Source organism: Panthera tigris, chromosome C1, assembly GCF_018350195.1.
Source record: "Panthera tigris isolate Pti1 chromosome C1, P.tigris_Pti1_mat1.1, whole genome shotgun sequence".
Classification (NCBI taxonomy): Eukaryota; Metazoa; Chordata; class Mammalia; order Carnivora; family Felidae; genus Panthera; species Panthera tigris.
This window is the reverse complement of record NC_056667.1, coordinates 107,428,222-107,675,631: the sequence shown is the minus strand read 5'-3', so window position 1 is coordinate 107,675,631 and position 247,410 is coordinate 107,428,222. Positions and strand designations below refer to the sequence as shown.

General features: G+C 40.6%; 3 protein-coding genes across 5 annotated transcripts; 2 read left to right on the top strand and 1 right to left on the bottom strand.

Annotated features, from left to right (window-relative positions):
* Positions 1-10,233: 10,233 nt before the first annotated feature.
* Positions 10,234-42,426, top strand: FAM168B (family with sequence similarity 168 member B). Of its 3 annotated transcripts, none has more exons than XM_042994150.1 (7): positions 10,234-10,442; positions 16,851-16,931; positions 25,254-25,337; positions 38,404-38,546; positions 38,685-38,859; positions 40,748-40,873; positions 41,310-42,426. In XM_042994150.1, exons 2-6 carry the CDS (start codon positions 16,862-16,864, stop codon positions 40,858-40,860), a joined length of 585 nt encoding a protein of 194 aa, XP_042850084.1. In that variant the 5' UTR covers positions 10,234-10,442; positions 16,851-16,861; the 3' UTR covers positions 40,861-40,873; positions 41,310-42,426. The 3 variants fall into 3 exon arrangements, with proteins under 3 accessions (XP_042850084.1, XP_042850082.1, XP_042850083.1); XM_042994148.1 differs by having other exon boundaries at positions 38,682-38,859; XM_042994149.1 differs by lacking the exon at positions 10,234-10,442 and adding an exon at positions 10,823-10,842 and having other exon boundaries at positions 38,682-38,859.
* Positions 42,427-45,951: 3,525 nt separating this feature from the next.
* ARHGEF4 (Rho guanine nucleotide exchange factor 4) lies at positions 45,952-223,101 on the bottom strand. The gene is made up of 14 exons (XM_042993883.1): positions 223,048-223,101; positions 217,445-221,143; positions 190,466-190,774; positions 156,241-156,367; positions 68,091-68,263; positions 56,027-56,206; positions 54,811-54,987; positions 54,558-54,737; positions 52,203-52,435; positions 51,787-51,916; positions 50,216-50,347; positions 49,205-49,448; positions 48,407-48,484; positions 45,952-47,826 (listed from the first exon to the last, which is right to left on the bottom strand). Exons 1-14 carry the CDS (start codon positions 223,099-223,101, stop codon positions 47,675-47,677), a joined length of 5,868 nt encoding a protein of 1,955 aa, XP_042849817.1. The 3' UTR covers positions 45,952-47,674.
* LOC122240862 (F-actin-capping protein subunit alpha-1-like) lies at positions 88,914-91,174 on the top strand. The gene is given in 1 exon segment (XM_042994146.1): positions 88,914-91,174. A coding segment is annotated over 1 exon segment (861 nt). The 5' UTR covers positions 88,914-88,917; the 3' UTR covers positions 89,779-91,174.
* Positions 223,102-247,410: the final 24,309 nt, after the last annotated feature.

Here is a 247,410-nt window from a genome sequence, read left to right as displayed (position 1 = left end):
CAGAAAAATTGACGTTAGTGAAAAAATTGGTAAATTCCAAGTAAAGTCTTGACTTTAATAATAATTACTAGTGATTTTTAGTTTTGAGAATTGTGCCATGGTTATGTGAGATGTAAGCATCATGGGAAACTGAATATACTAATTTTTCTCCGCAAATTTAAAATTATTTCAAAATAAAAATTTTATTTAAAAACAAAGAAGGCAATGGAGGGGGAAAAGAAATGTTAGTTACCTTTACTGAGAAACTTTTATGGTGCTTTTAAGCCCCTGTGGGGCCTCTAGGGTCAGGATTGGGACACTTCCTGGAAAGTGGCCTGAGGGAACCTTGGGCAACTCTACTCCTGAAAGGTAAGTACTGTGTAAACATTTATCAAGCTGTGCGCTTAAGATTTGTTTTCTTTTCTGTGATAAATAGCAAACATGTAACTGAGTTAATTTATTTATTTTTTTAAAGATCAAATTGATTGTATTCGAGGATTCATGAATAGGGCAGCATCCTATCTAGCAAATAGAAAGGAACTCCAATGAGCTGTAGAAAAGGAAAGGTTTTTAAAGGTGGAAAGAGGACAGAACAGGAAAATTATTAGCAAAGAATGCAGTTTCAGGCAAGGATGCCTTCCTAAGGGGATCTATCAAGCAGATTAACTCACCAGGCTGACCAGGTAATTCCATATTGTATGATTAAAGGTTACATTCCTGGGAGGTTGAAACTACACTTAGGTATTAAGTCTTGGTTTGGTAGTGTGGAATTTGGCACAAGTGACTCCCTTTGGGGACTGCTCTCTCATTTTTAACATCTGCATGTAAACTCTCTCTCTTTCCACTGCGCGCGCGCACACACACACACACACACGTACATTTTTTAAATTTTAAAAATTGGAGGAAAGGCCTGTAGTTAATGGGCTTCAAAACTCCAAACTGAATTGGCAAGAGCTCCTGTCTTAACCTCGCTTCTCTCTGGGAAAAGAAATTCAGGGTGGGGAGTCCTGTGATGCTTTCCAATCTAATGTTTTGTAAAATAGTGTGACTTAGTAAACAAAGAGTTCAGAGATTGGAGTCTTCTAGAATTCTTCCTGGTCCCACTACCCAAGAATAAGCCTGAGCAAATTACCTGACATCACTGAAGTTCCTGACCATCTGTCAGTAAAGTGATAAGGCTAGCCCTATCTTCTGTGTTAATCTTAGGTATCTTTCAAGGCTTGGAGTTGAAATGTCCCAAAATACACAAGCATTTTGTCTTTGAGCATTGGGGCTGTGGATGACTTATTTCTTCATACTTTTCTGTATTTTCCAAATTTTCTTCAATTAATCACTTGACTTTAAATCACTTAGACAACAGGAAAAAGGTAATATTTGAATCCAATTTGGTTTAAGTGGACGTTCTAGGAGCTGGAGCAGGAAGTGTCTCCTAGTAAGTTTTCTGGTTTAGTAAAATTGGCTTTCTTTCTTTTCTTTCTTTCTTTCTTTCTTTTTTAATTTTCCAATCTCTTTAATCTGAATTCAGGTCAAAACAGTTCTCTTATGCTATTAATACACTATCCCACCATACATAGCAGAGCTCACAAGCACTCACCATCACCATGTTTTGTGCATGGTTACAAACACTTTATTCAATAAAGGTGAATTGAAAAATCACAGTGTGCCAGTCACTGGTGATACGAATAGCAACTTGCAGATCCTAATCAGCCTGGACTCCTGGGACTCCATAAGTGGAAGCAGGAGGTAAATGAAAGTCTCCTCTGGAGTGTCCTGACATGCTCTCAAATCACCTAAGTCATTTTGACACCAGCATGCCCAACTTGCTGCCACTAGGCCTGGTGCTGCATTTGATCTGAGGATGGTTGAAGGGCACTCTCACGAGGAGCAGTGCTCAGTAAAATTGGTTTTCTGTCCAAGTTTACTGACAAGAAAGTATAGGAGGAAAAAGGCCAACTGTGGGGGTAAGAATACCTGCTTTCCAGCCCCATATCTGCCAATACTGAACATGTGTCCTCTGGTCCAGAACTGAAAGAGGGCTTCAAGGAACCGCGCTAGGACTCCATATTCATCGGTCGCCTTGCTCCATGGCTCCATAGAATTTGTGGTCCTCAACTTGGTCAAACCAAATTATGTGCTCCCTTTTTTGTCCTGTTTGCTAGTACTAAAATTGAAAAAAGAAAATGTTAAGTCTTTTGTGGTTAGAAAAGAAAATCTAAATAGGAAATGCGGATGCCTGGCTGGTTCAGTTGAAAGAGCATGGGACTATTAGTCTCAGGGTCATGAGTTCAAGCCTCAGAGATTGGGTGTAGAGATTACTAAAATACATACATACATAAGTACATAAACTTCAATAAAATAAATAAGACATGAAGTAATATGTCATGTCTCTCCATGCCACATCCCACTTTATTTGGAATGGAAATCTTCTAGTGAAAACAGACTTGGCTTTTGGGTCAAGCCAAAGTGAAGTCCAGCCCAGGACTAGGAAGCTCTTTCACTCAGCTTGCTATACCTTTGCTCTTCCTAGACAGAAATTCTGAAATGTCTCTATTGGGTAGGAAACAAAGAGTTTTTGCATACTTAAATTTGACTTTATTTTGCCCTCAACATCTACTGAAAAGACTTAGTTTTCTTCAGACAGTTGAGCCGCTTCTTTTGGGGTTTTGCCCGCTATAAACATGAAACTGTCCATGCACACGAGAATGGGAAAGAGAGCTATTACTGTCCCTGTTCATAGGCTATTTCTCACCACCTTTCCCTCTCCCTCCTCACACCTGCTCTGCCTATTTAAACCATTTACATTAAAGTGAGTCCCTCTCCTCCCTCATTCACCACGGCCTCTATTACTACTTCAGTTTGCTGTGTTGCTTATTAAACACCTACTATCTATTTCATAGAAGTCTAAAGAGGGAATAGAAGACCAAAGTGTGTTTTTGGTCTGCCATCTTGAGTGAGAAGCTTCGGACCCTAATTGCTTTCTACCATGCTCAACTGTCTGTAAATATCTGGTCAACCAATAGTATCCTTAAGTTGTTTTCCAGGACTATTCAGGATTCCTTCTTTTTTTTTTTTTATTTTTATTTTTTAAATTTATTTTGGAGACAGGGAGAGACAGGGAGAAACAGGGAGAGACAGAGCATGAACAGGGGAGGGTCAGAGAGAGGGAGACACAGAATCTGAAACAGGCTCCAGGCTCCGAGCTGTCAGCACAGAGCCCGACGCGGGGCTCGAACTCACGGACCTCGAGATCATGACCTGAGCGAAGTCGGACGCTTAACCGACTGAGCCACTCAGGCGTCCCAGGATTCCTTCTTTTAAAAATACCTTTTCTTGGGGCACCTGGGTGGCCCAGTCGGTTGGGTGTCCGACTTCAGCTAGGTTATGACCTCATGTTTCTGAGTTCAACCCGCTTCGGGCTCTGTGCTGACAGCTCTGAGCCCTGAGCCTGCTTTAGATTCTGTGTCTCCCTCTCTCTTTGCCCTCCCCCACTCACATTTTTTTTTCTCTCTCTCTCTCTCTCAAAAATAAACATTAAAAAAATAATAAAAATAAAAAATAAAATAAAAAAAAATAACTTTTCTAGCCTGGCTGGCTCAGTTGGTAAAGCATACAACTCTTGATTTCAGGGTCCTGAGTTCAAAGCCCATGGTAGGCATGGAGACTCCTTAAAGTAATAATAAAATTATTAATAAAAAAAATAAATATAATAATACATTAAAAACACATTTTCTTTTACCTTAACAGGGTTTGGAAGGGAAGAGTAGATCCCTGTGTTTAATCCAATATGCTGAACCAAAACAGAGTTTTGCACTCTTAAAAACTTTGTATCCAGCTAGATAGTAAAGAGAAAAAAGTGTTGTTCTCCTATTAACTCCTCAAGTTTTATGCAGAAGGAACTCAAACGGATTGACATGAAAAACCCTAAGACTCCAGTATAAAAACAGGCAAAAAATTATGAGTAAATCATTCACACAAGAGAAAACACAAATACAACAAATGAATCTTGTAAATGAAGCTTGCCTGTGATCTAACAAATGCAAATTAAAACAAGTGGTTTTTCAGTGATCAAATTTTAAAAGGTTTTTAATGAAATGTTAAATACAAGGATTTGATGAGACGGTGAGTGGCATACAGTGCTTGTGCAACTATAGATTGGTGCAACCCTTCCAGAGTTAAATTTGGTATAAGATTTAACATAGAAGTTTAGCATAGTTCGTACTCTGTAAGCCAGTAATTGTTTAGGGCAATGATCCCATAATAAACAGACTCTGGTCAAAAATTATTTACAAGGATTATATCAGGTGCATAAGAAATAGAAGTTAAAACAATTGTGAGATGACATTACACATTCAGCTTATTGGCAAACATTTTAAAGTTTTATACTAAATGTGACAAATACGTGAAGCTATCAGAGCTTGTATCTTACTATGGATGGTGTAGCTTATTACAAACCTTTAGAGAGCAATTTGACACTATCTAGTCAGTTTTAAGATGCTGGTACCCTGTGAACAAATAATTCTGTTTCTCGGTAAATACCGTAGAGTAGTATTTTCCAACTTTTTGACTATCGCCTACATAATGAATTTACTTCATAACCTAGTACATAATATATGTAAAAACATATATATGAAAAATGAGTGATGGGCATTGAGGAGGGCACTTTTGGGGATGAGCACTGGGTGTTGTATGTAAGCAATGAACCACAGGAATCTACTCTTGAAGCCAAGAGCACACTGTTTACACTGTATGTTGGCCAACTTGACAATAAATTATACTAAAAAAAAAACATATATATGAAGAGTTACAAAGTAATACTTAACCATACTCTTGTGCTAGGCACTCTTTTATTTTGTTGTTTTCCAGTCTAGTTCACTCTAAAATGCAGGCAATAAATGACTAGATTGATTTCACAATGTGGGACTGATATTGGGTTGCTGTTCAAGAGAGAGCTGCTCTGATTATGTACTGCTGTGTACCAATTCACCCCAAAATTTAATGCTTTAAAACAGCAATTTATTGTTACGGTGTCTCATAACCTAGACTGATATTTCCCTTTATATTAAGCAGTAAGATTTGAGTGAAAAAACCTTATTGGAACTTCGGTTGCTTGTCAATGACATGAGTGACTTCTTTCCCAAGTAGGATAGTAGTTTTTGGATATTAGAAAAATATTTCCTAAATTTTTTGTGCTATTCATAAAGGGAAAACTATAGACATTATCCCCTTTGAAGTTTAATCTACATTAATATTTTCTCCATCTTATTCTTTTTTTTTTATTTTTTTAATGTTTATTTATTTTTGAGAGAGACAGTGACAGAGTGTGAGTCGGGGAGGGGCAGAGAGAAAGGGAGACAGAATCTGGAGCAGCCACCAGGCTCTGAGCAAGCTGTCAGCACAGAGCCTGACACAGGGCTTGAACTCACAAACTGCAAGATCATGACCTGTGCCAAAGTAGGACACTTAACAAACTGAGCCACCCAGGCACCCCTCCATCATATTCTTAAGTTTATAAAATTGGCAAGCAATAAATTAAGCCTTGTTTAGTATTATTGGACAAGTTGCATGATGTAGATAGTCCTACCATGGTCAGAGTTCAGGCTACAATGTGACCTCATGGAGGGGAGGCAGGAAAGGAAGCTCTTGCAGCTTAGTGTTATAGAGCATTTCCGCCAGGCAGGTCCAATAGCCCCAAAGAGCCTCAAAGAGCCTTAGGGCACAGGCAACAGTAAAACACAATAACTAGGAAGGGATAAGTTTTTGCGTCTTTTGTTTTTAATAAATTTCTATAACCTAATCTTAATAATTGTGCTTGCCAAGTGTCTTGCCAAATTCCTGAAGATGTATCCTTTGGCTTTCAGGAGCCAGTTCAAACCATTGTAAGCAGGCCCCAGGCACCCTACTGAATTGGTTCAGCTGTTCTCCTGATGATAGATGTATGGACTTCTTTCAATTTTTGGCTATTATCAATAAAACTGCTATGAACATTTTTGTACAATTCTTTTGAATGGATGTATGTTTTCATTTCTTTTTGGCAGATACCTACAATTTATTAGGCGATAGGACAGGTGTATGATTAGTTTTTTAAGAAATAACAAGACTTTTTCCTAAAATGATTATACCATTTTACACTCCTGCAAATTTATGAGATTTTATTTATTTATGATTTAATTTTAGAGTATGTAATACATTCATATATTTCAAAGGAAAAACAAACCTTGAAAATTATTCATCTCTTCCCTGTCTTCCATTTGCTCAGGGTCCACTCTGTCCGTAGCCTCATTACAGTAAATCACTGCTTAGTTTCTTGGATTTTAGAAATTATGTCTGTATTCATACACAAGTAAATACATAGTTTCATTTCCCCTTTTTACATGATGTTCTTTAACACAGTTGAATAGGGCTACTGTAACAAACACCACACACAAAAAAACAGTTTAAATGACAAAAATTTATGTTCTCCCAGGTCTGGAGGCTGGAAGTCCAAGATCATGGTGCTAGTAGGGTTAGATTCTCCTGAGGCCTCTCTCCTTGGCCTGTAGATGACCCCTTCACACTGTGTCCTCACATGGCTGTCCATACATCTGTGTTGTCTGTATCCTAATCTCCTCTTCTTATAAAGACATCAGTCAGATTGGATTAGGGCCCACCCCACTGACCTCATTTTAACCTGACTATTTCTTTAAAGGCCCTATCTGCAAGTACAGATTCTGAGGTACTGGGGGTTAGGGCTTCTGCATATGAATTAGGGGTGGGGGAACACAACTCAGCCTGTGAAACAGTTCCATCCTTTGCCTTGTTTATTTACAATCTACCTTGATGGTATCTCCATTTCAGTTTATAGAAAGGTTGCTCATTTCTTTTTTGAGTTATAGAGTAATTTATTGTATAGATGAACCAGCCAATCAGTCCCCTATTGATGGACACTAGGGTTGTTTTTCCAATATTTTGCTACTCTAAAAAATACTGCAATGTATGAGCTTGCACCTATTTCATTTTACACCAGCAAGCATCTCTATAGACAGATTCCCAGAAGTAGAATTGTTGAGTCAAATATTTTGTGTATTACTTGTCATAATACATCAAGTGGTCCCTTCTACACTCTAGCAATGTGCCTGCTTCCCCACAGCCACATTAATAAGGTGTACTGTCAATTTTTTGGATGCTTGCCAATCAAATGGGGGAAAATGCTATCTCAAAGAAATTTAACTTGCATTCTTCTCTTGAGTGAGGTTGGATTTTTTTCATGTGATTAAGAGCCATTTACTTTCTTTTCTGTGAACTCCCCTCATTGTTTTTTTATTGAGTTGTAGGATTTTTTTCTTATTAACTTCTGAAAGTTCTCTGTGCTAGGGAGATTAACCCTTTGTCTATCATAAGTGTTGGAACTATTTATTCCTTGTTAACCATCTGTCTTTTGACTATGTTCATGGCACTTTTTGCCAAACCACAGTTTTTCATAATGTGGCTTTTGGATTTTGAACAGGAGTTAGAATGGCCTTATTTACTCTAAGATTAAAAAGGATTTTTTCCCATGTTTTCTTCTTGTTCTTATATATTCATATCTTTCTTCATTTGGATTTAATTCTAGTATAGTGTAAGGTATGGACCCAATTTTATGTTTTTTCAGATGGGTATATTTTTGTCCCAATGCCATTTATTGAATAATTGATCTTTATCCCTGGTGACTTCCCAAAATTATTTGGGTGTATTTCTGGGTTTAACGTTATATATATCATTAGTCTGTATATTCATATTTCAGTGACACACTGCTTTATTGAGGCTTTTATTTAAAAAATTTTTTTTAAAACTCATGACCCCGAGAGTCAGATGCACTACTGACTGAGACAGGCAGGTGCCCCTTTAATGAGGCTTTTAAATATGTTTTCTTATTTGGTAGGTCTAGTTGCCAGCTCCCTCCCTATTACTCTTTACTTTCAAAGTTTTCCTGAAAGATTCTTTCTTTTAATTCTTCTTGATTATTTCCTAGAGGTAAATTAGAATCACTTCATCTAGTTAAAAATAATTATTGGCGTTTTATAGGAATTGCATTTAAATTTGTAAATTAACTTAGGGAGCATTGACATCTCTTTGATGTTAAATCCACTTTTCCAAGAATATGTTTTTCTCCATGTGTTTAAGTGTTCTTTTGTGCCATTCAGGGATTATTCAAAGTTTTATTCACGTCAATCTTGTGCAGTTCTTATGAAAGTTTATTGCTAGGTATTATGTCATTTTATTTATTTATTTATTTATTTATTTATTTATTTATCTATCTATCCTGTAAGTATCCTTGTATACTATTGATCTTTTATACCATTTCGTTATATCTTCTAATTGGTTTTTATTTAGATACATGATAGCTATATATTTTTTTCATTTTGATTATTGGTTTTTGCTGAATGCTCTTATTGTTTGTATAGTTTTTCAGACAATCCCTCCTGCTTTTGACCTCATGTGTAAGTGAGAAATAAAATTCTGTTGTGTGAAGACACTGAGGTTTTGGTCTTGGAGCATTTCCTAGTTATCCTGACAGAAACTGGTAATTTAAAAAGAAAGAAAGAAAGAAAAGGGGGCACTTGGGTGGCTCAGTCGGTTAAGCATCTGACTTTAGCTCAGGTCAGGATCATGGGTTTGTGAGTTTGAACCCCACTTCGGGCCCTCTGCTGTTAGCAGGGAGACCGCTTTGGATCCTCTGTCCCATTCTCTCTCTCACAAAATAAGGAAATAAAACTTAAAAAAAAAAAAAGAACAATAAAAAAAAGAAAAGATGCTCAACACACAAATATATTAGGGTAAAATTCTGTGGGGGCAGTGGAAGGAGAAAAAGGAGCAATTAAACTTTTAGTTATAGAATTTACTCATGTCTTTTTTAAATGGAAAAAAAATGCGAATTGAATCACCATAGTGTTTATATTCTCATGGATGTTTTAAAAAGTAACGTTTTTTTTTTACAACTGTCAACATTTACAGCTTGCCAGGAATCATCTCCTTTGAGACTACTTTAATCTGTACCCAGAACTCTTAACAGATATGCTGGGTAGAGTCTTTAGGAACTGTATGTAGTGAGTGTCCCTCCAGATCCGGTTGTTACCTGCACAGTCAGCAAGATAAACTGCTGGTTTCTTTCTGTTGAGTACAGGCCCACAGGATTGTCCAACTCTCTTCAGACCCTTACAAGAGACCCATCTTAGACTGCATCTCAGGATTCCTCCACCTTTCTCTACAGCCGACTCACGGACTCTCAGTTCAGGCTAGGACCTTGTAGGTTCTGTTAATGTCGTGCAAGTAGCTAGAGGTGTTCTGGGAAAACTAAAACTCAGAACTCCCCCTTTAAAAGCAAGCGCTTTGACGCCAGATGTTGGGGTTTGAATCCTTAGTGGGCTTTCTAATAGCGTGTTCTTGAAAGCTTGTCAGCCTTTTTGTGTCTTAATTCCCTCAATTGTAAAATGATTTATCACAAATATTAAATGACTTAAGGAATGCAGAGCACTGGAAACAATGATTGGCAGAGTGAATGCAGTCAGTGCCCATGCCTGCAGCCTCTACGTGGTGCCCCAGCGTCGCTGGGATGTGCTTTGTTGCGACGGTCCTTAGGGTGTTCAAGGCCGGGCTCCCATGCCGCTCTGTGGGATAGCACTTCACCTGCACGCCACCACACCAGCCCTGGCTGGGGGTGCTGAGTGAGCCTTCTACTCAGTTGCCACCACTGGGCATCACAGCCAGGACCGGGTCACACACCACTACTGCACCTTTGCCGTCTGCATTTACACACAGGTTCCTGCAGTACAGTGGCAGGATCGTACGTATTTTAAAAATACGAAATGAAATGCATTTTTTCTAAGAAATCAGTACAATTCTGTAATCAGTACAATTCTGTTCCAATACGTTCTTTCCATATTGCATTAGAAAGGCAAAAATGGCGCGAGGAAAAAGTCCATAGTAAGCACCTATTCCTTAAGGTCAACACAGACGTTCCCACGGGCGCCGCTAGCTGCTAGGGCTTCTCGCCCTACAAGCTCCGCACGCCGGGACCCTGGGGTAGCCCAGCCAGGGGTCGCACCACGCGGTGCTCCCCGCAGACTCCATCCGGGCGTCTCTCAGACGCCAGCGGGAGCGAGCACGCCGCCACCCCAGTCCGGACGGAGCCATACAGTCACGTGCCCGGCGCGTCCCCGCCGCGGCGCGCTCCAGGCGGAAGTGAGGTCGGTGGCTCGGTGGCTGCGCAGCGTCGGCGGGGAGCGCGGGCTGCGGAGAGGCGGGCCGGGCGGAGCGGAGCGACTGGAAGCGCGGGCCGAGGAGGCGGCGGCGGCGGCGGCGGAGACGGGGGCCTCGCGGCTCAGCCCCCGCATCAGAGCAGGCCTCCGCGGCGCTCGCCCTTCGCCGAGCCCCACCGCCGAGCCCGCCCCGGGCCGGCGTGCGCTGGTCATCGAGGCCCAGGCTGCCGCTGCCGCTGCCGCGGCGCGGTGAGTGCAGGCGGGCGCCCCCGGGCGGGGGCGGGGCGGGACGCTGCGCCCTGTCTGGCCCGGGGCTGAGCGCGGGCCCGGGCGGCGGGCTCGGGCGGCGGCGCTGCCGGCCGGAAGTGCGGCGCTTTGTGCGGCCGGCCTGGGGCGGCGCCAAGGTCGGGCCAGCGGCTTAGGGTCGCTTGGTGCCCGGGCGGGGGGACGGCCTGGCGGCACCCGCGGCGGTAACCCAGGCTGTGCTTTGTCCGGTGGGACGGACCGGGCCTCTGGGGGCCCGAGGGAGGAGGAACTGGGCGCGGACTGGCGCGCGGGCAGGTGCGGTGTGGGTGGTGGGGGGCTGCTGCCCAGGTGGCCGGTGAGAGGTGGAGTCCGTGCCCAAGAATGTTCGCTGGATCTTTTTAAGGTCCGACTTAGATCGGGTCAGGAAAACGTATGAAAAATGGGGAGGCAGCAGGGTGTTGTTTTCTCTAACTTAGATTTGGGATTCTTGTGGTTGCAGTCATTTCGAATGTGTAAACTAGTCACCTTGTCTACCTACAAAGTAAAAATGATTGTTTGCCTGGCAGAAGCTTAGTGTTCGCCCTCCAGCTTGAAAGGCTTTTTAATTTCAGAAAGGACGTTTTGTCGCCCAGTCTGGGTTAACTTTAAAGAAGTGAATCTTTGCAGCCTGTCCACAAACGGTATTTTTCTTTTACAGCGTACTCAAGTGTGCGTCTTAATGGGTCGTATGAATTAATGTTTTATTAAAGTCGTACATGAGAATATTCGGGAGTGTTTGTGGCATGCAAGAAAAAATTATAAGTGAAAAGGTTTGTCTCATTTCCACACTTTAAATTTTCAAGTCATCGTGTAATTGAGATTATTTTCTCAAATACGTAAAAAAGTTTGAAAGTTTTTGCTGTGAGCAATAAGAGGGATCCATTTTACAACTTTGGTGAGTAAGTAGTGTATTATTTTTGCTTTGACAGCCAATTGGACAATTTAAAGCTCTTTTTCCTAATGCTGAAGCTACTGTAGTACACACTGTGAAGATTTCCCTTAAGCTTTATAAAGTGGGTTTGCTTTGGTGGGAGTGTTTGTATGTTGCTAATGTTTAGTTGTGTTTGTGACTAAATGGAAGATAAGATTTGATAGAGGTCCCCGCAGGCTTTAAGAGTTGAAGACAGCAGAGCCAGCAGCCTGTGCCTTCTGATGGGTGTCCTTGAGCAGCAGTTGCTAAAAGTGTTGAGCAGGTAGCATCCGCTCCTGGCTACTGCCTTTGGAAATAGTGGAAAGATTGGGTTCTGTGTGTGAGGTGAGTGCCTGCAACTCAGGAGGAAGCACCATCTGCTGCTGTAGCTCTTACTGCCCCTGCCCTCTTATCAGGCCGTGATAAATTTGTTAGGATTTTTAGTTACTGTTCTGCTCTACACCTGCCTTTCAACTCATTTCTACTTTATGGTTAGAATTGTAATGCCAAAATTGTTGAATTTTCAAACATTGGGAAAATTAGTAGTAGAGGTAGAGGATTAGAATTGGAAAATAAGAACTTAAGTGCGTTGTAAAAATATTTTAATTTTTTGTATGTTCTGTAGTTTAAAGGGAAATTTTATTTCTCACATAAACAGCTTCTTTTCCTAGATCAGTTGAGAGCACTTTTAAAACAACAGAACACTAACCTAAAAGAGTAATAGTTATTTTTCTGATATCTGTGTTCCACTCTACGTATATGCCTTTGAAGTCTTTCCACTCCTGTGTAGAAATACATGAATTTCTTCCAATTTCTACCTCAGTAGTGAAGGTAGAGTTTGAGGGAGTTGAGAACTTTCTCCTCTTTAAAAAAAAAAAAAAAAAAAAGTTTTAAGAGAGAACGAGTGTGCACACTTAAAATTTTTTTATATTAGTGGATATGAAAGCTGAACCCACTGGCCAATCTTAACATCATCACCACGAGTCAAACTATTTAACACTACATGCATCCTCATGTGATAGAAGTACTCTGCATCACCTAAGGGTACTGCTACAAAAAAACATTACAGTCTGCATCAATAGATCTTATACATCCAACTTCCAGTTGACAGACAAATTGGAGGAATAGGGTGGGCAACACCATGAAGCAATCAGACAAACCCATAAGTTGGGGCATTCTAGAGGACATTTTTATAACTGTAAAATCTTTTTACAGTTTTTTTCAATATAAATCAAAATCCAAACAAAATCCACCTAATGACTTTTATGTGTAAATCTATTTTAATCTAGAACTGCCCTCCCCACCCCTCTACCTTTTTCCAGACCTTTGACTTACTGAAGAAACTGGGTCATTTGATTTTTAAAATGCCCCCTTTTGGTTTGTTAGTGTTAAATAGTTTGACTTGTGATGATGATGTTAAGATTGGCCAGTGGGTTCAGCTTTCATATCCACTAATCAGTAAACAGAAGTTTTCAACAATTCTGAGTTATATATTTTTTAAGTTTATTTATTTTGAGAGAGAGAGAGAGCATGGGCGAGCAGGGGTGGAGCAGAGAGAGATGGGGGAGAGAATCCTGGCAGAGCCTAGTGCCAGGCTCAATCTCACAAAGTGTGAGATCATGAACTGAGCCAAAAGCAAGGAAGGATCACGTGCTCAGCTGACTGAGCCAACCAGGTGCCCCTAAATTCTGAGTTATATTTTAAATAAACGTTTCAACTTCATATATATATATATATATACATATATATGTATATATATATATATACATATATATATGTGTATATATATATATATATATATATATATATACACATATACATATACATATATTTAAAGTAAGCTCTGTGCCGAATATGAGGCTTAAACTCACAACCTAGAGATCAAGAGTCCGTGCTCGACTGACTGAGCCAGCCGGGCACCTCTCAATCTCACATTTATTGCTGTGAAAAGTTATATTTTCTATTAGATAGTTATTTTATTCAAGAACATTCAGAAGATACATATAAGATACCTGTGTGCCAAGCATTGGTGAAATGCAAGGAGACAGAGCTGAGAAAATTATTTTCCCTGTCCTTGAGCCTCAGAATCTTGGGGAAGTCTCATTATTTCAAAAGTAACCTAAGAAGCTTTTTGACATTAGTTCACGGACTTTGTCTTTATATTATTCAGGCCTTTTTATTGAATAGGAGAGGGAACTGCAACATTTTTTTATCAGTCTTGTTATATTTTCTTAACCTGTAATTTTTAATTCATTAAAGACTTTCAATCTAGGAAACATTATTAGCCTCTGGGGAAGTAAAAGTGCTTTCAGGAAGTGTAACTTCTGAGTAGTTTGGAACTTATGGTATTGAGAATTCAGGTGCAATTCTGTACATTTTTAGTGGCAAATGTACAGTAGAATTGTGTTACTGGTTTACGCTATGAGATCCTTATGGCAGGAGAGCCTTGTGGTATTCAGTGCTTCATTGAGTTATTTAAAATTTTTGGTTGTTATGAATAACATTGTTATAAACATTTGTGTACAAATTTTTGTGTGGATGTATATGTTTTCGTTTCTCTTGGGTATTTACCAAGGAGTAGAATTACCAGATCATATGGTAATGCTTGTGTTAAATTGTTATGCTATTCATGAGCTTCATTGCCTACTCCATGACATCTCCTACTCAGCCCCACTTCCATAACAATATTTGCTGATTCCCTACAAGTCCAATTGCCCAGTATTACTGAAGTACATCTTGTATTTTCTCACTTCTGTGGCTTTTCGGGATCCTACTTGTCCAGAGCTTGTTGAAAATATCACCTCTGTAATCCAAGTTTTTTCTGACCATTCATTCCCCCCCTCACCTGTTGAATTTTTGCTCTCTCCCCTCACCCCTCATAATACTTTATTCTTTTATGGCTCTTAATGTGGCTATTACTACTGTTTGTTCTATATCACCATTATTCATGTTTTTTGTTTTTCAGGACTGGGTTGTCCAGTAGAATAGCCATCACCTAGGTGTGACTGTTGAAGTTAAACTAAAATGCGGTTCCTTACATGTGTTAGCCACATTTCAAGTGTTCACTAACCAGCCATTAATGGCTATTTACATGGACAGGGCAGCCATATCTTTTTTCTTTTCTTTTCTTTTCTTTTCTTTTCTTTTCTTTTCTTTTCTTTTCTTTTCTTTTCTTGCCATATGTTTTCTTCACAGAAACTTCTATTGGACAGCACTTTCCTAGATTGTAAACTCAGAACTGGGACTGTGACTTGCTTTTTTTTTCCCCCCTCTGTGGCCTTTGCATAGTGCTTTGTTTATCTTGAATTCAGTTGAGTAAATGAAATTAGATCCTGGCACAGGATAGAGAAACAGGGTTTTGGAAGGTACGCACTTTCTAGAGATCATAGTTGAGCTACAGAGATAGATGGAATTTGTGAGGGTTTCCACAATTCTTATGTTGTACATCCACTAAGAATGGGTTAAAAGTGCAGGACAATAGGGACTGGAAGTTGTCAATTTGTTTATTTATTTATTTATTTTTTGCCAATTTGCTTATTCTTAAACTGTGGGATAAGATACATAATTAATTCTCCTGCTTGCTTTCTATGGCTTCCTATTATTTTCTGTCATCTGTGTTGTAGACATGTGCCATTCACTGTGATAGCCTCTAGTCTCATATGACTATTTAAATTTAAGTTGAGGGGTGCATGGCTGGTTCAGTCAGAGAAGTGTGCAACTCTTGATCTCAGGGTCTTGAGTTCAAGCTTCACTTGGGTATAGAGATTATATAAATAAATAAACTTTAGAAAAATAAATTTGAGTCAGAGAAATTTAAAAATCAGATCCTGCAGTAGCCAAGCCATGTTTTTGGGTGCTCAGTAGTTACTTTTAGCTAATGGCTGCCATATTGGAAGGCACAGAGAGCATCCTCATAGTTGCAGAGAGTACTGTTGGGTTGTACTGATCTAGATTTATCTTTTACCTGTAATTGTGAATGTCACGGTAAAGTTGGCACCTGCCTTTTGGTTTAGAAGTTTAAAAAAAAAATTAGTTTTTCAGATAATGAATATCCAAATCACAGATGTTCCTAATTTATTCCTAATTTAGACTAGAACTTGTTACAAAGGTTAAGGATGGGACCTTATATATTTTTTTCTGTATTGAACTGCTTGATTATGAATATGCTGAATGAGTCGGGTAAGCTGAGACCTTGAGGTAGTTAATTTTTGCAATATGTCTTTGTAATGGAATTTGATACCTACAGTGTTTGAAGGTGCATGTGTTTTTTAAGAAAATCAGCAAGTACTTGCACCTGTTTTGTGCCAGATACTGCTATTGGTGCTGCAGTAAATAGGACTGAGTCCCTGTTCGCTGTCTGCATGGGGCCACTTTCTAGTTGGGGATGTGGTAAGGGAGGCACACGCTAAACAAGTAAATACATGTACATTTTATTAATTTTTTTAAGTAGACTTTTTTAGAGCAGTTGTAAGTTCACAGCAAAATTGAGCAGAAAGTACAGAGAATTCCCATATACCTGTTGCCTGTCATCCCCCCACCCTGTGGTGTTTTTATTTTTAAAGTTAGGGTCCCCCTTAATCCTTACTACCATGTAAATTGGTGTGAGTGACTTACTGGACGAGGAATGCAGAATAGTCTTGATTAAACTCACTTTCGGAAAATACTTTGGGCGATAGAATTCAGAGGAGCTTGCTGAAGATACTGATGAGAATCATATTTCTATTGAGGAAGGGGTAAATTCATGGTTGTAGCTGGGTAAGTTGAACTTTACAGGAAAAAGATTGTGAAAAAACATTGAATGGGTTAATAGAGTTGCTGGGCTGTAGCTGATTTTTCTTTTTAAGAAAATATATGTATATTTAACAAAAGTTATTGAAGAAACAGAGAAAAGTGCAAAAAGAACACTAACCCCACCCCATCTAGAGACAGTCTCTGTTCATATTTTTATATTCTCCCAGATCTTTTCTGCTTGTGTTGGAAGTACACATGCCTGTGCCTATACTATGTGCGGGTGCAGATTTGATATCATACTACATAATGCAGCATCATTCCCTTCCTTTTTCTATATAACATGTCAGTCATGTTCTTAAACACTTTAAAAAGTAGCTGTACACTATTTCATATTCTGAATAGATCTGGTTTACTTAACTATTCTTTGTTATAAGGACATTTAAATTATAAGGACATTTTTTTTCACTGGTTTAAGTAGGGCCGTAGAGAGCACTTTTTCCCTTTAACTTCCTATGGACTGAAGAAGCTGTGAAGGAAAGTTTACAATATTAGGTGGGTGCTCATCAGGACTTCTGGCCTTCCTTTCCTAAGTAGATTGGCAGCAGCCTTAGATGCCTTGTTTTTAGTAGACTAGAGGAGGGACTCTTGCTGTCTGCTATTTTGAGACTGATGTTGGAGAAAAACTAGAGAATAAAAGTGCTTGGCTAAATGACTTTTTTTTTCCTTTTTAGTTCTTGAAATCATGAATCCTGTTTATAGCCCTGGTTCTTCTGGGGTTCCCTATGCAAATGCCAAAGGAATTGGTTATCCAGGTAAGCAAGTAAAACTTTGTTTTGTTACGGAACTTTGAGCACTTAGTAAATTTCCATGTCCCTAAGAATGCTTTTAGTTGACAAACTTAGCTCAAAGTGAGTTACACAAGGAAGAAAATGTTTTGGCTCATGGAACTGAAAAATCAAGAGGTAGGACTGGATTTGGTCAAAGCTTGATCTGGTGGCTCCAACAGGTGGTACTGGGATCTGGTTTCTGCCTCCTGGACTCAGCTTCACTTCCTCAGGATTGGCTCAGTATTGGTCATGGGTTACACTTCTCCCCATTGTGGTCTCTCTCTGGTCAGCTACTCCCAGCAGTATACTGGCTATGAGCCTTGTTACATCTGCTCTACAGGAAACCCCCATGGGGCTTCTCGTTCTCTATTCAGACCAGTCCTGGGGTGTGTTCTGATTGCACTCAGCTTCCATCCCTGGGCCAGAAGGAGATTCTGCTGGTTAATTCAGGTCTGAGGCGTATTCCTCCCTTATTGGAGTCAGCTAGTCAAACTTGGGCTGTGAGGGAAGCAGTAAAGCAAATTTGGGGGACTAGGAGCTGATTGGTTGAAAACAGCAAATGGTCATCCTAGTTGGTGACATCTAACATGGAGTCATTATTTTATTTTTTTTAATTTTAATTTTTAATTTTTTTATTTTAGAGAGCATGTGTGAGTAGGGGAGAGGGGCAGAGGGAGAGAGAGAATCTTAAGCAGGCTCCATCCTCAGCGTGGAGCCTGACACGGGGCTGGATCCCATGACACTGGGATCATAACCTGAACCAAAATCAAGAGTTGGTCACCCAACCCACTAAGCCACCCAGACACCCCAAGGAATAATTATTTGTAATGTTAAATTTTTTTGTGGGTTTTGATAATATGGTGGAACAGATAACCTTAAAATCCTGTTGCTATAAAACCTCTAGAAAATTGAATACAACATTTAGGGGTGCCTGGGTGGCTCATTGGGTTAAGTATCCAGCTTCAGCTTAGGTCTTGAATTTACGGTTAGTGAGCTCTATTGTCAGTGGGAGCCTGCTTCAGATCCTTGTCTCCTTCTCTCTCTGCCCCTCCCCTGCTTGCATGCTCTCTCTTTCTCTTAAAAATAAATATTTTTAAAAAATTGAATAAAACATTTAAAAAATGTACAACTGAACTTGCAGGGTAGTGAGTGAAATATCTGTAGCTAAATATGAAAGTGACATAAAAACCAGTGCATTTGGCCATTGAGCTGATAATTAGCTTGTCTTAAGGGGCATGTGCTCTTAGTTGGTTTTAACATCCCACAAGGGGACAGAAAGTGAGGCCATTGTGAGGCTGAGAGTTGGGAGTGGGACCCTACACCAATCTTGTTCCTCCAGAGGGTCATACTCCCAGGGAAGATGTAGACTAAAACAGTTCTTTCACTGGTTCCACAAGGGAATTTTATCTCTGCTTGGGCTCTAGGAAGGGGGAAATCCTTCCTAACACTTTATAACCAGTCAGGGATATTGGAGGCTCCACTTTGTATTACTCAGACTTACCAGGGGTCCATAATTGAGAAACTAACATAAAAAGTAGTCTGCAGCCTTCATTACCCCTAAGCACCTGACAGCAGCAAATGCAGAACTGCTATGGAGGCATATGTTCCCATTCCAGGTTGTGTGGGTTTCCCACAAAATTCTGCCTGTTAACAATGCAAGTAAGAGTCACCAGTCATGATAGACTTCAGGAATAGAACATCAGGTAGAAACAACATCACACAAACAAGTTTAGAATAATTGAAGATCAAAAAGAAAGAATGAGAATATAAGAGGGGAACTAGACATGGGTGTGTGTGGGGGGGGGTGACCATAAAGAACCAAAGGAACTTAAAAAGGAATGGCATGTGAATAAAATTCAGGTTAAATTGCAGGTAAAACACCACTGAATGGGAGAACCAGGATGCCAAATAAGGAAAGGGGGGAGGGCTATAGGAGAGCAGTTAAGAAATCTAGATGTCAGAATGAGAAGATTTGGGGAGAATTAAGAGCTCCATAAGGTCGAATAGAGAGACTAGAAGAAAAGGAGTGACAGAATTTTCTGGAATTGATAAAAAGAAATTTAGTAATAAGACCTACTATCTTTAAGTCATCAGACTAGTTTAAACAGAATGCCAAAAAGCTGAGGAGAATCCTGGGTGGATCTGGAGCAACGGAAATAGGCAAAACCCTATGGTATTAGTGTTGCCTGATAGTGTTTTTAATAAAATATTGATTGCCTTTCATATTCCAGTTCTGTGCAAGATACCTAAATTTTGTTCCTGTTCTTTGGCCAAAAGCAGAGATTGGCAAACTTTATATAAAGGTCCAGGTGTAGTATATATTTCAGGCTTTGTGGCTCTCTGTTAAAACTATACAACCTCTACTTTCCAGAACAAAAGCAGCCATAGACAGTACTGAGTGTGTGTTTCAGTAACACTGGAAACCGCCTCAGTAGGTTGATTTTTTTTTTTTTTTTTTTTTCAAAATAGCAGTAGCAGTGATTCTTCATGTATTTTTTTGTTTCTGCTCCCTTCTCTCTTGGGACTTACATTTATAAGTGTAATAAATCATTTTACCTTGTTTCTTGTGTCCTGCATTTTTTTGTCTTTTACATTTTTTCCCTCTGTGAGCTTTAATGTGGATATTTTGTACCAACCTGCTTCCATTTCACTAATCCTGCTAATTCTTCTCCAGTTTGCTATAAAACGCATTTATTGAATTGACTTTTTTCATGTACTCCAATCTTCTCTTTTCTCCAACATACTAATTACAGTTATTTTAAAGATCTTGTTTGGTGACTGCAGTCTGTGAATCACCTGTGGGTCTGTTTTTATTGTCAGTTGTCCCTTTTTTTGTTTGTTTCTCAGCCATGTGGTCCTGTCTCCGCATGCCTAGTGTTTTTTCATTCAGTGCAATACACAGTGTACTAAAATTGGAGGTGGGCGGTCCCTATCAAAATAACACCAGTATTCTTCACAGAGCTAGAACAAATAATCCTAAAATTTGTATGGAACCAGAAAAGACTCCGAATAGCCAAAGTAATCCTGAAAAAGAAAACCAAGGCTGGAGGCATCACAATTCCAGACTTCAAGATGTATTACAAAGCTGTAATAATCAAGATAGTATGGTACTGTCACAAGAACAGACACTCAGATCAATCGAACAGAATAGAGAACCCAGAAATGGACCCACAAACGTATAGCCAACTAATCTTTTTTTTTCTTTTTTTAATTTTTTTAAATGTTTATTTTTGAGAGAGAGAGAGAGAGAGAGAGAGCATGAGCAGGGAAGGGGCAGAGAGAGAGGGAAACACAGAATCTAAAGCAGGCTCCAGGCTCTGAGCTGTCAGCACAGACCCAACGCAGGGCTCAAACCACGAACCACAAACTGTGATATCGTGACCTGAGCCACAGTTGGACACTCAACCAACTGAGCCACCAGACACCCCCACTAGTCTTTGACGAAGCAGGAAAGAATATCCAATGGAATAAAGACAGTCTCTTCAGCAAATGGTGTGAAAACTGGACAGCGACATGCAATAGAATGAACCTGGACCACTTTCTTAACACCATACACAAAAACAAATTCAAAATGGATGAAAGACCTAAGACAGGAAGCCATCAAAATCCTAGAAGAGAAAGCAGGCAAAAACCCCTCTGACCTCGGCTGCAGCAGTTTCTTATTCAACATGTCTCCGGAGGCAAGGGAAGCAAAAGCAAAAATGAACTACTGGGAACTCATCAAAATAAAAAGCTTCTGCACAGTGAAGGAAGCAATCACAAAACTAAAAGCACATGGAATGGGAGAAGATATTTGCAAATGACATAACAGATAAAGGGTTAGTATCCAAAGTCTGTAAAGAACTTATCAAACTCAACACCCAAAAAACAAATAATCCAGTGAAGAAATGGGCAAAAGTCATGAATAGACACTTCTCCAAAGAAGACATCCAGATGGCCAACTGACACATGAAAAAATGTTCAACATTACTCATCATCAGGGAAATACAAATCAAAACCACAGTGAGATACCACCTTACACCTGTCAGAAAGGCTAAAATTAACAATTCAGGCAGCAACAGATGTTGGCGAGGATGTGGAGAAAGAGGAACCCTTTTGCACTGCTGGTGGGAATGCAAACTGGTGCAGCCACTCTGGAAAACAGTATGGAGGTTCCTCAAAAAATTAAAAATAGAACTACTATATGACCCAGCAATTGCACTACTAGATATTTATCCAAAGGATACGAGAGTGCTGATTCAAAGGGCCACATGCACCCCAAAGTTCACAGCAGCACTATTGACAATAGCCAAAGTATGGAAAGAGCCCAAATGTCCATCTACTGATAGATAAAGAAATGTGATATATATATATATATATATGTATATATATTTATGTTATATATAAATATATGTAATGGAATATTACTCGGCAATAAAAAAGAATGAAATCTTGCCAATTGCAACAATGGATGGAACTAGAGTATTATACTAAACAAAATTAGGGAAAGACAAATATGACTTCACTCATGTGGAATTTAAAATACAAAACATGAACACAAGAGAAGGGAAGCAAAAATAATATAGGGAGGGGGACAAACCACAAGAGACTCTTAAATACAGAGAACAAACAGGGTTGCTGGAGGTGTTGTGGGTGGGAGGATGGGCTAAATGGGCAAGGGGCATTGGGGAGAACACTTGCTGGGATGAGCACTGGGTGTTATATGTAGGTGATGAATCACTGGATTCTACTTCTGAAATCATTATTGCACTATATGCTAGCTAACTTGCATATAAATATAAATAAGAATTGTAAGTGGTCCAGTTGATGTCTTCCTTTGTGAGGCAAGATAGCATACTGATTGAGCTTTATTTTCTTCAAGCCAGCTTTATTGAGTATGATTGACAAGTAAAAATTACATATATTTGGGTTGTACAACATGTTTTTTTTAAAGGGGTATATGATGATTTATGTATACACTGTGAAGTGATTACTGTAATTGAGTATCTTCAAATGCTATCATATTTGGAGATTAGAGTTTCAACATACAAATTTTGGAGGGGGCATATTCAGTTCATATCATGCCCCCATGCCAATATGTCCATGTATTCGAATTTCTCTTTTTGTTACATAAAACGTGGTGGACACAGAATTAGAGAAGTAGGCTTTTTAGTGGGGGAGGATAACACTTGTGAAAGGTCTAATGAAGAGGAAGCAGAATCAGGTAGGGAGAGCCTCAGGACTGTGCTACACATTGCTGAGGTCTTAGCCAGCTCATGGGAGAGCTGTGAGGGAAGGATTGGTGGTTAGAGGAGGCCCTCATTAGGCAGAAGTGGCCCTGGGAGTCAGCCCACATACTCCTTATGGCTGAGCAGGGGGTTCTTTTCTGGAATAGTAATGCAGGTTCACTTTGTTTTGTCAACTTAAGATATACTAGGAGTCATTCCATGTTGGTTCACAGAGGTTTGCCTTGTTCTTTTTTATATTTTGTATAATGCTGCTGTTGTAATCTTGCATCTTGTGGGGTTTCCAGAGTTTATTCAACTAGTTCTTTGGATAGATATGTTGTTTGAAGTATTTTGGTATTCCAGCAATACTGCAGCTTATATTGATTGTGGAAATTATCTCCAGGGTGGATTCCTTGACATGGGATTGCTGCGTGAGAGAGTAAACACATACGTAATTTTTAAAATACTGATGATTTCCCTTCCATAGGATTTTTATTGTTTTGTATTCCTACCAGAAGCATGTGAGATGGTGGTTTCCCCACAACCTTGCCAACAAAGTGTGTTTTCAGCCTTTGGATTTTTGCCAATCTGATGTTAGAAATGGGATCAGTGTAGTGGTAGTAGGCAGTTCTATCCATGTCTTCTATTTATTTATTTTTTTCTATTTTTTTTTTTTTTTTTTTTAGTTTTAAGAATTATTTATATATTAGGAATATTAACTTTTTGTATAATTTGCAAGTATTTTTGCTTTGTATTTTTTTTTTTTAATTTAGCTTATGGTATCTTCTGTTCTGAACTTCTTATTTTCATGAAGTGATTAGTCATAAAAGTGATTAGGATTTGGGATTACTTCCAGTGTTTTACAAGAGTGGAGTCTAGGTTGTGTAATTTCTAGCTTTCTAGTGTTTCTGTCTCAAAAGGGAGCTAGACTAGATGTTGAAGGAAACAGTCTGTGGTACTTACTGTGAGGGGCATTTTTAGGAACACAGTGCTGTGGCCAGGAAGATTGATAAGAATAGGAAGGCACAGTGCTTTTCCACTTTATTTATTGGAGCCCCCCTGCAGGTTAGAATTTTCTGGAAAAATTAAACTGAAGGTGCTACAACCAAGACCAGTTAAAGCAATGTTCGTGAGGGGCTGGGGAGGCAGTCCTTTCAAGGGTTTCCACGTGGGGGGTTTTGTGTGGCTACGGTGGAAACCTTTGGACTAGAGTAAGTAGGGTCCTGCTGTGGGGCCCTGGGTCAGGGTGGTGGTGTGAGTGGTGTGCGAGTGTGGTGTACAGAGGATGTCCTGTTGCTGGTGTTTAATTATGCTGTTTTAAGTACTTGTTATTTGGGTTTTCTCTTTCATTTTAGAGCACAATAATTCATTGTTAGAAGGTTAGGATAGGAAGCGCCAAGCAAACATAATAGTAGTGTTCCAGGAACCTCTTAGACACAAGACAAGTACAGGAGCAGATGATGCCCCTGGAGGATTTATTGGTAGAATTTATGGAGAGATGAGGACATTGGATTTTGAGGGGATTGTTGTAGAGGCCTACCCGATGAGATCTAGGTCAGTAGTATTTAAAATTTTCTTAACCATGAAACTTTCGAAGATTTGTAAGTAGTTCCATAGTACTAAGGTAAGTTAGAGCAGCAGGGTGAATTGAGGGCAGGCTCCAGAGCCTGCTTGACCTGCTGCTCACGGTTGAGGCCTCTAAGGAACTGTACAGGGTTCATAGAACACAGATTAAAAACTACCTTCCTGGTCTTTTTAAAATAGACATTTTAGGTCTATTTCAAGTTGAATCTGTCCTTGATGTCCAAAATGAGTGAATTTGGTAAGCATTTGATCTCCTCACACTGTTTTCTAAGTAATTGGGCAAATGGGAAAGTGGTGATCTATGAAGGAAACTCAAAATAGCTTCTGCTGAGGTGGAGGAGGATCAATTTTGAGAAAGGAAAGCGACTCCGAAGCAGAGGATTGTGTATGAGATGAGAAATGGGCACTTGCAAGTAGGGATCCCTTGGGAGTGGTAGGTCTGGAGCCCCTGCCTTGCGAGGAGACCCGTAGAGCCTACAGGACCACTGCTGGAGCAGGCGATGCAGCAGACCAAGGGCATCCAAGCTGTGCTGGAGAATGCAGGGGTTTCTGTAAGGCACTTTATCCACACCTTTACAGGTGACAGCCAGACCCACAAAGATTTTCCTTCTGGAATTCTACTCTGTTTTCTCCTTTGTCACCTTCCTACCCTTGTGGTTTTTCACTTTGGTTACTCTTAGAACCACAGTGCCTTAAATATCCCTAGGAGACACTTTCTTTGAGTCTCTTCAACACAGAGTCTTTTGAAGTCTCCTGTTCCATTTCAACTTTATTTACAGGTGAGGGCAAGAGGAATAGAGAAGGTAACAGCTTTTCATAACTAGTTTGTGACAGACAATAGTAAAGACTAGTGAATCTGGGTCATCTTTATTGGTTCTGTGCCCTGAATATAAGGAAGGCTTTCTAATGCTCCAGCTGTCACATGAATGGAGTGTTCTGGACTGTGAGCCAGCTGGGTCAGGGGAATGCCTGGGCATGGGCCTTACAGGGCTCCCTAGGCTGTGAAGAGGCCAGGAGCAAGTAACTGAGGCCCTACTCACTGCTGGTGGACACCTGGTGACTAGGATTTTGACCGTAACACTGTTTTATTTGATGTTTTTGTTGTATTCACATGAATTAGTAGTGGTTGTGGTTTAGTGTTCTTAAAGATTCATCATTTGTAATTATTTGTAATTAGGTTGCTTGCAAGTGGGTTGTGACATTGGATTTTTCCCATTTCCGTGTGTCAGTGGTACCAGTTACAGCCCCTTCACGACACAATCTCAGCATTCTCATTACTCTTGCTAAGTAGTAAATTATATGATGAGAATCTAGAATAAAACTGGTAAGTTTGAAAGACTTGATTATGACCCATCCTAATTCTGAGGAAAGGAGACACCTAGTGACAAACTGCTTAGCATACATACCCTTAAGTCAGTCTGTGGAGAAGATAAAAATGACTGGGTCTGGGAGCCATGGTTGTAAAATTGTGTTACTCTTTTAAGTGGTGACATTACATTGTTCTGTTTTTCTCCAGCTGGTTTCCCCATGGGCTATGCGGCCGCAGCTCCTGCCTATTCCCCCAACATGTACCCTGGAGCAAATCCTACCTTCCAAACAGGTATGCAGCCTGTATGTGCTGGGTGGTAGAAGTGCTTTGCATGGCCGGGGAGAATGTAAAGTGGGTGGGTGTTGAGAAGAGAGGTTATAGAATTAGGATTTGGGGTTGAGTTGATTTCTTGGTTCATAAGATTAGCCTTGTTGTTGAGTGCAATAAAAGCTTTATTCTTACTGCATGTAGAGGTCTCTGGACACTGCGTTTCTCATGTTCTTCCACAACATGGATCTTCATTCTAATCATAGGTTGTTAAGTTGCAGGTAACTAGAGCCAGGACACATAGTTATGAAATAGTGTTGATTACTAGAAACTAAAGATTATTTTGTCTGGTTAATAGGTGGAATTCTATGTTGCTAACATTTTTAGAGATAACCGATTTCTCCCATATTACAGCACTTTGGTTATAGTTTTCTTTTCTTTGAAGTATAGTTAACAATGTTCCATTAGTTTCAGGTGTACAACATAGTGATTCCATAAATCTATAAGTTATGCTGTGCTTAAAGTATAGCTACCATCTGTCATCAGACAACCCTATTACAATACCATTGATTATATTCCCTATGCTGTCTTATTTCCTCTGCATGAGAATATTTTTAGATTTTAGAAATCAGTGATAGAGTTGAAAGTTTACATGGTTTGGGTTGTAACCTTGTAAAGAGAGTGGGACTTTTCCTCTGTGAGTTAGCACTCTGCTGTGGGCTTGTTGCAGGCTCTGTTCACCCAGATTGGACTTTGTGATTCTGCTGCAGCAGTAGCCCACAGTGACCTGAATTCAGGCTTGGTCTTATGAGTCTTCTGGGGTGCTTCCCTTTTTTCATTTCAGAACACCTAGCCACGCACTGTTCACTTTGATAGAAAAGCAGATAGCTGTAGTGTCCTTACCTTGAATTCTCTGTATTTTGCCAATCATAAAATTCTTCCTTCTGTGACTCTTTTATCCCTTTTTCCTTTCTTTAAAAAAATGTTTTATTTATTTATTTTGAGAGAGAGAGAGAGAGAGAGAGAGAGAGAGAGCGCGCGCGCGCATGAGCAAGGAAGGGGCAGAGAGAGACAGAGAGAGAGAGAGAGAGAGAGAGAGAGAGAGAGAGAGAGAATCCCAAGTAGGGTCTGAGCTGCCAGCTCAGACTGCCACCAACTGTGAGATCACCACCTGAGCTGAAACCAGGATTTGGATACCTAACAACTGATCCACCCAGGTGCCCACCCTTTCTCCTTTCCTGTCCCTACTCTAACTGTATCTGTTCAGCTTGTAGCTCATAGGCTGTCGACCTCTGTGGCTTGGTCTTCTGCTCCCAAGCTTTCTCCTGTGGTTCATGTTCCCTGCCTGCATACGCCAGAGTAATGTTCCCAGATGAAGGTTTCCCAGATGAGACTAGTTTTTTGCCACATTGACTTGTTTTTTCCAAAATAGTTTTTGTTTTGTGTTTTTGGGAGCTTTTAATTACCCTTTTTCTCCTGCCTGGCACAGAGTACCTGCTACCTTGTTGCCTATCTTTTGGGGTCTGTAAAAGAAATCCCTTTTCTGGGATCAGTAGTATTATATTATTACTCACTGAATTCTCTAACAGCTAAATGGCACCACTCATCCAGGAGATCACTGATCTGTTTTCTCTCACTATAGATTGTATTTTTTTTTTTAATTTTTTTAACGTTTATTTATTTTTGAGACAGAGAGAGACAGAGCATGAGCGGGGGAGGGTCAGAGAGAGAGGGAGACACAGAATCCGAAACAGGCTCCAGGCTTTGAGCCATCAGCACAGAGCCTGATGCGGGGCTTGAACTCACGAACTGCGAGATCATGACCTGAGCCGAAGTCGGACGCTTAACTGACTGAGCCACCCAGGCGCCCCTATAGATTGTATTTTAAAATTTGTGTATAAATGAATCATATGGAATGTACTTTTTCAGGGGGGGGGGTGGACTGGCTTCTTCTGTAATTAACATCCGTATTGTAGTCTTTTTTTAATTTTTAAAATTTTGTAATGTTTATTTTATTTTTGAGAGGGACAGAACTTGATCAGGGGAGGGGAAGAGAGAGAGGGAGTCACAGAATCCAAAGCAGGCTCCAGGCTCTGAGCTGTCAGCACAGTGCCCAATGCAGTGCTCAAACCCATGAACCATGAGATCATGACCTGAGCCGAAGTTGGACACTTAACCGACTGAGCCACTAGGGCGCCTCCATGTAGTCTTTATCAGTAATTCATTCCTTGTTATTGTGAGGTTCCCTTGTATGAAAATAACAGTTTGCTTACCCGTTCCCCAGTTGGTGAACGTATGGATTATTTGCAGTTTGGGGCTGTTATCAATGAAACTGCTATGAAGATTTGTGTACAAGTCTGTATGGATATATGCTTTCGTTTCTCTTGAGTAAATACAGAGGGGAGTGGCTGGTTCTTAAAGCAGGTGTATATTTAACTTTGTAAAAAATTGCCAGACTGTCTTCCAAAATGGTTGTAGCATTTTATGTTCCCCATCAGCAGTGTGTGAGAGGTCCAGTTCTTCCCAATACTTGATGTAGCCATTCTTCTTAATTTTAGCCATTCTAGTGGGTGTGTGGTAATTTTTCATTCCAGTTTTAATTTGAACTTACCTAACGACTAATAATTTTGACCTTTTTTTTATGTTATTTGCCATTTGTAATGTCTTTGGTTGAGTGTGTACATCTTTCACTGTATATCAGTTTTGAGTTTGTTTTCGTGTTGAGTTTGAGAGTTCTTCAGATACATGATTTGCAAATATTTTCTTCTGGTCTGTAGCTTTTTTCATTCTCTTAACATTGTCTTTAAAAGAGCAAGAGTTTTTATTAATTTATGTTTTTCTTTAAAGATTTTATTTTTACATAACCTCCACACCCAATGTGGGACTTGAACTCAGAACCTTGAGATCAAGAGTCACATGTTCCACAGCTGAGCCAGTCAAGCACCCCAAGAGCAAGAGCTTTTAAATTTAATCACTTTCGGGGCACCTGGGTGGCTCAGTCGGTTAAGCGTCCAATTTGGCTCAGGTCATGATCTCACAGTCGTGAGTTCGAGCCCCGGGTCGGGCTCTGTGCTGACAGCTCAGAGCCTGGAGCCTGCTTCAGATTCTGTGTCTCCCTCTCTCTCTGACCCTCCCCCGTTCATGCTCTGTCTCTGTCTCAAAAATAAATAAACAATAAATAAATAAATAAATAAATAAATAAATAAATAAATGACTAAATAAATTTAATCACTTTCAGGTTATCATTTTGTTCATTTATGGGTCATATGTTTGGTATCATTTCTAAGAAATGTTTGCCTAACCCAGATCACAAAGATGTTCTATTTTCTTCTAGAAGTTTCATAGTTTTAGGTTTTACATTTAAGTCTGTGGCCCATTTTGGTTTAGTTTTTGCATATGGTGGTAAAAATGGATTGAAGTTCATGCATAAGAATTAGTTGCTTGTGGGGCACATGGCTGGCTCAGTCAGTGGAGCATGCGAGTTTGAGCCCCACATTGAGTGTAAAGATTACTTAAAAATAAAATGTTTTTAAAAAAGGAAAAAGGAATCAGTTGTTTGTTACCATGTATGATCATGCTGCAGATCACTCTAAAATGTCACATTCTAGAATTTTTTAGAGCAGCTCACTTCTACTCATGTTTTCTTGGAGTACAAGTTAATGTAAAAGCATACTAAAAGCTTCCAACTCTTTTATTCTTTTACCAAAAAACCTTCAGATTTGTTTGAGGCTGGCAAAGCTGTTCTCCTTGCCCAGCGTGTATAGCTCCCCAAGAGGAAGCTTGGTGTTTGTAGATCTGGTCAGCTTCCTCCTTGGGTGCTACTGGGTGTCCTCCATCTTCTCCCGTGGGTGCCTCTGGGTGTCCTCCATCTTCTCCTGTGGGAGCCCCTGAGTGTCCTCCATCTTCTCCCATGGGAGATAGGTCCTTTCTTGCTACTTTGCCATGACTGCTCTCAGGTTGTTGTAACCACAAGGCTGGGTTAGGCAGGTGGGAGTAATGGCATTGTTGGGAACGGTGGCTGCCTCATTCAGAGGAGCATTTGCTGATAGATGCCAGAGTTGTCAGCTGCCAGACTGCTGGCGCAGTATTGTCAGACCCTCTGATTTTTAGGAAAAGCTGGGAATAAAGATGTATATGAAATTTGTGAATGACAGAGTAAGCTGAGAATAAAAAATAAGCTGGGAAGAAACCAGGATAAAGATGTATATGAAACTTGCAAATGAGAAAATAAAAGGCACTTTGAAGGTCCTTCCAGTGTCTCGCAGTGCTTTTAGCCACCTTACCTGAGTCTGGGCCACGGCTTTGCTCCCATCTTTTTCTAGGATCTACTCAATGTTTTCATACTGTGAATTTAAAAATTTGCCTTTTTGAGGTGCCTGGGTGACTTGGTTGAGCGTCTGACCTCGCCTCAGGTCATGATCTCACGGTTTGTGGGTTCGAGCCCTGCTTTGCTCTGTGCTGACAGCTCGGAGCCTGGAGCCTGCTTCAGATTCAGTGTCTCCTTCTTTCTGCCCCTCCCCCACTTGTGCTCTGTCTCTCAAAAATAAATAAATGTAAAAAATAAAAATAAAAATTTTCCTTTTCCGTGGGCCTTTCATTTCACCTGATGAGCAAGCCAGAGTTGTCCTTATAAAAAAGTTAAAAAGAAGTTTGTCTCCATTTCTGTTGTTTTCTCAGTCTGCCTTCTGGTTCTCTTCACACCAGGTTTGTAGATAAAACTAACGTAGTACAGGTGGTGTGTTTGTGGAGATTGGCTTTCAGAGAGTTAGTAGTCCTAATATTGCTTATTTCTTAGTTCTTCTAAGTGTGACATGATGAGGGTTTAGAGAACTTTGTAATGATATGTCATATCTTTTGCTGAAAGATTCCATTACTCAGAGCCTGTAGGTGGAGGCATCATTCATTTCATCCTCATGGACAAGTGTAGCAGGCTGAGTACCCATGCAGCCAGAGTGGGCTGTCCTTTCTTAGAATCAGAGGAATACATTGGAAAGAGTTTGGGCTGTGGAGTTAGCTAGATGTGGCTCAAATCCAGACTGTATCACTCCTGGGAAAGTTATTTTATTTCATTTTTAGCATTTGTATAATGTTTTTCTTTTTAATATAATTTATTCAAGTTAGCTAACATACAGTGTGTATACAGTGTGCTCTTGGCTTTGGGAGTAGATTTCCATGATTCATTGCTTACATACAACACCCCGTGCTTATCCCAAGTGCCCTCCTCATTGCCCATCACCCCCACTGCTCAACCCTCAGTTTGTTCTCTGTATTTAAGAGACTTGGTTTGCCTCCCTCCCTCTCTGTTTGAAACTATTTTTTTTTCCCCATTCCCTTCCGCTATGGTCTTCTGTTAAGTTTCTCAAATTCCACATATGAGTGAGAATACATATTTGTCTTTCTCTGACTGACTTGTTTCACTTAGCATAATACCCTCCAATTCCATCCATGTTGTTGCAAATGACAAGATTTCATTCTTTCTCATTATTGGCATTTGTATAATGAATTCACATGTTCCCTCAGCTGTGCTATTTGAGGATTCTGGCAAGCAGCATGCACAGTCAGGCTCCCGTTGCCCTGAGGATGCACATTCACACTTCCCCGTTTAGTCATGAGTATCTGAAATTAATATTTATAATTATCATGTAAAGTCACCAAGAAAACATTCAGTTCTTTGTAGTAAACTCTATTTAAGAAGTGATTCAAACACTACATTAGCACATATTTTGGGGGGATATTTATTTATTTTCTAAGTTTTTATTTAAATTTCAGTAAGTTAACATACAGTATAATATTAGTTTCAGGTGTAGTATTTAGAGATTCATCACTTAGATACGATACTCAGTGCTCAACCCAACAAGTGTTCTCTTTATTACCCATCATGCGTGTAACCCATCTCCCCACCCACCAGCATACATTTTTTTTTACTTTCTAAAAAACGTTTATTTAATTTTGAGAGAGAGGTGTGCACATGAGTTGGGAGGAGCAGAAAGAGAGAGCGAGTGAGAATCCCAAGCAAGCTCCGCACTGCCAGCACAGAGCCTGACACAGGGCTGGAACCCTGTGTCACGAACTGCAAGATCATGACCTGAGCAGAACAAGAGTCAGATGCTTAACTGACTGAGCCAGCCACCCAAGCACCCCACCAGCACACATTTTAAAGGGAGGAAAAAATGTTGCTAGGAGTGATGAAATAGTTTCCTTGGTTGCTTTGCCCTGCAGGGCTGGATGGAGGATAAATTGGGGAAGATTTGAATTATGTCTGTGAAGTAAGACCCCAGGTTTGTTTAAAAAATAAACTTCATTTATGGCAGCCACACAGGAGAGAAAAGCCTTACAGTGTTACTGGGTTGTGGAGTCATGGGATCTGTTTCTGTCTTGTTTAAATTAAAGGTTTAACATGCACATAGTTTACAGATAACCTCATTCTCCTTCCCACTCCTGGTATGTGACCACTTGAGCATCCTGTGGTGAGTGGTTATTTTCTTCAACTGCTCTGACCTCCCTGGACCTGGTATCCTAGTTGAGGCCTTATCCTGGGGGTTATTCTTCTCCATCATCTTGAGTTGCTTGTGCCCTTTCCTTCTGCTTGATTCCGTGTCTTAGTTTACTCTTCAGTTTTAGTGGAGGATCCCTTTTAGTAGTCTTCCAGTAGAGATTGGGAGAGTCACAGTTTTGAGATTTTTCATATCTGAGGACATTTTGTTCTGCACTCACTTCAGTAGTTGGCTTATAGAATTCTGGGCTCACAATTATTTCCTCCCAGAATTTTGAGAATATTGCTTAATTGTTTTCTAGCTTTTGTTGTTGCTGCTGAGAATTTTGATACCTTGCTGATGCTTGATTGACTCTAATATAACCTGTGTTTCTCTTTGGTATTCTGTAATTTTTTTTTTTTTTTTTTTTTTGTCTCCAGTGTTTTGAAATTTCATGGTGCTGTGTTTTGGTGCAGGTCTTTCCTCCTCACATACATTTTATGATCTGAATTTTCTTTTTAAATATTTTTTTAAAGATTTGTTTTCTAAGTATTTATGTAATCTCTACACAAACCATGGGGCTTGAACTCAACCCTGAGGTCAAAAGTCACATGCTCTTCTGACTGAGCCAGCCAGGCACCCCTATTGTTCTGAATTTTCTAAATAAACATCTTTTATGCTCAGAAACTTACTATATAAAATCTTGTGTGGTATATAGTACTTTTAGAAGAAATGATCTATTCTACTACAAAAAGTTTTTGGCACCTCACAATTTGCAGTCTCAGAACAGTGGCCCTATACATGAGTGTTTCCCTAAGAGGAAGTCAGCCAGTGGTGACTCACTTGTTTGATGAGAGTGAAAGGAGAAGCGCTCTAATCATTTTGTTGTCTGGGTTGCATTGCTATGGATGGTCTTTTTAGGAAAGGAGAATCTGGAAAGCTATTAATATTTTTAAAAGACTGAGCAGTGAAGGTATTTGGTTTTGTATTGTGAATGGTTGACAAGTCTAACAATTATTTTAGGAGGCCATGTCAGTTTTGGATGCCATGTGATAGAGGTGTGTGTGTATTTTAAGTTTCCTGTTGAGGGTCTCCTGTGTGACATGGTGGGTCTAGTGCTGTATAAAACAACAGCAGCGAAAAGAAGGTGCCTAGCCTAGCACACACTCAGTTTTTAACGTGACTGGGAGACAGGGTTTTTATTCCTTGAAACTGATTTGTCTTGAGTGTTGGATAAAAGGTGCGTTTATAAAAACACAAAATTTTCTGGTTAGTGTTAGGACATAGCTCATAGTTACAAGAATATGCAGTAAGATAACATACATTAAAAACCATTGCTGTCATTAGTAGAAATAGTGGGTGACTATTTTTCCAACATTTATTGTGAAAAATTTCCAGTATACAGAGAAACTGAAAACAAATTCACATTGAATCTCTTGTGGACTGCCAAAATTCCACAATAAAACCTTTTAAAATCAACTTTTATTTCTGTTTAAGTTTTATTTGTTTAATCTCTGTACCTCATGTAGGGCTCAAACTCAAGACCCTGAGATCAAGTGGCACATGCTCCACTGACTGAGCCAGCCAGGTGCCCCTACAATCAACATTTAAAATTTACATTTTACTTGTATCACATATGTATCCCTCTGTCTATCCTTCAGTCCATCTTACTTTTTGACGTGTTTCAAAGTAAGTTGTGGACATCAATTACACTTGACCCCATTTACTCCAGTGTGCATGTTGTTAATATTTGTTTGCAGCTCTGGGATACCCACCTGGCTGGTTCAGTTGGTTAAGCATCTGACTCTTGATTTCAGCTCAGGTAATGATCTCACAGTTCGTGAATTTGAGCCCCACATTGGGCTCTGCACTGATAGCGCAGATCCTGCTTGGGATTCTTCCTCTTTCTCTGCCATTCCCCCACTTGTGCTCTCTCTCTCAAAAATATATACATATTTGTTTGCAGTTTTATTTTAGTTTTGTTTTCACATGAAATGTACCATTCAATCATAATCTCACAGGTGCATACACATAGTAGCTTTTCGGAGTCATCTCACCATCTTCAACAAAGCATACATATGAGGCAGGTGTTACAAAAGCCACCTTAAGAAACCTAGGGCCAGCTGGAGGGATTTCTGCAACAGTAGGCCTCTGGCCTCCATTAGAAGAAGAAAGGAAAGGCATTGTAGGTTGACCGTTCATTGGCTGCGAGTGAAGGACTTCACCTTCTTTCAGTGCATGTAGTTGACCAAAAGAGTGATTCTGAATCAGAGAACCTCTCTGTGGAGGGCTGTATGCCTGGGTCTTCATTGTTTTGGATTTATACTGTATTCCTGGAAGCTCGCTCAGGTTGGTAGCTTCCACCTTGTATGCAGTCCAAAACTCCAAGCTCTTTTTGCAGTTTGAACAGTGACAAAATGGTCTTGAACTTACTTGTTAGGAATAGTGATGTTTTTTAGAGGCTCTCTTTTCTCCAATTTTTCATCCAGGTCATGAATTTGTTGCTTGTGTGTTTTCACTTCCTCAAATAGCCTCTTCTTTTTCTGAATTAGTTTATTGTATTAGGATCAGTGAGGTGCATGGTGGGCACACTTGTGACCAGTCATGTTGATGGAAGCACTGTACCTGAGGAGAGTGGCTATTCGTTGTTGCCACTTACAGTTAACCTCGCAGTTAAAACGAATTTCAGAATAATTTAGGGAAACCTGGAAGGGTCTTTTCACTCTTCAGAGTGAAAACAAAGTAGTTGAGCTTGGGAGTTGCCTGGTTTGGACAAAGGAGTCAGGACTCACAGTCAGGTCTGGGTTTGTACCTGCTCTACTACTTGGGACTGGGTGACCTTTTGGACAGTATCATCTTTATCAGCATCTTCATAATGAACGCCATGAAAGGCATTCTGTGGAGTGAACCTAGGCACACAAAGTACATGACAGTTAGAAGAACTTCTAAGACTGACTCGGTCCTTGTCAAAGGGGTATTTCTTTCATGTGACTTGAGAAAAGCATCATTTAGAGCTGGTGTACTTCCTGGGAGTCATTCATTTTCTTTCTGTCTCTTAAACTTTTTTTTTTAAGTTTATTTATTTATTTTGAGAGAGAGTGAACAGGGAGGATCAGAGAGAGAGGGAGAGAGAATCCCAAGTAGGCTCTGCACTGTTAGCGCAGAGTCTGATGTGGGGCTCTGTCTAATAAACAGTGAGATTACGATCTGAGCCAAAATCAAGAGTCAGACCCTTAACCGACTGAGCCACCCACACGCTCCTCTCTCTTAAATTAATGACAAAATATATGTACACTTCTAACCACAGTCCAATAATGTAATTAAAATTTTTCAACTTTTTAAAGTTTATTTAAAAAAAACTTTTTTATTTAAAAAAAATTTTTTTTAATGTTGATTCTGTCTTGAGAGACAGAGAGACAGAACATGAGGGACAAAGAGAGAGAGGGAGACACAGAATCTGAAGCAGGCTCCAGGCTCTGAGCTGTCAACACAGAGCCCGACATGGGGCTTGAATTCATGAACTGAGATCATGACCTGAGCCCAAGTGCCCAAGTTGGACGCCTACCCAACTGAGCCACCCAGGTGCCCCCTTACTGTCTTAAGTCAAATCTTTTTACCATAGCCCTGGTGCTTGATAATTCCTCCCCCCCCCCCCAACTTTATTTTGCTGTGATAAACACTGTGATGAGCATTTTTACAGTTGAGTCTGTTCCAATCTATGCTTTTTTTTGGTGGACTTACGGGATATAAAGACAGACATACTTTTAATGCTAGATTGTGCTCTAGACGTGTACCCATTTGTATTCCTACAGAACAGGTATATCTTTTCTGTTCCTGTGTTGAGTATACTATCAGTAGAACTTTCTCCTTGGTTTTTTCCTTCTCCCCCAAAGGCCCCGTGCTCCTACCCCACACACACATACATGTATCAGGTCTGGAAATGAGGTCAGATCTTTGTGGAGGATGGACTGGTCCATAGTGGTGTCACATCTTGACTGCGGTCAGGGCTAGAACACTGCTTGGTTCCTCCCTGTGCCAGGCCAAAAGTGGGTTTGAATTAAAGCCTTTTTTTCTTTTCTTTTTAAATTTTATGTTAGTTTCAGGTGTATGACATAGTGATCCAGTTCTGTCTGTGTGCTATACAGCACAATAAGTGTATTCATCATCTCTCATCGTACAGTATTATTACAATGTTACTGACTGTATTCTTTGAGCTGTACTTTTTATTCCTCTCCATGACTTACTTATTTTATAACTGGAAGTTAGTACTTCTGAATCCTCCTCACCTTTTCAACCTATTACCATTGCCTGCCCAGCCCAGCCCAGCAACCACCACTTTGTTCTCTATTTATGAGTCTGTTTCTGGTTTTTGTTTTGTTTTGTTTTTTAGATTGCACATATAAGTGAAATCACATGGATCTTATGGTATTTGCCTTTCTCTAACTTACTTCACTTAACATAATGCTCTCTAGGTCCATTTGTGTTACTGGAAATGACATCTCATTCTTTTTTTTTGTAGTTGAGTAATATTCCACTGTGTGTGTGTGTGTGTGTGTGTGTGTGTGTGTGTGTGTGTGTGTGTGTGAGAGAGAGAGTGTGTGTGTGTGTGTGTGTGTGTGGCTGTATGTGTACATACATATACATGACATCTTTATCTGTTCTGTCTTTGGGTACTTGGGTTGCTTCCGTATGTTGGTATTGTATATAATGCTACAATAAAAATAGGAGTGTATGTATCTTTCCAAACTAGTGTTTTCATTTTCTTTGGGTAAATACCTAGTAGGGGAATTATTAGATCACATGGTATTTGTGTTTTTAATTTTTTGAAGAACCTCCATACTGTTTTCTGTACTGGCAGCACCAATTTACATTCCCACCAAGGTGTACCAGTGTTCCCTTTGCTCCACCTCCTCACCAGCTCTTACTGTTTCTTGTCTTTTTGTTAGTAGCCATTCTGATTGGTGTGAAGTGATATCTCATTTCACAAAGTGGTTTTGATTGCATTTCCCTGATGTGAATGATGTTAAGCATCTTTTCATGTGTCTGTTAGCCATTTGATCTCTTCTTTGGGAAACTATCTATTCAGGTCTTCTGCCCACTGTTCAGTTGGGTGCTTTTATTTTGGCGTTCTTTGTGTATTTTGGATATTAACTCCTTATCAGATTTATTTGCAGATCTCCTCTCCTTCAGTAGTTTGGTTGTCTTTTGTTTTGTTGATTGTTTCCTTTGCTTTGCAGAAGCTTTTTAGTTTGATGTAGTCCTAATTTATTTTTGCTTTTGTTTCCCTTGCCTAAGAGATCCATAAGTATGCTGCTAAGGCTAATGTCCAAGAGATTATTGCCTGTTTTCTTTTAGGAGTTTTAAGGTTTCAGGTCTCACATTTAGGTCTTTAATCCATTTTGAGTTTATTTTTGTGGCTAGTTTACGAAAGTGGTCCAATTTCATTCTTTTGCACGTAGCTGCCCAATTTTCCCAACACCATTTGTTGAAAAGACTGTCTTTTTCCCACTGTATATTCTTGCCTCCTTTGTTGTAGATTAATTGGCCATATAAATGTAGGTTTATTTCTGGGCTCTTTATCCTGTTCCATTGATCTGTGTGTCTGTTTTTGTGCCAGTATCACACCATTTTGGTTACAGCTTTGTGTAGTATATCTTGAAATCTAGGATTGTGATACCTCCAGCTTTGTTCTTCTTTCTCAAGATTGCTGTGGCTGTTTGGGGGTCTTTTGTGGTTCCATACACAAATTTTAGAATTGTTTGTTCTAGTTATGTGAAAAATGCTGTTGGTATTTTGATGGGGATTGCATTGAATTTGTAGATTGCTGTCAGTAGTATGGACATTTTAATGATACTGATTCTTCCAGTACATGAGTGTGGTGTCTCTTTCCATTTATTTGTGTTGTCATCAGTTTTTTTTCATCAGTTTGTCCTACAGTTCTCAGAGTATACGGTCTTTTACCCTTTTGGTTACATTTATTTCTGGATATTTTACTGTTTTTGGTGCTGGTGTTGTAAATGGGATGGTTTTCTGAATTTCTCTTTCTGCTACTTTGTTATCAGTGTATATAAATGCAACAGGTTTCTGTGTATTTTATGTCCTGCAATTTTACTGAATTCATTAATTCGTTATAATTTTTTTTTTTTTACTTTATTTTAGAGAGCGTGAGCTGGGGAGAGGGACACAGAGAGGGAGGGAGGAGGGTAGAGAAAGTGAGAAAGAGGGAGAATATTCCAAGCAGGCTCCATGCTCAGTGCGGAGCCCACAGCCGGGCTTAATCCCTTGACCCTGGGATCATGACCTGAGCTGAAATCAAGAGCTGGATGGATGCTCAACCGACTGAGCCACCCAGGCACCCCAATGAATTCATCTATTCTAACAGTTTTGGTGGAGTCTTTAGTTTTTGTATATAGTGTCATGTCAGCTGCAAATAGTGATAGTTTTACTTTTTCCTTACCAGTAGGGATGCCTTTTATTTCTTACCTGGTTGCTGTCGCTAGTACTTCTATTAATGTGTTGAATAAAAGTGGTAAGAGGGGAGGGGACATCCTTGTCTTGATCCTGATCTTAGAGGAAATCTCTTGGGTTTTCACTGGCCACTGGCTTCTTTGTTTCAGGTTACACTCCTGGCACACCTTACAAAGTGTCCTGTTCCCCCACCAGCGGGGCAGTGCCACCATACTCCTCCTCCCCCAACCCCTACCAGACTGCTGTGTACCCTGTGCGAAGTGCCTACCCCCAGCAGAGCCCCTATGCACAGGTAGGCCTGGGTGTGCTATGGGTCCCTTAATTAAGTGCTCTTGGGCATTGTGTGTGTGGGAAGGGTTGGTTCTCTCTGGACTCTGACCCATGAAGTGTGGAGCCCTGTGGTATTTGTCTCTCTTCCTCCCTGCAGCAGGGCACGTACTACACACAGCCCCTGTATGCAGCACCCCCTCATGTCATCCACCACACCACGGTGGTGCAGCCCAACGGCATGCCAGCAACAGTGTACCCTGCTCCCATCCCTCCACCTAGAGGCAATGGCGTCACCATGGGCATGGTGGCTGGGACCACTATGGCCATGTCAGCAGGTGAGTCCTTGACCCTGGGTTGCCTGTTTTATGAGAGCCAGGAGAAGGGAGAGCTCACTAATTCTCTGACCCTTGGTTTGATTTTTCAATGGCTTGAGTTGTGTGGAAGGACATACTCTTTGGGAAAGGAACAGCATATGATCCTTCTTTCCCTTCCTTTTATTTCTTCCCCTTCTTCTTTTGGTTGAGAGGACAGGTGTGACCAGCCAAGAACCAAGTACCTTCCCCATAGGGCATGAGTGGATAGTGATCAATGTATTAGACAGGTGAGCTGAGCCCTTAGCAGTAGGGCTGAGGGGCATGCCAGTGAACATACCAAGCTTGGGCAGAAGGTGATCACTTTGTATCTGGGTGGGCTGGCCTTCCTGATAACTCCCCTTTAGTGTAGGCTGCAGGGCAAGTTGTGTGAATGTTGGTGTTTGCATGAATCTAGGAAAGCTGGCTTTGTGTTCATGGACATAACAGCCTCTTATAGAAAATCTTTGGCATTGGTCACCTTTATTTCCCAAGGCTTCCCTTTCCCTTGTTCAGGAAAATACATCACAGAGAGATGAGACTCCTGGCTAGGATGTGCACATCTCCCTGTGAGCCCCCAGTGGTCATATGGGTTGTCTGTGGCACGCAGCCAAATACGGAAGATGTCATTGCTTGCCCATGGCTGTGTGTGTGTGTTTTAATATTGTTCCCTCCCTCTCTTTTTTTTTCCCCCTTTAACTCCAATATAGGGAGATTGTGCCAGAGAGAAAGGTGTGTTAGGATACCATGTGTGTTTCTTCTCAGAGTCTCCCTTGTATTTGGTTTTCCCATACTTTTCTGTGAAGGCACAGACAGAAACTGCATGTTTGAGGCACGTGAAGGGAGAGATGGCAGGCCCTGGGTTGGTTGTGGGCAGGAAGATGGGAAGTGAAGAAAAGCAGGGTGAGGCCATTAGGTTGGAGGTTATGCTGATTTACAGATGGACTCAGAGTTGCTGAGTTTTCTGCAGATATAGGGAAAATACATTTATCTTCATGTACTTACAAGGTCATGTAGTTTAGAATCTCCCTCCTTCCCTCTCTTTAATTTTTACTATCTTAACCATTTTTAACTGTATAGTTGAGTAGTGTTAAGTATTTTCACTTTGTTGTAAAACAGATCTCTTTCACCTTGCAAAACTGAAGATCTGTGCTCATTAAATAACAGCTCTCTTTTTCCCCTGCCCCACCCTCCCACTCCCCAGCCCCTGGCCACCACCATTCTACTTTCTATCAGTTTGACTACTTGAGATACCTTATGTAAGTGGAATCCTATTGGGTGTGTCTTTCTGTGACTGGCTTATTTCACTTAGCATGACATCCTGTATATTCATCCATGGTAGCATGGACAAATTTCCTTCCTTTTTAAAAATTTTTTCATTGTAAAAGCTTATTTATTTGGGGAGGGGTGTTTGGAGGGACAGAGAGGGAGAGAGAGAGAATCTCAAGCAGGCTCTGCACTGTCCCTGGGGAACCCAATGCAGGGCTCAAACTCATGAACTGTGAGATCCTGAGCTGAAGTCCAGTGCTTAACTGACTAACCTACCCAGGCACCTGAATATCTTCCTTTTTAAGGGTAAATAATGATTAATTTGTTGATTATCATCTGATCTGCAAAAATCATTGAGTATGCTTATATGAAGGGAAGGCACAGAGCCTTCTACAGACATTATCATATGAGCTTGCTGTGTTTATACAACTTTGAGTTGTGTATGATCTGAATTCTGACAGCAGTCTAGGTCACCACCCCTCTTCCTGTTAAAGCAGGCCAAGCCAGAGCTCTCTTTTCAGGCAGCATGGAGCTGCATGGTGACATAGGCTAGCCTCATGTGGGTAGTGCTGCCTGCCATTGAGACAGCTGCTCTTTCTTCCAGGTACCCTGCTGACCGCCCACTCCCCAACTCCTGTTGCCCCCCACCCAGTCACTGTGCCCACGTATCGGGCCCCAGGAACGCCCACCTACAGCTACGTGCCCCCTCAGTGGTGATCACCCTGCAAATGTAAGTGACTAGTGAAACCTGGGTTGGCTTTTTTTCCAGTACAGAATGGCAAATCTATATTTTAAGCACTAACAAGAAAAATGCTTAAATGCCCCTCTTAATCCAAGGGCAGTGTGGCATTTAAAGATTTGTTCTTATTTGGACTCTTAGAAAGTAGAGGAAAGGAAACCATTGAGTACTTGCTGTGTACACTATATACTTGTTCCTTTCTTAGTCTGTGCTCTAATCTCCTACTGCCTCCTACAGGAACTAGGATTCTGGTTGTGACCAGGAGTCTCTCTAAGGTGTGCGGCAACCAGGAGCAGTGGCCTTTCCCACTGCTGCCCTTTCTGGTCCTAGTGGGTTTTGTCCTCCTTGACTTAAATGAAATTCCTTTTTGGAGCAGCGGTGCCAGGGGTGCTCCGTGTGACCATGTGTGTCTTTCTCCCCCTGCCAGGTTTGAGGATGGAGCTGTGCAGTCACATCATGGAGGTTCCACAGCTGGTGCTGCAGGCCTCGCGCCTCCAACCTGGACTTTCTTCTTAATGCTCTCGACACTTAGCTAACACTACTCTGGCCCGGCCCAGCAGGTCCCAGCGCCATTAGTTTCCAACGGACTCTGTGGGTTGGTCTTAAAGCAATTCCTGTTTTGTGGGCTGCCTGGCAATTTTTTAGCTAACTGTAATGATAAAAAGGGAGTATTAATCTATTCTGAATCATATCTAGTTGAATGCATGTTTAAAAAAACAAACAAAAAACAAAGCTTGCTCAATCTACCTGCAGTGACTGATGCAAAACCATCATATGCAAAACCCAAAGGAATGGAAAAGCATTTTACAACTTGTATCACTAATGCACTGTTGTAATGTATGCAGAGTCTTCAAGTTATAAGTGTTAAAGTGAATTTCTTCATAGAGTATCTGAAATCCCTTGGATGATTCTTCAGCCTTTGGGGTTGATGTGGGTTGCCAGTTGGTAACGTGGACTTTGAGTTTTCAGCCATCTGTTTCTTTCACACTGACTGCACGGGAAGAGAGTCGCAGGGACAGGGAAAGTGCAGGGTGGGCCACCACTGCCTGGGGCACAGCCAGCTTTCTGGACGTCCCTTTTCTTGCCGTTTAGGCTTGCCTAAACATTGTGGTGTGGACATTCTTAGAGATGATCATGAAAGTATAGAGTTGTATGGCCAGTACAGTTAGGGGCAAGAGGTTGTCTGTGTATCAGCAAAGCAGTTTTCTCTGCCATCTCAATTTTCATTACAAGTCTCCTACACGTAGAGATGAGGTTTTCTGTGTCTTTATTGGGAAAGTCTTATGTAGAACTAAATTATTTTCCTGGGATGGAAGATGTGTGAAGGAGAAACAGTCACACTTGGAGGAGGTATTGGTTTCTCCTTTGTTTAGCTTAGAAAACCATTCGTCCCTCCCGCCCCCAGAAGTTTCAGTCCACGGAAAACATATGTAGGCATTGCTGTCCTCTACCACCCCCCCACCAACGAAGGGCAAAGATTTCAGCTGTCTGTTATGAAGAAAGTTACATATTTAAAAGAACTATTAAAAGGGAACAAAACTTGATTTGAAATTGTTTCTTGTAGAGAGGCAGGGCTGTGGCTGTGTTTCGGCCCATCCACCTGAAGGGGACTTGTCATCTGACACCATCTGGAGGAGACTTCTGGAGATGGGTCTGGGGAGGTGTGAGGGAGGGGCTGGTGCCTCTGGTCTGTGAGCCTTGTCTGCCATCTGTAGCTGAGGGCTCTCAGCACAAAGCAGGTATGGACAGCAAGGGCCCAGGCAGCATCAGAATGCATTTGCCTGCCAGGATTTATTTAGAAAGGAATTTGTGTTTAAAGTCAGAATATTGTACATAAGAAATGAAGGGGATTTTTTTTTTTTTTTTTTTTTTTTGCTTAAATGTGCCCAGCTTGTATCAGTGGGAGTGTGTCTGTTCACAGAGGGGGTGGGAGGGTGAGGGTTTTGTTCCCTTTCAGCAGTCTGTCAGGTGGGGGTGGGTGTGCTCCTGTTCACCCCATCATTTCAAGTGTATGGGCTTTGGTTGGGGAGGGGACCCTGCTCTTACGTCTCTGGCAGCTAGGTCAGGGCTCTGGCACTGGTTTGGCTTTCTGCCCCATTTCCTGACTGGGACACCTGACCCCTGAGCCTTTGGTAACCTTATTTTTTATAGTAAGTACCCCATAATTTTCTTTTTTCACATTTTATTTTATAAGAAGTTTAGGAATATTTTTGCATGGATCATTGTAAACAGAAGGTTCCTTATTCCTAATGTCTATTAACATAGTGTGCTTACTGATAAGTACCTTAAATTGCTTCATTAGCACTTAACCCACGTGTGTCTGTGTGTGTGTGTGGAGAGAGAGAGAGTGTGTGTGTGTGTGTGTGTGTGTGTGTGTGTGTGTGTGGGAGAGAGAGAGAGAGAGAGAGAGAGTGTGTGTGTGTGTGTGTGTGTGTGTGTGTGTGTGTGTGTGTGTGTGTACCATGTACCCCAGGCACACAGTTTGTGTCTACTTTAACTCTGTGCTGGTTATTCCATCTGTATGGTGGATGGTTTATAATATCCATGAGGTTCCAGGCTGAACTGATCAATTAACAGAAAAGTCCATTTCCCCAGTTTAGTGTAATAGATTAGGAGAAAATAAGATTTTAGTGTATGCTTTAAAAAAGCCCTAAACATCAAAATGGGAACACACACACACACACACACACACACACCCCCTATGTGTAAGGGTGGAGTCATTCAAATGTAGAAGTTACATCGGATGCTTCATTGGGCTTGCTTGAGACATGGTGCACACAGGGTGAGTGTTTTCACAAGCACTGAATTAAATAGTGTTTTCAAGAGCAAGAAGGTTGGGTTGCATTTTGCCCCCATTTACATCAGCTCATAAACACTTTACCCCCTATAATTTTTTAAAGTCTTTTTTCCCTTTTGTGAAGGTGAGTTGGGAGACTTTATCAAATACCTTTGCATAATGGAATACATCTGTGTGGAAATCTTTTCACATCAGGGCATCAGCTACCAAATATGATAATGAAAGGTAGATCTTACCTAGTAGGTAAGAATCTGGACATATGAATAGTAGCAAAACTATCATAGATAGTAATTTTAACAGCAGTTCCAGTAAAAATAATTAAGGAGTAGAACTTGTTATAAAATTGCATAATTTGATATCCCAAGCATAATTGTGGAACAGAGAAACGGCCTTTTTTTGTATGTGACATTCCTAATTTGATACTCTTTCAGCTGAATTATGGTTCTTTTGGAAGTGGAGACAGGTAGGCAAGGACCTAATTCCTCTAAACATGAACGTCATCATCATGGATAATTAAAAAAAATCTTCTACAGCCTCTCTGCCAAGGTTCAGGAGGCCTGTTTCTCTGCTTATGGAAGTTTTGTTTGGATCTGGGCCGGGTGACTTGAGTGTTTAGTGATGAGCAATGGTCCCATCAGCCTGCTGCCTCTGAGAATTGAGGCCAATAGCAGGACCAGGGCCATTCGTGGGAGGCATGAAGGCAAGGCACTTCCAGAACCTTTTATGTCTTCTGTGTTAAATCTTGTCAGACCATTCTTGTTGGTATGGTTATGAGGCCTACCAGTTGCTGTTCTGTGAATCTGTTTCTTGAGTGCTATGCAAATGTAGTATTTATAGGACATGAGAGAGGTCTTGAGACTTGGGCTAGGTACTTGTTGGTGAGCATCCTGCCCTTCCCACTCTCGGCGTACAGTGCCTTGCTCCATCTGGTGGCACCATCGCTTCTGTAATAAGAGGAAATATATTCTTATGGCATTTTGGATATGCTGATATCTGGCACATGAGTTTCTGTGAGTGTGCCTGCCAGTTGGTGGTGAAAGGGTGGCAACACCAACCACATCAATATTGGGGCCTACTTCAAAAGGAAATCCACCCTTCTTCACCTGTTCCTGTACACATTTGGAAACAGTATTACTCTGACTGATTGGGCCACCTTCTCCCCACCTGGCAGCTAATGGCTGGATACCCTAGTCGTCACTAACCTGGGTGTTGCCCAGTCAGGACAGGATGCCTGTCTGACCCCTCAGCAGGCTCACGGGCAGTTTTAAGGGCAAGTGCTTGGAGGGTGAGGGGCAGCTTCTGGTTCTTTCTGGTGCTTTCTAAGGGTGGGGGTGGGGTTCTCTAGAGAGGAGTGTAGTTGGCTCAGGGGAAGACTGCTTAGCTGTTTCTAGCATATCTCAAATATTTGTGTTTTTCCCCTGAGCTGTTTATTATTCAGCCTGAGCTCTCTGAAGGTGCGTCAGACTATTTTGAACAAACTTGCAGATGATGCACTGCAGAGGAGGGTCTGATCATTTTGGGTAGAAAGTTGCAAAGTTGATCTTACGTGTTTTAGAGGATTTGTCTCCCCCCCCCCCCCCCATTCATTTGAAGAACAGAAAACCCTAGGGGTAATCTTAAAGTTTACTCACTTGGGACAGGGAGACAGAGGAGAGGCAGGCATCTGTTTAGGGAACCTGCAGTGGGCTTCAGGAAATGTGTGCTCCCAGGGCTGTTGTGTTGGAGATGACAGGTGTCTCGTTTGGGCCTCCTGAGCCCTGTCAGTCTCCCATGGGTCCTTGTGTAGACTAGTGGTCAGTAAAATAGATGGGCTCTGCTGTGCTCCTGGCAGGGTTTAACGTGATAGCTGCTCTGAGGAGAGGTCCCAAGGAGCCACGTGGGTTATGACTGACTAGGAAATGGTTCCTTTTTTTTTTTTTTTTTTTAATGATTTTTAAATACTTTTTTTAGACTGTTTTCTTGGTACTTTTTTTAAGCTTATGTCGGCATTGTCTTCCAGTGTTAAAGGCATCCCTCACCTCTGCATTGAACTTACGGTGTCAATCAATACAAAGGAATGGAACATCCATCCTGAGCCAGTTCCATTAAGTGTAAATTCATACTATTTTAATTTTTTATGCAATCTGATGAGTAGAGCTCAGATTTAAAATTCTTAAAAGCACGTTTATTGTAACAAGACTTGTTATGTATTAATACTGCAGTTTTCAATAAAGATTGACTTGTGTTGCATAGTGTGATTTTTATGGTTTTTGTTTTTTTTTTTCCTGTAGGTTTTATTTTGAGGTGGCATGGCCTGGCTGGAAGGTGGTGTAGTTTCTTTCTAGTTAGGACATGCAGGGTTTGGGGGCAGAAGGCCTTGTGCTGGGCCGTGGTGACCTTGTGTGGCGTGACAGCACGGTGTGTAAGGGTGTGTGGAGGCAACAGTTTGGGAAGACTGCTTCCTCAGGGGAAAGGGGAGGAAAGCTTACCGCCTGTTCCTTTTCTCTTGGTCCTGGTCCCCATCCTGGAGGACACATTCTTCTCTATTTCATTGAAGAGGATGCTAAAACCCAGAAAGATTGCAGACTGCCAATCCCCCAAATTCACATTTGCTTACTTCAGCTAAACATGGACTCTGGGAGCAGTCAGGGAGCCAACAGGCTTCCAGGCCCCTGTGGTTGGAGGAGCCAAGCCAGCTGTATCCCATACCAGGACAGCTCCCAGACCACATGCTGTCCTCGCAGCTCCTTCTGAGCGTCTGAAGCATTTCTCCCGCCACCTTCGCTTCTTTCCACCAAAGCTCTGAGGGTATGGTTTGCAAGTAAGTGAGCTTCCACCACACTGGGCGATGCTGGGCTCATCCTTTCTGTTTAAGGAGAGGCCCAGGGCAGAGAAAGGTAACTGTCATAGGAAGGATGGAGCATGCAAAGGAGAAAATGCATAGACACAAATGGAAAAACCAGGGCCGACAGGTTATTTTTCATGTTTCTTTATGAAATTAAATGTGGCTTCTGGCTTGGAGAAGGTATAGTGCAAGAGTGACTGACTGTACATGCTGCTGAATTCCCTTAGGCCAGAGGGGCAGCTCAGTGTTCCCGCACCCACAAGCCAGGTCCTGGCTGTACTTGTGACCCTTCTCGGCAGGACATGGGCTTCCCTCTTAACTCACATGCTCACTGGACTCTGGGTTAGTGGGTCAGTCCTGGATGCTGGGCCACAGAATTCAGTCCTTATGGCTTCTCACACTCACTTAGGGTAAGGCAATCTTTCTGTGTCACTAATAACAATTATTTTTCCCCAATGTTAGAAAAACAGAACAATCCAGACAGACTGGGAGCAGGTTCTGGAGTCAACCCACAACTACACGTGGACTGGTCACAAACCCTGACAGAAGTATGCAGTGACTATGGTTTTGTTTTCTTTCCACTATAAACACATCACAAGTGAAGAGGGTGTCCAGCAGCCAGGAGTGTCTAGAGAGGGACTGGGAGGCAAAAGAGGTGGGCTCTGGGCCCGACATTTTTGTGCACAGAATTCTGGTTCCCACCCTCCAGGGATGCAAGTTGCCTGGCACCACCAGCTGGGGACCAGCGGCCTGAAGGAGGGCAGAGGGGCACACAGCCCAACTTTGCAGGGGCTGAAGGCAGTCTGCCCAGAGACAGCAGGAGGAAGGATAATAAGATGTCCAGAGAAGAGGGTCCAGAGTGGCCAGTCTTCTCACGCGTGTTGGCCTGGCCGGTGGCTCTGAGCTTGTGGCTCCCAGGAGGCCCCATAGAGGTCCAGAGGGTGGCGGAAGGCTCACCGCTGTGGGCCCCTGCCCCTCCAGCTGGTGTCTTCAGTGCACCAGTGGTGGGGAAGAAACGAAGAATGGGGCGCCGAGCAGTTCCCTCCCTCAGCCTGTAACTTCCAGTGCATATGACAGGCAGAGGAGGCCACATGCTGTGGGCCTCAGGGAGAAAAAGCTGGAGGCCCACTGGAGGGACAGGTCCATACGGTGCTGTCGGGTGGGGGCTGGCTCACTTGCGGAATGGTGCTAGCCGGCTAATGCTGTGCCAGAAGGTGGATGGCTTCCTCTTGGGCTCTGCCAGTACCAAAACCTGTTGCTGGGGCAGGCTGGCCGGCAGTGCCGGGTGCTTCTGGCGTGCCAGGTAGTAGGGCCGGCTGAGGGCTGAGCAGGAAAAGAAAGCAGGGATCACTGGTGCCTAGTGAGCAGGTGTCACATGGCAGAGTGGCAGCCTCTGCTTGGTAGGGGGGGTGGAATGGGTCCCATCCCATGGGAGGGAAGTTCCTTCATGGGGCTGACCACATCCAGTGGTCTGAGCCACTGTAGAGGGGATGGCCAGGAAACCTGGGACGGTGTGGGGCCCTGGAGCTTCTCCATGGCACAGGCCCCTTGCCAGGCATTTATCAGCTCTGTTGGAATGGGGATATGGGCTCCTTGCCAGGAGGTTGTACGGAGGTCTGCCAGAAAGCAGTCCTGCCTGGGGAGGTGTGCTGTCACTAATGCTACTGCTCTGGGGGATGTGAGGGGATTGAGAGCAAAATTATCAACTGCACACTGATTAAAGCTTTGTCACCAGTGGCCCCTTACCACCAACATTTGGGAACAAACACCTGGAAAGGGCAGTGGGCAGCAGATGGGACCTACGTGCTAGCTGGCTTTGTTCTGGGGGTCAGAGAGGAGTTTGATCTTGATCAGGTAGTAGGGCCAGGCTGCTGTGGGAGGAGGTAGGGTACCATCCACTTACCTTTGGGCTTCCCAGTGGCCTGCTGCTTGCTGGCATTCAGCATGGCCTGCTTCCTCTGCAGCTCGGTGATGGAGAAGCCTGGGAGGGAGGACCGCAAATGAGACCTCTGCTTGACCTCTGCTTATTTTGAGGACTTGACTTCCACCTCCTCCCCCTCCCCAGCCAGTGTTGCTCTTGTCCTGTGCCTCTCGGCACCTGGTGTATCCTGCATCTCTCACAGGGTCTGGTGTCCCATCATGCTGCAGATGCTCCGTATCCTGCTCAGCCAGCCTGCCTTGGCCAACCAGGCAGAGGAGATGCTCAGTGGGCCCTCCCTACAACCTTGCCCTACCCATCTCTCACCCAGACCCAGTCCTTGATGTATTATTCAGCATCTAGTGTCCTTTCCACTATGGTGGAGGCTCTTTCCCAGACCAAGAGCCAATCTGGTCACTCTGAGTGTGATGTCCAGGGGCCCATGGAGAGAAAAGGAATGCAGCAGGGAGGTATCTTGCTTATGTTGGGATGGGTGAGGTTTCTCAAAGCCCATGCCCAAATCCTACTTGAATTCTTTGTGCTGGAAAGGGGCCTCATCAGTTCTCTGCAACTGAGAAGGCCCCCACCTTATGGAGTGTGTGTGGTAGAAAAACCTGGACAGGCCAACAGACCATGCCATGCCTTGGGGCTGAAATGAAGAGCTGCCCTGGGTTGTAGCACATGGCTACCTCGCAGTCTCAAGGTTGTCCTGACCTTGCATTCAGGGGTGAGGAGGGCTGGGTGGGCCCTCACAGTGGATCAAGGCTGAGTGGGGTCTCGCACCTGTCTCCTGGTCCAGCCGCACCTGCTCCCTCTCCCTGGCGAAGGCCTTGAGCCAGCGTTGTTTTTGCTCAGGCTTCCTGGCACACAGCAGGTGACTCTCTCCCGTGGTGCCGCAGAGCAGACGGAAAGCATTCTTGACACTCACGTGGAGGTCTCGATCTTTCCCGTCCTCCAGGTCCACCACCTCCAGGCCATCCATGTCCACTCGGCCCTTATAGTACAGCACATCCCGGCGGAGAAGGTCCTACCAGAGACTCTGTGAGCTCCTGCTCTATATCCTGCTTTTCAAGTCCTTACCTCTCAGGCCTCTGAACCACTCTCCTGACCTGTTTATGCCTCACCCCCTGCCCTGCAGTCAGAAGGGCCAGCGGGCTGCACACCCACTTTCCCAGCAGGTGGTAAGCTCACAAGGGCAGAGTGTGGTGTGGCCCACAGCCATGTGCTGAACCCATGCTGGAGGAGCCTTGTGCCTTCAGTGAAATTACTGACTAGCCTGGAGGGCACCCACTGCCTCACAGAGAGGCAGCCATGGAGACAGTGGGTCAGGGCCCATACTGCACAACAGAAGAGTACCAGGCCTACCGGGCCGGGCCCAGTATCAGTTGACCGGGAGGGCTTCCTGAACAGGGCCACTTGGGCCATGTGCTGAGAGGAGCAGAAGCTAATGGCAAAGAAGAGGCAATAGGAGCAGAGGATGCCAGGGCTCAGGGGGAGCTGAGGTGGCTTTAGAAGCAAGCAGAGGCTAGGTCATGAAGGAGGGTGTTCTCAACAGCACTGGACCCTGGTCAGACTGTGAGGGCCACCCCATGGTCCTCGGGCTACTTGGCTTCCTTCACAGACAGTGATCCTCATCCTGGCCCTATGGGCCTGACCAGGGAAGGGCCTGCTGTACTGAACGTCCTCAGGACGTGTGTGGCTCCTTTTCTCTGGCAGCTACTCCCAGCCCTCAGCTTCAACCCCTCCATTCCCGCTCTGAACGGCTCGTCCAGCAGGGCACAGCAGCTCTGGTACCTTCTTGCAGTAGATGAGCTGGTGGTCAAAGAGGAAAAACATCCTCTGCTGGCTCTTGGCTTGTGGTTGTGTAACACGGGTCAGCTCCCCCGAGTAGATGAGTTCCGAACTCCTGACCAGGAGATCTTCCCCCTGGTGGACCCCAAGGAACACTATGAGCTGAGTGTACCCAAACTGGGAAGCCCCCTCCACTGGGCACTGCCCCCTGCCTCTGTCATGAGTGGGGCAGGCTCCCCACTGGCCTGGTCTGCCTGTGGCCCCCACTGGGCTAGGGTCTGCAGTGAGCAGCAGGCCACAGAGGGAGGGGTTGCTCTTGAAGCCCAAGGCAGTGGTGGGCACAGTGGGGTGTTAAGGAGTAAAAAGGTGGTTTAACCTACAAGTTAGTTGTCTCTGCAAAATGGGGCCAGTGGCGGCCAGTCATGTGCATACTTGAAATGTGACTGATCCCTATTGTGATGTCATGTAAGTAAACACCAATTTTGAAGACTTAGTATAAAGAATGTGAAATATTTCACTAATGATTTTGTTGCTTACACATTGAAACACTTTGGATATGCTGACTTAAAACATTATTAAAATTAATTTTACCTGCTTTTTTTCTGTTTCCAGATGGCTATTAGAACATCTAAAATGACCCATGTGGCTCCCATGATACTTCGATTAGACAGTGCTATGCTCAAGAATAATTAGACCTGGCTCAAGTCACCTGTGAGCCTTGTCTTTAGGGGCTTATGAAGTTTTCTTAGCTAAATATAGTTAGTACCTGAAGCTCCATCATCAGACCTCAAACTTTCAGGCTAAGCCCCGCCTCACTCTGGTTCCTCCTTAGAAAATGCAAACCATAGCCAGTTATTGGCAGCCATTCAGTTTGGGATAAGTGAGTTTGTAGGGGTCCTTAGCCAGGGCTAGGCCTCAGAACCAGTCACCAGGAAAAGAAAACAAGCAAACAAACAAAAAAACCCCAAAGACTACACCAGGGATTCTAATTCTGTGTTTCTAGGGTGGGGTCCAGGAATCTGTATTTTCATAACATTTTATGGCTGGTGGGTGGGGGTGGAAAGAGCAGGACGGGAAGGCCTCTAAAGGACAGGAATGTCCCCATTAGTTCAGGTCTCTGGGTGGCTTCAGAAGGCAAGACTGGTGGATATAAGGGGCATGTGCAAGCCTGAAGAATGGAATCAGGAATGGAATGAAAACCCATGGCAATCCGTTTTCGGTCATGCTGTGGCAGGCCTGAACCCTTCTGTTGGGAGTCCCAGTAGTTACTGCCACTTGGGGATCTGGCCTGTCCCTTGAGGGCTGAGGACTAGCTCCTCCTGCTGGGCCAGCTGACCACACTGGGAGCAGCATCCTATGTCACACATGCTGGGCACTCTTGACCAGGAAAGAGGCCACCAGGCCTGCAGCTGCATGCTCCAGTGGGTTGGCCTGGGCAGAGGACCAGCTCTCCTACTGCCAGCTCCCAGAGCATGACTCCCACTTCAGCTCCTTCCTAGATTTTTCAAAGGCAAGCGTGATTTTAAAGCAAGGAGCCATGCCCCACGGTATTTTCCGAGCTGTGGGGCCCTCACCTCCCAATCCTCTATGGAGCTCTGCCACTGAGCAATCTTGTCAATGTTTTCAAGCCTCCGTTTCCGTTCGTTGATGAGCTGGGCCACATTCTTCATGGCATGTAAGGCTGCCTCCACATCCTTGAAGTCCCTGGGGCATAACAGACATGGAAGAAGGTTGTACTAGGGAAGGCAGAGAGGGGCTGTGGAGCTGCCTCCCTCTGGGGCTATGCCCTTGGCAGTTTTCACTTGTCAATGCCAGATGGTGCGTCTGGGCACCACAGAACTTAATATCCTATTTTTGTCCTCTTCTCTCAGTGTAATGACAGCATGTGACAGCAGGGACTATTTTACTATGTGCTGTCAGAACTCAACACTCTGGCTGACCCAAGGCATGAAGAGCCTCAGACTGCCCTCCCTTTCCAGCAGCCTCCTACCTGTGCTGGGGGGGTGTGTACTTGAGCAGCTCAGCCAGCTGCAGAGGGTACTTGCAGATCTTCTGTACCGGTGTCAGCAGAAAGCCGTCCAGGGAGATATCTATCATCTTCTGTAGTAACCGGCAGGCCTCAAAGAAGTACACATACTTGCTGAGCTTGGTAAGCCTGGAGAGCTCCACACAGGCATTGGGGTGGTTGTTGCAGTACTCCGAGTAGATCTGGAAGTCCGCTTGCTGGGGGCACAGCTGGAGGTCAGGATGGTGACCTCCTGCTCCCTCAGGCCACCCAGGCAACTGGGGCACAGCATAGGAGAGGGAGCAGGGGCCTCTGTATTTCCCTCAGGAGCTGGGCTCAGAGGGCCCAGACTCTCTGTACCCATGTCACTGGGCACAAGCTATGTGGAATTAGACACAGGGGTATTAGACACTGAAAACTCAGGCATGTGTGTGTCCTGTCACCACCCAGATTTCTCAGCAGATATTTTGACTGTATGTCAGTTTTTTTTTTTTGGAGGGTGAAATCAATGATGTTAATAAGGAAGCACTGCCAAGGCCAAAAACTAGAAAGAGAGAGAGAAAGGAGAGAGAGAAGGAGAGAGAGGACAAGGGAAAGAAGGGGGAGAAGAGAAAGAAAGGAGAGACAGAAGGGGAAAGTGGAGTGGGGGGAAGAAGGGAGAGAGAGAAGGATAGAGAGGAGAGAGGATTGGGGGGAAGAAGGGAGAGAAAGGAGAGTGAAGGGGAGAGAAGAGAGGAGATAAAGAAGGAGAGAGAGGGAGAAGAGAGAGAGAGGGAGGGACAGAGACAAGGAGAGAGAGAGGGAGGGAGAAGGACAGAGAGAAGGATTGAGAGGAGAGAGACAGAAGGAGATTAAGGGAGATTAAATGGCTTCCAGGGTCTATGTCTGTGCCCCCTGGTGTCTCGCTTCTTCCTCACAAAGCTCTGGCTTCATATCTGGGTAGCCAGTGCCACTTTATCCATCCACCATGTGACAGATACGTCCACATTGTGTGTGTATTGTTTAAAAAATTTTTTTTTTCATGTTTATTTATTTTGAGAGAGAGAGAGACAAAGCATGAGCGGGGGAGGGGCAGAGAGAGAGAGGGAGAGAGATCCCAAGCAGGCTCCACACTGCCAGGGCAGAACCTGACACCAGGCTCAATCCCACGAACCACGAGATCATGACCTGAGCTGAAATCAAGAGTCAGATGTTTAACCAACTGAGCCACCCAGGTACCTCTTGTGTGTGTGTCTTGAGACACACACACATGAGGCACATGAGACTCACTGTGCCTTTTTTCTTTTCATTTTTTTTTTTGTTGTTGTTGTTGTTCTATCTACCTGACCCAGAGAAAGACTGGGTCTTTAGTGACTAGGACTTAATGGACTTAGGTGGGAAAGGAGGGTAACAGCAGTAAGCTCACTGGCCAGTTGCTGTGATGGTCATACTGGGTAATGTCGATAAAGTGCCTATCCCTCCCTTCCAGCCCCCATCACAACTCTGCCTGCTGCATAACTGGCTCCAAATCCCACACTCACTCAGGTGCTCTGACCCCACTACCCATTCCTGCTCAGGGAATCTAAGGTCTCCCCTTCTAGCTCTCCTGCCACTGGAGCCAGGTAATAGGGCCCTTCCAACAGCCCCCTCAACCCCCACCCCCACATACACTGGTAGTAGCCAGGAAGGAACCCATATTGTCCTTGATGGGCTGGCCTTGGCATCCTCTGCTCAACCCCACATAAATGCCACAGGAGACAGAAACAAGTGCTTCCTTACCAGGCAAGGCCAGGAGTCCATCTAGCCCACACCATCCAATTAAATCACCAATCCACCTGGCATTTAGAGTGGAAGTGCTACACATTACACAAATTCCAGTTTTCTCACTGTGTGAGGAAGCCCAGAATCTGCTATGACAGCTCTGAGGATGCTCAGCAGGTGGCCCCGCCCAGCTTTGCCTTCTATTTCCTGTAGCCCAAGAAAACCTTTCCCGCTGATGCCTAAGGCCCCCTGCTCCAAGGAGCCTTCTCTGACTTGGTCTGCCTCCCAAAGAGGCAAAGACATTGCTGAAACAGCGCTGGAGGGTGAAGGCGGTTGGGCACTAGGGGAGTGGAGCCTGGAAGCTTCTGGGAAGAGAAGAGCAAGTTGCCTGGGCTTTTAGCCTACAGGGCCCACTTCTGTCTGCGAGGCCGCCAGAATGGGAGCCAAGGGCAAAGGGCGGCTTACATGCTCGGGGGCCAGGGTGTGTGTGTGCAGGGGAGTGGGGACCACCAGCAAAGAAGGGCAGAGGGGGACTGCCTGGCTGGGAGGCCTGGAGAATGGGCCCTGGGCAGAGAGGTTGCTGGGGCAGGGCGTGCTCACGTGCTCCAGGAAGCAGGCGCCCAGCTCGCTCAGGTGGGGGCGCTCCCTGTTGAACTTCTGCTCTAGCGCCTTCACGAACGCCTTCTGGCACCGGTAGATGTCCTCGATGTTCCCAAAGATGGTGCGCAGCTGTTCCTCGCTGAACATGTCAGCACGCTTGCGACACTGCCTGATGTAGCCCTGCAGCCCATGGCCTGTCAGGTCTCTCTCTGGTCCCCCCACGCCACCCTCCGCACCTCCTGCTAGGCCTCACCTCGCAGATGTCCCGCAGATGCTTGATGTAGTCCCGCTCAGTGCTGAGGATCTCGTTGATGACGTTGGTCCGCATCTGGTCCTTGCTGCTCTGCCCCTCGGCACTTCCATCCTCGGCACCGCTGTCCCCGGCCCGCAACGTGTCATCGTCGGCGGGCTCGTCCTGGTTCACCCGCAGCTGCAGGCAGCACGTGGCCAGTCAGTGCCCGGAGGGTCAGCCCCTGTGGCCCGCACGCGGGGGCAGTGGTGAACTGAGGCTGGGAGGAAGGTAGGCATGGCAGCCCCCTGCCCCCAACACCGGAGGCTCGCCAGCCCCTCCAGAGGCGCCAGCTTCTGTCCCTCTCCCTCTCTGTCGCCTTCTGTCCCCCTCCCCCTCCTGCGCTGGTGCTGGACTCCGTGCTGGGAGCAGAGTGGATGCTCACTCTTAGGGGGTTTCCGAACCAGTGTCTGCTCACACCAGCCCCTCTAGGGCCTGTGACAGAAGTGAATGGGTGATTGGGGCCTTTCTGGCTCTGTGACCTGGAACTAGGACAGGCTTGGGGTGGACAATGGGCCGTTTATCCATGAGGTCTGGGGCAGGGGAAGCAATGAAACCCAAGGTCTGAGAACTCTACTCCCCACTGCCTTCTGCATGGCCTTTGAGGGCACCCGGGTTCCTTCCTTGGACACCAAAGGCCACCATAGGTAGGTTCTGGGTCTCCTCCCTGTGATCTCTTGTGCTAACGACTTAACTTGTCCAAGCCTCAATTTTCTCAGGTATAAGTGGCTGTTCCCAGCTCTCAGAGCGTTGCGGAAGTTTGAGATGCCTATCCAACTTTTCTGAATAGTGTTTAGTAAATGCCTGATACACCGAGTTGTTTGTGGTGGTGGCATTCTAACATGCAGATTCCCCCTGGAGGAATCCACACACCATCGTTTCTGACCCATTCCTTTCTGAACACCAAGGGCACCCTGGTGGGAGGGGTGGGGCAGGCAGGAGTTTGTGATGGTCTGCGGGTGGAGGAAGGTTGTGTCACAATTCTGTGGCTGGCCTTCTTCACATCCCCGTCCCCACACCTCCCATCTCCAGCCCGCAGTCTTGCAGTCCCAGCACAGCCATAGGTAGGTGGGGGTCCATGCCCAGCACCTCTGACCCCAGAGCAGTTTCAGGTCTGCACTTCTGAGCAGAGCCAGTTGGCTCCTTATGGACCCAGAGAAAGCATAGGCTGGTGCCATACCCGCACGAAGCTGGCTGGAAACCACCCCTCGCCATCAGCAACACGACCCCACCACCACTCTCTGTTGGTGGCATCCATTACTTCAATGACATCCCCAGCTTTGAAGCCCAGTTCCTGGTCATCCATGGTGACATGGTCCCAGAGTGCTTCAGCACAGACCACACTGCCATCACTGATGAGCTGTAGAGAGAGCCACAGACAGGCAGATCAGTGGGGTAAAGCTGCCAGGGACCTCCTCATGGGGCAGGGTGTTCCTGTTTTCTGCCCCCCCACCCCTCAGCAGCCCTGAGAAGAGGGGATCCTGACTCATGTTACAAAGGAGTGAACGGAGGCTCCTCCTGAGCCAGCCATTCTTCAGGGAACAGGACTATGCCCTGGGCATGTCTGGACTGGCAGGGCTCATGATGAAGCCTGAAGTGAACTTGACCACTAGAATACTGGTGAGCCACAGAATCTGAGAGGCAAGCATGTTGCTCACTCCCCTGCACAGGGCACATCTTCCTCCCATCCCCATTGGACTAGTGATTAAATTATTGTTCTCAGCTTCAGTTACCATCTCTGCTCTGCTCTGTGATGCTGGGGCTGAGCACAGAAGCTACATTTCTTCTGTGCCAGCTGCTCCCTGTTAGGTTCTCCAAATGTGGCGTTGGAGGGTACCACAAGGCTGGAGGGAGAAGGGCTTGCTCCCTCCTGCTGGCTTCTTGTGGACTTGCATTACCTGTGAGGTCACCTGGCAAGCAACGGCACCACTCCTCCCAGGGACAGAGGTTCCCAGCCATCACGGTAGCTGGATCTGGTTTGCAGTGTTTTTCCAACACTGGCAGAACTGGTCTCTTGGCCCTCCCCTGCCACGTCCACCAGCACTAGTTGAGCAGCACCTATCCTCAGACTTCTAGGTCCCAAGCCCTACAGGATCCTCAGCTTTAATTACTCCAACCTCTTTCCTATATTCCCTAGCTGTAGGAGAGGTAGGTTCACCTTGCAGCTGCTACCTCTGTAACAGATACCTCAGGATTGTTCTTGTGCACTCGGGTTATGGAGTCAAGTACTTTAAAACTGGCTCATAATTCTTTATATTAATTTCTCTCTGCTGAAATAACTTGGGGTGTTTCCTTACTCCAACATGGCCATGGACCTCACATCAGGAGCGACGCTCCTATCATGGATCTCACATCAGGAGGAGATGGAATTCCGCGCCCCCCCCCCAAGCCCCCAGGCAGCCCTTGTGCTCAGAGCTCCATTTCCTGTTGGGCTGACACCTGCTTTCCTGTAACATGGGCTCAGTTTCTGCTCCGTGAATAATGAATGGCTCTGAGTGCTCAGGACAAGAGGAAGGGTAGACAGGGGGCTATACAAGAGGTGAGATCTATGCCCCTTTCTGCTGGGACCAAGTGTTGGCTCTATCACAGCCATGGGCTGGCTCTTTGGTTAAGCAGTCACTCCCTCAGAGCATCACCAGTCAGGCCGTCTGTGCCAACTCTTTCCTCCTCTGAGCTGCTTGCCTCTGACCCCATTCATGAGTGTGAATCCTCCCTTGGCTTCAGGGACCTTTCCTCGGTGCTCCCAGGGCAGTGTGTGTTCTGTTCCTCAGATTGAAATGGGAACCAGAGCAGGGCTGCAGCAAGACTAGCTGGGTCTTCACCTGAGAGTTCCAGTAGCTAAAATGTTTTCCCCAAACCCTGAATGGGCAGAGCGAAGGGTAGGGCGGGCCACTTGGTACCAGAGCCCACTCAAGCTGGAACCTTCCCTAGGGTAGGGCCTGAGCAAGCACATTCAGAAACCTTCAGTTTATGTGTTCTGGGAATGGAACCTGCTCCAAACCCTGATGAAATCATTCCTCAGAATGATTATACGCACATTTACTCTCACACAACAGCCATTCAGGGGCTGCAGATGCCCAAGGCCCACCAGAGACCACAGGCACCAAGCACTGGGTTATTTCTGGGGGGTTGCATGCCTCCTCAAGAGACCATTGCAATCATCCCAGCTAAAAAGACCTACTAGAGGTATGTCCTCTTCTGCAAGAAGGCCTGGCCCCCAGGATCAAGACCTCCTGGCTGCAATATAAGATGAGACCAGAGGACTCAGCAAGGCATCATGAAAGGAGCCAGCCTGCTGTACCTAGGGAGCAGGCACTAGACTGGGCAGCCCATAGCTGGCACACTCCACACAAGCAGGCTACCACTCCTGGCCTTGAAAGATCTTGCCTGAAGACGAGGAAGAAAGTACTCAAGGGTGGTATGGGTGAGCCAATGAGAATGTGGGCTGCAGGTGAATGTCCTCTTTCAGGGACAGTGATCACAGGTAAGCATGTGCATCGGGACCGAAGGTGTGTGTGACGATGGGTGAGTGTGGGCATAAAGACAGAGGGTGTGTATGACATCAGGCAAATGTGTGCATCACGATGGAGGGAATATGTGACTATAGGCTATTTGGGTAGTTTTGATCCTTGAGAGGCGGGTGTTCCGAGACCCCCCTCTTCCTGCACACACCCTGACATGCACCTGCCAACACACATTTACATACTCACTAACAGGATGCTACACTTTGATCTCCGGAGAACAGTATGCCATATTGCAGGTGTATGCTGTCCACCCTCAGTTCACACCAGCTACATACACATGCAGGTCTCTAGGACAGCATGGATGCTACCTTCACTGCTGGAGCCCAGGCAGGGAGGAAGCAATGCAGACATACCCACACAGCCCAGCTTCCCACCATTTCTCTTCCCAGGTTGTTTCCTACTAATATTAACTAGGCCAGGTGCCTCCTCCTAACTCCAGGTTTTCTCAAGTGAGCCCTGAGCAAAAGCCCCTCTTGTCAGGCCCAATGACTCCCCCTTCTGCTTTATTCTGCCAGCCCTTGCAGAGAGGTGCACATCCTACAGAGTGGTTTCCTGTATAGCTATGGGGGGAAGGGCTCCAGGTATGGGACAAACAGGTAAGGCTTCCCAGAGAGACCATGGTTCCTGACCTTTATGGACAAGCCCCAATACCTGCCTTGTCCAGTTATCCAGAAGCCCTTGGTGGTGGCGGTGGTGGTGGGGTTGGTCACGTTTGTCACTTCCTTGTCCTAGTACCTTGCTGTGCACAGGAGTTACCTGACAGACTCACAGTCTTCAGCAAATCCCCTGGTCTCCCTCACTGATGCCACAGTAACCATGTGCTCTCCCTGGGCCACAAAGCTCCTCTATAGATCCACAAAAGGGCAGCACTCTGTCACCAAGATAAAATGTAGCTCCAAGAGGTCAGACATGCATTCTACCTCCAGGATAGTCCAGAGGCCATCAGGGCCCACACTAGATGGGTTTCTGGGCAGAGGCCCTTCCTGAAGCTCTCTGTCTGAGGTACGGCTGCACAGAAGCCCAGATTCGAGTCCAGTAGGCTGAGGGGCAAGGGTTGCAGGTTCATTCTTGGCCTGGCAGTGGGGAGCAGAAGCTGGCTCTGAGACATGGGCTGTTTACCGGGGGGCAGGTCGGGAGAGGGAGGGGGCAGGATCCAGTCTTGTGCCCTGGAGACTTTGACAGGCTGGAGGAAGCCAGGCTTTACCTCAAAGCTGCTCTTGATGACCACTCACGACCCTTCCCACCCTGTCCTATCTCCTCCTCTCTCTCACACACATGCCCACCCTGTCCTATCTCCTCCTCTCTCTCACACATGCGGGCTGGTGGAGGATTCCAATCAGTCTGGGAAGGAATATGGCTCAGCTCCTCCAGGCCGCGGCCCAGCAGGGGAGAGGGAGTGTTCAGAATGCCCACGTTCCAGGGATGCAGGCAGGGCTCTACCCGTAGTAGCGGCATGCTGGCCGAGACCACTAACCTGGATAAAGCTACTGCAGATGACACGTGCACAGGAACCCACTCATCTCCCCATTTTTCAACCCACACAGAAACGCATGTCCAGTTCCGCGCACACGGCAGTCACACGTACACTTTCCAGACAACCACAGACAGCCGTGTCCACAGCTTCATCCGCATCCTCAGTTACACGAAGAGACACGCCATTTTAGGTACACGCACACGCGCACGGCACAAAGGACAGGCAGAAGAACCCCGTGGCACAAGGGTCACCAAGCCCCAGAGTCACCTGCAGGGCCGCATCACCCGGGGGACGCACGCACACACTGGGCCGTGGCACATGGAGCTGGCAGAGGAGGGGGGCACCAGGGCCAGGCGGGGTCAGCCGGCGCACCTCCGGCCACTGCGGGCACTGCGGAGGACGCGGCTGAAAAGGAAGATGCTTGGCGGCGCGGCGCCACTCACCCCTGCGCGATCCCCCGCGGCGCCCTGCCCGGGCGGTCAGCGGAAGGCCAGCAGGAATATCAGCACGACGTTGATGAGGACCAGGAGCGCCAGCACGGCGAAGACCACCACGCGCTGGGCGCCTGGGGGCAGGTTGCAGCGCAGCAAGGCGCGCAGGGCGCTGCCGGGCGCCGCGGGGCGTCGCCGGGACTGCGGGGCCCTGGCCATGGCCCCAGCCTGCCAGCCCCGTGCGGCCCGGAGATCCCGCCGCGATAGGGCGGGAGCGGGGTGGCCCGGAGCGCCCGGAGGGGGGCGGAGCCGCTGCGGTCACCGGGCCCGGGGCTTCTCCAGCTCAGCTCGCGACGTGCGCGCCGCGTCTCCAGGCCCCGCAGCCCTAGCAACCGAGCCGGCCGCAGGGGCGGGGGAGCCGGGGTGGGAGGGGTGAGGAGGCTCGGGCGTGCGAGGCGGCCTGCCCGGGGCGCCTCCTGACGGGGGGGTGGGGGGGTGGGGGGGGTTCCTAGGGGGACCTAGACGCGCTCCGGGTGATCGGGGGCCCCGCACTGACCGGGCGCGGAGGGCCGCGGCGGCGCTCGGGGCAGAGCGTGGGAGGAGGTGCGTGGGGGGTGCCTCAAAGCTTCACAGTATTGGGGTACCGGGCCATGGGGATAGGCCAGGGGCTCTGATCCCTAATACCAAGAGCTGTCGTGGCCCCCACTTCAGGAGTCAACGCATCTTGCAAAGGTCAGGTAATTTGCTCACTCATAAAAGCGCCTAGGAATACAGGGATGGTGGAGTCAGGACAGACTGAGGCATCACCCACATGGAGGTGCTCCAGGAAGGTCCTGACTCAGGACTTCTCCTTACTGACCCATCCCAGCAGCATTTTGTTCCTTTGGGAAAGCAGCTGGCTTCTTCAGTGGCTACTCCCCTTCTCGCCCCCCACCCCCCGCCACCGTTTTATTGAGGTATAACTGACAAAAATTGTATATATTTAAGAGATATAATTTGATGTTTTGAAATAGGTATACATTGTGAAATAATCACCACAATCAGGCTAATTACCCTATCACTTCTCGTGTGTGTGTGTGTGTGTGTGTGGTGACAACACTAAGATCTAACCACTTCACACACTTCAAGTATACAACACAGTACTCCTTAACTATGGTCACCATGCTGCCATGCTGCACATTAGATCTCCAGAATTTAGTCATCTGGCACAACAGAAACTTTGTATACTTAGGCTGACATGTCCCTATTTTTCCCTCCCTCGACTCCAGGCAATCCCCTATCTTCTGCTTCTATGAGTTTGTTTGACTTTTAGATTACACATATAATAAGTAAGATGACACACTTTTCATCTTTCTGTGTCTGGCTTATTTCACTTAGCATAATGTCCTCCAAGTTCATCCATGATGTCACAAATGGTGGGCTTTCCCTTTTAAAGGCTGAATAATATTCCATGGCATATAAACCACATTTTGCTTGTCCAATCATCACGCAATGAACGCTTAGGTTGTTTCCATGTCTTTGCTACTGAATAATGCTGCAGAGAAGATGGGAGTGCACATATCTCTTCGAGATCCTGATCCCATTTTCTTGGAACACCCACAAATATGATTGCTGGATCACATAATAATTCTATTTTAAATTTTTTGAGGAGCTTCCTTACTGGCTGTACCAATCTACATTCCCATCAATAGTTTATAAGGGTTTCCTTTTCTCCACACTGTCACCAACACTTTTGTCTTTTTAATAATAGCCACTGTAAGAGATGTGAGGTGATATCTCATTGTGATTTTGGTTTGCATGTCTCTGATGATTAGCAATGGTGAACATCTGTCCATATACCTGTTGGCCATTCTGTGTATCTTCTTTTGAGAAATGTCTATTAAGGTCCTCTGTCCATTTTAAAAATGGATTATTTGGGTTTTTTGCTACTGGGTTGTATGAATTACTTATATATTTTGGATATTAATCCTTTATCAGATATATGGTTTGCAAATACATTCTCCCATTCCACAGATTGCCTTTTCACTCTGTTGATAGTTTCCTTTAATGTACAGAAGCTTTTAGGCCTGGTGTAATCCCACTTATCTATTTTTGCTTTTGTTACATGTGCTTTTGGCATCATATCCAAAATAACATTGCCCAGACCAATGTTGAGAAGCTTTTCCCTATTTTCTTCTAGTACTTTTGTGGTGTCAGGTTTTTGGTTTAAGTCTTTAATCCATTTTGAGTTGATTTTTGTGTATGGTGTGAGTTAAGGGCCCAATTTCATCTTCTGCATGTGGTTCAGCAGCTTTTTAAAAAAATCCTGTGTCAGCTATGCAGGAGTATCCTATGTCAGTTCCTATTATGCTCCCTCCTGGGGAGTTCCCACTGCCTCCCTGACAGACTGTACACTTAGCCCTGTAGGGTTCAAAGCTCATGTGCAGGTGTCTATCACTCCATCCACAAAGATGTGCTCTGTCACAGTCACCATGCCCCTCTGATGGATCAGAAGGATGCAGCCAAGCAGGCCAAGGAGACTTAAAGGCAGATCAGAAAGACCTGCTCAGAGATTTCCAGGCTCCATGTTCAACACTATGGCCTCCCGGGGCAGAAGGAGTCATGGAATTTGGGCAGAGGCACGTGTTCACACATGAGTGACTTTGTTTCCTGTATATTGAGGTTTCTGTGTGTGTGTTAGTACTACATGCATGTGAGTGAGTACAGATGAGTCACCTGTGGACACCACCATCCTGCTGAACACCCCAAGCAGGTGCCGGGATATATGTGCACATGTGGGTACCTGTGTGTGTGCCAGGGGAGGGCTAGGATTACATCCAGAGAGGCTGGCTGCCCTCCTCAGATCTAAAGGTTCTGTTCCCATCTGTCTGGTCGTGAGGGGAAAGTCATTTTTCTGTTTCTCTTCAGTTCAGAAAACTAGGCTCAAGATTTGCTCCCTCAATTTCTCAGGAGGATAGTGGGGTAACAGAAGGCATCAAAGGCTCCCAGCCACCCCAAATCCCAGGGCTCCTTTGTAAGACTGTGTGACATGCCCTCTTGGGAGGGTGTGGCTCAGAAGTCCTGACTTTAGGCCAGATGTTTCATTGTGTTCTTGTGGTTCCAAGGAAGAAAGGCACAGAGGACAGTTCTGGGAATCCACTGGTCAGCACCGTGCTGAGGGCTGTGGGTCTATAGCACTCTACCTGATGCTGTACTGGCCCCAGAGGCCTGTTTTAGGGCTTCAGCCATGGCCCATTTCTGGAACAAGACCTCTGTCTCCCCTGTAGCTGACCACCTTGGGGCAGAAGAACCTCTGAACCTGGGCTGGGACCAAGACCTAAGAGGTGGCCACTGCCTTGCTGGGCGGCACCCAGACTTTTGATCCTGGTGAACTGGGGTGATAGCAGGGAACATAATGGCAACGTCCTTTTTGTGTATGTTTCATGACCAAAAAAGCAAAGCCGGAAAAGCTTGAAAGCAAAGGCCTTGGCTCTTGAGGGGTTCAAACTGGATGGTTCCAAGCCAGGGAGGGGAAGATAAGTGGAGGAGGTAGCAGGGAGTTGCAGGGAGGCACTGCCAGTGACAGGACTGGCAGGGAGATGGACAGGTGACATAGGTGTTTGGACAGATGAGGGATAAGCCCCCAGCACTGTAGCTTGGGGATGGATGAGGAAAACTGCTCTGGGTGTGCTGGCCACCAGACAACTTACAGTCCTGGCCCAGGGTCTCCTGCTACCCCATCTCATGGAGAGTTAAGTGAGGTTGTTGTCCAACAATAGGGCATGAAAAGGTATCTGGGGCACTGACCAGTATCAGGCTCTTCCCTTGGGCTGGTGCCAGAAGGGGTACCAGAGCCAGGTAGGCCTTGGGATGGATCTCCAGGCTCACAGACACTGGGGAAGACAGAAACACCTGGAGAGAAGGTCAGACTATCTCCATGGAGGGGGAGGTCATAAGCTGGCCTGGTGTCCTGAGTGTCCTCTTAGTGTTCCACAAAGAGTTTCTGGGAGCTTGAGGATGGCAAGACTCTCTTCTATCCTCAGGTTACCCTATGGCCTGTGGGCCAGGACAGTCCTGCTTCCCACCCGCTGTGCTGGCCTAATTATTGGTAGAGCTCCTATTATGCTCTAAGCCCCAGGTTAGAGGACAAGATTTATGTCTGACTGCCCTCTAGTTCACACTTATCTCTTCTCAGCAGGAGGATCCAGGAACTGTTCTTGGCACGCCCCCTCCATGCCCTCCTAGAGTGGGGACATCAGGTGCTTGGAGCAGACCTGGATACAATAAGACCCTCAGAGCCAGAGTCAGGTAGTGGGCAGAACTAGGGAAGACTGGCTCCACACATGCGCCCTTTGTTAATGCAGCCATGACCTGGCCCCCAGGGGAGATGCTGCCACCCACAGCACAGCGGAGGGGGCATCAGAAGACCCCAGGCCAGGAGCCATGCCCTCCCCTCCTCTGGTCCCATCTCACAACTGGGCGGGGGGTGGGGGTGGTGTAGGACTGGTGGAAATGAAAAGAAGACACCTCTCCTTTCAGCCCTCAACCCCAGAAAAAAAATCCTTGGGCTAATGATACCCTCAGGCCTGACTCCAGCCCAGCAAAGTATGCTCAGAGCCTCATGAGGCAGGGAAAGGCTGGGAAAGGCTGGGAAAGGCCGGGAAGAGGGTGAGGAATTGGGCAGACAGACATAGGCCTCAGTCATGGGCATCTGGACAAGGTACCAGACCGCATGATGCTAAAAAAAAAAAAAAAAAAAAAAAAAGGAACACTTCTAGGCACTGCAGTTAACTCATGTTGCAGGGTCTGGACCATCACAAGGCGCAAGGCACAAGTGAGATGCAGAGAATACAGAATGAATATGATATTGTGTCCCTTTTCACTTTTGTCAGCACACAGACATGCACTGTCTACCCCCACCCTCAACATTCCTATATATTCTGTATCCCAGGGCCTGGGACATTACTTGACAGTAATTACATGCTCAGTAAATATGTCACATGCATCCAACACACACATATACACATCACACTCATAAACCTGCAGGTGCATGTGTTTGTGAGCACATGCACTCATTTCTTCTGTACCCAGAATACAAAAATGCTTCCCTATTCTCCCCTATGTCTACTGCGCTTTGGACTGGATGGTTTGAACTCCCTTCTATTTAGGAGACTGAGATGTGGTTTCTTCTTCTGAGGTCAATACAAACAAGAAAGTGTCACAATTTAGAACATGATATGTGTGTCTAAAAAATAGAAGTGAATATGTGATTTTAGAGCAAGATAAATATTCTTTAGTATGGACTTTTCTCTGACATCTGTTGCTGCTATAATCTCTTAAGTATGAAACTCATGTTGACCCTAGCAAATCAGCTTGCCACACATGTGAACCAGCAGTGAGTGCTGGTGTGTTCAGGGCATTCATGGTGGGGCTTCACTGCTCTTGGAAGGCCAAGTGAACTAGCCTTATTGCAGAATCACCTTTTATATCTCTTCAGTTTCTGATAAAGTGGGTCTATTCAATGCTGCCGACAAATGGGTGCTGCCTTTCCTAAGTCCCTTATACACCTGGGTACAGTGACCCTCCTGTAGCTGCCAGTGCAGCTCAAGTGACACACCCATCCCACCAGAGGAAACTGAGGCCCTGAGGAGGGGATGACTGGCCACATGTCCTCCACTGTCCAGTGGCAGGGTGGGGGGGGCAGATGCAGTGCTGCCAGCCTCCAAACCCAGGCCCTGCCCTTCATGCTATGTTGCCCTGAAAAGGGATCTAGAAGTGCTGGTGGGTCTCATGAAGGAGAGCAGCCTGGTGGACACTGACACCTGCATTTGCCGCTGCATCACTGGAGAGGGGCTCCCCAGTCTGACTGGCTGCCCTCCTGCATGATGTGACATGTCCTTCCCCACAGGGGCATGTCCAGGAAAGACAAGTACCCTGAAGCACCAAGCACTCTAAACATAAGATACAACATCACCCCTCCGCCCCGCCCCCCCCCCCCCCCGGTCTACTCAGGAACCTCAAATACCAAGAAAGACCTTTGAACCAAACAAGAAACAAAGTCTCTAAGCAGCTAAAATAGGTGCTATCCAATTCATGATCTAAATTACCTTTATTTCCTTCATAGAGGTGCCCTCTGCCAGCAGCTATTGGTTCTCTTAGAGCACTCCTGGCTCTTGGCTTTCCTTATCCAAAACCTTTTAGAATGAATAACTTGTCAAGGGCCCCAGAAGGCACTTCCTTACCAGCAGCAAGATATGACAGACCAGAATTTCACCCTCAAGTAAGAGATACACAACTATGAAAAGCAGACACAAGACCTCTAACAATGCAGCACTGATGGCCAATCAAATATCCCCACAACTGTTCAGAGTCTCTAAAAGCTTTATGTTAGCAATCCTTCCTCACTATCATCCTCATTGCTGGAGAACCCACCATATGCCAGGTTATCTATGTTATTTCAGTTAGTCCTTATGTAAGCTTATGGCTATCCTTGTTTACAGTTAAGTAAACCAGAATTCAGAGGGTTAGCTGCTCAGAGCTTTACGCCAGGCAGGGTACTGGGCAGGGAGGAACTCCCATCCAGGAGTGGGAGGCCCCAAAGTCCGGATTCTCCCCTCTTCACCATGCTGCTCTCCACCAGGGCTGGGGCCCAAGACTGAGGAGGGCAGCCTGAGACTTCAAGAAAAACCATTATCTGTGAATTCTGCTTAAGAAGACATAATTTTAGGACATCTTCCATTCAAAATAACTTATGAGAAGCACTTAAAGAAAGGCTTTATGTATTGGAAAAATCAACTTATTTAACTTATTTGAATATGTATTCTTTAACAAATGGATCTTGAATAAAGCATTATTCAATGACTGTTTTAAATCATTTATTCAGAGCTGGGCCTGGGGAAAGAGTTCATCCACCATCAACAGTTTGTAACCATCTGTCCAGTAAGTAGGTAATAAGGACAGGACACTCCTTGAGGGTTTCTGAGAAGCCCACCAGCCCACTCATTCACTCAAACTGTAAATTGATCCCTTCCGAGGTGTAAGATCCTGGGTGGTCAGATTCTGGTTTTGATGAAGCATTAATAGATAGTAGCTCATGACTAGGAAGAGAACATGGTGTTGTTATGGATGTGGGTTATGGACCACATTATGTTTAATGCCCCCCACCCCCGAATTAAAAGCGAAGAAGGGGAGAAAATAGGAGTATAAGTGATAAAAAGAGAGGAGTCAAGGTCTCAAAATTTCTCTGTCCTTGGACAATGCAGAAGGAGTGCTCGGTATGGGAACCAGTTTTGCCTAGAGGAAGTTTGTCACTAATTTCTTCTGCGTAGGTAGGAACAGAAAGAGAAAAAAAAAAGAGTAACTTGCACACAGTTGTCATAGCAACCATAATAAGTTTTGAGCTCTAGGAGTCAACAGGAAAGAAATCAATTTTCACTTGCCTCACTCCCCTCCTGTCCTGAAAACTTCTTGGAGGGAGGAGGCTAAGCCCTGGCCTTCCTTCCACCAAGCAGAGTTCCTGCATCCAGGAATTGGGTAGGATAGACCAGTACACTTTGATTGTAGGTCCTGAGTCATGCCTGCCATTCTGGGTTCCCTGTAGGTCCATAAGGGCAGAGGGGTGGGCTCTGTATTTGGGCTAGCTCTGCTAGCAGATACCACATCCTAAAGGGAGAACCACAGGCTCAAATGGTGTTGTGTGCATGCTGGTGCCACTGCCATCTGCTTGGAACACAGAGCCTGTGGACATCTAGGTCTGTGTGAGCATGCTGGACTCATCCTGACAGCCAAGCCATCTGTCCCAGTCCCTTCCCTTCACCCATGCAGCCCTGACCCTACCTCATTGATGGCCAGCTGCTCACCACCCCCTCCAGGGTGGCTGTAGTGGTGGCTGGAGCTGTGCAGGTCCTCATACAGGTCCTCCTCACTCCCTGCCTCGTCAGCACGGATGGCCGGGTCCAGAACTCCATCAGGGATAGCTGGAAGGAGAGACACCAGCTGGCAAAGAGGAGCTGAGGAAGAGGGACAGGCAGAGAAGGAGATCACCTTTTTCAGGATAAATGCTCCTTCGAGAGGAGGGAGAAGACCTGGGAACTAGTTTCTCAAACCATTTTTTGCTGCAAAATCGTTGTCTAGTTGAAAGAGGGCACTGGTTGACTTTCACCCCATCACTGTTAATCACCATTCAATTCCCACCAACTCCATAAACAAGGAAACTCATATATCTGCCAGAGCATGGCATTCAAGAGCCCCTCCATCTGAACCAACATGCCAAGTCTGATAGAAGGCCCTTAAGAATAATGCTAACAATTTATTATGAAATATATATATATATATATATGAATATATGTATTTGGAGATATATATATATATATATATATATATATATATATGAATATATGTATTTGGAGATATATATATATATATATATATATCCAAAGAAATATAGTATATACATTTAAATATAGGTAGAAAATTAATAAAATGAACTCCCATAGTACTTACTCTGTTTAAGAAAAACACCAGAGTCTTAGAATTGAACCACCTGTATGCCCTACTCCAATTGCATTCCCCTCTCTTCTCTCTTTCCTTTAGGGCTATCCAATATTTCAAAGTTCTATAAATCATACCCATGCTGTATTTAGCATTTATTTCTGTCAAGTTTTGCATGGTTTGACCTTACATAAATGGGACCATCCAGTAGCTTCTCTTTGACTGACCTTTCTTTCTTTCTTTCTTTGTTTCTTTCTCAATTCAATTTTTTTTTTTTTTTTTTTTTTTTACTCAACAGCTTTTTTTTGGGTTATGCAGCTGTGACTGATTCAGTCTCACTGCTGCACAATCTTGCATTTTATGAATACGTCACATTTTACATACCCATTGCACTGCTGGAGACATTGGGTGCTTTTCTGTGTTGTTGCCAGTGTGAACGATGGCATTGCAAACATACCTACAAACCTCCTGGGCACATGTCTTAGAATTTCACCTCGGATGGTGTTTCTCAGCTCTTTCTCATTATTAACCCCTAAAGAGCCTTTTATACATGGTTTTCCTAATCATCTCAATGAAAATTTAATACTACAAATACACCTTGTGTTTGTTTTATGTTCTGTGGCTCTTTGGAAAGCCACAAACTATCACAATACCTAAGATTTTTGCCCCCTTTGGCAAAATTATTACCCCTGGTGTGAAGTCATGCTCTAGGGGGCAGGTGCCCAGGTTTGGCATTCCTGGGTTGTAGGTATGCCAAACTGTTTCCCAAAGCTATTCTACCACTTAAGACTTCCGACAGTGTGTATGAATGTTCCCACCACTCTGAGGACTGGCATTGTCAGACATTGTTGACAGGCTGATGGGTATGGAATCATATCTTACTGTGGTTTGAATTCACCCGTCTCTGATCACTAATGAGGTAAACACACCTTATCTATACTTATGAGTCACTAGTATCTCCTTTCATATGAAATATCTATGTCAACTGAGCTTGTTGGTCTTTAATGTAATCATTAATGTAAAAAAAGTTTATTTCTATGTATATATATATATGTACATACACTGCTCTCATTCTCCATACTAAATCTTTGTCACCCACATGTATCATAAATATGGTCTCCCACTTTGTGGCTTGTCCTGTCTCCTAATTTATCAATCTTGTCCTATATGGTTTTGTGTTTAGGAAACTCTTCCCTACCTCAAAGTTACAATATTTTCCTATGTTATTCTTCAATGTTTTATAGTGTTTTTGTTTTGTTTTGTTTTAAGTAGGGCTCATGCCCAGCATGGAGCCCAACATGGGGCTTGAACTCATGGTTCTGAGATCAAAACCTGAGCTGAGATCAAGAGTCAGACACTTAACTGACTGGGCCCCCCAGGTACCCCCTATAGTTTTTCTTTTGACATTAAGTTTTTATGCAATTGGGAATATATTTGTGTATTGTTTATCGTGTATTGTGTGGGTTGGAATCTGTGGTACTGTGATTTATAATAAGAAATTTGTATTTGGTCTTCCACAGGGTCCAGGCAAAGACCTCCTAAAACCCTTGGGAATATCCAGTGATAAGAGAGATAAAGGTTTTTTGTTACGTTAATCTGACTTCCAGAAAGCCCCTAGGTAACCTAGGGATGGGGATGGTTGCCAGGGAAACAACCCTGAGATTAGAGGTTTAGAATTTTTAGTCCCATCCCCCAACCTACTTCTGGGGCAGGGAGAGGGGTTGGAGGTTGAGGTAATAGCCAATGGCCAATGATTTAGTCAATCATGCCTACATAATGAAGCCTCTATAAAAACCCAAAGGACAGTGTTTGGAGAGCTTTCTGGTTGGTGAACACACGGAGACTGGGAGAGTGGCATACCTGGAGAGGGCATGGCAGCTCTGTGACCCTTCCCGCGTTACTTGCCTATACATGTCTTCCATCTCATTGTTCCTGAGTTATATCCTTTTATAATAAATCAGTAATCGGTCAGTAAAATGTTTCTCTGAGTTCTGTGAGCTACTCTAGCAAATTACTTGAACACAAGGTGGGAGTCAGCTGGAACCTCCAATCTACAGCCTGTTGGTCAGAAGCACCTGGAGTTTGTGACTAGTGTCCAAAGTGGGAGAAGGGTAGTCGTACAGGACTGAGCCCTGTTAATCTGTGGGATCTGATGCTATCTCCAGGGAAAGTGTGAGAATTGAGTTGAATCGTAGGACACCTCACTGGTGCCTGAGAATTGCTTGGTGGTGGGAGCACACATGATAATGGGGTCCAGAACCTTTAGAATCCAATTTCATTTTTTCTGTAAAGATAAGCGATTGTCTTAGCACTATTTGTGGAATAGATGGTCCTTTCCTATGGATCCATAATGTTTGCTCTGTCCTTAAATCAAGTTGTTGACTCTATTCTTGTGGGAGGCAGAGTAATGGACCCCCAAAGATGTCAAAATCCTAATCCCTGGAGTCCATGAATATGTTATTTTACATGACAAAGAGGAATTAAGGTTGCAGATGGAATTAAGTCTGCAAACCAGCTGACCTCAAAATAGGGAGATTATCCCGGATTACCCGGGTGAGCCAAACATAGGTGAAAATATTAACTTTCAAGACTCACCTCAAGCATTACCTCCTCTGTGCAAGTCTTATTAGACATCATCACTCCAAGGACTGACATCGGCTTCTATTTCACTCCCGAGGTGCTTTGTACAGACAATGGTTATGGCATTTATCATACGTCCCCTATATATTGCATTGTCTGACTGTCTCTCCCAAAGGCAGTAGCCATGCCTTATTCATTGATGTAGACTTCTGTAAGTGTTAAAGAAATGAATGAGTAGACAGATGGGTGGGAGAATGGTGTACAGCGGAATGACAGAACAGATGAATAAAAAAGTGGAGAGATGAATAAATGAACGCAGAGAGGCCTAGAAGAGGAATAGTTGAAGGCAGAGCCTATGAAGCCTGGCAGAGCCAATACCAGGAATACAGTTAAAGTTCCATGCATGTGGCTGAATATGGAAACAGAAGCATGTGACTTGAGAGCAACATCCTGTCCCTGGAACTGACCCGAGAAAGCCCTCTGCTCTAGCCTGGCAGCAATGGTCTGAGCCCAGCTTGGGGGCAGGAGCTAATAGTTCTGCCACTCACCCACGCAATCAAGAGTCCCAAGGAACCCTCATCATTTTTATTTGATTTATGTTTTTAAATTGTTTTATAATGGAAAGTTTGAAATATGTACAAATGAAAAGATGACAGTGTAAATGAATCTTGTACACCCATCATCCAGCTTCAACAATTCTCAACATGAGGGCAATCTTGCTTCATCTTTATCCCCTCTCCACAGATCCAGGATATGACATAATTCCATCTGTAAATACTGTAGTATATATTTATAAGAGATGAGGACTCTGTCTTTATAAAAAATGTAGCTGCAATACACATCTAAAACAAACTATAATCCATCAAAGGTTGTCTGAGTGGCATACCTTCTCCTCTAGAGCATTAAAAAAACTTTTTATTTTGAAATAACCATAGAGTGTAGGGAATTTGTAACAGTAGTGAAGAGGTCTTGTGTACCCTTCACACAGTGATTACAGCTTATGGAATTCTAATATAATATCACAGCCAGGAAAATGACCTTGGTACAATGTGTGTATATGGTTCTAAGTCATTTTATCACCTGTGTAGATTTGTGTAACCACCACAGCAACCAGTATGTAAGCTTTAGAGGTTGACTTTTTCACTCAGCCAAAGGCCCTTGAGATCTGTCTGAGTTGTTTGTATTTAAACCTCATTCCTTTTTATCGCTTACTAGTATTCCATGCAATGGGTTTACAGGTTTGTTTAACTATTCAGCCCACTGACGGACATCCAAGTGATTTCCAATTTTACACTGTTACAAATAAAGGTACTAAGAACAAGTTTTCATTTCTCTGGGATGAATGTAATTGCTCAGGAGTGTAATTGCCAGGTCATATGGCAGAGCTCAAGGAAGGGCTTGACCTCACGAACTGTGAGATCATGACCTGAGCTGAAATCCAGAGTCGAACATTCATCCGACTGAGCCACCCTGGTGCCCCAAGTGTTTAGTTTTTTAAGAAACTGCAGAACAGTTTTCCAGAGTAGTGGTACCATTTTACATACTCACCAGTAATGTACGTTTCTCAAGAATCCTTACCTGAATTTCGTATTGTCACAATTTTATATTTTAGACATTCTGATAGGTGTACAGTGATATTGCATCATGGTCTTATTTTGCATTTCCCAAAGGGCAGGTGCTGTTGAACATTTTTTGATGTGATTATTTGTCATCCATATATTTTTAATGGTGCAGTATTCCTTCAGGTTTTTTTTTTTTTGCCTCTTTCCTAATTAGATTGTTTATTGCTTTAATGTGGAGATTTGAAAATTCTTAAAAAACACTTTTTTTTATCAAGTAAACTCTGCCCTCACCATGGGGCTTCAAATCATGATCCCAAAATCAAGAGTCATGTGCTCTCCCAACTGAACCAGTCAGGTACCCCTGAAAATTCTTTTTTTTTTTTTTATTTAAAATGTTAAATTATATATATTTTTAAATATTTTATTTTTAAAGTTTATTTATTTATTTATCTGTGAGAAAGTTATTTATTTATTTATTTATTTATTTATTATTTATAATATGAAATTTATTGTCAAATTGGTTTCCATACAACACCCAGTGCTCATCCCAAAAGGTGCCCTCCTCAATACCCATCACTCCTCCCTCCCTCCCTCCCACCCCCCATCAACCCTCAGTTTGTTCTCAGTTTTTAAGAGGAGTCTCAGTTTTTGTTTTGTTTTTTTTTTTTTTTTAATATATGAAATTTACTGTCAAATTGGTTTCCATACAACACCCAGTGCTCATCCCAAAAGGTGCCCTCCTCAATACCCTTCACCCACCCTGCCCTCCCTCCCACCCCCCATCAACCCTCAGTTTGTTCTCAGTTTTTAACAGTCTCTAATGCTTTGGCTCTCTCCCACTCTAACCTCTTTTTTTTTTTTTTTTTCCTTCCCCTCCCCCATGGGTTTCTGTTATGTTTCTCAGGATCCACATAAGAGTGAAACCATATGGTATCTGTCTTTCTCTGTATGGCTTATTTCACTTAGCATCACACTCTCCAGTTCCATCCATGTTGCTACAAAAGGCCATATTTCATTTTTTCTCATTGCCACGTAGTATTCCATTGTGTATATAAACCACAATTTCTTTATCCATTCATCAGTTGATGGACATTTAGGCTCTTTCCATAATTTGGCTATTGTTGAGAGTGCCGCTATAAACATTGGGGTACAGGTGCCCCTATGCATCAGTACTCCTGTATCCCTTGGATAAATTCCTAGCAGTGCTATTGCTGGGTCATAGGGTAGGTCTATTTTTAATTTTCTGAGGAACCTCCACACTGCTTTCCAGAGCGGCTGCACCAATTTGCATTCCCACCAACAGTGCAAGAGGGTTCCTGTTTCTCCACATCCTCTCCAGCATCTATAGTCTCCTGATTTCTTCATTTTGGCCACTCTGACTGGCGTGAGGTGGTATCTGAGTGTGGTTTTGATTTGTATTTCCCTGATAAGGAGCGACGTTGAACATCTTTTCATGTGCCTGTTGGCCATCCGGATGTCTTCTTTAGAGAAGTGTCTATTCATGTTTTCTGCCCATTTCTTCACTGGGTTATTTGTTTTTCGGGTGTGGAGTTTGATGAGCTCTTTATAGATTTTGGATACTAGCCCTTTGTCCGATGTGTCATTTGCAAATATCTTTTCCCATTCCGTTGGTTGCCTTTTAGTTTTGTTGGTTGTTTCCTTTGCTGTGCAGAAGCTTTTTATCTTCATAAGGTCCCAGTAATTCACTTTTGCTTTTAATTCCCTTGCCTTTGGGGATGTGCCGAGTAAGAGATTGCTACGGCTGAGGTCAGAGAGGTCTTTTCCTGCTTTCGAGGAGTCTCAGTTTTTAAGAGTCTCTTATGGTTTGGCTCCCTCCCTCTCTAACTTTTTTTTTTTTCCTCTCCTTCCCCTCCCCCATGGTCTTCTGTTAAGTTTCTCAGGATCCACATAAGAGTGAAAACATATGGTATCTGTCTTTCTCTGTATGACTTATTTCACTTAGCATAACACTCTTCAGTTCCATCTACGTTGCTACAAAGGGCCATATTTCATTCTTTCTCATTGCCACGTAGTATTCCATTGTGTATATAAACCACAATTTCTTCATCCGCTCATCAGTTGATGGACATTTAGGCTCTTTCCATAATTTGGCTATTGTTGAAAGTGCTGCTATAAACATTGGGGTACAAGTGCCCCTATGCATTAGCACACCTGTATCCCTTTGGTAAGTTCCTAGCAGTGCTCTTGCTGGGTCATAGGGTAGATCTATTTTTAATTTTTTGAGGAACGTCCACAATGTTTTCCAGAGTGGCTGCACCAGTTTGCATTCCCACCAACAGTGCAAGAGGGTTCCCGTTTCTCCACATCTTCTCCAGCATCTATAGTCTCCCGATTTGTTCATTTTAGCCATTCTGACTGGCATGAGGTGGTATCTGAGTATGGTTTTGATTTGTATTTCCCTGACGAGAAGCAACGTATTTATTTATTTTGACACAGGGAGAGAGAGAGAGTGCAAGTGGGGGAGGCTCTGCACTATCAGTGTGGGGCCTGATGCAGGGCTCAAACTCTTAAACTGTAAGATCATGACCTGAGCCAAAGTTGGATGCTTAACCAACTGAGCCACCTGGGCACTCCTAAAGATTTTATTTAACTAATCTCCACACACAACATGGGACTTGAACTCACAACCCTAAGATTAAGAGTCTCATGCTCTACTGACTGAACCAGCCAGGTACCCCTGAAAACTCTTTATATTTTCTAGATGTGAGTCCTTTGTCAGATATGTGATTTGAAAATATTTTCTCTTAGCAGCTTATTTTTTCATCCTCTTAATAAAGGTTTTCATGGGGCACCTGGGTGGCTCAGTCGGTTGAGCGAATGACTTCAGCTCAGGTCACGATCTCGTGGTCCGTGAGTTCAAGCCCCGTGTCGGGCTCTGTGCTGACAGTTCAGAGACTGGAGTTTGTTTCAGATTCTGTGTCTCCCTCTCTCTGACCCTCCCCCGTTCATGCTCTGTCTCTCTCTCTCTCAAAAATAAATAAACGTTAAAAAAAAATTTAAAAAAAACAAAGGTTTTCATGAAGAAAAATTTTAAATTTTGATAAAGTTCAATTCATTGATTTTCCCTTTTATGGATCATGCTTTTGGAATCATGTCCTAAGAACTCATCACAAACCCTAGTTCTAAAATATTTTCACTTATGTTGTCTTCTAAAAGTCTCTTACCTTTTACATGTAAATCTATGATCCATTTTGAGTTGGGTTTTGTTTTGTTTTGTCAACTGTTGTATACCTACATAAACTAGATGATATGGACAAATTCTTAGGAACACACACTTACCAAAACCGACTAAAGAAGAATCAGAAAATCTGAATATACCTAAAATTAGTAGGGAGATTGAAGCAGTAATCAAAAGCTACCCAAAAGAGAGAAGCCTAAGAGTAGATGGCTTCACTAGTGAATTCTACCAAACACATGAATAAAAATTAGCACCAGGGACGGCTGGGTGACTCAGCTGGTTAAACGTCCGACTTCAGCTCAGGTCATGATCTCATGAAACGTGGGATTGAGCCCTGCATCTGGCTTTGCACTGATAGCTCAGAGCCTAGAGCCCGCTTAGGATTCTCTCTCTTTCTCTGCCCCTGCTCTGCTCATGTGTGCATGTTCTCTCTGTCTCTCTATCTCTCTCTCTCAAAATAAATAAACATTAAAAAAGGAAATAATAAAAATACTTAGGAATAAGTTTAACCAAGAAGGCAAAAGATGTGTACACTGAAAATTACAAAACGCTGCTGAAAGGCATTACAAAAAATATAATAAATGGAAAGACATTTTGTATTCATGAAATGGTAAAGTTAATATTAAGATGACATTACTATGCAAAGCAATCTACAGATTCAATGTAACCTCCATCAAAATCCCAATGGCATTTTTACAGAAATAGAAAAACTCCTCCTAAAATTTATATAGAATCTAAAGGGACCCTGAATAGCCAAAATTATCTAAAAAACAAAACAAAACAAAACCAAAAACAAAACCTTTACAACCTTTAAAATTAAGTTAGAGGACTCACATTTCCTGATTTCAAAACTTACTAGACAGCCACAGTAATCAAACAGTGAGCCCTGTCCTAAGGATAGACATATGGGCCAAAAGAATAAAACAGAGATCCCAGAAATAAACCCTCATTCATACATATAGTCATTTGATTTTTGACCAAGATGCCAAGACAGTCAGTGAGGGGAAAAGATAGTCTTTTCAACAAACAGTGTTGGGAAACTGAAATTCTGCATTCAAAAGAATGAAGTTCAATCCTTACCTTATATCATACACAAAAATTAATTCAAGATGAATCAAAGACCTAAATATAAGAACAAAAACTGTAAGACTCTTAGAAGAAAACAGAGGAAAGTCTTTAAGACTTGGATGGGAGAATGGTTTCTTGCATATGACTAAAAGTATGGGTAACAAAAGAAAAAATAGATAAACTGGACTACATCAAAATTTGAAAGCATTGTGTATCAAAGGATAGTCTCGAGAGTGAAAAGGAAGCCCACAGAATGGGAAAAAATAATTGCAAATCACATACCTGATAAGAGATTAATAGGCAGAATATATAAAGAACTCCTATAATTCAAGAACAAGGACAACAACAAACTGAATAAAAAATGGGCAAAAGTCTTGAGTAGATATTTCTTCAAAGAAGATACACAAATGGCTAATAAAGACATAAAAGAATGTCAACATCAGTAATAATTAGGGAAATGCAAATCAAAACCACAGTGATAACCACTTCACACCCTTTAGGATAACTATGATTAAAAAAACCAAAAAACAAAAAATGGAAATAGCCAGCACTGAAGAAGACTGAACGAACTAGGACCCTTAGGCACTGCTGACAGGAAAGTTAACAGTGCAGCTTCTGTGGAAAACAGTTTGGCAGGTCCTCAAAAACCAAAACATAGACTTACCATATGACTTAACAACTCCACTTCTAGGTATAGACCCAATAGGATTGAAATCAGACTCAAACAGATACTTATGCACCGATATCCAGAGCAATATTATTTACAATAGCCCAAAGTGGAAAACAACCCAAATGTCCACCAACAGATGAATGGATAAACAAAATGCAGTATATACATACAACAGAATATTATTCAGCCATAAAGAGGAATGGAGTTCTGATACATGCTACAACATGGATGAACCTTGAAAACACTATGCTAAGTGAAATAAGCCAGACACAAAAGGACACATATTGTATGATTCCATTTATATAAGGTACCTAGAATAGGCAAATTCTTAGTGACAGAAAGTAGATTAGAGGTTACAAGGGGCTATAGGGATAAATTACTGCGTAATAGTTAAAAGAGTTTCCATTTGGGGTGATGAAAAACTTGGTGATATATAGTGGTGATGGTTGCACACATAAAAATAATTAATGCCACTGAATTATACAATTAAAGTGGCAAATTTTATAATATATATTTACAATTTAAAAAATTACTAATATATACCACAAACCACTGAATTTTATACTTTAAGTGGGTGAGTTGTATGGTATGTGGCTTATATCTCAACAAAGCTGTTTAAAACATTGGTTGGCTATATTTGTTTCGCACTATTTCTGAATACTCTGCTCTGTTCCAATGATCTATTTGTTTATTCCTCCAATACCACACAGTCTGTACCATATAGTATTCTGTAGCTGTATAATAATTTTTGAAATTTGGTAGAGTGGTTCCTCCTACTTTATTCCTCTTTTTCAGAATTGTTTTAGCTATTCTCATTTCTTTCCCTTTTATATAAATTTTAGAATAATCTTGTCTATAGTTAAAAAAATACTATAGTTGCTGAGATTTGATAGAAATTGCATTAAAACTGTGGATCAATTTGGAGATAACTGACATCTTTACTCTGTTGAGTCCTCTAATCTGTGAACATAAAATATCTCTCAATAATTTAGATCTTTGATTTCTTTCACACTGCATTATTTTAAAGTAAATCTCACACATCATATAATTCAATCTGTAAATACTATAGAATATGTCTTAAAGATACAGACTCTCTCTCTCTGGCTCTGTCTCTCTCTCTCTGCCACACCTTCTTCTCTAGGGAATTTAAAAATCAGTGGTCTTGGGGGAAATAAAGCTCATTGTAAGAGTCCCTACTTTCCTTGCCTTTTTTCTTAGCCAGTCCCAGCTGGAGTCTCAGCAGCTCACAGGAGGATTGCTCACCTAGCAAACTTGCAGCTCAGGAGAAAAGAAAAGTGTTTCAACATGAGTGTCCCAATATTTTTATTCATTGTCTAATATCCAGCTTCCATCACCCAGGTCTAGGGTGGAGGTAGTGTTTGCATTAAAAGGAAAGAAGGGGAAATTTCTGGGAGTGAGTGGAGGCCATAGTGGGAGAATGACCCCAGGACTAAGTTAGGGAACCCAGGCCCTGGCTGGTCTGTACAAATGGGCAGGGACAGAGTTGTCACCTTCTCTCTGAGAGGTAGCCCAAACCCCTTTCTTACAAAGCAAGGCCAAGTGGAAGATTCACATGTAGTTGGCTTAAATGAAAGTGCTAAAGAGGGGAAGCAAGTGTACCACAAGCATCTTTGGGTAAATAAATACACGACCACAACATGGCCTGGTCAACACGACCAAGCCATGGCCTTGGTCACGACCAAGGTCAGTCGTGACCTAAATTTTTAATTTGTATGTAGGAAGACAAGTCAGCTGTCTGATCCACTCTAAGAATCTAACAATTTAGAACACCGAAACAGCAAAAGAACCAAGAAATCTGGATTCTAGATAAAGGTCAGCAGGGCCTTTGTACCTCTGATAAACAAACAGCACCCAAACTATTCCTTGTCTCCACTTATAAGGAAAGGCCACGGTTTTGCCAACAAGTGGAGACAGTCCCAGGGGAATCTTTTCGGTGCTGCTCTAGACCTCTGGAAATTACAGTTCTCAAAGTGTGGTCCCCAGACATTAGCATCACTTGGGAACTCGTTACAGATACGGTTTCTGGGGTTCCCAGGACCTCTGGGGTGGAACCCAGCAGGCAGAGCTGAAAGTCTGAGATTGCTGCTCTCAGTCAAGAGTCCTTAACAAAGTGACTTAACTAACTGCCAGGAAATTTCTGCTCCAGCAGATCAGGAAATACATTCTTTAGGGGGTGGCCTCAGGGCACTTTTAGAAACCTGTAAAGAGACTGGCACATAGTTGCAGAGTAAAAACAGGAACTCGAGAATGTCGGAGCATCTGGAGTGGTGAAGGGAGCCTCAGCTGTTCCCCAGGCACTGGCCAGGGGGTCCACTTACTATGCATTTGCTTCTTTCTTTCTGAATTCACTCAGAAGTACTCAGTGCTCATTGTGTGTGTACCATTAGATACACACTGGGTTCTGAGGATGTGGTGTGAAGAAGACAGACACACTCCTTGCTCTTGTGGGGATCAGTGTCTGGAGGGAAACAGGAATGGAACCATTGACAAGCGGCAGAGCTGCGGAAGAGCAAGCCCAGGAGATATTGGCCAAGCCTGGAACGTGCTGAACACCTCGAGGTTTCAGGACCAGGGGCAAAGGGTGTTCCAGGCAATGGGGGCAGCAGCATCAGGCCCCAGAAACAAGAGGGTGGGGCTGTCCAAGGACATGCAAGAGTCGTGGAATTCCAGGAATAGAGAAAGGGAAAGGGAAGGACGAGGCAAGGTCTGATGGTCACTTCTTGGGGAGGACAGCTGGTGCAAACAGCATTGTCCTAGGCAGCCCCTTGCTTAGCAACTGAAGTAAATTCTCAGGTCTGTCACCACATAGGCTTTTTACTACATCCTAGTGACATGGACAGAAAAGGTTAAATTATGTAACTCGTTCTACAGATGAGGAAGTGGGGACTCAGAGAGGTAATGTTCCTTTCGAAAAATCACCCCACTGGCAAGGAGCCAAAGCTCGGACACCAGCCAGATCTCTGGGCTGTTTTCACCGAACTGAGTTTGTTTGAATTGAGTTTGTTTACATTTATTTCTCTTCTTCTGCACGAAGGGTTCCTGCTGATGGCAAGTCAGACAAGGGATGGTAAGGTTTGTGTTGATTGTTAAAGGAGCACATAGCATAGGCAGTGCCCATGCATTCATTAATAACCTACTGCCTGCCCTGCATCGTCTAGCAGTAACCAGGTGCAGCAGACACTTCCTGCACTGTGTCTGAGGCCAGGTCTGGGGTCAGGAGTGTGGATCTAGGTGGGGAGGGGCCTGCACTGTGTCCCAGGCCAGGTCTGGGGGCCAGGAATGTGGATTAGGGTGGAGAGCGAGGGGCATCCTCTCAGGCCAGCCCCCACTGGTCTCGATGCCAGGCTGTCCTGACATGATTAATCTCTCTTCATGAGCTCTTGTTTGCACTGGTGCCTTTGCTCATGAGTTGGAGTCTGCCTTCTGCCCTAAATCCTTTCCAGCTTCCAGGGTAAAAACAGTTTTTTTTTTGATTAATAGATTTTGTTAGAAATTTTAGCTTTCCAGAACAATCAAGCAGATAATAAAGTTTCCATATACCCCACACCCAGTTTCCCTTATTATTAAGATCTTGAGCTACATTAGTTACAAAAGTGAACCAATACTAATACATATTATTAACTAAAGTCCCTCCTCTCTTCAGCTTTTCCTCAGTGATTCCTTAATATCCTTTTTCTGTTCCAGGATCCTCTATCACATTTAGTGATCTCCACAGATCAAGATTTTTTATTTAGGTGCACAAAGGTTCACATATTTAAGCTTCTGAGAGTTTTGTTCATCTGGCAAATAAAACTTTATGGCATCTATAGCACCAAACCTGAATGCCCTCTGTCCCACAAGGCCTGCTTGCAGGGTTTTACCATAGGAAAGACTTGAACATCTCTTGTCCCTTCTAGTCTCCTGTACTTTTATGGAGAGAGAAAATAACTTTTTTCTGAACATTTAGAATGTGCTGGCTGCTTTACACATCAGATTCAAGCCTACCTATGAGATGGGTAATATTAGACACATCACATAGATAAAGACTTGAGGCCCCCAGAGTTAAGATGCTTGTGAAGGTCTCACAGATAGCGAGCAGCAAAGGCAGGATAAAACTTGCCCAAATGCCCACATTCTTCCCTGAACCTCTCGAGGGCCTCCTTGCTGTCCTGCACTCATGAGCACACAGCCCCTCGTTTCCCTCTGGCCTTCGTGCCCGGCGATCACCCTCTTGCACCTGGCTGCATGGTGCTATGGTTCCGTATTACTCAAAGAATTAAGTACTTGGGAAATCAGTCAAAGTGCAGGTCTCCACATCTAAAAGAGGCTTTGTGATCACAATTACTTCAAAAAGCAATTACATTAAAAAATGTGACATGTAGGGGCACCTGGGTGGCTCAGTCCATTAAGCGTCCGACTTCGGCTTGGGTCATGATCTCATGGTTTGTGGGTTCTAGCCCCGCGTCAGGCTCTGTGCTGACAGCTTGGAGCCTGAAGCCTGCTTTGGATTCTGTGTCTCCCTCTCTCTCTCTGCCCCTCCCTCACTTGTGCTCTGTCTCTCTCTATCAAAAATAAACAAATGTAAAAAAATTTGACATGTCATGCTTTAGCAAGAAGTGAAGCATGGTTTTTGACACATGGCAATTCTATGTTAGGATGCTAAGGATGAGGTGCTAAGGATGTCAGTAACTGTTCCTCTAATACAGACTTGCAAAATTTACATAATGACTTTGATTTTGTATTTAATATGACCAGCCCACAATATAATACTCTAGATCATAGACTTTTGGAGTACAAATCCAAAGATAGAAATATCTTTGACCAAATTTTTGGTAAAGTTTTAGTAAATCAATATAATCCAATTATACTCTACAGAGTATTACTCTATAATTATTACTCTGTAGAGTAATCCAATTATTACTCTATAGAGTAATTATACTCTACAATATAGTAAAATACTGTCACATGGTTTAATGAAAGTTTTCATTTCTACCTCATTACCCTGCAATGCAATAGAATCATGTCATACATTACTGCAATAAATTTCACTGCAAAAAATTAAGTACCAAATAAAATATCATGATTGTTTATGGTAGGTTATAGTTGAGCCTATTATTGAAATAAATTGGGGCTTTAAAATGATACAACTTTCTTCTTTTAGTGTACAGGCTGCTTAAGTTAAATGCAATAGCACAATCTCATGTTGTCTAAAAGGTGTTTGTGCACAAACATTTAAAGAAGACTTAATGGCAATCTTTCTCAAAGTCTTCCAAGAAACTGAAGAGGTAGGAACACTTCCAAACCCATTTTATGAGTCTGTAATTACCCTGATGCCAAAGCCAGACAAAGACAGAATATGAAAAGAAAACTGTAGACCAATAACCCTAATGAATATTGATGTAAAAGTCATCAACAAAATGCTAGTAAACCAAATTAGAGAATCATACACTACATTAGAAGAATTACAAACAATGACCAAGTAGGATTTACCCCTGGGATGCACAACTGGTTCAACAAATGATAATCAACAAATGTGATGCACCATATTAACCAAATAAAGTATAAGAATCACGTGATCATTTCAAGAGATGCCGAAAAAGTATTTGACAAAATTCACTACCCTGTCATGATAAAAAAATCTCAACAAACTAGGGATAGAAGTACCTCCACATGTATAAAGGCCATGTATAAATTTCCACAGCTGGCATGGTACTCAATGGTAAAAACATGAAAGCTTTTCCTCTGACGTCAGGAATGAGACAAGGATTGCCCACTCTGACCACTTCTATTCAACACAGTACTGGGAGTTCTAGCCAGAGTAACTAGGGGGAAAAAAAGGCATACAAACTGGAAAGGAAGTACAATTTTCCCTGCTTGCATTTTATTATCTTATATATAGAAAACCCTAAAGACTCTATTAGAAAAACTGTTAGAATTAATAAATGAATTCAGTGAAGGATGGATATACAAAATAAAGATACAAAAATCACTTGTGTTTTTATACACTAGCAAAAACCATCTGAAAAGAAAAGGAAAACAATTCCACTTAAAATAGTACCAAAAAAAAAATACTTAGAAATGAGCCTAAGGAGAGGAAAGACTTGTCTACTAAAAACTACAAAACACTGAATAAAGAAATCAAAGAGACAAAAACAAACGGAAAGACAGCCTGTGTTCATGGACCAGAACACTTAATATTATTGAAATGTTCATACTACCCACAATGTAATCTCTATCAAAATCCAAAAGGCATTTCTTTAGAAATAGAAAAAAAAAAACAATTGTATAATTCATATGGAAACACAAAAGATCACAAACAGACAAATCAGTCCAGAGAAAGAAGAACAAATCTGGAAGCATCACACTTCCTGATTTTAAACTATATTATATTATAAAACTATACTACAGTAATTAAAACAATATGGTACTGACATAGAGACAGACATGTAGACCAATGCCGCAGAACAGGGAATCCGGAAATACGCCCATGCGTATATGGTCAACTGACATTTGACAAGGATGCCAAGAATGTACAATGATGAAAAGATAGTCTCCTTGACAGATGGGGTTGGGAAAACTGGATATCCATACATGAAGGAATGAAACTGGACCTTTATCTTACACCTCACACAAAGGTCAACTCAAAATGGATTAAAGACTTAGATGTAAGTCCTGAAACTGTAAAGAAGGAAACACAGGGGAAAAGCTTACAGCATTTGTGTTGGCAATGATTTAATGAGTATGACCCAAAAAGAACAAGGCAACAAAAACAAAAATAAGCAAGTCAGATTACATCAAATTAAGAAGCTACTGCTCCGCAAAGGAAACAGGTAACAAGGTGAAAAGGTAACCTATGGAATGGGAGATTTGCAAACCATATATCTGATAAGAAGTTAATCTCCAAAGGAACTCCTACAATCAATAGCAGAAATAACCCAATTAAAAAATGGGCTAAAGACCTGAATAGATGTCTTTCCAAATAAGATATACAAATGGCCAACAGGTAATAAAAAGGTGCCCCACATCACTAATTATCAGAGAAATACAAATCAAAACCACTGTGAGATATCACTTCACACCTGTCAGTGGCTAGTATCAAAAAAACCTAGAAGACAAGTGGAGACGATGCAGAGAAACTGGAACTTGTGTATACTCTTGATGGAAATGCAAAGTTTTGCAGCCATTATGGAAAATAGGATGGAGGTTCCTCAAAAAATTAAAAATAGAACTATCATATGATCTACTAATCCCACTTTTTTTTTATGTTTATTTATTTTTGAATGAGAGAGAGACAGAGTGCAAGTGGAGGAAGGTGAGAGAGATAAGGAGACAGAACCCGAAGCAGGCTCCAGGCTCTGAGCTGTCAACACAGAGCCTGATACAGGACTTGAACTCATGAATTGTGAGTTCATGACCTGAGTCGAAGTTGGATGCTTAACAGACTGAGTCACCTAGGTGCCTTGAGGATTAGCCAATTTTGATTGAAGCTACTGGGAACCACTCATGTGGATGTTAATAACATGCACTGCTGGCCAAAGTAGTTGATGCAGAGAGAGGCATGTGTTTACATCCTGACATTTGAGGCTCAAGTCCTAGAATACTGCTGGAATCATTAAGACTTCCCAGAAATTCCATTTTTCTTCTTCTCTGCTACCATCCCTTTTCCTATCAATCCTGATACTGTCTATTCAACTGATCATAGTCTTTTAGACAGATAAAATAAATTTGCTCAAGGCTACTTTCCTCCCATTGTCAAAATATTTCCCATAAAAATCCTGGCCATGGGCATGAACACTGTGAAACTTAGAATAATCTGGGGGTGAGGTAAAAGGGTTAAAGCTGAGATAAAGAGGGCTAAAAGATCAGGTATGCTAACATGCTTGGACTCTTTTGTTTTAATACCAAGAAAATGCAGTCTAAACCTTTAAGATTCAGATTCAACAAATATTGCATTTATTCCTCTGTCATGTGAACTAAGTTATTTGTCTTCATTCTACATGAGAGAAATGCTGTAGCCTGGAGAGCTTTACCAGGTCACAGTGGTAAACTGTGGCAGAACTGACATACAAACTTGAGTCCTATGTCTTCAAGTCTGACACATATACCTCTGTACTACCAATTTACCCAGCTCTTGTTTTTTTCTTTTTCTGAAGACCTCTCCAGAATTAACTTAAAGATATTGTCCATTTTGGATCTCCTTTTAAAACACAAATGTGAACGAATTTGATTTCTGAAGTAGAAAAGTCCCTTAAAATATGATAAAATGTAGGACTTTATTACCAAGTGTGCAAATAAATTAATCTTGGTTACAACACTAACACTCACTGTGACTTACACTCATCCTAAATTATTCTACTTCGAGGTGTTTAAGGTCAAGTAAAATGTATTTTCCCATGTCAGAGAATGTCAAAATATCTCCCTCAACTCAATAAATAAAATATTTTTATCTCAAAGGCTCCTAGTTAATAGTGCAATTAACTATCAGAAAAACTCTCCCATGGATAATTATACCCACTGAAAAAAATGTAGAAGTCAACAATTTGATGGCCCTGGAGAATGACCCAAAGCCAGAAGAAATTAGAGGTGAGAAAAACAGAACACTACTGGAGGAGTTTCCTGTCCTTCTAGCTTTTTGCCTTAAGGCAGGGTCCAAGAGCTCACTAAAACTCAGGTAGGAACCTGTGGTCACAGTCTCATTGTCAGGAGAATCAGAAAACAGGATTCAGGGTGATCATAAAAGCAGGAGTGAGGAAGACAATCCCAGAAAAGAGACAATTGAGAGGGAACAGCTACAAATAATTTCTGGGTGGAACTCTGCCCAAATCTCTGGCTGACTCCTGAACTCTGGAGGCATGGGAAAGATTAAGAAGTCTCGCTAGGGCTAAAAAACTGAACAGGAATGTGAAGTTCTAATTCAGTAAACTTAATTTCTTGCAAAAAAAAACCCATACTATTCTACAGAGAAACAGATTATAGAGACTCTACAATTTATCATTCGACAAGCAATATACAATCCAAATTTATTATACACATGAAGAAAAGGAAAATATGACTGGTTCTCAAGAGAAAAGTGAGTCAATTAGTGAAACCAACACTTAGATGATCCAGATGTCAGAATCAGCAAATAAGTTATTGTGATAATGCTCAAAAATATACAGGAAAACACGTTTCTAATGAATGAAGAAATAAGAAATGGCAAAGAAATGGAAATTCTAACAAAGAATCAAATGGATATTCTAGAACTGAAAAGTATAGTATGTTTAATAAAAAATATTCACTGGATGGGCTTATAGCACATTGGGGATATCAGAGGAGAGAGTCAGTGAATTTGTTTTTCTTGTTTGTTTGTTTTGTTTTTTTTAATATTTCTTTATTTTTGAGTGAGAGAGAGACAGAGTGCGAGCAGGGGAGGGGCAGAGAGAGAGGGAGACATAGAATCTGAGGCAGGTTCCAGACTCTGAACTGTCAGCACAGAGCCCAACGCAGGGCCTGAACTTGTGAACCGTGAGATCATGACCTGAGCTGAAGTATGACACTTAACCGACTGAGCCACCCAGGTGCCCCAAGAGTCAGTGAATTTGAATATAGACCAAAGAAATGATCCAATCTGAAAAAGAGATTTTAAAATGTTGGAAAATAATAAACAGCACCTTAGTGACTTGTGGGACAATATCAAATGGTTTAACATTTGATATTTAACATGAGAGAGTAAATGGGGCAGAAATAAATCTTAAGAAATAACAGCCAAAAATTTCACAAATTTGGTACAGATTCAAGGTTATCAGTGATCTCCAAGCAGTATAAATAGAAACATAATTAGACAGACCTTAGTTGAATGACAGTTGACTGATCATTATGAGGACAGAAATGTGTTAAGACTATGAATTCTTTGGCTCAGGTCATGATCTCACGGTTCGTGAGTTCAAACCCCATGTTGAGCTCTGTGCTGACATCTCAGAGCCTGGAGCCTGCTTTGGATTCTGCCTCCTTCTCTCTCTGCCTCCCCCTCCCCCCCACTCCCCCCCCACACACACTCTCTCTCTCTCTCTCTCTCCTTCAAAAATAACCATTAAATGGCACAAAAACAGACACATAGACCAATGGAATAGAATAGAAACCCCAGAACTAGACCCACAAACGTATGGCCAACTAATCTTTGACAAAGCAGGAAAGAATATCCAATGGAAAAAAGACAGTCTCTTTAACAAATGGTGCTGGGAGAACTGGACAGCAACATGCAGAAGATTGAAACTAGACCACTTTCTCACACCATTCACAAAAATAAACTCAAAATGGATAAAGGACCTGAATGTGAGACAGGAAACCATCAAAACCCTAGAGGAGAAAGCAGGAAAAGACCTCTCTGACCTCAGCCATAGCAATTTCTTACTTGACACATCCCCAAAGGCAAGGGAATTAAACGCAAAAATGAACTACTGGGACCTTGTGAAGATAAAAAGCTTCTGCACAGCAAAGGAAACAACCAACGAAACTAAAAGGCAACGAACGGAATGGGAAAAGATATTTGCAAATGACATATCGGACAAAGGGCTAGTATCCAAGATCTATAAAGAGCTCACCAAACTCCACACCCGAAGAACAAATAACCCAGTGAAGAAATGGGCTGAAAACATGAATAGACACTTCTCTAAAGAAGACATCCGGATGGCCAACAGGCACATGAAAAGATGCTCAACGTCGCTCCTCATCAGGGAAATACAAATCAAAACCACACTCAGATATCACCTCACACCAGTCAGAGTGGCCAAAATGAACAAATCAGGAGACTATAGATGCTGGAGAGGATGTGGAGAAATGGGAACCCTCTTGCACTGTTGATGGGAATGCAAATTGGTGCAGCCACTCTGGAAAACATTGTGGACGTTCCTCAAAAAATTAAAAATAGATCTACCCTATGACCCAGAAATAGCACTGCTAGGAATTTACCCAAGGGATACAGGAGTACTGATGCAGAGGGGCACTTGTACCCCTATGTTTATAGCAGCACTCTCAACAATAGCCAAATTATGGAAAGAGCCTAAATGTCCATCAACTGATGAATGGATAAAGAAATTGTGGTTTAGGCAGCCCAAGATGGCCGACTTCGAGGATCGGGTGTCGGATGAGGAGAAGGTACGCATAGCTGCTAAATTCATCACTCATGCACCCCCAGGGGAATTTAATGAAGTGTTCAATGATGTCCGGCTACTACTTAACAATGACAATCTCCTCAGGGAAGGGGCAGCACATGCATTTGCCCAGTATAACATGGATCAGTTCACGCCTGTGAAGATAGAAGGATATGAAGATCAGGTCTTAATTACAGAACATGGTGACCTGGGTAATAGCAGATTTTTAGATCCAAGAAACAAAATTTCCTTTTAGTTTGACCATCTACGGAAAGAAGCAAGTGACCCCCAGCCAGAGGATGTAGATGGAGGTCTGAAGTCTTGGAGAGAATCCTGTGACAGTGCTTTAAGGGCCTATGTGAAAGATCATTATTCCAACGGCTTCTGTACTGTTTATGCTAAAACTATAGATGGGCAACAGACCATTATTGCGTGTATTGAAAGCCACCAGTTTCAGCCTAAAAACTTCTGGAATGGTCGTTGGAGATCAGAGTGGAAGTTCACCATCACACCACCTACAGCCCAGGTGGTTGGAGTACTTAAGATTCAGGTTCACTATTATGAAGATGGCAATGTTCAGTTGGTTAGTCATAAAGATGTACAGGATTCAGTAACTGTTTCGAATGAAGTCCAAACTGCCAAGGAGTTTATGAAAATCATAGAGCATGCAGAAAATGAATATCAGACAGCAATTAGTGAAAACTATCAAACAATGTCAGACACCACATTCAAGGCCTTGCGCCGGCAGCTTCCGGTTACCCGCACCAAAATCGACTGGAACAAGATACTCAGCTACAAGATTGGCAAAGAAATGCAAAATGCTTAAAGGCTGAATGTAGGATTCTTCAGTATGTGGAAAGAAAGGATTCAACATGCGGTCATATGATAAATAAGTGATTTATAAACAAGAGTGATATTTTGCTAGGGCTTTCAAAGTTAACAGGTTTTCTAGCCTCATGGAATACTGTTGAACCTATAGCATCATCTTGATTCTTTTGTGTTCTCTGCCTTGTAATTTTCTGTTTTCACTATCTCTACTTGTAAATTTTTTTTTTTTTAATTCTGCCACATTTAATGATGGAGAGAGATCTATCCTGGAGTCATTTTACTGTTTAGAAAATTTTCCTAGCCATGAAGCCCTGTTATTGATACAGACAGGTAATATGCCCAGTACTTTTCTACCCCTATCCTTCAAAGCACTTCTGGTACTTTAGTGGTTTTTACTGATCCACCAACAGGTAAAGAGGCTATGCTACAAACTAGCTGAATGGAAGACACATTCATCCTTCTCCCTCTGACTGCTTTGATTATCATTTATAACATCTCATAACTGTAGTGTTCAAAAGTTTGGATTGGGCTTTTCAGGTCCTTTTGTGGGGGCAAAGGAAGTTTTCTGGAAATTCCATTATAGCCAGCTTCTCTGGGGAAGTTGTTTTTAAATCCAAAGACTTGAACCACATTCCCTGCACATGAACGTGTTTGCTTTTTTTCTCTTCCCTCATTGTCTCCTTCCCATCTAGTACCGTTATAGTTATAGACATCTGCATTTTTAGAAGAGTTTTACCCATTTATTATTATTTTGTATTATTCAAGAACTGCTGACGTACTAGGGATGTAGTAGAGTATAAAACTTGAAAAATGCAGATGTTGAAGGAATAATAGTATCTCGTGCTTTAATACTTTGTGGCAGGATTATACTATAAGCAGATGATTCAAACAACTATGTAAATCACAAACACAAACAAAAAATGAACCAAAGTGAAAAGGATACGTTCCAGGCAGTATCTTTCTATTGTAACCTGTTATTTAAGGGAATACTAGTGATTTGTTCTAAATAGGATGTAAAACTTGTTCCAAATTACTTTTCCTCAGTCCTGCCTGCCAAGAACTTAAATGTAACTGTGATTCAGCAACCCTTCCCAGGTATATTGGCAGGTATATGTATGATCTCAGAATACACAGGTGACATAGATATGATATGACAGCTGGTAATGGTGGATTCATTTACATTGTTTACACTTCTATGACCAGGCCTTAAGGGAAGGTCAGTTTTTAAAAAACCAAGTAGTGTCTTCCTACCTATCCAAATACATGTCAAAAAAGAAGGGTGTTTGTGCTTCAGCTTTGTTTTTGCTCAGTAATACAGTCAAGCAAGTTTGTTTCCAAGTGACCAGTTGAACTGTGTAAGTATTTTTGTTTATTTCAAATAAAATATATTTGTATTAAAAAAAAAAAAAGAAATTGTGGTTTATATACACAATGGAGTACTACGTGGCAATGAGAAAGAATGAAATATGACCCTTTGTAGCAACATGGATGGAACTGGAGAGTGTTATGCTAAGTGAAATAAGCCATACAGAGAAAGACAGATACCATATGGTTTCACTCTTATGTGGATCCTGAGAAACTTAACAGAAACCCATGGGGGAGGGGAAGGAAAAAAAAAAAGAGGTTAGAGTGGGAGAGAGCCAAAGCATAAGAGACTCTTAAAAACTGAGAACAAACTGAGGGTTGATGGGGGTGGGAGGGAGGGGAGGGTGGGTGATGGGTATTGAGGAGGGCACCTTTTGGGATGAGCACTGGGTGTTGTATGGAAACCAATTTGACAATAAACTTCATATATTGAAAAAAAAGCAAAAAACAAAAAACCAAAATAACCATTAAAAAATTAAAAAAAAAAAAAAAGGGGGATGCCTGGGTGGCTCAGTCAGTTAAGCATCCTACTAGTATCTCATGGTTCATGAGTTCAAGCCCCATGTTGGGCTCTGTGCTGACAGCTCAGAGCCTGGAGCCTGCTTTGGATTCTGCCTCCTCTCTCTCTGCCCTTCTGCCTCTCACGCTCTGTTTGTCTGTCTCTCTTTCTCTCTCTCTGCCTCAAAAATAAATAAACATTAAAAATAAAAAGACTATCTTTGAATTGCTGGGGGCTAGGGGAGAAGCTGTCAACTCAGAATTCAATGCAGAGCAAAAATGTCTTTTAAGAATAAAAGTAAAATAAAGACAGCTTCAAAAAAAATAAAAATTAAGAGTGTTAGTGACCAAGTAGATCATTACTGCAAAAAATATTAAGTTCCTCAGGTTGTGGTGAAATAATAAGAGATGATCTTCAGAAGAAATGACAAGCACCGGAAGTGGTGGAAATGTGGGCACACACAACACGTTCTTTAAAAAAGTCAACTTCTTCAAAACGCTTAAAGCAAAAATTATAACATTATTTTGTGGGGTTTATAGTTTGTGTAGATGAATATATATGGCAGCCCTATCATAAAAAATGAGAAAGCAATAAATGCAAGGTTCTTACATTTTGCATGAAGTGGCATAGTATTATTCTTGGTAGACTGTGAGAAGTTAGAGATATATATTATAATCTCTAGAGCAAGAATTATAAAACAATGCAAAGGAATAGTAGCAAACCAACAGTAAACAAAAATGATATTTAATGAAAGGAATAAATTAACCCAAAAGAAGACCAGAAAGGAGAAAGAGGAACACGAAGAAGTGAGAGAAAGAAAAAAATGGTAAATGTAGGTCTAACTATACTAATGGTCACATTAAATGTAATGGGCTAAAACCCCCTGTTAAAAGACAAAGACTGTTGTGAGAATAATGTCTTATTTCTTGATCTGGGTGTGGGTTGCACAGGAATTAAAATTGTGAAATTCATCAAAGTATACAGCAATTATTGTTGTATGTACTTCTATGTATGTGTATTATAGTTCAAGAAAAGTTTTACAAAGAAAAAACCATATTGATCTAGCTTTTCTACTTCTAGGACTTTATCCCAAGAAAATAAGTACTTATATAATGAAATATCATGCAGCCAAATTCAAAAGGATGATTTTTCTCTATATATTAAAACATAAAGTCACTAAAAACATAGTACTCAAAAAAAGTAGGTTACAAATTCATAAGTAGAGTGTGACCTTATTTATGAAAAGTAGTGAAAAGACAAATAATGAAAAAGATATACATATACAGAAAGTTATTTACCAAAATGTTAACAGTGTCAATTTTTTGAATGGTGGGATTTCAAGTGAATTTAACTTTAATAATTTTCTGTTATTTTGAATTTTCCAAGAAGAATATATTATTTTCATAAATAGGAAAATATAAGCTGTTTACATTTTAAAACAAATACTTGGGAGGAATCAATAAACAGAAGAAAATACCCTCGCTAAAAAAAAAAAAAAAGGTAGGAATAATAGCTAAGAAAAGTTGGGTGAAATATAAACAAATAATCTGTTTGAAGGTCCCAGGGAGATATTAAGGAAATAGGAAATTATAGGGCTAAAATTGAGGAGAGGAGGGGAGGCTTGGAGGGCATATGCAGCATGTGGGCCTGTTTCCATTTCAAGCATTTGCCTATTTGTTTGAAATTGAATTGAAACAGGGACTGAAAAAGCTGAGCAGAGATTTTGACCAGACACATGGGGCTGGGGGACAGGACATTCTAATGAGGAAAGACCCTAGTAAATTCCCAAAGCTTTGGGTTGGGGCCTCAATGAGCCACACCCTAGAAATAAGACAGAGACAGACCAGCTCTCATACAGGGACTGAATCCCAGATGTGAGGTGATACAAGATTGACAGTGCCACTAGCTAACTGCCCATAAGAAACAAAGTCTTCTCTAGTGGGAGATGGGATCACTCAGAGCCATAAATTATTTCTCAAAATATAGGTATACTATGTTCAGTATTCAATAAAAAATAATTAGGCATAAGAGGAGACACAAGCATGAGATTGAAAGCTCAGGGAGAGGCTCCTGGGTGGCTCAGTTGGTTAAGTGTCTGACCTCGGCTCAGGTCATGATCTCTCGGTTCGTAAATTCAAGCCCCATGTCAGGCTCTGTGCTGACAGTTGGATCCTGGAGTCTGCTTCAGATTCTGTGTCTCCCCCTCACTCTGCCCGTCTCATGCTCTGCCTCTCAATGATAAATAAACATTAAAAAAAAGTTTTTTTTTTTAAATAATAAAAAAAAGAAAGCTAAGGGAAATAATTGACAATAGAAACATATCCACAAAGCACTCAAAATGAAGATGTGAGACTCAGGCTTTAAAATAACTATGCTTAACAGGGCGCCTGGTTGGATTAGTCAGTTGAGCATCCAACTCTTGATTTTGGTTCAGGTCATGAACTCAGGGATAGAACCCAGGTGGGCTCTGTGCTGAGTGTGGAGCCTGCTTGGGATTCTCTCCCTCTCCCTCGGCCCCTCTCCCCTGCTTTCTCTCTCTAAAAAAAAAAAAAAATCAAATAACTATGCTTAATACATTGGAGAATTAAAAGAAAAGGTTGGGAATTTTAGCACGGAACTAGAAATTATAAAAAGAACAAAATGGAAATTATAGACCTGAAAGAGAAATAAGTGAAATTAAGAAACCAGAGGAAAGTTTAAGTGTGTAGATATAGCTGAAGAGAGATTTTTTGTGAACTGGAACACAATTTGGAAAAAATATTGAGACTGAAGCATAAAGAGAAAGAAGGTGGAAAATATAGTAAAGAATGTTAAGAGCATAAAAGATACAATGAGAAAAACTAATATGGATGTAACTGGAGTAAAGAAAGAGGAGAGATAACAGGGGCAGAAGAAACACAGATACAGTCTGGGAATTCTTCGTTACTGACAAAAGATATGAAGCTATAGTTTTAAGAAGCACAGTGAAACCTGATCAGGATGATGACAATGAAAAGTACTCCTAGCTCATCAGAGTAAAATTATTGGCAAAGATAAAGAGAAAATTATGACAGCAGCCCTTGCTCTTAAGTAAGCCATATTATCTCTAACAGAGTAACAACAAGCCAGGAAGGAGTCAACAAGTGGGTAATTCTAGGTGACAGTTGACTGTACACAGTAACAATATCTTGTGGAATTTAAACTATAGAAGTAAAATACAAACAACAGGATACAAAAGGTGGGAGGCGGGTAAATTAAATGAAAGTACATTGTCTTTGCATTGTCAAGGAAGTTGTAAATACCATTTTATACTTTAACAAGTCAACGATGTTGTAATATGTAGGCTAACCACTAAACGAGTAATAAAAGAATGTATAATTATTAAGTTAATGGAAGGGAAAATTGGGGAGAACTGACATCTTTACAGGAATGGATCTTCTAATCCCTTGCCAGGGTATATCTCTCCATTTATTCAGGTCTTCTAATTTCCTTCACTTATATAGTATAGCTTGCTGGTCTTAAATAACTTTTACTAGATTTTTTCTTAATGTTTTGGTATTTTCAATGCCAAATAATTGGCATTGAAGTAAATATATTATTTAAATAATATAAGTAAATATATTTAAGTAATATAAGTAAATATATTATTTAAAAATTTCATTTCCTAATTGTTTTCTGTGTAGAAATACAATTGATTTTTGCACATTGGCTTTTAATCTAGTGTCCTTATAAATACACTTATTAATTCTAATTGTGTCCTTGTATTTCTAGACACATCACTATCCTGATTACCTTCCAATGGGAAGACTCAGATTTCTCTAATTATGAAATCATGTCATCCTGAAATAATGAGTTTTTTCCCCTTTTTTTGCAGTTGTTATTTCTTCTCTCCTGCCTTGTTGTTCTGGCTAAGATATCTAATACAATGTTAAACAGAAGTGGTGCTGACCAGCATCCATGTGGCATTCCTGATCTCTGAGGAAAAGCTTCCAATACCTGACCATTAAGTATGATGTTTAAGGGTCTTTGTTGTTATTGGTAACACTTTTTAGTGTTAGTTTAAGTTAAAAACAAAAAACAAAAAACCATGAATAAATGTTGATTTTGTCAAATGCTTTTTCTAGACCTATTAAAATGATCTTATGATTTTCTCCTTTATTGTCATGTGGCCAGTTACAATGATCAATTTGTTTTGTAACTTTGTGAGGTATAACTGACAGTGTAAAATTGGATGAGTGCTGATATACACATACACCTGTGAAACCATCACTACATTCAAGATTACTTACATTTGTCATCCCCAAAAGTTTCCTCGTGCTCCTCTGAAATCCTGTCCTCCATCTATCCCTGTCTGCAGCAAGCACTATTATGCTTTCTATTAATATAGATTAATTTGGATTTTCTAGAATTTTATGTAAATGGAATCATTCAATCTTTTTTGTCTGACTTTTGCTCAGCATGATGGTTCTGAGATGCATCCATGCTATTCTGTGTATCTGTAGTTTATTCTTTTTTATGTTGAATAGTATTCCATGGTATGGATACACCACATTTGTTTACCTATTCACCTACTAATGGACATTTGGGTGTTTCCAGGTTTTTTTTTTACTATTTTTTATTTTTATTAATTTTTTTTAATGTTTATTTTTAATGTTTATTTCAGAACACAGTGGGGGAAGGGCAGAGAGAGAGGGAGACACAGAATCTGAAGCAGGCTCCAGGCTCTGAGCTGTCAGCACAGAGCCAGATGTGGGGCTCTAACTCACAAACCGTGAGATCATGACCTGAGCCCAAGTCGGATGCTTAACCGACTGAGCCACCCAGGCACCCCTACTATTTTTTTTAAAGGATTTTATTTTTTTAAGTGATCTTTACACCAGGTGGGGCTCAAGCTCACAACCCTAAGATCAAGAGTTGCATGTTCCATCACCTGAGCCAGCCAGGTACCCCTCCAGTTTTGTGACTATTAAAAATAAAGGTGCTATAATTTTTTTTAAGATTTATATTTTCATTTTTCATGTGAAAATACCTAGGAGTGGAATGGGTAATACAGTAAGTGTATGTTTACCTCTTTAAGAAACTGCCAAACTGTTTCCCACAGTAGTTATACTTACTGACTGATTTTTGAGAATTTAACCAGGTTAGATGTGTCCATTATTTTACAATGCAGAATCTGCATTGTTTGTTAATTTTTTTGTTTAGAGCTTTTCTCTATTCTAATAAGTACGTCTTGTAATGTTTCAATGTTATACAGCCTCAAAAAACAAAGTGGGAAGTATTTGCTCCTTTATTATTCTCTGGAAGAGTTTATATAAGATTGGTGTTATTTCTTCTTTAAAAGTTTGGTAGAATTCAGTAGTAAAGCCACATACTCCCATTTTATTTTGTGAGAAGGTTTTCTAATTATGAATTTAATTTCTTTTTAGATATAAAACTCTGCAGATATTGTTTCTTCTTGGTTAAATTTGATAAGCTGGTTTTTCTAGGATTTCAAAGTTTCAAGTTTATTGTCAAAATGTTGCTCAAAATATGGTCCTAAGACTTCTTTAATATCTATATGATCTGTAATGAGTTCTTTTCCCATCTTCACATTGGGAATTTGTGTCTTCTCTCTTTCTTACCCTCTGTGATCACTCTTGGTAGGGGTTATGAATTTCAGACTTTAACAAATTAATTACTAGACTTTTCAAGGGAACAACATTTGTTTTTATTGATCTTTATCCTATGTTTGGCTTTATACTTTTTTTTTTTAATTTTTTTTAACATTTATTTATTTTTGAGACAGAGAGAGACAGAGCATGAACAGGGGAGAGGCAGAGAGAGAGGGAGACACAGAATCCATAACAGGCTCCAGGCTCCGAGCGGTCAGCACAGAGCCCGACGCGGGGCTCGAACTCACAGACTGTGAGATCATGACCTGAGCCGAAGTCGGACGCTTAACCGACCGAGCCACCCAGGCGCCCCCCCCTTTCTTTTTTAAAGGCTTTATACTTAATTAATATCTTCTCTCATATTTGGTATTCCTTTCCTTCTATTTAACTTTGAGTTCAACTTGCTCTTCTTTTTCTAACTTCTTTAGATATATACACATATCTTAAATGTAGTACTGTGGTGATCTAAGGAGGTATAAGTTCCATTGTGTCTGACTGAACACATTTGGAATACTATGTCTGGTACTTGGCAACATACTTTCAAGATGAACCCCCACCAATATGAGCATGTCTGGTGGAAGGTAACTGGGACAATGATATGTCTATAAATGTCAGGAACAGTTATAAGTAACTATTGGTGGTTATCCTGGCAAAGGGAACACTTGGATACAGAGTAGATGAGAAAGATTTTCAGGCTTTTATAGGGTTGTCACATTTAAGAGCAATAAAACTTTATCTGAATTACTTTAAAGCATAAGCAACAATGAAAAGCGACAGAAAGGCTGATTTTGGCCCAGTGTAAGGACGAAGCCTTTTCTAAAGCAATAAAGTCTTCCAAAATCAAAACTAATGTATTCAATCCAGGAAGAGGGGAATGGTGGCTGATGGGAGTAATAATGAAGGGGTTCTTGCCTGTGGTTAATGATTAAACCAGAATGGCCTTTAGCCATTTGGGATATTCTTCTATCAAGCCAAAGACTAGCCTTAGTTCTGCGCACATATTACCATTGCACGCCTGTCCCATGAGTATTGTTAAAAAGAAAACCACAGGCCCAAAATGGAGACACACTTTGTTAAGGACTCCACATCCGCAAACAAGACTTACTATCCTCCTTCCCTAGGAATGTAATCTTCAACCTTTGAATCAACTTGAATTTCCTGGTCAGCACTTGGAAATTTACTGATAGACCCTTTCCGGCCCCCTGAGGAGGGTGACCTTGCCTAAAACCATGGATTCTTTGTTAATAATTTCCTTTTTTTCTGCTCTCTACCTTTAAAAACCTTTCCTTTTCTGCAGTTTGATGAAGCTCCTTTCTGTCTGCTAGATGGGATGCTGCCGATGCATGATGGTTCTCTTAAATCATTCAGTTAAGTTTCTGTTATTTAAAAGTGTAAATGAATATAAACAGTTTCACTGAATAGAAGAGGGGACCCCTGGACAGGCCCTCATAGCCCCAGCATTTCCAGCAGAGCCCAGGGCGTATCCTATCCTCTTAGAAGGAAATGGGGAGGCAAGGGTAGAGCAAGCCAAAATACCTGAGGACAGATTTCTTATCGATTTCTGTTCTCCTCCCATCCTGCCGTGTCGCATTACTGGCCAGAAGTCTAGGACACCTCATTAAAAAACAAAACTCCTGCATATAAAATCATGATTGCAGATGAATGGTAGAAGGAAAGTCTTCATCACAAGGATTCATCACAAGATTCCTTTTAATGGTAGTAGGCAACCCATTCCTACATCCAATGCATTTAAACCACTCAGCTTTTCTTTCTTTTCTCTAATTATGAAACAAATATGTTCTCATTGTAAAAAAATTTTAAACATTATCTAAAGTAAATAGTGGAATACTGCCCACCATACTCCCTGTATAAAACACTATCAATAATTTGACAGATATCTTTCTAGATCCATATTCTATACACATACATATACCTACGTGTCAAGATTCAGCTTTTCAAAATTTAACTTGTATATAAATCCACATATATATGATTCTTAACATTTATCCAAGGAAAAATGGAACCAGTGACCACTGAATGCTTCTTAAATGGCAGGGCATTTTGCCAGGAGCTTTACATCATTTCTCTTCTTTAATTCTAATAACAACTCAGAAAGTAGATTTTATCATCTCCATTTTAAATCTAAGGAAGTGGAGGTGAAGAAAAATAGTGAAATTTCATAGTAAGTGCTTGAGTCCAGAGTTGAACCTGGACTTTCTTTCTTCATGAAATACTCAGGCACCCAGTACTGTTTGGAATCCCCGTCTCTTGAAGACTGTAAGAGGCAGTTCTCCATTACTGTGCTCTCACAACCAATATGCTGATGAAGAAATTCAGGCCCCTAAACAGAGAGAACCTTGAGTGACATAAACTAGACATAATCTAAACAGTCTCAACAAATGACAGCTCCTTAATGTTTTATTAGGAGATCCTATAACGCCTTTCTAATGCACGTGACCATGACTTGTGAAATGCAACCTTTCTTTCAAATGCTAACCTGCTCATCTGTGAGGATGCAATTTTCTCTCCTCTTCAGTATCAAAGCTCCCTGCCCAGTCTCTGCTCACAAGTCTTCCAAAGTCTGCTGACAAGGCAGTTCTCAAATGGTGTATGAGGTCTGAGGTTTTAACTGTAGAGAGAGAACTTGGATTTCCCCCCAGTTTTTATTTTGAAAATGGCAAACCTGAAAGTATGCTGTTTCACCTAGATTCACCAGCTGTTCACACTTGCCACATTCACTTCATCTAGTTTTTTCTTCTTAACTGAGATGCAATTGACATATAACATTGGGTAAGTTTAAAGAATGCAACATGTTGATTTGATACATTTATATATTGTAATGTGATTAACACCCTGTAGCAGCATTAGCTAACACTTGTAATCAGGCACATAATTCTTTCTTTTTTGTGGTGAGAACAATTAGCTTTCAAGTTTTATAATACAGTAAGTACTGTTGACCATAATCACTCTGCTGTGCATTACTTCTCCAGAACTTACTTAGCTACCAATTGCAGGTTTGTGCCCTTAAACAGCACCTCTCTAGGTCTTTCTCTTTATGCATACATTTTTCTCCCACACATAAGTGATTTATTTCACACATTTTGTTTTGTGCTAAACCATTTAAAAGTAAGTTGTGGCCATGGCGACCCTTCACCTTTCAAAGCATGAGCATATAACTCCTAGGAAAGACATTCTCCTATATGAGCACAATACTATTATTAAATATTATAAAATTAACATTAGTTCAATAATATCGGCTAGCCTATAGCTCACATTAATGCTCTCAATTTTCCTCTAAAGAAGTTTTTATAACTGGTTTCTGTGTCCATTGTATCTCAGCAATAAGGACAATGCCTCAATAACAATTTGATGAATGAATGAACACTTGGGGTCAGGTAGGGTATCAGGTATTAGGTAGCAGCAAAAGGCCACAATATTTACACTCTGCATTTGATTGTTGTATCTTTTTAGTTTCTTCTAACTCAGAAAAGTAGGCCACCATGTTTGGAACACCTACTTTTGTATAACTGGCCTCATGGTATTCTAAACTTTTTCTCCATGCCACTTTTCACAAACACCACTACCTGGCTACCTCCACATACTGTGATAGATGCCACAGCTGTCCTGTTTGTGGTTATGCCCTTACTTCTAGAACAACGACAGGAGGACATTAGAAAATGCTCCGTTTTTGTTGAATAAATGAATGAACTGAACTAAGTAGACTTTTTAGATTAATTTAGGAAAGAGATGAGATTTGACTTTATAATATTTAAAAATAAGTTTTCTAACTTTCAAGTTTTGTTTCAGTAGAATTTTAAAAACTTCTTTATATAGCTCCATCACCTTTCTTTTCAAGATCAAAAGGTATCTTTTAATTTTGAGTAGAGATAGGTGTGAGGTATGACACCTTTTCTTGCATTATTCTTGTTTATATATTTTTAAATGGCTGATTTTTAACATTTTATTTATTTTGCCTTTTATATTAGATATATAATTCTGTGCACCAGTTTTGTGACCAATTACATTACTGAATCTGTTTGCATGTAATAGTTAATTCTCTTTAATTTTCCAGGAATAAACAGTAATCTTCAAATTATAATACCTTTGCCTCCTCCTTTCCAATTTTTATGCCTTTCTTTTCTTTCTTTTTTTTTTTTAATGTTTATTTGTTTATTTTGAGAGAGAGAGAGTATGTATGTGTGTGAGCAGCAGCATGAGCTGGGGAGGGGCAGAGAGGGAGAGAGAGAGAGTCCCAAGCAGGCTCTGCACTGCTGACTTCGGACTTGAGCCCATGAACCATGAGATCATGACCTGGGCCAAAACCAAGAGTTAGACACTTAACCGACTGAGCCACCCAGGCTGATTTATGTTCTTATTTTACTGCATGTGTTGGTACATTCAGAATAATAATAATAATAATAATAATAATAATTTGAGTCTTCACTATGTATTAGAAATTCAGTTAGTGTTTTATTATAATCTCACTTAATCCAAACAAACCTCTAGATAGGCACTATTACCTCAGTTTAAAGAAACTGAGATACAGAGCATTTAAATTAATCTGTCTAAAGTCACATGGCCAAAGAAATAGTGAATGAAGCTGGATTCAAATCTAGACATTCTAGCTCCAAAACCCATGCCCCCCAAGCCTGACTTATATAAAATCCATGCTTTGAACCAAAAACACTCCAACTGAGCCTTTTCTATAGAACAAGCCCACTCACACTGCAAACAGCACAGCTCGGGACTAGATTATGACCCTCAGAAAGGCAAAGTCCTCTCTGTGTTTTAGGGGTTAACAAATCCTGTTGAGGATCCCCCCTGCCTTTTGCAGCCCTTTCTGAGGTGGCAGGAAGTGGAGAGCACTCATCCCACCCCACCCCTAACACAATAAAATCCTAAACCAATACCACTCTTTGCTTCAGCTATTCCAGGCATGCTGGCAGTCTACCCTATTTTCCCAGAGAGCCCCCTTATGTGAGCAACAAACCTTTTCATAATCTCTTGGTGTATATGTGGTGTCATCAGACTCAAGATCTCTCCCAGGTTTTAGTACACTGAGCAAGGAATTGATCCTGCACTCCATGAGGCAACCATGAAACAATATGCAAGCTCTATGCCAACACAGGACTAAATACAAAAGTGGAGATGTTGCCTCCAGAAGGTACCAGTTGAAAGGTGTGCCCCCTGGGTACAGGTCATTCTTCATTCTCACATTGGCACGGAGATCTAGACCTGGGCTCTGCAAGGATGTGGGTGGCACAGAGGCCACTGCGCACACCTGGAGGTTGGCTGAGGATGGCAGGCCCTGTGGTCCGAATACACGTGACAGGGAGGCAGAGCTTGGGGCATGGCCCTGGAAGGACTATTGATACCAGCTCCAGAGGTGTGTCCAAGAGGGCTTAGCTCTGCTGCTAAGTGAGCTTTGTCAACCCACTTCCCTCCCTGAGCCTTTCTTTTTGTTTTGAGGAGAAAAGACAGGGGAGCCTTGGGTGGCTCAGTCAATTAAGCGTCCAACTCTTGGTTTCAGCTCAGGTCATGATCTCACGATTTGAGATTTTGAGTCCATGTCCAGTTCTGCGCTGACAGCACAGAGCTTGCTTGAAATTCCTTCTCTCTCTCTCTCTGCCTCTCCCCTGACCTCTTTCTCAAAAATAAATAAATAAGCATTTAAAAAAAGGGGAAAAGACAATCATAAAATGGAAACATTTCAGAATGTAGTTTAAAAACTAACATATCTTGATTCCAAAGTTGTGCCCAGAATTCACACTACACTTGACCCAGGCTCCTCCCTTACTTATCTCCCCCAGAGGCAGGTCCAGACCTCCAGGGCATTGGGGGGCTCTGTGGGGTGCAGCTCCCCTCCCGTGATGTCCCTCCCAAGATGGCCCTTGGGCTGTTGAAAGCTTTGAGGTTTAAAAAAGTCCTACTTCAACAAAAACTCCTTGTGAAGGATCTCTGCATAACTGTTTCAAAGCCATTATCACCCAGTTATCCTACTTAAGTTCTTTCTGATTAAGCCCATCAATTTCACCAAAGCCTGTTTTCCAGGAGACAGATCTGTTAATCTTCCAATAAGTTTTCTAGGTGTGTAGGATGGTTTAGTGTTGGTCTGGCTGTATTTCATGGACGTGAGACACACAAAAGCTTCCAGGCTGTTCCACCATCTTGGCTCCTCCTCCAGGAGACAGATTTGAAAGCCATCAGCTGATGGACATATAACTGCTTAGGTTTGGATTTCTAGGCTAGGTTGTCAGATATCATTTTCTCCTCAATGTTTCTGCATTTTAGCAAGTGTTCTGCATTCTGGCAAGTGTTGTCACGTACTGTCCAGAGCAGGGCAGACTGCTGGCTAAGTCAGAGTTCAGAAAAGACTATCTCAATCTTAACATCAGAGTCACTTGAGTCTCTGAGACAGGGCAGACCCTCCTAGGCAGCTGGGCTGTCATCTTTCTCAGTGACCCAGTAAGTCTGGACAGAGTGTCTTTTAAATTATTTTTCAGCCATGTGCCCACAAGGGCATTCATCCCAGTGCTTCTGGGGACTCAGTGAACCATACATTCCCATCAGTCAGTGTTAAGTACTGAGTGTCTCTGCTTTGACAGAACTCTGCTCAGAGAAGAGAATTCTCTGCAGAGATTACTGGAGAAATTTTAAGAGATGGTTCTCAGGCTCAAGAAGGAAGAAAATAGGAGTGTGTGGGTGGCTCAGTCGGTTAAACGTCTGACTCTTGTTATTGGTTCAGGTTGTGATCTTGCAGTTGTGTGATTGAGCCCTGCATCGGGCTCAGTGCTGAGCATGGAGCCTGATTGGGATTCTCCCTCTTCCTCTCTCTCTGTCCCTTCTCCGCTTGCACATGCACTTTCTCTTTCTTTCAAAATAAATAAATAAATAAATAAATAAATAAATAAATAAATATTTTTTAAAAAGAAGGAGAAGATAAAACTAAGAAGCTTACTGAGAAGTTAAGATGCACCAGGAATTTTCATATATATTATTTTACTCACTACAAAGATAGGGTGAAACAAGAATCACCGCTGTCTTACAAATAAGGAACTGAGTAAGGCTCAGAGCGGTTGTGATCCGGAGTAAGTGGGAGGGCCTGGATGTGAAGTCTAGCTATATCTAGAGCAAACTACTTACTGCTGAGAAACCACGGTGAACAAGATGATAGTAAACAACCAAATGCAGAGGAATTGCAGGGACTCCCATGTACAAGACCCTAAGGAAGACATGTGGAGGGGATGCTTCCCGGAACCAGAGACACTGGAGCTGGACCTTATATACAATTGGGATTTGTGATAACCTGAGGAAGGGGCAAGGAATTTGGGCAGGACCAGGAGTGGGAGAAGCTCTGGATTGTCAGGAAGACTGTGAGGGGCTCTGGACCACTGGAGAAAAAAGGTTTGTTTGGAGAACTTTGGAAAGATGAAAACAGAGAAAGTTGCTATGAGTACAAAGACCCTAAACCCTTGTGGAATTAGTCATTTTGATGATAAATAATTTTGGCTCCAGATTTCAACATGGGCTTTGTAATCACACAGTTGTGTCCCCAAACAAAAGAGTCAGTAGAACCAGTAAGGTAACAGGCATTCTTGAACTACAACCATGTGCCTAATACTCCTGTTATGATCTATGGGAGATGGGACAGTCTGCTTGATGAAACTATCAATGCATGATAAATGAGGCAACAATGTAAATAACTTCAACCAAGCTGTTAACAGAAAGAACAGATAATACCAATCTTGCCACTGTCCATGATACACATCAATAACTGAGCAGAAGACTGAGAAATTGTCCAGGAATGTAACAGCTGATCATCTCTGCTCTCCATAGGGGTAAATGAGTAACCCAGAAAGGAGCTAAGAAAGACAAATATGGGCTGGCATGGCCAGGGAAGGGTAGGTATGATTTGGAGAGAAAGAGAAGAGTGGGGAAGGAACTCAAAATGAGGTTACTAAGTGCATGGGTGGAGACACATAAACAGGAATGAGCATGCTGGTACTTGAGAGTCTATTTTGGACTCTCAAGTCAGCAGATGTATGTAAGGGATCAGAGCAAGTACACCCATGTGGAGAAGTCCATTCAGACAAGGGAAAGCTCTCGATGGCAAGTAAAAGCACCTCTCAGTCTTGTTCACCTCGTGACACCCAGAGAACTGGTCACATCTGTGCCCAGGGAAAGAGATAGTACTACTACATATATACAGAACACAGATCTCAGAGGAGGTGTGGACACAGCACAGTGAGCCTTGTCACTCTTCTGAACATACTCTGGGTTGCTCTGCCCTTCCTATATTGTAGTACACATATCTGCAATGTCCCAGCAATGGCCTAGCCAACCACTCCAAGATTAGATTTCAAATCGCTCCGCCTAATGCTGGGAAGACTGTCTTAATTTGCTTGATCTCTCCACCCTATTATTGCTGACTCCTTTAGTTTTCAACTAAAACCCCTCACTAGCTTTTCTCCTGTGGAGCCATGCCTCCCATATCCTGCCCTGCACAGTGAGAGTTTTAAAATTTTACTTCTTATATTTATGTCTATGCTGCATTTTGAGCTAATTTTTTAATATGGCATGAGGTAGGGGCCCAACTATATTGTTTTGTGTGTGGATGTCCATTTGTGTCAGCATTATTTTTTGAATGACTATTCTTTCATCCAGGGAATGGTCCTAGTACACCTGTTGAAAATTAATTGAGAATAGATATATAGATCTATGTCTGGACTCTTAACTTGATTCCATTGACCTATATGTGTATCCTTTATTTTTTTATTAAAATTTTTTTTAATGTTTATTTTTGAGAGAGAGAGAGAGAGAGAGAATGAGCAGGGGCGGTGCAGAGAGCAAGGGAGGCACAGAATCTGAAGCAGGCTCCAGGCTCTAAGCTGTCAGCACAGAGCCTGATGCAGGGTTTGAACTCACAAACTGAGAGATCATAACCTGAGCTGAAGTCAGATGTTCAACTGACTGAGCCACTCAGATGCCCTGAACTATATGTGTATCCTATAGCAGTACTATACTGTCTTGGTTCCTGTAGCTTTGTGGTATGTTTTGAAATTGGGAATCCTCTGACTGTTCTTTTTCAAGGTTGTTTGGGTATTCTGGTTCTCTTGAAAGTCCATATGAATTAAGTTCAAGATCATTCAATTTCTGCAAAAAAGGCAGTTGGGATTTTGATAGGGATAGCATTGAATCTGTTGATCATGGAAAGTTTTTCCATTTAGTTGGGTCCTTAATTTATTTCAGTTATGTTTTATAGTTTTCAGTGTATAAGAATTGCATTGTTTTTGTTAAATTTATTCTTAAAAGTTTTCTTTTTGATGCTACTGTAAATGGAACTGCTTTCTTAATTTCATTTTCAAATTGTGCAGTGCTAGAAGACAGAAATAGAATTCATTTTTGTGTGTGATCCTGAATCCTGGAATTCATTTATCAGCTTTAGTTTTTGTGTGAGTGTGTATGTGTGTGTATTCTTTCAAATTTCTATATAGAAGATGATGTCATCTGTGAATAGAGATAGTTGTACTTCCTCCTTTCCAATGTAGGTGGCTTTTATTTTTTTTTCTTGCCTCATTGCTCTAGCTGGAACCTCTGGTAAAATGCTGAATGGAAGTGGTGAGTGCAAACATCTTTGTCTTATTCCTGATCTTAGGGGGAAAGCTTTCAGTCTTCCACCATTTGTAGGATGTTAGCTGTGGCCTTTTCATATGTCCCCTGGATATCTTCTGGGACTTTCCAGACTGGTGAGATTCCTCCTTCCTCAATGTCCACAGCACCCAGTACTTGTGTCTACAGAAATACGAACAATAACACTCTGCAATCATTCCTGATAATGTATGTTTCACTGCCCCTTTTACTGGTCTGGGTCCTGTGCTAGGGTAAACTTTCAGTGAAAGCCTGGAACAACTTCTTGTTTCCACCTGTATCCCTCCACTTTGCCCAAGGCCTGACCCACAGGGGCACCCATACACACCTGGTGCAAACGTCTGACTGGGACATTCCAGCTCTCAACTGTATCCCACCACCTTGCCAAGGCCTGACCCACAGAGGGCACCCATACACACCTGGTGCAAACGTCCAACTCGGACATTCCAGCTCTCAGACATGGATCCCAGAGGGACTCTTTTGGCTGGGACCCTTTAGCTCTGAGCTTCATGTGAAGTTCTGAGGGGAAGGACTGTCTCCAATCCTTTGCTCTGGTTACACACAACTGCTACTAGTGGTCTCTGCTTTGCTCTGGGCCATCCTAAAGTACAGTACATCCTGTACTTCTGTACAGAAGTAGAAGTGAGACTGACCAGGTCCTCAGGAAAGAGACCTCCATTCAAGGAAAGTCTGGAACTCAGGTCATGGCCATGGAACATTTGGAGCATCTGGCAGAAGTGGAGTAAGGGGGCCTGAGGACCACAGGTCCTCACTAACTCTGGAACATGGCCTGTGGCAAGTCCCATAGAACTGTCAGAACCCTGATATGACACCTGTGTGTATATGACTCTTGTCAGTGTCTATGCTAGGACTCAGCAAGGATGCTGCCCGTCCTACAACTGCTGCCAGCTGTGACTACTGGTCTTTCCTGGGGGAAGCCTTTCACTAATTTGGGTATATGGTGGTTTGCACAGTCAGGCAGTGCTCCTTGTTTTCAGTCCTGGACAGACCCACAAGCCCAGAGCACAGAGGCTGCCTGTCATGCCCACTCAGAACCTTGGTTCAGCAGCATAGGACAACTGCGCTGGCTCCTTATTCACCTCCTCCCATTGTGTCCACACCCCAAAACCCAGGTACTGGGGTTCTGCCCTTGGCCTTCTCCTGTTCTCTCTCTTCCTGCCTTTTTATTCCCCTTTGGCCCTTTCACTCATGTCTGTGGTTTCAAAAAATCTCCTCTGATCCATGAATAGCTTGATACCTACCTTCCCTGTCCTGAATACTCGGCTGCTCTGACACTTCTTGGGCAGGCCCTGTGCCTCTGGTCAGGCCATTCCCTTGTTTGAAAGGGCTGTCAGCTTGTGCCTGCTCATCTTTTAGGGGCCTCCTTTACCATCCTTTACTGATGCTTCAACCACTACTGACTCCCCAGATCTCTGGGCACAGAGTCCTGTGCACAGCAGTCCTTGAGTGCCCTGGTGACCCAGTCTTCCAGATCTTTCAATAATTGATGCAGGAGGTAGAAGAGTGAAGGGTCACAGCTGCTGTTACTAGTATCTATTATGACCACGAACAATATTGGCGCTCTGGGAGCAGGGAACTCTGCTTATTGTTCTCTGGTCCCCATGGCCCCTTATGTGGTCTTGCACAAAGTAAGGATGCCCAAATACGTTCAGTGACCACAGTAATTAGAAGCCACCCTTGTTTATTCATGGAAACAGTTCCCACAGGTGACTATTTACAAAAACTACGAACCTAAAAGTGTAAACCACAATCCTGAAAAACTAATATGGGAGGCAGACCAATAGCTCATTTAGATTGTACATTCTGTTTATGAAGGCTGATTTTACAAAGAGCTTTCTTCCCCCATAGCTTTCTTTTCCTTTTAAATAGACCATTTAAAAAAAAGTTTATTTATTTTGAAAGAGAGTGCATATGTGAGTGGGCAAAGGGCAGAGAGAGAGGGAGAGAGAGAATCCCAAGCAGGCTCTGTGCTGTCAGAGCGGGGCTGGATGTGGGACTGGACACAGGGTTTCAACTCACGACTGTGAGATCATGACATGAACTGAGATCAAGTCAGTTGCTTAACCGACTGAGCCACCAAGGTGCCCCTTAAATAGACTATTTTTTAAAAATTAAAAAAAATGTTTATTTATTTTTGAGAGAGAGACAGAAATAATGTTTATTATTTTTGAGAGAGAGCAGGGGGAGGGGCAGACAGAGAGGGAGACACAGAATCTGAAGCAGGCTCTAGGCTCTGAGCTGTCAGCACAGAGCCCGACGCTGGGCTCAAACCCATGAACGTTGAGATCATGACCTGAGCTGAAGTTGGACACTCAACCCACTGAACCACCCAGGCACCCCAGTACACTATTTTTAACAGCACTTTGAAGTTCACAGCAACAGCAAAAGTCAGCAGAAAGTCCAGTGGCTTCCTATATGCCTCCCGCCGCGTGCACCCTCCTCTCAATGTTCTGCACCATAGTGGTATGTTTGCTGCCCTCAGCTTTTTTTTTTTAATGCTTATTTACTTATTTTGAGAGAGAGACATAAAGAGAGAGAGAAACAGAGAGAGGGAGGGAGGGAGAAAGGTAGAGGGAGAGGGAGAGAGAGAGAGAGAGAGAGAGAGAGAGAGAGAATCCCAAGCAGGCCCCACGTTCAGTGTGGAGCCCAACATGGGCTCCATCCCACGAACCGATGGATCATAACCTGAGCCAAAATCAACTGTCAGATGCTTAACCAACTGAGCCACCCAGGTGAACTACCACCCTGCTCCCCTGCCCCCGCAGCTTTTTAAGTGCCTGATTCCAGGGATAAAGAGAAATGAAATTGGATGAATTTAAAAGTGTAATTAGAGCTTTATAGAAGGAAGAGCTCCCAAATGGGTCATTTATTTGTTTATTTATTTACATCCAACTTAGTTAGCATATAGTGCAATAATGATTTCAGGAACAGAATCCAGTGATTCATCACCTACGTATAACACCCAGTGCTCATCCCAACAAGTATCGTCCTTAATGCCCCTTGCCCATTTAGCCCATCCTACCCACAACCCCTCCAGCAACCCTCAGTTTTTTCTCTGTGCAAATTGGTCTTTTAAAAAAATTATCTTAAGCATTAAAAAAGTTTAATTCTGAAACATTTTATTTTTTTATTAAAATTTTTTTAATGTGTACTTTTGAAAGACACACACACACACACACACACACACACACACAGAGCATGAGTGGGGTAGGGGCAGAGAGAGAGGGAGACAGAATCCGAAGCAGGCTCCAGGCTCTGAGCTGTCGGCACAGAGCCTGATGTGGGGCTCAAACCCATGAGCTGTGAGATCATGACCTGAGCAGAAGTTGGATTGAGCCACTGAGGTGCCCCAATTCTAAAACATTTTAAACTCTATAAGATCCACGAGGACAGGACAACATGTACATCGTGTTCACTGCTCTATCCTAAGCATCAGAACAAAGCCTGACAGCTAGTAGGTGCTCAGTAAATTATTTTTTGAATAAATGCAAACTAAACATACAGAAAAGTACAGAAATAAAATGAAAAAATCTACACAATCATCACAAAAATTAAACAAGTGCTAATTAACATTTTGCTATATTCTCTGTTGATCTCTGACAATATTATGAGTATATCTGATGCCCCATCCTCATGCAAACTCTTTATCTTCCTCTCCAGAGGTATATCTCTGTACTTAAAATTGTCCTGTATTCTCATGCATTTTGTATAATCTGACTAAATGTGTATATATCCAAAGGTATTGTTATATTGCTAATACTACACATGTATATAGCCAAAGGTATACTATTATGAATTCTGTTATTTGTGTTTTGCACACTTACATAAACCCTATCATACTATCATACTGCATGTATCCTTCTGAACCCTGCTTCTTCTATGTTCTTGATTATAGTGAAACCTTGAAGCACTAATCAACACACAGCTGTCCCCTCATGCATATACTGACAAGTTTATCTAGGATACACAGAAGATTACCTTCAACTTTACTAGATATTGACAAACTACTCTCTGAGGAGCCTATATAAATTTATACTCCCACCAGCAATTTACAAGAATTCCTGACCATGTACATCCTCACCAATATTTCGCTTTTGCACTTAAAGTGTCTGCCAATTTGAAGGATGTGATATGACTTGTATGTTGCTTTCTTGATTATCAGTGATGTTGAGCGTTGTTCATATTTTTATTGATTATTCAAGTGCCTCTTCTAAGAATTGCCTATATGTACCATAAATCCATTTGTATATTGAGCTGTCTGTCTTCCTTTTATCTATTTTTAGAAGTTCTTTACACTAATCTTTTGCCATTTACAAAATATTGTAAATATCTTTCTTACGCTATGATGTGGCCTATTTTCTAGTCTGAAAAGTCACATTGTCTAGATTGTCCTTTGAAGCATGGTTTTATATTTTAATGTTATCAGATTTATTAATTTTTTTCTTTATATTAGGGCTTCTTTTTTGGTTTTGACTTTCTCTAGCCACTTTAAGGCATATATCTTTCCTTCTAGGTATGGTTGTAGTTGTGTTTCTCATTCAATTCTAAATCTGAAAACCTAGATAAAATAAATACATTCTGAAAAAGTTCATTAAATGGTGAAAATGTACATAAAATGGTAAAATTGGCATAAAAGAAAATTTGAACCAACAAAGATCTAAGAAATTAAAATGGTAGCGTAAAAACAAAAAACTTCCTGTGTCAAATCCCATGGACCAGACTGTTTTATACAGGAAGCTATAAATCTTCAAAAGAATAGTTAATTCATATCTTATACAAGTTGTTCTAGAAAAAAGAAAAAGAACAAAAACTGCTTAACTTGAGGGTAGTATAACTATGATTCAAAACCAAATAAGGGAATACGACGACAACAGTGAATCAGGTTTAGATCTCCTTTATGAAAGCAGACGCAAAAATCCTAAATAAAATCTTAGCTAACCAAATATAACAATGCATTAAACATAATATATTGTGGTAAAATAGGGATTCATCCAGAAATGCAAGGATGGTTCCATATGAGCTAATCTATTGATAAAACTGACCAAATAGCAGACAAAAAGAGAAATAACTGAAAATATATTTCAATCAATTCTGAAAAGGCATATTAAAAAGTTTAATGCTTACTTACAAAAAAAACCTTTTAGCAAAACTGGAATAAAAGAGAATTATTTGTTTTACGTTTTTATTTTAAAAATGTAAAAAGATTTTATCATGGAGATTTCCAAATACATGTAGTTTTGCAACGTATCATATGTATTCCTAAAAAGCATGATGCTGTGTAAAACCATGCAACAAGCATCACAGGATTTGGGGGAACAAGGGGTTAGGGGGATAAAACTTGAAAACTGGTTAGTAACTAACATGTTTAAAAAAGACAGGAGTTTATTAAAAATGAAAAGAAATGAAAAGAGAGGAAAAGGTAAGATGTCAACAGCTAGTGTTGGGAAAACTGGATTATTTATATCAAGAAAAATGAAATTGGATTCCTATCAACACATGATATGAAAGGGGGCTCCGGATGATTTGAAGACTTATAAATTAAACAGTAAAAATATAAAATTAAACACCCATAATATAGAAGAAATAGGGCAGTAGACGACTTCTTAATAACAGCACAAAGCACAAGTCATCAACCAACAATATTATCAATGAAGACATTATGAATAAGATGGTAGTTAAATGGCAGATTGAGAATATATTTGCAATATCTGCATCTAACACAGGGTACTGTTTAAAAACAAAAGAACTCTTGAAAATCAATGAGACAAAAGAAATCCAATAGAAAAATTGTAATCTGAGAAATGCAAATTAAAATTATGATATCACTTTATTTCTATTAGACTTGATAGACATTGGGGAGCTGGAACATTCCAGGTTTTGGTGACAGTGTAGGGACAGTGCTGGTGGAAAGTATAGTGATGAAACTGGATTGATGCATGTCACCTGGCAGGTCTTAATTAGAACAAACACAGGTATTCCCAATGTTTTGGCAAACTCTTCCGGGATAGAGTCCCCCCAAATTCCCACACGTTTTATAAAGAAACACTTAACAATGTTTATAAAGAAATACTTACAATGCTATATGTTTTGTGTAGTACTAATTGTGGTAATCGTTGAAGGCAATCTAGGTGTTTATCACTGGAATAATAGGCAAAATGCAGTCAATGCACAACATAGATTACAGTGAGAATCAAAGGACTAAAAATATACTCAGCAACATAGGCAGATCAAAAAATATAAAGATAAGGAACTTCTGCTTCTGGTGATGGCCTACTATAATTCACACAATCCTTTTATGGGGAACAATCAGAAAAACTAGACAAGCATACAACACATGTGTTTCAAGACATGTAAGGGTGATTAAGATATGAAGAACAACCAGCTCAAGATCCAGAGGAAAACAGGCATAAGCAGAGAAGCCAAGTGCTGTATTTCCCTGGTGAAGAGAGGTGCTGACTCCTGATCAAACAGAGGAATGGTAGGGTGCCTGGGTGAGTCAGTCAGTTAAGTGTCCGACTCTTGATCTAGGCTCAGGTCATGATCTTGTGGTTCGGGAGATCAAACCCCGCATCAGGCTCTGTGCTGGCAGTGTGGCGCCTGCTTGGGATCCTTTCCCTCTGTCTCTGCCCCTCCCCTGCTTGCGCGCACACACACTCTCTCTCAAAATAAATAAATAAGCTTAAAAAAAAAATAAAAGTGAACTCAGATGAATGGCTGAGGGGCTAGAAAACCTCAAGACATGAGGAGGAGGAAATGAACGCAATTGGGCAGGGTTGGGTCTATCCTTGTGTTGGAACTCTGAAGGACTATATCCTAGGAGGGTGGATAAGTTATAAAAGATAGGCGCTTGCAGGACTTGGCTTAGCTTTGAATAATTTTAAACTGGGCCAAGGTAACTCTAATTGCTAGTGCCCAGACTTACTTGGCAGAAACAAATACAAATCTGCTCTGGAGATAGATAATATCCTCCTAAACTAAAAATTATTTCTATAAACAATTCTGCAAATACTGTGTTCATCACCAAATATAACCAGGCACATGTGGAGGAAAGGCAATACGAACAAAAGAAATAACTTCAATAGATACTGACCCACAGGCAATCAAGAGAATGGAATTATTAGATACAGATCTTAAAATTAACATACTTTTAGGTTCAAGGAGGTAAAGACAAGAATAATCATTTCAGCAGGGAAGTTAAAATTATAACAACAACAACAACAACAACAACAACAACAATAACAGCAACAACAACAAATGGAAACTGCAGAGTTAAAAAGTTCAGTAACTGAAATCAAGAACTTGGCGAATGGGTTTAATTGAAAATTAGACAGCTGAATAGAGAAGGTAGTTCAGATAAAAATATTCAGAATACAGCAGAGAGAAAAAGATGGAAAGCAAAGAAGAGAAGGTAAAAAGACACTGCAAAATCACTGAGAAGGTCTACGTGTAATTATAGCCTCAGGAGATGGGAGAGAGGGAATGTACTAGAAGCAATATTTGAAAAAAATGGCTGAGACTTTTCTGAAACAGATTGCACACATCAAGCCACAAATTTAAGAAGCTCTATGAATCCTATGTTAAGTAGTAAATTAAAAAAAAAAGAAAAAGAAAAAATCTATATCTGGGTGCATTGCAACACTGCTGATAAAAGGCAAACAGAATACCTGGGGAGATGACAGACTGAGTTTAAGGGTGGGAAAATTAGACCAGCAGCTGATTTTTCGATAGAAACAATGGAAACTATAACACAGTGTAATGATATCTTCAAAGTATCAATATCTATATTCAAAAATGAAGAAATTAAAGCAAAAGGAAGGCATCTTCAGACAAACAAAAACTGGAGGAATTCATCACTAGAAGATACACATAAAAAAAACCCAAAACAATACTAGGCATGTTTATCACGGCAGAAAGAAAAGCATCCCAGGTGTGAATTGGAGATTCAGGAAGAAATGAAAAGCAATGAAAACGTAAATATATGGGAAAATATAATAATTAAACATTTACTCTACAAAACAATAATGTCTTGTTGATTTAAAAAAACATAGAAAAAAATACACAAAACCTTAAAATATATGACAATAATGGTCCACAAGTCAATAGAGGAGTAAGGTAATAAATGTTCCAAGGTCCTTGCATTATTCAGAAAGATACTTAAAGTACTAATTTATATTAGACTCTTATAAGATGAAGGTGGTTTTATGATGTGATCCCTAGGATAACCACTGAGTGATTAATAAAGTTTATAACTTCCAAACTAACAGAAGATTAAAAAAAAAAAAAAGGAAAAATGTAGTCAATCCTAAAAAAAGGCAAAAAAAGGACTAAAAAGCGACTCAAAATAGATGAGACAAATAAAACACATTTATTAAGATGGTAGATTTAAAATAAAATATATCACTAATTATATGGAACTAAATATTCCAATTAAAAGAGAGGTTTTCATACTGGATTTAAAAACCCCCTTACTTACTATTTATAAAAGATATGTCTAAGAGAAAGATTAGAAGTAAATTAATGGAAAATGAAATGTCAATCAAACACTAACAAAAAGAAAGCTGATGCAGCTCTATTTATATCAAGGTAGATGTTAAGGCAAAATACATTATTAGAGATTAAAAAGAACATTTAATAATAAAAGCTAACATTTAAGGAAGCTATAACCCAAATCTAAATTTATATATTCCTAATAACATAGCCCCTAAATTTATAAAGCAAGTAGAAACATTAAAAATCCAAATAGAAAATTTAAGCATACTTTTCTCAGCATCTGATAAAACAAGCAGACAAACAAATACAGCAATATTTGACTTACTGACAAATATTGCCTTCAACAAGGACAAACCACACATTATTTTCACATACAGATAAAACACTGAAAATAAGGACTTCAAGCTGTATTACAAAGCTGTGATCATCAAGACAGCATAGTACTGGCACAAGCACAGACACTCAGATCAATGGAACAGAATAGAGAACTCAGAAATGGACCCACAAACGTATGGCCAACTAATCTTTGACAAAGCAGAAAAGAATATCCAATGGAATAAAGACAGTCTCTTCAGCAAGTGGTCCTGGGAAAACTGGACACCGACATGCAGAAAAATGAACCTGGACCACTTGATTACACCATACACAAAAATAAACTCAAAATGGATGATAGACCTAAATGTAAGACAGGAAGCCATCAAAATCCTCAAGGAGAAAGCAGGCGCAAACCTTTTTGACCTCAGCCACAGCAACTTCTTACTCAACACGTCTCCAGAGGCAAGGAAAACAAAAGCAAAAATGAACTATGGGGAACTCATCAAAATAAAAAGCTTCTGCACAGTGAAGGAAGCAATCAGCGAAACTAAAAGACAGCACATGGAATGGGAGAAGATATTTGCAAACGACATATCAGATAAAGGGTTAGTATCCCGAATCTATAAGAACTTATCAAACTCAACACCCAAAAAACAAATAATCCAGTGAAGAAATGGGCAAAATCATGAATAGACACTTCTCCAAAGAAGACATCCAGATGGCCAATCAACATATGAAAAAATGTTCAACATCACTCATCATCAGGGAAATACAAATCAAAACCACAATGAGATACCACCTTACACCTGTCAGAATGGCTAACGTTAACAATTCAGGCAACAACAGATGATGGTGAGGATGCGGAGAAAGAGGATCTCTTTTGCATTGTTGGTGGGAATGCAAGCTGGTGCAGCCACTCTGGAAAACAGTATGGAGGTTCCTCAAAAAACTAAAAATAGAACTACCCTATGACCCAGCAATTGCACTACTAGGCATTTATCCATGGGATACAGGTGTGATGTTTCGAAGGGACACATGCACCCCCATGTTTATAGCAGCACTATCAACAATAGACAAAGTATGGAAAGAGCCCAAATGTCCATCGATGGATGAATGGATAAAGAAGTTGTGATATATATATATATATATTATATATATATATAATATATATATAATATATATATATAAAGTGGAGCATTACTCGGCAATCAAAAAGAATGAAATTTTGTCATCTGCAACTACGTGGATGGAACTAGAGGGTATTATGTTAAGTGAAATTAGTCAGTCAGAGAAAGACAAATATCATATGACTTCACTCATTTGAGGACTTTAAGATACAAACCAGATGAACATAAGGGAAGGGAAGCAAAAATAATATAAAAACAGGGAGGGGGGCAAAAACATAAGAGACTCTTAAATATGGAGAACAAACAGAGGGTTACTGGAGGGGTTGTGGGAGGGGGAATGGGCTAAATAGGTAAGAGCATTAAGGAACCTACTCCTGAAATCATTGTTGCACTATATGCTAACTAACTTGGATGTAAATTTTAAAAAAAATTTTTAAAAAAATTAAAAAAAGGGAAAAAATAAAAGAAAAAAACACTGAAAATACTATGAAAACCAACCAAGTTTTAACAAATTCAAAAGGGTTGAAATCATTCAAAAAATTTTTTCTATGTCCTAATGCAAATAAGTCAGAAATTAAGGACAAAAAGCTAATTGGAAAAACCGCATATATTTAGAAATTAATAATTCACTTCTAAATAACCCACAGGCCAAAGAAGAAATTTAGATAGAAATTAGAAAATATTTTGAGCTGAATGTTAATTAAAATAATATAAACATCTCTAGAATGCAACTTAATCTGCTTGGAGAAAAATATATAAACTTGCATTAGAAAAGAGGAAGGGCCTCAATGTTTTATTTTAACCCCACTCTTGAATGATACTTCATTTGCATAAAGAATTCTTAGCACTTGGAAGAACTTTGAAGTTAACTTCTGAAGTTACTATTCTTCTGGCCTCTACAGTTGCTGCTAATGAGTAGGCTTTCATTCCAATATCATTCCAGGGTAGGCGACCTGGCTTCTCTCTGGTTGCTTTTAGTATCTCCCACTCATCTTTGGTGTTCTGTAATTTCATTATGGTGAGCAGCATATTGTGATTATTGAATTAAAGATTCTTATCTTTCATCTATTTTAGAAAATTTATAGCTATGAATCCTTCAAATATTGATTCTTAGTCTATTTTTTCCCTTTTTGCACACCTTTAGATATATGAATGCTTCTCAAATGCCCTGAGTTATCAATAAATAGAAACTAATTTTTAGACAATCTCCCAACTTGTAGGTTCTCAGACAGCATGATGGAAATTTGAACCCTATATCCATGTAAGGTAGAGGCCTAAGACTCCAAATTCTCAAGAAGAGTGTTTTCGTCTTTTTGTTTTTTTTGTCTTTCCTTATGCAGGCCCAGAACCCAGAGATAGGAAGAGTTGAGTGCAATTTAAAAATCCACCCTCCCCCCCCCCAAAAAAAAAAAAATCCACCCTCCCACTGATAGTGCAGCTCTTAGAGAATGTCAGTTTTGAGAAAGGCTTTAGTTCCATCTCTTGCCTTGCATAGGCCCAAGGCCTAATCTTCCATTCCCAAATGGACAACAACTCTAGCTGCTATTTCAGGCTAACTATCCCTCTCTTCCTCATCAAATACAGTGTCAGAGTGTGTGACTGTCAACTGTCTTCTTTGGAGCCTCCTGATGTTGGCACCCAGAAGTTCTCTATTGCTACGAGCAGCGTCATGCAGTTAAGGTAATTTTTGCTGCATTTTACCCAGCATATTTAAGGGTTTATGGCAGGTAAGTTTTCAGATTATCTGTTTATCATCTTGCAGAACTGAAGCTGTAATTTTATCAATACATAAAACATTAGCTAAATCAGGAGCTAAACCTGGGTGGCTCAGTTGATTAAGCATCCTACTATTGATCTCAGCTCAGGTCATGATCTCATGGTTTGCTGGATCAAGTCCTGTGTTGGGCTCTGTGCTGACAGAATGGAGCCTGCTTGGGATTCTTTCTCTCTCTCTCTCTGCCCCTCCCTTGTTCACACTTGCTCTAGAACATGCTCTCTCTCTTAAATATGTAAACTTTAAAAACAACAACAAAAAACATTATCTAAATTGCAGCTTCTTAGACTGTAAACTCATCAAGAAGCTAATAAAAAATTAAATATCAATTTTAACAGAGAAATCATGGAAAATATCAGATTGGTGAATTTAAAAAAAACATTTTTTTTTACCAACATTCAAAACACTTCTACTCAAGGATGATTTACACACCTTTTAAAACTGTTTATAAAACATATTCTCCCTCCAGCCACAGAGACAAAAAGAAACAAAATTGAGCTAAGAAGAGAGAAGACTAAATTTCAGATACAGTCAATTTTTATTAGAAAAAAAAAAGCTAATAAAGCTAACTGCTATTAAGGATTTATTAAAAAATGTAACGACTTAATATCCAGAGACCATTATTTATGTGGGCTAATTTCCTATGCCTTTTCTCCTACAGCTCTTGGCCAGTTTCTGATATCTGGGGTCTTAGGTCATAACCACTTATTATGGTTCTTAGGGAAAGCAGAAAAAAAAATATTAAACACTGATTAAACATCTAATATGTCCCAAATACTACATTAGGAACTTTGCATCCAATATTTCAACTAATGAAGTATCTTTAGTCCTATTCCAGAGATGAAAAAATTCAGGCTCCAGACTAGATAAGTGCCCAAGGCCAAGTAGTTCACCAGGGAAGGAGCCAGGGCTCAGTGTCAGGTGGGTCTGACCTTGAAGCCCATGCTAGGTCTACTCCATTACAAAAACTTCTTCAGTATATGCTGATATTTAATTAACACATAAAATTAAATCAAAGTTTCTAGACTACTTAAAAAAGGGGAAGAAATGGATTCAAGTTTAGGGTAAAAATCAAAAATACTCAAGCAGAAAGAGTTTACTGTTTAGTCCTTGGCCAATCAGAATATTTTTCTCAATAGAATTAGCAATTGGCTCATCTGAAGAAGGAAGACTTGTGTCTGCCTGACATCAAATCCTTTTATGTATAATAATTTTTTTTTTCCTGGAATGTGCCAAACTCTAAAAGCTTACCTGAAACCAAAACCCAGGTCCTAAACACCTTTAGATTCCCACGCTGCAAATCTGAATGGATCTCAACACACAGCAGGGGTTAGGAAGCCCCAGGTAAACTAGTGTGGGACGGTGCAGGGGAAAAGATCACCATCCATGCCTTGTGGAAAGGGATCTGTGCCTAGGGAACCGTTTTTCTCCTGACTTCTGAGATGGGGCAATGTGAGTTAATCCTGGAAGGGCAGAGTCATCTTTAGGTTCTAAGGCTTAACATGGCAGTAATTTCCCGCCCATATGGCCACAAGACTGATTTTACCTTTGCTTTTCCTGACTCTCAAATCTGTTCAGAGAAGGTCTATATAGAGCACCAGCTTGGTTTGTGACAGTGCTGTGTGATGTCAGGCCACAAGCAGGGATAAAACATGTGCCCTCTCATCAAAAAACTGATACAGAACGGCTGAGTACCCTTCACCACACACAAATCACAAGAGCAGAAGTGCCAAATGAAGGAGATGGAATGATCTCAGTTGTGTTTAAATGCACAGAAAAAAAATTGGAAGGAAAATACTAAGATGTTAAGAATAAGTCTAATTGGGAAGAGGGATTAGGGGCAATTTTGTCCTATTCCTTTATGCTTATTCATTCTCAGATTTTTTATCATAGTTATGCTCATTGCCAAGAATATAATGTGTTTCTATTAAATATTTTAGAAAATATGTTATCTATGATATAGTATAGTTTCCTAACATAATGTACCAGCTCTAATATATTATTGAAATTATAGATAATAATCCTGTTCTAGGGATTCATAGCAAGGTGAATTAAAACTGCAATCAAAATCTAACTCAAACTTATCAGAAACCTTCAAATTTTCTATGTATTTTGACTCAGCAAATCTATTTCTAGAAGCTTAGCTTAAGATTTAATCATGGAGGGGCACCTGGGTGGCTCAGTTGGTTAAGCGACCGACTTTGGCTCAGGTCATCATCTCGCAGTTTGTTGAGTTCAAGCCCGGCCTCAGGCTCTGTGCTGACAACACAGAGCCTGGAGCCTACTTCAGATTCTATGTCTCCCCCTCTCTCTACCCCTCCCCTGCTCACGCTCTGTGTCTCTCTGTCTCTCAATAATAAATAAACATTAAAAAAATTTAAAAAAGAAAATAATCATGGAAGGCTTTATTGATTGGATGGTTCAGTCAGTTAAGCATCCAACTTCAGCTCAGATCATGATCTCACAATTCGTGAGTTCGAGCCTTGCATTGGGCTCTGTGCTGACAGTTGTAGAGGCTACTTGGGATTCTTTCTCTCTCAGTCCCTCCCCCACTCGCTGTCTCTCAAAATGAATGAATAAAATTAAAAAAAAGAAAAGAATGATGGAAGAATATAAAGATATATGGAGGATACCCATTAAGGTGCTACTTAAAATACTAAAAAATTATAAATAAGACCTAAATGCTCAACAGCATTATTAACTAAAAATACTATGACATATCCATAAAATAGACTAATGTGTAGCCATGAAAATAACAGGAATATTTAATAACATCTAGAGAAGCCACAATATATTGAGTGGAGAAAAAAAAAAACAGGTCCCGAAACAAAACATACAGAAAGTGTTCCATTTTGTTAATAAAAAAGTTAATACATGGAATAATGATTGGCCAAATATACACCAAAATGTTAATAGCAATGGTTTCTGGGTTGGGAGATTATAAGTGATTAAAAAAAAATTTCTATAATGAACATACATTGTTTTTGTAACAATAAAAGTCAACTAAAAGTTAATTCTTAAATCTCCTAAACCCCAGATCCATTTCAGTTCTCTGTGTCCATGCAGCACAACTTCTCAGGTGACTAATTTCCAACCTGCTGTGATTGGGCCTGAGCTGCTTCCGGGGATGAAATACTGCATACACAGATGCAGCTCTGGAACTGTGAGTTCTGGTCATCCATGGCCAAGAGGAAGCTTCCAATCTGAGACAGACTCTGGTGAGGGCCCCGGGATAGCACTCAGGGCGTCCAAGCCCTCCTCTGGCTGCCTGCCAGGGCCTGCACTACAGGTGCACAGCCAGGCTCCCTGGGTACTCTGGGGGCTCACATAGATCTCATCCACAGCAGACTGCCAGAAATTTAGGCATTCATTCCATACATTTATTGAGCACCTAGTGTCTATGTGCTAGGCAATAAATTAGGAACTTCACACACATTACTGCCTTCATTCCTCATGAAAACCACTGGAATCATCTCGTGCATCTGATTTTACAGATGACAAACCTGAGGGCAGGGAATTAGGTCCCTTGTCAGTTTGTCACAGTGAGAGGCACACCTGAGATCCAAACCCTGTGTCTGTGTGGCTGACAAGTCCAGTGTCCTTCGCAATCCTCCAGTACCTCCCACGGGGTATTTCTTTTTAAAACATTAGAAGATCATATTTGAGGCATAGAACGTTAATCTATATCTTTCACTACATTCACAAGCTGCATTTCCATTAAAATCTCACAGTGAATGTGGCCTTGACACAGCTCATAACACCTACTGCTGAGGGTCTGCAGGCTCTCAGCCTACGACCCCCATGAGAAGCAGCATCAGAATGTGGAGATCCACCATCACGTTGGGCTCTTGAAGAGCTCCTTCCAGAATCTGGGAAAGCTGGCTGCCTTCAGACTTCACAGAACCGTCTCCCTGTGGCCCAGCATGGATGTATCCAGGGCCAGGACAGCACAGTACAGCCCTGCACTGCACTCTGCTCCCTGGGCTGTGTCCTGGGCCCCCTGTGTCCAGCTGCATTCTTGCTGGAGCACCATGACAGACATGGTAAAAGAAAGCCGTGTAGGAATACAGAAGAGCCAGTCTACTTGCAATGTGGGTGAGATGTGACAACACACTGAAGGGGTCTCATTCTCCCTGTGGCTGCTTCAGGGCCAGGGAAGTGCTCTTCCCAACTGCCCCTCCCCCATCAATGCAGACCACCTCAGGCAGGGCACCCAAGGCACTCCAGACAGTGTTGAGAGGGGGAGGGAGGGAAGACTGCTTCAAAGCCTGATGAATTGCCTGAAGGAGAAAGGGGGAGAAGCCAGGTGAAGGGATGCACTGGGACTGCAGGTACTTGGAAGCAATTATTATTAGGTACCTACTGCCAATTATTTTCCCAAAATTTCACCTGTCTCTCACATCTAGCCCGTTTAAGATCCTTTTTCTTCTTGGGGGAGATGGCTACAACCTGAAAAGCAGGCAGAGGCACTGGTGAAATGAAGTGTGTCCATAAGAAGAGCTCCCTTTGCTGGGCCCCAAACCAGCCTGCCCCCCGCAGTTGCTAGTGGAGGTCTTGAGTTCCATCCTGCAGTCCCCCAGCCCCCTTCTTCCTGAGCACAAGCACAGACCAGCTGCACTTCCACACCCATCCAGCTCAAACCTCTCGGAGCCAATCTCGCCAGCCTGCACAGGAGCTTCTCCCCATTCAGCCTCCTCAACAGTGGTGTCTGAGCTGCTTTCCAGCAACAGTGTCTCCACTGCTTCTTGTGTATAAATAGCAGCTTTTTAATGAGACTAGAAAATCCCTGCTGTAGGTACCTCTTGGAAATAGGCAATTGTGACTATGCTGGCTTCAGATGATTACATGTGTTAAGCCATGGATCCCCCTCAAGGGACCTCAAATTGGGAATGTGAGGACAGATTGCAACATTTGACCTTGAACACTGTGAGCTGCTCCAGGCAACCTGCACAAGGCTTTCCTAAGCAGACTAAGAAGGAAGCTGATGCACAGAAAAGCAGCATACACACACACACACACACACACACACACACACACACACACACCTGCCTGACTCCCAGGCTTTCTGCAGGCCAGACTGCATTTTGCCTTTCTTACAGCATATCCCTTCTTTTACCTAAGCTAGTATCTCTTATTTTACATTGCCAGCCTCCAGTCTATGGGGTCCCATCTCTTCTTCAATGCATCTTAACATATGTCAGGTTTTCAGTAGAGACTTTTGGATTCATTGAGAGTTGTCTATCTGATTTTCTGAAGCTTCCTGGAGTAAGAGTTTCCACATCTGGCTTCATTTTTCCTCCTCCCCTCAAAGTCAGTTATTTGCTGGCACTATTATTTGCTGATTTTAGCGAGCATTATTCAGAAGGTTCCTTTATAACTTCTCACCCGACTATCTAACCATCCCTGTCAGAGACCTCACAGCCCAGGAAAGGCTTATGGTATCCCACGGTGCCCATGCAAGCAGGAAACTGAAGGGTGAAGTCAGCATTTCCTGTGTGTACCTCAGATGTACACATACATGTGTGTGCGCACAAACACACACACACACACACACACACACACACACACACACACACAGGAAAATTGTGGAGTCAAATGAATTTTGAAAGCATTACATACAGATAAGAAAATTACAGTTTCTGAAACATTTTAACCTGCACTTTCCAAACTGATTTGATCTATGGATTTCCCTGAATAGTGCTCAAGACTAGTGCTCCAGGCAACATGCTCTCGGGTACACATTTCTAGCTTCACTTTCACGTGAATGGCCTCAGACAAGCTCCCCATGCATCAATTCCTTGTTTTTCAGCAGAGACTAAATAGAAGCCTCAGAGCAGAGGCAGCTAAAATGAACAAACAGTTCCAGAAATCTGATAGACCTAAGGTCAACTCTAAGATAATCAAGCAGCTGTGATGTGATCACTGTAAATTAGTTACTTAAACTGTGAGATCCCATTTTTCTTATTTATGAAATAGGATAGCTGTGAGGTACATAGAAAAATCCTTAAAGTGGCCTTTCTTCTTTCTCTTCCTCATCTGCACCTTTCAACTACTGACTGCAGAGGGTGGGTGGAGAGGTACCTAACTGATAAGTCTGGAAGCCCAGATCACCTAAGTTCGTGTTTAAAAATGTACCTCAGATTTGTTTTAATCAGGTATGTTAAGACATGGGAACATGGAAACGACTTTCATGAAGGAATAAATTAATACTCAGAGTTCCCTACAAACAGGAAGTGTGGTATGCCATGCAAGGCCACATGGGGAAGCACCAGCATCAGTAAAGAAGCACGCAGAGTGGGGGAAAACATGGGTGGTTTCAGGTGAGGTGGGGTAACTAGGCCTAGAATGGCCTTGTGTGAATAATTTCAGCATATTGACCCTGCGATGATTAGGGCAGGGGAATAGATAGTGGCACTGAGCGTGAGAGCTCCATAAAAGAGGGGGTTGGGAGTGTGGGCTCTGGATTGGTCAGTCTTCATTAGAAGAGAATGGTCTCAGATGGAGTGTCTGCTCTCTGGGAAAGAGGTAGTCTGGGAGTGGCTTTCTCCACGGTGTCAGCAAGGCCCCAAGATGTCAAAGCATTAGCAAATAAAAACATAATTAATGCAATTAATTCTTTGTACGCTTAGAAGAAGAGGATGTGATCCTATTTATTGATTTCAAAGTTGTCAACATGTTTAGAACTTAACTCATCATCTTCCTTCCCTAAACCTGTTTGTCCTGGACTACTTTACCTCAGTGAGAGCATCTCCATCTACCCAGGTATCTAGATCAAACATCTAGGAATTATAGACTCCCTTTTGCTGTGAGCCACCACTCAGTTCTCCTTCTGATAAAAGACTTGCTGCCCAGTGCTGGAAACTGATGGCAGTCTTCAGTGACAGTCCTTTCAGGGACTGCCAAAGCCTTAAGGAGACCCTTTACCAAAGGCCCTGCCCCTCTATCCAGTTGCCCACAGTCAGTCAATGTGGAAGGCTAAAGGCTGAGCCATCTTGGCCCAAATCAAGACAAGTCTGAAGGTCCTTCCCCTTCTTTCATGGATGTTGATTCTCTCTGAGTCTGTTTCTCAGGTAACACAACTATGACACCAATCTATTACCAAGTCCTGGCAACATCTTCTACTCCACATCAGTGAAATCTACTTTCAAGTCTTCCCCTATTATTAGTGTTTTAGTTCATGGCCACCATCTTGACTTGCTTAGATATCCACAAGAGATTCTGAAGAGTCTGGTTTCTGGCCAGAAACCTATGTGGGATCTTTTAGGTCTGATCACAGGCAATCACAAAGACTTTTCCTGGGGAAAGCTGTCCCCCCCCCACCCCCTCCCCTCACCCCGCCTGCCCATTGCCCACAGCAGACAGTGCACTGCAGTCTCTGAAGGGAGTTGTAGTTAAGGCTCAGGCCTCCTGGCCAGCCATGCTCCCACACATACTTGCATTCCTAGCCCAGGCGCCTCCATTTGGAGACCTCTTTATTGGGGACCTTCAGCCTTCCTCAGGTGCTTCTGCAGAGACCTCCTAATAGGGGGGAGGAGAGAAACTTTGAAGATGTTTTTCTCCACTTTGACTCAGTACCCAGTACTCCTATCCTTTCCCTGCTCCCAACCCCTGCCCCCCTGTCCATTAGACAATAGGAGTCTTTTGTTTTGTCCTCTCTCAGTAGTGACACATTCTCCCCATCTGCCCTGATAGTTGGGAAAATGGAACACTGGGGGAGCCAGTACTTTCTCTTCTTGCTTATATATCATAGTGAGTGATTAAAGGCTGGACTTGTGCTTCATTTTGGCGTGTCTTAATTAGTTACTCCAAAACCTGGCAGCTCAACTCTCTCCGGCTCAGCTTAGTTCATGATGGACTCCTAATTGTTCTTCTTGTATAACAATAAAAATGATTTTAAGATGGAATTTGCACCCAACATTAACCAAGATAGACCATACTCTGTGCCACAAAATAAAGCCTTAAAAATTTAAAGGAACTAAATCATACAAAAATATGTTTTCTGACAATAATTGAATTTAACTACAAATCAATAAAAGATATTTGGAAGAATCCCTAAATATTTGGAAGTTTAAAAAAAATGAAATAATCTATGGCTAAAAAAGGAAGTCATAAGGGAAACTAAAAAATATTTTTAATTGGATACAAATAACACAACATATCAAAATTTGTGAGATATAGCTAAAGCAGTGCTTAGAATAAGACTCATAGGTTTAAATGCTTCTATGAGAAAAAGAGAAAGGTTTCAAATTAATTGTCTACACTTAAACCTTAAGAAATTAGGAAAAAATAGCAGAATAAACCCAAAGAAAACAGAGAGCAGGGAATAATAAGGAGAAGAAATCAATGAAATTAAAAACAGAAAAATAAAAAAAGTCAACGAAACCAAATGCTGGTTCTTTGGAAAGTCAATAAAACTGAAGAACCTCTAGTTAGATTGACTGAAAAATAAAAAAAGAAAGAAGACACAAATTACCAATAACAACAAGAAAAGCAAGGACACTCTACCTGCATTAAAACCACAATAAGGGAAAACTATGAACACTTTATGCCTATGCATTCAAAAATTTAGTTGAAGTGGACCAGTTCCTTGAAACACACCAACTATCAAAGGTCCATGATTTGAATAATCATATATCTATTAAAGAAACTGAATTCATAGTAAAACAAACCCTTCTAACCACAACAGCAGAATCCTCCAAGGCCCAGACAATTTTATTGCTTAATTCTATCAAACATTGCAGGAAGAATAATCCCAAATCTACATAATCTCCTGAAAATTGAAAAGAAAAGAACAATTCTGACAATGCTGAACTTCAGCTGAGCCCTGTGGTCCCAGAAAACAGAAAAACTTCCCCCCTTTTGTGATCCTTTTGTGTTCTGTGAAAGGGCTACCACAAAGTACCACCCTTTTCTCCCATATCCTAAGGTAAGACCACCTCTGTCCTGTAAGGACTCTCTTGTTTTATAAAAGCCCAAGTTTTCTCCCTCTTCTCCAAGACTTTCCTCAGTAAGGAACATTCTCCCTACTGCAGTAGCCTGAATAAAACCATCTCTATTGCCCAGTGCTCTTCATCTTTGGCAGTTTTGGTTCTGTGACGTGTACAGTGCCAGAGCCTGCCTTCAGATCCCTGTTTGCTCCACGCAGTTGATGAGCCCTCCTTTCCAAATGGTGATGGGGAAACAGTGGTGTGTGGGGCTCCTGGTCCTGGGCTCTGCACTTGTGTCCATCAGTAGCATGGTAAGGATTTGATTTTGATTCCTTTTGAGTGCTCACTTGATTTCTGGTGCTGGCTTCATTTGGTTTCTTGGTTTGACCATTTGGTGATCTCTGTAAACAGATAATGGTTTATAGAGATCTTGTTTCTGTTGAGTGAAGATGGCAGAGAATCTGGTTTGTCTTCTGTTTGTCTAGCTGTCTATGTTAAGGTCAAATCAATTAAGAATTTCATGCCCACCAGCATGTGGATATCTGGACTGGCGAGTTTTGTATTTCTGTGTATGCTTGACCTGTGCCTGAAATTTTTATAAGCTTTCTCTTTGTAATCAGAAAGGTCTTTCCCTCTCACTGCGTAGGTGTGTAATATTTTCCTAACTTCAGGTAGTATTACCAAATTAGATCATAAAATCTCTTAAAGGAGTTCTATTCTGATCAGCTTGAAAATAAATTAGCATTTGTAATAATTGAATATTTCTAATATTAAAGAAGTTAAGGAAATTGAACCTCAAATATATATATATTTTTAAGTTTTAGTTATTTAAGTAATCTCTATATCCAGTGTGGGGATTGAACTCACAACCCCAAGTTCAAGAGTTGGATGCTGTTGTGATTGAGCCAGCCAGGTGCCCTGAACCTAAAATATTTTCAACGTGAAAAAAATAACTGAGAAACAGTTTAACTGTTCAAGTTCAGATAATTTAGGTGAATCTTTGGCAGTTTAATATGGCAGTTTAACAGTTTAATAGTTAACTAGTTTGACTAGTTTAATATGTGACTTAATAAATGGAGTGATGTTTTCTATATGTTAAATAATTATTAGTGTTAACTAATATATGTGTAGGTTTTTATTCTACTTGGGTATGTTCCTCCTAAATTTATACAGGCCTACTGACTAGTAAGCTAGCTAGTAAGCTAATGCCAGTAAGCTAGCATTACTGTTACTAAATGTTTCCCATTATGAAAAATATGCATTTGTGTTTAACAAATTTGAATCATTATTCTAACAAATTTTCTTTCAATAGTAAGTATGTCAACTTGAATATAATTTCCAAGATTTTTATGTCACTTAATCTTTGAGTTAACTTGATGGATAGTCAATAGATACTTAGATTATTTCAATAAGATAGAATACTGAATCGTTCATTGATTACTAAACATAAAGTTTATGTATTCTTGTTCTTTTAATGCTACAGAGAGACTATATATATGTATTTGGGTCTTTTAATGAATGTGTTTCCTTTCTCTACTTTGAGAAGTATACCGTGAGGGGTATAGATAGAACTAGAAAGTTGTGAGAGAAGAGTTCAACTTGTCATGGTCAAAGCTGATGAAGAGTTGCTAGCTTTTATAAGATTAGCAAAAGGAGCTATAGTATCAAATATTATACTTATGCAAAAAAAAGAAGAATTTGGTTTTCCCTTTGTTAAAACAACAAAAATTTCTTGGATTATTGGTTTTCTCTTAATATGAGGTTGTATAGGGCTATTTATTGCTTTCTGTGTACTTTGCCTAGACAGCAGAGATTCTGTATATTATGAAACCAATCTTTGTGTTTATGTTGACTTTGCCATGTCTCTGATCACTCCAGATCACAAAGATCTCTTAATTAGACAAGAGCTAAGATTCCTTACAATTATGCTTATTTATTTTTGAAAGAGAGAGTGAGAGAGAGAGACAAAGAGTGTCAGCAGGGAGAAGCAGAGACAGGGAGACATCGATCCAAAGCAAGCTCCAGGCTCTGAGCTGTCAGCATAGAGCCCGACATGGGGCTTGAACTCATGAACCGCAAGATGACGACCTGAGCCAAAAGTTAGACACTTAACTGACTGAGCCACCCAGGTGCCCCCGTAATCATGTTTATTTTAGAAATACACTTTGGTTACACAGATAGTCAAGTGTTGTTCAGTAACCCATGATCTTATAATCACTGTTCAAATCTCTTGACAACTTTTGATATTTTGTCTTTCCAAAATTAAATTCTTAAAGATAACTTCTGAACCTGAAACTGCCTTTGGGATCTCCCAGAGGGTTCTTGGAAAATCACAAAGCATTTGTTCTTTCACCTTGTAAAAAATACAAGTGTTATAAATATTTATGTTTATCTGATATGTTACCATAGATGAGTTGATGGGAAGACCTGTCAAGTCCAAAAGAAATATCTGACCTTCCCTAGGTTAAATGTGAATGGATAAAAGGTTAACATAAGTATTTCAGAAATTGTATGCTTTATGGCAAGTTCATAGAGAATTGCCAATGCCTTTGCTATCCATGATGTGTTCCTATTTATCAGAGTATTGATCCTACTTTGCCTGGTATCATACAACAATAACATAGCATTATAAGTCATGATCTCATTTATTTTTAAATGTTAATTTGGTTGCAACTTTTACTTTTTTAATTTGAATCTAGCATTTTGTAGGCCAGTAGTTTTCAATTAGGGATTGAAATAATAAGATGTATAAAGCAGTTTTGTTAATATACAGATGTTTAGGACCTGCTCCAGACTATTCAATCTCTTTATTGATATTCTTGCTATATTCTAACTACATGGTTTGTATATTCATAATAAATTTTCTCAGGATTATTATATATCAGAAGATTTTTTTCTCTGTAAAGATTATGTTCATTTATTTTAATAAATTAGCTATAATGTTAACCATCTTCTTTGAAAATAGGGATAATCATTATGTTTATAATTATGTCTCAAATGTTTTGATTGACTTTATTATCTTGTTTTGTATACTGCAGAAAGATCCAAAATTCCTTGTCTGTTATATTATTCTTATTTTGAATCTCATGAGATCTCTCACTTTTAAAGTTATTAGTAATAATTTAACCACAGACACTTTAAGTCTTCTGCAGATAGGTTTTTTGTTTTGTTTTATTCTGATGCTTCAGCTACTGGCCCAAGAGCTGCTGCAACAACGAAGTGTCTCAGAATCCCATGAAAGGGACTATGACAGGTACCTTTGAGTGTAGGGTTCTGATGATGTTACATAATCGGCTTTGAGACTGCAATAGTGGATTCCTAAAACTCTAGCAGAGAAGCAGATGGGTTTTAGAGACTGCAATACCAAGACAGACCAGAGAAAGAATTAATTATATTAAACTATATGAATTGATGAGGGATGATTGTGGGTTTTCTTTGAAATATTGTTAATATTTTAATGTTCTATTTTCTGGATACATAAGGAACCACTTTTTTTTCCTCTTAAGTTACCTTCAGCTGAAGAATAACCATTTGGTAGACCATGCTTTTGTAAAATTAAACAGTTGTTAATTACACCTTTCTCTCCCTGCCTGAGCCCTCTAGAATTTGGACACTCTGAGTATTCTTACTTTCATAGCATTATAATTGTTTGCATAGGTTCAGTAAGTATCTATCCTCCTTGTTAACAGGAGGCACACCTGGAAACTTGGCTATACAACCAAAGCCTTGCACAGAATATCATATTTAAGAATATGAATTTAATGAAGTACACCGAAATGCTTTTAAGGAACTAAAACTGACTTTATGCAGCCAATGCTCATAAAGCCTTCTTGGAAAAACTGGTTAGATTTGGGGCTTATACAGTTCCCAGCCCTATAGGTCAGTGAGGAAGGTCAGTTTCTGGCAGGCCCAGGAACATGAGGATATTTAGGAAACTTTTAGAAGGGAGGAATTCACCCAAATCTGTAGGTACTAGAGGTGATATCTGGTGGGTAGTCCATGGCTTGGCTTCCTAGCCTCTGATGTACAATGTTCAAAAATTGGAAGACTTCATATTGTCAAGATCTCAATTCTCCTCAAACTGATTTACAGATTCATCACAATCTGTATCAAGACTGCAGAAGGACATTTTGTAGATATTGATAAATTGATTATAAATTGCATATGGAAAGGCAAAAAACCCAGAATAACTACAGTAATACTGAAAAAGAAGGATAAAATGAGAGGGTTCATATATCTTTCTCAAGACATACTATAAAGCTACCGTACTCAAGACAAATGGTATGGGCAAAAAGATAGACCCTTACATCAATGGAACAGAACAGAGAGTCCAGAAATAGAGGCACAAATGTAGACAGCTGGTTTTTGACAAAAGGACAAAGGCAATTCAATGGAGAAAGGATAGCCTTTTTAACAAAGGGTGCTGTGAAACTGGACACACAAAAGCAAAAAAAAAAAAAAAAAAAAAAAGAAAAAGAAAAAGAAATTTGACCCTCATCTCAAACTATATAGAAATTAACTCAAAATGGATAAAAAATCTGAGTATAAAATGTAAAATTATGGCACTGTCTAGAAGAAAATACAGGAAACACTGTGTCCTCAGGTTCAGTAAAGGAGTTCCTGGATACAACAGTAAAAGTATGGTCCATAAAAGAAAAATTATAAATTGGGTTCCACTGAAATTACAAACTTTTGCTCTGCAGAAGATATTGTTAAATAATTAAAATACAATCCATAGACTGGAAAAACTATTGGCAAATCACATATCTGACAAGGTATCTGTATTCAGAATATATGAAGAATTTTCAAAACTCAGTAATTAGAAAACAAATAATCCAATGAAAACTGGGCAAAACATTCAGGCACTCTGCTAAAGAAGATATATATCTGGCAAATAGCATATGAAAAAATGTTCAACATCATACTCACTGAGGAAATGCAAATTAAAACCAAATGAGATATCACACAGATAAAACACTGGCAATACTAAGTACTGACAAAAATACAGAACAATGGGAACCATCGTACTTTGATGGTGAGAATGAAAATGGTACATCCACTTTGAAAAAGTGTATGATAGCTTCTTATAGTTAAGGATACACTTAGAAAATGACCTAGTAATTTAGTCCTAGGTATAAAATTATGTCCATACAAAGACTCGTACACTAATGTTCATAGTAGCTTTATTTATAATAGACAAAAACTGGAAACCCAAATGTCCTTAAATTAGTGAACTAATAGACAAACTGTGGTATATCCATTAAGTGGAATACTATTCAGCAATTAAAAGGAAAATTAACTTGATACATGCAAAAACACAGATGAACCTCAAATGCGTTACGCCAGGTGAAAGAAGTCAACCTCAAAAGGCAATACAATGAGTCCATTTATATGACACTTTGGAATAGTCAAATCTATATGGATGGAGACTAGACTACCAGGAACTGGGGGTGGGGAGAGGGATTGACTACAAAGGGACAGCATTAAGTTTTTAGATTAATGGGACTCTTCTGTATTTAGATTATCATGGTGGTTACATGACTGTATACATTTGTCAAAACTCTTAGAACTATACAGCAAAAAGAGTAACTTTTACTGTGTATAACTTCAAAAATAAAATAAAGAAGGAAAGAAAGTATGCAAGCAATTTGACCACATCAACATCCTGCTTGAAACCTTTCCATAGCTCCAAGAACTGTTAGTCCACAGTTGTTAGCATGGAGCCACAGCCTGGTCCTCCTTCTCTCTTGTTATGCTCCTCATTCCATATTATTTGCAATTCCTGCATATTTAAAGCACCTGATACAGTACCTGTGCAGGTACTCAGTAAACACAGGCTCTCTTCATTTGCACATCGTTCTGCATTAGTTTATGTTGGCCCTTTCTCATGAAGGCTCTTTCTACTCCTCACTCCAGCTAACTTGCAGGCATGAAGACTCAGGCAATACCTTCTCCTGAAGGGTTTCTCTGACTCACTTCCTCCCCATCTCTGCCCCTCATAACGGGTGGACTCTGGTGCCTCTCTTCTGAGCTTCCCCATTTGTGCAATAAAGGCTTGGGGATGTTCAAACCTTACACATTTTGAAGAAAGGCCTGGCCTTCAGCTGGTTTGAGGGAGATTGACTCTAAGGGTCTGAAATATCCTGCCTGATAAGAGTGGCTTTGTATACCTGGGCCTTCAGCCACTCCAGACTTTATACTAACAGTGTGATTGACCATGGGGTCCCTGGGCTACACTGTGTCAGTGTGACCTCTGGAGAGCTTGGAGACTTAAGTAGTTAAGGTCAGTCTTGTGGGCACTACATGCCTAAGTAATTGACCTCCAATAAAAACCCTGGACACCAAGGCTTCAGCATACTCTCCTGGTTGGCAATACTTCCTACATGTTGTCACACGCTGTTGCTGGGAGAACCAAGCATGGTCCATGTGATTCCATGGGAGGGGACATCTGGAAGTTTGCTCCTGGTTTCTCTTGGACTATGGCCTATGATCATTTTGCCTTGGTTGATTTTAATCTGTATGCTTCCACCATAATAAACTGGAACAGCTTTTCTGAGCTGTGTGAGTCTTTCTAGAGAATCCTCCACTGATAGTGGCTTGGGGCCATGGGTTCCCCCTGACACATCATACCACTGGGTTCACTTCTATCAGAGCACTCATAATGAGCTGTCACTGTCTGTCTCTTTCTGTGCTGTCATTTATTTAAGAGCAAGAACCTTGTATGATTTGCCTACCAGCTTAGTGCCTAGTACTGTGCCTGGAACATGATGAGTGTTAAATAAATGTCTGACTGCAAGAGAGGCCTAGCCTTCTCATAAGTCTGATTCCTATCCAAGTCAGAAAAATGCCTCAGGGACTTGCAGAGGAATGTGGAAGTAGCAAGCCTTTTCTCCTAAGAAGAAATCATAAGGCATTAACCATGCAAAAGCACAGGTAGTAAAAACTGTCAACTCCAGAAGCCTGAACTGAGAATTAATTCTGTCAGACAAAACACCCAGAGTAGGAATTTTAAAAGCCTTAGCTCAGGAGTGGCAGTGTGGTAACATGGCTGAGGACTATGGAGACTAGGTGGTTGCTTAGGGGGAGATGAGAAGAGCAGGACAGAAAGAAGGGTTACAGAAATTCCACCTTGTCATCTATGTTTTATTTTCAGATTCTGCCTTTAACGAAAGCCCTCTCTGCACCAGAAAAAGTGTGGTTTCAATGGAAAATGCCAAGAGTGTACATTTAAAATTCAAGAAGTCTTTTGGAAATAAGGAGAATCTATAGGTCTCTGGTAGATTCCGTGGCTGATGCTCTGCCCTGCAGGTAAGCTGCAATTCCAGTCTCCAGTACTAGCCTTTCTGGTTCTTGATGACAACTACACAAATATTTAGCAATAGACTCCATTACAAAATCACAAAAACAACAATTAAGTTTGCTAAGGATCTTTTACTGGTAATTCTTAATCTTTCTTAAGAGAAAAACGTAGTTCAATTAAACACACACATGCTTTGTCTTAGAGCCATAGACCAAACGGAAACACAGCATACAATAAATGCCGACTCACAGACGGTATCCACCCCAAATCAATAGCTCTGACTAGAGTCATGGAATTTTATAGTTGATTAGAGAAGAGGTCAGGTCTTTGATTTCAATGTCTTCCTTTTGAAAATGGGGTAACTGGGATCTAGAAAAAAGCCATGAGTGTTGAATAAAGATAATAGCATGGAAGTAGCCAAGACAGTACTTTGATATGTCCTCCCCCACCCAACACAACCTTTCCTTTCTGGACCTGGCCCAGCCTCCACTCCAAATCTGGCAAAGAGCCCTTATCAAATCACATGGATCCAGACCTAGAGCTCTAGGGAGACATGACCTAGCTAGGCAGACTGGGATGAGTTACTGCATCTCTCTGGGCCTGTTTTGTACCTGAGCTGTAGGATAATAATGCTTACCTCACTGGATTTTATGTGGTGAAGGAGGTAACATGCAGCATCATACCTGGCATATAGAAGGTACTCAAAAAATTACTCTCCCTTTGTTCTTCCCATTGACTCCCCATCTATGGCAGCCTTTCCGAGATCTCCTCATCTAAACCACAAATCCAAAGAGTATTACTTGAGTGCTTATTTTCTCAATTCCTCCTAAGGACGGCAAATAGCTAGTACCATTCCAGAAGAGAAGAGAGTTCTTGCATTGCATCCAGTAGATGTCTTGGGACATTAGGGCTTAATTCTCTGTAGGAATCCAGTTGAGATGGTTTCATGGACTCACAAAGCTCTACAGCATTCATGGAAGTACACTGTTACAAATCTAGTTTTGGATATTACTGATACAGGGTTCCCAAAACAAGGCAGGTGGTAGAGGGTTGAGGGATGGGACTGAGGATGAAGAGGGGATTCAAAATGCTTTCAAGCCCTGGGTCTCCATAGTTGGTTACTGACCAGCACTCCCTGAGCACGAGCATTGTTCTGTCCATAAGTCTAGTGATATCTGTGTTCTGTGAGGGGCATGGCATTTGCTTTTGGGCCTCACATAAACTCTTCCAATACCATGCTGCTTTAAACTCTGCCCTCCCATTGTAGGGGCATCTCTGAGTCCCTCAAGGAGCAGTTTTCTGGGCCTTAGCTTTTACCTTGCCCCACCCCCAACACACACACACACACACACACACACACACACACACACACACACATCACCCCAGAACTTCACACACACACACAGCTGTCTATAATCTCTGAAACTCATCCAGGCTGCCTCCATGCCCCTGGTGTGGTCTGGAGAGCCCCTGAATCTCAGAGTCACCTAATAAACCTGGGTTTCTTCCATTTCCATCTGCCTCACCCCTGCTCTGGGGCAAAGGAATCCTTGGGTACACCAGGGCACCTCCTCCAGCTTCTCTGGGCCTGTTTGCCATTGCTAAGGTGGAGCTGGTATGTCTTCTCACTCTGGAAGTGGAAGGAAAGCCATTTGGGCAAAGAGAAAAAAAGGAGTCCTTTGCCAGTTTCCTTGAAGTCTCACTTACGGTATTATCTAGTTTGGTTTTCTCAAGTGGGGTTTCTATTTAAGTACCCCAGAGAGGAAGGAGAGTTTCAAGGGAATTGAGATGGGGGGGGGGTGTCAGAGCTGCAGAATTTTGAAAACCTTTTATTTGGAGGAGACAACAACTTTTCTGAGTTTCATGTGTTTGTTTTGGGACAGCGCAGATGAGAATCGTGGAGTGCTCAATACAAGCGTCTGGGCATCACCTTCCTTGTCTAAACCCACTGACTTTAGAGCAGAGTCCCAACCCTGTATCTGCCAGTAAAGGTACAACCCTTGGGAGCCAACCTTTGACTCTACTCCTCAACGTGATCTATGCTCCACCCCTGGGGGAGGGTGGGAACTGCTGTCTGCATGCCACCCTCCCAACCCCCAGCCCCTGCTCCTCTCGGGTTGGCGGCTCTGACCAGAGCACACACAGCGCCTCACTTCCACCTCCACCACTGGGTATGACCACAGACTGTACCCTCTACCCCATGCATAAGCATAATGCACACATTACCTCCTGCCCCCTACCGCCTGATTTCTGATTTCTGGGCAGTACCTGTCTTCCTTTACAGCTCCCACTTCAGGGGCTCAAAAATAACTTTTTGAATGTTTGCAAGAAGTAAAATACAAAGAATCCAGTTTGCCAACTAACCAAGGGTTGGGGATCACCATTTATAAAACCACTCTGGACTTGCTTAACTAATACGTAGGGTCAAAGTCTTCTAAATCTGTAGCCAGAACGCGGTCCTCCGACTAGAGCGGGGAGCACATGGTCCTGGGGACCCCAGAGCAACCCTATCTCGGAGAAATAGCACTGCTTGCTTCAGAGGGCCCGAGACAAGCCCCCTCCTCTGGGTGGGGCGCCTCTGTCCTGAAGCCAGGACCAAACACAATGAATCTGGTCCACCCTTGACCAGCGAGCCCTTTCCCACCTTCTTCCGTTTTAGAGGTCAAAAAGCTGCAGTTCGGAAAGCCAGCCACGTGCCGTTGGTCAAGCAAGAACAGTTGCATCAAGGACCAAATTCTATTCTCACCTTAAACACTCAGTCTCCCGGCTGACGACGCGCCCTGCTACGGGAGTGGGGGGCAAACAAGGTCCCAGCTGTAACAGGTAGCCCACTGGTGAAAGTGGGGGGGAAGAAGGGACAGGCATGACGGGAGGCGGGGCGGCAGTAAATCAGAAGATAAGCAGGGAAAAGAAAAGGAATCTGGAGGGCGACGCAGCGGGCAGCAAGGAACCAGAAAATGGAAGCGAAAATCAGAGAGAGTGAGGGAGGAGAGGACAGGAAAGAAGAGGAGGCGAGACAGTGTCGCGGGGGAGGGGGAGCGGCAGGTCACGAGAGGACAGACGCGGGGCGCGGCAGGGGCGCGGACGGCGCCCTTACCGGCGGTGGCCGAGCGCAGGCTCTCCAGGCTCCAGGAGCGCGACAGGGCGCCGCGCATGCCCCCGCTGCCGCCGCGGCCTCCGCACACCACGCCGCTGCTGTCGGAGTCCGAGCCCGGGGACAGCCCGGCGCTACTGCCCCCGCTGCTGCTGGTGCCGAGGTCGCCACTCGTCTGCCCGCTCGACTCGCTCGGGCATTGCTGTGCCCGGCTGCAGGCGGGCCCGAGCTCCAGCCACAGGCTCGGCGGCGGCTGGGCCGCGGGCGGCGGGGCGAGCGGGCTGGGGCCGGCGGCGCCGTCGGAGGGCGAGGGGCGTGCGGGCGGGCGCGCGGCGTCCCCGGCCCCATCCCCGCCGCCGCACGGCCGCCGCTCCGGCCCGGCTGACATCATGGGGCTCCGCTAAGGAGGCTCGCGGTCGGCCGCCGCCCGCTCAGGCTCTGCGGGGCGCGCGCGGGGCGGGCGCGGGGCGCGGTCGGGCGCCCAGCAGGCAGGGCGCGGCGCCACCGCTCGCCGCCCGCCCCCGGCCAGCCTGGCGGGCGCACAGCCGCTGCTGCCACCCGGGTGCGGGTCGCGGGTCCGGTCGGCTCGCGCTCACGCACGCGCGCACGCAGACCTGGAGCGGCGGCGGCGGCGGCGGGCGCGGGCGCGGCGCGCGGGGGCACCGCCACCCTGGGTCCCCGCACGGCCGCGCCCCGCCGCCAGCATTCCCGGGCGTGTGTTAGTTAGGCTGGGATCATCTGACAAGGGGACGCACCCGTAGGGCCGGTGGGCGCTCGCTTCTCTTCCGCAGGGACCCAACTCAGACTGCGGGCAGCGCGTCCGTGCCCACGTGGGGGCGGGAACGCAGGCGGGAGCGCGGGGCCGGGCTACGGCTGACCTCCGCGAACATCGTCTCGGGGGAGCGCGCTTGTCCGGGACACGCCCCCAGCCCCCGGGCCTTCCGCGCTCAAGGTGTGCGGAGGGAGAGCCAGTCAGCAGGCGCCTGCCCCGCTCAGGAGCATGGTCCCGCCACGAAAGTGCCTGAAACAGTCTAGCAGCAGGCACAGATGAGAATGGGAGCCCCAAAGCACAAGACAGCCAGGGATTACAGGGGTTTGTTTTGGGGGAGGTTAGGGATTGTTAGGGAAAAAAGTTGCTGTTTCCTCGGACCCTCCCAGACACTCCTGAGCGTTTTGTAGGTTCTTGGAGTGTACCTAAAGGGTGAAGTACATCCACTGTTCCATACAAGGACAATACATCAAGAAGTACTTATAGGAAATACAAAATCTGGGAGGTGAAAACAGTGGGAGACTTGGTCTTGGACGTGAGATGTGTGAGGGAAGTCCTAATATGGATTGATATGGACTTATCAGCTTTTTAATGACCCTTCCCTCCCAACCTCCTACCCACCCCACCCCCCTCCCCCAGCAACATCCCTCCTCCAACTCCTCCAAGCCCTAGCAAGCTGGTTGTAAAGTGACAGAAGTATTAACAACAGTGAGGATGAAATGAGAGGCCACATACCAGCTGGTATAGGGCGGATGCTGCAAAAGTGGTCATTTTCTCCCCTTCTTTGCATTTGGGGTCCGTTTCCTGTTGCCTGTCTCCTCTGTGTGCTCCTAGCGCTGTACCATGGGGAACCCTGTGTCTTCATAATATCTATCTCCTCTCTTTGTAGGCCCTCTGTTATCTCCTCTATCAGATTAATATATTAATATCTGCTGCTTTTAATAGACTCAGGGGCTGGGGACAATGGCATGCCAACATTTATATAAAGTACAAAACCCTATACAAGCATAAGGTAATGCTGGTGTTGTTGGGTGTTCAATTGATGGGCCCTGGGGGGTGACTCAGCCAATCCGCATCTTGAAGCTCCTCCCTCAACTTACTGTACTTGTTCCAGGAGACTGTGTGCTTTCCTAACCACTCCATACCTGGAATGCACACTTCTTATCCATGCCTCTATCCTTTCCTGCCCTCGGGAAGGACAACTCTGTCCTCCCCTTATTCCTGATTATGGGAGGTTCTGCAAGAAGGGCTCCCCTCATGTTCTTATGTGGCTGTCAGGCTGAGGGCTCTGAGATAAGTTCCTGTGGGTGGGAAGAACTGCTCAGGAAGGAGATGGTCATTGCCAGCATGAGGCACAGATCAAGAGACACCACTCCCAACTCATCAGCAAGTCTGGGTTCTGCCTCCAGAATAAGTGTCAAAGTTGTCCATATTTACTTTACTGCTACCAGAATCATACTGTGCTTGGAAGACTGCTTTAGTCTTTTAACTTGTTCCACAGAGCAGCCTGAGAGAGCTCTAAAATATAAATCATACCATGTCACGCTCCTGCTTCAAACCCTTCAGAAGCATCTCTTCACAATTAGCCAGACCCTCAAAACCCGTGTACTGACCTGACCTATCTCTCCAATTCTGATCATCTCCCCCATCCTTTGCTCTCTGCCCTGCAGCCACTGTGGCCACCTTGCTGTTTCTCCTTCTAGCCTCAGGGCCTTTGCACTTATTGTTCCTTTCACCTGGAATGCTCTTCTTTTTTGCTTTTCAAGGTACTGGCTCCTTCTCAACATCAGATCTTAGAAAATGTTATCTCCTCAGTGAAACTTCATTTATTTCTTCCTAGGACTCATCTGTCAATGGCTTGTTGTTTATCTGTTGTCTGCCCCCATAGACCACGGATGCTGTGAGGGCAGCAGCTCCTTACCTATCACTGTGTCTCAGTGTGAGCAGAGCACCTGTTGCAGGCTGGGTGCCTGGTAAGTGCCTGTGGGGGAATGAGTGGGGGCATGGAGCTGAGCAAGAGGCCAGTTAAGCAGGACGAGAAGAACATTCTTGTTCTGTGGGTTCAGAACAGATGAGCAGATGATGTGTGATACTGAATGGATGGTAACAAAGGTGGTGCCTCCAGATGGCAGCAGCATGGGCTGATCTAGCCTGTGTAAGCCACAGTCAACCAGACAGCCAAGCACCATGCTTTTTCTGAGTCCATTTTTCTTTTAAGTCTTCCTGAGACTTCAGTAAATTCTTATTTGAACCAGCTATCCCGGTCTCAGCTCTGCTGTAGGGAAGATCAGAGTGTCCTCATTTGAGCTATGGTATGAAAAAGGGATCCACATTTTTTAAGACCACGGTGGTGATAGCAGCTGAAATTACTACATACTATCCAAGGATAAGGGAATCTTGGGGGATGAAAGTTGATGCAATGAGACTTAGCTGCCTCCCTAACATGGGAAACCCTCCAAACTCATCCATTTCTGATACTATTAAGGGAGAGATGAGATTTTGGTTTTCTTGCCATCACATGGTAGGTTTACAATTATATCTCTATATCTCTATTTCTATCTATCAATCTATCTATCTATCTATCTAAATTAATGTTAATACAGCATCTTTATGAGAAAGGTCAGCACAGAAGGATCACTGTTTGAGACTGGTTCAATGATGTGAAAATAGGAGCTGCAATGTTCAGCTGCACATGTAGAAACAGACAGTTGTCTAAATTTAGAGATTGGCTTCTGTCCTGTCTCTCCTAGCTAACCCTGTACTTCAGTTTCTACAAAAGTGTTAAACAGAAAGAAGCTTTAAAACCAGAGAGATCTGGGTTCAAGTTCTGTTTTTCTCTTACTACTTGTGACTTTGGGCAAATTATTGAAACTTCTTAAGTCTTTCTCCCTTCACCCATCAAATAATGATACTGAGAACTATTTTTGCAGGATTATTGTAGGGATTATATGAAGTGATATGTGCATATACAATAGTGCCTAGCAATGTCTGAACTATTAGCAGCTATTTATTAAGTATATATTAGGTGTTAAGTACTTTGCATATATTATTTAACTTCCACAACAACTTTAATAGGTACCATTATTAGCCTCATTTTTCAGTTGAAAATAATAAGCTCAGAATAACCCAAGGCCACATATTTAGGAAGTGGTGGAATTGGTTCCAGTCCTCACCAACTATGCTTTGAACCACTATGTAATTGTTAATTCCTTTCCTCCTGATTTTGAGGATTCTCTAGACAGTTCTTGCTGGAATATTATCAGTATCATTGGCAAGAGACACTGTGAGCCTACTTTGTACATAGCATACTGCTAGCTGTTGGGGATATAATGAGGAAGTTTAAGCAATGGATCTTGATATTGAATAAGTATGATATAGGCTCAGCCATCCAAATTATCTCCTTTAAGACTCTTCCTGAGATGACTAACAGGTTATAATAATAGGGAAAATTGAGATTGTCTTCAGGCAAGCAGGACAATGACGAATTCTACTGACCCACTCCCCAGTGAAACTAGTGGAAACTACTTAAAAATAGCCACTTAAAACCTCTAGATATATTCCTAGGGGAAAATAGAAAATTAAAAAAATCTGTTCAAGAAAATCAGTGAAAGTTTACTAAGAAAGGTGAGAGTCTGTGATATCTGAACCAGTACCACTGCTTCTCCCCTTCTTCCCAGCTCAGTGAGTTGGGAGATTTCACTCCAGATGGCTAAAGCAAAAAACATGGGGCTTCCTCTCTCATCTCCCAGCTGGAGAGCTTACTTCCCTAGAAGAGCAGTATTTTTCACTCTGTCCCCAACTACCTGCTATTGACGCTAAGTCCTGGGTGAGAATGGTTGAGCAGTGGGGACTCCCTTTTTCAGCACACTGGGCATATTAAGGCTCTGATATCTCTTCCCCCTGCTTGTGAGGCTGTCATTCTATGCCAGGCAAGCCCAGGGGACCATAAACCAATGTACACTCCTTCAGTGATTGTCACTCAGATAGAAGTCTGCCATTATCCCCATCCCCAGCTCCAGAGCTCTTGCTCAAATATTTTGCCTAGGGGTAGAATTTTGACTGTGGGAAGGCTGTAAACAGATTATTGCTATTTTTTTCCTAGAAGAACTGCCCTCATTTGTATTAGAGCATGGAGAACTTTAAACCTAAAGGTGCTCCCCAGAGCAGTGAAGCTTCTGGTGAAAGGCATTTGGGAACATATTCATGGATCTAATGAAAATACAGCCTAAAATTATAAGCCCATTAGTTTTCAAGAAAGAACCAGGAATGAGATATTTCTTTGCAAGAAAGAACCAAGAATAAGCCCTTCTGGGATCAGAACAAATACCAAACACAGATCTCTGAAACTATTCCTTCAAAGGAGCCAGAATTTGAGCAGCTTATGCCCCAAGGCATTGTTGTAAACAGTAGGCCAATCAGCTGCCAATCAGTGGAATTTAAAAGCTGAGTTTAACAATAGAAGGGTCAATCTATCAGGAAGACATAACAATTAAAAAACATATATGCCTAATAACAGAGAACCAAAATACATAAGGCAAAAACCAATAGAAATGAAGGGAGAAAGGGATATCCAACTTTCAATAATGCATAAAACAACTATACAGAAGATCACACAAATAGAAGACTTGAACAAAACTACAAACCAATTAGACCTGCTAGTATCTATACAGCATACCACCCAACAATAGAAGATATTTTCTTCTCAAGTGCACATGGGACACTTTCTAGGATAGACCATATATTAGTCCATAAAACAAACTTCAGTAAATTTAAAGGATAGAAATAATACAAAGCATGTTTTTTGACCACATGGAATAAAATTAGAAATCAGTAATGGGAACTTTAGGAAACTCACAAATATGTGGAAATTAAACAACACACTCCTAAGTAACCAATGAGTCAAAAAACAGACCAAAAGAAAAATCAGAAAACACTTTGAAATAAATGAAAATGAAGACAAAATATGCCCAAACTTATGGGACACAGCTAAATCAACACTTATAGGGAAGTTTACAGCTGCTTATGCCTGTATTAAAAGAAGAAAGTTCTCAAGTCAACAACCAAATTTGCACCTTATAACACTAGAAAAAGAAGAAATGCAAAACCTAAAGCAAGCAGAAGGGAGGAAATAATAAAGGTTAGAGTAGAAATCATTACAGAAAAAAACAGACAACAGAAATATAGAGAAATAGAGAACAGATACAGAATAGAGAAAATAAAAGAAACCAAATGCTGGTTTTTAGAAAAGATCAACAAAACTGGCAGACCTTCAGTTGAAGAAAGAAGACTCAAGAAGAGGAGGATCAAGAATAAAGAAGAGTACTCAAATTACTAGAATCAAAAATAAAAGAGGGGATGTTACTTCTGACCCTACAGAAATAAAAATGATAAAGGACTACTATAAACTATTGTACACCAAGCATTTAGATGACTTAAATGAAATGGACAAATTCCTAGGAAGACACAAGTTTCAAAACTCACTCAAGAAGAAGGAGACAATCTGAATAGACCTACAAGTGGAGATTGGATCAGTAATCACAAGACTACCTACAGAGAAGAGTTCAGACCCTTTATCCCTGGCTTTATCCCTGAATTCTACCAAACATTCAAAAAATAATTAATACCAATTCTTTACAAACTACTGCAAAAAGTAGAAGAGGAAGGAACATATCTCAACCCATTTTATGAGGCCAATAGTACCCTGATACCAAAACTGACAAAGATATTACAAGAAAACTACAGACCAATATCTCTTATGGATATGGATGCAAAAATCCTGAATAAAATACTAGTAAACCAAATTCATCAAAACATACAGGGATTTATATATCTTAACCAAGCAGGATAAATCCCACAAGAAGTGCAAGGGTGGAGTAACATCTGAAAATCAATTAATGTAATATACCATATCAGAATAAAGAACAAAAGTTGCATGATTATCTCAATAGACACAGGAAAAGCACTGACAAAATTCAACACATTCTCATGGTAAAAAAACAAAAAACTAAGGAAAAAGCCAAAAAACTCAACAAACTAGGAATAGAAGGTAAATTTACCTGATAAGGGTGTCTATGAAAAACCTACAGCTAACAACATACTTAATGGTGAAGATGGGATACTTTACCCCTAAGATCAAGAACAAGGTATGGATGCCTACTCTTGCCATTTCTATTCAACTTTACTGTCTGGAGGCTATAATCAGGACGGTTAGGCAAGGAAAAGAAATAAAAGACATCTAGATGGGAAAACTACCTCTATTTACAGATGACACAATCTTGTATGTAGAAAATCCTAAGGAATCCATTAAAAAAATGACTAGAGCTAAGAAATGAATTCAACAAGGTTGCAGGATACAAGATCAACATACAAAAATCGATTATATTTCTATATAGATCTATATACTTTCAATGAAAATTAAGAAAATTTTATTCGCAAAGCATCAAAAAGAATAAAATACTTAAGAGTGAATTTTTCAAAAGCGGTACAAACTTGTATTCTGAAGGTGATGAAACATAGTTGAAAGAAATAAAAGAAGATCTAAATAAATGGGAAGAATCCAATGTTTGTGGATCAAGAAATTCAGCATTGTTAAGATACTCTCTAAATTCATTTATAGATTCAACACAGTCCTCATGCTAACCCTAGCTTATTTCTTTGTAGAAATTGATACCTGATTTTAAAATTCATATGGAATTGCAAGAGACTCAGAATAGCCAAGACATTCCTTAAAAGGAAGGGTAAAGGAAGAGAAAGACTCCACTTCCCAATTTCAAAATTTACTACAAAGCATAGCAAACAAGACAGTGCAGTACTAGTACAAGGACAGACACAGATCAATGGGATAGAACTGACAGTCCAGGAATAAATCCATATCTATGATGAACTTACAAGGCTACCAAACCATTGAAAGGGAAAGAATACTATTTTCAACAAATGGTACTGGAACAACTGGATATCCACATGAAAATGAACTCAAATAAAAAAACTTAAATGTAAGAGCTAAAACTATGAAACTCTCAGTAAAAAACATAAAGGCAATACTCATGACCTTGGATTTGGTAAAGGATTCTTAGATATGATATCAAAAGCATGGGCAACAAAGGAAAAAGATAGATAAGCTGGACTTCATCAATATTAAAAAAAAATTCCGGGGCACCTGGGTGGCTCAGTCAGTTGCGCGTCCACCTTCAGCTCGGGTTAGGATCTCGCCATTTGTGGGTTTGGGCTTCACATCGGGCTCTGTGCTGACAGCTTGGAGCCTGGAGCCTGCTTTGGATTCTGTATCCCCATCTCTTTCTGCCCCTTCCTCGTTCGTGCTCTCTCTCTCTCTCTCAAAAATAAATAAACATTAAAAAATTAAAAAAAAATTCTGTGCTTCAAAGGGTACCATCAAGAAAATGAAAGGACAAACCACAGAATAGGAGAAAATATTTGTAAAGATTATTTATCTGATAATTCATGTGCATCTAAGGTATAGAGAACACTTACAACTCAATTAAAAACAGCCAGATATCCCAATTAAAACACAAACTGATGGTTACCAGAGGGAAGGTGGGTGGAGGGCGGTGGATGAAATACGTGATGGGGATTAAGGAGTCCACTTGTGATAAGCAACACATATTGGAAATGTTGAATCACCATATTATACACCTGAAACTAACATTACACTATATGTTAACTTACTAGAATTTAAATAAAAACTTAAAAAATGAGTAAAAGAGTAGACATTTCTTAGAAGAATAAAAGATATATAAATGGCTGATAAGTATATAAAAAGAGAACTATAAATCAAAACCACAATGAGATACCACTTGATACCCACTAGTTTGAATAGAATCAAAAAGTCAGATAACAAGTGTGGTGAGGATGTTGATGTTGGAGAAATTACACTGGTGGTGGGAATGTAAAATGGCACCACTTCTTTAGAACACAGTTTAGCAAGGGAGGAAGATGGCGGCGTAGGAGGACACTGGGCTCACCGCGTCCTGCTGATCACTTAGATTCCACCCATACCTGCCTAAATAACCCAGAAAACCACCAGAAGACTAGCAGAACGGATTCTCCAGAGCCAAGTGTAGACAAGAGGCCCACGGAAGACGGTAGGAAGGGCGGAGAGGTGGTGCACACTACACGGACTGGCAGGAGGGAGCCGGGCTGAGGGGCAGCCTGCTGGCAAAGCAGAGCCCTCCAGTCTGGCTTGCAAAAGCGGAGGGGCCGGATGGAGTGTGTTTGGACAGCAAACGGGACTTAACATCTGGAAGGTTATAAGCTAACAGCTCTGCTCAGAGAGCAGGAGGGCTGGAGGACTACAGGAGGGAGAGTTGTTGAGCCCTGGATGACAGAGCTCAGCTTGGCAGGGAACAAAGGTGCTCACCAGCGCCATCTCCCTCACCCATCCTCCAGCCAAAATCCCAAAGGGAACCAGTTCCTGCCAGGGAACTTGCTTGCATCGCACAAACACCCAATGCTGTGCTTCTGCGGATCCATCCCTCCGGCGGCGGGTCTGACTCACTCCTGGTGCCGCAGGGCCCCTCCTGAAGTGGATCACTGAAGGAAAAGCGAGCTGAGCCTGCCCCTCCCGCCCCTGTGCACCTTGCCGATCCACTCCGGCCAATACGCCAGATCCCCAGCACCACAAGCCTGGCAGTGTGCAAGTAGCCCAGACGGGCCACGCCACCCCACAGTGAATCTGCCCCTAGGAGAGGGGAAGAGAAGGCACACACCAGTGTGACTGTGGCCCCAGCGCTGGGCTGGGGGCAGACATCAGGTCTGACTGCGGCCCCACCCACCAACGCAAGTTATTCAAGACAGCACAGGGGAAGTGCCCTGCAGTTCTGCACCACTCCAGGGACTATCCAAAATGACAAAACGGAAGAATTCCCCTCAAAAGAATCTCCAGGAAATAATGACAGCTGACGAACTGATCAAAAAGGATTTAAACAATATAACAGAAAGTGAATTTAGAATAATAGTCATAAAATTAATCGCTGGGCTTGAAAACAGTATACAGGACAGCAGAGAATCTATTGCTACAGAGACCAAGGGACTAAGGAACTGCCAGGAGGAGCTAAAAAATGCTATCAATGAGCTGCAAAATAAAATGGAGACAACCACAGCTCAGATTGAAGAGGCAGAGGAGAGAATAGGTGAACTAGATGATAAAATTATGGAAAAAGAGGAAGCTGAGAAAAAGAGAGATAAAAAAATCCAGGAGTATGAGGGGAAAATTAGAGAACTAAGTGATGCACTAAAGAGAAATAATCTATGCATCATTGGTATTCCAGAGGAGTCATTGGTATCCCTCCAGAGAGAGGGAAAGGTGCTGAAGGTGTACTTGAAGAAATAACAGCTGAGAACTTCCCTGATCTGGGGAAGGAAAAAGGCATTGAAATCCAAGAGGCACAGAGAACTCCCTTCAGACGTAACTTGAATCAATCTTCTGCATGACATATCATAGTGAAACTGGCAAAATACAAGGATAAAGAGAAAATTGTGAAAGCAGCTAGGGATAAACATGCTCTAACATATAAAGGGACAGCAATAAGACTCGTGATGGATCTCTCTACTGAAACTTGGCAGGCCAGAAAGGAATGGCAGGAAATCTTCAATGTAATGAACGGAAAAAATATGCAGCCGAGAATCTTTTATCCAGCAAATCTGTCATTTAGAATAGAAGGAGAGATAAAGGTCTTCCCAAACAAACAAAAACTGAAGGAATTCGTCCCCACTAAACCAGCCCTACAAGGGGTCCTAAGGGCGATCCTGTGAGACAAAGTACCAGAGACATCACTACAAGCATGAAACCTACAGACATCACAATGACTCTAAACTCATATCTTTCTATAATAACATTGAATGTAAATGAACTAAATGCGCCAACCAAAAGACATAGGGTATCAGAGTGGATAAAAAAACAAGACCCATCTATTTGCTGTCTACAAGAGACTCATTTTAGACCTGAGGACACCTTCAGATTGAAAATGAGGGGATGGAGAACTATCATGCAACTGGAAGTCAAAAGAGAGCTGGAGTAGCCATACTTATATCAGACAAACTAGACTTTAAATTAAAGGCTGTAACAAGAGATGAAGAAGGGCATTATAGGGTCTATCCATCAGGAAGAGCTAACAATTATAAATGTCTATGCGCCAAATACGGGAGCCCCCAAATACATAAAACAATTACTCACAAACATAAGCAACCTTATTGATAAGAATGTGGAAATTGCAGGGGACTTTAACACCCCACTTACAGAAATGGATAGATCATCTAGACACATGGTCAATAAAGAAACAAGGGCCCTGAATGATACATTGGATCAGATGGACTTGACAGATATATTTAGAACTCTGCATCCCAAAGCATCAGAATCTACTTTCTTCTCGAGTGCACATGGAACATTCTCCAAGATAGATCACATTCTGGGTCACAAAACAGCCCTTCATAAGTATACAAGAATTGAAATCATACCATGCATACTTTCAGACCACAATGCTATGAAGCTTAAAATCAACCACAGGAAAAACTCTGGAAAACCTCCAAAAGCATGGAGGTTAAAGAACACCCTACTAAAGAATGAGTGGGTCAACCAGGCAATTAGAGAAGAAATTAACAAATATATGGAAACAAACGAAAATGAAAATACAACAATCTAAACACTTTGGGATGCAGCGAAGGAAGTCCTGAGAGGAAAATACATTGCAATCCAGGCCTATCTCAAGAAACAAGAAAAATCCCAAATACAAAATCTAACACACACCTAAAGGAAATAGAAGCAGAACAGCAAAGACACCCTAAACCCAGCAGAAGAAGAGAAATAATAAAGATTCAAGCAGAAATAAACAATATAGAAGCTAAAAAAACTGTAGAGCAGATCAATGAAACCAAGAGTTGGTTTTTTGAAAAGATAAACAAAATTGATAAACCTCTAGCCAGGCTTCTCAAAAAGAAAAGGGAGATGACCCAAATAGATAAAATCATGAATGACAATGGAATTATTACAACTAATTCCTCAGAAATACAAGCAATTATCAGGGAATACTATGAAAAACTAGATGCCAACAAACTGGAAAACCTGGAAGAAATGGACAAATTCCTAATCACCCACACGCTTCCAAAACTCAATCAGGAGGAAATAGAAAGCTTGAACAGACCCATAACTAGCGAAGAAATTGAATCAGTCATCAAAAATCTGCCAACAAATAAGAGTCCAGGACCAGATGGCTTCCCAGAGGAGTTCTACCAGACGTTTAAAGCAGAGATAATACCTATCCTTCTCAAGCTATTCCAAAACATAGAAAGGGAAGGAAAACTTCCAGACTCATTCTATGAAGCCAGTATTACTTTGATTCCTAAACCAGACAGAGACCCAGTAAAAAAAGAGAACTACGGGCCAATATCCCTGATGAATATGAATGCAAAAATTCTCAATAAGATATTAGCAAATCGAATTCAACAGCATATAAAAAGAATTATTCACCATGATCTAGTGGGATTCATTCCTGGGATGCAGGGCTGGTTCAACATTTCCAAATCAATCAACGTGATACATCACATTAATAAAAGAAAAGATAAGAATTATATGATCCTGTCAATCGATGCAGAAAAAGCATTTGACAAAATTCAGCATCCTTTCTTAATAAAAACCCTCGAGAAAGTCGGGATAGAAGGAACAGACTTAAACATCATAAAAGCCATTTTTGAAAAGCCCACAGCTAACATCATCCTCAATGGGGAAAAACTAAGAGCTTTTTCCATGAGATCAGGAACACGACAGGGATGTCCACTCTCACCGCTGTTGTTTAACATAGTGTTGGAAGTGCTAGCATCAGCAATCAGACAACAAAAGGAAATCAAAGGCATCAAAATTGGCAAAGATGAAGTTAAGCTTTCACTTTTTGCAGATGACATGATATTATACATGGAAAGTCCGATAGACTCCACCAGAAGTCTGCTAGAACTGATACATGAATTTAGGAAAGTTGCAGGATACAAAATCAATGTACAGCAATCAGTTGCATTCTTATACACTAATAATGAAGCAACAGAAAGACAAATAAAGAAACTGATCCCATTCACAATTGCACCAAAAAGCATAAAATACCTAGGAATAAATCTAACCAAAGATGTAAAAGATCTGTATGCTGAAAAATATATAAAGCTTATGAAGGAAATTGAATAAGATATAAAGAAATGGAAAAATATTCCGTGCTCATGGGTTGGAAGAATAAATATTGTCAAAATGCTAATACTACCCAAAGCTATCTACATATTCAATGCAATCCCAATCAAAATTGCACCAGCATTCTTCTCGAAGCTAGAACAAGCAATCCTAAAATTCATATGGAACCACAAAAGGCCCCGAATAGCCAAAATAATTTTGAAGAAGAAGACCAAAGCAGGAGGCATCACAATCCCAGAGTTTAGCCTCTACTACAAAGCTGTAATCATCAAGACAGTATGGTATTGGCACAAAAACAGACACATAGACCAACGGAATAGAATAGAAACCCCAGAACTAGACCCACAAACGTATGGCCAACTCATCTTTGACAAAGCAGGAAAGAATATCCAATGGAAAAAAGACAGTCTCTTTAACAAATGGTGCTGGGAGAACTGGACAGCAACATGCAGAAGGTTGAAACTAGACCACTTTCTCACACCATTCACAAAAATAAACTCAAAATGGATAAAGGACCTGAATGTGAGACAGGAAACCATCAAAACCTTAGAGGAAAAAACAGGAAAAGACCTCTCTGACCTCAGCCGTAGCAATTTCTTACTTGACACATCCTCAAAGGCAAGGGAATTAAAAGCAAAAATGAACTATTGGGACCTCATGAAGATAAAAACTTCCGCACAGCAAAGGAAACAATCAACAAAACTAAAAGGCAACCAACGGAATGGGAAGAGATATTTGCAAATGACATATTGGACAAAGGGCTAGTATCCAAGATCTATAAAGAGCTCACCAAACTCCACACTTGAAAAACAAATAACCCAGTGAAGAAATGGGCAGAAAACATGAATAGACACTTCTCTAAAGAAGACATCCAGATGGCCAACAGGCACATGAAAAGATGCTCAACGTCGCTCCTCATCAGGGAAATACAAATTAAAACCACACTCAGATATCACCTCACGCCAGTCAGAGTGGCCAAAATGAACAAATCAGGAGACTACAGGTGCTGGAGAGGATGTGGAGAAACGGGAACCCTCTTGTACTGTTGGTGGGAATGAAAATTGGTGCAGCCACTCTGGAAAACAATGTGGAGGTTCCTCAAAAAATTAAAAATAGTCCTACCCTATGACCCAGCAGTAGCACTGCTAGGAATTTACCTAAGGGATACAGGAGTACTGATGCATAGGGGCACTTGTACCCCAATGTTTATAGCAGCACACTCAACAACAGCCAAATTATGGAAAGAGCCTAAATGTCCATCAATGGAGTACTACATGGCAATGAGATATGGCCCTTTGTATCAACGTGGATGGAACTGGAAAGTGTTATGCTAAGTGAAATAAGCCATACAGAGAAAGACAGATACCATATGCGTTCACTCTTATGTGGATCCTGAGAAACTTAACAGGAACCCATGGGGGAGGGGAAGGAAAAAAAAAGTGGTTAGAGTGGGAGAGAGCCAAAGCATAAGAGACTCTTAAAAACTGAGAACAAACTGAGGGCTGATGGGGGGTGGGAGGGAGGGGAGGGTGGGTGATGGGTATCGAGGAGGGCACCTGTTGGGATGAGCACTGGGTGATGTATGGAAACCAATCTGACAATAAATTTCATATATTAAAAAAAAAAGAACACAGTTTAGCAATTCTTCAAATGATTCAATATAAAGTTAACATCTGACCCACCAGTTCTAGTCCTATGTATGTGAGTGAAAACATATGGCTTCACTAAAACTTGTACATGAATTTTTATAGCAGCATTATACATAATAGCTGAAAGCTGGAAACAATCCAAATGTCCACCAGTAGATGAATGGATAAGCAAGTTGTGGTACATCTGTATAAAATGGGCTATTATTCAGTCATCAAAAGGAATGATACATGTGACAACATGGATGAACCTTGAAAACACTATTCTCAGTGAAAAAAGTCACAAAAGACTAGGTCCTATAGGATTCCATTCATATGCAAATCCAGAATAGGAAAATTTGTGGTGATGATTACACCTATATGTGAACAGACTAATAAAATCTGAATTGTACACTTTAAATGGGTGAACTTTATGGAATGTGAACTACATTTCAATAAAGCTGTTTAAAAAGTAGAGAAATTCACCCATAAGATATAATTGGCTTGAAGAAAGAAGTGACCCATACCTTCGAAATAACAATGGAAACAGAAGGCAAGTAGGAAAGTGCCTGGTAGAACCTCGCCAACCTCCCTAAGTAATGGGCATGGGCTCTGGAGGAGCAGAGGGTTTTACCCTAGTCTGTGTGCATCTGTATGCTGGCAACTTGCAGAGTTGTATCTGGCTCTGCTGGTTCCACTGAGAGTGGAGTGGATGTGGTGCAATTTATTCTGGGCACCAACTTGTGGGGCAAAGGGTGGCATGCTCCCACATGAGGATAATTCTTGGCTACTCCACACATGTAAAAGAAATGCTGAAAAGAAGCAAAGTTTCCGGCTGGCACTGCTTACAGCTCCCTCCAAGGTGACTGAACTTGTGATACACATTACAGGGAAGCCTTTCACTTCTTGCTTCAGCTGTGTTTGAAGGAGTTTAATAGCACTCTATAGCAGTCTCTGAAAGGATGTTGTCTCCAACTACTTGATAACAAGCCCTTGTTGGGGAAAGATTGATATCTGTAAGGATAAGCAAATAGAGAAATTTCACCTATAGAAAAACTACCAGTCAAAACAAATGCAGATGAATTTGCAAATAAATTTATAAAACATGAACAGGAGAAAGTTGTTACGAAATTCTCAATATTCTGTTTTTACCAAACTTCTATAGGACATTGGAAAGATTTATTGTAGATTAAAAGTGTGATCACTGAATCACAAATCTAGGAGGCAATGAACAGGTAGGTAAAACCAGAAAAACAAAGTAGAAGATAAAACAGAAATTCTCCAAGACCTAAGCAGAAACATTTTTTAAAATAATGAAAATGATGAGAGAGGTTCTGGGGATAGAGACTGGAAATATAACCCCAGAAGTCTGGAACAGAACAGTTGGAATAGAAGTGATAAAGAAAAGAAGGCTTTCCTAAGCTAAATACAGAGACCCAAGTCCATATTAACTTGACTGTCAATATTAACCTGATGAAATGGGAAAAGAGGAATTATTATTCCTTTTTTGAATAATGAAGGAATCTGAAATACAGAGAAATGAGGGATGTGCACGATTTCTCACCCCCATATCTAGTGCAGCTAGAGCCAGAGCCCCGATCTCTTACATCCAGAGCAGTATCCTTGGGGTGCAAGCATGTCAGGACATATGTGTCACTGAGGTTTTTTGATTATTCTGCAATAAATTCACCTGTCAATTTTTAAAAAAAATTTTTTTAATGTTTTATTTATTTTTTGACAGAGAGAGACACAGCATGAGCGGGGAGGGTCAGAGAGAGAGGGAGACACAGAATCCAAAGCAGGCTCCAGGCTCTGAGCCATCACCACAGAGCCCGATGCGGGGCTGGAACTCACAGATTGCGAGATCATGACCTGAGCCGAAGTCGGACGCTCAACCGACTTAGCGACCCAGGCGCCCACACCTGTCAATTTTTTTAAAATTTATTTATTTATTCTGAGAGACAGCGTGAATCAGGAGGGGCAGAGAGCGGGAGAGAGAGAGAGAGAGGGAATCCCAAGCAGGCTCCGCAGGGTCAGCGCAGAGCCCGACATGGGGCTTGAACCCATGATACCGTGAGATCATGACCTAAGCCAAAATCAAGAGTCAGACGCTTAACTGACTGAGCCACCCAGGCACCCCCACCTGTCAGTTAATTCAAATGAACCTCTGAAATTTTAGGCACATATGATTATTAAGCTTTGGATTTGTAAGAAAGTTCTAACTTCAAAGGGCAAATTCAGCCTTGAGAATTATCACTGGAAAAACACTATTGTCACCAATTACTGCTCCTTCCATGAGCCTGTAAATAATCCCATAACTTAATGAAGACCTATGTTAGAAATATCTGTTTCCTTTGAAAACATTCTTTCAGCAGTTGTCAAACTTACCTTTTCATGACTTTGCTTACTGTGAATTTAAATCACAACCTATCTGGGAAAGAATAAGTCCACTGCATGATGCAGCATAAGCACATACATTTGCTAATGGAAAATAATCATGTCCACCACCTAATCAGAGCAGCTAGCTCCCCCAGGACCAGCACCTTGTATGCACTGAGTTGGATTCAGAGTTCAGGACTCAGTTCTGCATCAGAGCTGACCTTCCTCAGGATGGCATATGCTGCACTTGAACCCCCAGAGCCTAGCCACTCTGCTCCTATCATCTTTTGCCTGGAATGTCAGTCCTGTTCCCACTCCCCAAGTCTGGATGAAGTACATGTTTGACAGGTGTAGCTATTTTGCTTTTTCAACCCTGTCTAGGGCTTTACCATTCTTTATATTTAAAAAATATATATTTATTTATTTTTGGGTGAGTGCAAGCCGGGGAGGGGCAGAGTGAGGGGGACAGAGGATCCGAAACAGGCTCTGCACTAACAGGCTGACAGCAGTGAGCCTGACGTGGGGCTCAAACTCATGAACTGTGAGATCATGACCTGAGCTGAAGTTGGACACTCAACCAACTGAACCACCCAGGTGCCCTCCATTCTTTGTCTTTCCTAAACACCAGATTGGCCTCTCCTTCCAGCCAGCTTTCAGACAATAAGGTTGCTAATAAAATCTGCACCTGCTCAAGATCTGACACTTAACACCAGGAGCCCTTGAACATTTTCAGCATATGGGAGCCCCTCCTAGGTTAGGTCTGGGAAAGGTGGTGGCTATGCATGAGGATGCCCTATCTTGGCTCTCACTGGGGCCTAGTTTCCTTCTGGCACAAAGGCCAGTGCTTTTATGGGCAAATATATGATGTGATGCTGTTTGCCACAGATTTGGGTAAAAGACTCAGAGAGGCAGCCATAAAACTCACAGAAGAAGCTTGTCTGTCAAAGGGAAAACACTCAAGTTCCATTCTAGACTAAAGACAACTCTCTATGTGATTATTTCTTCTGCAAGTTGTATATCCTATAGTTATATCCTATTGCTAGACCCAAGAGATGAACATTAGTTTTACTCAAAATAAATGAATGGAGGCAGGTTTGGGGATTCAATAATGGAATCTTCCCCAAGCCAATAATTCCCTTTCTCTGGGTGCTAGGGACCTCTTCCTAACTGAAGGGATAAGAGACACTGGTTTATCTGTCTCACCTTCAAGCTACTTCTGCCAGACAAGTAAACATAGCAGTCAACGATACTCTCTCATTTCTTGTCCTTTCTAGGACACCAGAGTATAAAACAAAAGAGAGAGGCACATGACTCACCAGTGTCTGGTAGGTACTCTGGCCAGCCCATGCAGTTCAGTCCTGTTGGGGCACTCTGGGAGAATGGATGGTTTCTTCTAGCGAGACTCAAAGACTCTGGAGAGGTCACAGTCATCTTCCTCCAACACTGGGAGAGGAGGAAAGAGGCAGAGAGTAAATGAAGAAAAGAGATGATATGCTGTCATTGCCACATCGTACTTTTATCATTGTCCAGGATCTTTGCTGTGAGCAGGATACACAGCCAAAATGCACACAGCTTCAGGAGGTGCCATTTACATCAAAATCCATGAGGAAAAAACCCAGAAAACTTCTCCTGGGGTCTGTAACCTGTATGGCCATATATGATAATTGTGGCAGAACAGGTTGTCATTCAACAATGTGAAATAAGGACTATTGAGAAGGTCTCCAAACTCCCAAATCTCCAGCTGCTCTGTCACACAGCCTGACATTTCTCCAAAAGCATGACTGTTAGTTTTAATTAAGGCATATTATTTTAGGGGTGCTTAAGTAAAATACTACCCATGAAGTCCTGGGCATTTCATAAATATGAGACAGACTTACCCTTCAAATTGTAAGGACCAGTGTTGCATAGGGTCTTGGGAAGACAAGGGATATTGTCCCATTCTTTATCATTCTATCATCCAGATATAAAATTGGCCCCTTCCAGTTTTGTCTACTTTGTAAGGTTATTAGATTAGCTTAAACATTTTCATATGTAGGGGCACCTGGGTGGCTCAGTCGGTTGAGCGTCTGACTTTGGCTTGGGTCATGATCTTGCAGTCTGTGAGTTTGAGCCCCATGTCGGGCTCTGTGCTGACAGGTTGGAGCCTGAAGCCTGTTTCGATTTCTGTGTGTCTCCCTCTCTCTTTACCCCTCCCCTGCTTGTGTTCTCTGTCTTAAAAATAAATAAATGTTTAAAAAAATTTAAAAATTTTGGTATGTATTCAAATAAATGTTTGTTCCTTTTCCTTCTCTTTTGTATCCCTGAAGTGATTAAGCAAGTAGTGCTTAGAAAATTCTTTTGTTGTCCCTATGATATCCTCTGGCTTGATCTCAACAGCAACTTGAAACTGGGTGTGCCCAAAAGGTACTCCAAAAGAAGCCCTTTCTGGTCTGAAGAGAAGGAAAAGGGGCCCCTAAGAGTATGAATGAATGGGGAAAATCTTCTCTGTTGTTGTTTTCTCCCACCCCCAATTCCCAGGAAATCCTATTGTAGTATGGCAGTGACAGCCCGATAGGCACCTAAAACCCTGAGGAAGGGGAATCCTCCACGACTAGAGGAGCTCTGGTCCTAAGAACATGGAGGTGGGAGGAGAATCCTGTTTCATTTTTCTATCTCTGTTTTCCTGCTGCTTGGCTCTAGAGGCAGACACATTTGCAGGAAGTATATTGCAAAGTAGGAAAACAAAAGCCCAGCTTTCTTGCAAAAAGATCAGGAATATAGGGGCTTCTGGAACGATAAAGTGTCTGGAAGAATTCAGAGAGGAAGAAATTCAAGAAAATGATCCCAAAAAGTGTATAAACTCCAGGACTTACCCCAAACTGTGCATGGGTGGATCTGAGCCTAAACAGGGTAGAAAGTCTTTGAGAACTGAACTATGGAATAGAACATTTTACAGGTCCCAGACTAGCCACTGAGTGATCTAAATTATCCAAATAGCACTGAAAACACCTTGAAAACTGAAATGACCTAAGCCCCTGAAGGCCAGTAAGAACTTGTAGTCTAAATTGGATCAACTTCTTAAAAAATGTAATAGCCATCATTCTCCACAGCAACTAAACAAGGTCCAGAGTCTCATAACATAGTATTCAAAATGTCCAAGATATTATTCAAAATGACTTAACATACAAACAACTATGAAAATCTCAGTAATGTTTAAGGGAAAGGACAACCAACAGATCTCAACACCAAGGTAACATGGTAGTTGAAATTATCAGACTTTAAAGCAGCTCTTATAACCAGACTCTAAGAAGTACTCTTGAACTGAATGGAAAATAACAGCAGGGAGATATAGTTGACACTTGAATAACACAGTTTTGAAGTGTGCGGGTCCACTTACATGTGGATTTTTTTTTGATAACTACAGTACAGTGCTGTAAATGTATTTTCTCTTCCTTATGATTTTCTTAACATTTTTTTTCTCTAGTTTGCTTATTGTAAGAATAAAGTATGTAATACATACAACATGAACAAGAAGTGATAACTGACTGCTTATGTTAGTAAGGTTTCTGGTCAACAATAGGCTATTGGTAAATTTTATGGGAATCAAAAGTTATGTGTGGATTTTGACTGTGTGTGAAGTTAGCACTCTTAACCCCTCTGTTGTTCAAGGGTTAAATATAGATGAAAAAAAAGAATGAAATTGATATATTAGAACTGAAAAATATAATAACTGAAATAAAAAATTCACTGGTAAGTTTTAATTACAACATAAGATTACTGAGGAAAGAATCAGTAAACTAAATAGCTCAAAAGAAATGATCCAGTCTGAAGAACAGAGAAACAATAATACAGTAAAACCTTGGCTTGCTAGCATAATTCATTCTGGAAACATGCTTGTAATCCAAAGCACTCATATATCAAAGTGAATTTCAAGAACCATTGGCTCAGTTGTGATCATGCAATGTTCAGCATCACACACTGCTTGTATTGGAAGACATCACTTGTTTATCAAGTTAAAATTTATTAGAAATGTTTGTTCATCTTGTGGAACACTCGCAGAACAAGTTACTCATAAACCAAGGTTTTACTGTATTGGAAAAAATGAACAGAGCCTCAGGGACCTATAGGACAACAATAAACATCTAACATTCTGCCATCAGAGATGCAGGAACAGAAGAGAAAGTGTGGTGGAGAACAATATCAACAAATTTCTTGGAGGAAGAGTTAAGATGGCAGAGTAGTAAGGGGACTTGTCTGTCCCTCAAACACAGCGAGATCAACATCAAACCATTTTGAACACCTAGGAAATCAGTCTGAGGATTAACAGAATAGTCTGAATAATTCGAAGGAAAGAACACAGCAGGTACATAGTGCAGAGAGGGGAACTGGGGAAGTGAAGAGCTGCAGTGCCCCAGAGGGGAGGGGGCTGTTTTCATGGAGAGGAAAAGAGAGGGGGAGAGAGAGCAGTGCACTGGGTTTGCACAAGAAAGCACTCCCTCTGAAAGCAACTAGAGAGAAAGAGTGAAAACACGAACTGGGGACTGCACAAAACAACTGTTCCCCAAAACCACTGACAAGAGAAAAAGGAGAGAGTTTCAATACTGCCAGTTTTTTATAAACATTAGAGCACTGAATCTGAAGTTTCAGAGGTCAGCACCTGGCGGTGCTCTGGTGAGGAAGCAGGGCAGAGCCCTGGGAGCAGGCAGCAAGGTCTGAGGATCCCCTGGATCATGTGGGGAGAAGATGTTCCCTTCCTTGGAGTGCATTTGGTAGGGGTTATATGGCCTATCCACAGGTAGAAGATCCAGTAGGCACCATCAAGCCACCATGGCACCCATACAGGAACAAAGGATGACAGCTAAGGGCAGCAAATCCTGGTGCCAGCTCTGTGTTGTGAGTTACCATAAACTCTGAACTTCTGCCATTCTGCAGTGGGATGACTATTTCCTGGGACAAGCTGGCCCCAGCTACAGCACAGTGAGACCCTCCCCCAGAAGATCACTGCAGGTCTGAACCATGGGAGTCTCTGATGTGTGGTTTTGGAACACAACTGCACCTGAGATAAAACTCTGGAGAGAGGTGCCGCCTGGTAGGCAGACAGCTCAGACACAGACAGGAGGAAGGCAGAGAGCTGACAGAAGCAGGGGGCACAGGATGGGTGACTGATCCGTGTGTCTGTGAGAGTGCGAGCTTCTCACTTCAGAGACTAGAGAGCAGGGTGAAGCCATTTACACCATTAGCCCATCAACACCGATTGACTCCAGTGAGCAAAACAGTGCCACTAAGTGGAGAACAGGGCTGTTATACCAAGCCTTGCATCCCTGTTGCCTCCAGGTCCAACTCCACTAGGGTAAGTGGGCCTTGGAATCAGATCAGCAGACCCCTCCCCCAGAGGACCAGTACAAATCCCTTCTGGGAGCTTAGCCTACTGATCATAGAGTGCTGCAAAGATTCAGCTCTAGAGGAAAATGGATCTAGCTTCATTTGGGTTTTTCTGTTTGTTGGTTTGTTCACTTTTTTGTTGTTTTGTTTTTGTTTTTGTTGTTGTTTTTCTTTTCTTTTGTATCTTGGACACAAAAAGAGCAAAATTTTTTATTTTATCTTATTATTTTTTATTTTTTAATTTTAATTTTTTTCTTTTTTTTAATCGAGCTTCTCTTAACAAGCAGACCAAAACACACCTAAGATCCAGCTTCCTTTATTTGATATTTTAAAATTTTAAATTTTTATTTCATTCTATTATTACTATTATTGTTGTTGTTGTTTTCTTCCTCCAAAATGACAAGAAGGAGGAATTCACCTCAAAAGAAAAAAAACAGAAGAAATGACAGCCAGGGATTTAATCAATGCAGAATTAAGTAAGTGTCTGAACTAGAATTTAAAACAATGATTATAAGGATACTAGGTAGGCTTGAAGAAAGCATAGAAGACACAAGATAATCCCTTTCTGCAGAGATAAAAGAAGTAAAATCTAGTCAGACTGAAGTTAAAATTGCTATAACCAAGACGCAAACCCAAATGGAGGCCATAAAAATGAGGATGGATGATGAGGCAGAGGAGCAAAATAGTGATATAGAAGATAAAGTTATGGAAAATAATGAAACTGAAAAGAAGAGGGAAACAAAAGTGAGAGATCCTGAAGGCAGACTTAGGGAACTCAGCAATTTATTAAAATATAATAATATTTATAACCTAGGAGTCCCAGAAGATGAAGAGAGAGAAAAAGGGGCAGAAGGTTTATGTGAGCAAATTATAGATGAAAACTTCCCTATTCTGGGAAAGGACACAGATATAAAATCCAAGAAACACAGAGAACTCCCATCAAATTCAATAAAAGCCAGCCATCACCAAGACATGTCATAATCAAATTCACAAAAAACACAAACAAGGAAAGAATACTGAATGCACCAAGGGGAAAAAAAGTCCTTAACCTAAAGGAAAGACATATCAGGTTCATAGTAGAACTGTCCACAGAAACTTGACAGGCCAGAAAGGACTGGCGAGATATATTCAACATGCTAAATAGGAAAAATATGCAGCCAAGAATACTCTATCCAGCAAGGCTGTCATTCAAAATAGAAGGAGAGATAAAGAGTTTCCCCAACAAACAAAAACTACAGGAGTCAGCCCTACAAGAAATTTTGAGGACTCTTTGAGTGGAGAAAACAAAAGACCAAAAGCAACAAACACTAGGAAGGACCAGAGCGCGTCACCAGAAACCAACACTACAGGCAACACAATGTCACTAAATTCATATATTTCAATAATCACTCTGAATGTAAATGGACAAAATATTTCAATCAAAAGACAAAGGGCATCAGAATGAATAAAAAACAAGATTCATGTATATGCTGCCTATGACTCATTTTAGACCTAAAGACACCTGCAGATTGAAAGTGAGGGGATGGAGAACCCTCTAACATGCTAATGGACGTCAAAAGAAAACTAGAGTAGCCATACTTACATCAGACAAATTAGATTTTAAAACAGACTGTAACAAGAGATGAAGAAGGGCATTATATCATAATAATGGGGTCTATCCACCAAGAAGATATATCAATTATATTTATGCCCCCAGCTTGAAAGCACCCAAATATATAAATCAATTAATCACAAACATAAAGAAACTCATTGATAATAATACAATAATAGTAGGGGACTTTAACACCCCACTTACAGTTATGGCATCTAAGCAGAAAACCACAGGACATACCTCCTCATAAGGAAACAATGGCTTTGAATGACACACTGGACCATATGCACTTTGCAGATATATTCAGAATATTTCATCCTAAAACAGCAGAATACACATTCTTTTTGAGTACACATGGAACATTCTCCAGGACAGATCACATACTGGGTCACAAGTCAGCCTTCAACAAATACAAAAAGATTGAGATCATGCCATGCATATTTTCAGATCACAACACTATGAAACATATAGTCAACCACAAGAAAAAGTTTGGAAGACCTTCAAGTACATGGAGGTAAAAGGATATTCTATTAAAGAATGAATAGGTTGACCAGGAAATAGAAGAAATTAAAAAAATACAGGAAGCAGGGATGCCTGAGTGGCTCAGTTAAGTGTCTGACTTTGGATTTGGGCTCAGGTCATGATCTCACAGTTCATGAGATAGAGCCCCGCGTAGTGCTCTGCGTTGACAGTGGAGCCTGCTTGGGATTCTCTCTCTCTCTCTCTCTCTCTCTCTCTTTCTCTCTCTCTCTCTCGCTTTCTGCCCCTCCTCTTCTCATGCTCTCTCCCTCTCTCAAAATAAATAAATATTTAAAAAAATACATGGAAGCAAATAAAAATGAAACCATGACAGTCCAAAACCTTTGGGATGCAGCAAAGGGAGTCCTAAGAGGGAAGTATATTGTAATTTAGGCTTACCTCAAGAAGCAAGAAAGGTCCCAAATACACAACCTAACCTTACACCTAAAGGAGATAGAAAAGGAAGCAAATAAAGTAAAGCCAACAGAAGAAGGGGAATAATAAAGATTAGAGCAGAAATAACTTTTACAGAAACAAACAAAAAACCCAGTAGAACAGATCAATGAAACTAAGAGCTAGTTCTTTGAGAGAATTAACAAAAATGATAACCCCCTAGCCAGACTGATCAAAAAGAAAGAGGAAGGACCCAAATAGATAAAATTACAAATGAAAGAGGATATATCACAATCAATACCACAGAAATACAAACAATTATGAGAATACTATGAAAAATTATATGCCAACAAACTGCAGGCAATCTGGAAGAAATGGATGAATTCCTAGAAACTCACAAACTACCAAAACTGAAACAGGAAGAAATAGAAAATTTCAACAGACCCTTAACCATCAAAGAAATTGAACCAGTAATAAAAAATCTCCCACCAAACAGAGTCCTGGGCCAGATGGTTTCCCAGGGGAATTCTACCAGACATTTAAAGAAGAGTTAATACATATTCTTCTCAAACTGTTCCAAAAAATAGAAATGGAAGGAAAACTTCCAAACTGATTTTATTGAGGCCAGCATTACTTTGATTCCAAAACAAAGACCCCACTCAAAGGAGAATTACAGGCCAATATCCCTGATAATATGGATGCAAAAATTCTCAACAAGATACTAACAAATCGAATTTAATAGTACATTAGAGTATTCACCATGATCAAGTGGGATTTATTCCTGAGCTGCAGGGCTGATTCAATATTTGCAAATAAATCATCATGATACACTATATTATAAGAGAAATGATAAGAACCATATGGTCTTGTCAATAGATGCAGAAAAAGCATTTGATAAAATACAACATTCATTCTTGATAAAAACCCTCAACAAAGTAGGCATACATGGGACATACCTTAACATCATTAAGGCTGTATATAAGAGATCCACAGCTAATATCATCCTCAAAGGGGAAAAATTGAGAACCATTTCTCTACAGTTAGGAACAAGACAAGGATGTCCACTCTCATCATTACTATTTAAAATAGTACTGGAAGTCTTAGCCTCAGCTAAGGGGTTCAGAAAACAAAACGCTGAATACAGAACCCCTACAGAACTTTGGTGTTCTGAATAGAAAACCCAGAAATGGACCCACAACTGTATGGTCAACTCATCTTCAACTAAGCAGGAAAGAATATCCAGTGGCATAAAGACAGTCTCTTCAGCAAAAGGTGTTGGGAAAAACTGGACAGCAATATGCAGAAGAATGAAACTGCACCACTTTCTTACACATACATAAAAATAAATTCAAAATGGATAAAAGACCTAAATGTGAGACAGGAAACCATCAAAATCCTAGAGGAGAACCCAGGCAGCAACCTCTTTGATCTCACCTGGAGCAACTTCTTACTAGACACACTGCCAAAGGCAAAGGAAACAAAAGCAAACATCAACTATTGGAATTTCATCAAGAAAAAAAGCTTCTGCACAGTGAAGGAAACAATCAACAAAACTAAAATACAGCCTAGGAATGGGAGAAGACATTTGCAAATGACATATCTGATAAAGGTTTAGTATCCAAAATCTATAAAGAACTTATTAAACTCAACAGCCAAAAAACAAATAAGCCAGTTAAGAAATGGACAGAAGACATCCATAGATACTTATCCAAAGAAGACATCCATATGGCTAACAGACATATGAAAAAAATGCTCACCATCACTCATCATCAGGGAAATACAAATCAAAACCATGATGAAATAACCACCTCACACCTGTCAGAATGGCTAAAATTAACAACATAAGAAACAACAGGTATTGGCAAGGATGCAGAGAAAGAGGAACACTCCTGCATTGTTGGTGTAAATGCTAATTGGTGCAGCCACTGTGGAGAACAATATGGAGGTTCTTCAAGAAACTAAAAATAGAACTACCCTACCATCCAACAATTGCACTACTAGGTATTTGCCCAAAGGACACAGAAATACAGATTCAAAGGGGTACATGCACTCCAGTGTATATATCACTATTATCAACAATAGCCAAACTATGGAGAAACCCTAAATGTCCAAATGGATAAAGAAGACGTGGTATATATATATATATATATACACACACACACACACACACACACACACACACACACACACACAATGGGATATTACTCAGCCATCAAAAAGAATGAAATCTTTCCATTTGCAGTGACATGGATGGGGCTAGAATGTATTATGCTAAGTGAAATAAGTCAATCAGAGAAAGACAAATACTATATGATTTCACTCATTTGTGGAATTTAAGAAACAAAACAGATAAACATATGGGAAAGTGGGGGGAAGAGAGGAAAACAAACCACAAGAGACTCTTAATTATAGAGCACAAAATATGGGTTGATGGAGGGAGGTGGATAGGCAGTGATATAGATGGGTACTAAGGAGGGCACTTGTGATGAGCACTAGGTGTTGTACGTAAGTGGTGAATCACTGAATTCTACTCCTAAACCAATATTGCACTGTATGTTAGCTAACTAAAATTTAAATTTAAAAAAATGAGGAAGAAAAAAAAAGAAATTTCTGAAAACATTCTAAATGTGATGAAAAAAAACCCCTTAGCTTACAGTACAAGAAACTCAGCAAACTTCAAACAGGAAAACCCAAGAATATCAATGCCCAACACATCATAACTGAACTACTGAAGACAAGAGACAATGAAAAAAATCTTGAAGGCAGCCAGAAACTAACAACAAATCATATATATATAAGGGAACAATCATTCAAATGACTACACATTTTTCATGGAGGCCAGAAAGAAGTGGAACAGTATTTTTTAAATGCTACACCAACTGTCAACCCAGAATTCTATATCCAACAAAAAAATACTTTAGGGAAGAAAGTGAAATAAATACATTCTTAGATGAAGCAAACTAAGAAAATTTGTCACTACCAGACCTATGCTAAAGAAATTTTAAAGCCCTTCAAACTAAAGGGAAATGATACTAGAGAGAAACTTCAAAAGTCAGGAATTAAAGGAAGAGCAATAGAAATAGTAAATATATAGGTAAGTATAATAGATATTTTTCTCTAAGTTCTTTAAAGTATGTTTGACTTAAAAGCAAAAATTACAATATTTTCTGATAGGGTTTTCGATATATGCAGATGACCTATGACAACTACAGCATTAAGGGGGTATATTAAAGAGACCTATATGGTGGAAGGTTTTCTTTTTTCTTTTTTTTCTGAGGTAGGCTCCACATCCAATGTGGGGCTTGAACTCACAACCCTGAGATCAAGAATTTTATGCTCTATTGACTGAGACACCCACGTGCCCCTTGATGGAAGATTTTAGACATCTCTCTTGGTGTAGTAAAATACCAAGTATAAGTGAACTATGAAAAGTTAAGGATGTATATTAATTCCTAGCCTGGCTATTAAGAAAAAAATCCACATAACAATATACAGTTAAAGAAAATAACATATAAGTTAAAATTGAAAATTTAAAAAATAATCCAAAGACAGTAAAAGGAAACAGAGCAATGAATCAGAGGAACAAGCGGAGAACACTGTAGATCTTAATCCCAAACACATCAATAATTACATTAAATTGAAATACGAACATATAATTACAGAGATTTTCAAAATGGATTAATGAAAAAAAAGACCCTGACCATATGCTATCATAAGAAATCCACTTTCAAAATGATGAAGGTGGGTAAAAAGTAAAAGGATGGAAAAACATATGCTACACAAACACTAATCAAAAGAAAACACTAATATCAGACACAACAGACTTCAGAGCAAGGAAAATTACCAGGTATACAGGAGGACACTACATACATAACAAGAGGGTGAATTCACCAAATAGGCAGGACAACCCTAAATATGTATGCATCTAACCACAGACCTTCAAAATATATGAGAAATAGAAATGCCACAATTATGGTTGGATACTTTAACACTTCTACTGCCGTGAAAAAGTAAAAGAAACAGCAAGTGAACAGATGAAGGGAACAACACCATCCACCAAATAGAACTGACAATTACAGAACGGTCCACCCAACAATTTCAGAATATGCGTTGTTTTCAAGTGCACACAGAATATTCACTGAAAGACTATATCCTTGCTGATAATGATAATAACAATGGTAACAACAACAACGTAAGTTTAAAAGGATTGAAATCATACAGAATATGCTTCTCCATAATGGAATTACACTAGAAATCAGTGATAGAAAGTTAGAGAGTCTCTACTTAGAAATTAAGCAACACACTTCAAAATAATCCATGGTAGTCCAGTGACCACACTTTGAGAACTGTAATCCAGTTTTCCAATTCCTTCAACATATGCTTTTTTAATTCCTAATGTTCTGATTCTTTCAAGTTACACTGTAGTATTCTTTTTGTGTTTACTAGTAGAAACTATCAGACCATTATTTGACTCAACTAGTACATAATCCCCACTTCCCATTAAATTATCAGGACTCTCTCTTAGGCCCCCAAACCTGTTAAAATCAGAGAATTTCAGACTTAGAATTCTCTAGAAATCTACTTTAGTCCTGGTTAAGGGGGCAATGGACCCCACACATGTATTTGTGTAGGTCCAATTACACCTGATTTTTAAAAATAGTCATATAAACTGGTGACACTATATCATTTTTCCAAAACTTTCTGTCAAGCCATCTTTCACATGGATTACTAAAACATTCTCCTAAATCTTCTCTCCTTCCTGTACACCATATTTGTCATGCCACTCCCTGTTTAAGCCCTAAAAGCCTGCCATTTCTTATAGGATTAAGTCAAGATTGACTGATGGGGGGCCAACTTTTTCACATTTTGTCTTCTAGCCACTGTGGCAACCACTATTATCTGCCTCTCTACCACCAAGAACCAACCACTCACTACTGCCTGATACTCCATGAATTCCATACTACCATGTCCTTAAAAAATTATAGAGGTATAATTGACACATAACATTATATTGATTTCAGGTATACAACATAATTATTTGATATTTATGTATATTGCAAAGTGATCACCACATAAACCTAATTACCACCTGTCCCCATACAAAGATAATTTTAGAATTAGCTCTTTTGACAAATTTTGAGCATATGCTATGATATTATTGATTATAGTCACCATGCTGTATATTATGTCCCCATGACTTATTTATTTTATAATGGGAAGTTTGCACCTCTTGACCCTTTTCACCTGTTTTGCCCACTCTCCATTCCTTCCCTTCTGCAGCCACCATTGTGTTCTCTGTGTCTATGAGTTTTGTTTTGTTTTTTAGATTCCACATATAAGCAAATTTATCCAGTATTTATCTTTCTCTGTCTGACTTAATTTGCTTAGCATAATTCCCTAGAGGTCCATCCATGTTGTCACAAATGGTAAGATGTCATTTTCTTTTATGGATGAGTAATAGTCCACTGTGTATTTATATCTAGCTTTGTTCTTTCTCAAGATAGCTTTGGCTATTCTTCTGTGGTTTCATACAAATTTTAGGATTTGTTTTGTTCTAGTTCTGTGAAAAATACTATTGATATATGCACCCCTATGTTTATTGCAGTGTTACTTATAATAGCCGTAATATGGAAACAACCCAAGTGTCCGTTGGTAGATGAATAGATAGTGAAGACATACAATGGAATATTATTCAGCCATAAAAAAGAATGAAATCTTGCCATTCATGACAACATGGATGAACTAGGGATTTATGCTAAATAATCAGTCAGGAGAAAGACAAATATATGATTTCACTTATATGTAGAATCTAAAAAGCAACACAAATAAAGAGAAACAGATTCATAAATATAGAGAAAAAAACTAGTGGTTGCCAGAGGGGAAGGGAGTGGGGGAATAGATGAAATAAAATAAGGGGATTAAGAGGTAAAAGCTTCTAGTTATAAAATAAATAAGCCACAGGGATAAAAAGTACAACATAGGGAATACTGTTGTAGGGAATAATATTGTAAATAACTTTGTATGGTGACAGACAGTAGCTAACTTACTGTGGTGAGCATTTTGTTATGTAATTATCAAATCACTATGTGATCCACCTGAAACTAATATGTTTTATACCAACTGTACCTCAGTTAAAAAAAAACATATTGTACTGGCATAAGAACAAACACAGATCAATTGAACAGAATAGATGGCCCAGAAGTAATCCCATGCATGTATGGTCAATAAATTTATGATAAAGCAGGCAAGAATGCATAATAGGGAAAGGATAGTCTCTTCAGTAAATGGTGCTGTGAAACATGGACAGCTATATGGAAAATGAAACTAGACCACTATCTTATACCATATACAAAAATTAACTCAAAATGGATTAAAGACCTAACTCTAATGCATGAAATCATAAGTCTCCTAAAAGAAAACATAGGTAGTAATCTCTTGGACATCAACCTTAGAAGTACTTTTCTATGTTTCCCCAGGCAGGAAACAAAAGCAAAAATAAACAATTGGGCTACATAAAACTGAAAAGCTTTTGCATAGTAAAGGAAACCATTAATAAAATGAAAATTCAGCCTACTGAATAGAAGAAAGTAGGGGCATCTGGGTGGCTCAGTCAGTTAAATGTCTGGCTCTTGATTTTGGCTCAGGTCATGATCTCATGTTCATGAGATTGAGCCCCACATCAGGTTCTGTGCTGACAGTGCAGAGCCTATTTAGGATTCTCTCTCTTTCCCTCATTCTTCCCTTTCCCTGTTCACACACTCTCTAAAACAAACAAACAAACAAACAAACAAACAAATAAATGTATTTGCCAATGGTATATCTGATAAGGGGTTAATATACAAAATATAAAAAACTCCTACAATTCAACACCAAGTAAATACATAATCCAATTAAAAATTGGCAGAGGAATAGGCATTTTTCTAAAGAGTGCTTACAGATGGATGGCCAACAGACACATGAAAAGGTGCTCAACATTACCAATAATCAGAGAAATGCAATCAAAACCACAGTGAGCTTTAACCTCACACCAGTCATAATGGTTAGTATCAAAAAGACAAAAAATAAAAAGTTTTGGCAAGGATGTGGAGAAAGGAGAACCCAGTCACTGTTGGTGGGAATGTAAATTGGTGCAGCTACTATGGAGAACAGTATGGAGGTTTCTCAAAAAAACTAAAATACCATACTATTTTGATTACTATAGCTTTGTAATATAGTTTGAAATCAGGGAGCATGATGTCTCCAGCTTTGTTCTTCTTTCTCAAGATTGTTTTGGCTATTTGGGATATTTTGTGGTTCCATACAAATTTCAGGATTGTTCATTCTCTTTCTGTGAAAAATGCCATTGTAATTTTGATACAGATTACACTGAATCTGTAGATTGCTTTGGGTAATATGCACATTTGAACAATATTAATTCTTCCAATCCATAGGCATGGTATATCTTTCTATTTGTGTCTTCTTCAATGTTTTTCTTTAATGTCTTATAATTAAGTGTACAGTGTAATTTAACCATGGAGGTCTTTGATTCCTAGGGATTGTATTATTATTTTTTTTAATTTTTAAAATGTTTTATTTTATTTTTGAGAGAGAGAGAGAGCAGGGGAGGGGCCGAGAGAGAAGGAGACACAGAATCTAAAGCAGGCTCCAGGCTCTGAGCTGTCAGCACAGAGCCTGAAACAGGGCTGAACCCATAAACCATGACATCATGACCTGAGCTGAAGTTGGACCCTTAACCTACTGAGCTACCCAGGTCCCCCAGAATGTATTCTTTATGATGCAATTGTAAATGGCATTGTTTTCTCAATTTATCTTTTTTAAAAATATTTTTTCTAATGCCCTTTATTAAAAAAAATGTTTATTTATTTACTTTTGAGAGAGAGACAGACAGACAGACAGACAGAGAATCCCAAGCAGGCTCCGTGCTGTCACCACAGAGCCTGATGTGTAGCTTGAATTCATGAACTGTGAGATTGTGACCTGAGCCACAATCAAGAATCAAATCCTTAACTGACTGAGCCACCCAGAAACCCCTTAATTTCTCTTTCTGATTGTTTGTTATAAGTATATAGAATGCAATCAATTTTTTTTGTATATTGATATTGTACTCTGCAACTTTACTGAATTCATTTATTAGTTCTAACAGTTTTTTTGGTGGAGTCTTTAGGGCTTTCCATACAAGTTATATCATGTTGCCTGAAAATAATGACAGTTTTACTTTTTCCTTTCTGATTTATATGTTTTCTATTTCTTTCTCTTGCTTAATTCCTCTGGCTAGGACTTCCAGTACTAAGGTGAATAAAAGTAGTGACAGTGGCTATCCTAGTCTTATTGCTGATCTTTCCTAAGATCACTACTGAGTATGTTAGCTATGGGCTTGTCCTAAATGGCCTCTATTATGGTGAGTCATGTTCCTTCTATACCCACTTTGTTGAGAGAATTCTATCATGAATGGATACTGAATTTTGTCAAATCATTTTTCTGCATGTGTTGGGATGATCACATGATTCTATCCATTTTGTTGATATGGTGTACTGCATTGGTTTACAGATTTTGAACCATCCACACATTCTTGGAATAACTGATCATGATGTATGATCCTTTTATTGTCTTGTAGTATTTGGCTTGCTTCAGAATTTTTTTGAAGATTTTTACATCTTTGTTCATTAGAGATATTGGCATGTAATTTTCTTTTTTGTGGTGTCTTTGGATTTGGGATCAGGGTACTGCGGCTTTGTAAAATGAGTTTTGGAAGTGTTGCTTTCTCTTTAATTCTTTGGAAGACTTTGAGAAAGATAGGTATTAAGTCTTCTTTGAATGTTTAGTGGAATTCACCAGTGAAGCTATCTGGTCATGAATTGTTTGTTGGGAGGGTTTTGATTACTATTTAATCTCCTTAATCTCCTTTAATCAGTCTATTCAAATTTTCTATTTCTTCATGATTCAGTCTTGGAAGTCTGTATGTTTCTAGGAATTTATTTCTCAGGTTGTCCAATTTGTTGGTGTATAATTGTTCTTAGTAGTCTCTTACAGTCCTTGTATTTCTGTGGTATCAGTTGTAACTTCTCTTTCATTTCACTTATTTATTTGAGTCCCCTCTCTTATCCCTTTTTTTCTCGGTGAGCCTGGCTAAAGGTTTGTCAGTTTTGTTTATCTATTCAGAGAATTATCTCTCAGTTTCATTGATATTTTTTAAGATTATTATTTATTTTGAGAGAGAGAGAGAGAGAGAGAGAGCGCGTGCACACAAGCAGGGGAGGGGCAGAGAGAGAGGGAGAGAGAAAGAATCCCAAGTGGGCTCCACACCGTCAGCGCACAGCCCAATGTGGGGCTTGAACTTAGGAACTGTGAGATCATGACCTGAGCTGAAATCAAGAGTCGGATGCTTAATCAATTGAGCCACCCAGGCACCCCTTACTGATCTTTCCTTGTTGTCTTTTAGTCTCTATTTATTTCTGCTCTGATCTTTATTATTTCCTTCCTCCTAGTAATTTTGTTCTATTTGTTCTTTTCCTAGTTCCTTTAGGTATATGGTTTAGTTATTCATTTGAGATTATTCTTGTTTTCGAGATAGGCCTGTATTGCTATGAAGTTCTCTCTTAGAACTGCTTTTGCTTTGTCCCTTAGATTCTATAAAGTTGTGTTTCCATTTTTATTTGTCTTGAGATAGTTTTTGATCTCTCTTTTGATTTCTTCATTAACCCATGTTGTTTAGTCACTGCACATTTGTCATATTTTCAGTTTTCTTCTTTGAATTGATTTCTAGTTTCCTATCATTGTGGTCATAAAAGATGCCTGATATGATTTAATTATTCTTAAACTTGTTAAGACTTGTTTTGTGGCCTAACATGTGATCTATCCTGGAAAATGTTCCATCTATACTTGAGAAAACTGTGTATTCTGCTGCTTTTGGATGGAATGTTCTGTATATATTGGTTAAGTCAATCTTGTCCAATGTGTTGTTAAAAGCCAATGTATCTTTATTGAGTTTGTTCAAGATGACCTATCCATTGATGTAAAGTGGGGTTTTAAAGTCCCCAACCTTTATTTTATTGCTGTCAGTTTCTCCCTTTAGGTCTGTTAGTATTTGCTTTATATATTTTGGTACCACTGTGTTGGGTGTATATGTATTTATAAATGTTATGTCTTCTTGCTGGATTGATCCCTTCATTATTATGTAATGCCCTTATTTGTCTTTCATTACAGCTTTTTTGTTGTTATTCTTTCAAAGTCTATTTTATCTGATATGAGTATAGCTACATCAGCTTTCTTTTGCTTCCCATTTGCTTTATGTATCTTTAGGTCTGAAGTGAGTCTCTTGTAGGTAGCATATAGATGACTGTTGTTTTTAATCCACTCAGCCTCTATGTCTTTTGATTGGAGAATTTAGTCCATTTAAATTTAAAGTTATTATTGATAGGTATGCCATTTTGTTGTTTTCTAGCGGCTTTTATAGTTCTATGTATCTTTCTTCTTCTCCTGCTCTCTTCCCTTGTGCTTTGATGATTTTCTTTAGTGTTGTATAGACTCCTCATTATCTTTCATGTATCTATGATAGGGTTTTGCTCTGTGGAACCATGAAGTTCACATGAACCATGAAGTTCACATATAATACTATATATATATACATATATATATACATACGTGTATATATATATATATGTATATATATATGTTAGACTATATATATATATACATAGTAGGCTATATATATATACACATACATATATACAGTCTATATATATATATATAGTATAGTATATATATAGTATAGTATATATATATAGTATATATATATATAGTATATATATATATAGTATATATATAGTATATATATATATATACTATAGTATATATATAGTATATATACTATATATATATACTATATATATACTATAGTATATATATATATATATAGACTGTATATATGTATGTGTATACACACATATATATATATATACTATATATATACTATACTATATATATATATATAGACTGTATATATGTATGTGTATACACACACACACACACACACACACACACACACATATATATAGTCTATTTTAAGTTTATAGCAATTTAAGTTTGAATGCATTGTGAAAGCACATTTTTACTTCCCTTCAGCATTTTTTTTTTGATATCTCATTTTACATCTTTTTGTGTATCCCTTAACTAAGTTTTGTAGTTATGGTTAATTTTACTACTTTTGTCTTTTAACCTTCATACTAGCTTTATAACTGGTTAATCTACTACCTCTACTGTGCATTTAAATTTATTGTTGTGATTTTTACTTTCATATATTTTCTAGTTACTAATTAGTGCCTTTTCTTTTCATCTCAAAGAAGTCGCCTTTACCCTTCTTGTAAGGCCAGTTTAGTAGTGATGGACTTAATTACCTTTTGTTTGTTGAAAACTTTATTTCTCCTTCAATTCTGAATGATAATCTTGCTGAGTAGAGTAGTCTTGGTTGAAAGTTTCCCGACACCCCCCCCCCCCCCCCCCCCGCCCCGAGCTTTGACTGTATAATACCACTCTCTTTCAAACTGCAAAGTTCCTGCTGAGACATCTGGTGATAGCCTTCTGGGGATTCCCTTGCATGTAACAAGTTGTTTTTCTCTTGCTGCCATTAATATTCTCTCTTTTGACGTTTTAATCATAATGTGTCTTGGGTAGATCTCTTTGGATTCACCTTGTTGGGAGCTTTCTGAACTTCCTGGATCTGGCTGTCTGTTTCCTTTCCCAGATTAGGGAAGTTTTCAGCAATGTTTTCTTCAGATAATTTTTCTACTCCTTTCTCTCTCTCTCTTCTCCTTCTGAGACCCTTATAATGTGAATGTTATCCCACTTGATTTTGTTCCACAGATCCCCTACACTATCTTCACTTTTTAAAATCTTTTTTTTTCCTGCTCTGTTTGGGTGAGTTCCACTGCTCTGTCTTCTAGATCATTGATTCTTTCTTCAGATTCATTTAGTCTGCTGTTGAACCCCTCTAGTGTATTTTTCAGTTCAGTTATTGTATTCTTCAGCTCTGTGACTTCTGTTTAAAGAATATACTTTGTTTAAAGAATATACTTTCTTATATTTTTCTATCTCTTTAACTTCTCATTGTGTTCATCCATTCTTGCCCCAAGTTTGGTATCTTTATGATCATTACTTTCAATTATTTATCAGAGAGATTACTTATAATATTTGAGGTTTTATCCTACCATTTTGCTTGGAACATATTCTTCTGTTTCCTCATTTTGCTTGACTGTCTTGTGTTTGTTTCTATGAATTATGAAAAAGAGCTACTCTAAAGTCTTGAAGGAGTGGTTTTGTGGAAGTGATAAAATGTGGCTTTGTGGAAGTGATGAATGTCTTTCAAACATTTTTGGTTGTCTAAGCTGCTTGATTTATTCTTGATAGTTCCTCATTGTTGAGAGTACACCAAGACCTGTCATGATCCAAGGAGAAAGATCTGAGCACCTAGTTTCAGGCTTATTGGAAGTCTGACTCTCAGGCAGTAGCTTTCAAAGTATGCAAATATATCCAGTCCTGGGGGGCTATAATCATGTACCCTGCTGGCCTCTAGAGTCCTACTTGTGCCCTGCTCCTAAGATTAGCAAATGGATCCCCTTCATATGTAGTAAAAGTGGTTTTCAAACTGCTGATTTTACATTGGTTTCTGGGGCAAGTGAGACTACATATAAGTCCTTTAAAAGGAGTATCTCAGTTTCCTACAGTCCTTTGGGTCCCTTGGATGTAAGCCCCATTAGTTTTCTAAGCCAGACATTTTTGGGGCTCATCTCTCTGGTGCAGGTCCCAAGGGTTGGGATGCTTGATGTGGGGCACAAACCCCTCCCTCCTCTGAGAGAAACTCTGGACTTGAGAGATCCCTCCCTATTGGGTGTCACTGCTTCTGGAGTGGGGTTTTTGGAGAGACTATGTCTCTGCCTCTCCTACTCATCTCCATGTGGTCTTTTTATCCATTGTTGTGGAGAAACATTTCAGCTAGTTTCCAGTTCTTTTTCAGATGGAAGTGTTCCATATGTAGCTGTAGATTTGGTGTGAACAGGAGGAAGTGAGTTCAGTTTCTTCCTACACCACCATCTTGGACCAACTTCCCCTACCATTCCCTTGACTTTGCTTTCTGTGGTGAAAATTTGCTTTCTGTGGTGAAAATTTATCAATTTTTCATGCAAGTATCTCCCTGTCTGCAAGGTATTTCCCATGCTCCCTCCACACAGAATTACCCACATCTCCTTTCTGTTAACAGTATTCTGTTGATATCACTACAGCATCTGTTTTGCAGTATGGTTATTCTATGGTTTGTGTTCAGTGAATTACAACATATATTTTATTATTGTGTTGGCACTTTAGCTACACTATAAGCTCCCTGAGGAAAGAGACTATCTATATCTTTTATCCACATCATATGATTCTGAATCAAGCTCATTATTCAGGAAGGGGCTGATAGAGAAAAATGGGATAGCTTTCATTAAGCAATTTATATGTGTCTGGTATGTACTGCACAGTTCATTCATCATTTCTCATTTAATTCCTACAAGTCAAGATAGAAAGAAGTTAACATCTCCATTTTCCAGATGAGGAAAAAGGTTCAAAGAGGTTAAGCAAAGCTAGATGCCTCAAATCTCCTTATTCTCTGGACCATCATTTTTGAAATAAAACTGTATTTCCATTTCTACTGCTTCATTTCCTCTACTTTCCTCATTTTACTACTCACTCAGTTTGACTTCTGTCTACACTCTATACTCACACTGCTTTACAAAGCTCAATAACTAAGTTCTGACTGAAATCCAGTGAGTCACTTTCAGTGCTTTCTGCTGTATTTGACATTGCTGATCATTCCACTGTTTCTGCTCTATTCCTTTTCCTTCTCTCTTGGCTTTCCTTCCTTTGTAATGATTCATGTTGGCATTCTGGGTTCTGCCTCCTCCTTTTCTGACAGAATACAAACTTCTCATGGTTCTTTAATCTCCATTTTAGCCCTGACCTGTTCCCTAAGCTTTAGACTCATAATTTCAACACTGATTCCTGAATATATACATTTGAATGAGCCACAGGTACCCCTGAATGAACAAGTACCAAATCAAACTTATTCTTTTTTAAAAATTTATTTTGAGTAGAGGAAGGGCAAAGAGAGAGAAGGAGAAAGAGAATCCCAAGCAAGCCCAGTGCTGTTAGCACAGACATCATGTCAGGCTCAATCCCATGAACCATGAGATCATGACCTGAGCTGAAATTAAGAGTCTGATGCTTAACTGACTGAGACACCCAAGCACCCCTGAACTTAATATTCTACTCCTTTCTCTATATCCCAGTTCCTCTTGTATTTCCTTTCTCAGGGAATGCTGTTACTATTCATCTACACAATTGTTTGGCTGAAACCCAACATTAGCTTCTTCCCTTTTTCATCTCTCACATCCAATACTAACTAAATCTGATAAACTTTTACCTCTCTTTTTTTGCTTATGTATTATTATTTTTCAAATAATTTATTTATTTAGTTAACATATAGTGCAACAATGATTTCAGGAGTAGATTCCTTAATGCCCCTTACCCATTTAGTCCATCCTCCCTTCCACAACCCCTATAGCAACCCTCTGTTCTCTATATTTAAGAGTCTCTTATGTTTTGTTCCCCTCCCTATTTTTATATTATTTTTGCTTCCCTTCCCTTATGTCTATCTGTTTTGTATCTTAAAGTCCTCATATGAGTGAAGTCATATGATATTTAGACTTTTCTTTATTAAATACATCTCCAACCTTCTCCTAGAGAGGATGTAACATCTGGTGGTTGAAACATGGGCCCTGGAGCCAGACTTCTTAGGTTTGAATCATATCCCTGCTATCAGCTAGTTATGTGATCTTGGGCAAACTCCTTGTTTTTTTATGCCTTGATTTTCTTACTAGAAAAATGAGAATAATATTAATACTTGCATCTTATGCCATCTGTAGGAATGAATGTGTTATTTCATTTGAATCAATTAGTGACTATTACATAGAACATGCTTGATAAATACTAGAGCAATTTTTATAATTTTACGTATGCTGGCTACCACTTGACTAATTCAGATCCTCATATCTTATTGTGTCTCCCTCAAATTCATCTTCTACTCTGCTTCCAAGTATCTTATTTTTTAAATAGGATATGCAATTGTCAGCATCAAGTGACTATATTGCTTCCACACTTAAAAGCCACATAGTGGCCAAAGGATAAACTATAAACTCTTCATCTAGAATGCTCTATGTCTTGGCCTTGACCTAATCCTCTGTTCCATCTCCTGCCACTCCCCCTCATACTTTACATACTAGGTAATCTAACTCCTTAAAATTACAAACGTATCTGTGCTAAGGATGTTTTCTCTGCTCTAACAGCCTTTTTGCATTCCTTTCTTTTCTGAGTAACCTACACAGCTTTCAGACTCAGCCCAAGGGACATCTACATTACTAGACTGGTTTCAGCATTCCTCCTGTGACCCACCCCCATCTCCCCTCCCCCATCCTTGCATTCCTCTATTGTAGTATTTTAATTTTTATATCTTCACCACCCAGAACAATGTTAGTGCTCCATACATTATTTTTAAAATTAAATATATGTTGGGGTGCCTGGGTGATTCAGTCAGTTAAACATCTGACTCTTGATTTCAGCTCAGGTCATGATCTCACAGTCATGGGGTTGTGGGATCAAGCTGAGAGTTGGACTCTGCACTGACAGCACATAGCCTGCTTGGGATTCTCTGTCTCCTTCTCTCTCTGCCCCTACCCCACTCACGTGTGCGTGTTCACATCCTCTGTCAAAATAAATAAATAAACATTAAAAATTTTTTTTAAAGAGAGGTACTTCCTTAACTACTACTAATAACATATTAAAATTAAACATATTGAATAAATAAAACTAATTTTCACTTTATTTTTTTAAGTTTATTTATTTATTTTGAAAGAGAGAGAGGGGAAGGGGCTGAGAGAGAGAGAGAGAGAATGAGAGAGAGAGAATCCTAAGTAGGCTCACACTGTCAGTGCAGAGCCTGATGTGGGGCTCAACCTCATGAACCATAAGATCATGACCTGAGCTGAAATCAAGAGTTGGATACTTAACCAACTGAGCCACTCAGGTGTCCCCTAACTTCTACTTCAATCAAGATATTTTCAGTATCTAGCTTCTAGCTCTTTTAAGTAGGTAAAATGTAGTGCCTTGATAAACACTGGACAGCATCCTGTCAGCATGAGTAACAGGTCCAAAACCTTAGTAATTCTGTAAGTTCAGTCTGGTTGTGGGAGGGACAAAAGCAGGGAATGGGACTGCATCCCACAGGAAAAAGATTTTTATTATAAAAATAGTAAATGAGCCACAACTTTCTATCCACACATCCCTATGCTTCCTGCATACTCTCTTCCTGGAGCTGTGGTCTTCCAATTATAGTCAATTCTCACTATTTGTGCTATGCATATTTTACAAAGTCTTTGAAAACATTGAATTGGCAAATACTGAATCCTCATTCCTGGGGGAAATAGGTTCCTGTGAGCCTCTAGTCACACAATTTTTTGTCAACCAAAACACTATTTGCATTACATTGTGTCATTTGTCAACATCCTTGTCAAATAAGCAAGTCTCATTGGCATTGAAAACCCACTCTTCCACATAACCCTTTTCTTGTATAACACTTAGCCAGTGTTTACATTTTTTTCTTGAAGTCCCGTGATCCTAGAACTTGCCTCACCTGTAAGTTTAATGTTTCTTATATGATATAGCCCTTTGAAACAAGTGAGTTGGGCAGCACTAGGTAGATAGGTTTAACATTTTCCTGACCCTAGGTAAGGTGACCATAAATTTCTTTGGTTTCCAGTATTTTTTTTAATTTTTAAAATTATGTTTATTAATTTTGAGAGAGAGAGAGAGAGAGATGGGCAGAAAGAGAGAGGGAGACAGCAGAATCCAAGCAGGCTCTGAGCTATCAGTGCAGAGCCAGATGCGGGGCTCAAACCCACAAGCTGTGAGATCATGACCTGAGCTAAAGTCAGATGCTTAACCGATGAGCCACCCAGGCTCCCCTCCTTGGCTTTCAGTCTTACAACATGCTGCCCACTACACTTTTTCATGGTTCATCATCTCATGAGTCCACATTTTAGCTGCTTTTCCATATTTTCCATAGTTACATCATAACACTACAGCTGTTTACTTTAGCATCTTCCAGAATGACTTCATATACAAATCAGTAAATTTCCTCTTTCTTTTTTCTGAATGTACCATATGATTAATTCATAACATTGAATTCATGGCCACTTGCAATACAACTCATGCCTGAGCAAAGCTTATCCAACACATCTATTTCTTCCGTAAGGCAATCACGGTTCTCTTGTGCTTAGGAATACTAGACATCACTTCAGCACTAGGTGTGGAAGCCATTTTAAGCAGCAAAATCATCAACAATATGCACAAAGATGTCAAAAACATAATACCAAATAGACCACAAAAAGACATTTGTTTAGTAAAAGAGTTTAAACATAAAGGCAGAACATCACCTTGTTCAACCTGAGCTGAGGACCTGGCATTGGGTGAATCAAATGTTTTGCTGCTCTGCACATGCCTGTGAATGACTGCAAAAGTGGCTTGAGTACTGATTTTGGGGTTAGAAATTCTAGTGAGTAGGTGAATTCAAAAATATGGAATCTATGAATAATAAGGAACTGTATTTAGTTTCATACTTTGTAGATTCCTCATAAAAATTAGTGGTAAATCATTCTTTGATTGTTAGAATAGCACGGAGGAAAACATTCTTAGCTCATACTGAGTCACCAGACACAAAGGGCACCAAGGAATGAGAAGAGGCTTTCTGAGATTCTGGGTGCTGGAGGCAAATATAGTCTTTGGGAACACCAGTGTCCTGACTCTGCTTTTGAGTCTCAGACAGGAATGTGGCTTTTGGTGGGAGACCAGTTTTCAATTATTCCTTTAAACTGAAATGCATTGACTGTTAAGTGAGTTCCTCCCCAACGGCAGTATAAATCTTAGTATGAAAAACTGGTAGTGTAGCTAGAATTGAGCTATTTCCTCTTTAGATAGTGATTCTGGCAGGTACACCTTTCATTGGGAGTCTAGAAGCCAGAGAAGTACATATTAAATATGCTGCGTTTGTTCTTGCCCTATGTGGTTACATACTTCCAACAATTTTTCTACATATAAGCTAATTAAAATGAGAACTTACAGTAAAAAATATGTGAAGTTTCATCCCATCATTCCATAACCTACATGAAACAATGCAAGTTAGAAAGAGAAAAGGCTTTGGAGACACACAAATTGGGTTCAAATCCTGTCTCTGCCAACGTATGACCTTAGAATTTGGCAAGTTTCTTAATGTCTCTGAATCTCGGCTTCTTCATCTGTAAAACAAGTACATAATAACCACCTCACAGGATTGTTGTTATAACAAAACTGTTTATACTCATGGGTTGACTTGTGACCATTTTGACATGGCCAGTTTGCAGTAGCAGCTGCATCAAAACATTCATTTCAAAATGTAAAACAATACTTTTAATTTATAATTTATAAGATATAAATTTGCAATTTATATCTCTGACCTTTAGTTATGTATAACTGTCTCCTATATTCACTTCCCACCTTGAGAGTTATAGTCAAATGGTAAAAAGACCTTATATTATGCACTATCCCCATTTCTGAATCTTAACCCATTCTCCCTTGGATTATAGGTCTGCATTTTCCCTGGTGTGGGATTTGGTGAGATCCTAAGCTGTTTGTTACATTATTTTGTTGACTAGAGGTACTATCTGATAACATCCCAAATAAGTTTGTTACTCACATGCAGAAAAAAGCAAAGAGCAGACCTGAGGATGTTATCTTTACCAGTGCCTGTGTATAAGGTTGGTATCTTGGCTGGCATCTGGAAGGCCCTTGAACCATTCCCTAACTGATAAGGATGGGTTCACCTGTGCCTGGGTTATGTGTATAATTTTTATATATCAACAAATTAAAGTGAGAACTTACAGTTTTCAATTGTATAGTGTGCTGTATGCCAAACACCTGCTTTCCTTCTAGTATTCTGAAATTCAGTATGTGTTAGGCAGGGGGTACTGTGTGACCAGCCTCCAATAAAAACCTTAAACTCTCAGCATCTAGTGGGCTTCCCTGGACAGAAGCATTGGGCACATGGTACTGCATTTTTCTCTCCTGTTGGAGAAAGAAGCAAGCTCAATGTGAACCCTTACAGGAGGGAGAAAGCATGGAAAGACTTTGTGGGTTACTTACCCAGAATCCACCTGTGTCTTTTTCCCTTGCTGATCCTACCATACATCCTTTCACTGCAATAAGCCTCACCATGATTATATGCTAAGTCTCATGAGTCCTTTTAGCACATCACTGAATGTGCCTTAGGGACCCCCCCCCCACTACCCCCACAAAAAATACTTAGTTCTTAAAAAGCAAACTTTTAGAGATTTCTGATTCTGCTAGGATGGAGTAGCCCCACTCTTTCAAGGCCCTTCCTCTTCCAACTAAACTTCCAGATATAATACAACAAACAAATGTAGAAAGACTGAAAGGTAGAAAGAGGCTGTCTAGAGACCTCAAGACTTGTGAGGCAACAGGGTGCTGAGTGACCTGGTCTCCTTATGCCTCTCATATATCCCAGACAAGGCAGTGCAGAAGCCTCCAACCAGAACCAATGACAGGCACAAACAAGAAAAACTCAAAGAAAAGCTTGTTTCCTCTAAACAAGGGAGAAAACATTAGAAGAAGGATGGCTGTTGTAGACAGGATAATATAAGCTGTACACACATCCTAATCCCTGCCTGTTACCTTACCAAACAAACTGACCTTGAAGATATGATTAAGGTTAAGGGTCTTGAGAGGGGGAGATTACCTAGGTGGGCCCAACCTGATCTTGAGTCCTTAAAATAACATTTCCCAGCAGAGGTCAGGTTCAGAGAGAGAGGGAACTACAGAACAGTCAGAGAGATGCCATGGTGATGACTTTGAAATGCAGAAGTGGTCAGAAGACAAAGAATGTGGGCAGCCTACAGAAGCTGGAAAAGACAAGGAAATGGATTCTCCCTCAGGTCCTTAAGAAAGGAACACAGCCTTACTGATGTGATTTTTACCTTATCAAGGTACAGGACTGTAAGATAATAGGTTTGTGTTGTTTTAAACCATTAGATTTGTGGTGATTTTTTATAGCAGAAATAGGAAATGGGTAGAGATTTTGGAACCTAGAAGGGGAGTGTGACTGTAATAATCACCTAAAAATGTGGACATGACTTTGGAATTAGGCAATGGGCAGAGGCTGGAAGTATTTGGGAAAGCATGACAGAAAAAGTCTAGATTTCCTTGAGTAGACTGTTAGTAGAAACATAGATGTTAAAGTCATGCTTAGCAGTGAGGGCTCAGAAGGGAGTGAGGACCGTGACAGAGAAAACATAAATTGCCTTAGAGGACAACTAAAATGTTTTAAACAGACTGTTAATAGAAAATGGATTAAAGGTGCCTCGTGAGGGCTCAGAAGGAAATAAGAATCCTTGTCATTTAGTGGTAGGAAGCTTAAGCATAAGTGTGCCCTGTAGTTATATAGAGAGCAAATTGGTAAATGATGAACTTGGATAGTTAGGTGAGGAGATTTCCAAGCGAAGTGTTAGAAGTACAGCCTAGTTTCTTCTTGCTGCTTATGCTAAAATGCAAGAAGAAAGAAAGAAATAGAAGGAAGAACTACTGAACAACAAGGAACAGGGGCTTGATGATTTCGGAAATTCTCAGCTTACCCTGATGGCAAAACATACTAAAGTTAAGAGATCACTTTCAGAAAACTAGGTCTAGAGAAAAAACGGAGTGTCTAGACTACCTTTTGCTAATACCTCAGAAATACTGAAAGTCAGAGATTCAGTCATACAAAAGGATCTTTGAAGACACTAAGCACGTGACTCAAAAATCTCCTTAGCCATATCAAAAGAAGCCAAAAACAGAAAGATCTTTGGAAGAGCCTCTTGTTTAATTGAGGGAATCCCTGTGGCATACATGGGAGACCCAAAAGGTTCTTAAGAATTTTATACCAGCAAAATCACTACCTGCTTAGACCAAAAGAAACAGCATGAAATGAAAGTGGGGCCAAGCTGGGAGCTAATCTTTCACCCCACTTCCCTGTCTCACAGAAGCAGATGGCATGCTCTGATTCCCCTCTCAGGTGGTTTGGTGGGGCTGAACAGGAAGCTATATTCCAACTCGCACCAAGCAGAAGCAGGTAATGTCCCACTCAGTGATGTCTATGGAAATGAGTGGGAAGTTTTTATTCTTTTCCAGGCAGAAGTAGGTGGCACTCTAATTTCCCCATGAGTGGTGTTAGCAGGCCAAGCAGGGAACTGACTTTCCATCTCTTGCCTGGGGGAAGCAAACACTCGTGAGCCAATTTGCTTGCCAGAGTAGTGTCTGTAGGTGCAGTGGAGAGCTGAGCTTCTGGTTCTTGGAAGCAAGAACCAGACAAGGAAGCAATGTGAGGTGGGGTGAGGCACCAACAGGTTTTACTGCCCTCACTCTTGTGTCAGTGGGGTGCAGCTAGGTTGATTGCCACAATTGGCATGAATGAGACTGAATGATGTCATGTAAATCAGGAGTAGTTACCACTTTAATATCTACCTGCCCCAGTGTCAGATAGATAGGAGAAATGAACCTCCATACCTACTGGACAGTAATGAAGCAGGGGAAGAGAAGGGAGTCAAGACTAACTGGTATTTCACTTTGTTTCTTCTCTCCTTGTGTTGGCAGGGGCCAGCAGAGAGCTGAGCTTACATGCTGGAAGCAATGAGATGGTAGAGTTGGTGCCCTACTTTTACCAGGAAGTTGTAAGTAGGGATGAAGAGGGAGATAAACTTCTACCCCACCCAAATGCAATGACACAGTGAGTACCCAACTTTCATCAGGGGGACTAACTGCTAAAAAAAAAAAAGAAAGAAAGAAAGAAAGAAAGAAAGAAAGAAAGAAAGAAAGAAAGAAAGAAAGAAAGAAAGAAAAATAGGATGCAGAGTCTCATCACAAATATAGAGGATACAAGAGAATCACTCATTATACAAAGAAACAGAAAAACCACAAAATGAATGAAAAAAGACAACATACCAACACTGAGATGAATAAGATGTTGGATTATATGACAATGTAAAGCAATCATTATAAAAATACTTGAATAATCAGTTACACATTTTCTGGAAACAAATAAAAAAAACAGACAATGAAATTATAAAAAGAGCCAAAAAAGAATCAATACTGATACAAAAACCTATTGGATAGGCTCAGTAGTAGAGTGGAGATGACAGAGGATAAAATCATTGAACTTGAGGATAGATCAATACAGTTTGCTCATTCTGAACAACAGAAGGAGAACAGACTGAAACAAAACAGTCCCAGTGACCCATGGGCTAATAACAAAAGAGCAGAGTCTTAGAAGGAAAGGAGAGAGAAATGGGATTGGAACAGTATTAAAGAAATAATGGCTGAACACTTCCCAAATTCAGTGAAATTTGAAATTTGAAATTTGAATTCACAAATTCAAAAAGCTTCATGCTATGGACTGAATGCTTATGTCCCCTCTCAACTGATGTTGAAGCCCTAATCGCCAGTGTGATGGCATTTGAAGGTAACATGAAGGAGAAGCCCTCATAAATGGGATTAGTGCCCTAATAAGAAAAGACACAGGAGAGATGATCTGTCTTTCTGCCCTTGAGGATACAGCAAGAAGCCATCTCAAAACTAGGAAGCAGGCTCTTACCAGACACTGAATTGGCCAGCACTTTGATCTTGGACCTCTAGCCTCCAGAACTGTGAGCAATAAATGTTTTTGTTCTTTAAGCTACCTAGTCTGTGGTATTATGTTATGGCAGCCCAAGCTAACTAAAACACTGAGTGGACCACAAATAGGGTAAACCCAAAGAAATGATTTCTAAGGCATATCACAGTTAAGCCTCTGAAAACTAAAGAGAGCAACTAGAGAGCAAACATACATTCCTTAAATGGTACACCTAACAAGGAGTTTGTCGTCTGAGCAATGCAGGCCAGACTGTCAACTGCTAAGCCTGTATCTTTTTTCCTTCAGGATGAAGGGAAAATAAAGACATTTTTAGTTGAAGGAAAAGTAAAAGATATATTGTTCACAAACTTACCCTTAAAGGGTGGCTAAAGAAAGTTTTCTAAAGAGAAAGGAAATGATGACAAAAAAAGTCTGGACTTTCATAAAGAAAGAACATTGGCATGGGTAAAATTTAGGGTAAATATAATAGACTATCCATTTCTCACGAATGTCTTAAATCATTTTTGATGACTGAAACAAAAATTTAAAAAATTTGATATGGTGCTTAATGTATATAGAGAAAACACTTTAGACAATGATAAAGTGGGGAGGGGAAATGAGCCTCGGTGGGAGTAAGATTACTATAGTTCATTGGAAGTGATACAATGTTGATAATGGTAGACAGTGATTAGTCATGTGTGTATACAACAGTACTTTTAGCAACCACTAAGAAAACTACACAGAACCATACATTCAAAAATACTACAAATAAATTATGATGGAATCCTAAAAATATTCATATAACTGACAGAAAAGTAAGAAAAGAGTACCAGAAAACAGGAGAAACAATCAGGAAACTAATAATAAAGTGGCAGACTTAAATCCTAACACAATAATCATTTCAAATGGAAGTGGTCAAAATGCACCAATTAAAAGAGGTAAGCAGAATGGATAAAACAAAAACATCTAATAATGTTGCTTATAAGAAATTTACTTCAAATTAATAACAGGTTGAAAGTAAAAAGTATATGTAAACATAAATTAAAAAAGAAGTGGATATATTCATATCAAAGTAGACTTCAGAGCAAAGAAAAACAACTTTATTGGGATGCTAGGGTGCCTCAGTGGGTTAAGTGCCTGACTTCGGTTCAGGTCATGATCTTATGGTTTGTGAGTTTGAGCCCTGTGTCAGGCTCTGTGCTGACAGCTTAGAGCCTGGAGCCTGCTTTGGATTCTGTGTCTCCCTCGCTCTGTGCCCCTCCCCTGCTCATGCTCTGTCTCTGTCTCAAAAATAAACAAACAAACAAAAAAAGAAAACTAACTTTATCAATCTGTTCAAAAATATAGATGATGAGAGAATACTTCCCAACTTATTTTATTAGGTCCATGTTACCCTGAGTAGGGTAATGAATACACATTTTCATGGGTAGGGGTGGGGGGCCTGAATAGACATTTTTCCAAAGAAGACATACAGATAGCCAACAGACACTTGAAAAGAGGCTCAATTTATCATCAGGGAAATGCAAATAAAAACCACAGTGAGGAATCTGTAACTTGTAAGAATGGCTGACAATTTATTGTCAAAAAGAAAATGTGTCTCCCTCTCTCTGCCCCTCCCTGCTCACACTCTGTCTCTCTCTCAAAAAAAATAAACATCAAAGATATATGTACCCCTATGTTTACTGTAGCATTATTTACAATAGCCAAGATATGGAAGTGACCTAAGTGTCCATAAATAGGTGAATATATAAAGATGTGGTATACACACACACACACACACACACACACACACACACACACACACACACAATGGAACATTACTCAGCCATAAAAAAGAATGGAACCTTCCCATTTGTGATGTGACAATATGAATGGACTTAGAAGGTATTATACTAAGTAAAATAAGTCAAACAGAGAAAGACAAATACCATATGACTTCACTCATATGTGGAATCTAAAAATCACATATCAAAACAAATCAACAAACACAAACAAAAAGCGGAAGCAGGCCCACAAATACCAGGAACAAACTGGTGGTTACCAGAGGGGGAGGGTGGTGATAGGCAAAATAGATGAAGGAGATTAGAGCTGCAGACATCCAGGTATAAAATAAATAAGTCATGGGGATGAAAAGTACAGTATAGGGAATATAGTCAATATTACTGTAATAATTTTGTATGGTGACAGATGGTGACTATATTCATTGTAGTGAGCATTTTATAATGTATATGATTATCAAATCACTACGTTGTTCACCTAAAACTAATATAATATTATATTTCAACTATACATCAATTAAAAATCTGAAGAAAAGGGGTGTCTGGGTAGCTCGGTTGGGTACGAATTCAACTCTTGATTTTGGCTCAGGTCATGATCTCACTGTCATGAGACTGAGCCCCACGTCAGGCTCTGCACTGAGCATGGAGCCTGCTTAAGATTCTTTCTCTCCCTCTCCCTCTGCCCCTCAAGAAACGTTTTTTGAAAAAAATACTTAGGAAACATTTTAACCAAGGATGTGTAAGACTTCTGCATTGAAAACTACAAAACATTGCTAAAAACAGCTAAAGAACACCTAAAACATGGAAAAAACAACCTGTGTTCATGGTTTCAAAGATTTGATACTATTAAGATGGCAATACTCTCCAAAGTTATCTACAGATTCATTGTAATCTTAGCAAAATACCAATAGCCTTCTACACCATACATATAAATAGCAAAGATAACTCATACATCTTAACTTTAAAACTTAATACAAAACTACAGTAGTTAAAATAGTGTGGTACTGGCATAACCATAGATATATAGGCCAATGGAACAGAATTGAGGATCCAGAAATAAATCTATATATCGAAGGCCATTTGATTTTTTTCCAAGGGTGCCAAGACCATTCAATGAGGGAAAGGTTAGTCTCTTCAACAAATGTTGCTAACACAACAAGATATCCACATAGAAAAAATTGAAGTTGGATTTCTGCTTCACACAACACACAAAAATTGATTCAAAATGAATCAAAGACCCCAAAACTCTTACAGGAAAGCAAGGAAGTAAATTTTCATGACCTTGGATTTGGTAATTGACTCTTCGACATGACACTAAATTCACAAGCAACAACAACAAAAAATCAAATTGGATTATATCAAATTAAATAGTTTTGTGCAAGTAGACACTATCAAGGCAGTAGACACTATCAAGAAAGTGAAAGGCAATCTAGAGATGGGAGAAAATATCTGCAAATCACTTATTCAGTAAGGGTCATAATATATATCCACACACACACACACACACACACACACACATATATGTATGTCATAATATATATCCACATATATAAAAAAATTCTCACAAATCAACAGCAAAAAGACAAAAAGCCCAATTAGAAATGGGCAAATGTCTTGAAGAGACATTTTTCCAAAGAAGTTTACAAGTGGCCAACAAGCATATGAAAATATATTCAACATAACTCATTAGGTAAATGTAAATCAAACCACAGTGAGGTATACCATTCAGACCCACCAGGATGGTGTAATTTAAACAAAACAATATAAAACAGAAAACAAGTGTTGGTGAAGATGTGGAGAAGTTGCAACCCTCATACATTGCTGGTGAGAATGTAAATGGTGTAAACACTATGGAAAACAGCTTGGCAATTCCTCAAAGAGTTAATCATAGAATTGCCATATGTACCAACAATTCCACTCCTATTCTAAAAGAATAGAAAACATGTATTCAAACAAAAGTTTATACATAGATGTTCTTGACAGCACTATTAATGATAGCCAAAAGTTGGAGACAACCCAAATGTCTATCAATGGGTATGATATGGGTAAATGACATCAAACAAATATATCCATACAATGGAATATTATTCAGTCCTAAAAAGGAATGAAGTACTGATATATACTATAACATAGATGAACTTCAAAAAGATTATGCTAAGTGAAAGAAGACAGACACGAAAGGTCACATATTGATTCCATTTATATGAAATATCCAGAATAGGCAAATCCATAGGCCACAGAAAGTATATTTGTGCTTTCCAGGGTCTGGGGATGGGAAATGGGTAGTGACTGCTTAATGACTGTGGAGATTCCTTTTGAGATAATGAAAATGTCTTGTAACTACATAGAAGTGATGCTTGCAAAACCTTGTGAATCTACTAAATGCCACTTAATTGTATACTTTAACATGGTTAATTTTATGTTATGTGAATTCACCATAATTTAAAAAAGGGATGAGGGAGACTCAGGGATGTGTACTTCACAAATACTTGATAGTAAAAAATTGCTATTTTATAAAGGGAAAGAACAAGAAACAGAGTCTGGGAATGGGTAAAAAGTATGCTGTGTGCACTATTAAGTTTTTTTAATAGGATGACAGTTTCATAAAAAATCATGGTGTCAAATGTCCCTAGGGATGGCATTTAATTGACTTAGTATAACTTTGTTTAATTAATTTAATTAAGAATATTATATCATAATGTCATAGTTCTTTATTAGTAGTAGAGATAATACTGTCCAGTGTCAAACATAGTGTTTGACACAGAGTAGGTCCCCACTAAATGGTAATTACTACAGGAAAGCTTGAGGGCTGGCCCTGCCTTCTTCAGTTCTGCTCCAGTGCCTTGCAAAGAGCTGAACACAGGCAGAGACACACTGTAGAGAGGGAAGAGAAGCCACAACCTCTGGCTCTGAGACATACCACTGTGTAGAATATCATCTGCAGTCTATGCTGAGCCTGAGGGCATGAGGAAGGGTGTCATTGTGCTGTATACATAGGGCCCAAGGGCAACAAACTATATCACAGGAAAGAGTCAAGGGAGAGCTTAGAAAATGTAAGCAGCTGCAGAGGAAGAGGGGATACCAGGCCAAGTCTGATGATACATGGCATGTAAACAGCTTACTTGGACTCCATCTTTATGTGCTATCTCTGGGTGCATCTTCCTTTCAACCTGGACCTGCTTCTTCAACCTCCTCCTCTGCATCTTCTCCAGCCACAGGTCATCTAAACTGATGCGTGAGTGCTGAGGGATGATGCTCCTAGGTTGTGAAGGAGTCTCCCTGGGGATATCCTCTGCAGAGACGGAGGGGAGGGTCCATGCCACCATCTCAGTGGTAGAGAATGGCCTCTGTGTTGGCTCAATGTGAAAAGCTTTCTGACTGTGGGAGCAATTGGGCTTCTTGCCTTGTTGTTCTTCCCACCGCATATAGTTCTAGAGATCAGAGAGGAGAACATATCAACTGGGCACAGTGTCCTTTTCTTTTCAGTTTTTTTGGGGGTATCACCCCCATCTTTGGGTTAATCCCCTAAAATACAGATTCCAGTAAAATACCTTGTTCACAGTAATTCTGGAAAATGTGAAGATTAGGAATAAAACAAATCTTGTTTCTTTTAAAAACTGTACTTTCAAGACTATTTAAAGAGATCAAGTCTTCTACCTTGATCAAAGAATTAAGTCTTGAAAGTGATTACTGAAAGTGATAACTGAAAGTCTTGAAGTGATTACTTGAAAGCTCTTGCTTAAACAACATACCCTGAGAACAGAATTTGAACACAAACACACTTAGGCACTTATTACCTCTTTCTTGGCACAGACATTAACTAAATGTACACACAGCTTCACCTTACCTGTGTTGCCTTCACTTTGTCCTAGTTTACAGTTATCAGGCAACCTAACTGAATTCAAAATAAAATTTGTCCCTACTAACAGACTATGTGGGCTTTGTGTTGACATGGCCATTCTTTGTCATCCTTGGTCATCCTTTGTGTTTGACATGGCCTCTGGGATCAACCCAAAGGTGCACTTTTCTTCACAGGTGTTAAGTCTTATCCCCCACCTCCTGCCCCCTGCCACTGCACCCTGGTGGACACCTCTTTCACAAGACTTCTTTGGAATGTCATCTCCAAATACTTTGTGTATACTATTTGAAAATAGTGAAATACTTTGTGAAAATTTCACAAAGGTGAAATTTCTGTTAACTATTTCAAGAGTCTGCCTTAAATTATATATATGCATGCATATATATATATGAATACACACACACGGGGAGAGAGAAGAAGGTAGAGGAGGAGGGAGCATAACTGTTACTTATAGTTTTGGGGTACAGCCTGGGAACTGGGACTTTCCAAAGCTCTCCTGGTGATTCTAATATGCACCCAAGGCTGAGAATCACTGTTTCGTTTTGTTTCATTTTTTTAGCTCCCAAATATTGCTCTAAGTTTAAAAAGTGCTTTCATTAAGTTTTTTTTCCCCAACTCTACTGAGGGCTAGAAACAGCTGGTATATTATCCATATTCTACAGATAGAGTCTCAGAAAGCTTAAGTGATTGTCTGAGTTCACATGGCTCTGTATGTCATCCTACTGTGACTCTACACTCCATGTCCATTCACAACATTGTACAAATTACTGTTTCATAAGCAGATAGAATGACTCCATAGTAAGCAAGCACAACACCTCAGACTCTGATAACTCTCAAAGTCCCCCAAAAAGGAATGGATGTTAATTGAGCACATCTTTATGCAAGACTCCCTGTTATGCACTTTATGTACACTAGATAAAGAAGCTGGGTCCTTCTAGGGCCATTAGGCAAGTGACATAAGCCTTCTGGAAGGAAGGCAAGCTCCCTGGTACTGGCACTTCCACAAGAATGTAACTCACTGCCATTAGAGATGAGCTCACTTATTTTCAACTTAGAAGGCAACTCGGACTTTTCCATCACACCACTCTGTAACCTACCAGCCTGAACCTGAGTTGTTGACTGGAGCTTCTTCATGCCATCAGTGACGGTTTTATCCACAACTTCTGTTTTATCATAACTTTAGAATGTTATTACTTTCACAGCTTGGTTATGGGCCATTATAGAGAATGCTGGCTGGAGACTAAGTGTCCTAAGTGCAAAACTTTACCTTCATTTTTTTTTTTCTGTATGCTCAATGGAAAAGAGTTAACTCCTCCCTTGCCCCTTTTCCTACCTTGAGAGGTGGCTAGGGTCATATATCCATTTACTTAACAAAGAGCTTTGCTCTCAGGAAAAAAGGTCTTTGTTCTGAGGCCATTAATTACAGCAGTAATTTGCAAAGTATGGCTCCAGACCAGCAGCACCCAGTATGATGAGCACTCTCTAAGATGATCTCCAAAGACCTCACCTCATTGGTGTAGGCCCTTGTCTGAGCCTCTCTTCTTGAGAGTGGGCTGGACTTAGTGACTTGCTTCCAATGAACAGAGTACAGCAGAAGGGATGGGATGCCACTTCTGAGATTAGGTTATAGAAAGGCTGTGGCTTCCGGGGTGCTTGGGTGGCTCAATGGGTTAAGTGTCTGACTTTAGCTCAGGTCAAGATCTCACGGTTCATGGGTTCCAGCCCTGTGCTGGGCTCTGTGCTGACAGCTCAGAGCCTGGAGCCTGCTTCAGATACCAGGTCTCCCTCTCCCTCTGCTCCTCCCCAACTTGTGCGCATGTTCTCTCTCTCTCTCTCTCTCTCTCTCAAAAAATGAATAAATGTCAAAAAATAAAAATAAAAAAAGAAAGGCTGTGGATTCCATTTTGGGGGGACTCTCATGGATCCCTTGCCCTGCAGGAAGCCAGATGACATACTGTGAGTAGTGCTGTGGAGTGATTCATGTGACAGGGAACCGATGTCTCCAGCCAATAGCCAGCAGGGATCTGTGACCTGTCACAGAGCAAGTGTGGAAGCAAGACATCCTGCAGTCCAGCCTTGAGATGAGTGCCACCACTGCCAACATGTTGACTACAGCCTTATGAGAGATCCTGAGCCAAAGTCACCCAGCTAAGTCAGGCCAATTATGCAGTAATGGATAACCGGTACCCTTGGGAACAGGTTCAATCCTGTTCCCAGATTTTCAATCCTCATCAAGACTTTCTGAATTAGAAATTCTGGGGGTGGGGCCAGCAATCAGTTTATAATACCTTCTAGGGATTATGTTGCAAGGCTAGTTTGAGAATCACTATACTATAGAGACAGGCAAATAAGAGAGAGGCAAGGCAGATCAGGCTGTTCTCGTGTTCCTTGTGTGCGTCCTAGGGTGGAGGGTCAGGGAGCAGACTGTGGGGTTAGATAAACTGAGGCTGAATCCTGGCTGTGGTTCTTAGCAGCAGTATAACTCTGGGCAACTTACCTTAACTTCGTCTCTATTTGTTCATCTGTAAAATGGGAATACTAATTCCTCTCAAAAATGTTATATGAATGAAATGAGATAGTGAACATACAGCACTTAGCATAATGCTTGTCACATATATATTACATCAATATATGGCAAACCAATATTGTGGTTTATTAATAGGAAGACACAGCTGAGATGGCTGTGGTAGTAAGAGAGTCCTATCTTTCTGGAATGATTTGCTTTCAGGTCCCACCTCATCACTTCACTGCAAAAATGCTACTTAGCATTAAACTCATTCTCCAATTTTTCATTTCTATTTTGGAGTGTCTTCAAGGCTTTCTTTGGGTAAATTTCTAGTACAAATCTATAACTCTCCTTATAGTATTGGGCAGTACAGATTTAGTTTATCCAGTTTGCATCCTTGTAAAGTAACCTTGTTACCACAAATTAAGAAGATGCTGTTCTAATGTCTGTCTGTTTAATATTAGACATTTTATCAGCCAGCATAAGCAAGGCATATCAAAAGCCACTACTACATAGTGTAAGACATAGGTACACTATCTTGTGAAACTAGAACTTTATAGAATAAAGGAATATTCCTGTAGGTAGGCCACTTTCTGAAGTCATTCCACAAGGCTTTCTTGAGCACATAGTATGTGACAGACAGCACTGCAGATGCTAGAGATTCTGCAGGGAAAGAACAAAGTTTGCTGCCATGGAGTTTCTTATGCAATGGGAACACAAAAATGGACAAAACAGTCCCAGCTTTTCAGGAACTCAAAATATAGTGGATGATAGGGACATATAAATGCATGAACTTCTATATATAGATTAAAAGTATATGGCAGATAGTAGGTACTGAAACAACAACAGCTCCTCTGTTCTTAACTGCTAATTTAAACACTAGAGCAGCTTTATGGATAAGGCAGCTAAACACTGAAGGAGCTATCATTCGTTAAGTACCCACTGTCCACCTCTATAACCCCAAAAGAGAAAAATTAAGAAAAGATGAGACAATGGCAGGTGAAGAATTTCAATAAAATCTGAAAAAGGGTAAGTGGATACAGGAAAGGTAAATGATATAGCTGAGCACAGGAAGCTGACTAAAGGAAAGAAGTTATCAGGGACTGTGCAGGACAGACACAAGTCCTAGGGAAACATCAGAGGCTTTGGGTTAAAGTCTGTGTGTGAAAGTGTGGCCCCCCCAGTAACCTCCTCTAGCTCAGTCAGCCTGGGGACTATGCACACTTCCCTCTCCATTTCTCCATTCTCCTACACCATCTGTCAGCCAAATTAAAACACAGCAACTTATGGCATTGAATATTTGTACAGAGGACTCAGATTCTGGGATAGCACACTGATTGGCGAAAGCAGTGGAGAGATCTGGGATGAAAACAGGGATAGCAAAAAAAATTCTGCATAATGAACTGTATGTTGGTCACTCAACTCCCTGCTGCATTCCCAAAATGAGGCTACAGTCCCTGGGTAGGAGGTGGGAAAATACTTCTCTGGTAAAATTTACCCACCCCAGAGAAAAGGCCTCTAAATACTGATTTGTAAAATGAGCAACTTCTCACTCAATTGTCCTATAGTGAAGCCCAGTAGTTGATTAGCTCCCAACATGACCATAAGACCAAACAGATGTTTGGTGTTTTACCCTTAATAAATATGAAATGCAGCCAAAGACTGCCACACATTTAGGGAAAAACTCCAATACACTAAAAAGACCAAAACAAAAAAAAAAATAGGAAAAGAAAAAAAACATCAAATAGAAAATGTGGGGAAGAGAAGACTTCAAAAAAGCTAAAATTGGTAACTTCAAAAACAAAGAGGAAGACACTAACCATGACACAAGAGAATGATGCTATGAAAAAATAAACAACAGTTCTGGCCAAGAGGGCACTGACACACCACTCCCTTTTCTCCCTCCCTCTCTCCTACTAAGTATAGCTACAAACTTGAGAGTTATATATAAAACAAAAGTATAAAGGCAGTGAATGATACAGAGAAGAAGGCACACAAGCTGGGGATTCCAGAATGCAACAAACAATGAGTTCCCTGGGTTTTCTTATACCCCACATATGGGTGCTGGAGAATCTTTCAACCTGGAAATGCCACAAGGCACCGACATTAAAGCCCCAAAGAAAGCTAGAGAACTGGTCTAGCAAGACAGAAAACTTTTAGACAAGAATTGCTCGATCCTCGCATGGTGAAAACCATGCAACATTCCTTCATTCCCTGCTTTCCTCAGCAAAGCATGAGTGGGGAACTTCCAACCTCACCTAGCCATAACTGGGCATAATTCTCCAGACAGACAGTGTTGAAAAGGCCTAGTGGGAAGTGGAGACTCTGATCACCTGTCATTGGTAATGAGGCTCTCCTCCATCGTGTCTTTCATCCCTTACCTGGCAGTAGACAGGCATCTCTCTCCTGCCCTGCTAGGGTGATGTAGAAGAAGGCACAGTAGAGAGCCAGGACCTTTACCACCACTTAGCATTAACAAAGCTTTCTGACTCCATGGGTAGCAGTCTCCTGCTCAACCAGGGAAGGGTTAGTGGAGTTCTAATGGTGAACCTTAACGCCATCCTGACCAGTAACAAGACATTCATCCCTGCATCAGGTGGTCAAAAAAGGCCACATAAGAAATCTGTGAGTTCACCCACACCTGGCAGTAATGAGGCAGTTCTTACTTTCTCCCACTGGAGTAGTAGTAGAGGTGGTCTGCAAAACAGAAGGTTTAAATAAGATACAGAGACTCAAAATGTACTACCCAAAATTCCCAGAATAAAATTGGAACTTGTCATACCAGGAATGAAGAAAATCTCAACTTGGACAAGAAAAAACAGTCAACAAATGCCAACATTGAGAAGACACAGATGCTGGATATATCTGACAAAGATTTTAAAGCATCCATCATAAAAATGCTTCAACAAGCAATAGAAATACTCTTGAAACAAGTAAAAAAAAGGACATCTCAGAAAATAGAAAATCTTAACAAAAATAGAAGATATAACTAAATGGAAGTTGTAGAACTTAAAAATATAATAACCAAAATTTGGGGTGCCTGGGTGGCTCAGTCGGTTGAGTGTCCGACTTTGGCTCAGGTCACGATCTTGCGGTCCGTGAGTTAGAGCCCCGCGTTGGGCTCTGGGCTGATGGCTCAGAGCCTGGAGCCTGCTTCCGATTCTGTGTCTCCCTCTCTCTCTGCCCCTCCCCCGTTCATGCTTTGTCTCTCTCTGTCTCAAAAATAAATAAATGTTAAAAAAAAATTAAAAAAAATATAATAACCAAAATTTAAAAATTAAATGATTTCAAGAGAGAATGGAGAGGACAGAGAATCACTGAACTTTAAGATAGAAAAAGAGAAATCCCACAGTCTGAACAGCAAAGAAAAAACAGACTGAAAAGATAAGTAAGTAGAAGCTCAAGTACCTGTGAGACTATAAAAATCAAACATTACAGTATATAGAGTCCAAAAAAGAGAGAAGAAGGTGGGTGGCGGTGAAATGTATTCAAAGGAATAATGGCTAAACATTTCCAAAATTTGGTAAAAGACATAAACCTACTGACTTAAGAAGCTGAGCAAATCCCAAAATGGATAAACTCAAAGAAATCCACATGAAGAAACATCATAATCAAACTTCTGAAATCTAAGGACAAAGACAAATCTGGAAAGTGGTAAGATAAAAAAGAACTTCCTTATAAGGGAAAAGCAATTTAAATGACATCCTCAGAAACTGTGGGTGCCAGAAAGAAGTGGTACAACATTTTCAAGTGTCATTTTTTTTAAGAAAGCAATTGTTAATGCAGAATCCAATATGCAGTGAAAATATTCTTCAGGAATGAAGGAAAAATCAAGATTTTCTCAGAGAAGGGGTGCCTGGGTGGCTCTGTGGGTTAAGTTTACGACTTTGGCTCAGGTTATGATCTCACAGTTTGTGAGTTTGAGCCCCGCATCGGGCTCTGGGCTGACAGCTCAGAGCCTGGAACCTGCTTCAGATTCTGTGTCTCCCTCTCTCTCTGCCCCTCCCCTGCTCATGCTCTGTCTCTCTCTGTCTCAAAATTAAATAAACATTAAAAAAAATTAAAAAAAAAGACATTCTCAGAGAAAGGAAAACAGAGAATTTATTACCATCCAATATACCCTTAAAAATGGTAAAGGATGCACCAAACAGAGTAGAAGAAAGAAATAAATGGCCTCTGAATTAGTAAGGAAGAAGTAAAAGTGTCACAATTTGTAGACAAAATGATACTATTTATAGAAAAAACTATTAGCACTAATAAAGAAATTCAGTAAAGTTATAGGACACAGAATTAACTTGCAGAAATATGTTGTCTTTATACACAAATAATGAATTAGCAGAAAGGGAAATTAAGAAAACCTTTTCATTTACTATTATATCAAAAAGAATGAGATACCTACTAATAAATTTAATTAAGGAGGTGGAAGACCTGTACTCTGAAAACTAGAAGGCACTAATGAAAGAAACTGAAGATGACACAAATAAATAGAAAGATATCCTATGTTTATGGATAATAAAAATTAATCTTGTTAAAATAACCATACTACCAAATCAATCTATAGATTCAGTATAACCTCTGTCAAAATATTAATATAATTTTTCACAGAACTACAACAAATAATCCTAAAATTTGCATAAAACCACAAAAGATCCCAAATAAGCCAAAGCAGTCTTGAAAAAGAACAAAGCTGGAGATTTTAAGATATACTACAAAGCTATAGTAACCCAAACATTATGGTAGTGGCACAAAAATGGACCCATAGATCAATGGAACAGAATAGGAAGCCCAGAAATAAACCCACACTTACACGGTCAATTAGTCTATGACACAGGAGGCAAGAATATACAATGGGGAAAAGTCAACCTCTTCCATAAATGGTGTTGGTAAAACTGGACAGCTACATGCAAAAGAATGAAACTGGACTACTTTCTTAAGTCATACACAAAAACAAACTCAAAATGGTTTAAAGGTCCAAATGTCAGACCAGAAACTATAAAATTCCTAAAACAAAACACAGGCAATAAACTCTTGGATATTGGTCTTAGAAATATTTTCCTGGATCTTACTCCTCAGGCAAGGACAGCAAAAATAAACAATCAGGATTACATCAAACTAAAAAGCTTTGACACAGCAAAGGAAACGAGAAAACGAAAAGGCAACACTCTGAATGGGAGAAGATATTTGCAAATGACATACCTGATAAGAGGTTAATATCTAAAATACTTAAAGAACTCATGCAATTCAACACACACACACACATGCACACACACACACAATCCAATTTAAAAATGGGCAGAGGATTCAAATGACATTTTTCTAGGATGACACAGAGATGGCCAAAGACACATGAAAAGATATTCAACATCATTAATCATCAGGGAAATGCAAATCAAAACTACAATGAGGTATCACCTCATACCTATCAGAATGGCTAGTATCAAAAAGACAAGAAATTAATGTTGGTAAGAATGTGGAGGGGCGCCTGGGTGGTTCAGTTGGTTAAGCATCTGAGTCTTGATTTTGGCTGAGGTCATGATCTCACATTTCATGAGTTTGAGCCCTGAGTCGGGCTCCTTACTGACAGTGCAGAGCCTGCTTGAAAGCAGGGAAGCCCCCTGCTTGCTTGCTCTCTAAATAAATAAATAAATAAATAAATAAATAAATAAATAAAGCACACCTAAACAAATTCTTTAAAGGGGGCCATGATGGCAAAACAGCATGAAAGTTTTTTTTGTATCTCTCATCCCTGAAATACAGTCAGATCAACACTGAACCATCCTGCACACCTAGAAAATTGATCTGAGGATTAACACAACAATCTGCACAATCTGAACCACAGAACTTGGCAGGTACACAGTGCAGAGAGGTGAACTGGGGGAGAGAGAAGTTGCAGAGGGCAGGGACCTGTTTTTGCTTGTTGAGAGAGGACGGAGATGGGGTGGTGGGGGAGAGTAGGGGAAAAGCATACTCCTCCCCCCCCCCCAAAGTAGCTGGAGAGAAAAAAGAAAAGTGGAAATAGCCACAGGGACTAAACAAAAAAGGGAGAAAGGATAAAGGAGAGGGTTTCAATACCATTAAGACACTATAAACAGGGGGAGTGCAGAGTCTGAAACTCTGCAGCTCCATATCTGATGGTGCTCCGGTGGGAAGGGCGAATCCCCAGGAGCAGAGAGTGAGGTCTGAGGGGTTCTCTGGCCACCTGGGGAGATGCAGTTCCTCTGCTGGGAGGACATTTGGTAGTGTCTGTGCAGCCTTGCCAAAGGCAAGGGTCCCAGTGGACCCCAGAGATCAGCCACATTTGCCGGTGTTGGAACAAGGATGTTGAGGGGTGAAGCCTGGCACCAGATGTGTGTTTTGACTTGCCATAGTCCCTAAAACACTGCTGCTACATGGTTGCATGAACTTTTTCTGGGGCAGGCTGGCACCCAGCCACAGTCTCTGGACATCAGCAGTAGGACCCCAGAGATCAGCCACATTTGCTGGTGTTGGAACAAGGATGTTGAGGGGTGAAGCCTGGCACCAGATGTGTGTTTTGACTTGCCATAGTCCCTAAAACACTGCTGCTACACGGTTGCGTGAACTTTTTCTGGGGCAGGCTGGCACCCAGCCACAGTCTCTGGACATCTCCCACAAACATTCCTGGGTGAGGCCAGCACCCAGCCATTGCTCGGTGAGACCTTCCTGTAGAGGGGCAGAATGGGTCAAAGCCACAGTACCTCAGAAGAGAGGGGTTGGGAAACAGTCCCATCTGAGATAAAACTCAGGAGGGAGGTGCTGCCTGGCAGTCTGATGGCTTGGTCATGGACAGTGTAGAAGTGGTGAGAAGAAGGAAGCTGGAGACAAAATACTAGTGTGCGATTGCTGATCGGGGAGAACAGAGTTCTGATACTAGAGACTGGGTAGCTGGGGGACACCATTTTCACCCCTCTGGCACTTGCACATACACAACTACATGAGCTGCAACAATCCACCCCAGTAAGCTAAACAGCGCCATCTAGTGGAGAATGGAGCTGTTACACTAAGCCCCTTTCAACTGGACAAACCATCTGATCTCAGTTTATGTCTGCTTAGTTTATGGATTATAAAGTGCTTCATAGTTTGACTTCTAGGGGAAACTGGATGTAATTTCAATCATATTTCATTCTGTTCTCTGGTCCATCTATTCAGTTTTTTTTTCCTTTTTCTTTTCTTATTCTTGAATAAAGAGAAAAAATTATTTTTATTTTCTGTTTTTATATAAGAAAGATTTTTCTTTAATCTTTTTCTACTATATTTTCACCTTTTTGTTAATTTTTTAAATTCTATTTTAATTTAATCATCTCATTTTATTCTATTTTATCATATTTATTTTTCCAAATTTTCAAATGTTTTCCTTTTTTTCCTTTCCCTTTCTTTTCTTTCCTGTTTTTTCTATATTCTAGCAAGCTTCTTTCAACAACCAGACCAAAACACACCTAGGATCTAGCATCCTTTATTTGATTATTTTGTGCTGTTTTAAATTAAAAAATTTTTATTTATTCTTTTTCTTCCTCCAAAATGACAAAATGAAGGAATTCACCCCAAAAGAAAGAACAGGAAGAAATGACAGCCAAGGACTTAATCAACACAGATACAAGCAAGATGTCTGAACCAGAATTTAGAATCATAACAATAAGAATACTAGCTGGGATTGAAAATAGATTGGAATCCCTTTCTGCAGGGATAAAAGAAGTAAAAGCTAGTCAGGATGAAATAAAAAAAAAAATGGTATAACTGAGCTGCAATCTCGAATGTATGCCACAGTAGCAATGATTAAAGTATGGATGAAGCAGAGCAGTGAATCAGTGACATAGAGGACAAACTTATGGGGAATAATGAGGCAGAAAAAAAGGGAGACTAAGGCAAAAGAACACAATATAAGAATTAGAGAACACAATATAAGAATAAGAATATAAGAATTAGAGACTCATTAAAAATGAATAACATCAAAATCATAGGGGTCCCAGAAGATGAAGAGAGAGAAAAAGGGATAGAAGGGTTATGTGAGCAAATCATAGTGGAAAACTTTCTTAACCTGGGGAAAGACAAAGACATCAAAATCCAGGAAGCCCAGAGAACTACCTTTAGAGTCAACAAAAACTGGCCATCAACAAGGCATATCATAGTCAAATTCATAAAATACTCAGGCAAGGAAAGAATCATGAAAGCCGCAAGGGAAAAAAAATGACCTTAACCTACAAGGGAAGGCAGATCAGGTTCGCAGCAGACCTATCCACAGAAACCTGGCAGGCCAGAAAGGAGTAGCAGGATATATTCAGTGTGCTGAATCGGAAATATATGCAGCCAAGAATTCTTTATTCAACAAGGCTGTCATTCAAACTAGAAGGAGAAATAAACAGTTTCCCAGAAAAACAAAAACTAAATGATTTGTGACCACTAACTCAGCCCTCCAAGAAATTTTAAGGGGGACTCTCTGATGGGAAAAAAGATGAAAAAGCAAACAAACAAACAAACAAACCGAAAAGACCAAAAGCAACAAAGACTAGAAGGGACCAGAGAACACTACCAGAAACTCCAACTCTATAGGCAACATAATGGCAATAAATTCATATTTTTCAGTACTCACTCTAAATGTCAGTGGACTAAATGCTCTAATCAAAAGACATAGGGTAACAGAATGGATAAGAAAACAAGATCCATCTATATGCTGTTTACAAGAGACCCACTTTAGACCTAAAGACACCTTCAGATTGAAAGTAATGGGATGGTGAACCATCTATCATGCTAATGGTCACCAAAAGAAATCCAGAATAGCCATACGTACATCAGAAAATATAGATTTTAAAATAAAGACTGAAACAAGAGGTGAGGAAGGGCATTATATCATAATTAAAGGGTCCATCCACCAAGAAGATCTAACAATTGTAAACATTTATGCTCTAAATGTGGGGAACCCAAATATATAAATCAGTTATTTACAAACATAAAGAAACTCATTGATAATAATACCATAATAGTAGGGGACTTCAACACCCCACTCACAGCAATGGACAGATCATTGAAACAGAAAATCAACAAGGAAACAATGGCTTTGAATGACACACTGGGCTGGATGGACTTAACAAATATATACAGAACATTTCATCCTAAAGCAGCAGAATACACATTCTTCTCGAGTGCACATGGAACATTCTCCAAAATAGATCATATACTGGGACATAATCAGCCTTCGACAAGTGTAAAAAGATTGAGATTATACTGTGCATATTTTCAGACCACAATGCTATGAAACTTGAAATCAACCACAAGGAAAAATTTGGAAAGATAACAAATACTTGGAGTCTAAAGAACATCCTACTAAGGAATGAATGGGCTAACCAAGAAGTTAAAGAGGAAATTAAAAAGTACTTGGAAGCCAATGAAAATGATAGCACCACAACCCAATACCTCTGGGGTGCAGCAAAGGCAGTCATAAGAGGGAAGTATATAGCAATCCAGGCCTTCCTAAAGAAGAAAGAAAGGTTTCAGATAGACAACCTAATCTTACACCTTAAAGAGCTAAAAAAAGAACAGCAAATAAAACCCCAAACCAGCACAAGACAGGAAATAATAAATTTTAGAGCAGAAATCAATGCTATCAAAACCAAAAAAAACAGTAGAACTGATCAATGAAACCAGAAGCTGGTTCTTTGAAAGAATTAAGAAAATTGATAACCCCGTAGCCAGTTTGATCAAAAAGAAAAAGGAAAGGACCCAAATAAATAAAATCAAGAATGGAAGAGGAGAGATCACAACCAACACAGCAGAAATACAAATAATAAAAGAATATTATGAGCAATTATGCACCAATAAAATACACAATCTGGAAGAAATGGATAATTTCTAGAAACATATAAACTACCAAAACTGAAATAAGAAGAAATAGAAAAACTGAATGGACCCATAACCAGTAAAGAAATCAAGTTAGTAATCAAAAATCTCCCATAAAACAAGAGTCCAGGGCTTGATGGCTTTCCAGGGGAGTTCTACCAAACATTTAAAGAAGAGTTAACACCTATACTTTTGAAGCTGTTCCAAAAAAATTTGAAATGGAAGAAAAATTTCCAAACTCACTCTATGAAGCCAGCATTACCTTGATTCCTAAACCAGACAAAGACCCCCTAAAAAGGAGAACTACAGACCAATTTTCCTTATCAACATGGATGCAAAAATCCTCAACAAGATACTAGCCAACTAGATCCAACAATACAGTAAAAGAATTATTCACCATGACCAAGCAGGATTTATATCTAGTATGCAGGGCTGGTTCAATATCCACAAAACAATCAATGTGATACATCACATCAATAAAAGAAAGGACAAGGGGCGCCTGGGTGGCGCAGTCGGTTAAGCGTCCGACTTCAGCCAGGTCATGATCTCGCGGTCTGTGAGTTCGAGCCCCGCGTCAGGCTCTGGGCTGATGGCTCAGAGCCTGGAGCCTGTTTCCGATTCTGTGTCTCCCTCTCTCTCTGCCCCTCCCCCGTTCATGCTCTGTCTCTCTCTGTCCCAAAAATAAATAAAAAACGTTGAAAAAAAAAATTAAAAAAAAAAAAAAAGAAAGGACAAAAACATGATCCTCTCAACAGATGCAGAGAAAGCATTTGACAAAACACAGCATCCTTTCTTCAAGGGTCAAGAAAGTAGGGATAGAAGGATCATAGGTCAAGATCATAAAAGCCATAAATGAAAGACTTGCTGCTAATATCATCCTCAATGGGTGAGCTTTCCCCCTAAGGTCAGGAACAAGACAGAGATGCCCACTCTCACCACTGTTATTCAACATAGCATTGGAAGTCTTAGCCTCAGCAGTCAGACAACACAAAGGAGTAAAAGGCATCAAGTCGGCCAGAAGGAGGTCAAACTTTCACTCTTCACAGATGACATGATACTCTATATGGAAAATGCAAAAGATTCTACCAAAAAACTGCTAGAACTGATCCATGAATTCAGCAAAGTCACAGGATATAAAATCAATGCACAGAAATCAGTTGCATTCCTATACACCAATAATGAAGCAACAGATAGAGAAATCAAGGAACCGATCCCATTTACTATTGCACCAAAACCCATAAAATACCTAGGAATAAACCTAACAAAAGAAGTGAAAAATCTATACAATGAAAACTATACAAAGCTTATGAAAGAAATTGAAGAAGACACAAATAAATGGAAAAAGATTCCATGGTCCTGGATAGGAAGAACAATTATTGTTAAACTGTTGATACTATCCAAAGGAATCTACGTATTCAGTGCAACCCCTATCAAAATAACACCAGCATTCTTCAGAGCTAGAACAATCCTAAAATTTGTATGGAACCAGAAAGGACTCCAAATGCCAAAGCAATCTTGAAAAAGAAAACTGAACCTGGAGGCATTACACTCCCGGACTTCAAGATGTATTACAAAGCTGTAATCATCAAGACAGCATGGTACTGGCACAAAAACAGACACTCAGATCAATGGAACAGAATAGAGAACTCAGAAATGGACCCACAAATGTATGGCCAACTCATCTCTGACAAAACAGGAAAGAATATCCAATGGAATAAAGACAGTCTCTTCAGCAAATGGTGCTGGGAAACTGGACAGTGACATGCAGAAAAACGAACCTGGACCACTTTCTTATACCATACACAAAAATAAACTCAAAATGGATGAAAGACCTAAATGTAAGACAGGAAGCCATCAAAATCCTCTAGGAGAAAGCAGGCAAAACCTCTTTGATCTTGGCCACAGCAACTTCTTACTCAACACATCTCTGGAGGCAAGGAAAACAAAAGCAAAAACGAACTATTGGGATCTCATCAAAATAAATAGCTTCTGAACAGCGAAGGAAACAATCAGCAAAACTAAAAGGAAACTGACAGAATGGGAGAAGATATTTGCAAATGACATATCAGATAAAGGACTAGTATCCAAAATCTATAAAGAATTTACCAAACTCAATACCCAAAAAACAAATAATCCAGTGAAGAAATGGGCAAAAGACATGATTAGACACTTCTCCAAAGAAGACATCCAGATGGCTAACAGACATATGAAGAAAATGCTCAACATCACTCATCATCAGAGAAATACGAATTTAAACCACAATGAGATACCACCTCACACCAGTCAGAATGGCTAAATTTAATAACTCAGGCAACAACGGATGTTGGCGAGGATGCAAAGAAAGAGGATCTCTTTTGCACTGCTGGTGGGAATGCAAACTGGTGCAGTCACTCTGGAAAACAGTATGGAGGTTCCTCAAAAAGTTAAAAATAGAACTACCCTATGACCCAGTAATTGCACTAGTAGGTATTATCCAAGGGATATAGGTGTGCTGTTTTGAAGGGGCACATGCAACCCAATGTTTATAGCAGTACTATCAATAATAACCATAGTATGGAAACAGTCCAACTGTCCATTGACAGATGAATGGGTAAAGAAGATGTGGTATACAACCCCCTCCCCCATCCCCCCCCCACACATATAGTAACTTGGCAATCAAAAAGAATGAAATCTTGCCATTTGCAACTACAAGAATGGAACTAGAGGGCATTATGCTAAGTGAAATTAGAGAAAGACAGAATCATGTGACTTCACTCATGTGAGGAATTTAAGATACCAAACAGATGAACATAAGGGAAGGGAAGCAAAAATAATATAAAAACAGGGAGGGGACAAAACATAAGGGACTCTTAAATATAGAGAACAAACAGAGGGTTGTTGGAGGGGCTATTGGAGGGAGGATGGGCTAAATAGGAAAAAGGCATGAAAGAAGACACTTATTGGGATGATCACCAGAGTTATACATAGGGGATGAATCACTGGAAACTACTCCTGAAATCTTTGTTGCACTATATGCTAACTTGGATGTAAATTAAAAAAAAAAAAAATAAAGCTCATGTTCAGAGAGATGAAAAAATACATAAAAAAATTTTAAAAAGCAAAAAAATTTTCTTAAAAAAAGATGTGGAGTAAAGGGAACCCTTGTACAGTGTTAGTGGGAACATAAATTAGTGCAGTCACATGGACATTTTTTTCCTCAAAAAATTAAAAATAGAAATAGCATATGATTCAGTAATTTCACTTCTGAGTATTTAACTGAAGAAAATGAAAACACTAATTTGAAAATAAATATGCACCCCTGTTTACTGTGGTATTATTTACAATAGCCAAGATACAAAAGCAGTCCAAGTATCATCCATAAGTGAATGATAAAGAAGATGTGGTGTATATGCACGATAGAATATTACCCAACCTTAAGAAAGAATGAAATCTTGCCATTCATGACAACATGGATGGACTTAGAGGGTGTTATAGTTAAAGTTAAAGTTAGACAAAGACAAATGCCACATGATATAATTTATGTATTTGTGGAGTTAAAAAAACAAATGAACAAACAAAACACTAAAAATAGACTTAGAAATACATAGAACTGGTGATTACCAGAGAAGAGAGGATGGGAGGATGGGGGAAACAGGTGAAGAGGGTTAAGAGGTACAAACTTCTAGTTATAAAATAAATAGACCCTGGGGATAAAAAGTACAGTGTAGGGGACATCAATAATGTTGTAATAACTTTGTATGGTGACAGATGGGAACTGCACTTGTTGTTGTGACAATTTCATAATGTATATAATTGTCAAGTCACTCTGTTGTCTGCTTTAAACTAATATTGTATGTCAACTATATTTCAATTAAAAAATGTCTAAAGAAAGTATTGAAACAGATGGTAAAAGTTAGAATCTTGCAACAAACATCAGGAAAGAAAAACAATTATGTAAACAGTAAAAGCATAGGTAAATATAACAGACATTCTTTCTCGTCTTGAGATTTCCAAATTATGTTTTGATATCTGGAGCAAAAGTTATAACATTACCTGAGGTGGTTCACAGTATATTTAGAGAAAATATTTAAGATAATTATATTATAAACAGCAGAGGGCAAAGGTAGGTAAGGTTTCTATGCTTTACTTGAACTGCAAAATGTGCACACCAGTCATATTTAAAATTGTATATATACAGTGTAACACCTAGCCAACCACCAAAAAAATTATAAAAAGAGATTAAAATATGCTATACATACATAAAAATGGAATTCTCAAAAATACTCAAGTAACCCATAGGACTGAGAGAAAAAGAACATAGAAACAATAAACAGAAGACAAAAAATAAAAATTTTAAACATAAATGGTCAATAGTATATGGTTAAAAGACCGATTACAAGTGGAGAAGGGCAAAGTAGATGATATAACCAAGTGTATGTGCACTGTAAGAAACTCATTTCAGAGGTAATGATATAGGTAGGCTGAAATAAAAAGGGTGGAAAAAGTGGCTACTGAGCACATGTAGAAAACAAGTTCAGTCTGTAGGCAAGGGACAGAACCCAAGCTTGAGTTTTGGCAACACCTTCTGGAAAACAAAAAGGAGACTGTCACACCCGGGCTGGTGCTTTGCAGGATGTAGAAGGCACATAAACTTAAGAAATTACCAGAAGAGGGGATAAGAAGGATGAAACGGGTTAATACCAGGTCTGAGAAAGCCTCAGAATCACCAGCAGAGCTAATAGCAGGTATTTCTGTCCTGAAGGCAGTAAGTCAATTTGAAGACAGCAATGTAAAACTTCACAGAATGTGAAAAATTAAAGGAAAATAACATTCCCAAGGATCACTTTAATGTTCCAATAACCAGCAGAACAGTGGTTACCCGGGGCTGGAGAGTAGGAGAATTGGGTGATGTTGTTACAGGGTAAAAACTTGTACCTGGTAGATGAATAATCCTGGAGATCTAATGCACAGCACAGTGGTTACTGTATTATAAACTTCAAAGTTGCTGAGAGACAAGATCTTAAATTTTCTCATCACAATAAATGAATGAATAAATAAATGAAAATTATGTGACATGATAGAGATGTTAGCTAGGGCTGGTAACCATATTGCAATATATAATTCCATCAAATCAACACATTATACATGTTAAACTTATGCAATGTTATGTCAAGTCTATCTCATTTTTAAAAAAGAACTCTCAATACTCCACTGTAAAAAGTAACAATTCGGTTAGAGAACGAGAAACACAGGAAGGGACATTTCACTGAAGAAGATATATACATGGCAAGTGCTACAGACTGAACGTCTGTCCTCCCAAAATTTACATGTTGAAATCCTAACCCTCAACGTGATGGTATAGGGAGGTGGGGCCTTTGGAAGTGATTAGTCCTTGAGGGCAGACCCTCTTGAATGGGATTAGTGCCCTTGTAAGAGAGGCCCCAGAAAGCACCCTGTTCCTTCTTGCCTGTGACATTACAGTGAGCAGAAGGTCATCTATGAAGTGGACACCAAATCTGCCAGTACCTGATTGTGGATTTCCCAGTCTCCAGAACTGTGAGAAATAAATAAATTTTAGGCTACCCAGTTTGTGGTATTTTTTTAACAGCAGCCTGAGCTGACTAAGATAGCAAATAAGCACATGAAAGATGTTCAACATCACTAGCCCTTAGGGAAATGTAAATCATAATCACAATGAGATATTACCACATGCTTACTAGCACGCATAAAATGAAAAACATCTAAAATTTCAAACATTGGTTGAGGATGCAGAAAATTGGATCTCTCATACATTGATGGTGGAAATGTAAAAATGGTATAGCCACTCTGGAAGAATTTGGCACTTTCCTAAAAAACTAAAAATATACCTGCCATACAACTCAACAACCACACTGATGGGGATTTATCCCAGAGAAATGAAAACTTTTGTCCACTCAAGAACCTGTTCTTGAATGTTTATAGGAACTTTACTTGCAATAGCCCCAAACTGGAAACAGCACAAATGTCCTTCCACAGGTAATTGGTTAAGGAAGATATGGTAAAGCCACACCATGGAATAGTATTCAGCAATAAAAAGGTATGAACTATGGATATACACAACAGCTTAAAAAAAATCAGTGGATTTATGTTGAGTGAAAGAGGCCAATCTCTAAAGGTAACATTTTTGAAATGGCAAAATCGTAGAGCTGGAGTTCAGATTCATGGTTGCAAGTAGTCAGGGAAGGGGAGGAAGGATGTGACTGTAGAGGAATGTAGCACCAGGGTAATGGAACAGTCTCTATCTTGCTCATGGTGGTAGTCACATAAACCACACGTGTGATAAGATGACAGAGTCACTCAAGCATCCTACCAATGTCAGTTGCTGGCTTTGATATTATTCTACAGTTACATACAGTGTTACACTTGGGGAACTAGATGAAGGGTACCCTGGATCTCTCTGTATTATTTCTCAACTTCCTGTGAGTCTATAATTATTTTAAAATAAAAAGTTTAAAAAAGAGCAAGAGGGAACAAGAAAAAGCAAATCTAGTTAAGTAAATATGTGCTAACAAAAATTAAAACAATTAAATTAAGTTTTAAAACAATAGCAACAATACCAAACCAAAACAAAAACTATAAGATTATAATATTCATTACTGATGGAGATGTGGGGCAGTGTAAAATGCTACTGGAAATATGAAATATTGTAGCCTTTTTGGAAGACAATCTGGAATCAATTAAAGTGTAAAAATGCTTATAATCTTTGGCAATTCCACTCAAGACTCTATCCACTAAAATGTACTAATCCATAAAGTTATATATATAAAATGGTGTTTACTAAATGAAACTGGAAAAGTGTGTAGCTATCTATGGGTGAAATGAGGAGCAAATTTTGAGACCTTTACAGCATGGAATATTATGCAGCCCCATTACTTATAATTTCAAGTAACTTGGGAACATTTCCATGAATGTTGTTAAGGATAAGATACAGGAAAGGGTGTTTATATAGGTGTGTATGCACATGTACAAGTATGTATTTATATATGATTATAAGAGTATGGAGAAATAAGGGCACCTGGGTGGCTCAGTAGGTTGAGTGTCTGACTTCAGCTCAGGTCAGGATCTTCCGGTTTGTGAGTTCAAGCCCTGCTGTCAGCACCAAAGCTGTCAGTGCAGAGCCCACTTCAGGATTCTCTGTCCGCCTCTCTCTCTGCCCCTTGTCCACTCATACTCTCTCTCTCTCTCAAAAATAAAATAAACATTAAAAAAAAAGAGTATGGAGAAAATATAGAATGTCAGTCACTAGGTTGGAGGCATGGGCTAATGGGGGACCACAATGAGGTGATGCTGAGGAGGTTAGAAGGACAGTGGTAACATCTCTATGATTAAAAACAGCAAGAGTGTGGGTGCCTGGGTGGCTCAGTCATTAAGCATCTGACTTTGGCTCAGGTCATGCTCTCACAGTTCATGAGTTCAAGTCTCCATATCTGGTGAGCTCGAGCCCTGCTTCTGGTGAGCTCGTGAACCTCTTCTGGTGAACTTGTGCCCCGCTTCAAGTGAACATGAACCCCAGGTAAGCCTCACTTTCCCCACCCACCCTCTCTCTCTTGCTCACTTGCGCCCTCTCTCTCGAAAAAAACCACAACAGCAAGAGTGATACCCTGTTTGTAACAAATTGTGTATGTGACTTTGAGTGTGTTTGCATAAATTGAAGAATAAAATGATGGTCACCAAAATATTGGGCTGATTACAACAAAGTGGGAGGATTACAGAGAATTTTTATGTTCTATTTTTATATATTGTTGGAGTTCTTTATAATGAGCATGTATTATTCATACAACCAGAAAAAAGTCACTTTTATTACAAAATAAAATTTAGAGGACAATGAAAATATTCAATAGGAGGGTTGGAAATATACCTGAGAAAATCTCTCCTCTACCCCCCCAAAATAAAACAAAGATGTAGAGATACCATTCACAGAAATGTTAAGAATATTAAAGCCTTATAAAGGAGTTACAACCTCTAACAGGAGTCCCAGGTGAAAAGGAGAGAACAAAATTATCAAATAAATCTTATATATATTTTCCCAGTACTGAAGGTTAAGAGTCTCCAGGTTCAAAGGGTACACTGAATGTTTACCACAATGAATAAAAAGAAACTCACATCCAGAACAATTGCTAAGAAATTTCATTACTAGGGATAAAAGAGAGAACCCTAAAATTCTTAGGAGGCTAATGAGGGATGTTCTTGAACACAATAAAGGACTAAAGGAAGCCTCAGGATCCAAGAAACAGGAAACCAGAGGAGAAAGCTGTATCTTGGGAACAACTAGTCCAACTTACGGCAGGAGGTCAGAAAGTTCTGGAAGGAAGGTCTCGAGGAGAAAGTAGAGACTTGATAGAATGCTTATGTGTTGGAATATTTAGAAAATAGTTTATAAGTGATCTCATAGTTAAATTTAAGGATAGATTTATAGAAAACCACACATATGAAAAATGCAGTAATTATTAACTATAGAAAAAAACACATAAGAAATGTCACTGTAGTCCACTGCTTCGCTTTACATTGAAGAATATCTTCATATCCATAATGATATAATCACTTGTTATGGACTTAAATGTATGTTGGGAAAGAAGGTATAGGAAGATGGGAATGGAGGGGGGATGGAATGCAAGATGCGGAATCTTCATGACTATCATAACTGGAAGTTAATAGATAATATTTTAAAATAATAAATCAACATGGCAGTTTGAAATTACCATTAAAACCTAACTTGGTTGTCTCTGGGCAGGGTAAGGATGGGCCAGGTGGCTGTCATTTTCAAAGGAAGTCTTCTGACCTTTCACTACCGCCAGTGAGGGGGAGGACCAGCTGTCACAGCACCTGGACACTTGTCAGAATGGTGTCCCAAACACCTGAATCAGCACCTGCGCCCCAATGAGCCCTGGTGACTTATATGCACTTTAATGTTTGAGAAGCATTATCTAAGTACCTTGGGATTTTATAACCATGTGCATGCATAATTTTGATAATTTTTAAAAATGGGATAAAAAAGAGAGAATAATACATTCTGAATAACTTATCTGCAAAGATGTTCAATATAGCATTATTTATGGGTTAAAAAGTGGTAAACTACCTAAATGTTTAAATCAACAGAGAATTGATTAAGAATTGTAATGAGTATATACAGTTGAATAGCATGCAGCCATTAAACTAATGACATAAATGTGCTTTTCTCTAAACTTTTAATTTTGATATAATTGTAGATACATGCAGACATAAGAAGTAGAGAGATCCCCTGTACTTTGTACTCAGATTCTCATAATGGTAACATCTTATAGAATATTACAATATTCAACCAGGATATTGACACAAACCACAGATCTTACTCAGATTACCTAGTTTTCCTTGCAGTTATTTCTGTGTGTGGGGTGCATGTGTGTGCGCATGTGTGTGTATATGTAGTTCTGTGCAGTTTTATCACTTACGTAGGTTCAGGCACCTACCACCACAGCCAAGATATGGAACAGAGTCAGCACTTCAGGATCCTTTTGCTGCTTTTTATAATCTCACCCACCACTCTCCCCCCAACCTCTGGCAACAACTAATGTGTTCTTCATCTCTATACATTTTTCATTGTTAAGAATGTTGTATAAATGGACTCCTGTAGTCCATAACCTTTTGTTATTGGCTTTTCTTTTCGCTCAGTATAATTCCCTTGAAATCCATCAAAGTTGTTACATGTGTCAAAGTTGTTACATGTGTTCATATTTTAGGGATGTACCACAGTTTGTTAACCATGGCTCTATGCTGACAGCTGAGAGCCTGGAGCCAGCTCAGGATTCTGTGTCTCCCTCTCTCTCTGCCTCCCCCACTCATGTTCTGTTTCCTCTCTCTCTCTCTCTCTCTTGCTCTCTTTCAAAAATAAATAAACATTAAAAAAACCAAACCATGTGTTAACTAACCATTTACCTACAGAAAGACATCTAGGTTGTTTCCAGTTTGGGGGCTATAAAGCTGCTGTGAACATTTATTTGTAGGTTCATGTGTAAACTAAGTTTTGTTTCCCTGAGATAAATGTACAAGGGGGAAATTGTGGGGTTGTATGGTAAACCCAGGTTTTGTTTCATTAGAAATTGCCAAACCTTTATTTCCAGAGTAATTGTACTGTTTTATAGTCCCATCAGAAAGGTTAGAAAATGTTCACAATGTTCCCTCTTCCAGACCCCATTTAAAAATATCTAAGTAGAAGCAGTACCTTGGATCCTTGCTATCAAAATCAGAGAAGACTATGGAGGGAAGGTCAGGAAAACTATCCACCATCCATTCATAAAGTTGATATTTATGAATATCTAGCAGAGGCCTAAGAGATCCCCTCATGCAACCCTTGCAGATACAAAAACAGAGGTCTTACAGCAAGGTTCAGGGTTAGGAGGTAACAGAGTGGGAATCATACACGCACAGGTGTTCAAAACTTCTAGCTTTTCCCCATTTTTCTCACACATCCACAGTTCTTTCTCATCTTGCTCCCTCTTGGTCTTGGTCTTCTTCCTAAGCCCCCTTAGCCAGGGGTGCAAACCCTTGTGTGCACAAATAAGATTATAGATAAGATGCTGAGCTTGCTTTCCCTAGAATCATACATTCTTTGCCGCTAAACCTGAATTAAAAAAGGAACAAATCTCCCTCTATCCCCCTTTTTTTCTTCCTTCCCATAGGAGGTGGGTGGGGGATGGGCTAGATGGATGATGTATACTAAGGAGGGCACTTAAGATGAGCAGTGGGTGTTGTATGTAAGTGATGAATCACTGAATTCTACTCCTGAAACCAATATTGCACTGTATGTTAACTAAAATTTATTTTAAAAAATTAACATTAATTTATATTTGAGAGAGAGAGAGAGAGAGAGAGAGAGGCAGTGCATGAATGGGGGAGGGGTAGAGAGAGAGGGAGACAGAATCCGAAGCAGACTGCAGGCTCTGAGCTGTCAGCACAGAGCCCAACATGGGGCTTGAACTCTAGAGCTATAAGATCTGAGCCGAAGTCACATGCTTAACCAACTTAGCCACCCAGGCTCCCCAACTAACTAAAATTTAAATAAAAAGTTAAAAAAAGAAAAGCTGTCTCAGGAAAAAAAAAGGTGGGGGGAAGAAATCTCTATGAGTAAAGGGCACCTTCACACCCGAAGACTGCCTCCTCCTGTTTTCCATCATATAGACACACAAACATGCTGTGGTTTCTCAGGTGTGAAGTGACATTATAGAGGGTTAAATTATATGGCAGTGTGTAGGCAAGGGAAATCTTCCACATCACTGAAATGTTGGGCTTGGCCTAAAAGGCCCCCTTTTCTGGTTCCTCATGACCCAAGTCTTGGCTCAACTGTTAGACTCCAAACCTGCAAGGTAAGGGAGGCCCAGCCTCACAGCCCCTAACTCTCTATCCCATTAACCTTGTGAATATCTTAATTACATTTTCATTTTTTAACAGTCTCTTCAATATATGAAATAATCTTATTTCCTCAATTATTTATTTACTCCCACCATGCCTGCCCCTCTTTTGAGGACAGAGATCTTTATATATTCTTCCACATTGTATCCACAGCACCTAGAATATGGCTTGGTAGGTGGCTGGCACTCAGTACGTGTTCATCATACTGAAGAAACAGGTGGGAGGATCTGATCAGCTGGCAGCAGCACTTCCTATACGGCTACTACGGTGATGAGACACTGAATGGGCACAATGGTGGACAAGCCGACCAACAGAACACAAAAGCCCGTTTTAGGCATCTCACAGACATATACAAAAAAAAAAAAAAAAAAAGACCAGGAAATTTTTCATAAAAGTGATTTAGGGGATTCTATCCATGACTTTGGGATAGAGAAAATATGGATATACTTGAAATGATTAAAATTAAGAACTTCTGTTCATCAAAAGATACCATTACTGAGGAAAAAGATAAGCCATGGAGTGGGAAATTATATTTGTGGCACATTTAATCAACAATGGGCTTATATCCAGAATATACACCATTAGTAAGAAAAAGGCAACCTCAAAGACAAATGGGCAAGAGATTAGGTCAGACATGTCCTCAAACAGGATATCCAAATTGTCAGAAAGCATATAAAGAATGCTCAGCCTCTTTAGACATAAAGGAAATGCAAAGTTAAGACCACAACAAGATATTTCTACCCACCTAGCAGAATGGCTAACATTAGCAAGACTGACAATACCAAACAAATGCTGATGAGAATATGGAGCAAAAGAAACTCTTAAAGGAAGGAGTATAAATTGGCATAATCGCTTTGGAAAAATATTTGACAGTATCTAATAAAGCTGACGATCTGCACCCCCCAATGACCCAGCTATCCCACTCCTCATAATGCACCAGGCAGAAATGCATGTGCCTGTGCAGTACGCACCTGGGCATGAACAATCCAAGAAGCCCTAATCATGATACACCAAACTGGAGAAAGCCCTGAAGTAGCTGACTAACAAACACAGGGTCATGTGCTAATTCAAAGTAATTCTGTATAACAATGACAATGAAAGAACATTAGATACACAGCGTTAAGGATGAGTCTTAACATAATTAGAGCTAAAGAAAGCAGACAATAGAATGGATAGGTTTAAAGGAATTCATAAGGTTTTATTTACATAAAGTTCAAAAACAGGCAAAAATAAACTATGTTGTTCAGGGGTGTAAAGTTAAGTAGTAAAATTATAACAAAAGGCAAGGAAGTGAACACCATAAAAGTTGGCAGTGGTTAGGGCCGGAGAGAAGGACATGCTGAGCAGGAAGGGCTGGGGGCTGGTAATGTGTTTCTTGGTGGGTGAAGGTTATTCAGCTTTTGCTTTATGACAGTATATTATGTATACATTTGTGCATTGTGTCTTTCTGTATGACTTCTGAATTTCTCCCTTAAAAGAGCTTTCAGTAAACAAACTGTAGGATGCAAAATCATAGAAAGCTAAGGCCTCTCTAGACGGCATTATCACAACCATGTTAAATATATAAAACTTATTTACAGAAAAGAAGCTGGAAGAAAATTTAACAAATATTAAGAATGGTTGTCTTATGGTATTGGAATAAAAACTCTTGCTCCTTAAATGCACTCACTGTGGAAGGCAGAAACGGGAATGCGGACTGAATTCCTTGTTAATTACTCCAACCATCACTGCCTGCTCTCCCAGAAGCAGCCACAAGAGGGAGCCTTCATATATCCACGTTGAGTCTCAAGTTCCGTGATTGCTCAGGACTCATCCAGAGAGCAGACTTCAAAGATCTTCTCCCCTTCCCATTCCTGTGTACTCTCTTGTCTTCCTACGTGTTTTGATATGCAAGCACACTAGGCCTTCCCTCTCCTCCGGTAAGATTTGAAAGGCAAAGAGGGATAGGAACTAACGTTTATTGAGCACCTGTGGAAATTCAGAAGCACCAACTATCTCTTTATACTGAAACATATTCAATTGTATTATAGCTAAATTTTAAAAATAAACATATTAAAAATACTAGAAGACAACATAGGGAAATTTCTTTTTTAAAAATTTCACAGTGGGGAAGGATGAAGGCAGACACAAAAAAAGCCTGCATCGAACACCTGGTGGGCAAAGACTATCAATAGGTAGCTGGAAGAAAAAGGAATTTAAACAGCTGGATTTATCAAGGAAAAAAAAAAAAAACAAACAAAAAACCAGAAACACAGAATTATAGCGAAATGCCAGTTCTTATTTGTTAGATTGCTATTTACTTAGTTTACTCCCAGAAATTGGTCACACACTGTGTTGATTAGGGTTGGGCCATCTGGGAGTGTGAGTGGTGCCCTCCCCACAGAAGGCAGACTGGCCTTCTTGCTTCACCTCTCCCCTCACTTCGGAACATTTACCATGTAGCTTCTTGCATTTAGAGGTTGGTGCGAATCACAGGGAACTCACCTCAGTCCCAGGAAGGTCCATGAGTGAGGGTGCTGTGCTCAGGCCATGGTGATGCCAGCCTCTTTTCCTGCTCTCTTCCTTCTGGTCATCCTGGTCTAGTGTTTGCAGAGAAAGTAGGAGGCTTACTGGGGCCTTGGGGGTCCTGGGCCTTTCAGAAGCCTCTGAGCTGTTATCCACATCCATGTAGCTTCCAAGGGAAACCATGGAGACAGCACTGCTCCTGCCTGGGTAGTGGAAATCTGCCCGATGAGCACCAGGCCTGGGGTTTTGGGGCTTGGGACTCATGGGTTTGCTGGGCATGCCTTGGCTCCCATATGCCAAGCAACAGGCAGAGCTGGATGGAAGGGTGCGGCTGATCCCAGTCTGCTGGGCACAAGGGCTGGTGGGTGACATCAGCCAGGACTTCTCAGGAAAGATACCTGAAGTTAGGTACCTACCACTTTCCTGGGGGCTTGTGCATTTGATGGTTGGTTCACTTTTTCTCCTGTTATCTGGAGAGACCAAATTGCTGGATGACAAAGGTGTGGGAGCATGTGGGGGTGGCCAGTGATCTCCAAACACACAGCTTTCCTTGTCTTCTGCCTGCTCCTGACAGTGACTATTGGTCCCTGGGGGAGAGGGTCTGAGGAGATTCAAGATTTCCGGTCCTGGAACCAGACTCACTACGGCGGGCCTTTTGGGGGCTTCTACATCTTTGTTTTTCAGAAATGCACGCCAGGAACTCTGGCGCGGCCTGCTCTTCTCCTTCCGGCCCTTGAGGGCACCTGGACAACATTCATCAGTGTTCTCTTTTTCTAAAACCTTTGACTCAAAAAAATTTGCAAAGGTCTTATGAGCTAAGGCCAGCCTTGCCCTGAGCCTTTTCTCTGGAGTTTTGAGTCTCTTGGCATCAGCCCTTTCTGAGGACGGTGTCCTGCTGCCCAGGTCCTCTGGTGTTGCCACATGGTCCCCTTTCCTTAGCCCTGCAGCTTCCCCACCTGCGCCCCGGGAAATGGTCTTCAGAGTTGCGCCCGCGCCCACTTGGAGCGGCCAATAGGCCGCAGGGCCCCGACCGTCTGCACGCAGTTCCTCAAGGCCCGAAGAACCCGCGGTCGGGGCGGAGGCACCGGGTGGAGCGGGGCGAGTGGGCTGCAGACGCCCGGGTCCCTGCGCGCCGGGCTCCACTCCTGGGCTGTCGGAAGCGGACCTGCCTTTCCTGAGGGAAGTCACTCTGGGAACCGTCCGGCGCTTCCCGGGCTCCTGCAAGGCCTTGCAGGGGCGGCGGGGCTGGCCCTGCGGCGGCGGCGGCGGGGGTGCGTGGGCGCAGGCAGAGGCTGGGGCTTCCGAACCCATCTGCGCTGCCTCCGTCCCACCCGCCAGGCTCCCCGTCTCGGGGTGAAGGCCCTGGGCCCCGTGAGCATCTTCAGGCCCGGGGGCGGGAGGCCTAGCAGCCTGTGCCCTGTGTGTCCCAAAACCGGGGATCCACCTTGCCCCAGGCGGTTTCTCTTCGGCAGCCTCACCCCTGCTCAGCCGGGCCTGGGCAGGCTCCTGGGAACAAGTGTCTTTGTCCCGGGGCCTCTCTTCCGAGGCAGCTTCGGGGACCAGAACTATTGCAAGCTCTGCGTCGTGGGCCCCCTTCTGAAGAGTCCCATCGTCGTCTGCCAGTCTGCTGCCCTCCGGCAGCTCACACTCACTGCCGCAAGTTTGTGGTTTCCCAGCCCTGGGAGACTCCCAGGAGGTCGTCCCAGCACCGCAGGGAGATCCTGGTTTTTCCTCCAGAAATTCGGACAGTGTTTCTGGAAGAGGACCTGTTTTCCTCCTGGTGGCCTGCAGACCTTTCTGCTCAACAGCTACAATGATGAGTGTGCACCTGCCCCTAGATGTTTCCACCTTGGGCCCTAGCTTCAGGCCCTCAGGAGAGGGCCAGGCACCACCCGCCAGCCCCTGGTCGCACTCATCCCCACCACTGCAACGAGACACAGGGGCTGCTCTGGTTTCTGAAAATTCCGGCAAGGCACTTTTGGTGCCTTGGGGGTCTAGAACCATCACATCTTCCAGCTCCTTTGAGGTGTCTGTTGCACTTGATTTCAGGGTGGTCTCTGGAGTATCTGAACAATCACTCACTTTGCAGCAACCCATCCAGTCTCTGTTCCACACCTGTGTCCTGCTATTGCTGGAATGATGTGGGAACTTGGCCCTAACAGGTGGCTTTCTTTTCTCACTGAGAATGTACTTTGATCCGTAATTACTGGTTTGGTTTCCTGCCTCAACAGAAATGTCCTGAAGGTGCTTTTGTCTGTCACTCACATCAGCATCGTTTGGTGCAGGGCCAGTGCCTTGGGGTTCCTCTTGTAGGTTTTCTGGGCTATGTTCCGACTTGCACTCTGTGGGCACTGGCACTTCCTCTGTGCTAAAGCTCACGGAGTCCGCAGTAAGGCATGAAGAGACTGGGCAGGATCTAGAATCCTGTCCCAACTGGTTTTCCAGCCAGAGATGTTCACAGGGTGTGTCCTGAAAGGCCCTTTTCCAGCTAAGAGCACTGGGTTTATACTGATCCTGCAAATAAGGGGCCCTCCTCTGGGAAGCAGGAAGTAAAGGAGACAGTCGGGTGAAGACAGGGTGGAGAGGGTTTCGTGTTCTTGGGTCTCGTTCTGCTTCAGTCCCTTCCTTCAAATGAGTCCCAAATTTCACAAAATTCTGCCCTGGAGGATTCTCAGGGTATCTTAAGGGAAACACTGCTATGGAGTGGGCCCTAGTCAGTGTCCTCATGTGCTGACAGCAGTGCTCTGTGGATGTTCTGTCCTCGTCATTAATATTTTCGGGGGCACTGTGGTGAAGCTTGGCATGAAGGAGGCAAGATGTCCCTAAAGGAAGCTGGCAAGGGGCATCAGAGCAGGGCTGGAAGCAGAGCAAGTCTGTGTACTCTTCAGGGCCTAGAGTACTTCCCTTTTTTGTTCTGGCTCCCACAGGGCCTGTGCTGTGCTCAGGGCCTTTGAAAGGTAGCCCTGGTCCCCTGGCCCTGCTGTGGATATGTGGCCAGCTCTGGCCCAGTTCACAGCACCAGAGAAGGAAGGGCCAGACCACTGGGTTGTCCAGACAACTCTCAGACCTGGATTTCTGAAGAGAAGAAATAGAGAACCCCCCGAGGACTTGTGCAGTTGCCTTTGCTGGCTGGAGACTGTAGCTGCCTGTGGTGCCCTGTGAGCAGCCCTCTGTGTGGTGAGGAGACCCTGCCAGAAAAGACTCTTGCTCCAGGCTGGCCACACTGCTGTCCTGGAAGTGTTCTGTCTTCTCTTCTCCAGCAACTGCAGCAAAGGTTTGGAACCCAGTTTCATAAGACTCTTCCTTGAAGCCAGGGGACAAATCTAGTTCCTCTTTTGAGTCAAGCTCAGGGACATTCGTTGAATGCTGCTCCTGAGGAGCTCTGGTTGCTGGTATGTCAGGGCATCCCCAGTGTCCTTCTCTGTCCACAGAGGTACCACTTAGAGGAAGGCAGGTTCCCCCTGTGAAGCCACCAGGCAGGGACTCTGTGTCGGAAGCACTTTCAAAGGAGTCGGTTTTTGTGTCTGATTGACTTTCGCTCTGGTGGGACAATGTCTCAAAATCATCATGGTCTGTTTCTTGACTCCATCCCTGTTGCTCTGGTTCTGCAGGTGAAGTGGGGAACTGCTTATCTTCAATCTTGTCTTCACCGGGTGGGTGTGCACCTGGCTCTGGAGGCTGGAAGAGCAAGAGGAGAGGAGTCAGAGATGAGGCCTCAGGATATTTGCACACGTTTACACTGCACCAGCCTTTGTCAGAAGGAGGAAGGTTCAGAAACATCTCATTAGTCCCCCATGTGCCCCTCAGAAAAGAAAGGTAAATATGAATATGAATAGCTACCTTTTATTAGCACAGAAAACAAGTGATGAAGCCAAACCCAAACGGCAGGGAGAAAATGTGGCGCGTAGTTAACGTAACGCTATTAAAAGTCAGAATAGGCCAAATAAACACGTGAAGTTTAAGTAAGTATAAATACGTCGTGTGAGTCACAGCAAAAAGCATCTCTCTGTCTAATGTTCTCAGCAGGAAATAACAAATTAATAAAAGTTTGCTTTCTGTTGTTTGTTCTTACATAATCAGCTGGATTAAAGTCAAGAGCCTCATATTTAGAAGTATTTTCTGAGTTAGGTTTACTGGAGTAAAAAAAAAAAAAAACATATATATATATATATATATATATATATATACACACACATATAAGAATTATTGAATTTCAAACATATTTTCTTGACATTATAATGCCCAACAGCTTTGAGAACAGGAAGGAAAAAAGAGAACTGTGCAAATATTTGCAAATTTTCCTTTTGTTGTTATACATTTCTTTTTTTTAAATGTTTGTTTATTTTTGAGAGAGAGAGTGAGACAGAGCATGGGCGGAGGAAGGCCAGAGGGAGAGAGGGAGACACAGAATTGGAAGCAGGCTCCAGGCTCTGAGCTGTCAGCACAGAGCCTGACGCGGGGCTCGAACTCATGGACCACGAGATCATGACCTGAGCTGAAATTGGACACCCAACTGACTGAGCCACCCAGGCCCCCCATGTCATTATACATTTCTTAATCAACTTGTTTGAGCTATAAATTTATATGTATTCATTTAAAGTGGATGGATTTATGCATTTTGACAAATGTAGACACCCATGTAACTACCACCATGATAAAAATCTATTTCTATTTCTCAAAAAAGCCCCCTCCCTCCTCCTAGTCATTCCCCACGCCCTTCCCCCCATGCCCCAGTGACCTACTTTCTGTTTCACAGACTAGATCTGTCTTTTCTGGAGTTTCTCAGATGACCAGAATATGCCGTATGTACTCTTCAGGGTCTGGCTTCTTTCTTTCAGCATAGTATTTTAGAGCTTCATCCGTAGGTCGTGGTTGTAGCATGTATTATACAGATAGTGCCTTGAACTTGGTGATAATGCTGTACCAAACGTTCAATTACCAAACTCCCCAGACTCCCTGGACCAGGAGTGGGGCAGACACTTGGCTTCACTTGTAGCTAAGGTGCCTCCACACAAGTTTTGTACAGAAGCCATTCACTCAACCAGCCCTCCCTAAGCATGGTTTCTCAGGACTTGTCTTAAGAGATTTCCCAAAGTAAAATTGCTTTTAATTCTCCAAAACTGAGAAGAGAAAAACAGGTGAACACCAAAGCATGTGCTGTGTGAGGCTTTTAAGGTACAAGATAGATTCAGAATATCAGGAATAACACAATACTATAGTTTCAAATTTGTTGCAAAGTAGGAAGGAGTGGGAAATAGGAGAGGAAACATTAAAAATCAAACCATTTGGAAAGGAGGACCCTGTGGTTGCTGTGTGGTCCAGGGGAGAGAAGGGTTAAGAAGCTAGGGATCCCAGGGTCCCCAGCAAGGGTGTGCCAGGTGCCAGGCACCTCCCATGGCCCGGGGAGGATAAGCAAGACAGGGATGTGAACATGCCTTGGCAAGCACAGAGGCCTGTTTTGGGAACAAGTGAAGAGAGAAGGCCAGCTACAGGCCTGCAGCGTTCTCTTGCTCAGTAAATGCTGCGTTGGGAACACCTCTATTCACTCATCTGGCCAACCGTGTCATTAAGCTGGGACTGACCTTCTGACCGTGGAGCATGTGGGCTGTTCGTTCGGCACTGTCATAGCCTGACATCACCTTACAGACTTACAGTGGCATACTCACATGCATCACCTGACATACTCATAGTGGGCCACATAGTGGCCCAGAGAATCTCAAAGTCCCAAGTTCCAAATGACTGAAGACCTGCACAATGAGTACCCTAAAATACCAGAGGTCTCATTCCTGTCCCCACCTCTGCCCAGCATATCCTCCCAGAACAGGGCCAGGAGGGGATGGGCTGCTACCAAGAAACCAGACTCCCTGGCTGGGTGTTGTTGAGGGCCAAGCTGTTCTTGGAGTTCCAGGTCATTTTGGCAAGAGATCTCACTATGTCTCAACAAAAATAAAAGACTTTGGGAAAAAAATATAACTTTTCCAGATCACAAGATTGGCATAGTCTCTGGAAGAGCACTGGAATAGCAGATTTAATTTTCCTTAAAGTGTACAAATGCTGAAATATGGAGAGTATGTTTTTTAAAAAAAGCATTTGATTTGGTTGAATATTAGGTTCTAAATCTTATGAAAAAAGAATATTTTCTTCTGACTTGATTCGTAAGTAATCCTCAAATAATTTCTCAACACCGATCCATATAATTCCAGGGTTATCCTAAAGGATGGCCTGCGGGTTAAAGCTAGAGGCAAAAATATTCTTTTTGAAGTTTTTTTTGGGGGGGGGTGAGTGGCGGTCAAATTTTAATGCTTTTAAGCAGAAAAGCTCTTTTTCTTTTGTCACAGCCTTGGCACTCTTAATTATCTTGTTTTTGTAACTATATGCAGCTTCAAACACTAGGGTAAGATGTTTGAACTTCCTCCTGTATTTTTTTTTTCTAGCTGCCTTTATGATTTGCTCTTTGACCCCTGGTTTACTTAGATGTATGTTTTAGTTATCTTTTTGTTTCTGATTTCTGTTTAATTATATTATAATCAGAGAGTGTGGTCTGTATGATATTGATTCTTTGAAATTAGTTGAAAGTGGGTTTATGGCCTAATACATATTAAGGCTTTATTTCACAAATGTTCCATGGATATTCGAAGAGAATGTGTATTCTCTAACAGGTTCATGCAGGGTTTAACAGGTGCTCATTAGCTCAAGTTTGTGAATTGTTAAACCTTGTTAAATCCTCAGTAATATGACCAGTTTTTTATATGCTATTAAGAGAAGTGCGTTAAAATTACTGACTGTAGTGATACATTTATCAATTTATTTTTTAACTCTATCATCTTTTGATTTACATATTTCAGCACTATGTTAGTAGGTGCATGAAAAAGTTTATAATTGTACATCTTCCCAGTGAGTGGCTCTTTTTATTATTACATAGTAACCTTCTTCATCCCTTATAAAGGTTTTTACTTTCAATGTGATCTTCTCTAATGTTAGTAGACCTACAATAGCTTTCTTTTGGGTATTTGCCTCATATATGCTTTCCCATTCTTTTATTTCAGTTTTCAGTTTATGTCCCGTAGGTGTATTTTTCATAAACAACATAGAGCTGGGGTTTTGAAGCGCAATGTTTCAGTCACTTTTAACCAGAGAGTTTAACCTGTGAGCATCTATTGTGACCACTCGTATGTTTGGGTTTCTTTTTACCACCATATTTTATTATTTTTGACCTCCCCCTTTTTTCCCTAGGGATTTCCCTTTATTGTGTGAACTCTGCAATGGTTTGCTTAACAGCATATATTTAAAGGAATGTTATGCTTTGTTTTATGTCTTTTTGTTGCAGTGAGCATTTGGGGAAATATACAATCTGCAATAATTCTAGAATCAGAAAAGTTCCCATCACTTTGCTCATCGTGGCCTGGCTGTCTGTCTGCTCACTCACAGAAATCACTCTGGCAGACGCCCCTAAAGACCTCTGCATTGCCAAACCCAAGGCTCTGGTTTCCTCTCTCGCTCACTTTTTTTTTTTACTTTAATTTTTTACAACTTTACTGAGGTATAGTTGACATAAAATAAACTGTACATATTGCAAGTGTACAATTGAAGTTTTTACATTCATCCGGGAAGCCATGACCACAGGCAAGATAATGAACCTTTCTCTTGCTTCCAAAAGCGACCTGATGCTTTTTTGTTCCTTCTCATCATCCCCCTCTCAACTCTCCCTGGCCACTCTCCTCCACCCCCCGGTGATCTTTATCTGTTTTCTGCTGCTATAGATTACTTTGAATTTTCTAGAATTCCATGGAAATGGAATCACACAGTATATATTTTTTGTCTGGCTTTGTCCACTCAGCACAATTATTTTGAGAGTCACTATGCTGCATGTGTTGATAATGAGTGGCATTTCATTGTATAGAGGTGGCACAATTGGTTTATCCATCCATCTGCTGATGGACATTGAGTTGCTCCCAGTTTTTGGCTTTCCAAGTAAAGCTGTAGTGAACATTTTTGTACGTCTTTGTATGGATGTGTGCTTGCATTTCTCTTGAGTAAATATGGAGGAATGGAATGCCTGGATCATATGGAAGGGCTCCATGTTTAATTTCTTAAGAAACAGCAAACTGCTTTCCTTTCCACTCCCTTTTACACTCCCCTGGCAATATATGGGGGCGAGGTGCTCCACACCCCCACCCACATCTGGGACAGTCAGCTTTGTTCATTTCAGCCATCCTAGTGGGTTTGAAGTGGTATCTCATTGTGTTCTTTTTTTTTTTTGTCATTGTGTTCTTAATTTGCATTTTCCTAATGACATATGATGTTGAGCATCTTTTCATACACATTTTTCCATCTATACATCTTCTCTGGTTTCATATCAGTTCAAATTTTTTGCCCATTAAAAAACTCGGGTTGTAGTCTTATTACTGAGTTGTAAGACTTCTTTATAGATCCCAGATATAAGTCTTCTGCTTGAGATAGAGATAGGTCACAAAGTTTCTTCCAGCCTGTGCCCTGCCTTTTCATTTTATTAACAATTATTCTTTATTTACAGAGTGAAAACTTTTAATTTTTATGAAGTCCAATTCATTGATTTTTGTGTGTTGAATTTTAAAGACTCTTTACAACCTAAGGTCGCAAAGACTTTTTCCTATCATTTTTTCTAGAGTATGATAGATAGAATAATATCCCTCTCCCCCAAAAGATCCCCATGTCCTAATCCCTGAAATCTGTCAGTGTTACCTTTTACAGCAAAAGGGATTTTGAAGATATGGTTATGTTAAATATCTTGAGAAGATTATGCTGAATTATCTGGGTGGACGTGATGTAATCACAAGAATCCTTTTAAGGGAAAAATGGAGGCAAGAGAGTCAGAGAAGGATGTGTGATAATGGGAGCAGAAACAGAGTGATTCAGGGGAGGGCCTCAAGCCAAGGAATGCGGGTGGCCTTCAGAAGCTGGAGACAGCAAGTAAAGGATTCTCCCCTAGAGCCTTCAGAAGGGAACACAGTCCTGCTGACTCCTTGGTTTTAGCCCACATGAGAGTTTTCCATGGTTGTCTAACAGTGGGCATGTGTAGTAACACTAGCATGAAGCCCAAGCACTGTGTTACATAGAACTATGATGTTTTCCAGAGAAAGGTCATGGTCTTTTCAGTGCAGTAAAGAGTCTGGGTTACAGTCCTGTTTTTCTCACTTGCCTGAGTCCACATCTCTGTCAATGACTGCCACGTGGCCGATTGTGCTTACCCTACTGGATTTGGGGAAGATGAAGGAAGGATATCAGAGCTCTCTAAAAATTCTAAATATTCTCCTACCACTCTAGGTTATCTTGATTTTTCCATGTCAAGTGTGGAAAATAAACACCCTATTCTATCAGTTCTTTTCACAGCTAGCTTGGTCACAAATACCTTGAGGACATAAATTATGTCACATACCTGTTATCTCCTGTAGCATCTAGCACAGGGCTTGGTACAGAGTAAACATAAAGTAAGTATTTGAGGGACACAGAATTACACAGGATCACCACTGCAATGGATGGCTATTTTATTTTTTTGTTTTACTTATTTATTATTTTTCATGAACATACTTTATTGTCAAATTGGCTTACATATAACACCCAGTGCTCAACCCAACAAGTGCCCTCCTCAATGCCCATCACCCACTTTCCCCTCTCCTCCCTCCCATCCACCCTCAGTTTGTTCTCTATATTTAATAGTCTCTTGTGGTTTGCCTCCCTCTCTCTCTGTTTGTAACTATTTTTTTCTCCCTTTCCTTCTCCCATAGTCTTCTATCAAGTTTCTCAAGATGCACATATGAGTGAAAACATATGATACCTGTCCTTCTCTGACTGACTTATTTCACTCAGCATAGTACCTTCCAGTTCTATCCACATTGCTGCAATTGGCATGATTTCATTCTTTTTCACTGCCAAGTAGTATTCCATTGTATATGTAAACCACATCTTCTTTATCCATTCATCAGTTGATGGACATTTAGGCTCCTTCCATAATTTGGCTATTGTTGATGGATGGCTATTTTAAACTCCGGCTAAAGATCTGAATATCTTATCATTTTATTTTCATATGTCATTTTCCCCAAACATAATATTCAAAGGCACATTCAGATTTACATACACATGTTCCACTTATTGTATGCATTAGACCTGTGCCAGCAGAGGCAGAATATCTTCCTGTTTAAGTTTTTCAATTTGTGAATATATTTTGCTGCAGAAATGAAATATTTTACTATTCTATTTGAGTAAAGAAGTGGGGTTTTTGTTTGTTTTTTTACAAAAGGAAACTCTTATTCAAATAATTGGACTTAAAGTGCCATTCTCACGAGACCTCAGATGAGAGGGAGGGTGAGTGTCACTACAGTCTGTCCTCTGGCTGCTGGAGGAGCATCTGGTGACCCTTCAGTCACAGCTCAGGTCATGGCATACAGTGGGCAAATTTTTCCAGTCAATGTCTGGCAGGTGAGCTAATGAGTAGAAGGCAGTGGAGGTTACATCATGGGGGTGGAGAGAGGCTGACAGGACCAGAAAAAGTTGAGGAAGTGTGAGGAGCCCCAGAGACTCCCTGCTCACCTCAGTTTCAGAGCAAGCTATATGGTATCACCTCCAGCACATCTACTTGCTTACCTAACCCCATGCCCCACCCATCCCTGACATTTGACACTGAGCCGATTATATTTATCTTTTCACTCTCTGAAAAGCATGGGTTTCCAGGTCAATCATTCCCACTGATGGGATTACAAGGAGGATGTATTCTCTACACTCTCCAAGGACTCACTCAAGCAGTTTCTACCTCACTGCACCTAAATGCACTTACTTCTTACCCATTTGTTAGATGACAGGAATTCTTCTACCTGTAAAGTCCTTTTAGGCAGTTAATGGGAGTTACAATGTGATCCTAGAAGTATTACTATTATGTTGACTTAAGAATATTCTAGAATCCCAGGGCACCTGGCTGGCTCAGTCAGTGGAGTGTGTGAGTTTTGATCTCGGGCTTGTGAGTTTGAGCCCTACATTGGGTGTAGAGATTACTTAAACATAAAATCTTAAAAAAAGAAAATATTCTAGAATTCCAAATTGCTTTTTCCCTTAATTATCCCTGATTCTATACACTCAGGCTGAATTTCCACATATATCACTTTCTATCTTTCCCCCCTTTTTAAAAACATTTTATTTATTTTTGAGAGAGACAGAGAGAGCATGAGCAGGGGAGGGGAAGAGAGAGTGAGGGGACAGAGGATCTGAAGTGGGCTCCCCAACAACAGTGAGTCAGACCTGGAGCTTGAACTCACAAACCATGAGATCATAACCTGAGCCCAAGTCAGACACTCAAACAACTGAGCCACCCAGGTGCCCAACACTTTCTATTTTCAAAGGCCCTGTAGTTATCTTCTGCTCTGTCTGATTTTTTCTGGAAGGGCACAGATGCATTTGCCAAAATTCTGGATTCAGAGCTACTTAAGAAGTTGCCATTTACTAGAAACTATTATGTGCCAGAAACAATTTCACATAAAAGACACACAAAACAAAGCCCCTTCTATCAGAGCAGTTGTGAACTAACAAAGGAACAACCACCTAGACAACTGGCAAGACTGAACTGTGTTCCATGTGCTACCAATGGTATAAACAGAAACTATACACACACATGAAAATGAGTGATTTCAGGGGGAGGATGGTTTTACAAGGGCTGCCCATCGAGCTGTGCTATGACAGATGAAGTTTCATGGATGCCTGGTGGGAAAAGTGTAAAAGAGGGCAGTTTCTATGACCTCACAGGCAAGGGCAAAAGGAGACAGAGGCCAGATATTGTGGGGACTTGTAGGTGGGTTGAAGAATTGTATCTCATTCTGAGTTCAAAGAGGAAACCAACAAAGAATTTAAGACACAGAGTAACATGATGTGGTATACCTGTAGTCAACCTGGACAGTTGGAAAGCTACTGTAGTTGTTTACTTGTCTTTTCTGTTACCCTCTAATGTCTCACTGCTGGGCATCTACCAAAGGCACCCTATTGTCTGGCTATATGCCCTCATGTTGGCCCCTACAACACTTTCCCCATGGACTACTCCAAGTTGTCAATTGCATCACCTGAGAAACCAACCCAGCTCCATCCCCAGTGGGAAATGGGCATTTAAACACAGCTTTGAGAGGTAAAAAGTTAGTGACTCATTGTGATGAGAATTTGAGTTATACAACTTACTTCCCCGTTCTGTACCTCAGCATCCTCACTTGTAAATGAAGGCTTATGACTAGATTAGCATTTTCCAAGACTGCATTCTGACTGTAGCTTCTGCCCTGGGATGTAAATGAACTCAAAGGAGCATTACTCCCACTCTTACAATGAAAAAGCCAAATTAACATCAAATTCATAACTTTTTTGGGGACATCTGAGAGCTGAGGTTGCAGAACAAACTACTGGCCCAAAATATGAAGAGAGACAGACATCTACTGGGGGACAGGAGACCCAAACATCCAAGACTAATATCAAATGATCTAACACAACCATAATTAGAATCCTAGGAGGAGAGGAGAAAGAATAGAGGAGAAGGAATATACGAAGCAAGAAGTCCAAGAATTTCCCTAAATGAATGATAATATTAAACCACAGATTCATAAGGTTCAAAGGAAAAAAAGCTCACATATAGGCATATCACACTGAAACTACTGAAAATCAAAGACAAAGAGAAAATCTTGAAAGAAGATAGATAAAGAGAAACTATAGGGAAAAAAATGAGGATAAGAATTAGAGCAAAAATCTTATCAGAAACCATGCAAGACCATACACAGCAGAGAGACTTTTTTAAAGAGCTGAAAGAGAAAATATATCCAGCAAAAGAATCTTTCAAACATGAAGGAAAAATAAGAACCTTCCTAACAAAAATTGAGGGAATTAATTTTCAGCAGACCCACTACATAGGAAATGTTGAAATTTCTTCAGGCAGCGGGTGCTTGGGTGGCTCAGTTAAATGCCCCACTCTTGATTTTGGCTCAGGTCATTATCTCACAGTTCATGTGATTGAGTCTCGCATCTGTCTTTGCATTGATAGTGCTGAGCCTGCTTGGGATTCTCTCTCCCTCTCTCTTGGCTCCTCCTTGGCATCCTCATACACACACACACACACACACACACACACACACACACACGCACACTCTCTCTCTCTCAAAACAAACAAATAAATAAACTTAAAAAAAAAAAAAAAAAAAAACTTCTCCAGGCAGAAGGAACATGATAGCAGACTGAAACTTGGATCTGCACAAAGAAATGAAGAGTGCAAACGAGGAGCAGAAGGAATGTTTTGGACCTGATAAAGGTCAACTACAAGAATCCTAAGGCTAACTTGATGCTTAACAGTGTAAGATTGAATGCTTCCTCTGTAGGACTTCAACAAGGCCAGGGTTTTTCTCTAACTCAACACTGAACTCTGGAGTCCTAGCCAGTGTAATAAGGCAATAAAAAGAAATAAAAGAAATACAGATTAAAATGAAAGAAACTAAAGAGTCTGTGTGTGATTTTCTATATAGAAAATCTCAAAGAAACTAAAACAAACAAACAAAAAACACATAAAAACCCCTCCTGGAATTAGCAGGTGATTTTAACAAGGTTACAAGACAACAAGGTCAAGAAAAAACAAAACAAAACTGCATTTCTATATAAGCAATTAGAATTTGAAATAAAAAATAGAATTTACAATAGTAGCTAAAAATTATATCCATAGGTATAAATCTAAGGAAATATATTCAGAATCTATACGCTATATTTCATTAGCATGGCTCTTTAATCAGTACTGATAAAAGAAATCAAAGAAGATCTAAATATATGAAGAAAGTATGCTGTTTATAGATTTAAGGACTTAATATTGCTTAATATAATTACTGAATATTAATAATATTACTATTACTTAATATTACTAAGAAGCCAATTCTCCCCATTTTTGAACAATTTGAGTAACAAAAATAACCATATTATTGACTTATAACCCAAAGAAGAGAACAATTATCCATAAGCCTATACTAATATGAATAAATGACTGTATAAATTTTTAAAAAGGAAGAAAAGAAAATTCTTCTTTATGGAAAAATTACAACTAGTGAATGTGGAAAAAATGAGGGAAAAAGAAAACTGCCATTACAATGCCACAGTAAGAGTTGTTTCAGGGAAGATCTACCAATGAATGTTAAAGTCATGTGTAAAGAGTGATCAAAAGGTTCACACTCTGACTGAGTAATCTCACTTGAGAAAGTCTAACCTAAGGAAAGACTCTGTAATGTGACATGTCCATTGAAGATCTATTTGCAAAATTTAAAAAGGGAAATAATTTGTGATCCACACTAGGAAAATGATTAAACAAATTAAGCCATATGCACTCAATGGACAATTAGGCAGCCATGAAGAATGTAATTAATAGGGATGCCTGGGTGGCTCAGTCAGTTAAGTGTCCAAATTTGGCTAAGGTTATGATCTCACAGTTTGTGGGTTCAAGCCCTGCATTGGGCCCTGTGCTGACAGCTCAGAGCCTGGAGCCTGCTTCAGATTCTGTGTCTCTGCCCCTCCCCCACTCATGCTCTTTCTCTCTCAAAAACAAATAAACGTTAAAAAATTTTTAATGTAATTTATAAAGGCTATTGAATAGTAGAGAAAATATGTATTGTGGGATACAGAATTTCTATGACCATAGAACGTTTTAAAAATACAAAAACACTGAAATGAAATAAACCAAAGAAACATTTTTGTTATAGTCAAAACATTTTTTTCTATTTGCCACATAAAGTGGTTAAATTACCCTGATAACTTAAAAATATTTGGAAAGAATTCCCTTTTTATAAATATGAATTGTAGGTAATTTTGTTAATAATTAAAATTTTTTTTAATGTTTATTTATTTTTGAGACAGAGAGACAGAGCATGAACAGGGGAGGGTCAGAGAGAGGGAGACACAGAATCCGAAACAGTCTCCAGGCTCCGAGCTGTCAGCACAGAGCCAGACGCGGGGCTCGAACTCACAGACCGTGAGATCGTGACCTGAGCCGAAGTCGGCTACTCAACGGACTGAACCACCCAGGCGCCCCATTGTTAATAATTTAAATAGACCTTCAGGAGAAAGAGCTATGTCAATTACTTCTTTGTACCCCATAGTGCTTAGCTGTAAGACCTTATAATGTAGAATGATCTCAATATCTTCATACTGATTCATTATCAATATTCATAGCTATAGCAGGTGCATCAAGAAAGTATAGTGCTTGTTTCTCTTCACAGCTTTCATTTCTTCATTTCACCAGTGGAGAACCTGGGTTCCAACCCTACTTGGCAGTAATGAGGTGATGCTCCTGTCTTTGTAAGAACAGTGTCAAAGGAGGCCTGCTAAGTTATAATATTTAACTAAGATCCAGTGTTTCATAATATGATACCAAAAATGTCCAGAATAGAATAGAAAATAACTCATCACATCAAGAAGCAGGAAAATCTCTACTTACATAAGGACAGACACTCAACAGATGCCAACACCAAAATAACAGATGTTAGAATTATCTGATATGGATTTTAAAGCAGCCGTCATAAAAGTGTTTGAAACAAATGAAAAAGTGGACTCAGCGTCCCCCTGCTCCAAAATAGAAGATATAAAGAAGAGCCAAAAGGAACATTTAGAAATGAAATATACAATACTGAAATTTAAGAATTCAATGGATGGGTTCAAAAGCAGTATGGAGAAGGCCATGGAAATAATCAGAGAACCTGAAGACAGAACAATGGGAATTATATCATTTGAACACCAGAGAGAAAACAGATTGGATAGAAAAATGGACAGAGCCTCAGGGATCTACAGGACTACAACAAGATATAACATCCAGGAAACAGATTTTCCTTATCCTTTTCAGTTTATAAAGTTGTGTTTCACTCTTGAAGCAGAAATTATAACACTGCCAGATATCAATATATAAAGAGGAAATATTTAAGATAATTATAAATGAAGGAGGGTAAGGGGATGTAAAGGGAAGTAAAGTTTTACATTCCATTCAAACTGGTAAAGTGTCAACGGCAACAGACTGTGGATAAGGACATGTGTAGGACTTGTATACTAAAAACTATGAAACAGTTTGTTCCTTGAGTTGTCTTTTTATCTCCCCAATGTTCTAGACAAGATGCCAGAGAAAACAGCAACCTGGAACCATCAATAGGCAAAAATAAAGGAAGAAAAGAAGGGAGGGAAAGAAGGGAGGATAGAAGTGGGGGAGGAAGGAAGACAAGGAAGAAAAACTTGTTCTCTGTTTCATTTGTGTCCATAGAATTTTAAGTTATGGAGGTGACTAAGCAACAACATGGAGAGGCTAATGCCTTTAAAAGAAGATTTAGTTTACTTAAGAGTTTCCAAGATAAAGGGGCATGCCATACTACACAGGGCCACATGGGAAAAAACACTACTGTTGGGCAGGAGGCAGAAGGAGCACGGGGACATCCTGGGTCAGAGCCATTATTGGGGTTTCTGAGAGAAAGACAAGGCAGAACAAGGTAAACAGCTTAGGATCAGCAAGTTTGACTAATTATAGTGGGCTCTGGAATTAGGGGCTGGCCCTGGGCTGATTCAGGGCAGGAGGAATATTAGCTTGGTGTGTGGTAGTTTGATAAGGATTCAGGGTATGGATCTCAGGACAAGTATAAACCATTTTGGCCATTAGTTTGGACCTATAATGGAGGTCACAGCAGTGGCAACAACAGATTCTGGGTAGGTCAAGCCATGTTCTCTAATCCCCCTAAATGTCAGCAAGAGCAGGCTGATTGGCCAACAGCAGAGCCTGGGCAAGCTATAAACCCCCCCTGCAACACCTGCTTGGAACAGCTGGAACCTCTGCCTGCATAGGTGGTGTCAGCTGTCCTCGTGTGTCCTAGTCCTCTACCCAGCAGCAAAAGCAACACAGGACTGGTGTCTCCCAATACTCCACCTAACAGCAGAGAACTACCCAGACTCCATAGCTTCTGACCCTTCTCAGTGGCAGAAGGTGGCCTAGGTAGGCACTTCTCTCCTCCAATGGCAATGGCAGAGGTAGAGTAGGAAGCCCACCAGCACTGGGTTGTTGGTGAACAGGCCAGGGGAAGTGATCTCTGTCCTGTGAGTTGGGATTCCCACATCCTACCAAACAATGTCAGGCAGCCCAGGGAAGCCATTTCTGGACCAGGCAGACAGCACCAATAGTAGTCTAGGGAGAGTTTAAATAGAAGAATGAAGCAAACCAGAATAGTATTGCAAAATCTCAGAAAACTAAATTATCATTGGAATTTCAGCCAATAAAATAGGCCAGACTTACATGCTAAATCTAAATAGGGCAAATCTTTGTTTAAAGAGAGAATTTAAATAGGACAAGAGTCTCTTAACACTATCCAGAATGTCTAGGATACAACAGAAAAATCACTTGTCACCAAGAACCACAAGTTAAATGAGAAATCACAACTTAATTGAGAAAAAACATGCAGCTGATACTAATGCTGAGAAGAATCAAAACAATCTGGCAAAGATTTTGAAGCAGCCATCATAAAACTGCTTCAAAAGTATGAATACACTTGATACAAAAGGGGGAGAAAAAGAAGTTATAAAAAAGAACCAAATGGAAATCATAGAATAAAGAAGCATAATAATGGAAATAAAACTGAATGGATAGGTTAAACAGCAGAATGAGGGGGAACAGAAATACAATCAGTGAACTTGAGAACAAGTCAATAGAATTCTGAACAGAGAGAAAGCATCCTGAAAAAAACTTCATAGCCTCAGAGGCATTTATGTCATTGAAGTCTTAGGAGGAGAGGGCAAAGGAAGAACTGAAACAGTTTTTAAAGAAATAATGGCTCAAATTTGGCCAAAGACATAAACTATAGATTCAAGAAGCTGAAAGAATCCTAAATAAGATAAATCCAAATAAACCTATGCAAAAATACATCATAATTAAGCCTCTGAAAACTAAAACCAAAGGGCAAAACCTTAAAAGCAATGAGAGAGAAATGAGGCATTACCTATAGAGAAATACCAGTTCAAAGACCAGCCTTTCCTTATCTAAAACCATGGAAGCCAGGGGCGCCTGGGTGGCTCAGTCGGTTAAGCATCAGACTTCGGCTCAGGTCATGATCTCATGGTTGGTGAGTTTGAGCCTCGTGTCAGGCTCTGTGCTGACAGCTCAGAGCCTAGAGCCTGCTTTGGATTCTGTGCACCCCTCTCTCTGCCCTTCCCCATTCACAGTCTGTCTGTCTCTCTCTCTCAAAAATAAATTAACATTAAAAAAATAAAATATAAAACCATGGAAGCCAGAAGAAAGTGGTACATTTTTCAAGTGGTGTTAAAAAAATATTCAACCACAAATTCAATATCCACTGAAACACCTTTACTAATAAAGGGGAAATCAAGATACAATCTCAGATGAAGGAATATTAAGAGAATTTGTCGCTAGTAGATCTTAAAGAATGGCTAAAGGAAATTCCCCAACAGAAAGGAAATAATTATAAAAGAAGTCTTGGAACCTTATAAAGGAAGGACAACAGAATAGGGAAAAATAGAGGTAAATATTATAGACTATCCTTCTCCTAATGAGTTTCTTAAAGCATATTTGATGGTTGAAGCAAAAAATTATAATTATCTGTTGTGGTGCTCAGTGTATATAGAGGGAATACTTGAGATAATTATATTTTAAAAGACAGAATGGTAAAGGGACCTAAATGGAAATCAAGTTATAATACTTCACTAGAAGTGGTAAAAAGTTTATACTGGTAGGCAGTTATTGGTTACATATGTACACTGTAATACTTTGAGCAACCACTAAGAAAACTATAGAAAAAAGATATACTCAAAAACAGTATGAATAAAATAAGATAAAATCCTAAAAAATGCTCAAGTAACCCTCAGGAAGGCAAGAAAAGAAAAATGGAGAAACAAGCAATAGAAACCACATAATAAAGTAGCACATTTAAGCTCTAACATATTTATAATTCTTTTAAATGGAAATAGTTTAAATATACAATTTAAAAGACAGTGGATAAAAAAACATGATCCAACTGTATGCTGTCTAGGAAAAAAACTCACATCAAGCACAATATAGGTAGGTTGAAAGTAAAAGGATGGAACAAAGTATATCATGCTAACATTAATTTAAAAAAAAAAAAGCAGGAGTGGTTGTATTACTATCAAGTAAAGTGAACTTCAGAGCAAAAAAAGTACCAGGGGTAAATAAATGAAATTTAATAATGATTAAAAAGTGATCTAACAAGAAGACCCAACAATCTTAAATGGTATACACCAAACAACAGAGCTTTAATTTACATGAAACAAAAGCAGAGCTCAAAAAAGAAATTGAAGTCTATAATTATAATTGGGGAATACAGAACCCACTATCAGCAATTGATAGAACTACTAGATGGAAAATTAGCAAAGATATAGAACAACTGAACAACACACTTAATCAACCAGATCTGACATTTATAACACACTCCACCCATCATGAGCAAAATACTTATTCTTTTTAATTAATTTATTTTTAAAAATCATGGTAAAATGGACATAACATAAAATTTACCATTTTAACAATTTTTCAGTGTCTAGTTCAGTGGCATTAGGTACATTCATACTATTGTGAGCCACCCCCACCATCCATCTCCAGAAATCACACATTCTTTTTAAACGCTCATGGAACATTAGCCATGACAGACCTTTTCCCAGGTCACAAAACAAACCTCAACAAACTGGAAATAATTGATATCATAGAGTATATTCTCTGTATCAGAATAGATACAACTAGATACCAACAACAGGAAAACAAGAATGTGTTCTCATAGTTGGAAATTAAACAACACATTTCCTTGGGTCAAAGGGGGAGTCGTCAAAGGAAGTTTAAAATGAAGTACACAGGAATGAATGAACATGGAAGTACAACCCATGGAAAACTAAAGCAGTGCCAACAGGGAAATTTATACCACTAGATTCTTATGTTAGAAAGAAGGAAAATTCTCAAATCTGTAAGTTCCTACCTTAAGGAAAAATAAGAACAAAATAGATCCGAAGCAAGCAAAAGGAAATAGTAAAAACAAAAATAGAAATCAATAAAATTAAAAATAGGACAAAAATGAAGAAATTCAATAAAACAAAAGAAATTGGTTCTTTGAAAACAAAAATCATATACCTTGATGAAGAAAAATCATTTGACAAAATCCAACACCCCTTCATGACAAAAACTCTTGGCAAGTTAGGACTAGCAGAGAACTACCTCAACTTGATAAAGAACCATTGTGATGACTAATTTTATGTGTCAATTTTACTGGGCTAAGAGATGCCCAGATAGCTGGTAAAACATTATTTCTGGGTGTGTCTGTGAGGGTGTCTCTGGAAGATATTAGCATTTGATTCAATTGACTGAGTGAAGAAGACCCACTCTCACCAATGTAGCTAGGCGTTAACCAATCCAGTGAGGGACCCACTAGAATAAAGTGAAGGAAGGGTGAATTCCCTCTCCTGAGCCTAGATGTCCATCTTTTCCTGCCCTTGAACATCAGAACTCTGAGTTCTCTGTCCTTTGCACTCCAAGGTTTACTCCAGTGGCCCCTTGATTCTCAGGTTTTTGTCTTGAGACTGAGACACCATTGGCTCCCCTGTCCTCAAGCCTTTAGTCTTGGACTGAATCATACCACCACTGGCTTTCCTGATTTTTTGGCTTGCAGATGGCAGATTGTGGAACTTCTCAGCCTCCATAACCTTCTGAGCTAATTCCTATAATAAATCATCTTTTTTACATATCTATCTATATCCTATTTCTATCTATATATATCACATCTCTCTGGAGAACCCCAATACAAGCAGCTACACAAAATTTACAGATGTGTCATACTGAATGGTGAAAGACTAAATGCATTACTTCTAAGGTTGGGTCCAAAGCAAAGATATCCACTCTTACTACTCCTATTCAATAGAAAACCAGTAGTTCTGCATAGGGACACTTGCACCCTAATGTTTATAGCAGCACTTTCAACAATAGCCAAATTATGGAAAGAGCCTAAATGTCCATCAACTGATGAATGGATAAAGAAGATGTGGTTTAGATATACAGTGGAATACTACTTGGCAATGAGAAAGAATGAAATTTGGCCATTTGTAGCAATGTGGATGGAACTGGAGAGTATTATGCTAAGTGAAATAAGTCATACAGAGAAGAGAGATACCATATGTTTTCACTCTTATGTGGATCCTGAGAAACTTAATACAGGACCAGGGGGGAGGGGAAGGGGGAAAAAAGTTACAGAGAGGGAAGGAGGCAAACCATAAGAGACTCTTGAATACTGAGAACAAACTGAGGGTTGATGGGGGGTGGGGGAGAGGGGAAAGTGGGTGATGGGCACTGAGGAGGGCACCTGTTGGGATGAGCACTGGGTGTTGTATGTAAGCCAATTTGACAATAAGTAATATATATATATTTATATATAATATATATATAATTGTGTATATATATTATTTATGTATATATAATTGTGTAAATATATAAATATATATAAATATACATAATATATATTGTGTATATATTATATATAAATGTATAATATATAATATAATATATAATAATATAGAACCAGTAGTTCTGACCAATTCCCCCACCCTCCCAAACACAAACACACAAACATGCACACACATGCACACACACACACACACTCAGGAAAAAGAAACAAAAGGCACACAGATTTGAAAGAAAGAAATAAAATAAAACTGTCCTTACTTGTGGATGACAAGATCGTCTGCTAAAAAGTCCCAAGGAATCTACAAAACATTCCTAGAACTAATAAAGGAGGTTCAGCAAAGCTGCAACATACAATATCAACATGCAAAAATCAATCACATTTCTATATATTAGCAGTGAACATGTAGAAATTAGAATTAAAAACAATACTATTTTTAATTACTCCAAATAAAACAAACTATTTGAGTGTAAACATAATAAAACATATGCGGCATCTATATGCTGAAATTTACAAAATGCTGATGAGAGAAATCAAAGAAGACGTAACTAGGTAGAGAGACATGTGTTCACAGATTCTAAGACTAAATATATTTAAGATGTCATTTTTCTCTAAATTGATTTATTGGTTTAATACAATTCCTATCAAAATCCAAGCAACGTTTTTATTTTTTAGATGTAGACAAAAATTTTTCTAAAATTTATATGGAAAGGAGCAGGATCTAGAATAGCTTAATAATAGTCTTGAAGAAAAGAATAAAGTGGGAGGAATTAACCTACCCTATATTAAAGCTTACTATTCTGCTACAGTAATCAAGATAGTTTGCATTTGCATTGAAACAGACATGTAGATCAATGGAATGAGAGATAAAACCAGAAATGGACCCACATGAAAACACCCAACTGCTTTTTGACAATGGTGCAAAAGCAACTCAGAGGAAAAATAATACCTTTTTCAACAAATGACCCTGGAATTGGACATCCATTTGGAAAAAACAAACAACCAAAAAACCCCAAACCTACCCCCAAAAAACCCTGATCTAAACTTCACACCCTGTGAAAAATTAATTAAAATGGATCATGTACTAAAATGTAAAACACAAGGCCTTCAGGGAAAAAAAAAGGAATAAAACAGGAGAAAATCTTTGGGATCCAGGGCTAGGGAAATAGTTCTTAGACTTGACACCAAAAGTCCCATCCATAGAAAGAAAACTTGATAAACTGGAACTCCATTAACATTTAAAAATTTTGCTCTGTGGAAAACTCTGCTAACAGGACAAAAAGACAAGCTACAGACAGAAAATACTTGCAAATCACATGTATGGCAAAGGACTAGTATCTAGAATATACAAAGAATACTCAAAACTCCATACAAAAAATGAAAATCACTTAGAAAATGAGATGCACTGATATTTCATTGAAGATGATATTCAGATGGGAAATAAGCACATGACAAGAATCTATTGGAATAGCAAAACTAAAAAACTATTACAATATCAAATGCTGGTGAGAATGTAGAATAACTGTGTCATTCATACATTGTTGGTGGGAATATAAAATGGTGCGACCACTCTGGAGAATGGCTTTGCAACTATACTCATAAAACTATACATGCAACTAACATATGACCCAGCAAGTGTGTTCACATAAAAACCTGTCCACAAATGTTAATAGCAGATTTATTTGTAATAACCCCAAACTGGAAACAACCCAAATGTCCTTCAATGGGAAAATGATTAAACAAATTGTGGTAGACCCATAATGTGGAACACAACTCAGTAGTAAAAAGAATGGACTATTATACCAAATAATAAATGGGATAAATCTCCAGAGAATTACCCTGAGTAAAAAAAAAAAAAAAAAAAGCAAATCCCCAAAGGTTGTATACTATATGTACCTATTTGTATAACATTCTTGCAGTGATAAAAATCATGCAAATCAAGAACAGATTAGTGATTGCCAATAGTTAAGGATAAGTAATGGGGGCACTGGAGGAACATGGTGTGTTTATAAAAGGGCAACGTGAAGAAAACTTTTGGTTATGGAACTGTTTTGTATTTTGACTGCGGTGGCAGGTACACTAATCTACGTATGATAAAACTGCATAGAACTAAACACAGAGACAAACACAAATAAGTACAAGTAACTGGGGGAGATCTGATCAAGATCAGTGGAATATAACAATGTCAAAATCCTGTTTGTAATATATTACTATAGTTTTGCAAGATACTATTATTTGAGAAAATTGGGTAAAGCATCTGTGGGATTTCTCTATTATTTCTTACAACTGCATGTGAATCTACAATTATCTCAAAGTAAATAGTTACAAATTTAAATTATGTAAACTTATGATTAAATAAATTATATAAAAGGAGAAGTAATGAACACTTAAAACAAATAAAGAGAGAAAGAAAATTGTGAGAAATGCAGAGCCTCATCATCAACTAAAGATGTACAAATAGAGATGGCTCTATCTATCAGCATAGTGAGTGTTTTTCAGACCCCTGAGCCCAGGCTGTGTGGATATGATGACACTAGAATTCATCTTTGTTTCTTATAAAGTCTCCTGCAATGTGTAGTAAGAATGATTAACATTTTTTTGACATATGGAATTGGATTAAAATTTCTGGTCCAACAATTTCTGGCTGGGGACCTTGAGAAATGGCATGCCCCTCAGTGCCTCACTTTCTTCATCTCCAATGACAGGGATGACTCCTTAAGAAGCCGATACACAGATTTAACAAGCCTATGTATAAGAATCTAGTACAGTTCCTGAGAACTACCAGGTACTCAGCAACATGTTAAATTCTTTTCTTAAAAAAAAAAAAATCCTATAAAGAAAGTACTACACTTATATAGTCTTAAAGGAACATTCTACCAAATAGTCAAGGATCAGATAATTCCAGTCTTACCAAAGAAGTGAAAAAAGGGATTATCCCTCATTTGATTAATGAAGATGAGTTATATGAACACAAAAACTCAACAGAGACGGCATATCACACTTACTAATTTCACCCACGAACATAGATGCAAAAATTCTAAACAAAATATGAGCAAAACAAATCTGATGTAAAAAAAAGCACTTCATTATTACCACATAAGTAGATTAAGTTTGCAAACAACAACAACAAAAAAAAACAGGTTAAAGGGGAAACAAAACATAGCCATCTCAACAGAGTCAGAAAAAAAAATTGAAAATATTCAACATTCATTCCTTTTATCAAAATAGAAAGAGAAAGAAACTTCTAGATCTGATGAAGGGTATTTTAGAAAGCCTACAGAAAATATCACATTCAACCTCTGAAAGCACCTTTTCAAATTAGGAACAAAACAAGGAGGTTGCTATAACACTGTCAACATTGTACTAAAGATCCTATCCTGCACAAAAGACAGAAGAATCAAGAAAACACAAACATAATTCATTTTATTGTGCTTCACTTCATTGAGTTTCACAGATAACGCATTTTTTTACTAATTTAAGGATTATGGCAACCCTGTATTTGCAAGTTATCAGTGCCATTTTTCCAGTAACATCTACTCACTTCATGTGTCTGTCACATTCTGGTAATTCTCCCAATATTTCAAAGTTTTTCATTATTATTATATTTGCTTATGGTGATCTGTAATCAGTGATTATGATTTGATGAAAGCTCAGATTATGGTTAGCTTTTTAACCAGTATTTTGTTTTTGTTAAAATTTTTTTAATGTTTATTTAACTTTTAGAGAGAGACAGAGACAGGGAGACAGAGAGACACAGAATCCGAAGCAGGCTCCAGGCTCTGAGCTGTCAGCACAGAGCCTGACGCGGGGCTCGAACCCACAAACCGTGAGATCATGACCTAAGCCGAAGTAGGATGCTTAACTGACTGAGCCACCCAGATGCCCCTAACCAGTATTTTTATTGAACTTATTTTTTTAATTTACATCCAAGTTAGTTAGCATATAGTGCAACAATTTCAGGAGTAGATTCCTAAATGCTCCTTACCCATTTAACTCATCCACCCTCCCACAACCCCTCCAGTAACCCTCTGTTTGTTCTCTATACTTAAGACTCTCTTACGTTTTGTCTCCCTCCCTGTTTTTATATTATTTTTGCTTCCCTTCCCTTATGTTCATCTGTTTTGTATCTTAAGTATTTTTAAATTAAGATATGTACATTGGTGTGTTTTTGACATAATTGTAATACACAATTGATATAGTGTAAACACAACTCATATGCACTGGGAAACAAAAAAAAAATTCATTTCACTTGCTTTATTGTGATATGCATTTTACTGCAGTGGTCTGGAACCAAACCTGCAATATCTCTGAGGTTTCTCTGATACAAGAATTGTAAAGGAAGTGGGGTGCCAGGGTGGCTCAGTCGGTTAGGCGTCCGACTTCAGCTTGGATCATGATGTCACTGTTCATGGGATCGAACCCCACATTGGGCTCTGTACTGACAGCTCGGAGCCTGGAGCCTGCTTCAGATTCTGTCTCTGCCTCTCTGCCCCTGCCCTGCTCACTCTCTGTCTGTCTCTCAAATATAAAATAAGTTAAAAAAAGAATTGCAAAGGAAGTAATGAAGTTACCATTACTCACATATATTCTCATAGAAATTCCAAAAGAATCTTTAAGTAAATTATAAGAATTAAAAAAAGATCAATATTATCAACTGAATTTCTATAATCTACCAAAGAATGTTTAGAAAGTGCAATTTAAAAAAGACATCTTTTTTTGGCTTAAGTTTTTATTTTAACTACTCTTAGTTAACAGTGTTATATTAGTCTCAGGTGTACTATATAGTGATTCAACACTTCCATACTTCACACAGTGCTCATTACAAGTGCACTTCTTAATCCCCATCACCTATTTCACCTATCTCCCCACCCCTCTCCCCTCTGGTAACCATCAGTTTGTTCTCAGACCAAGAGCTGTTTTCTTGCGGAGCACCTGGGTGGCTCAGTCGGTTGAGCATCTGACTTCAGCTCAGATCATGATCTCATGGCTCGTGGGTTTGAGCCCCACGTCTGGCTCTGTGCTGACAGCTCAGAGTTTAGAGCCTGCTTCAGATTCTGTGTCTTCCCCTCTCTCTCTACCCTGCTCATGCTCTGTCTCTCAAAAATAAATAAACGTTAAAAAAAGAGTCTGCTTCTTGGCTTGACTCTCTCTTTTTGTCCCCATGCTTGTTTGTTTTGTTTCTTAAATTCCACATGAGTGAAATCATATCATAGTTGTCTTGCTCTGCCTGAATTATTTTACTTAGCATAATGCACTCTAGTTCCATCCATGTTGTTGCAAATGGCAAGATTTCATTCTTTTTGATTGGCAACTAATATTCCATTGTATATATATACCACATCTTTATCAATTCATCAGACGATGGACATTTGGGCTCTCTCCATAGTTTGGCTATTGTTGAAAGTGCTGCTATAAGCGTTGGGGGTGCATGTGTCCCTTCAAATCAGTGTTTTTGTATCCTTTGGATAAATACCTAGTAGTGCAACTGCTGGGTCATAAGGTAGTTCTATTTTTAACCTTTTGAGGAAACTCCATACTGTTTTCCACAGTGGCTGCATCAGTTTTAATTCCCATAAATAGTGCATATGCTTGCCAACAACTGTTGTTTCTTGTGTTGTTGATTTTAGCCGTTCTGACAGGTGTGACATGATAGCTCATTGTAGTTTTGATTTGTATTTCTCTGCTGATAAATGGTGTTGAGCATCTTTTCATGTGTCTGTTGGCAATCTGCATGTCTTCTTTGAAAAAAAAAGTCTATTCATGTATTCTGCCCATTTTTTAACTGGATTATTTGGTTTTGGGTATTGAATTTTATACGTTCTTTATATATTTTGGATACTAATCCTTTATTGGATATGTCAATTACAGATACACTCTCCCATTCAGTAGGTTGCTTTCAGTTTTGTTGACTGTTTCCTTTGCTGTGCAGAGGCTTTTTATTTTGATGTAGTCCCAATAGTTTATTTTTGTTTTTGTTTCCCTTGCCTCAGGAGACATATCTAGAAAGAAATTGCTATGGCTGATGTCAAAGAAGTTACTACCTGTATTCTCTTCTAGGATTTTTATGGTTTCAGGTCTCATATTTAGGCCTTTAATCCATTTTGAATTTATTTTTATGTATGGTGTAATAAAGTGGTCCAGTTTCATTGTTTTGCATGTTGTCCAGTTTTCCGAACATCATTTGTTGAAAAGACTTTTTCCCATTGGGTATTCTTTCCTGCTTTGTCAAAGATTGGTTGCCTATATAGTTGTGGTTTCACTTCTGGATTTCCTATTGTGTTCCATTGATCTATGTGTCTATTTTGCACAAGTACCATACTCTCTTGATCACTACAGCTTTGTAATATAACTTGAAATCTGGAATTGTGATGCTTTTAGTTTTGCTTTTTTTTTCCCCCCAAGGTTGCTTTGGTTATTCGGGGTCTTTTGTGATTTTAGGATTGTTTGTTCTAGTTCTGCGAAAAATGCTGTTGGTATTTTGATACGGATTGCATGAAATCTGTAAATTCCTTTGGGTAGTATAGACATTTTAACAATATTCATTTTTCCAATCCATGAGCATGGAATGTCTTTCCATTTGTTTGTGTCATGGTCAGTTTCTTTCATCAGTGTTTTATAGTTTTCAGAGTATAGGTCTTTCACCTCTTTGGTTAGGTTTATTCCTAGATATCTTATTATTTTGGGTGCAATTGTAAATGAGATGTTCTTAAATTTATCTTTCTGCTTCATTATTGGTGTATAGAAATGCAAGAGATTTCTGTATTTTGATTTTGTATCCTGTGACTTTATTGAATTTGTTTATCAGTTCTAGCATAGAACTGGGGTCTATGGTATATATATATATATATATATATATATATATATATATATATATAATCTCATGCCATCTGCACATAGTGAAAGTTTTACTTCTTCCTTGCCAATTTGGATGCCTTTTATTTCTTTTTGTTGTCTGGTTGCTGCAAATAGGATTTCCAGTACTATGTTGAATAAAAGTGGTGAGAGTAGGCATCCTTGTCTTGTTTCTGACCTTAGGAGAAAAGCTCTTAGTTTTTCCCCATTGAGGATGATGTTAGCTGTGGGTTTTCATAGATGGCCTTTATTATGTTGAGGTATGTTCCCTCCATACCTACTTTGTTGAAGGTTTTTAGCATGAATGGATATTGCACTTTGTCAAATGCTTTTTATGCATCTAGTGAAGTGATCATATGTTTCTTATCCTTTCTCTTATTGATGTGATGTACCACACTGATTTGTGAACATTGAACAACCCTTGCAACCCAGGAATAAATCCCACTTGATTGTGGTGAATGACTTTTAAAAATGTATTGTTGGATTTGGTTTGCTAATATTTTGTTGAGTATTTTTGCATGTATAGTCATCACGGATATTGGCCTACAGATCTCTTTTCTAGTGTCCTTATCTCATTTTGGTATCATTGTATTGCTGGTCTCATACAATGAATTTGGAAGTTTTCCTTCCTTTTCTATTTTTTTTTTTTTTGGAATAGTTTGAGATATGAATCTTCTTTAAATGTTTGGTAGAATTTGACTGTGAAATCATCTGGTCCTCAACTTTTGTTTGTTGGGAGCTTTTTTTTATTATTACTGAATCAATTTCCTTGATGGTTATCAGTCTTTTCAAATTTTCCATTTCTTCTTGCTTCAGTTTTGGTAGTTTACATGTTTCTAAGAATTTACTCATTTCTTCTATGTTGTCCTATTTGTTGGTGTATAGTTTTTCATAATATTCTCTTATGATTTTTTGTGTTTTTGTGGTGTTGGTTGTGATCTCTCCTCTTCTCATTCATGATTTTATTTGAGTCTTGTCCCTTTTTGTCTTGAGAAGTCTGATTAGAGGTTTATCAATTTTATTCATTTTTCTCCCCCAAAACCAGCTCCTCGTTTAATTGATCTGTTCTGTTTTGTTTTTGTTTTTGTTTTTTAGTTTCTATTATTTATTTCTGCTCTAGTCCTTATCTCCTTCCTTCTTCTGGCTTTAGGCTTCATTTATTGTTCTTTTTCTAGCTCCTTTAGTTGTAAAGTTAGGTTGTTTATTTGAAATTTTTATTGTTTCTTGAGGTAGGCCTGTACTGCTGTAGACTCCCTTCTTAGAACTGTTTTTGCTGTATCCCAGAGGTTTTGGACCATTGTGTTTTCATTTTCATTTGTGTCCATGCCCTTTTTAATTTCTCCTTTTATTTCCTGGTTGACCATTGATTGTTTAGTAGCATGTTATTTAACCTCCAGGTATTTGTGCACTTTCCAGATTTTTTCTTATGGTTGACTTCTAGTTTCATAGCATTGTGGTGGGAAAATGCATGGTATGACTTTGATTTTTTTTTAATTTCTTGAGACTTGATTTTTGACCTGTTATGTGATTTATTCTGGGGAATGTTTCATGTACACTTGAAATGAATGTGTATTCTGCTCTTTTAGATTGAATGTTCTGAATATATCTGTTAAATCTGCCTGTTCCAGC

Excerpts from the sequence above, each read along its gene's own strand:
- FAM168B (XM_042994148.1), top strand. The coding sequence starts at position 16,862 with ATGAATCCTGTTTATAGCCCTGGTTCTTCTGGGGTTCCCTATGCAAAT. Across the intron at positions 38,547-38,681 it reads AGCAGAGCCCCTATGCACAG|CAGGGCACGTACTACACACA; the intron begins GTAGGCCTGGGT and ends TCCTCCCTGCAG. Across the intron at positions 38,860-40,747 it reads CACTATGGCCATGTCAGCAG|GTACCCTGCTGACCGCCCAC; the intron begins GTGAGTCCTTGA and ends TCTTTCTTCCAG.
- ARHGEF4 (XM_042993883.1), bottom strand. The coding sequence starts at position 223,101 with ATGTCAGGCTATGACAGTGCCGAACGAACAGCCCACATGCTCCACGGT. Across the intron at positions 56,207-68,090 it reads AGCAGCTGGCCATCAATGAG|CTCATCAGTGATGGCAGTGT; the intron begins GTAGGGTCAGGG and ends CTCTCTCTACAG. Across the intron at positions 50,348-51,786 it reads GCTCCATAGAGGATTGGGAG|GGGGAAGATCTCCTGGTCAG; the intron begins GTGAGGGCCCCA and ends GGGGTCCACCAG.